We start from the raw sequence: 287,282 nt of genomic DNA, 5'->3' as shown, positions 1-287,282 counted from the left end.
TAAAATGTAAGTAAGAGAGAGTAAAATGGCCCCTAAAATGGTCCTACTTTCATCTGATGTGTACCAAGCAAGGAGGGTGAGCAGCCCTCCTTGCAGCCCCGTTTACCTGCTGTGTCCCTTCTGAAAGCAGCTCAGGGTTTGCCCAGGGCTGCCAGCAGTCACTGCTGCGGAACTGAGCTAACCCAGCAGAAATGAACAAAGCTCCTACAGTCAGTGATGCTGATCCGAGGCCTGGAGGGGAGTGAAGGATGGAGAGAGAGCAGCCACCTTTTGCACAGCTACACCGGATTCCAGAGGGATGTGGAATCATTCCTTCCTTCCATCACATCTTTGAGGATCCACTGGCCTATTAGAATCCAACAGGATTGTGCTTGTGAATCTCTAAGATAAAATATTCAACAGCTACTTTTTCCATCTGAGGGCAATCTAAAGCTAAACCTTCTGTTCCTATTTCAGCATGCAGAGGATTAGCTCATGGATACCATTAACAGTGGTAAAATTGGACTGGAAAGACACCCAGGCAAACCACTGTGTATGTGTCAGGATGAGATTTCTCTCTGGCTGCAGTTTACTGCTAAGTCATAGAATCATAGAATCGTAGAATCATAGAGTGCCTTGGGTTGGAAGAGACCTCAAGGATCATCAAGTTCCAACCCCCCTGCCACATACAGGGCCATATCTAATACTAGACCAGACTGCCCAGGTCCCCATCCAATCTGGCCTTGAGCACATCCAGGGATGGGGCATCACAACCTCTCTGGACAACCTGTTCTTAAAGAAGTCTCCATTCTTGCAAAGAAATGAAATAACTAGGAGTAATGACCTTTCTGCCATTATTAAGCATCATTTTATAGAATCATAGAATCATAGAATCACCAAGGTTGGAAAAGACCTAAAAGATCATCCAGTCCAACCGTTCACCTATTCCCAATAGCTCCTACTAAACCATGTCCCTCAACACAACATCCAGTCTTTCCTTGAACACCCCCAGTCTCGGTGACTCCACCACCTCCCTGGGCAGTCCATTCCAGTGCCTGACCACCCTTTCTGAAAAGTAATACTTCCTCATGTCCAGCCTGAATCTCCCCTGCCGTAGCTTGAAGCCATTCCCCCTGGTCCTATCACTAATGACACGAGAGAAGAGGCCGACCCCCAGCTCACTACAACCTCCCTTCAGGAAGTTATAGAGAGCAATGAGGTCTGCCCTGAGCCTCCTCTTCTCCAGGCTGAACATTCCCAGCTCCTTCAGCCTCTCCTCATATGGCCTGTGTTCCAGACCCCTCACCAGCTTTGTTGCCCTCAATGGTCTTAAATCAACAATTGCCTTTATGGTGTTAAATCAACATTTTAAGCACCAGTTTCCATTTATTCATATACACTTCTGCACTGCAGTGCTTAGCTTCGAAATGCTCTGTGGCTCTGGGCGTCTTTCAGTATCAAGGAGGGCCTGTGTGCAATAGCAGGATCCTGAGAAGGGAGCCTCAGAGGGCAGTGCAGAGAAAGGAGCTTTTAAGGGGAGAAGGGGTGTTTTGGGAAACAGAGCTGGGTTTGGATGATGACCTCCAGCAAAGGCTTTGAGCAGAAATTCTGGAGGAGATCCTAGGGTGTCCATTATGTGCAGAAAATCAGAGTTAAGACCCGATGGCAGTGCCTTTAATCTTTGCCTGCCATGTAGACTCGATCTGAAATGAAGAATTTGGCTGTGCCCTACAGGGGACCAAGGAAAGAGATTTGACCCACATATAACCCACAATAACAGCATCTGGTCTAAGGTGTCTTAAATAAGGTGTTTAAAAGGAGTATTTTGGGGTGAAGGGATTAAAGCAACCCTGGGTGCTTCCCAAAACCTCTTCCTGCTGCCCAGTGCTCTGCTATAACCAACCAGCTGCTGGGGTTGGACTCCAGAGGAGAGGACGGGGGGCTGCCCCACAGTGAGGCAGCACATCTCAAGGAGCTGGCTGGTGATTCACATCTTCTAGAAGGGGAAGGCTTGCTGTAAAAGGCATCTGTGTTTCCAGAAGGGTCAGTCACTCCTGAGTCACGCAGAAGCAACACCAGAGGGGTGGAAAAAAGTGTTCATACAGCCATTCCCAAGCAGGGCGGGTGGCAAATGCTGTCATCTGTTGGAGGGCGGAGGACGGGGAGAAAGGGAGAAGATGGATGAGGGTGGAGAGAGAAAGAACAGAAAAAGGTTGTCTCCTGAGAAAGCCAAAAGAAGTACCTCTGTGTGCTACATAAATAAATCCTAGTTTTCTATCCCTAATGGCTTGCTATGTGAAAATAAGAGCCTTTTGCTGTGCCTGGCTGATGGACCCAGGGGGTTCTCAGTGCCTGTAAGGGATCCAGAGCAGCAAATGCTCACTAGAGGCATCCTCTGTGCCAGGACAAAGGCTGGGAGATCTGCAGTGGCCACATCCACCCATGGCCCCCTTCTCCTGCCCAATGCAGAACCAAATCTTCCTGCCCAACAGCTGAAAACCCCAGATATTGGGCAACCTTAGCATGAGCAGGGAAAGGGCAGAACTCCTCCCCTCATATATATTGAGATTCCTCTTCACATGGGAGGAGAAACCATCCACTCCAGCTCACTTTCACAGGAAAGTTACCAGTTTGAAGACTATTATTTCGTACTTGCCCCACTTCAGCAGAATTGCTAGAGGCTGGTTGATTTGGCTTGCAAACTGGGGTGGCTAGCAGACATATGGGGTCATGCATAGAAGCTCGGGGTCCTTTGAACTTCACTGCACAACAGATTGGTGCAGCATTGGCCTGAGAGCAGATTCTCTGCTCTCTGTCTGCATAGCTGCAGGTCTGCACTGGTAGATGATGTTTTCCAGCACAGTCAGCAGCTTTCTCAGTGCTGGTTAAAGCAAGCAGTGAGCTAAAGGAGAAAAATGGTCTGAATCCAAGCTTTGGAGAGCTGTGGATTACATGCAGTCCACCACTAAAGTAAATCTTGCCTTTCATTGCACTCACTGGCTTGTATCTGTGTTCACAGTGTCTCCAAAACACATTGGGCTGAGTGTCACATTGTGAGTTGTTCACAGCATGGGTCACCACTGGTTTTACAGTGGAGTGAGAGAGTAAGTCAGGTGGAGTCAAACGTGCCATGCAACAACAGTTGGGTGTCAGCATTTAGGTGCTGCTTTGGCAAGCTTCTGTTAGAGGCCTATTTTTCCCCAAACTTCAGCTGGGAACTAGATGAGCTGAGAAAGCCCAAGAGGTGCAAGACTTACTCCTCTTGCACCTTTTCTCTGCAGTGCTGAATACAAAATGGCACATCTGAATGGGATTCAGGACCCACATCTGCCAGCCTTGCCCCAGTGGTGCCAAATGAAGGCACAAAGATTTTAGAGGGCTTCATTCTACCACTACTGCCACATCTTGAGCTTCCCTTTCCCTGCTTCCAAAGGAAGAAGGATGGTTTGCTTCAGTTGGTGGATTTGGGGTCAAACTTCCTTTAAACCAAGAAGTTGACTTCCAAAAGATCTGCTCAATTTATCCAACATCTTTATGAGAACTTAGAAGTCATCGCATTGCTTGCCAGAATCTTCAAGGAGTTTGCACAGCAGCACACAACTGTAGGCTCCCATATAAAGGTATTTTTTTCTCCCTTTAGAGGTAACCCAGTACCCTGGGGCTGCTCTTCTCGAAGCCTAAAAGAGGATGGAATCACCCAGGCAAGATCCTATAGGGACAGGAGCACAGACAGCACCACAGACAGGAGCAGCAGAGAAATGCTGACCTGGTGAACACAGATACAGGCACATACCATATAAATATACACTTTTTTCCCACTTCTCCAGTTTCATGACATTAGATAAAGGCACCAAACATGGCTCTGCAGGTAGGCTAGCAAATCCCACACCACAGGAAATGGGGATGTCTGGAGGTTTGACATGTTTTTTCCATTAGGATTGTTGTAATTCTGGCACCGAGATGAGCTAAGGGCATCAGTTTCTTGATCATGGAGAAAATACAGGTTAGACAGTACAGTAGTTGGAGAAAAATCCAGCAGTAGTCCTTGTCTGAGGAGAGATTTGTTTTCCTCCCTGCTCCCATTAGCACAGTTGGTTTGCAACCGCACACTGCTACTACTTATCAGGGCTCCTTCTTGATAAAAAGTTGACATTTGCAAGACTGGCAGGTTTGTTCCTTTGCCATTTGGAGCTCACAAAAGCCAAGGGAAATTAATATTTATCTTGAAAGTATTTATTACTCAGGGATATGGTCCACAAACTGTGGAGGAAACCATCTGAAATAATAACAGACATGTATTGCAAACGGATTTTTACTTTCATGTGTAAAGCATGAACTGTGAGGGGCTCAGGGAGAGAGGAGCAGTGGCTGAGAAAGGAAAGCAGCCCCGCACCCTCAATATCCCACCCATCACTTCCCTGCTACTGCAGCTTCACCTCTGCTACCAGCCCTGGCTGTAAGGATTGTCATCATCATGACTGATAGGAAGTGGTTTTAAACTCAATGAGTAGTGATTTAGGTTGGATACAAGGAAGACTTCTGCAGAGAGGGTGGTGAGGCACTGACAGAGATTGCCCAGAGGTGTGGTGGATGCCCTTCCCTGGAGATATTCAAGGTCAGGCTGGACTGGGCTCTGAGCAACCTGATCTGGGTGTGCTTATCCCTGTTCATTGCAGGGGAGTTGGACTGGATGACCTTTAACGGTCCCACCCAACTCCAAGGATTCTATGAATCAATGATTCTATGCCAAGCTGCAGTCCGAGCTTTTGTATGTGCATATGCAAGGATACATGCATGCAAACCCCACAGATCAAGGCTAAGGAGGAACTGGATCCATTCGGAGCGTTTCCCAGTTTGAATACCGTCTTTACACCATCTGCTTGGAACTGAGTGAAAAAAGCAAAGAAGTTCACCTGAAAATTTCACCACAAGCTGTATGGGAAGTTACAGGCTTGACATGGAGGCACACCAAAAGTGAAAATTTCTGCATTAAAAATATCTCAAGGAAGCTCCACAGAAATGTTCGGGTGTTTTTCTTCCTGCCCTCCCCAAACTTGTTTCATGGATTGCACATCACAAGACAGCACAGAAGCTCCACTGTCCTATTGTATTTTGAGTATCAGCCAATATTCAGTACTGAATTGAAGCACCTTTTTTAACGTCAAGCTTTCACTACGCAAAAGCCAAGAGACATTTCAAAACAATGATGTTATTCACAATGCCTGGGGAAGTCTGTCTCTTTGGCTTGGAAACGTAACATTTATTTTTAGGCAAAAAGGCGGCTGTTTTTGGAAAGGTCAAGAGAAAGCACAGCTGGCAGATGCTGAGGTTGGCTGAACGGCTCCTTCTTGCTGAGCCACCCAGCTGTGAGGATGGGGCAGAAAGGCAGATGGCTCAGTCCCTGCTAGGAGAAAAGCTTGGTTTAGCCCTCTAAACAAGGCCAGAAATGGACTCTGGGAATGAAATTGGAAAGACTGAGCCACTTCATATTAAATAAATACTAAAATGGATCTGACATTTTAAATACTTTTCCAGTTGAGAGTGCCCATTATTTTGGTGTGCGTTCCTGCCTCATTTGTCCCCATCTCCATGGAGACATATATGTGGCACCTATCCTGTAAATTTTGGCCATTTAAACACAAAGAAAAAAAGTAACAGGCAGCAAATTCCAATAACCTGGTGTCCGTGCCCTTAATTGTAGAAATGTGTGTGGGAGAAAATACTCTCATACATGAAGACTGAGCGGTGGATATTGCTGGAGATTTTCTTTCCACAAGGGATAAGGAAAACAAAAAGCCCAGTAAGGATAAATGCTGTCATCCAGCTGTCTTCATGTGCACAGTCAATGTGACTGTTAGGAGAATTTAAGGGTCTGGGGGGGAAAGAATGGTCTTTCCCTACCACACAATTCCTTTGGATCTTTTCCTGAGAATTTCAGAAGAAATGTCCAGAAGAGATTACAAGAGAAGCACAGAATGCTGAGAACCACAGGAGTTTAACAAACCAGTTCCTATGCATCCATGTGCTCTTGCTCTACTCAAGGTCATTGAAGTCCTGTTCCTTCTTAAGCCGTGGACAATACTCTGATTTGCATCTTCAGGCTGGAGAGATGTAAAAGTGAAATATGTGAGAGCACTGAGATTTTTAAACAAAATTTTCTGGTGTCTTCTTCTAGCAGCCCCACTGAGTGGCTGGTGTTGGTCTTTGCTGGAGCTGAAGTAAGTCTTCATCAGCATTCAGCCTGCCGTTCTGCTTTGGTTGCAACTGAAAAAGAATAACCTGTGCCATCTTCTCCAAAACCCAGAATGAACATTTGTCAAGGGCTGGGAAGACTCATCAAGTCAGAGAGGTCACCCAAGCACACAACTGCAAGGGACTGCAGGGACATGTACACAGAAAGGAAGTCCAAAAACACTAGGATAACTTGAGGCAAAAATGTTAATTCTCTGGGTACAATTGCATCTTCCTTCCATGATAGGCTAATTTCAGCATGACCAAGCTGCCTCTCCCCAACAAAATCACTTTTACAAAGACTCTTTGCAATTCATGTAACTCTCGTTAATTCTGGCATAGGTGGCATGAAAGACTAAAAAAGCTGTCATAAAGTCGTGTGTGATGATGAATTTCCAAGGGACTTTCTGGTAACTAAAAGTGTGGTCTCATCTGCTGGGCAATGCTGGGCAACCATGCCATGGCTCAGCCTTGAATATAGCGACTAAAAGCTGGGGTTGGTGAAGCAGATGAGATTCTCAGCACCAATAAGGGGTGTTCACCTCCACATTGATTTTAAAATACTAAAACTTGCAAAGGACCCCACCAAACAGAAAGAGGGAGACTACAAGCTAGAACATCTGAAAGTGGTCTCAAAAACCCTGAGATATACAGCCCCTTTCTTACTTCAGTGCTTGATGCTGCTCTGGTGCCTCTGAATGTTTGGGAAGGCAAGCATTCAGGAAACAAGATGTTAAAGTCGTGTTATACACATTATGTAGCCCTGCACACTTCCTAGTGCTCTGTATGTTGATCCAGGAAGAGGAGAAGTATGCAGCCTCTGGGTCTCCCCTCTTGCCTTTCTACAGCACTGAAGAGGTTGTGACGCAATTTGGCTTAATGTGAGAAGGGGCACTGGAGGGAATGCTTTTGACTACAATAAAGCTGGGGCCAATAAAGAGCTCATGGGAAGCATTTTGTGCTAAGAGATAACTTGCACAGATGGTAAAAGTATGAAGAACCGCAGCATCCCTGGTGAGATGCATGACTGAAATGCAAGGATACGGGTGTTTTTTGGATGAGTTTCTGGAGGAGCACTGAACTCTGCAGCTTCCACTGCAGTCAACAGGGCTGGAGCTGCCCTATAGCAAGCTTGGAAAAAACACCCATCTGCTTTTTGTGCAGTGAGAGCTGGCAGGTACCAGAGACACTTGCCAGGGCAGGGATTTCCTTTGAGATCGTTTAAGACTGCAGAAGTGCTGTGAGCAACACACACAAACAGCTCTGAGAGGAGCTCTTGGAGTCCCTAATCCCAAACTCGGCTCCAGTTCAGACCACCAGCTTCCTTTGGATGAGCCATGGGGTGACAGCCAAGCTCTCATCAGCTCCCTCTGAGTTTGAGTTGAGGCACACTGGAGAAATTTGCCTTGTTCTTTAAGTGGAATTTAACAGAGCGTGCCAAGAAGCTTTGAGACAGCTGATGTGTGGCTACTAACGCCTAATAACCCAGTGGTGTATTAGTAGCACATTGTGCCAGCTGTCAACACAATAAATGAGCAGGGATGCTGTTTAGAAAGAGCTGAGCCCTCTAAGCAAAATGTGCATTCTTTTTTCCTATAATAAACTCTGCAGATAAGCAAAGCTACTGCTCATAAATCAGTTTTCCAAGTGCATAAAACTATTAAAATACACACAGCGTTAAGAAGCCAACTATGAAAAAAGTCTGCCCAGATCAGTGCTTGGTGCTGCAGGAAAGCCTAAGACACTCAGAGCTTGAAACACTGCAGCCATGGGTCAGCTCTTGGTATAACCGTGCTTTCAGGGGACAGCAGTAAGACATGCTGGCTTTTGGGCTGTCCTTACATTAACTCTGCTGTTTTCAGAAATGGAGTGGAAAAACAGGGGAGAATATGATCATCCACTTGAATCTAACCTAGGTGTTCAGATAGTGGTCTCCTGAGATGTTTTAAATAATGTCCAGAAACTTGTATTTATGCTGTATAATAAAGCTGACATCCTCAAGCCTTTCTGGAGCACCAATCAAGCCACTAGCCCAGCCATGTCCTGGCACAGTTAAATCCCAGCCCACTGGGGTCAACTGAAACTTTTACTACAGCTATCAGTAGTATCCATTTGGTCCATGAAGTCATTGATTATAAACCCAGAAATGATCTGCAATTGAAATAGCCACTTGCTATGAAACACTTCCTTACCTGGTGCCTTTACAATACACACTGTAGCACAGGGACATCTTCTGGGGACTCCCTCTCCTTGTACAAGCTATGGAAGGAGCCAAGGACAGCACCCTTACTGCAGTGTTTTACATCAGCACTTGGGTCAGGAGCGCCAAACTGATCAATACTTCAGTTTCCAAAACAGAAGTGAAAGAACAAAAGCAGCCAAATCTGTAATCAAGTGGCCTGTTTTAATCCCCAGGGCATTTAACTGGTGACTCAGAGCCTGTAAGAAGAAAAGGGTCCTGATGTGATCTGTTCTACAGCTCTAAACCCTTGAGATACAACAGTCGGTATGCTCTTACATGAACGTGAAGCTACTGAGACAGCTAGAACTGTTAGCCAAGCTGCAGTGAAGTCAGTAATGTAGAACGCCTGTTAAAGTAACACAGAAAACAGGAGATCTCCCCACTGAGGATATAGTGTTTGCAATATTAGTGTGCAGAGCTGGATTTGGCTCAGGAGCTGTTGCTGTCACACTGGCTTTAGGACAATTATTCTGCTTCCAAGCACAGCAAGCTGTAAAGTTGGAAGTTTCTCCCTAGCAGATGTGATGTCTAGCATATTTTAAGCACCTTCACATAAATGACTCTCATGCAAAACAGGCTCCAGTGTGGCAAGAATAACTCTTGGGCAGTAAACTGAGTTTCTGTGAACTGATGGAGTCTGAGTTCACCTACAGAGACCCACGTGAGGTGGGTTTTTCCCCCTTCAGAGTGGTTGAAGCAGCAGGCTGATAGCCTAAAGGCAGCAATAAGAACTAAGAAAATCTGTATATGCAGACACAGATGTTTCCCACCAGGAAGACGCAGTCCCTGTGTGTTCTCTCTTTGCAGATGTTTGATACTGAAAACAAAGCTGAAATACAGCCACCAAGCAAGTATCCGTGATGGAGATGAGGAGAAAGCATGGGCTCTAGAAGCAGGCAGAGGCTGCAGCCTCTCAAGGCAGAGCCTGATTTTCCATTTGCAGTCACTGACAGCACTACTCTTTTCCTATCTCACAAGGCCTCACCTGGCTGTAGGTGCACCAACAGCAGCTCAAGACACACAGGGGAGAAAAATCCTTCCTTCAGCTCTTCTCTCCCTGCTATAAAAGGCTCAGAAAAATGAGTATGTTAGCAAGCTTAATGAGTTACCACATATCAGCTGAGCCTGGGTGACTGCACTGAGGACACAGTCAATAGCAAACTCAAGATAAGACATATTAGCTCAAGCCTCAGCAACAGAGATTTAAACTAATCCATTTAACCTTGAATTTGCAGCAGGTAAGGAGCATACTTGTAAATAATTGTGTGCCTCATCCTATGCGTGTTAAACCGGGGCAGTATGTCTGCTTAGCCTAAACCTCCCACTTTGAATTCAGAAAGAGTGGTGTTGGTTGAGAGACTGCTCTGAGTCCAAATTCTGCCTCATAGTTCAAGAAGGTCAAAACAAGGATTAAAAAGTCAGAATGGCCCACGAGGACAGTACAGCCTCCAGCAATACAGATAGAGTATCACAAGAACTTTTCTCAGCAGCACATTGTTCAGTGACACGTGTAATTAGATGATGAACTTAAATTGTAAGTATACTCCAGTGAAATGACATCTATAGTAGTGCCTTTGTTCTGACACAATAAGGCTTTCGAAATAGAGCATAAACCGAAAGGAATTCAGACCATCAGCTTCACCAAAGACACTCCCATATTTTGTAGCTGATGACCTCCAGAGCTGCTGTATAAGTAGGCAGAAATCACCACCTGTTTATGCATAAATAAGATTTAAAAAAACAAGCAGATGGTGATTTAATCCCCAACTCCATCCCTAGTTGACCTCACATTACACAAAATGAGGAACATGGCCTGCTTTAAACCTTTGCTTATACGGGAAAAGGCTTCAGGATTGGGGTGTCTACAAGGACCAAGCACTGCTCTTCCCCAAAAACTGACAGTAGTTGAACGACATCACTCTGTGAAGGGAAACAGTCAGCTTTAAGTACTGCCTACAACATAGCTTCACCAGGGGCAAGTTCTGCCTGATCAACCTAGGAGCTTTCTGTAATGGAACAACTGTGTCATTAGTCAATGGAAGAGCCATTGACATCATCTAGCTGGATTTCATTAAGGCCTTTGACAACAGTCCCCCACTACATCCTTCTCTCCAAATTGGAAAGGTATGGATGTGATGGGTGAACTGTTCAATGGATGAGAAACTGGTTGTGAGACTGTAGCCAGAGATCGGTGGTCAACGGCTCAATGTCCAGACGGACACAGTGATGTCCTTCAGGAGTCAGTACTGGCACCAGCAATGTTTAGTATCTTCATCAATGATATCGACAGTGGGACTGAGTGCACCCTTAGCAAGTCTGTGGACAACACCAAGCTGTGTGGTCTGGTTGACATGCCTGGGATGCCATTCACAGAGGCCTAGACAGGCTCGAGTAGTGGGTCCAGGTGCAACTCATGTGGTTCAATAGATGCAATTGCAAGCTCTTGCACCTGGGTTGTGGCAACCTCCACTCTCAGTACAAGATGGAAAGTGTAAGGATACAGCACAGCCCTGCCAAAGAGGAATTCAGGTACTGGTGAATGGCAAACTGGACACGAGCCAGTAATGTGCCCTCACAGCCCACAAAACCAAACGTACCCTGAACTGCATCCAAGGAAGAGTGGCCTGCAGGTCAAGGGGAGGTGATCCTGCTCCTCTACTCTGTGCTGGTGAGACTTCACTTGGAGTAACATGTCCACATGTGGAGTCCTCAGCACAGAAGAGATGTGGATACAGTGGAGCACATCCAGAGGAGGACCACAAAAAGAATCCAAGGGATGGAACACCTCCCCTGCAAGGAAAGGTTGAGAGAGTGGGGGCTGCTTGGTCTGGAGAAGGCTTGGAAAAGACCTGACAGTGGCCTTTCAGTATATAAAGGGGCTTTGTAAAAGAAGGGAACAGGCTCTAGCAGGGTTTGTTGCAATAAGACAAGGCTAAATGGTTTCAAACTAAAGGAGCAGAGATTTAAACCGGGAGATTTAAATTGGTTATCAGTAAAAAAGCTTTACAGTAACAGTGGTAAAGCACTGGAACAGATTGCCCAGTCCCTGGAGACATTCAAGGTCAGGCTGAACAGGGCTCTGAGCACCTGATTTAGCTTGTAGGTATCCCTGTTCCTTGCAGGGGAGTTGGACTAGATGACCTTCAAAGCTCTCTTTCAACTCAAAATGATTTTGTGATTTGATGGTCACAGGTCAGGCATTCAGCTGTGTCAAGCAGCAACTGAATGAGCACAGGGAAAGTGGAACACTCATGCTCAGTACCTCAAGCCATCTGACTTGAGTGATGAAGAAGCAAACAGCTGCTCATTCCCCTTCACCCAGCCATCATTTGAGTTGGCCTCCTCTGAAACACGTGGCTTACCTAACACACTGAGTTTGGTTATTGTGCTTTTGGAGCAGTAATATCCATGACCCACAGCCACATCTCTCACTTTACCAAACAGTTCAAAAGTGGAAGAAGAGAGCTAAAACTTTAGGTGCTATTCAAGTAGCTTTAAAAACATGCCTTATGCTAGCAATATTTCTCAAGCATGAGCCAAGACCTCTCCCAGGCATTCCCTTTTCTGAAAGGCAGCATCCCACCCACCCCACATAGCAGCAAGTCCTACAGCAGATAAGGGAATTCCCCTCAGTGGCTTTGCACAGCAAAGTATGTCTTCATATGTAGGACCAGCAAGAAGAGACAGATTCCCCTGTTTCACAGAGGGGTCAAAAGGAAAATCTGCTCCTATGTGGAAAGTGTAGTAAGATTGAATTTCCACACGGCTCTTTGCCACAACAAACCTACCTTGCTGCTCAAAGGTTTTCTACTGTGGAAGAATCTCAGTAAGGTCCTAGAGCACACAGAAGCACATCACTAGGACTTCCCCATGTTCCTGTAACACAAATTATTACAGTTCTTCCAGAACAGCAAGAAACCTCACTCTCTTAATCTTTTTAATTTTATCACCAGTATTCTGCATTTATACTCTTATTATAGAATCATCTGCTATTCCAAGTGTCCTGGTCTTTAGCAGAAAGCCAGCTCACACCATTTCTATTCCAACTGTCAAGTTAGCAACTAAATCTGCCATAGGAAACAAAGGAATTTTTCTTGTTCAGGAAAATACTCCTTCTGGTTGAAAGAAGGAACAGCTCAAACAAGTATTTTAAGAGTGTTTCAGTCTTATTGGCATGGACACCATTTCCATTTTCTTATCTGTGAAGAAAACCAGAAAGAAAAAAAATCCAAACACATTACACTTAACACAATCCAAGTTCTTGATTATTTGTTTGAAAATCCAAAGCAGAGGGGTGGATTTGATCGTGCTGCTTCCATTATCAAAGAACACAGACTACGCTCCCCCTAGGTTGCAGAAGACAGGTCCAAATCCACCTGCTAAGCCCCTAAGCAACTGGTCACTGTGCCATTGGTGCAGATGCATCCTTTTCCAGCCATGGCCACATTTTTAAAGATAACAGCTCCAAGGGGCACAATACTTGAACCATTTCTGTGACTGTTCACTAGCCTGCTACAATCAAAATAAGACCTGCAGCTTAAACAAGTCTAGCTCACTTTGCTTGAAAGGATTAGAGGCAATCACATGAGCAGCTTGGACAGCAGAGCTGAGTGTAATGCCTGCAGCAGCTGAAGGAGAGCTCACACATTATCTTCAGTGCTTAATGCATATGGAAAGAATCAGGTTCTTTATACAAAACAAAAGAATACAGCTTCACCTTCCACTCTTGCAGCAAGACAGCAATGGTCAGGCAGTCCTTTTAAAGGACACGAGTGTTCAGGTTTTTCTGACTCTGGACATTTGAGCATTTTCTCGATGCTGCAGTATCTCTTTAAACTCCTAGGCCTAAATTCCTAACCTCCTAATTAGTACTTAATAGAGAATGACATGTAACTTTAAAGACAGCTTTCAGACAGGGTTCAAAATAGGTGTTATTGTTCAAATCTGTACTAAGTCAATGTTATTTCAGATTACCTTTAATATAAATAAAAACTAACTTTATCTTCCTGACTGTAGTAAAATTTTACAGAGTAAAAAATACTTACTCAAGCAATTTGATAGGAACAGTATGAAGTCCTGTATGAAGACAGTGTAATACATTTTGCCTAATAAAAAATACAGTCTTATCAGATATTTTCAAGCTCCATGTTTTCAGTAAGTGCATAATTTGTACTGATGTTTCACAGCTCACATGTTCATATGAAAGTTTCAGAGATCTGGATTCCAGTTCAGGGTTTATTTGTATAAAAATATATTATAATGGAAAAAAGCATTAAAAGTTCTCAACTATATAAAATTACAAATATATTTTCATAAAAGCAACTTTAAATTAAAATTCAAGCTATATTTTAAGGTAAAATATAGCTGGAAAATTTAAGTTATCTGATTCCAGCTGCTGCAAAGTAACAACACTGATGTTTGCCAATTAAATACTTGTAGGAGTTTACAAAGGTTGTGTTCACAAGGTGAATATCTTGGGTAGCAAAGTTATCAGACAAAGGCAGCAGTTCTCCACCACTGATGTCACTTATCCTTCAGATGACATCCACAGGCAAGCAGTGCCAAAGATTCATTTCACATACCTGGAAATACAAAACAAGAGCAACTATGAAGTCTGTATTTAGTAAGATTGCTAGCTGCCTGACAGGCACAACTATTGTGGTTTTTTTTAATGTTTTTTAAGAAGTAATATGAAAGGCAAAAGGTTAACATAAGAACTCAGGTCTATTATTATTCTAATAGTTGTATTATGCTTCAAGAAGCTGCTACAAAAGTCTGTGTAACCTCAAAGCATGTAAATAGTGACTCCTCAGAAAAAAGAGTGAAATATCAGATGGAAATTAGACTTTCCTAGAACTTCAATGTATGAAAAAGATGGCACATCACTGTAAAACTAGTGACCCTATAAATGAGAATCTGCTGAGGTAGCCAAAGGTTTCTTTGTTGGTAAGAACTAGCACAGCAAGTAGCAATTCCTAGCCTCACTTTAGCTGTGCTCTGCAAGGAGGCAGTGAAGTCAGTGCACTACCAGCCCCTTCACAGTTAGCTGCAAGACAGCTGTGCAAGACAACAGCTAAGTCAAATTTGGAGATTCATAGAGAACAAAAATCCCCAAACTTGCAAACTCAGAAGTTTCTCAGAAGACCAATTTGTCAATTAAGTTTGAGTTTGAGTGGTAAGGACAGTTGGCTCAAGCATGCATATAAGACAATAAATAAACAAATAATCAGGAAGCTAGAAATATCTTAATCCTGGTTTCACTTCTGAGACAGGGAAGTGAGAAGCTTGTAAGGACAGCTCTCTTGAGTTAAAACCAAGACAGATGGTTGTGGCTTCAAGAATTATGGGGAAAGGAAAATACCTCCAACAAATATAAAAACACCCAGCTCATAGCTTTTGAACATGTGGCTCTGTAGATCTAGTCCTATGTTTTGTTGTTTTGGGTTCTACGCCCTGGTCCATGGGGAAAAAATCACCCAGTATCACACCTCAAACAGCACAGGAAGAAAAAGAATAGGCAGAATACGTGGTGGGGAACATGGTATTGGATTGGCTTCTTTATTTTGTTTACCCACACTCCTCTCAAATCATAATGAAGAACTCAGTAGACAACTGGAATATACAACTTCCACCAATACACTGGCTTTCATCACCCCATGACTGTAATCAGAGACAAAGCAATAAGCAGTCTCCTAAAAACTTACTTACTTGCTAGTGTCCTGTCAAGATCAGCTATGAATTCTTCCAGTTCTTTTGTGTCTCCAAGTTTTGCTGCAGATTAGGAAGGGATAGTCAGTATTAAGACGTGACAAAAGAAACCACTGGAACCACACAATCCTCCAAATCATTTTTAGTGGTATCAAATCAGCTCTGGATTGCTTTTGGAGAAGTTGATGGTTGCTGCAGTGTCCAAATGCACTCTTAGAGAAGAAGGTAAATAACTGAAAATTAAAGCTTTTGATCATTTTGACAAAGGCAAGCCAAGCCTGTTTAGCTTCCTTTAAAAGAACACACAGAAGATGTGGGGAAAAAAAGCTGTAGGTCAAGTTTACTTGGAATAGCAAGGTCAACCTTGCTAATGTGGAATTTTTATTACTGCATTCAGATATTGCATTCATGTCCTTACCCTACTCAATTAGCTCCTAGTCCTGCCCAAATCCAAACCTCATCTATCTGTGGTTTGCTAGATGTTAGATCCTCTGATCAAGATCCACACACGTTCAGTTTACATCCAAGCATTTACTCAAATTTCCACTGCTGAGAACATCACTGGTTCCATTCAACCTAGGTTTATTTCAAGTGGCTTCTTTATCTCACCTCCAAAGTCTATTGCAGGGTGGTCCCAACTATTTCTACTTTCTCATCAGGAAAAAGGTCTTGATCTCATGTGCGACTCCTGGCCAAGTATTAACTGAGTAGTACCAGTTTAACTGAAACACTTAACTCCCTACTTCTCATTAACTATGACACATTTCTGCCTAGCATCTTGGTAATTAGTAAAAGAACTTTTTATTTGTAACTTGCAACCAGTCAGACATTGCAGCCCCACAGCTAAGCATTTCTGTGCACAGACAGGATACTAAGGCTACTTAGTTGCTTAAGTTAGACTTGTTAATTCTAAAGTGAATATTCTGTAAGCAGTTTTGTAACAGATTTGACTAACCAAAGAACTTTCTGTAGCTGGGCAATTCAAAACCAAAAGCTACTGAATAACCTGTGAAGAAGCATGGATGCCTCATGACATTGTGTTGACCAGAAGCAGCAATAATTCTTGCACTTGTAGTGTGCTTATCAGTAATCCTTTTTTTTGAATGAAAGCAAAACTGAGAGTTCATGCATAAATGTGTATCTTTGCCCAAAGGGAGAAGCCTATATAGTTGAGAATTCAGGAGAAACACTGAGGATTTAAGTTTACCTTTACAAGGAGTTACTGATGGAGATGGCAAGCTTGGAGTAGATGCAGTTGGAGAGTTAAGTTTTTCATCACTGAGGCTGAAACTACTCCTGTAGAGTGAATCTGCACCTGTTAAAACAAAACAAAACAAAACAAAACAAAACAAAATCATTTCAAGTTAAAAATAGCACTGTCTCAAATTTTGCAATAGGATTAAATGAAAAAAACAGAATGTTTCTCACACGGGCTTCAAAGTCTGGAGAACTGAAGTTTACCAACTTGAAAGCCAGAGGGATGAGTAAATAACTTATTGTTTGGAGGCTATTGTTCCCACACCTACTGTTTAAAAGGAAGAAGTCCTGGGTCCTTTCCTTGTCTCCTGGAAAGGAAAGCATCCCCTGCACTTAGCATCACCTAGGGAGTATTACAGCAATCATCCTATCAACCTAAGTTAAATCTCACAAGGCCAGAATGATTCACAGTATTCTGGGAAATTTCAGTAACCAGAATTCTTCAGAAGCTATTTTAAAAGTGAATTAAGAGCTCTGGGAGAGAAACGGTTCCTCAGAAGCATCGTTATTATATGAGGCATAATTATATCACTTGCTGTGGCAATAACATACAGAAACAGGCAGTGCCTCATTAAGGACAGAAATGCTGACCTGCCCAACTGTCTGCTGCATCACACAACTGCAAATGCTTACGTGAGGGGCTTCACCCTGGCAGATCTTTTCTCTTATACATATGTATATTGGGCTATCACAGTATCATCATACCTCACCATACAGTTCCCTCTGCTATTAGCTCAGCTCCTGCTACAAGTGCACGTGCTACTCACAGCACTGTGCAAACAAAATGGCATCTGATATCTGAAATGATGGCTTGGCCAAGTCAGCTGCTGGTACTTCTGGTGCAGAAGTGGGATGATGCTTCATACTAACTTTTCATCACGATCTCTGCAGCTTCAGTCTTAAATACCTGTTCTGTCTAAACCTGAGGGGATCAGAACTAGCCTACTTGAAACTTCTGGCAGATCTGGGGAATACAGGGCAGAATTGAGAGCTTCAGAAAGAAAAAGCATTGAAAAAAGACATAAATGTTTTTTGAAGCAGCTCCTAAAAAGATTAACTAATCCTCATAAGAAGTGAGAGAAGGAATCTGACTCTGCTCTGCATCATCATCTTCTCAGCAGCATTGTACAATGAAATGAACCCTAGCACATTAGTGGGTTTCAAGTCATAGTTAAAGATATGACAAATCTCTTCCTGAAATTGAGCAACTTTCAACTAAAACCACATTAGTTTTTAGCCAAGATGCAAACCCTATTGAACAAGGAACTCAGAATGGAAAATTTTAACTGGGATAAAAGCCCTGCCATTATGAAAAAGCCAAATAACACCTCACACAAACGGCAATAGCCAAGGATACAACCCAATGAAACACCAACAGAACAGACCAATGATGAAACACATGTCTGAGGTAACATTTGGGAAGAACAGGCTGTGAATTCTCAAGGGGTTTATTTTAAAAGTTTGGTGAATTCATAAGAAGTAATCCAGAGAACAAAAGCTATGAAGTTGAGTACACTTTCACTGCAAAGCCCATGCTACTGGTATCCAGGCACCAGATGTAACGATGCTGGGAAGCTATTACAAACCTGTGCTTCTCATGCATTACATCCAAAGCTCCTGTTGCTTTTACCCATGGCTGAAATAAAGGCTTCTTTTTGAGAACCCTTGTGAAGGCAACTCAGATTTCAGAAGACTACTGTGCCATTTAAATTGACCTCAATCTATTTGTGCATTTTTATGTACATCCACACACATGCCTGAATTCTTCATCATCCTGATTCCTGTTGTATTTTTCCCTGTAGTCCTTCTATGAACACTTGGAAGTACTGACCACTGACCTCACAATGTATTAAAAGCAGGGAAAGGTGAAAAGCTTTCACAGAACAGAGGTACCCTCTGATGGGCTGTAAAATTAAACCACTTCAAGCATATATGGCTATTTATCTTTCACAAGAAGCAGAGTGGTGTTTTAGGCAGTGCCTTTGGCTTATGCTTGCCACCAAGCAGCAGTGATTTTGGTGCTGGGAATATCAACTTTGCAAATAAAAACTGAAAACAAAGCACTGTTGAATTCCTGTGGTACCCACAGTGCAAAACCACCACCTTCGTAAGTGATGTAAGCTCTGGGGCAGGCAGCTCTGGGAAAAAGGACACTCCAGTCCTGCCACAGCCCAGGCTCACTGACTTGCCTTCAATAAGGAGCCCTGGAAGACTTCCACTGCCATGCAAATATAACATCCCCTGCAACTTAATAGCTGGAGGCTGATGCCAAGAATCTCATTGCTGCTGCCCTTCTTCATCCAACCCCTTCCCTCTCTGTGATGCAAGTTCATCTTGCATCCATTAATGGTTTTGGCTTTGCAGTTGGATTCTTCTGCAGTTGGATTTTGGAGAGGGTCCAGAGGAGAGCCACAAAGATGATCAGGGGGCTGGAGCACCTCCCCTAAGAAGACAGGCTGAGGGAGCTGGGCTTGTTGAGCCTGAAGAAAAGAAGGCTGCGGGGTGACCTCATTGCAGCCTTTCAGTACCTAAAGGGAGCCTACAAACAGGAGGGGAATCAACTCTTTGAAAGGGTAGATAACAGCAGGACAAGGGGAAATGGTTTTAAGTTGAAGCAGGGAAGATTTAGGTTGGATGTCAGGGGGAAATTCTTTACAGAGAGAGTAGAGAGGTGCTGAACAGGCTGCCCAGAGAGGTTGTGGATGCCCCGTCCCTGGAGGTGTTCAAGGCCAGGTTGGATGGGGCCCTGGGCAGCCTGGTCTAGTATTAAATGTGGAGGTTGGTGGCCCTGCATGCATCAGGGAAGTTGGATCCTTGAGGTCCCTTCCAACCCTGGCCATTCTGTGATTCTACTGCCTGTGTGCCATGTACAAACTATGTCTCTTAGAACTGTCTTTAAAAAAAACTAAAAACTTAAAATCTGATAGTTAAGCAACTGAGCTAAACGAAGCCAATAGAGGCAAAATTAGGGGGTTGCAACAGATATGGGTGTATTTTACTTTGGCAACGTAATCTGTAGTTAGCATTGACCTTTGGTGTTCCAGTATATAAATAAACCACAAAAAGAGCAACACTGCAGTACCATGAAAGTATAAGCATGTTCCCATGACGTGAACAACTGGAAGGTTCTGGACAGTAACTAACTGAAGGAGGAAAGCCTCCAAGGCTGTCTGTTTTAAAATGAAACAGAAGAGACCAGCTGTCTGATTTCTTTATTATTATGTTATTTATAGAACCATAGCACAGCACATGGTACGAAGAAGAACTGGAATCAGTAAAAGCTTTGACTATAATTTGCAATGAGTGAAGTTGAAGAAAAATACCTCATTCCCAAAGTCTTCAGAGAAAAAGGTCTGCAATTCCACTTAAGTCTGCAAATTGTGAGTTCGTTATGTAACAATATTCAGCACTTAATGAATAGACTGCATAATTAATTGCAAGTCAGAATACAGATACGTGCTGCAAATAAAACATCTGGGTTTGAATGCAACCCACAGAAGTGAGAAATACTCACTACTCAGAGCTCGCTTCACAACATGAATGTTGTGGCCCTCAAGGAGAAGGCTTGGTTCATCACAATCACACTTGCATTTCATTGCATTGTTTCGCTGCTTTTGCCCAGCCATCAACCATCTGTTACAGCACAGCCACTGGAATCTCACACCTCTCACCATTGGCATGTGTAGGCTGAACAGTGTAAGAGATTTGAGATCACACAGCTAATAGTCACAAGGAAGTGATCTTGGACATCTGAAACTCAGATGAGCAAGATCAACTTCTCATTATTTCAAAGCTTATCATCTTATTCCTCCATCATGCCTACTACTGGTGAGGCAGCATTGCCAGCTCCAGTCATCCCGTTCCCTAAGGTTTTCTTTCTGAAGGACAGGAAAGAAATAAGTATGCCAGAGAGGCAAGAACAAGAAACCTTACCAAAAAGCATAGTTCTCATTAAACTGCAACACCTGGCAAGAAGCATGTGTACCTGACACCCCTTGGCTTTCTTTCCCTTAAGTGTATCAGTAACCTAAAACATTATTCAGATCATTTTTGCCCAGAGAGGCTGTGGATGCCCCATGCCTAAAGGTATTCAAGGCCAGGTTGGATGGGGCCCTGGGCAGCCTGGTCTAGTATTAAATGTGGAGGTTGGTGGCCCTGCATGTGGCAGGGTGGGGTGGAGATTCATGATCCTTGAGGTCCCTTCCAACCCTGGCCATTCTTTGATTCCGTGATTATTTGAGTCTTGCTGGCTTAATTTTATTTTCTTATACTGGGCGAGGTCGCAGTCACTTTCCTGATGTCATTTGGGATGTTCTGGAAGACAGCTTGTCCCCACCCAAGCCATCTCATCTCTAGGCTGGCAGCTCAGTCTAGTCAGTCATTTGGAAACTATTTCATCTCTTCACTCATTTCTGTCATCCCTCTGCAACTTCCCTACATACTGCAATAGATCACATACGTAAACTGGCTTTTCAGGACGAGTGCTGCAATGGCTGAAGCTTCAGAGAGGCATCAGCCCAACCCCACAGACTTCCATGCATGTAACTATGACTCCTTGCACCATGCCTGGCACTGCACATTAACCAGTGATTCAGCCCCTGAAACTTGCACCTGCTCGGCTTTGAATTAAAGAATTAAGAGCTCCAGATGCACTCGTGGTCTTTCATTGTGTTTAAAAGCCAGGAGGTATTGGTCAGAAAGCATTTACATGCCCCTAAAAATAGCTATGCACTGCAGGCTACATCAGTGCAAGAACTGAATTGACATATTTTATTTTGCTGTGCTGTTTAAGAGGCAGACTGGAAGCCAAACCTGTTCCAGAAAAAAAAAATGCATCTGTAGCTGATGTCTAAACAATTCAGAGTATACCATCAAATTATGGTAATTGGCTTCTAGATGTTAATGAAGCTTTGGTAGAATGCTAAAGCATTTTTCTTCTCTACCTCTTGTAGTATTCCTCTCTGTTCATTATTGTAAGCCTAAACTCGATTGTCCTGACATTAATATATGTACTGTAAAACAAAATACATCAAGTGAACAGAGAATTTGCACAGGCAAGCCTCTACTCTTCCACAGGATCAAATTAGTTGGAAGGAACTCCCAAGGACCATGAACTCCAACTCCTGGCTCCACACAAGGCCACCCAGACATCAAACCCTGTGTCTGAGAGCAGCATCCAAACACTCCTTGAACACCAGCAGCTTGGGATTGTGCCTACTGCCCAGAGCAACCTCTTTCATGCCAACCACCCTCTATGAAGAACCTTCCCTTAAGGCTGAACCTAACACTCCCTAAAACAGCTCCAGGCCCTTTCCCTCAGGTCTTAAGCTTATTCCAACACACCAGCAGCAAATGATAGCTGTAAACTCTATAAATTCTGCTGCATTTATGCTAGCAGAATCTAACTAGACCGCACTCTCTAATCCAAATCCTATTTTATCACAATGAACATACACAGTGAAAAACAAAGATATCCCTCAACTCAGAGGCTTCTGCACAATCAATAACCTGGAGCATGAAGCTGCTATTCTTTCAGTTGAATTCATCAAAGTCAAAACAGAATTGGTATTCATCCAAGAATGCCTGTTGGACTGAACCCCCAACTGCATCATGGTTTCCAGCAGTGACTCAATCAGCTGTTGTGGTTAATGTAACACTTGTGTGCCAAGCACTAACATCATCATGAACATCTGCACATGCTAGCATTTTCATTACCGTAAGCTCTAGAGTCTAGTGTGTTAGATGTAATGCTTAACCACAGCCAAGACAGACCTGGTCCAAAGATCATCTAATCAAACATCAGGGTGAGAAGTGGGAGAGCCAAGCACTATCACATCCACTTTCCAAAGTAGCATCTTCAATCTTTTTTTTTTTTTCTTCTCCTTAAGAGGTCAGAATACGTCATAGAAATTTTTCCATTAGTGCTGTTGGTGCCACCTTCCCCAAGAAGAGATTTTTAAACTGAGGAAAAAAAGAAAAGCAACAAAACCCCCACAAAGCACTATTTGCTGGTTTAACTGCACTGAAAACAATCTTTTGTAAATCCTTCTGTTTAAATTAAATGGAATCACCCTCACGGCAGAAGTCCCGGGAGAGTCCTTTCCTTACCACACTGTAAAACAGTATTTTTATGACCATTTGCTATCAGTTACTAGCTTCTAGAAAAGTAAATTGTAGACCAATTGAAGTGCCCTGAAATTGAGTTACAGCTTAAAACATCCCCCCTCCCCTCCCCTCCACCCCCCCCCCCCCACACACACACCCTACAGTCAAAGATACCACCACGGGAGTGGCAGAAATCCTAACCTTCAGCTACTTCACATCAGCAGAGATGAGATCAGTACTTTATCTTCTTGATGGGAAACTAAAACGTAACAGTCGGAACTGCTCTGTAAATACATGACGAGATATTCTTAGAATAGTCTGCAGCAATGCATAATAAGACTTTGCAGAGACAGAGCCTTCATGAACAAGACCATAAAGCAAACCATCTGCAGATAACCTTGCTGGCACTTCTTTCGCCTTGTTACATTGCAATTACTTGCTCTTTCAGCCCAGCTCCTCCTTGATCCTGAAGTGATGTTTAACCCACGTGTTACCAAGAGAATAGCGAGGTCATGAATTTAGCACTGCACTTGTGCTGCAGGACAGAGACCAAGTGAAAGGCAGCCCTAGGGAGAAAACTTCAGTCTGAATGGAAAGAGCCTGGGTAAGTAGAAAACTCCCTACACCTATTCTTGAAATAGCTACAGGGAGCATTGCTGGATTACATCAGACACCGGAGCCTGTTTTGTACAAGGAGCTCTTCATAAATCCACAGTTCCTCTCCAACTCTACTCTCTCTTCAAAAGAAAAAGTTGCCTGCCCTGAATGAAGCCTTTTGCAAGTGTTTTACTAGGACTTTTCTAAGAAAGGAGGAAAGCAGACTGATGTTCTTTTCCTTTTCCTGTAAATATACCCTTGCATGGTTGAGGCAGCTGGATCCTAATAGGACTCTTAGTGCACACATGAGCACCCTGAAAACTTCTAATTCTTCCATAGCCATCCCCTTTAGACATGAGTAAGGGAGAAACTCAGTTACATACCAGGACTGGGCATTAGACAAGATCCTAAGTGAAGATCCTTTAGGACTTTGCACAGAGCCAACTCTTTTCTACTGTGCTATTCCATTGATGTATTCAGTCTAAATCAGCTCACCCTTGTGATAAGTTATTATTTTCCAGATCTTCCTGAAGATCCCACCTGCTGATTTACGAGAGCATGCAGTCTCTCACTAGATCTTCTGCCCCAATCAGAGGAACACCTTTGTTTTCCCCAAAATGCCTTTCATTTCAGTTGGATGTCAGGGGGAAATTCTTTACAGAGAGAGTGGTGAGGTGCTGGAACAGGCTGCCCAAAGAGGCTGTGGATGCCCCATCCCTGGAGGTGTTCAAGGCCAGATTGGATGGGGCCCTGGGCAGCCTGGTCTAGTATTAAATGGAAAGGTTGGTGGCCCTGCCTGCAGCAGGGGTTGGAGCTTCATGATCCTTGAGGTCCCTTCCAACCCTGGCCATTGTGTGACTGTGAGTCAGAGCAGACATGCCAAGTAACCACAGACAGCGGTCTATCTTCTTCCATAGACACAACTTAAGTTCTTGATGCTGTTTTCTTGGAGTTTTCTGCTGTTTGTTTGCATTTCACCCCCTCCCTTTCCCAATAGGAGAGCATTTCCCTAGTCGGAGACTCTCAAAGCGATCAATTTAAGCGCCTCTTGTTTTGCACCAGAGCGCAAGAGCAGACAGCGCCTTAACAACGCCGCAGACCGCACAAGGAACAGCAACGCCAGACACATTACGTGATCATCCATCGCATCTTCGCTTGAACGAAGGCAAAATCCAAAGCAACTCTAAGAAAGTTTTCTGCGCAGTCTGCCCGCAAGCACAGACAGACAGACAGACAGACCGACCGACCGACCGACCCGCACTCACTCTCGGAGTCGCTGAGGCCGCTACCGTCGCTGACGCTGGCGCTGCTCCGCCGCTTCATGCGCTCCAGGTGCTCCCCGTAGTGGAAGCGGCTCCGGCCGGCGGGGCAGGCGAAGTCCTCCAGCACCGCTTCGAACTCTCCCAGAGCCTCCGCCAAGCCGCCCGCCTCCTCCTGCAACGCCGCGGGACGCCGGCCGCCGGCTGAGGGGGAAAAGAAAGCGGAGGCTGAGCGAACCGCTGCGCGGTGAGACCAGAACCCTTCCTCCTCCCACTGGATCCCGCCGCCATCCCTCAGTCCTACCTTGGCCCGCCGCACGCTGCGCTTGAGGCGGCTTCATGGCGGCCACCCCGCCACTGCCGGCCCCGCCGCCGCCGCCGCCGCCTCTTATAGCGCGCCCGGGTCGGGGGCTGAGGGGAGGGAGCGGGAGGCGGTGCTGCCCGCTGCTGCGGGGAAGGCGGGCGGTGCAGGTGCGCCTTCCTGGGGTATTGCGCCTCAGCCTGAGTGGGTTTCGCAGCCAGGAGCTGGAAGAGCTGCGTGGGAAGGAGCAGCGATTCCTCCTTGCTCGGCGATAAAGGTGCTTTGTGTTGCTGGAGCTTCAAGGATGAGCCCGGCACATCCTTTAATCACTCTACAAATACTGGGTGCTTGCTCTGAGGCTGGGGTTTGGAGAGCACTTGGGTACGTCCCCGAGTTCGCTGCTATCCCAAATAAAGAGATCACCTCTTTTCCCCTGATGGCCGCCATCCAGAAGGACCTGGGCAGGCTGGAGAGGTGGGCCTGTGTGAAGCCAATGAGTTTTAACAAGGCCAAGCACAGGTTGCTGTCCTCGGGTCAGGGCAATCCTAGATATGTGTCCAGACTGGAAGAAAAACTCATTGAGAAGAACCCTGCAGAGAAGGACATGGGTGTTCTGGTGGATGAAAAGTTTGATGCAAGCCAACGGTGTGCATTTGCAGCCCAGAAAGCCAACTGCATCAAAAAAAAAGGGGGTGGCAGCAGGGCCAGGGAGGTGGTTGTGCCTTTCTGCTCTGCTCTCGTGAGGCTCCATCCAGGTGTGGGGCTGCCAGCACAAGAAGACCCTCTCCACACTGTTGGAGAGGGTCCAGAGGAAGCCATGAGGATGAGCAAAGGGCTGGAGCACCTCTCCTATGAAAACAAGGTGAGAGCTGGGCTTGTTCAGCCTGCACACAGGGAAAGCTCGGGGATACCTCACCACAGCCTTTCAGTAATCAAAGGGAGATTATAAATGGGAGGAGGACTGACTTTTTACACAGACTTACAGTGATAAGACAAGCTGTCCAGAACAGTTATGGGTGCCCCATCCCTGGAAGCACTCAAGGCCAGGTTGGATGGGACCCTGGGAATCCTGAGCTCCTGGGTGGCAACCCTGATAATTGCAAGGGATTGCAATTGGATGGGCTTTAACACATCTCTTCCAACCCAAGACATTCTGATTTTCCAAAGAGGCAACGTCCTGTGTTTTATTGCTGTGTGATGCACTGTGAGCTTCACGTGTGGCTGTGGCACATCACTACACTTCAGCTCACTGCCCACACTTACCTGAATCTGCCCATGCTGTCCTGTGGTTGTTTCTTGGCTCGATCCATCATTGAGCTGTGAACACAGCCAAGGGGCAGCTGGATTAGAGCATCACTGTGGTGACGTGAGCACAGGAGCAGGTGGAGAGCGAGGCACAGGGAGCTGCTAAACACATAGAGCCAGGGTACTCTACAGTGGAGGGGTTTCTTTAATCAGAGCTGAACGATATTGTTTTGTCCTGAAGTCAGGCTAACATGATGTTTATACGTGCCACAGCTGCCACTGATCTTGTGCTGCCTCTCAGTCTTTTAAAATAAAAGCTGGCTGAGCAGATAAAATACCTGTTCTGTAAAATGCCTGTTGGGCAAGATGCTGTCACATTTTGTTACAACCAGTGGTACTGAAAACAGACATCAGGTGCTATTCCATGCATATGCGTCAGGAGCTATGATTATGTTTGTGTGTCGATGAGGATATCTGGAACTAAAATAGAGGTGTTGGGAACAGGGAGAGGGAAGGAAAATGATCTCTGAGACTTCTCGAATGTGAAGTTGTAACAACATTTTGAGACATATTGTCACTGCTCCTCAAAGACGTACAATGAGGAAAACAATGTTCCAGACAACAAATAATCTGTATTTAGCAGGTTTGTTCACCTTTCCTTACCAGCTGACACGGAAGCACTTATTTATTTTTTCTGTGGATCAAAAGAAGTTCTCATGGTAATGTTCAATTCTTATTTATTCTGTGGTTTCCTCCTTTCTTGTGGTCTTCCTCTGTTTTCCTTTCTGCTAATAGAAGTGGTTACAAACAATCTTTTTTGAAGACCATAGTGAGCAAATGAGGTTAAAAAGCGGAGAAGAAGAGATAAGAATACGACGTCAAGAGCATGAGAAGGATGAAAGACAACAGGAACAATGGAGAACTGTAGGGCATGTGGCTAGGAAGAACTCATAGCCTCAGAATACAAGGGCTGGGTCCCATAGCTGGCCTCAGTTCTCTCTTGCCCAAGAACCTACTTAGGCCACATCACAAAGAGTGAAGGCTGAGGCAATACAGCAAGGCTGGAATTGTTCAACAGAACCTCTGCCACAGAAGAGAGAACAGCTTCTCCTCCTTCTTCCTTCCCATATACTAAATTCTCTGCATGCCATGTGTAATGGGTTTGTCTCACCTTACGCTGAGCCAGTTCAACACACTGGAAGAACGGAAGGCTAATCAAGAAAGAAATTGAGCAGCTTTCTATTGGATTGGGTTGAACTGTCTCAGCTGAGCCAGGTGAGCTCCAGAGCTGATAAAAGCAGAGAACAGAGGGTTGCGGGCAGGGAACTACTTCCCAGTAACAACACAAGAGCTTTTCCCTGGTCTTCTCCTTAATTGCTGCTTTACACACAGATTTACTATTTTTGTAATCATTTCTAGGCATGCTGAAGAAATAGCTCCCTGAACTTCCTTTCTTTTCTGTTTTGTGCTTGGGGATTTTCTTTTCCTAAGAAATCCTTGGTTATGCTCCATAGGCAAGTGTCAAAGAATTTCTTCCACTAGATATTCGTATCACCTTCTGCAGCTCTTTCTGTCTCCTAAGCAACTGTGGATTCCACTGATTGCAGCAGATATACAGCTGGTGAATTTTAATTTTCTGCATAAGCACTTAGCTTATGCGTGTGGAATTAAAGACTGTCTTTTATGCCTTTTTTGTTCTATGTTACAGTGCACGTGTATCCACAGGTCACCGTAAGTATCACTGAAAGATGCTCCAGCTGAGCTTGATGCATTTTTGCCATCGATGCCAAGAGGAGCAGCCAACATCTGGCAAAAGGGAAAAGTCCCTTCTAAGCACAGTGCCCTGAAATGCTGCAGACAGACACGTCTGCCTGCTCTTGTTTGTTGGTGGAAGCCTCCAACACAGCCTGTAATGTAAACTTCGGCTACTGAATCCCTCCCTTCTTCTAGGCAGCAGTCCAAGGTGTATTTAAAGTGAGCGTCTTCTTGACCATTCGACACAGTGTCTCCAGACCTTCCTCAGCTGGTGCTGCAATGTTGACAGTGGTTTCCTATTGCATTTTTGACCCGACAAACTTGCGAGCCACACAGCTATTTAAACCAATAAATCCGTTCTGTAAATATTCTTCACGGAAATACTTTTACAGCACCAACAGATACTCTGGCACTGCTGGGCTGCCACGCTTATAAGGTGCTAGTCTTCTCAGTGAAACACCAATACTGGACACAAAACCTTGTCTTGATGTGCAAGAAGGGAAATCTAGGACTCATTTACACAGACATGGATGCTTCTGCTGGAGTGATACAGTGGTTTTCTAACCCAGGGATACCTGCAGGTTCATAGATAACTTATGAAGCATTGGTGTAAAAAAAGGAAAGAAAAAATAAATTTACTGCAAGCAGGGCACGTGCAGCTCCATTGGAAACTGGAGCTGTAGAAGGGGGGATGGGTTGCATGTCAGAGGCGGTTGAAAACTTCTGGTCTAATCCATCACTTCCTTTCCCTACCTCAAAGATCAGGAGTACCCCAAGGTATTGATCCTGTTGAGTAAGTACCATGTGCTCACAATTAAAAGCAGATGTTTGGTGAAATTTCATCCTGTGTTCTCACTGGTATTCATCTCAGACAAAAGCTAAGGTGTCAGATCCCTGCCTGTAGAAGCAGTCTACAGCTCTTCGCATATAACATCCGAGAATCTTCTAATAGATTTCAGCCTGTTAAAATAATAGTTATTTTAAGAAGTAGCATTGCTAGATAGTTGAAGTAGATATTGCATTTAAAACCCAGGAAAGACCAAGAGAAACCCAATGTTGTCAAAATTACAGCTGAAGGAAAGTCAGGGAACCCAACATTTAGACAGCCATGAAGGAGAAAAAAATGAAAACTATCACAGGATGAAAAGGCACAGCCAGACTGACAGCTGGGGAAACCTAAGTCCTTGAGCCACAAAGCAGGAATAGCCCAAGCATCATAGGTACAACTTGTCCCCCAGCTCTGAGCATCACGGCCCTGCCCTCGGGGTGCTGCTCTGGAGAGCGAGCCAAAGCCAGTCATTAACCAGCAGTCTTTATTAATACATCAATCTATTTTATCCTTCACGCTGCAACTGCGATTGACTGTTTGGGGAAATTGCTAAACTTGCTCTTTAATGAAGGCAGCTGCCTAATTAAAACTTGGTGGAGATCACCCATGCATTTTACACAGCTTACCTAGCTGCCAACAGAGGCAGAACCATAGCTAATGGTTGGGCTAAATACATGCCAATGACCTGCAGCTCCATCCATGACAACAGTGGGGAGCATGCATGACTCACAGCAGTATAAATAATCTGAGAAACCACAAAGAAAATCTTCTGCCAGAAGTTTCCTCTCCTTCCTCTCCTCCCAGCCTTTCCTGGCTTTCCTTAAACCTGAACCTGGACCACAAACCAGCACAGTTCCTTACGTTTTTCTCTCTTGCTCTGATTAACAGTGCTGCAAACTCATGGACCAGCTTACTGACACCCACAGCCACAACCAAAGCAAACACCTTATTGCTAACTTCTGCCAAAACCAGAACTTTCCTTCTGCAGCCCATTACTCTTATAAACTTCCTGCTTGTTTACCTCTTAAATGGGAATGTAATATCATCGTTTTCCTCTGCCTTTTAGTAACTTGAGACAGCAGCTCTAGGAATTTTGAACGGATGTATTTAAATAAGTTATTTACTCTGAAATGTTCCTCTGGTGGTTTAGATGTAACCACAATTGTTCCAATTGGGTTAAAAGTCACTGAAACAGAATGGTGTAATAGTCATCCGTATCAAAATCACTAGAAGGGACAGTTCAGTGTAAGCTTCTGTCCACAGCCAAAAGATATGCAAAATTGCTGAAGAATTTGGAATTTCTGGGTCGAGGGACTTTGAGTATTGCATGGAATGGGAGTAGAGTTCAAGTGAGGAGAGGGGTGGTGGAGAGTAAACAAGATAAGAAAAGTTTATAACAATGTGACCAGACTCAGTTTGGTGCCTTCTTGAAAGATGAAAGGAATAACGTCACTTAATGAAAGCTCTGCTGCTTTATGAGAGAGATGGCTTCAGTATAGCGGAAACCAACCAAGCAAAACACTGCTTGAAAGCTGCCCTAGTGTTTCTGAATCTCAATGCAGGGGGAAGGATGCTGTCTCGTAGACTTTCCTCTATCAGTACAAAGAAATAACCAGTGACCAAGCGGAGAAGAAAGGTCAAAAAGACAAGAAGTCAGCAAGAGAATGTAAGCAATAGGATGCTGATAAGGTCTGTGCTGTACCACGAGCTGGAGAAGAGCAATCAATACCTTCCTGCCAGTTTTGCTTCTAAACCGTTCATGAATATCACTCCACGACGATTCAAATACGAATGAGAAACTGTTTTCCACGTGTTTTTTTTCTCTGAATTGTTGAGAAACTGAGGAGCCAAGATTGCTGAATGCTGTGTTACTTAAAAACAACCAACAAAACAGCAGTTTTGTCAAGAAGGAATGTTGACTCAACAGCAGATGATGACATGCAGGAAACAAATGGGAATTTATGCCACAAGAGGCCTGTATTATATGAAAAGGATCTAACACACAAACCGCTCTGGAAACAAATTGTAAGTCTTGTGAACTGAAACACGTAAGGCAGCTCTTTGTATTAAAATAATAAGACATCTCCCCTAATTCATCTCTTTTCTAAGCAAAGTCAAAGAAATAAGGATCATAAATTGAATTGATTGATAAATACTGTGGTAAAAAGTATACTTGTGGCCAAAATACCTGTCTGAAAAAATATTAACCACACACAAGCAAAGTATTTCTTAGATTTCCCTAGAGACACTGAATTCCCTCCGAGCCTTGAGTTTATTTATTTTTTTCTTTCTAAAATCTACTTGGGGTTCTATTTTGTTCATCTTGTTCCTGTGTGACTAGACCAATGCTTTGTCTTTCCTATGGTCCAAAAGCATCGTTGTCTTGTATTGGACCAATCTCAAGTTAACTCAGAGCAGTATGGTCACAATAGAGGTATTCAGGAATTACAGGGGGTGCTGGATGCCATTCCCATCCATCCTACTGCAGCAAGCTCAGAAAAATTGAGTTTAACTTCCCCTTCTCTGCTCTGTTGGCACTGGGGCAGTAGGAGGCAGAGAATAAGCAAGAGCACTTGTTTGCTGAAGGCATGTGGCTGCGTATGTCAGAACAGAAGTGCAGCTCTTTATGTATTTGTGTTGCTGGAGTGCCAATCAAGGGCCGGGACCCCATTGAGCCTGTCACCATCCAAAAGTGGAACAAAAGCCGTAAGCCTTGCGCTTCAGTTAGCCAGTAAATCACCCTCCTTTAAGGGACGGGGATTTGCATATTTATGGTTGGGAAATAACCATGCTTTAGGAGGTTGGAGCCTCTCCTGTTAGGAGCGCACGGGGGGGTTGTGTAGTTGGGAAGAAAAGGATCAGTGTTACAGGCAGAAACCACGTACCACATCCAGCTCTTTCCACAGAGACAGTTGCTTTTCAGTTTAAGAATCATTCTTAAAGGTCTTGGGTTCTTTCCCTTTTCCTCAGCCTTGAATAATTTTTTCTGACAAGCTATGGCAGCATCCTGTCTTCCTCACAAATGAAAGTTAAACAAACCATGCTCTAATTCTCCCAGCCAGGGGGATGATCTGTGACAGCAACTTCTTCCATATGCTCATTTTCTATTTTTCACTATTATTCCATAAATAACAGGATTTCAAAATTGCCTACTGCCCAGTACCCATTTATTAGTGTTTCGTTTTTTTTTTTTTCCCTATGGTAGGGGATTTGCATATTAAACTAGTCAGAGTATTCATAAAAAAGTATTAAGAAATAATAGAAATAAAATACTGCTGGAAAAAAACACAGAATGGCCTGGATTGAAAAGGAACCACAATGATCATCTAGTTTCAACCCCCCTGCCATGGGCAGGGTTGCCAAACACCAGACCAGGCTGCCCACAGCCATGTCCAGCCTGGCTTTGCCACTGCAGAGACCCGAAAGCAGTAGCTCTGTACATCCAGATCTATCCTGCTATGGTACTGAAAAATGTGTATTGTATCCAGGATTACTGAAGCCACAAGCAAACTCCAAAGCTCACATGCCAAATTAGAACACGTACTACCACTTAGATAGGGTTGTATTTGGCCTAGCACTTGATCCAAAGATAAATCTCTTGTTATGAAGAGCAGGGTTACGAGCTCTCAGCATGAAGGATGAGACAAGAGAAGGAAAGAGAAGGGAAAAAAGCCACATCTCCTCAGCCAACCTGTGCAGCGGTGGGTCATGAATCCAATAGTCAGGCTTGCACCACAGCCCTCTGTCCTAAGGAAGACCAGGGTTGCTCTCAAGATGGACAACACTGAGGAGAAATTGGCTGAAAACAGATTTACACAGAGATACCTTTCCTTCAATGAGTTATTTGTTGCTGCCATTTCCCCAGTACCTTTCACCCCTCAGAGATGGGAGAGCTGTGATCTTTCCATTAGAAAGAAACATGCATGGCCACAGCCAGGGCTCTGCCTCAATAATCCTAGCAGGAGCATGGCTTCCTCCCAAAAAAACATGCTTTCTATGTTTGGAAGCAAGGGAGAGGAATTTTTACCTTCCCTGAATGGAAGGCTGTAAACAAAGCATTCACATCCTGATTCACCTGTGTGTGGGCATCTCCTCAAGTATTTGATCTGACATCACTGCCTGCACTATTACTGCCAGTTACTGACAGACAACCAACCCACGTTTGCTGGGTTAGGTACCTGACAAGCTGTTGATCTGATCCCGCTCACAGAAGTGAACAGCAAGTGCCAAGGCCCCTGTAGCAGGGGGAGAGGCTGGAGGAGGGATGCCGCAGGGAGAAGACAACCTGCTGCTCAGCTTTTAGAAATGAAGAAATCCCCAGGGAGGCTGAAGTATCGTGTGGTTGTGCATCTTTCAGCGCAGTACGTTACAGAGGAGCCTGCACATCACAAGCAAACAGGATTTCAGCCTTACACGTCCTGGTATCAAAATAATAAGGGTTAGAAGTAGGCTGCCTACAGTCCAATCCAGTTCACGTGCAGGCGCACTGCCCAAGCTGACTAACTAGATCATCTCTGAGGTCTCTTCCAACCCGAGCCATCCCAAGACTCTATGACGAGGCACTCTGTGCTTGTATGAAATACAGTCATGTGTGGATTAGGTAAAACTTGATTAGACATCTCCAGCGACAACAGACTCCTTTGATATCTCCCACACTGCAATTCACAGAGCCAGGACTCACGCAGTTAGTCTGCTGTTCATGGGCAGGTTTTAAGGCATACTGGTGAGCCAGGTCTGCCTCGTGCCTTTGTGCAGAGAACAGGCAGGCAGCTCCTGCTCTGAGCATCACCTCCTGGTTACTTTAGGTTGAATCACTTATCATACACAAACCATTCTGGAAACACCACGTTTCCTACTCCTCATACCTGAAATACCTCTGCAAATCTCTCAAAACCTGAACCTCCTCCTGAACCTTACCAGCATGCTCTCAAAAACTTTGTCTAGGCTTGAAGTATGTTTAATAGGAAAAAAAGTGTGAGCAGTGAACAGGCAATGTATTTAGCCCATGACTAAATGCTAATCCTCAAGGCTGTTCTGCCTCTCTTCCAAGGCCCAGGGGTTAAGGCAGGAACTAGGCTGCTCAATGCTTTCTGCATATGAAGTGAGGTCTCCCAGGTTATTCTGACTGGACGGGGGCTCAGTTATCCTCTACAGTGCCCTCTGTTCTCCATCAGTTGGCACATATGGCCAGGCTCCCAGCCTCAAAACTCCAAGTCAAGACCTATGGATGCCTGGGCTACATGAATGCGAATCTGATTCAGCCATTTAAGCAAACGACCTCTCTCTGCTGTCTGAAGGAAATAAAGACATTAAACATTTCCTTGTGTTTGTCCAACAATATCAGAAAACACCTGAAAACAGACAGATGGCTGCAGGCTTTCATTACTATAAAATCATTCTAGATGCAAGACTTCCCTCTAGTGGAAACGCTACGAGCTGACAGCTTTGCATTGAAACCTGCGTACGGACAGGAAAAAGCAGTGCCAACAATACTTAAAATCATGATGGTGAAACAGTAAATGCTAAGTTGCATGGTTACAGGCTGAAAAGAACCCTAGGGTTCGAGCTTCCACGTGCATTCATTTTCATTTACCACACAGACATTTTCGTTTATCACAAATTACCACAAGACCTGCCCAGACAAGCAGGTTCTGTGTTCTGCAGGCAGCCTCTCACTGCATTTGCATGTTCTCATCCTGCCTGGACAGAAAATCCCATCTCCAGGTAGTTCTAGGCTGCTAAAGCAGTCATCACATCATGCCCACCTGGACCACAGATTAGATTTGAAGGATGTAAGAATGCACCTCAAGATCTTAAAGTGTTTGCATGTACTATTACTAGCATGCATAGTTTTTAGTGCTATATATAACGCTATTGATACGATTAAAAATGTTTCTTGTTATTCTATCAAACCTTGCCTATACAGAAATGTCAATTTGCCAGAGCAAAACAGTATTATTTATTTGATTAATCAAAGCCTTTAAAAAATGATGATAATTGACTATTTTCAGAGGAATAGGTGGTGGTGAAAATAAGAAACACCTGGAGTCTCAGCTCTTACCTATTCCTTCTGGCTTGCCTCCTTTTGGAACTGATAACCAGACCCAGAACTGAGATCAGACAATAGGGAGAGTCCTCTGGGATGAAGGAGATCTAAGGCTGTTCAACTTGCAGGTTACTTCCACAAACTGACTGGATCTGGGTTGTCCACAGATTCTTGATGCACTCAAGCAATTATTTCAGTGCCAGCAGACTGATAAGAAAAGATCAGCTACCTCCTGGCATATCACATCTGCTACAAGAGCTCAGTATGTTGGAATGTGAAATACTGATTAGACATATATACACTGTTAGCATTTATATATTATGGCATGCTTCCTCTTGGAAGGCTTATCAGGGCTGCTCAGCTTGATGCCTTTTCTAAATTCAGATTTACTGAGGACACCAAATCATTCCATAGTATTTTAAAGAAAAACGCTTTTGCTTATCATTTGCTGTTCTTCCTTACTTTCTTTATTCATGCCATACTACCTTACACTTCCTCTGCAATGATTTCTACCTGTAAAGACAGCCCCAAAACTCAGCAGCTTACGCCTCCAGACCTTCCACAGGAAAAACAGCCACACACTGGGTCACAGAAGAATGAATCCCTATTTTCAGGATTCTCAGAACAGGACCTACAATTTTAGAAGTCCCGAAGTCAAGACTATCAGTTTTCTCATGCAGTAAACTGCTAAAAGAGAAGCCAAGTATTTTTGTTTGAGTTTTTGGCTTGCATCAGAAACAGTGTTGCAAGCAGGAGCAGAGAGGTGATTGTTCCCCTGTATTCAGCACTGGTGAGGCCGCACCTCGAGTACTGTGTCCAGTTTTGGGCCCCTCACTGCAAGAAAGATATTGAGGCCCTGGAACGTGTTCAAAGGAGGGCAACAAAGCTGGTGAGGGGTCTGGAACACAGGCCATATGAGGAGAGGCTGAAGGAGCTGGGAATGTTCAGCCTGGAGAAAAGGAGGCTCAGGGGAGACCTCATTGCTCTCTGTAACTTCCTGAAGGGAGGTTGTAGTGAGCTGGGGGTCGGCCTCTTCTCTCGTGTCATTAGTGATAGGACCAGGGGGAATGGCTTCAAGCTACGGCAGGGGAGATTCAGGCTGGACATTAGGAAGTATTACTTTTCAGAAAGGGTGGTCAGGCACTGGAATGGACTGCCCAGGGAGGTGGTGGAGTCACCGACCCTGGGGGTGTTCAAGGAAAGACTGGATGTTGTGTTGAGGGACATGGTTTAGTGGGAGCTATTGGGAATAGGTGAACGGTTGGACTGGGTGATCTTTTAGGTCTCTTCCAACCTTGGTGATTCTATGATCTGAAAAAAATGCAAGCTTAACAGATGCTGGAGGACTGGAATAGCAGCCTTACCTTCCCATCCATACTGCTGCAGCTTTCTTTTGAAGATCTGAATTACATTTCTAGCACTGTGTCATCACACTAAGACAGGAAGGACTGCACCAACATCTCCACTGTATGCAGGCTGATAGGTGGTGCCAGGGGTCAGCTGAGCCAAAACAACTCCATCATGGTCAGTTACCATTCTCTGCCTGAGACACAAGCTGTTCAACAGCGAAACGGCACGGGGAATACATAACATAAAGATGTCCTGCTGCATTTCTAAGGGTAGCATATTACCATATATGAATTATACATCAATATGATAAATACAGCCATTACTTTTCAACTATTTCGAGAGTTTGGGTTAAACCAGTGAATATGCAACTGAAAACAAATTAACAAATGTGTGATGGGCTGATGTTTGATGTCCATAAATACACAAGAATTCCAAAGCAAAGGCAAGTGTGTACAAAATAATTTATTACAGCATAACATATGTTGGCAATATTTTACAGTGAGTCTTCCATTCAACAGTTTTGAATCTAAATAGATGACACACAAAAGAGAATTTTAATTAGAACAGTTTATTTGTCTTAATAAAATCCCCTCTTCGTGAATTCATATTTGCCTTAGAGGGGCTAGTTAATATTACTGAAATTATTTACACTGCAGTGGAATAAAAACAAAACTGACTGAATGATTCCATTACAGTTTCCAGAAAATGGATTTTCTGTACAAGCCACAGTATAGTTATATTTTGATAGCAGTTCTTTATAGAATGTAAAGCTGTCATATGTAGCCATTTTGTCCAGCATTATGCTTTAAATAGGTATATTAGATTCAAACTTCCATTTTCATGTCGTGTATTTAATAGTTAATGCACCAGAATAAAGAAAAAGATTCATTGTGATTTGTAGTCATCCTCTTCGTGCTCTCTTGAACAGTTTTTAACTATAAAACACACTCCTCACATACTGCTTGCTTTGCAGCACCTACAGCAATAGTGTTTAGGCAGGAGAAGTGCTGATATATTGGCCATAAATTCACAACTAAGACTTTTAATGGAGGTAATACAGTAAACTTAGCAGTGAATTTGTAGGATGTAGAGGGGAACTGCATCCCCCTTTACTGTACCTTATGCATTTACCCAATATTGGAGCAGCTTTTTTAACTTAAATGTCAGTAAGTGAACAGATGGGGAGAAATCAGAAGCGAGAGAAAGAAGGGGAAGATGGAACAACAACAATAAAAAACCAAAACAGACAACAGTATTAAATTCATTGCATTTTCAGGGAGTTGCTTGAGAATACTCAAACAGAAAACGTTAAGCTGATCATAAACTTAAGAAATAATAGTTATGGAACACAAGGCAGATAGAATACAGTTTTCAAAAACCCTTAGTTTTCATACAAACCTAATCTTCATATCCGTCAACACCGGTTCCATGAGACACACACCTTACAAAAACATGCAAACCGCCAACATCCACTGTGCTTCAAAAGAAACCAAACTGAGCAAAGGTTAAAAAATAAAAGGTAAAAAAAATAAAATCCCAAGAACAAGAGTAGAAGATGAAGAGGGTCATTCAAGCAGCACTTCTGTCTTAATCTGCTAAAGATGCTCAAAAGATCATTTCTTAACAGGATATGATCACATTCATATGTATATGCAATGACACTTGTGAAAGCAGTCTAACATCCATCATTTTCCTTTTTGTGAGGGAGGGCTGATGGATTATTAAAAGACTTAAAACTGTACAAGTATAAACATGAAAAATGCTGATTAAAGATCATGTTTACATAAATATTGGCAGTTTTTGTTGGGAGGAAAAAAAGTAACTAACAGGATACTCCATTTCATTAAGCTAACCGAATATTTCATTTTAGACCTGTTAAAGATATTAAAATGCAACCTGGAAAAGTAACCCTGATCCGTATCCAGCCAGCATGTAATGACAGTCAGAGTTTTGTATGTGTGTGTGGGTATGTAGGCACACACACACGGGCTTGCATATGCTACTTCATATTTCATTAGACAGTAAGTCGTGGTTAATGGCTGTATGATTCACAGATGCAATGCTGCTATCATCTTCGTTTGTGGCAGGCATAAAGGCAGATGTAAAAGGAAACAGTTTATGACAGGCTGCTTGATATTCTTCACATTGAGTGTGGCAACTTCCAAAACTGCCGTCAAGCAGTGCCTCAAAAACCTTGGTTAATGTCTACAGAAAGAAAAGGAACAGTTAATAACTGTTAATGCCTTTAAATTTTACTAATCTGAACAAAGACAGGTATTGTGTTGGTATTTAGATATAATTAACTTTTTCCAAAGTTCAAAAACCTCACTCTTCTGAATATTAATTTATCATGACAAATAAAGCATGTATATTATCATTCAGTTAAGTACACATTCTTTTACACACTTCTCTCAATACTGCATTTTTTACCTTCACATTTTTGTCTCTCATGTTTTTATCCAATCTAGTAGCCACAGCAATTGCTTTTTCTTGCCTCGATTTGTCCAGAAAATACATCATTTTTGCACCTTATCACAAAAAAAAAAAGCATAACATTGAGATAATAGCATTACTAAATGCAATGCTGCATATACAGACACATTGGATCCTGTAGAATTACTAGGACAAAATAAACATATTTCCATAATAACATGCAAAGAGAAAGTAGAACCTGGAAAACATCCAGTAAGATGCCTAACAAGATGAAAAGATTAGAACACCACATCTGAAAGAATCAGGAGCAAACATCTGCTGAGATACCTGTACTTGACTTCCCAACACCTGAACCTGCTCAAAGGGAAAAGGGTGATAGTATTTCTCTCAAGATGCCGTTCTGAAACAGAGCTCTTCTAAGTTTGGGATGACTTACACCCAAACTCCTCCTCTAAGCCAGGCCATCAGCTCTCTGGAGCTAACTTTCTCCAGTGAACCCTGGCAGAACTTGGATAACTTTTGCAAACTAAGTGAGATTAGTACTGGAAATTGAAGAAAAAAAAAAAAATCAAGTTTTCTCAAATCCAGCAGCTGTTCATAACTTTTCTACAGAAGTAATATGAATTTGTCATGTTTGCATGTTTTCACTGTTGCCTAGTGAGCAGAAAAAGAAGTTTGTCCTATTTTTATTCACGCTATTGCTACTTGACTAAGTTATGACAATATTCCTGAGACATTCCAGTTGAATAGAAAAGAGGAGGAAAAACACTGCTTTTGCCATGTAAGATTTTTATAATTACATTTGCTAGACGTTCTTGTTTTGCTTTATATTTTCTAATTATTTCAACATTAAAAGCTGAAACAGAAGAGATGACGTTGCTTCCATGCTTAAGCTATCAAATCCACTACAGGTGTTCTGCTATTAGACTTCAGAGAGGTAAGCAGCAGGTTCCTTAAGCATCTAATGCACAAAGTGAGTAAGTTGTGTGGGGTTTTTTTTGTTTTGTTTGCTTTAAGAGGTATAAGCAGGCAGAGAAAAAAAGTAAACAGGCAAGTTTCTGTGTCTTTCCAACCGATGTATAATGAAGAAATTGATTGGTAACATGAATCACTGAAATCAACACGTTTGCAAAAGCATTGGAAAGTTAAACAAACCTGAAAGTTGGTGCTGAATGGAGGTAGCATTGTGTTTGAGAAACTCCTCATTAAAACTTTCCAAATTTTTATTGACAAAGATTTTCTGCATTTCTTGAGTTAGGACCTTGCTCACAATTTCTGGGAGGTTACTGTGGTCAGATACTGGAAAGGGGCAGGGTAAGAGGGAGAGGTGGGAAAAAAAAATACTATTAGACAACTGTAGAAAACAATGTGAAACAACAAACATCACTGCAAAACTTTCTTTTCTAATTCACAAATCTGTGCCCAGAAACAAATCTCAGATCAACAGTATTGTAAGTCAGCACTTCAGTATACAGAAAACAAATCTGTCAGAATGATTACATTTTGAAACATGTTTGTTGCAAACACATACATGTTCTGATGAAAACATATGCTACTAGTCAGAGTGACTTTCAATCACCTATCTGTGAATGAAGTCAGCAAGAAATATTCAACCAGTTTGTCTTTATAGTCTTACGTATAGTTTATCATCCTAGAACACTTAAGACTTCACATTTAAATCTGATAAGCTGATATATATGACAAAAGGAAACACTTGGTTTGTTAGTGCTTCTTCTGGGGAGATCTCATTGTGGCCTTCCAATATTTGAAGGGAGTGTATGAACAGGAGGAAGAAAGACTGTTTACATGGGTGGATAGTGATGGGACAAGGGGGAATGGCTTTAAACTGAGACAAGGGAGGTTTAGGTTGGATATTAGGAGGAAGTTTTTCACACAGAGGGTGGTGATGCACTGGAACAGGTTGCCCAAGAGGCTGTGGATGCCCCATCCCTGGAGGCATTCAAGGCCAGGCTGGATGTGGCTCTGGGCAGCCTGGTCCAGTGGTTGGCAACCCTGCACACAGCAGGAGGTTGAAACCAGATGATCATTGTGGTCCTTTTCAACCCAGGCCATTCTATGATTCTGTGATTTAAGAAATTTATAAACTCTATAGTGCTTGTTCAGTTTCTATTCTTCATAATTTTTTTTTATATTATTTATTAATAGGCTTCTAAAAATCAAAGTAGTTGCACGTAAAAAGAAAAACATGCATTTGCACAATTTCATTTTAGCTCTATAAACGCATTACAGATGCATTTATATATGAATTATTCATACAAGCTCTCTGCTACATGTATTTTCTGCTACCTAACACACAAAGCTCACAGCACATACTTCACTTCAGTCAGAATCTCTCTCTCATATTTGATACTTGATTTGTTAAAACGTTTAGGAATTTCAAGGGACTCTGGAACACCTATTTCTCTGTGAAGTCTAACCAGTGACTTACTGGGTCCACCTGCTGGATTAATGCAGGAAGAAGTATGTAAAATTCATGTATATTTTACCCTGCACAGCACAGCCTGTGCTTTCTTAGGTATTGCCTAGAAAAACAAACCATTCATTTTTGTCTTGACTTCAGCTTGTGTTTCAAGAGTATATTTACACATGACAAAAACATGTATTTATGCATTCATTCACATTACCTCCTATATCCTTATACATACATATGTACGTACTTCCTATACACATACCAGCTTTAGAGAATTTAATCAAGCACTCATGAAGCCATGGATTATTACTGTTGATAGCAAAAGCTCTTTTGACAGACTGTAACATTAACAGAAACTTTCCTGTGGGAAGGGAAAAAAAAACAAAACCACGTTGAGATTGAAAACATGCAACTTCTTTTAGTTCTCTGCGTTAGCTACTGTTTTATTTAGTAAATCTGGTAAAAACATTAGAAATATCAAGATCTACAGAGAAATCAGATTTACTTTTTGCACTTAACCTTCTTAAGTATACAGAAATTCCTAAAGATCAAACTGACAAAACTGATAATGCTTCTGTTTGCTTTTGTGTTCCCCTAAAGACTACACTACAGATATATTCCTATAGCATTCATCAGGGTATGCTAACACTTATTTTCCTCTTAGCATTTTGTATTGTATATGCCCCACAATTTCTGGATATCACATATCCCTGCTTCAGTCAGTTAAGGAATTATCTGTTTCAGTATATTTTAGACAACAGTCAACAGGGGAATTGGACCAGATGGCCCTCAGAGGCTCCTTCCAACTCTAAGGATTCTGTGATTCTGTAACAGTCAAATAACACAGGTCACAGTGAAGAATTAAAAATCTGTAGAGCAAAAATAAGTGATACTTTACCTTTTCTAAAGTATATTTCAAATGCTAATAAATGGGTGTCTATGTTATCTCCAATAAGATTCTTAAGTGGAATAAGGAATTTAATGGCTTCTTCTAATGGATTTTCTGCCTGTTAACAAACACACAATGAAAGTAAAGAATACAAATAAAGGTCTGACACAATCTACCAATAATAGTTTGTTCTTCAGAGCATTTAAACAATCAGAGGCCAAAGGTGAAGTGTTCAAGCACTATTCAAACAAAATTCAGAAAGCTAAGATTTCAAAGTGTGTACTCATGACTTCATATTGACAAAGGCAACAGCAGTGCTAACTCTGGCACCGCTCATGTAGTGCAATAGGTTATGGTCTAAGTTAGCAGTTAAAAAGAACATATGATCACCTCAGGCAAAAAGTTTAAGCTTCTGAAGTTACTTTGATAAAGGGAAATTCTTTGTGCTTAAGGAAATACTGGCTTTGTTTTCATACTCTGTGGACTGCAATCATTTCTGTTAACTTCTTTCTTTTCGCTGTATGAAAACTAACAGTGCTTTGGGCAAGAATCATCTTTTTGTTCAGAATCTTATGGAAGATGGCTTACTTTTGGAAGAATCAAGATTTAAAGCAATAATATAAACACAGAATTTCAATTTATCAGAAAAAAATTATCATTCTTCAGTATAAGTAGCCTATAAATAAAAGGTATCTTTGCACACATAAATTGATGGACTATTTTAGAAAAACTGTATCAATCAATCTGTATTATAGGTTTGTTAAGATAATGACCCAAAGGTAACAAAGACTCCATGCTAACCCTTTCCAGTTTTTCAGGAACTAGTTCTTCCCTAGGTCCACTAGTTTCCTCTTCCTCTTCATCTCGCTTTTTCTTTTGATTCTTTTGCTGTCTCTCTCTTTCTGCATGCTTTCTTTCCTCTTCAAGTTTTGCTTTCTTCTGTGCTCTTCTTTGCTTGCTAAGCATCTTCTTCAGTTCTTTGGCTGAGAGATTTTCTACAGATTAAGTAACAAACACAGTAATTGTTTCATTAAGATGTGTGTCTCAATCAGCCCTCAGGAATGCCACTATGCTCTTCCATCCATTTCGATGTACTTTTATTTGCCAGGGTATCATATCACTGCAGCATCCAACTTTACTACTGGGTTACAACACAACACTTGATCTTGTTTATTTACCCTACGAAAATTGTTTAAAAAAAAGCCTCAGCTACTTGAAAGATTAACTACAGGAAGTTGTTAAATCCACGTGACAGATTTTGTCATAGAAAATGAATAATGACTTTGAAAGGTAATACTGAGCTCATGTGTTGACTCTGGCTCAGCTTCTTTCCAACTTTCTGACTAAAGCATCCTGACTGATTTGCATTTCAACTTCAAACAAGCCTGCTACCTTTCATTAACGTGCCTGATCCATATGCAGCCTTGATAACAGCCTTCGTTTTCTACATATCATCATTATAGCTAAATGGATGCAAGCAACCAGTGTAGTTTTGAGGTAGAATTTCTGGTATGTGTTAAATACTGCCATTATAGGAGACTTCATGCTGTTCGATGGGTTCAAATTTATAAATGAAGAATACACAAAAAACATGATTTCCTACAGGCTCATACAGAAGTGAGAAGCCTTCACTCTTCCCCACTCCCACTTCAGCTGGAATTACACTCATTTCCACTTGGCCTTCTGTCATATTTCACAGACAACAGGATTTGCACAAATAATGTGGCAAGGAAAGAAGAACAAGCTACTGAGGGACATGCATGTTTTTTGTGGCAATGGCATCACATCTACTGGGCCCATCCTGGGGCCAGCCACCATTAAGATGGTGGAGCAAGGAGAAAAATGTTTTATCCCTTTTTTTCTTCCCCTGTGGATAAGTCTACTAAATGGCAACACGAATATTAACTACATGATTTAACAATCTTCCTCACTTTAATTTTTATTAAATACTGCTATATTATATACAGAATAAAAATTAAAGGCAGAATGGAAAATGATGCAAGTTGAACTGTGCTGTGAGGTGTGACTCTTTTTGTGTGTGCTTCATACACATAAAGAGGGAAAGAACTCATTCACCTCAGTAAAAGATTAGACTCAATAAAAGGCAACATAAAAGGCTTTTGGGTTTAACTCAACATTGTTGTTGTTGTTGTTTTTTAATTTCCATGTCAAATATCCTTCCCTTTGTAAAAAGCTAAGTGTTAATTTAATCTCTTTTGTCTACTACTGCAGAGTTGACAGTCATAAAGACTCCACAAAAGAACAAGCAACTATTTTCTTAAGATAAAAAAAAAATCCTCATAAATCACTTGTCATTGAATACTCTGACATTCATGCCATGCACAACAGATTTCCAAAGGGAATCTGCATTCTCTTTACAGACTAGTTTCAAATGAATTCACAAGTGTATTGCTTGTGCTAATACACACTTGTCCATGTATTTTTTGGCCACAAAATTACATGAAAAATGATATATGTAATGCAGTGCTAACTAGTATCACTATAATGTAACACTACCAAATCTATAAAGATTAAATACATGTTAAAATATAATTCTTACAGCAAGTCAGACTGCTTTCCCACCATATCTACCCATTATGTTTCATAATTCACCAGTTATTGACACTTATCTTCTGTTTAAATGTATAAATGGCTGAATTCAATTTGATTTTCCTCTTATGGTTCTGAAATACTACTCCTCTCTCAAATACTCTAGCTGCAGCTAGGTTCATTCACACACTGGTTTTACAATATGATGTGGGGAGAATAGTACAGCTTTTTTTTTTCCCCTCTATGTCATCTACGATTTCTTTCCAGTTACTGATCAAATAATAAGCAACAGAAATGGAACAAGGCATTTATGTTACAACTCACTGATTCTATAGCACATAACTTATATAGCTTAAAAAGCTTTTACTTTTCATACACATATGAGCCTCCGTTATAGTCTAGATACCTGAATTCACTTCTTGTTCTTTGCTTTCATTGGTAAGAGGATTATCATGAAGCTTCAAGTAGATTTCAATTGCTGATCGAGCAGCTTTGAAGTAGAAGGCATGTTTCCTGAGCACATCTTCTAATCTCAAAAGGTCTACATAGGCACGAAGAGTCATCTTTCTCATGCAGTATGTGTGGAAGTCAAATTGATCATCCGTTATCTCAAAAAAATGCTTCAAGGAGGGGAAAAAAAGGAAACCAAGTCTAAGGCATTTCCCTGGCTTACTCTATTTTTAATATAAATGGAGATAAAATTATAACTGATACTATAGGCATTATTTAACAAGCATAGAACTATTCTTATAATACTGACCATCCAAGAGAATCTGTCAGTAGGAAGAATAAACCCAGGAAAATCTCATTTTGTTTGCAAAAACTATAATGATAATGTTCAAAGGCTTAGGCACTCTTTAAAAGCCAATTGAAATATGATTGCTCTTATTAAAAAACAATTAGCAAAAAGACAGCATGAAGTTAGTGCAGAAGTAGTAGGTAGGTGACAACATTTTATACTGAATCCTTTTCACTATTCCACAATAGTTTTACACATAACAGATAACAGATGCCATCCTTAGCTATTACAGTAAATCACCAAGAATTAACCTGCTTTAGAAACTTTTAGAAAACTTGTATGCAAAGAAAATTGTGCTGTTTACAGCTGCAAATATCTTTATTAACAGGAATAAAATAAAGTGTTTTTACCTACTTACCCTTTCTACTTCGTGACACTTTTTCAAGGCTTCACCGTATTTCCCTAGCCTTTGATAAGCTGCAGCACATTCAGTCTGGAACCACATACACTGCATCTCATTTAGGTTTTCCATAGCAGAAGTCCCTTCCTGAAATAAGTGCAATTATCACTTTTTGCCATTAGAGTTTACCATCTTTTTCCAAACACGACTGGAACTTGTTTGTTAGCCCGACAAAACCTGTTTGGATTCATACTTCATGCTTTTTCATGGGAATGAAATCTTTATATATTTAATATTCAAGATCGAGAACAAACTGGAAGCACAATCCAAATATCAAGAATTCCAGTCACTGAAATCAGAACATTTTACGACAATACAAAGAAAATCCCATTCAACTCATTATGTTTAAATATTTAGGAACAGATCTATCGTATCTTATTACTGGTATCTACTCACTTCTTGCCCTTGCCTTCACACAATCATATACAGTGACTTCACAGAATGCCAGAATACTTGGGTTGGAAGGGTCCTGTAAGACCTACTTTTAATCCTCTTACTGTGGGCAGGGTTGCATCCCATTATATCTAGCTAACCAGGGCCTCATCCAACCTAGTTTTGAATGCATCCAAGGATGGGGCATCCACAACTTCTATAGGCAACTCGTCCCAGTTCTTCATCCCATTCTCAGTGAAAAATTTCATCCTAATATAACATTTAATCTAAATCTCCCTTTTTTTCTTCTTTTTCTAAATTTTAGAACTACTCCCCATTGTCCTACTGGTATCAGACCATGTAAGAAGTCAGTCTCCTCCCTGTTCATAAGCTCCCTTTAAATTCTAGGAGGCTGCAACTGAGTCTGTCTTCATTGGAGAGGTGCTCTGATCCTCTCAATCACCTCTGTGGCTCTCCTCTGGAACTGCTCCAACATCTCCATATCTTTCTTGTGCTGGGGACCCCAGGCCTGAATGCAGTACTCCAGGGGGTTCCTCACAAGGGCAGACTGGAGGGAGACAACCCGCCCCATCATCCTGCTGGCCACCCCTCTTTTGATGCAGTCCAGGATACAGTTGGCTTTTTGGGCTGCAAGTGCACAATGTTTGTATCAAGTTTATCACCACCAGAACTCCCAAGTCCTTGAGAGCACCCTTGCAGGGAAGGAATTCTCTCAGTCTGTACACAACTGGGATTACTGCGACTCACACCTTGCTCATGGCCTTGTTGAACCTCATTAGGTTCACGTGGGCCCACTTTTCAAGCTTGGATCTCATCCCTTGTGTCAAGAGCATCACTCAGCTTAGTGTTGTCAAGCTTGCAGGGAGCGTACTCAATCCCACTGAGCTTTAGCAGTCAAGTTTCAAATGGCTCCCAAAAATACCGAGGAAGCTTGGATTCACATTCAAGTTTTTTCACACTTAAGAAGAATTAAAGAGCCTAACTTACATACGTGTTTTAGGAAACCCCATCAAGTAGCTGTCTTTCATAGTCAGTTACACAAATAATATGGAAACCCAGACTTGATGAACCTGAATTTTATATAAATATAAAAAACTATTACCACATTTAAACTGTTTGCCCTGCTTTTTATAAATGGAACTGCCTTATAAAACTGTAGTCTGTAGCACTAGTTTCAACGAAATGTTCAAGTCCAAATTACATCTATGTATTGAGTCATAATGAATGTAGTAGCTTGCACATTCCTGTGCAGTTAGCTCAAATTATATTATTGGCAAATGGGGGCATTTTCAGAGAGGTACTTCAGAAGTATGTCACTACAGAAGTACTTCTGGACAAGTACCTCTGAATAACCATTTTCTCAAAATTTACTGGCTCTTGACAGTTATTTATCACTAAGTGCAAGCTATGACACGCATTATTTTAAAAATGGACACTTGAAAAAAGATAACTTCCTGATCTTAGTAAAAAATTAAGACTTACATTAGCAAAGTTAAACAAGAACTGCCAAAACAAAACAAACAAAACCTCCCTTCATTATAACAGGAAACTTACCCTAGTGAATTTAGAACACATCTCTTCTGCATCCTTCACCATATTGGCTCGCAGCATGTATTTAGCACATTTAGAATTGATAAACCTGTCAGCAGTATCCAAAGATTGTGCTTCATCCATCCATTTGGCAGCTTCCTTCAGGTTACCTACATGCTGTTGGAAGAAAGTAGTTATGGAGAAATTAAATAACTCAATTTCAAGATAAACTTTATATTGACCAACTCTTGAAATCTACAATTACTGGCATCTCTCTTTCAGAAGTAACAGAGACAATATTCCTCTGCTTTCCCCCTTCATTCTCAACCACATTTATAAATATTTTTTAAGAACATCAACGATTTGCTTTAAGCTGCGACTCACTTTCGCAAATCTCAGCAGAGAAGAGGGGTTTTATTTTCTGACTGCACAGTGCACAAGGAGAAACCTACATGAAAGTCAATACTCACTGTGCTATCCACACATTCACACCAGTTTCATGGGACTTTTTTGTTTTTCTTTTTTTCTTTTTTTTAATTTAAAAGCTGTATACTCCACATGTCCAAATTCACTTTTTACCTTGTAAATTTTTGCTTTTAAGTAGAATAGTTCTATTAATGTTGGAGTGCTTGCAATTGCAGCATTAATGTAATCCAAGGCCAAAGAACACTGGCCAAGTTTGTCAAAGTGCTGTGCCAGGAAATACCGAACCCAGAGCAGCGTCGTTGGGGGCTCTCTCTCTCCATTTTCTGGAACAAAACAGAAACAAATTAAGACTGAACACAGCACTTGAAAAACATACAAAAAAATAAATCGTAGCAAATTCATCAGGTATTTCCTATAATGCTTTCATTTACTAAACATTAATTTATTACATCCTTCTCTTGCAAAATAAGTTTCAGAGTTACAACAATTCTTCTTAGCTGCCAGAAACAGTAATTACATCATCATTAAGACAAGAATCAATACATAGAAACTTACCACATGGACCAAAAAGGTCACATGTTCTCAAAGAGGCTTCGTAACCAGTAACAAGTTCTTGGATTGTAGAGACCTGCATATAAAAATAGCAACTTAACTTCAGCTTTACTGCTGTTTATATGTACATTAACACACTGAAAAAATACCTGGGCAAAATTTGAGAAGCTATTCTAAAATAATTTCTCAATAAAAAAAAAATACTGTAGATATCATCACATAATTTCATTTTCATAAAGTATCTTTGATCACATTTTAACTGGGGATATTGCAGAAAGCAGGTGTAATCTTTGGCAGCATATTTACAGGGGGAAGTGTATTTGATCAGTGTCCTTCACAAGTTACACTTTAAAAATTGCATTTATTAAGAGCCAACTGAAACAAGGTGCTTTGGAAAAGGATGGGCACAATAATGAAGATACAGGCCTGGCTGCTTTAGCAAATGATAGGTACTACTAAAGAACTATTATTTTATTATTAAGAAGGCATTGCTGCTTGGAATACTGAGTGCATCCCTTTTATGTACCCTCTAAAGATTGATTAAGGCAAACACCTTCTGAAACCATACCTTGTCCACAGTATCATTACTCATTCCAAAGCTAAAGACTCAAAGTTCATTCTTAGTTCTAGTCTCACACTACTAAAGATTGAAATTTACAAGTGTCAGTATCTATCTTATTTATATTATCTTTTCATGACAAAGAACTATTCCAGAAGCAAATCCATGGCTTACAAGTGTCACTTTGGATTTTTAAGCATTTTATCATTCAGCCTGTTTTGTTGCAACATCTGAGATGTGCCTGCCACACTTAGCGAGCAGATAAAGCCTCTTAATGAAACAAGAACAGTACTGACAAAGGAAGAACTATGACCCATGTTCATCTACCCAAAACGCTGAAGGGAAAATGAGATCTTGAAAAATGAGATCTGGCTGTAAACGTAATAGGATAACAGCTACATTAACCAATCAAGTCAAACTTACAGGTTGTAAAAACCTAAATCAAGAGGTAAAAAAGACGAAAAATAAGACGATCCTAATTAAAAATATGTGGTTACAAGAGTAAAATGTGGAGAGAGCAGAATTACAGAAGTAGGATTTGTCAAAGCACCACTTCATGATGCACTTGGGGAGGAGCAGGAAGGGGAGAGAAATCAACTTTGTTCCAGAAGACCAAAGCAGCACCATAGGCAAGAAATGGTGTTTGAAAGAGCAGAGGTGCCAGGCTCAAGTCACATGCAGCCAATGTAAATGTCTCAAAAAACATAATAAAATGTATAAGCAGATATACACGTTCTAGAAAACTCTGGGCAAACCTCATGAGAGTTTTCTGGTAACAAAAATCTCATCAAATACAGTAAAACATTACTAGACTTCAAATCATTGCCAGATTATAAAGAAACAGTAAGAAATCACAAGTACATGGACAGAGGCAAATAACTGCATTAAGCTGTTCCCTGGCCTCAGATGTGTTTTCTAAAAGAAACCTCCAGCACTCTCGGAATATCTTTGAAGACTGTCTTCCCTGAAATGAACTTACATGCTGAAGTCAGCAGCTACTGCAGCAGGGCTCTAGAACAGACACAGAGTGCTGTTTCCTTGCTGCTTTTCACCACAATTTCAGAGTATTCCCACACTTATCTTCATCTGACTGTTAACAAAACTTCAGTATCTCTCCATTTCGCTAGATCTCAAGTGAGCTGTGTGAAGGGAGAAAAAGACCCCTTCACCTTTAGAAGCCAGACTGCCAAGTTTTAAGTACCAGTTTTTCTTCTACTGCAAGCAAATTGAGTGTGCAACTGGATAGAGACCATGCTACCCCTAAAAAGAACATTTCCTGACTCCTAAGTACACATGCAGCCAGACTCTGCCTTGGGTCAGAGCTGGTGGCTGTTTCCAGGCTTACAAATGATTTTACTCCCTGTTTTGTCCCCGTGTAGTGATGACCCACTGCCAGCAGTGGGCAAAGGACAGGCAGCACTGTACAGAAGGGTCACAAGTCAGTGTACAGCAGAAGTGAAAGGAAAACCTCTAATCTTGAGGTGACTGACAATACCAAGTGACACCAAGTCTTAACAAATGCCAAGATCTTCCACATTCAGAAATCTCTTGTGGTTTTGGGTTCTACGCTCCAGTGCTGGAGTTTTCTTTTTTTATGAGGAAAGCTGGTTTGAGAAAACACTGCAAGGATCTGAAAAACACTGCAAGGATTCAGTAAAAGCAACAACTATAAAACTGCGAGACCGGTGATTAAAGTATTATAGGTATTCTTGATGAAAACAGTATCATGTTTCTCATGATTCACAAAATTTTTTATTTTCTTTTTTATTTTGATGCTGTTTTGCCTCAGTCTCTTCCTAGCAACTTAGGAAGATGCTTTCTGGTCCATAGGCTGCTTCATAGAACTAGTCTGTATGCTAAAATCATCACTTCCATCGTAAAGTATTCCATCATTTCGAAGCAATGCATCATTCTTCATAAAAATCATGTTAGAATTCCTGAAGAACAGAAGTCATACTGAAATACTTGGAAATAGCACAGTACTCATCCTGATTAATTTCAAACAGCACTCTCACAGAAAAAAAATTCACATTTATCCTTCCCATGCATCTGAGAAAATATAAGTCATTATGAAAAGTATCTTAAGTCTGGTCCATAGGCTGCTTCATAGAACTAATCAACAAATCTCCTGTTCTGCTATGACAAGGATGGATCTAGTTCTACAGCTGGGCCCAAATACTGGAGAGACTACACCTACTTATTACTGGTGGAAATGCATCTTTACTCACCAAAGAAGCCTCCGGATACAATCAAAACTCAAACCTCACACTTTTCCATTGGTTGCTACCTGCTACTTTAGTAATCATCACAGAAGAACAATGAACTAAGAAGCATGAATCCAAAAATTAGAAAAACTTGTTTGCCTTTCTGCAGCTTATGTCTGTATTAAATCTGCATGTGCTCCCAAAGCAGTATAGATTTTGCTAGAATCCTGAAAGTTCCACACACCGAATTGAAGCAAAGATTCCATGAAGGTCAGAGTGGCCTCTCAGTTCAGTTCCATGCACTGTATTTCCATTGCGAGCATTTTTTCCACTAGCAAGACTAGAGTCAATTTCTTCAATTAAGTACTTAAGGAAGAGTGAGACTGCAATAAATACCTACTTATCAATAATTTAAATTAAATGTTAAAATGTGAGCAACCAGAACATAACTCGCTCTAACACCAATTCTGAATTACCTTCCTGTGAGCACTAGCTTTTGTATTTTTTCTATTTTGTCCCCTCCTTTGTAACAGACTACAAGGCCTAAGGGAAAATTCTTTTCCAAATAAATGGCTGATGGCTAGAATTCTTCTACTGTCACTTGCAACTATTATGGTGGTACCTTTGGCCAGCCATTAAGTGGAAATCTGTGCCATGCATTATATAATTTTCCTTTAGGCAGAGCAGAAGAGGACTATCACACACAGGAACAATGATACGGGGATGAAAAATGCAATGTTAGGGCTACAGTAGCTTAAATTTTATTTTCTAATTATTTTTTCTTCACATTAAGTTGAATGAAATGACAAATAGAAGTAAAGAGGAACATGTTAAGGAACGATTTTTAAGAGGCAAACATATAGAACAAAGGTGAGGTGATGTATGCAATGGGAGATGATAAAACAACCCACTACAAACAGCAAATACTTAAATTACTAATGCAAAACATTAATTTTTCAAATAAAACTAAGCCATTTTCTACGGTTCATTACTAAAAAAGTCAGATTACTAAATTAATTGCATATCCTCTTATTGCAGCAGCCAGGTAAGACAGTTTAATAGACTTCTGTTTCAACAAAAATCTTCAAAAGATTAACTCTATTTCATTCTTTAATGAAGTAACTGTAATAAAAGGAACTGAATATAATTACCAGTACAAATAACACAGTTTCAGTTACTGCAACTGTAAGTCAGTATAAACTTAGCAGCACTTCTAGTGCACAGATCAGAAGCTGCTTCAGGCAGTTTCAGAAGCAACCCAGACATTTCACATTTGGCACTGGCTTGCATCCCTGTCATTTGAATTCCTTAGAACATATTTTACTCTACTGTTCTCAAGAGATTTCCTCCTTTTGTATTTCTAGAAATACACATATTTTTTGCTTCTGCAAAAGTTTTGTTACTTGATAAATGTTACTTGGCTGTGAGTTAGCATGTAGGAGATTCCTCAAGCACACACTCTCAGGCATATTACAAGAGAGAGAACTGGGAAATGCCTTCTGCATGCTTAGGTCGAAGATTGAATTATCCAGTGATTTTAATGAGGTTAACTTTGTCTTCTCCTTCAAGCAGCTGCACACTCCACTGCAATCAAGTAGCAAGTAGCAGCTTTAAGAAGATGCTGCCTTCCTAGAGACAAGTCCAATCTTGCCTCTGTGTCAAATGCGCAAGCATCTGAAATTTCAGTGTTTCAAATAGAATGTGATGGATGCTACAATTCTGAGACCCCACAACAGGGCCAGAAACTTCTACATATGGGAAGGCTCTGGCTAGACCATTCAAATATTGTCATAGAAGACATGAAGAGCTAAAGAAGGAAAAATTAACCAACAATTCTTCAGCTTCCAGTCACTGATCAAGCACGGCTTAAGAATTTGCTCTATTTTTCTACCTCAGCAGTTACAGCAGAAAGGTTTGCTTAAAAAAGCTTCACGAGAATCTCTCCTACTCTTGGACTCAACTGCCTCAAGAAACTCAAATTATGCTGTAAGAAAAAGACGAGTTTCTCTATTCAAATAGAATTCTGTAGCAGTACTTCAAATGGAAGAAGAGCCAGAAGTGTGGGCACTTCTCATTCCTTATCTACAAGAACAAACATGCGCCCACTGCCTTCAAGGCACTCAACTCAGATGAATTGCACAAAACCTTAGGTAGCAAGAAAAACAGTAGGAATATCCAGGAATCAGAATTGTCTTAGCATTACCAAGCATTTTTCAAATAGTTAGCAGCCCGAAAGGTCAAACACTGTATTCTGGCACAAGTATGGTATTTCCAAGCAGAAATTCCTTTCACGTCAGAGGCAGGCGTTACAGATTAGGGTTTCTGAACACTGGTACATAGACAATTTAAGTCAACTGTAAGCCCTCACGAGGAAGGGGATAGGCTACTGCCTATCAAAATGAGGGAGTAATTTCAAAGAATAATCTTCCCCAATACTGACAAAGCACTCTGCTTTAGCAAGAAGATTTCCACTGCAGAAGGACCTGCGAAAGAGGGAAAAGGGGAGGTAGAAACGGATAGAGAAACGAATTGTGGAATTGTTCATCATCATCATAGGATGAAGACAGTCTTCTTTGCTTGAAATGAACCAGGACGTTTCCCAAGACAGAACCTCACAATTTGGCTTGTATGTCAAACTGTAACAACTCCTTATGACTTAAGATGTCAACATGAGTGGTTTTCATCACCAGAAAAGTTGTTTTTCACAGCTCATTCTGAAGACCCACAGAGGGAGGACTGCATAATCAACTATCAAGAACCACATTCTTGTATCTTGCATTTTCTTTTAATGTGAAAGATACATATAAGAAAGAAACATGCGTCATATCCAAAGACTATGTTATCTGTGAACTTGGAGTTCTGGAAATCTGTCCTGTAAATTTGGAATTGATCGACTTTTCCTCTTACAAAGGTCTCCATAGCGGTTTCTACTACCTAAAACAAACAAACAAAAAAACGCAAGCAACCCTTGTTGCTTTTTTTGTTGTTGTTTGGGTTTTTTTAGTCAGCAATAGAAACAGATCCTGAACAGCCACAGGACCTTGCCATCTAAAAAGAAAACTTCTCTTCAATAATAGTACTACTTAAAACCAGCTCCAAGAAATGTGGAAACTCCGTCTTACTAGCAGAAGTATACCCCAAAGCTGAATAAAGTAAACTCCTTGTTGTCACCTCCAAATGAAGCTGAATTTTCAAGGTATTTCCCATTACCAACACTGCATATGGTAGCACTTGAAAAAAAGTGTTCAGGTTGTGAGTAAAATCTGTCAGAGCATAACTGGGTTTGATGCTACTTTTCCAACACAGCAGAAGAGGTATCCACTCAACTTGCTAAGTATACTGATGTCTATGTGAAAAACCAAAAAAGTTGCATCTTTCAAAGTATGTAAAACCATCTGCAAGTTGTTCAGCTACAGAGTACTCAAAGGTTGAAACCACTGTAGTGCAAAACTTCAAAACAGACTTCACCATCTACAAAAGCTGGGATAACTAAAGACCAAATGGCAAGCTAGCTTTGCAACAGTAGCACTGGCATTTTCCTTGGGCCAAAGGAAAGTTATGTTGGCATTAACAGATAAATACCTGCAGCCAAATTTATGGGAGTACTTTCATACACACTTTAATTTTCCACAAGACAGAAAGTATCCACTGTGCAGCCTGAAGCAATACTCTAAATTCTCGTGGGAAATGGAGGAACAATAGAGAGAAACTACATCAAAACTTCCAAGTCTTTCTACAATGAGATAAAGTGTTTATAGCATGCAGAAACAGCATCAGTGTACCTTGAAAAATATTTCAGAAATTAGTACCTATGAAGTTCAGGCAAAAACAGAAAGCAGCTGCTAACAAAGGCTTTGGATGACTGCTTTTTGAACAGGCTTTGTGGCTGGTCTGTGGTGTACAAATAAAAGCTGAGCTAAACCACCTCGCTCTTGAGTTGTCTCCTTTATCAGCCCATCTTTGAGATGGTGGTGATTATTTACACATGTAAACAAAGACCAGTCAAAACTATGGAACTGAAAACTGAGGAGTTTAACCACAAAATAATGAAAGGGAATACAGTAAAGCGTGGTTTGTAGCTTTTATTTTGATGCTATGTACCATTCTGAACAGCTTTCTTTAGATACAACTTGCACTAAAAAAAAGCTCTGATACGAAGAAGAACATCTTCTAAAGTGACATTTCTTGAAAATTCATTTCTAAACTCCATTTGCTCACAGCAGCATATTCACAGCCTCAATGAAAATCGTTACTTGATTTGTGATGGACAGAAGAGACATACAGATTGGAAGGAACATGCATCCTCTCCTGTAAGTTCCTAAAGGTAATTGAAAGGAGAATCCTGGGTTTAAAGCCAGCCAGACTGTACCCAAAAGGTAAATTTCCAACCCAGAGTCTCACCTCTACGGATACATAGTCATAGATCTGAACATTCAGGCCTCCAAAATATTTAAGAATAAAAATATTTCAAAGCAGCAGATGATACCCAGCACAGACACATCATGTGAGTAATAGTATTTCAGTCCAAGGGATGCTGAACATACCTTACTGGAGAGATATACTGAATACTGTGATTCTGTGATACTGGAGTGATACACAGAGATTAAAGAAGCTTCAAATAAAGAAGCTACTAATCAACTCAAAAAACAACAAAGAACTCAATTAACAAAACAGAACAGGTCCACAGACAAAAAACCAAACGTTTTGGTAAAGCCAACAAAGACAAGAAGCATCTTCATCTATAGCCAAGAAGTGGTTGGCATGAACTGAGATGTGCTTTTCATCGAGGCAGCAAAGAACAGAGCATGCCAAATATGAGCCAGCTGGCACACAGGCACTGTACAAAAGGTCTGAGTTCAGGCTCTTATGGTGTATCCATACAGAAAGATGTACATAGGCAGCTACTTGGATAAGAAATTCCATTTCCTGTGGCTTACTACTATAAATTCGTCTAAAGGAATATCCAAGATGAGAGCATGTATAAGTTCACAGGGAAACCAAAAAATGATTTCAGCAAGAGCAAAAGCGCTTGACTTTTTTTAATACCTTCTATAAAAGCAGTAAAGAATCCACATTTACCAGTGCAAAAAGGAAAGGCATGGGGTATGCACATAAATGAGCATCTCCAGTTATATCCAAGGTAGCTACACACTGACTGCACTACTTGCAATCAACTTGCTTAGACTCTCTTGAAAAGTTTCTGTTCCATACCTTGTTACATATAAAGTTGACAAGCTCCTTTGAAGCTGAGGAACAGTAACTGGTATAAGATCAGTTTCACATTAAACAAAAACTTGAAGATGACTATACGAGGGTGAGTCATGAATTTAAAGTGCCTCAAATCTAAGAGAATAAAAACTAAAACTAAATGTAAGGATTTGTTTTAAAGCAACACTCTTTGAATACCTTTCTTACACTGTCACGGCATCTGAGTAACAGTGCTGCTGTCAAGGTACCATTTGGAATGGAAAAATGCAGGACTCAGCAGCACTTGAAAATGAACTCATAAATTCCATATTGCTGGGAAAATTCTGTAACAACGGAGTCTTTTTCATTAAAACTTCTATTTGTTAACAAAATTAAACATGAGGTGGGGTGGCCAGCAGGGACAGGGAGGTAACTGTGCCCCTCTACTCTGCTCTTGTGAGGCCCCATCTGGAATACTGTGTCCAGGTCTGGAACCCCCAGTACAAGAAAGATAGAGAGCTGTTGGAGAGGGTCCAGAGGAGAGCCACAAAGATGATCAGGGGACTGGAGCACCTCCCCTATGAAGACAGGCTGAGGGAGCTGGGCTTGTTCAGCCTGGAGAAAAGAAGGCTGCGGGGTGACCTCATTGCAGCCTTTCAGTACCTAAAGGGAGCCTACAAACAGGAGGGGAATCAACTCTTTGAAAGGGTAGATAACAGCAGGACAAGGGGAAATGGTTTTAAGTTGAGGGAGGGAAGATTTAAGCTGGATGTCAGGGGGAAGTTCTTTACAGAGAGAGTGGTGAGGTGCTGGAACAGGCTGCCCAGAGACGTTGTGGATGCCCCGTCCCTGGAGGTGTTCAAGGCCAGGCTGGATGGGGCCCTGGGCAGCCTGGTCTAGTATTAAATGGGGAGGTTGGTGGCTCTGCATGTGGCAGGGGGGTTGGAGATTTATGATCCTTGAGGTCCCTTCCAATCCTGGCCATTCTGTGATGACTAGGTTATTTACATTGTTTCAAATTCAACTGCACATCTAGCTATTATTATTTATAGTTAAACTTGCCTCAAAAACCTCGTACTAACTTCAAAGAAAATTATCCAACACGAACAGGTTTAAGAATACTCATGCTCACTAAAATGGGAGCATCCTATTCTGGCACTACCTGAAACAGTTTATTTCCTCTCCTCTCCATTTATTTTAAAATTTCCCTTATTTAGCATATACTGATACTGCAGAAGTAATGTCTTCCACTATGAACGTATCAGATATTAACCAGATTCTGAGCGAGTCCACATACCAGATTTCGACTCCTATAATTTTAACTCAGCCATCTTACTTTTCTATCTACAGTTAAACTGGCAGTCAGCAGAAACATGGAAGTATTCCTTGGTTGACTGGACCTTCATCTCAGAGTTACTTCATCTTAAAATGTAGAGAGATTCAGAGCAAAACTAACATTTTTCTTACACAAACCACCAATAGTTCAGAGGGCAACTACAAAAATGGTTGCAACTCGTTTAAGTCCTTTAGCTTGCTATATCAAGGAGGGAAGGTGCTGTCTTTCTTGTAAGAGGTAAAGAAAAATCTTTAGATTTTTCTAAAGACTGTTGTTTCTGATGTTTCTTCCAGCCACGCATTCTCTCATCCAGTATTTCCCCACAGTCTCCATGTTTTAAGCTACCCTGAAAAAGGGCACATGCTCTAATGTCGAGCTTCAGTGGAATCAATGCATCTGCAACACAATCGACACAAACCTTGATGTTGACTAATTGAAGACCTTTACTCTTGGGATTTTTATCTCGTGGATATAGAAATCAATGTGTGTGGAGAACTAAGGAGCGCTTGTGAATAAAGCTCAAGTACAAAGAGAATGACTGTTGTGGGGAAGGGGGCTGTTAGTACTTCGAAATCTCCTGTGAGGAACAGTAAGGAATAAGGCTGTTTGTAGTTATTTGTGATACAGACAGTAGTTTACAGAGTATGAAAGCAGCTACATCTCATGTCTTCTCACACTCTTAAGGTAATTAGCTTCCAGCAGAACAATTCTGTCAAGGGCCACAGCTACAATAGCCATGAATAGTAGCTTAGCATGAAAAACAGAACTCAATTCTGTTGTGGGCACTCCGAAACACAAATTTTTGTTTCTTGACTATGCAAGAGACTACAGCTTCATCTCAATACAGCACACACTGTGTCAACTGGGTAAGTTGACAGGCACTCAAATCAGCATATGTAGTTTCAATTATTTAAAAACTAAAAGCCTGACAGATAAAAGTTTAATAAGACTCCATAGTATGTAGCAGGCTTTTGAAAATAAAAGTCTAGGGTAATAGAAAACTTGATAATTGACCACTTAGCTTAAACTTTTCTTTTGAAACTTCAAAAACTGAAGCACCAGACAGAGTAAAAAACTATAAAAGTGCTTACAGTATAAAACAGCCTTGCAACTGAACAGCAGGTCTGCTACACCAGCAAAAAGAATAAGACATCCATATCCAAATACTTAACATACATGCTGTATCATACTGAAACGTTCTTCTTGTAAATGTTCCACGGTTCCTTCAAATTTCTCACTCGCGTATCAGTTCTTTAAAAGGTTACTGCAAAAAACCTTACAAATCCTGAAAACACAACTCAATACTACTCCAAAAATATCAGCCATCCACAAAAATCCCATCTTATTCACATTTAAAGACGTGCTTTATTTGTATATTCCAAAGTTCTAGTGGAAAACAGAGTACCCTGGTTAGAGGGGGGGAAAAAACCCACAAAGGCACAAGTTTCTTTATGTAGAATGGTGCTGCCCTTTCATTATAGTCTTCTGTCTGCCATGCCTATAACTGACTCTTTTTATTCAGTTATCTACAGTTCCCATCATTTTTAGCCATTGACTAAGTAATAGAGACAACAAATTCACTTTGATATGCAAGTTACCTTTATGGTGTACTTATCAATCAGTGATACAGAAATTCAGTATTTTGTGGCAAGATCAAGAAAATCAAATGAATAAATTTCCAGAAGCAGCACAAGTATGTTTTAAATGATATTCTTCTGAAGTAAAATGAACTGTCTTTTCTAGAAATAAGTACAGTTCCTCAAAGCTTGCTATCAACAGCAGCCCTGCTATACAGAAACATCTCCCTCAAAGCACGCGAACTTCATTTATTTTAACCATGCAATAGGATCTTTCAAATGGGAATAGTTCATTTTCACATCTTTGATCCAACCATCCTAGAGAGATTGACACTGCAGAAATGGTTCGATTGCTTAGAAACATAAAGCTAAATAGTAAAAACAAAGAAAAACAAACATGAGAACAAATTGCAATAAACTGCTGCTTCCACCTGAGCAGTTCCTTCAACAACAAAAAAAACAAACAAAACACAATTAAAGGACCTGGGCAGAATGAACAAGTGGGAATAGGAACCACTCTGTCCATAAGTCTGGGTCCTTACATGAATCAAATCCCTCAGCAGCAGTATCTGCTGGAGTCACAAAACCTCCGTGCTTGTTACTCTCTCTGTCAGCATACAGAGCATGCAGTGATCACAGTATTTTCTAGGGTAGAGCTCACATTAATTAAAAAACCAAGATGAAGACGACAAAGTTTGGGAGTTGTGTTGCCACCTTCTCAAAGAACAGGTTGGTTTAGGGTAAAAGACAGTTTTCTCTTTAACTGCATGTCATTGCATACTGTACTACAAAGTGCTGCATAACTTGTGTAAGTAAATGCCATTGCCACTGTAGACTGTAGAAGGCAAAAGTTACTTAGCATAGTGAGTATGAGTTAGAGATAAAAGTCAAAGGCACTGGACACCCAAGTCCACTCATCTCCATAACACAGAATCTAATTTAACTGCTGAAAGCTTAGGATATGGTATTTGTAAAGCCTGGCAGAGAACTCCACTGAGCATCCCAACAGCTGTTGTGTATTAACACAATTAACACACCACACAACGATCCATTGCAATACTGTACTAATCATTTCTGCTGTATACATTACAAACACCAGCAGGTTTGCCCAAACAAATTGTCTTCATCTGCAGGCAACTCACAGTAAGCATGAGCTATTTGACCTGGGAAACAATTCCTGGGATAATTATGACTCAGGGCCAAAAAGATGATCAAAGAGCTGGAGTACCTCTCCTATGAAGAAAGGTTGAGGCACTTAGGCCTGTTTAGCTTGGAGAAAAGAAAGCTACGAGGAGACCTCACTGTGGTCTTCCAGTACTTGAAAGGCACAAGCACGAAGAGACCAATTTTTTACACACTCTCATAGTGACACAACAAGGAGGGGATGGCTTTAAACTAAAACAGATGAGATTTTGGTGAGATGTGAGGAAGAAAGGATCAGGTTGCCCAGAGAAGCTATGGAAGTGTACAAAGCCAGGTTGGATGGGACCCTGAGCTGGCTGATCTAGAGGGGGTCAACCCTACCCATGGCAGAGGGGTTGGAGCTAGATATGTTTAAGGTCTAAACCATTATATGATATGATTTTAACGACTTCACTGGAATTTTACTGGCATCTCTCCTCCACTTTTCCTTCAATACAATGAGAGCAAATTCAGCATCGGTGAACAACTCCATCAACAAAGCGGCTGACCGATTTCTAACAAGGGCAGGACATCTTTATACAGCTCTTTACCTAAAAGAACAGGAAGATAATCACTGATAAAACATCAAATGCACAATTATTACACTATCTGTTAGAATGTGCACTGTGGAAAATCACAGAAATAAAATGGGATGCCATATGTGGCATTTTGAGGATTCCAAAATCCAGAATGATGAATGGAGGACTGTACTGAAACAACGAGGAGGTTCCTTTCTATCAATAGCACCCTCAGCCTAACCAGATCACACACTTGAATAAGCAACCTACTCTTCTGTAAAGTGCCTACCCTGCAGCAGTACTTACAGATGCTTCACTTGCCATGTGGCAAACCATGCATGTTCTCACATTTAACCTAACACTAATGCAAACCTGCAGCTATTCACCTGTATTTGAAGTGAACCCATTTCTAAAAAAGCAGGTTCTGTGGAAAGTGCTTATTTAACTCTTCATGAATGATCTGAGAAAGGAGAAGCAAGAAACATTAGGAACTGACTGGGAGCTTTGCTGACAAACAGATATAAAACCACTAAGATTCCAAATCACAACATGCCAATTGGTTACCTCAATGCTCCTGCCTACATGCATTCAAGGCACGCCCATCTTTCTTTTACACTTTTGCACTGTTTACTCTAAGATCTTAATGTTGCCAGGCTTGTGCAAAAAGCATTAACTCCAGTACTGAAGTACAGTTCATGGAGTAGCTTGCACTCCAGCAAGTCAAAAGCTACAAGCTCATCTTAAACTTGAAGGTAAGACTCTGTACGGAAGTACTTACACAGAACCATTAAGGCTAGAGAGGACCTCTGCAGACCACCCAGTCCATCCCCTCCCTTTACAGAACAGCTGAAGTCAGTTACTCAGGGCTAGGTCCAGTCACATTCTGACTGTCACCAGGGACAAGGGACTCTCTCACTCTGTTCTTGTCATTGACAGTTGTCATGTACCAGTGAGCTCAGAGCTACACCCAGCACTCCAGATGCACCTCATGAAGGGACTGAGCAGGATTGGCCTCCCTCAACATCATGGTGCTTTTCCTCAGGCAGCTCAAGGTGCTGTTGGCCTTCTTTGTCACAGGGGCATGCCACTGGGTTATGTTCAGTTTGCTATCTGAACCTCCATGTCCTTTTCTGCAAAGCTGCTTTCCAGGGTGAATAACCACTTCAGTAACCTCTACTGAAACACATGTATAGGTGAACTACACTATTTTGATTAAAGTAAATACTTGTGAAAAGATTAACTGAATGAAATAATGTAAAGAAATGTGTTATATCCTTTACTATAAACTACGTAAAGAATGCTGTGTATAGTTTTAGTATTCCTGAAAATATTGGAGTAGCAAAAACACTCTCTGCCTTTAACATCCTTTGTTTAGACATCGCATCCAGTGATGCATCAGGCAAAAGGATTTCAAACAACAGTTCAAACAAAAAAATTCAATTAAGGATTTGAACAAGGCATTATTCTGCCCAAGGTGTACATAAGATGTAAGCACTATATCCTTAACTATATCTTTTCTTATTGCCTCATCATGATTGCATGCTTTAGAAATGTTTGCACTGACTCCAACGCATTAAAAAATATTTCATTAATCTCCACAGAGATTGTCAACAGATGTTCAGTGAGAAGCCAGAAACTAAATGCAAAAACACCTTTGGACCTGTTACAATCTAGGTAAGAAAAACGCTGTTTCTAAATCTCAGCATGCAAATTAAAGCATCTTCTTGATTTACAATACCTGAAGCATGATCCTAAGATGCACTTAATGTACATACTTAACCTAGTGACTTATTCCTTTGCGTACTGAGTCATGTAGTAAAGATTCCAGTGTCATAACAAACAGGTTTCAAAGCGCCAGAGTTGGATGTGAAAAATCCAAGGCAACAACTTACCATCTCCTGAGATATAAAAAAAAAAATAAATCTCAGCCTAACACAGGCTTTGCATATTTCTATACTAAATTTGAGAAACAATGGTACAATGGCTATGAATACGGGCATGCAATTGACAGCAACATGAACTGCCTCCTATGCTTCCTGGTCAGATGAGTTCTAAGTGGTAACGTGGATGTCTTAGCTGGGTTTAGATGACAAAGCCACCATGCCTTTGTACAATTTGAAGTCTGTGCTGCTGTGAGCCCTGTCTTGATTCAACAACTCTGGCACGCTGTTTGTGTATTCACCTGTAATATTTACTGTCCTTCACCAACCTAGCGAGAACACGCAGAAAAGTGATCACACAAATGCAAAGGATTTGTTTGCAGATGGATTGACCCTGAAGCAGCTCAGTGAGCCGTGTACTGATGTGAAGAGAAAGAAAATTGCATGACCAAAGGGGCAGTTGAGCAAGCAGCTGTAAAATGATGTTCTGTTACTTAGACAAGGAGGGTAACAATTATGAAGGTATACAAGGTACAGTTATTGACTTAAAGAAAACACAGCTTGACTGAATTTCTTCCATCTTCAATAACTTACAGTATTATTACTGTAAATAAGGCAACTAGCAGATAAAAACAAAAACCATCTACTGCACACTGAGACATCAAGATTTTACACTTCTGAAGCATATAAACTTATCTGAGGTGTGCCAAAATTGATGCAAGTTCCTACACTACAACAGTGTCATCACAGCCCACCCCCACCTTGATCCCTTAAAAAGTAAAACAATGATAACAAAATAAACAAACCCACAAAAACCACTTTTTTTTCCCTTCCTTTAAAGAAAAAAAAAAAAAGCTTTGTAAACAACCGAATGGATGAAGTCTGGCTTCCTATGTTTTAACCTGCATACTCCAGGCTGTTCCTTAAAATTGTTACAGCCTGAAAAGACAGCAGCATTTAGTACTTGCTTTGAGCAGCCTGCTGAGTGCTAACTCATGACTTAGTTTAGGAATTCATACTTACTGCCCTTCTAACAGAATAAGAATCCTTGAATCACAATCACACTCTCTATAGAACAACTTAAAGAGTACAGCAGACAGTACCAGGAAGGATTTATCTCTGCTATGAAGAAAGATTGGGGGAAGGCTTGTTTAGCTTAGAGAAGAGAAAGCTCCAGGAAGATGTCATTGTGGCCTTCCAACATTTGAAGGGAGCATATAAACAAGAGGGGGAACGACTGTTTACAAGGGTAGATAGCAATAGGACAAGGGAGAAGATTTTTAAATTAAGAAAGAAAGGGGAGGTTTAGGTTAGATACTAGGAAGAAGTTTTTCACTCAGAGGGTGGCATTCAAGGCCAGGCTGGATGTGGCTCTGGGCAGCCTGGTCCAGTGGTTGGCAACTCTGCCCATAGCAGGGGGATTGAAATTAGATCATCTTTGAGGTCCTTTTCAACTCAGGCCATTCTATGATTTTGTCAATCAATTCTCAGAACATGAATGTAGTGTTTGGGGAACTTGTAAATTAAAAATTACTCGAGTATTCTTGGATTTGGTTACTCACTTCAGCACTTACCTTTAAGCCTTCAGTTACTCAAAGAATCTTTGATCAATAAAAAATAAAATACTAAAACACTAAAACACCACTAATTGATCATCAGTCAAACGTTATAAAAGAACATTTGAACTTTAACTCTGTAAGCAGCCCCCCCAGAAAGTGGGAATTTCTACTGTTTTCTGATATTATTTCCACAACTGCCACAAATACAGCAAATCTGCTTTAGATCTTTATAACAACGTGTCTGTTGGAAACTAAAGCATAATTTCCAACCTTGGTATTTGTGGTCTAAGCAGAGTAAGTACAGAAGAGTTTCTAGAATTTCCTTGAGTAAGCTTCACTCTGATCCTGGTGCATCCTGGAGATCTGCAGCACAGTGTAGCTGGAGTACATAAATTACTACTAAGTGCTAGCAGAATATAATCTGGTTTGAAATTGAAATATACCAGTAATCTTTATGTAAATCACTTAGTGAAGAACCACCTTCAGTCAATTAAATACCAAACTACATTTTCCTCAACAATTCAGCAAACATTTACTTTTCACATAACCACTTTTCCTCTATCCCCTACAAACAGGCAGAGAGAGATAGACATTGGATATCTAGAACCAGCCACTCTCTACATTTTAGATTCCTCACTCAGGTTTAAGAGGTGTTAACGTCACAATGTTCAAAGATACAGAAATCTAATCCTCCTCCCAGCTGAGCAAATCAAGTTACATTTCTTCCCCATTATTCATCTATATTATTGCAGGCTTTTAAACTCCTTTCCCACCTGTGACACTGGCACAATTTTGTCTGATACAACCTGAAGGCTTCTATTAGTCTAAGCATCGCTTATTTTACCCTTTTTCCTGAAACCATGCTATGTGAAAGACTCTGGACATCCTTGGAGTTCATGAAAGAACCTTCTAGGCTTACATAGAAACTCTTTAATAAAATCATCTTATCTATATGGTCTCAGACTGCAATTGCAGATTAGAACTGCTTCTGAAAATCAGAGAACAAAATGTACATTTCCAACACTTTTAGAGAACTTAATTCCTAATTATCTATAAGGCACAACATGATCTTGAGTACAATTCTTTCAGTTTTCAGTGAAAAATATACCAATAACTTAAGTTAGAAACTAGCATTAAGCATCACCTTAGTTAAGTTAGATACCAAGGTGCATTTTCCTAAAAAGCACACATTAGCTTGTCACACTTTTCCTTCCCATAACTCCTGAACTTCATAATTGCCAAAACTGTCAAACATGAAAATTTCTCTGTTTCGAACAGATTTCTGTTGTGTTACATGAATACTCAACAACGTGAAATGCAAAACAGACTCATTTTGAGGAAGAGAAGCAATAGAAGAAAAAGGAGGATGTTTTTGCAGAAGACAGCACTGCACACAGATCTGAAAATATCTGTCAAATGTGAGGCGAAAATTAGTATTTAGAATCAAGCTCCTCAAGTCCTAATAGGCAGTGATCTTATGTGATCAGACCAGTGATCATACTGAAGATAACTAGCAAGCAAGCAACTACTCTGAGTGAATCTGTCCCCAACCATGCTAGTAATCTTTTTACTCACAAAACAGGTGTCAAAATATTTTTCCAAGCACAATGAGACTGTATCTTTTACATACATCATTAACAGAGGTACAACTTCCGCAGTACTTATTTTCTTCTGTCTAGGTACTCAATGTGTTGACATTTTAAAAAATTCAATCCAGTTTCTAAAGTTTACATTGAAAGCATGCATTACCAGTATGCACCGTGGAAAAAGCTTGTACTGCACAGCATGCTAGAATTCCTTAAGGATTATGTCAACTTACAGGAAAAAAGCACAGATAATATCGAGCTGTTAGAGCAGGCCCAGAAAAGGCCAGGAAGATGATCAGAGGGCTGGAGCACCTCTCCTACAAGACAGGCTAAGGGAGCTGGATTTGTTCAGCCTGGAGAAGACTGTGAGGAAACCTCATTGCAGCCTTCTAGTATTTAAAAGGGGATTATAAAAAGGAGGAGAAAATACTATCCCAGATAGATAGTGATAGGACAAGGGGAAATGGTTTTAAGTTGAAGGAGGGAAGATTTAGGTTGGATATTGGGGAAAGTTCTTCACAGAGAAAATGGTGAGGTGCTGGCACAGGCTGCCCAGAGAGGTTGTGGATGTTCTGTCCCTGGAGGTGCTCAAGGCCAGGTTGCATGGGGCCCTGGGCATTCTGGTCTAGTACCAAATCTGGAGGTCAGTGGCCCTGCATGTAGCAGAGGGGCTGGAACTTGATGATCCTTGAGTTCCTTCCAACCCAAGCTGTTCTATGATTCTATGAATAATTCTACGAATATTCTCAAAACAGAAGCATTTTGAAAATGATAGGAGATTCTCAAAGTCAAGAATAGCCAAAGCTGGTTGATAAGCATCATATATTGAAGATTTTCTTCCAGCTATAAAAGCTGTTCCCAACTGGAATACCAAGTGTTCTTATTGCCTGTAGCAAAAACTGAACATCTGAATCAATTTTTTTTTATTTGCTGCACATTTTATTAACCTTAATTTGAAGCACTTACTGCACCTTTTGAAAGCTTGGAACAAATAACTCAGTCTGAAATAACAGTTCCAGTGTGATACAATTTTTCCAAATCTAGGAGAATTTAAAAGTGTAGAAATTGAACACTAAGATTATCCAGAGACTGAAACGGGAAACAAGCCTTTGTGGTAAATAGTAACAATTATGTATTGATGCAACTCAGAAATATATGTAGAATATTAGCCATCTGTATGATATTTTAAAATCATTACTTCTGGTGACATCATAAACCATAAGCTGAATGAATCCTGACACACTTGCAGAGTACACATATTTACTGGTTACCTTTGAGCTTCAAAAAATAAAAAAATGAATAAAGATCAGTGCAACCTGCAACCAGGCTTCAAGTATTTTCAAATCAATTATCAACAGAAGTAAAAATCTTGTCACAGATGAAGTAGCACCCAATGATGATTCACATAGGACAAAACAGCAACATTAGGGAGAAAAGTGCTCAGCAGAGGTTGTTTGCAAGAAATAGTAAAATCTAAAAATAAACATTTGGATTAACTTTTAGAAATTCAATAAGGAAGACTTCATTAAAGCAAAGTAAGTACTAAACTTTACCTTTTCTGGATTGTAATATAAAGATTTCAAAGTGGTAAACAAGGGTGGGCAGCCTTTACTGAAGTTAACCCTCAGGAACTTATCCAATAGTTCTCTAAATTTTTCACCTAGAAACAAAAGTGTATTTGGTTATATGTCAGTGATTGCAAGTGTTATATAAATATTAGCACTACTCCGTGTACAGTTCTGGATAACAGAGCAACTGAAAAACTGTAGTTAAGGGTTTTTATCTTTTAATTAAGAATGAGGTGCAAATACGCTCTGGATTAATTAAAATAAAAAAAACAGAAAGGAAAATGCTTAACTTGCTAGCATTTAGGAGACCGATGACTAGAAGACATGGTAACAGTCTCCAAATCTGTAACAGCTGTTAAAAAGGGAAGGTATTAAAAGTTTTAATACTGCACATAACAAGGGCATTCAAATAAACACTGGAAAAAACATAGCGGTAAGAGTAACTAAGCACTGGAATAAATCACCTTGGAGATCTTGTAAAAGCTTCATCACTAACTCTTTATGATTGAATTACACGAATGTGAGTTAGCAATAGCACAAAAATTATCCTGCACTGAGGAAGAAGGATGGATAAAATGAGTCCTGCACCTCTCTTCCAGTCTTTTTTTTTTTTTAATGAGTAGGACACAACTTCAAATACAATGATTGTTTCTGGAATCAGAAACAGGACATGTATTCAGCAGCACCGTATCCACAACACTTAGTAAACTTAATGAACTTTTCATTACATTTTCAGGTTAATAAAAGTCGTAGTACTTGCAGTTTCATGTTCCTGAGAAATGCTGTTTGTGAAACAAAGCTAGACTTCAAAGAGAAGGCATCCAATGAAAAAATAAAAATACAGCTGCTCTTCATGTTTGTATCCCTATGGAAAACAATGATTGTTTCCCATTGTTTCAATTTATTGTTTTTTGCTTCACTTTGCTTTGAATAGAGATGAGGCTGTTACACTTCACTGATTGCTGTCGTGGACTTCTCAATCTTTAAACATAATGCTAACATATGCTCATAAGACAGTTGAAATAAGCTTCAATCCATTAAGAACACATTAACAAAATTTGATTAACACATGGCTTTAAATATCCAGGAAAAAAAGGCCTTACTGCTCTGCATGTAACATTTCTAATGTACTTCTACCAATTCTAAACTGCCCTCAACTTGTTATTGGCAATGTTACTGACACAAAGTTATAATAGAAGCTCTTTAGTAAAACAAACTGCTAAATAAAGGAGCTTCTACCTGTGGATGAGGGATCCATAACTTGACCATAAGCCCAGGCTTTATGACAGGTGGTTTAATTAAGAAGTTTTCTCACTCTACAAGGAACTGCTCATTGGCAACCAACCAACCAGACAAAACACTTCATTCTTAATTTCTTCTGTTGCAATACTCTTGATGGAATTGTAACTTAGAACCTAACAAAGCGAGGTTCAAGTTTCCATTAAGAATGTGGGTGGGTTTGGTTTTTTTTTTTTTGTATAGAAAACAGAACAGCTTTGAAAAAGAATAAGAAACATCTAAAAAAAAAGATGCACCCTACCTACAACATAAAGTCCAGCATTCACTCTTCAACTGATACACAAAAGAGACTTGACAGACAGAGACAGAACAGTGAATCTACAGCAATTAAACAGCTCTAAAACTGGATTGCCAGACTCCATTTCCCCATCTTTGACTGCCCCCAAGCTCCCAGAAGGTGGTTTCCAGCAGAATCAAGGATCTGATTTGCACCAATTACAAAGTTATTGTGATGGGATGCAAGGTAAGCATCTGGTCACTGAACACACAGGGACAGCAACTTCAACCAAATATTTTCCTCTCTTTGAAATTTGAAAGCACATTTCCAAAGAAGTTTGTCTCTACATCTTAACATTTTCATTATTAACTTCAGCCAACAACATTTCTTATCTGCTCAATTTACAACACGAGGCATTTGGAACAGAAATGCAGACCTATCAGGTGATTTTCTGCAGGCTCAAAAACAGCCTTATTCAATCTGACCAAAGCAGACCTAAAGGATCGACAGAGAAGTTTTAAATCAGGGAAATTCTTTTTATTATGAAAACCACAGAGTCAAATTCACTGAGAGATTTCTCTCAAATTTAGTTTAATTGTAAAATTAGATTTAATTGTTAATTATTTGGCTTTTGAAACAGCAGGAACAACTGATGCCTATAACAAAACTCATTTCTACTTGAATGAACACCAGCTGTAAAACCACACTGTACAATGAGAGAGTAACCCAGAACAAAACATACAGTGAAGAAGTCAACACAAAGCACACTACTAATAGAGATATGGAAAATCATTTTGAAAGATACTAATCATTTGCTATGTATTGGTGTAAACAACTGGGTAACAAAAGAAAAAATTCTGTCATGTGGCTTTTTAATAAAATCTAGCTAAACTGTCATGACATTTTGCCTTTGTAGCTCCAAGAAATGTAAGATATCTGGGATTAACTAAGGCACCAGGTGTTAATTTCAGGGCTAACCTCTTATGAAGTGTCTTGTGCTTTTATACAAGAATGGTGTATGCACATTTAGACTCCTAAGCAGACAAGTGTACTAGTTATGTTTGGCAGTATTAAAAGGTATAGTGTATGCAATGCTCAGTAAATGAATGAAACCAAAAGCAAACCTTAGTTTCCTTCCTCCTCTCTTGGAACAGTACAGTTTTTGTGTTGTTTTTGTTTTTTCTTTCAACTATATTCCTCGCAGAGCTGAGGGTAGTTGGAGCTTTATTTCAATACAACTTGTAAAAGGATATAATCACTGAAAAGAACTTTGTTATAAAACTAAAAATACAACAACCCATTACGAAACACTGCACATCTGCTTTTTGTTCCTGTTCTTCTTAAATTACCAGCAACAAGTTGATAGATTTTGGATAAAAATGGCTCTAGACAAAAATGCTGCAAAAACGCTGTCAGATTCACAAAAGTGACTTGGTGTTTTCTGGTACATTAACAGTATTAAAAAGGTCATGAAATTCATGCTTCTTGATTATAGTATGCATCTTTGAGAACTGCTTTCTGTGGTTATAAATTAGAATGTAGGTTAGCCCACATGCCTGTGCACGTGCACAGAGACACAGAGCCCTGCCTCCAAGTGCAGCAAACTCCTTGCCTTTTAATTGATGCTCTTTAAGTTGATGATGGAGAAAAGCAATACGCAATCATTCACAAAAAGCCTGGACACTATTCTGTCCTGTAATTTCATCAATGAAAACAGCATTACACAGTTGGTACCACCATATTAGAGTGCGTGAACGTTTCCTATCAAATCCTAAAACGTAGGATAAAATACTTCTGTCTAATCCAGAAAAAAAAAAAAGCATTTGTCTAATTTGTGTACATGCAAAAGTAGTTATTAAATGCACATCTAACAGCCTACCAAAAATTAAGAGAAAAAAGCAAAAAAAAAAAAAATTATTATGGAACAGATATGCAACGTGTTACCTGAAACAAAGTTTAAAGGTAATCTTCTAGGTGAAACTGCTCTGGGATGCCTTTTACTAACTTCTTCATAAATCTGAAGCCTCTCTTCTAAAGTGCCTATTATCAGTAAATACAATAGATATAAGTAACAGATCAAAATCTATTCTTCTAAAGGTTTAAAACGTTGAGAATTGTTAAGATTCAGTATATATTTTGGACTTTGAACCATTTTAAACATTTCAAGCTCTTTTTTTCCCCCAACTAATCAAAAACACTGTGAAACAGTGCACTGAAATCACTAAGTCAGAAGTACCAGCATAATCACTGTAGGGGTAAACTGCAAAAAAAACCCCAAACAACCCAATTACCACTCATGTTCAATCAAACATTAATATTTGTTTTCTTTCAGTTGTACACTGTGCAGACCCATTCATACAGTATTTTGTTATTGATAGCTTCAAAACATGTTTTTCAGTATGCATTCAGGAAAATACACTGTGTATGTTATTTGTATACCTCCAATTTAGAAACTATACAAGCATGTCCTTATCATAAAGTCCTTTGGTGGCAGCAAAATTAGAGCACAACACTGCCAGCACAGACACTGGGCACAACAAGTGTCAATACCTTAACATTTAAAATAACTTTATTTTTCTTAAAGATTTTCTTCCCACTCCTCCCCTTTCCCCCATAATATGCTTTGGAGCTCCAATGTGGTCAGAACTTTAAATTAATCTGGTTTTTGAGATGCCATTTTCATATAACTACGATCAATTTTGCTTCAATGTTTTTCAAATTCATCAAGCAACTTCAATAAAAATGAATGTTTTTCACATCAAGACTATGGCACAACAGATGTTTAATGAATATTTCCAGTTTCTTTTCTAAGAAAAACGATTTCTGTGGTCTCTGAGCTCTGATATTGGGGAAGGGGGGGAAAAAAATATATTACCCAGCGGCTCCAAGAGATGCGCAGTTCTAATAGCAACACTGAAGTAATGTTTGAATTGGAACTAAAGCACATAAAAAGCCTAATTGAAGTCACAAGTTGGAGCTCCAGAACTTACCATGGGGGAGGAAATAGTCCTAAGACCACCTAAAAAATAAAGTAGCATTATTAGTTTTATAAATTAGTGAAGTTTTATGCTATAACCAATTTTAATATGTCAAATAATCTACTGTATTGGTTACTTGTTAAAAACCATTCATATCAACATATTCTATCAAGCAGAATAATCAATTTTGGATGATTAATTTTGAAATATTAACAATTACCATCTTTTCACCTCTAGAGATACACTAGGAAAAACATTCAAAGGGCAATGGTAGTCTCTACATAAATGCAACAAATATAATCATCTTCAATTCCCAATCACAAGCTGCAATTCCAGACATTATTAAACCCAAAACATAAAACTTTCTGGAAGCTGGTTGAGAAATACAACGCAGATCTCATATCTACAAACAACATGCTTGTGGGCTTATGATTTATGATGTCATCAGAATTATTCCAATAAAACTTCCATTAATTAGTCAACAGTGAAATACAAGGAACGCATTCTAGTGTAAAAGTAGACACTTGGCAAAGCTATTATTGTGAAGTATTTATTATAGTATACATGATTGCAATATTGTGGGATTATTTTTTTTTTTTAATCCAATTTAGGTAATGTCTTGAAAAGACAGACCAGCAGTAACATGAAATAGCCCTGGGAGCAGAAAAAAAAACAAACAACAAACAAAACCAAAAGGCTTTGTCACATTTATCACTTCTTTTTCCAAAGAACAGTCAGCTTCTAACAAAACTTTCTTATTGTTAAGAGGATATCTGGATTAGAGGTTTACTAATTATTTCCCTATATGTCAAAGTGGTGCCACTCAAACAAGTTTCACAATGATAATTTTACTTCCTGGAGTATAAATAATACTCTGACAATCAGGTTGATAAGAACAAATTGCAATTTGGTTTCCAAGCTCACGCTCAGAAAAGGTCCTTCAAATTCTGAAGTAATTCTGAAATTACTTTTCAGAAAGGATGGTCAGGCACTGGAATGGACTGCCAGGGAGGTGGTGGAGTCACTGACCCTGGGGGTGTTCAAGGAAAGGCTGGATGTTGTGTTGAGGGACATGGTTTAGTGGGAGCTATTGGGAATAGGTGAACGGTTGGACTGGGTGATCTTTTAGGTCTTTTCCAACCTTGGTGATTCTATGATTCTATGAAATGAGCACGTTAAACCAATGGCAGCTTCAGCTCCAAGAAGAAAAAGACTTGCTACTGCTGATGTCATGCATACAAGTGTTTATTCACTTCTTAAACGTTCAATGGAAAGCAACTATATCAAATTTAAAATTAGACAGTAAATGTTCTTCTGCTGAGTAAAGCTTTTTGAACTCTTTTTGCAATACGTCACGCAGAAGGTTTTGAGTATGTCCTGGATTGTAGGTATTTTCATTGTACCAGTACATTTTAACTTACTAGGTTGCAGGGACTTTTCCAGGCCTTCATAATAATACCAGTTTTCTGCATTGCGCTCAATTAACTCTTTGTATACTTCACCAGCTTCTTTTAGTCTTCCCAACTTCAATAGCATTTCTCCTAAAAACAAAGCAGTAAAGAGCTATGAATTATGTGAGGAAACACAGCGTGGCAGTGAAATCTACAAAACTAAGTGAAAACAAATCAGGATTTATCATAGATACTGAAAAAAATATTTTACAGAGGCATTTACAGAAATGACAAGTGCTACTTGAAGTCGTCATACCTACAGCTCAACACAATTTGGAGCACTAAGCACGGGTGAAAAACAAGATTTGCATGTCTTTAACTACATATTTAAACTAGTTATTCGGTTTATTGCAAAGAAACAAAGAAACTTCCTTTCAGAACTGCATAATATCATGCTTAGTAATAAAAAAAATATGGAGAAAGTTTGTTTGGGCAGATGGTCATTGCTTGAAGACTAGCTGGCAATCACTCTGCTTCTGGAAGTGCTGTGTAATTGCCTATGTACTTCCATTTTGTTAGTTCTTTTTTCCTTCATTTAAGTTAACTTGATCTAACCCATAAGTTTTCTCCACTTCTCTCTCCTGTCTGATGAAGGGGACTGCAAGGCATGGGAATGAGCAAGCAGCCAAAGAATACATGCTATTACACTACATAACTGTGCACATTCAGAACCCAGTACTTCAAACCCAGAGAACAACTATGGGTGGTTTTAATTAAAAAAGTCAACTTCAGTATTCACTGAAGGCAGGGAATACAAAATAAATGCATTGGAAGGCTCACAAAGGAAACATTTTGTTATTTCAGTTCCAGAAAAAAAGAAAATAAGTGTTCGTACTACAAACAATATTCTTCATTGGAGTAAAACTGGATTATAATAGCTTTGATTAACAAAGCCACTTATGCAAACACTAACACCACCACCTTCAAGATCTTTGTTCCACTGTCAACCCAAATTAAGCTACCTGTATCCACACGGTTTTCCATAGGGAAAACTACCGAGCACAGCACTGTAGATCCTGTATTAACAGTTTCCCAATATTAGTTGTTCAAAATTAAAGATTTCACATTTATTCTTTGAACACATTACTGTATCTGAAAGCTGGTAGCAAAAGTTTAGAACAAAACTGGCTGAGACAAGAACAACTTACCTTTGATTTCTTCTACTATTAGTTTATCACATATTTGCTTTTCGTATGTCTCTATATGTTCCAGAGACTCCTGAAACAGATCTGCCTCTCTCATCACTTGATTTTGATATAAAATCAGTTCACTATATTCATAATCTATTTTATTTGGAGGAATCTAGAGAAAAAAAGCAATTGATTAGTTACCACATGCCATCTGCCTGTATCCCAACTATATGCCATGTTACAGAACACACGATTCAGACAACACAATGTATCATGTCTATATACACCCTCCCAGGCATTCAAAAATGTGAAAATCTCTATATTCACAAACAAATTAAGCACATTCAGGATACCCACTGTTGTTATTTCTCTACTTCACTTTTCTCTACCACTGTGGCCAGGTGAACGAAAACAGAATTCTTGCATTCCCTCAGAGGAAGGTCTCAGCAATCTCGCTCCTTTTGAAGGACTCAGGTACGGCACCGTAATTTTGACCTAAGCTCTGCAGCAGGTTCCTTAGATTTCACAATACTGCATTTCAATATAACGCAAATTCTGCAATGAATTATTTCCAAAGAACAAGGAACCACTCAAACATTGGCCTCAGATTGAAAAACTTGCAGTTTTTTCGTGTAGGAAACCTGAATTCTTTTCTAGCTAAACACTCTGTACTACACTTGAATTCCACTGAAAGTAACAGTTCACAAGCAATGCAGTGTCTTCAAACAACAGCTAATTCTCTTGAGGTCTGCATGCATATAGTAAAACTAGTGTGCCACCCACTTTCCACTAATGCATCAGCCACTGAAAAAGGATGACACATTCAAAAGTATTTCCTTCTCCCTTAAATACATTCAGGCAGTCATAAGTCTTCCTAGAGTCGTGATAATTTCATTACAAATGGTCTTTGCTAATATGCACAGAAGTTGTAAATTGCAAGGATTTCAGAGAGCAAACATAGAAGTAATGGACAAGGCCCAGCACACCTTCACAGCAGTTCATTATTATTACGAAATCAAAGAAGAAAAGGCAATCACAGTCTATACGTAGGAGATTTTGTTACTTTTTGTTCCACTGTAGTAAAAATAGACAAACAGCAGCTCAGCTTGAAAAACTGTTATCAATTTTCTTTCCTGTGACACCATATACTCTGTTTATTCCTCAGCAAACAAGACTTCTCAGTCACATTGGTCACCAAATGCTTTACAATTACTGTTCCCTGAGTAGGACTTTTCTACCAGCTTCATTGAAAAAACAAAGAATTTACTAAACAACAATAAACAAAAGACATTTAGCTGGTTGAAATTAGCATTTATATTAAAAGAATATTGTCCTCAACTCTTCCTTCCAGCTCTTCTAAGTACGATCCAGATTTGAGATTTAACATTGCTGCTTAAATATTCCTTGAAAAAGCAGCCCAGAGGAAAATTTATAGTATGGTATATTTTTAAGAAGGAAGGACAGCATAAGTAAATACAGTGTTGTAAAGAAGCACGTATCTGACCATGAACATCAGGTTTGGGGCTGAAAGTAGCAGCATGCTTTTATTTATTTATAACAGTTGACATATAGCAAAAGATGGCTAATGGAACGAAGGTGATTAGGCCTTGCACCCACTAGAGTCAGCAGCTAGCAAGAATCCTATTCTTTTCTTATATTTCCTCCATCTGCATTTCCATTTCTGCTTCTACTTTCGCTCATTTTTCACCCCTATTAAACATCAACAAAAACAGCGTTACCTGGAGAGCATTATCTACTTCCCAAAACAGCCACACACAATAAGCATTCACACGAGCTTTTCTGGTTATCAGCACTGCAATACCACAGAATTGAAGAACTGCAGAGCATCCGTTCTTTTTCCTTCGCTTCCTTTATAAAAATACTGTGCCTCCAATTCAATACACTTATGTTTAAGTTACTCAGGTAGCAGAGTTTTCTGGCACATTATCAATCATCTTTAAATGGCCTTTAAAATAAAGAGAGATGACCCCAACAACCTTAAAAAAAATACAGGGTAGATTTAGAGTAGATATTAGGAAGAAATTCTTGACTGTGAAGGTGGTGAGACACTGGAACAGGTTGCCCAGAGAAACTGAGGATGCTCCCACTTGAAAGCATTCAAGGCCAGGCTGGATGGGGCTTTGAGCAACCTGGTGTAAAGGGAGGTGTCCCTGCCTACAGCAGGGGGTTGGAGCTGGATGATCTGAAATGTCCCTTCCAACCCAAACCATTCTAATGTGCTGTGATATCAAAGATGAGAAGTAGGTATCAACTAAACTTTCACTGTCCTGGCTTGGCAGGACTAATAGGAAAGAAACTGTGAAACAACAAAGAATCGCTGACTTCCTTCCTTCTCAAATATAGGATAAATCCACTGGAAACTTACTGTGCTTTCTGTCTCCCAGAGCGATTACAGATAAGATTTCAAAATTCTCTCTAAAAAGAAACCTTTCTGAAAATCTATCAGGTTAAAGACTGCTTAAACATGCAATTCATCAGAAGACAAACAGCTTAAGACCTCAGTGCTTAATCTGAACAATAGACTGTCCCAACTGATTCTATAAAAAGTTCCTCCTCATACACACTCCATTGCAATTGCCAAACAACACATCTTTATTCCTCCCTCCACCCAGAAAAATTACGAGCCTTGCAGTATATGAGATGCTCAACTTTCTCTGGAGCTCAATTCTGCTCTTTCAAGAGAAAATTCTTCCTCTCCTCAAGAGCAACAATAAAAAAAAAAATCTGTTTTACAACTGCAGCCACCCTACCACAACTATCACCGAAAGAATGTGACAAGATGCAGCCAAAACATACCTAAGAACAAACCCCCAGAACTCCAGAGGCTTTCTGTCCATATCTGTAATTGTGGGCCTGATGCAGAAATTAGGAAAAAAATAAAAATGAAGAGTATAAATTCTGCTCTGGAAAGGAAAAATGGGATATAGAACAGTGAAACAAATTGCATAATTGTTTTAAACTTTTGTTCCTAAAGTTCAGATTCCAAAGCAACTCTTAAATCATTCATTTAATTTGTACAGCACAGGCTCTTGTATTTCCTGTAGTGATCTCTGCACTCCACCTCATCACCTGTTTTTGGCTGAAATCTTGTGCATCTGGCTAATTTACAACTTCCAAATGGCAAGCAGCATTGATCTAGATCTTGAAAGACTAAGACAGAAAATTCACCATTCTTAATGTTAACTTAACCACTAGAATAAAACGGTCACTGATAAAAAATGATTTATCATTCAAATTTGTTCAGCCTCCAGCCACTATTTATCCTTGGTTTTCTCCTTTCTCAGTAACCTCCCTGATTATCATTCTTCCCCAAAATCCCCCCTGATCAGTACAGACCAGAATCACTTTTTTTTTTTCCCTGCTTGCAGGAAACCAATGGGGTCTCCACCTTTCATCAAACAGCACTTTCTCTAGTGCTCTCATCTTTCCATATAGCTTTTCATTTTCTAATATCATCAGAAAGCCATGATCTCCCAGTAATCAGACCTCAATAGAGCAAACCCCTGTTTCTTCTCAGAAATGAAGGTGTTTCCCGCTTTTCACCCAGAAGCAAGCACTGAGAGACAATTTTACAGTAAACTAAGCCAACCCAACCATAGCCTGGATCAACAGAGGCAGTCCACTTCCCTCCATTATTTCCCTTCCTTTTCCCCTCTCACCTCACAGTTCAGCCAATGACTCCTTCTAAAAAGTGATTACATCTCTGTCTTTTTGCTTCCTGAACCACACAAGCCAAACAGTGCTGCACAAAAAAGCAGTGGGAGCACACTGGACATCAGATTGCTGGTTTTAGCAATGGCTTGCAGTTAATCAGCTCTGTTATTCCATAATACTGCATCTTAACATATTCACTATCCATCTACAATCAGTAAAATGTCTGTTCCTTCATTTTCTTAGTTTTAGTGCTTGATTTTGGCCGCATTAACTCACATTTCAATGGACAAAGTCGCCTGAGTAATCCAAGGAAATGGCTATGATCACCAACATTGCTATTATTTATCAATTATTGTGACAGCAGTATTTCACATTTATTCCTTTTTTATTCATTAACAGAACTGGTAAACAGTATCAAACCTAACACAAATTGCCATAACACTCCTCTAAAACATCAGTCTGCCCATGACTCCCATTCACTAGTGACTTAGAAACCCTTCAGTTTCAAACACTGAATACCAGCACCACTTGAAAGTGATACACAACACTCCAAGTCAGTCACAAAAACACATCTGTTAGGCTCAAGTAAATACAAAGCGTGGGGCAAGGGGAGAGATTTATCAATTAAAGCTAACAAGAAACACAATTCCTCAAATTCACAAGTATACTGAGCTAAATCATGTTAAGCACACAACTTAAATATCCAGAGACTGCACCAGCAGCACACTTGGGAACTACAGAAGAGCCAATGTGTAGCAAAACTGAGCTGTGATTTTGCTAAGGCTCTCTTGAGTGCAGAGAACTGAAACTCTCCTCTCTTCTAGCAGCTGGACTGTATGTGGGTTTGCACTTCTCAGAAAGCTTCTACAGCAAAGCACAAAAGCACAAGGCACAAAACTTTTTCTGTTTGCAAGACATATGGAAACTAATGTGGTCAACTGTAATGACGTAGAGGAGAAAACAGAATTCATCACATAACCATATCTATCAATCACAAAACGCTTGACATAACTGATTTTCTACAAACTCACACTGTCCAGCACTTATGGTATATTTCTGTCCTCTAATGCCTAAACATCTGTTGTTGGTCTGGCAAGTATTATGCTAAGCAACAGTAAAAATAGTTCATGTTGCTTGTATTATTGAAGTATGAAGCCTTGTCTTATTTACTGACATTTCCCAAATATTTCCAGACTTCCAAAAAAAATGGCAGCAGAATTACACATCTCAAGATTTATTCATTTTTTCTTTTTCTTTTAAGGATTCTGATAAATTCCACAGACTCAACCGATTTAATATTGTTATCTATGGCAGATGGTATTCAAATATGGCTTGGTTACTACACTGAAGAGTATATCACCACGACTGCCCTCAGATAAACATATTTACACACGGTCTTTAAGAAAAGGCAACAGCATTAGCAGCATCACTTCCACTCTCTCCAGAGAGTCAAAACTAATTTTAAGTGCTCTTTGATATTAAGAAAGCCTCAACTTCTTACAATTTGTCATTTGCAGTTTTTACATCTATTATACATTATTTTCAATTACAAAATTCATTTCAACACTGAGCTCAGATAGGGCTCTGCTGATTCATTAGTGAGCCATAACTTCCTGGCTGTCAAACACCCCAAAAATGACCCCATTTTTATTTAAATAGATTATTTTCAGCTTTTATTCAACACTGGAATGACAGCTCTCCAGTAATATCAAGCTATGTATCCCTGGCATACAAAGCCTTCTACTTGACCATGATACGTGATCAACACACAAACACTGGACTCTCTCCTAGCAACTGCTGATTTTCTTTTCCTAAGTTAGTCCACTTCTGGCAGCACAATAGGATCTCAAACACATTTATCTCAGACTGGATGCCACATCTTTGTTAACACAAAACAACAATCACAATCTATAGATCAGGTAATATTTTAGCACTTGTGCAAGAAATTCTCAAAAAACATGGTTTTAATTTCTACATTACAGACTAATCCACTGTTCTCATTCATCCAACGCTCTGTTAATTCAAACTTTACAATTCCAAGTCACTAATAATAGAAATAAATCGACCCTCCTTTTAAAAAAAAAAAAAGTTTTACTCGGGAATCTTGGCATTGATTTATTCAAACAAGTTTCAGTAACACCAGATCTTCTGGGCTGCACCAGAAGAGGAGCCACGGGAAAGAAAGGTACAGACTCTTCAGCAGGGTCTGTGGTGATAGAACAAGGAGAAATGGCTTCAAGCTCAAAGAGCATAGATTTAGGTTAGATATAAGGAAAAAAATCTTTTACAGTGAGGGTGGTGAGGCACTGGAACAGGTTACCTAGTGATGTGGTTAACGTCCCAGCCCTGAAGACTTTCAAGATAAGGTTGGGTCAGGCCCTGGGCAACCTGATCTATTTGTGATGTCCCTGATCATTGCAGGGGAGCTACACTAGATGCCTTCAAAGGACCCTTCCAACTAAGGATTCTATGATCTTCTCAAACATAAGGGTTTCTAACTCTGTTTTCTTGCAACCCTGATACCAAGGACTGATTGCAAGTCAATAGTATACAGATGTACATAAAACAACAGCAGTTTCTTTTCCTGATATTTGTAGAGGTGCAATGAAATCCAGGTTATGATAGAAGAGACAGAATGTGTGTGCACACATCCAGTGTTAAATGGTGCTTTCTGAAGTTTTACCCACTATAATGAGACAAGATCAACAGTGGTTTTCTTTGGCTACAGGCCTCAGAGACATTAAGTTATTTCACATCAATCTACCTGATGGCTTACTGCCAGGGAACAAGTGATCCTGTATAATTTGCATCAGCTGCTAGCTCTTTGAGATACCTAAATGTTCAAAGCAAAAAGTTCCAGAAATAATAGAAATGTCTTCCTAATTCTTAAATGGTTCATAATTTGGTTTCCCTAATTATGAAAAACTAATTCACAAAGTGGCTTGGGTTAGAAGAGACCTTAAAGATCATCTAGTTCCAGCTGCCAGTTCTTCAGATTCTCTCTTATCTGCAAAGAATTTCCTGAATAGAATAGCAAGTCTTACCTGTTGGGTTTTTCTAAACTCTTCAAGTAGTTTTAAGGCCATATCATAATCTTTAAGTAAGTGGTATGCAATTGCATATCCGATCCAGGAAGCTCGTTGTGTGGGGCGCAGCTGAAGTAACTGGTATCTCGTCTCCTTGAGTAAAAAGAAAGACATTAAAAAAAAAAGAGAGGTTAAATTACTACATTATTACCACAAACTATCATATAAATCTACATTTTAAACATAGTAGTCATGGCACAAAAAGAAAAAACAAGACTTTTTTGGTACATAAGAAGTGTCATTTTAAGAAGCCTCTCTTAGGGCCGGCCTTATTCCCAAAGCTAGAACACTGAAACCTCAGAGGTGTGTCATTAATAAACACTAGCTCACTGCCACTGGAAAAGCTGTCCCACCCTTCTCATGCCCACGCACAAAGTCCTGCTACTTATATTAAGCACTGCTTCTCTAACCTTCCTTACTGAGCCACGCCACAGCTTTAAGCCAGCTATCCACTCTTCCTCTATTTGAGAATTCAACACAATCAGTGAAGGAAACCACCTAATGCTAAAACCCACAGTCCAGTCCTCTAACACTTTGGTAGCCAAACGCATTCAGCCACTTTGAAATCACTGACTCAGTTCTTACAGAAATTTAAAGCTGTTATTCATGATAAAATCTGTATTTGAATTCAAGAAAGCAATTAGCACAGGGCAAGTTTCCCACATACTCAATAAAACAGAGTGCATTTTTCTGAAGGGAGAAGGAATCACTACATAATAATGCTCTCAAAACAGAATAAAAGCATTTCCATGATTCCATAAGTCATACCAGTACCCAAAATATTTTAACATCCTTTTTTTTCCTACTCTCCTTTGAAATATCATGACTGGCACAAGTTTCTACAGACTTTCAGAGTAACCTGGAATTATTTCTGTGTGATTCTGTGATTTGTTTTTTGCAAAAGCCCTTCTTGTAGGTTAGGGATCATCTCTATCATAATTCCTTTGACTTAGAGATATTTTACTTCCTTGCTCATTTACAACATTTTAAAAAGTTCACTGGAGTGAGAACGTATTTCTCACAAAAAACACCCTCAGTACTTACAACCAAAACACTGCTTGCAGTACCTTCCAGTAACACAATAAATACATGTTAAGCTTTAGGTCTTATACTTTTTATTTTAGTAAAAAATGGTGGATAGCCTGAATTTTAAAAGGTGATTCACTAGTCAAGTTTTAAAGAGTAAATGTACTTCTGGGGGTGTGTTCTCAATAGAGAATAACAGAGCTCTACTGCAATTCATTTTCATACTCCAACAAGAACTTAAAACACTTCCTACTTTGAAATATCAAAAACAAGTAGTAACAGAATGACTACCAATAAAAGAATTAAAAAATGGAACATAAGAGAATACAAACAGCAATAAATAGGAGTTTAAATAGAATACTTACTCTATATCCTTCTAAATCCCTCATTTGAATCTGCAACAGTGAGAGATCTCTCAGGATCTGCAGATTATCCTTATCTAACTTGAGTGCATTCCGGTAGCACTTGATGGCTTCATCATATTTCTTATCAGAACGCTGCAAAAGACCATAGACGTGCCAACCTAATACATGTTAAGGAAGACACGTCCACAATTTACACAGAGTAACCACAGTGCACTTGTGTTACAGAACAAATAACTCTGCAGCTTCCTTGAAGATCAGTACCCTCGTAAATTAAGTTTGATTACTGCAATCAGACTTTACTGTCAGAAGTTAAATTAAACGCTTCCAAATATGTAAAACACATCATAAAATCTTCCATTAAATCACATTCATAACATACCTCCCCACCAAACTTTGCTATACAGACTAAACAATTCAAAGTCTTAAAGGCACCCTAGAGAAGTATTGTTTGAAAGCACACTACTGTAACCAAAATGGGACTTTTCACCCCAAGAATTCTCTCTGCCTACAAATACAACTGGTGCACAAGTTTTACCCTTCCATCCCTGCCAATCTGCAACCTTAGTGTCCAGGTTTTACAGTAAGGGATAAAAACAGATCTACCCTTTATTAATTGAGAAGATTAATAATACTTCTGGGCACTGAAGTATTTACCAGATTCACAGGATCTCAGACTTCCATCAGTGTATCATTTCACATTTCAATAGACTTCTCTCCCCAAGCATCTGTTTAAATAACTTTTTCTTAGGGAAAAAAAAAAAAAACAAAAAACAACAAACAACTGAAAAATTGGAAAGGTTTTGAATTAAAAACATGAAACCAAGTGGTACCATAGCAACACATTATCTATCCTGTGTGTTTACAACAGTTTCCTAGAGTTACATTAACAAAGATATTGCTTGATATACTACTTGCTACTTCAGGATATTAGTAGCTCATTGGGGCAGCACTAGTAAGTCTGCACTAGTAACTCAACACATTCAAATCAAAAGTGGCTCTTAAGTTCTCTCACGAGGCTCTCCAATGTGCTTCAGAACCAGCTGAATCCAGTTGGGAAGAGCTATAGGCATCCTTAACCCATTTTCAGTTTAAAAGACATAAAAATAGCTCACAGAGCTAACAGAGAAAAAAAAAACATTTAAGATGTCTCATTATACTGATGTGAAAATGAAGCAACTGTTCCCCCTAAAGATGCTATTGTTTGGAAACTACTGAGAAAGCATAGCAAGAAAATTCAAAGCACTAACAAGGACAAATAAGTAGAAAGGTAAGTTCCTCCTTACTTAGAAAGGCCTTAAGTTCTAGACATTAAGAAAGGCAGTTTGTAATTATGAATCACAAAGGACAAGTCTCCAAAAGTGTTTTAATAATCAACAGTCTGAAGGAAGCAGATAATGCACAAGCAAGAGATCCTGGCTGCCGTCCCTACTGGAACACGAGCCATTGACAAACTCAGTATTCATCCTTCAGCCTGCTAGCAGAGCTGCTGTTGCTGCCATAAGACTAAAGGGAACAAACAATTTTGGATACAGTGAGAGCAGCTGGCCTAATGCTGCAGCTACTGTCTGTTGATGATCCTTGTCTCTTAGAGACAAGTATTAAGGACAGGGATCAGACTTAAATGCAGCCTCAAGCCTGCATATCAGCCTCAAGAACAAACTACTGATAATTTAGATTCTTGCCCAGGGTAAGACCAATCAGTGCAAGAGAATTTGTAGCCTAATGAAGATAAGGCTTCAAGTAACTTATGGGGTATTGCTATTATTCCCAGATCCAAGAGGTATTCTGTTTCAAATCTCCATTAACCACATTCCTTACCAAACAATCAAGTAACAAAAGGCAAAAACTCCTTTGGAAATAGGTCTGCACAATGGCAGAAATCATGCACAAGAAAATACAACAGCCAATATAGGCCAATAAAACACAACACTACTAAGAAATCATAGCAGACAGCTTGGGCCAGCCTTGCATGTGTTCCCGTAGTGCACTGAAACAATAACACATCACTTCCTGATGCACTAAATACCAAAGTAAGCATATAGCTCTGACCAAACCATGATTCAAATTATATTCAAAACGGGTCAAAGCTCACCTGTAGCTTGACAACAAAATTTCACAGAATGGCCAGGGTTAGAAGGGACCTCAAGGATCACGAATCTCCACCCCCCCCGACACATGCAGGGCCACCAACCTCCACGTTTAATGCTAGGCCAGGCTGCCCAGGGCCCCATCCAACCTGGCCTCCAGGGATGAGGCATCTACAGCCTCTTTGGGCAGCCTGTAATGTTTCCACATTTCTGAACAGTTCACAGTTTTATTTTCTTCCAGAACCTCAAAGTAGGAAACTATGAAATGGCAGAGGAATTAAAACTTTCTTCCATTATTCCATAAACAAATCAAAACTCCAAGGTGACCAGTCATACTTTAATCATCATCTGCCATATGTTTTTAAAAAGTACAGAGGACAAAATACATCAAAAACGTTTTCAAACATTACTGCTAGAAAATAAAATATAGATAGATTGCTCCTCCTTGAAACCAGCTTCTCAAAAGACATGATTTTAGTGGCTCGTCCCAGCTTCTCTGTCTAATCAAACTGACAGGCATTAAGATGTCAGTGCTTCATTTCAGAGGGAATGTAAATACTATTTTAGAGATCTTCCCAAGCTCTGCTTAGGTGGTACGGAGCATCAGTTTATTATCAAGCTTCCATCAGAACATCAGGGCTGGTCACAAGCCCTTACAAGTTATGCAGAACAGACCTTTATTATTAGAAAGCTGAGCTTCAAACTGAGTTTCTCATGGGACAGAATACAATCTCTTCTCTTGACTTTGTACACACTGAAGCCTCACCATCAGAGGAAACATATTTGGGCAGTGACACTGCGGTTGGCAGCTGCTCTTTAAGCATGGTACTAAAAGACATTTGCCATTTCTTAATAACATCATAAGATGACAACTGAAATACCGTGTCTAATTTCCAACAGATATGGAAAGTTTATTTGTTACTGGTAAGCTTCTGCTCAGTAGAAATGTAATCCTACAGGCAAATTGCTCAAGACATGAAGGGAAACTTTGGAGAGCTACATAACATCTGAGTGCAAGAGGTGGTGGTACGTTTAGTGATAATGCTATGGATACAGCTTTAAAAAAAAAAAAAACAACAACAAAAGGAAAAGAAGTAAACAAGGGAATGCGTACCTAAGTGGATTCAGGTGGGTCTACACTACTTGAAGTCAGAATAAGAAAGAATACCTTGTGGTCATCTTGTGGTAAGAGAAATACCTGAAGTCAGTAAAACAGTGAAAAACTCACAAAAACTCCCTTATGGAGTTGTTTGGGTTTTGTACAAGTACTTTGCCAGGAAGCATCTCTTTGGCTCCAACCCTTGAAATAAAACCCAATTCTTGCAGTGAGCCCTCCCAGCATTTGAAAACAAGGGTTCTACATGGTTTAAAGATAGCCTTGCAGGTAAGAATGGAGGTTGCTGATAAATCCCACACTGGAATTTTTACTGGAAGAACAAAAACACTTCCTTAACTCAACCACATTATTTTGCTCCCCGACTTAATCTGTGAGAAGTCTTCCACAGAAGAAAGTTGCTTTGGTATTTCTGAGATGTTCAACCCTTTAGATTGGGAAGGTACAAGTTGTATTTGCTTGTTCTATGCGTTGTCCTCTCTCTACAAACTGAAGACTTCTCTGTGCTTAGAAGTGTTTCTTAGCCTTGTTATGTTCTCCCATAACCTCCAGCTTCCTGGGAGTTTAAAACAGGAGTAAACAGCAACTGCACTGTGATAACCACACAGCACTTCAAGTATGATACTAAGGACAATTTTATCTTTTTTATGGTTAAAAAAAGACAATTGGAAACTCATCCCTGAGTAAGCTTGATATGTATGCAAATGGATACAGCAAAGCTGAAGTAGCCGCCTGCCTGTAGCATGACAAAAGACAGCTACCCCCAAAACTACTGAGTATTTGGCATGTCTCTAAGTTGCAGATTTTTGGAAGATAAGCTGAGAAGAGAATGGCAGTCATCAAGCCAGTAGCCCCAAAATCACTACTCAAAATTCAGATTTCCAAATAACAAAATACATATTTTCACAGTACTTCTAGACAAGATTTCTTACACTCATTAAGATAAACTCCAGAAATGAGCCACATTTTACACACAGTTTCCTGCAGAAAGCAAGCACCCGTCTTTGTGTAAGAAACTTAAACATGAAAGGCATTTTGTTTTTCTTAAAGATTCTGTATGATTGTACAAACGAAATTGAAGTTCTACTTGAAGTACTTGATTGCAAATTAATAATCATCACACACACCTCACTTCCAACTTCCTTTTATATGTAGACCACATTGTATACTTCAAAAGTAAAGGCCGATGCAGCACCAAAATCATGCACACAAGTGAGAAGAAAGCAAAAGAGATCAGGTTTTGTATTACAAAGGATACAGACGTGACTCTTTACATCATTACGGAGTCCTTTACGAACAAATTCATATGCTTCTTCCTTCTTCCCTAAACAGTTCAAAGTCAATCCTTTCATAGCCAGCGTCTCTGTAAGAAATATCATATACTTATGCTCTTGATTTCCCATATGCCAGTTTCACAATACAGATATCCTTTGAAGTTGCTACACAGTGAAGTTCCCCATTAAATGATAAATTTAGATCAGGATAGCTGCCTAGCACAGCTGAAGACTGTTATATGGAGGCATTTCCTTTCTTGAAACTGAGTTTGAAGTCTTTTGCAGAGCTTAATACAGATGTGACGAATGCAGACAACACAAATTTTATTAGCAAAAAAAATGCATTTATCTAAGTGAGTTAACAATTAGCTACAGCAGTTTTAAAGTGCTTTTCATTATATGTTAAGGTTTCACATAGGCAGAACAACAAATTATTTAGGTTGTGTCACACCATAAGAAACAAAAATCTTTGTCACAGTCTGTTTATTTACTGCAGATTGCCTAAGAGCAGAAATCCTAAGTTAAGAGGACCATTTTTCCTGCTATAGCACTTTGGGGAAGAAAGTCTCTCTAAGTAGGATTTTAATCAGTACTCTGAGAAGCAAAAGATTCCAAATACGTTGATATGACTATCGCTGTTCTTCCTCCGTCCTTCAAGTAACACTAAAAAACAAGCTGTATGTAAGCATGTGCTGTGCCAGAAAGCTGTTGCAGATTCGTGGGTGGTTTCTTTTAGATCATCTTCCCTGCTAAATAGGAGACCGCTTATTTTTGCCCACTGCCAGACAACAGTCTCATTTTCATCCAAGTATTTCATTTTCCCTCAAACTACAAAGTGTGTTAATGGAAAGGGCTTGTGATCAAGTTTAGTTGTAACACTCACTTTAACCTCATTAGTAGGCCTGTCTCTAGGTGTACTTCTAAAGAAGTGAACAATTATTCAAAGACAACTTATTATTTATTTTTTTTTTTTAAATAGATTGCCCTATACCCATACTCTAAGTTAATCACTGAAAGACAGAATGATACCTTTCAGTAATATAAGGAAGGCTGAAAAAGCACATCTCTACTGTGCGAATCACAGAATTATAGAGTGGTTTGGGTTGGAAGGGACCTTTAAGATCATCCAGCTCCAACCCCCTGCTGTAGGCAGGGACACCTCCCTCTACACCAGGCTGCTCAAAGCCCCATCCAGCCTGGCCTTGAATGCTTACAGGTGGGAGCATCCTCAGTTTCTCTGGGCAACCTGTTCCAGTGTCTCACCACCATCACAGCCAAGAATTTCTTCCTAATATCTACTCTAAATCTATTATGTTCCAATTTAAGACCATTTTCCCTCATCCTGTTGATACATGCCCTTCTAACAATTCCCTCCCCAGCTTTCCTGTAGGCCCCCTTCAGGTACTGGAAGGCCGCTATGAGATCTACTTGGAGCCTTCTCCTGTCCAGGCTGAACAACCCCAGCTGTCTCAGCACGTTCTCATAGTGGAGGTGCTCCAGCCCTCTGATCGTCTTTGTGGCCCTCTTCTGGACCTGCACCAACAATTCCATGTCATTCTTGTGTTGGGGACTCCAAAACTGGACACTATACTGCAGGTGGGGTCTCATGAGGACAAGCTACTGCTACCTGCCCACACCAGGGAGATAGCTGTCCAGTCACAGCAATCCATGTTTATCACCTCACTCAATTCTTTATAATCCCTCATCTCTGAGGCTAAGTGCGACAACAGCACAGCTTCCCATCAGATCATTTCGCTGGCTTAGTTCTGCTTCAGCTGTTCATTTCAGGCTTTGCTCCCAAGCTCCAAAGCCATTCATGGCTTAGAGCCCATGCAGTATGTGGACTGCCAAGGCAGCTAGCTGTTCTGAAGAAGTTTAAGACAGCAAGAGCAGAAAAGATACAGAAACACGTACTAGGAGGTTATAAAAACACAAGTGCTAGCAGAGACAAGTGATGAGGTCTCAGAGGCAGAGACCACTCCCTAATTTTGAGACAAGAAAAATAATCTGTTCTTTTATCTCTAGGAAAGTAACGAAGACAACCAAGAAACACCAGGCACAGACGAAAGAATGACTAGTCAAACATTTTGCCAAGATTTGATGAGGTCAAACAGCAAAATAATTTTGACTCAGTACATGCACAGTCTGTGTTAAATTGCTCAGACAAACAAAAAATGCCTGTATCAAAAGTATTCCTTGAACCATGCAACAGAAATCCTGTAATGCAGCAGCACTTGGGTATCTTACTGAGGATTAAGTTCTGAGAGACATAAATAGAACCAACACTTTCCTGTCCAATTTCCTGCAGTATTTATCGGAACAGGCCAGCCTTAACACCAAGACTCTTACACTTCACTCTGTTTGTCTTAAGTAGCAATTTGATCTGCAGTACAAGAAATTCAAAATATCTAGTTGACAAAAAAAGAAAGATTTAACTCCTTGGTAAAATACCTTAGTTCAGTGCTCAAAACAAGGTAGGGCTTGCAGTTAAATAGAGATGTAAGAAAAAAAATAAAACAGTACACACATTCTAACCTGGAAATCTAGAAAGGCAAATTGAGTGGAAGCTTCACTCAAGTGTGCTTCACTGAATCATTTGATCCTCATGCCACAGAATGTTCCTGACTATAAGCTAGTGTGGAAATTTGGTATGAATGTGCTACATTTGAAAAAAAAAAATCAAGAGTATTACTCACTTGCAAGGACAGAACAAAACTCAGTGACAGGCTGCATTCTCTCTCAACAGTACAGAATAGAATGACTAAAACTCAGGACAAGAAAAGAAAAACAAAAACTTGTGAGTTGAGCAGTTACCTCCATGTTCAGCAAATTTGGGGTTAGAAAGGATCATCTTGCAGAACTTGAGTCCATTTTTGTACTGCTTTTGTTCATAGCATTTCTGGAGGAAAAAAAAAAAGAGGTGAATTACACACTGAAAGGCATTTAAATAATATCTTAACATACTACTACAAATGCAGTAGTAAGTTCAGTGAGGTAATGAGGTCACAAACAAGCTCTAGTTGAATATGACTATCCACAACACAATACCTTTTTTCCAGGATTCAGAACAATATCTGCCTTCATTTACATGCAGCCAGTGCTCTGCCTCATGGTCTCCACTGAAACTGAACTGCTGGTACCAAGTTAGCTATTCCTTTTCAACAGAAACAGGAAAGGCAAAGAGGAGTGCTTGCACTTTGATGAAGAAATTCTTAAAATGGAGAGCCAAGTTACAGACCTTGACTCCACAGAACTTTTGAGAAGAGTCACACGCAAAGAATCCAAACACTTCTTTCAATATCTTATTTCCCCAGCTTAGCAACCTCTCTGAGTGAGATCTCAGAAAGAAACCTTTGGTTGTCACTAATCTAGACTTTGGGGAAGAAGAGAGAAAACCATGCAGCAGGACAGACCTGCTGTCATCTCTAAAGAGAAGCATACAGAGAACTTACCTGGGGATTAAAATATTTAACCAGTAGTTGGAATAGCACAACTAAAGGCTACTTTTACCTTTGCTGTAGGGTACTTTGTAGCCTACAATTACATAAACTGACAAATAATTCCACAGTGGAAATGAGAAAAAATACACAACTTCAGTTCCTCTTATTCTAAGCAAGGACACTGCCTCACAATAGTGAGTCAATGAGATTTTAGTCATTTAGATCACTACAGCTGATCACTGCGTAAGCCGGTTAAAAGCATGCTTATATCAGTAAGCATGAAAGTGAATTAAGGTCAGCTAAGTTATACTCATGATTTCTTAAGTTGGAAGAAAAAAAACCTCAACAGGCTGAACTTGGCACCATTCTGTTAATAAGGTGTATTGTCCTGCTCCAATTTAGACAGGAGAAGTTACGTAAGATCAGTTACATACTTTAGATCTTTAACTGTCTGTAAAAGACCTCTCCCATTCCACCAGCCTTCCAGCACAGAGAGAAAGAAAAAAGATATACATAAAGTAAATGCACTGTGCAGTAACTCCTTTGGAGTCAGAATCCACCATACTACTTCTCAAAGCACAGGCAATAAAAAAAAGCATGTCTAAGCTCACTTTGGTAATGAGCTGAGATGCTAAACGCAAGTCCTCCCCAAGTCTGCGTGAAGGAGCTTCACTGCAATCAGTTTTTAGACTTAGCTGTCTGAAATTCAAGACAGTTGTAGTTTATCATAATTAAGTGGAAACTAAATCACGCAATAACTTTGACAGGCAGAAACCTTCAGAGGTCACCTAAATCACCTCTCAAGGCAAAGGTGGGCTCACTTGGCATTTGATGAGGTTTTTCTGCCTGGCTGACTTCTGGCAGGATGGCCATGGAGTTCCCATCAGAGGCAAATGATGATACGATGGCAATTAGCATTTAAACAACAGCAAAATCACTCTGAGATCTTTTAAGCTAAGAAACCAGTTTCCAAATCATTATTTGAAATAACCCAGGCTGCAGCAAACTTTCAAGTCCCCTCACGGGACTTTTGTTCCTTTTTTCTCAACATAAAATGTTTAGTCTCTTTTATAAAGACTCGTAAGAAAATATCAGCAATGCTTTAAGTGTGCTTTCTGAAGTTATTCAGGTACAACTAAAAAACATAATAGAACACTGAACATGCATCCGTGATACTACAACTCTTATTGAATAAAATGTCAAATAGACAGTAGTGCTTAAATACCAAACAGGAGCTATTTGAGCCAAGAGTGCCCTTACAACAGATTAACTACTTGAAATACATATCTATTATTCTCATTCTAATGTTTGCATTTTTTTCCTCCTACAGAGCTCAGGCATAGAACAAGACCTGAAGCCAGATAATCAGTGCCAAATTTCACATTTCTAGAAGACAAACAAGATCATGTTTTCCAAAGACTAATGGATGGATGGAAGTCAATGCTTTCCAACCAGCAGGGAAGCACAAGCTCATCATTCCCATAGGCTTACAGATCATAGAATAAATTAAGTTGGAAAAGACCTAAAAGATCACCCAGTTCCAAATCCCTGCCATGGGCAGTTCTGCTACTCAGGTGCTCAGGCTGCCCAGGGCCCCATCCAACCTGGCCTTGAATGCCCCCCAGGATGGGGCACCCACAACTTCTCTGGTCAATGCAGTCAAGCCTCTCACCACCCTGTAACAATTTTTTTTCCTAACAACTAAACTAAACTAAACTAAACCTCTCCTCTTTTAGTTTAAAGTCATTATCTCTTGCCCTATCACTATGACACCCTGTAAAAAGTCAGTCCTCTCCTGCCTGTAAGCTTTCGTCCAGTACTCGAAGACCACATGGAAGTACCTCTGGAGCCTTCTCTTCTCCAAGCTAAACGCGCCCAAGTGCCTCAAACCTGCTTCATAAGAGAGGTGCTCCAGCAGTTTGATCATCTTGTTGGAGCAGCCCCTCCTCAGAACCTCCACAACCTTCTTATACTGGAGGTCCCAGGTCTGGATGCAGTACTCCACACGGGGCCTCACAAGAGCAGAGCAGAGGGGGACAATCTCCTTCTCTCTGCTGGCCACCCCTCTTTTGATGCAGCCGACCTTCCAGGCTGCAAGCACACACTGCTGGCTCATGTCCAGCCTTTCATCCATCAGGACTCCTAAATCCTTCTACACAGGGCTGCTTTCAAGTTCTCCTCCTAGTTTGTACACGTATCTGTGATTGCTTTGACCCAGGTGCAACACTTCACACTTGGCTTTGTTAAACATCACTGGATTCTTGCATGCCCGCTTTGCAGGCCTGTCTAGGTCCCTCTGGATGGTGTAATTCCCTTCTAGTGTGTCAACTGCACCACTCAGTGCCAACAACTCCCAGATAAATATAACTTATTTACAAACACATATGTAAAATATAAGAGAAAAGAGACCTTATTCAGCAATCCAAGTTATTTAAAGCTTTTCAACGTGCACAGATATCCCAAAAGCCTTGCAGATTTAGTTACATTGACAAGCCTGAGGCTTTGAAGTATCCAACCTTTCTTTGTGAATGAACTGCTTTTAGACTTCCACTTCTCAGAACTGTGAATGAGCACACCATGCTCCACCTGGAACTTGTTTACAGGACACAGTATCAGATGGCATCAAACTCCAGTCTTATCTCATTTCCTACTACAGATGGGAATTTCATAGATGAGAAACCTGATGTCTCCACGCACATTCGAGTTCGGTACTTCCCAGGACCAATATAACTGCAGCATGTTCATTAGGATGCCTCCCATTGAATTAAGCCTTTTGATACATCAAAAGCTCAAGCTAATATGCTGGCTCTAAAATAAAAAAAAAAAAAGAAAGAAAAAAAGAAAAACAGCCTGATGTGCTGTGCTTCATGTGAGGCCTCCATCACCCGCTCATGGCAATGATTTCCTGCTAAAAACTAAAGCCAAATCACAAATGTTTACACGCCTGGAAACCTCAAAGGGAGATTCTGGCAAGGCCAAAGTGATACCCAGAACTTCTGCTACCAGATGTTCCTTTAAGGACGTTACCTCCTCTGGCAGCTCTCTCATCCTGGTTTATTCCCTTTGTCAGCACTAACTCAGATATAACCAACTTGCAGAATTTGCTATGCAGCCAGACCAGACATCACTGTGTGCTTCCAGCTAAATAACAAGTGCCACTATCTAGAGGTTGAACTGCACAGCACCCAGGAAACAACTGGACATTTAAAGATTAAAAGAAAACAGTAACAAGTATACAACACGTATGGCAAGAGAAGACTAATACTATACTAGAGTGCTTTGCTTCTTTTACTCAAGGAATCAGCATTTACAAATTATGTTTTAATTATTGTATTATACCATCTTTTTTTTAAAGACAAAACCTTCCTACTCTATCAACAGCCAAAATCCCCTATACTATTCATTATTAACAGAATCACAGATCTGAACAGCTCACTAAAGCTACTTACAAAGCAGCAACTTCATGCAGAACTAATCAATTGCATATATTGCATATATATATATATATATATATATATATATATGGGTAAATCAAACTCCTTGCAACACACTACGCCACACCAGACAACACAATCGCCACTTCTAGTCAAAATGGTCTTGTATTGATGGAACAGCTACATTTTGAACATACTGAAGATGAAGTTAAACACCCAGATCAGCAATTGTACAGCTGAAGAACACCTCATTCTGTTCCTCAAGCATTAGCACTTCTGAGAACTGTCTAAACAAGAAGCTGCAGTTGTCATAACCAATTCCTTGCCCTTCCTTACTCCCCGTCCCAAGGGCTCATGAACATATTGAAGTGATACCATACTACTTCATACACCATTTTCAAGTGAAGGCCAAATAAACCAGAAGATTGCATTCAAAGAATCAGGACAACTGTCACATCAACCCAAACAGCTTGTGTTAAGAATAGCAACAAGATTCTTAGCTAAAAGTAGTTCAACCCAAATGAAACAGGCTGACCAGGCTTACGGTGAGCATTTGACATTTTATTTAATAACGATCATGCAATTCAAAACTTGATTCTGCTGTTTCTTGACAATATCTAAAGGTAAAGACGCCATGTATCAAAGCCTATGGAAAGAACGCTAAAAGTAGTGCTGGAAGCATGTCCAAGCCATAGTGCTGGTTAAGTCCAATGGTAATTAATCAGCAATAGAGATTTTGAGCGGTATCTTTTCCTGGGAGCTGACGGGTATTTAGTTGCTGTTCAAATTATTAATAGACATTTCTGACCAGAACCAAGCACAATCAGTATAAGGACATCAGTACTCTTCTAGACTGACTCAACAGTTGGAGCTCTTACGGTCCATTCTGTTTCACCGCACTTCTACAGAACGCCATCTTATGCTTCTAACAGGGAAACCAGTGCTCCTCAATGCAGCTGATGAGCTCAGTCAACTAAATACCTCACTTAGATTTGGGGCAGAACTTAAAATACACTGTTCCTATGATGACAAATAATTACTAGAATATTCATCAGTTCGATAGCAAGGTCTAACACCATCTTCTTTGAGTAATAAACAGTTAAATTATGAGAGTTCACTACTTGTACTGCAAGTGCTCCTTGCATCATGAAAATGTGGACACTTGGTAAGATTGATATAGCAAAAAAGATCATCACAACACTCTCCAGTTTGAGGGATGTTCTAGGGATCTCTGCATAAGATTTTCCATACAGCAGTCCTCTCCACACCAATTTTTAAGTTCTTTACAAAGAGAGTGGAGAGGTGCTGCAACAGGGTGCCCAGAGAGGCTATGGGTGCCCCATCCTTAAAGGTGTTCAAGGCCAGGTTGGATGGGGCCCTGGGCAGCTTGGTCTGGTGTTAAATGTGGAGGTTGGTGGCCCTGCATGTGGCAGGGGGGCTGGAAATTCATGATCCTTGAGGTCCCTTCCAACCCTGGCCATTCTGTGTTGATTCTATGATTTCAGTTCACTGTTTTGAGAGAACAAAAGAAACAAACTGGGGAAAAGGAGATAGTGCAGAAGAGGCTTCAGCTCATAGAGGCCAAGAAAAAGATTCATTACTACTTGTCCATTCTCACAGTGTTCCACACTCCTAGTCCCAGGACAACCTTTTTGTAGTATCAGCATGTTCTTCAGTCCTTTCCTCCAAGCCCTACCAGCAAGCTGCATACAGAATCACAGAATGGTTTGGGCTAGAAGGGACATTTAAGATCATCCAGCTCCAACCCCATGCTATAAGCAGGAACACCTCCCTCCAGACCAGGTTGCTCACAGCCTCATCCAGCCTGGCCTTGAATGCTTCCAGGCATCTACGGTCTCTCTGGGCAACCTGTTCCAGCTTCTCACCACCCTCACAGTCAAGAATTTCTTCCTAATACAGAGTCTAAATCTACCCTCTTCCAGGTTAAAACCATTTCCAGTTATCCTGTTGCTACACACTCTTATAAAAAGTCCCTCTCCAGCTTTCCTGTATGCCCCCCATCAGGTATTGGAGAGTTGCTATAAGGTCTCCTCGGAGCCTTCTCTTCTCCAGGCTGAAGAGCCCCAGCTCTCTTAGCCTGCCATCAGAGGGCAGATGGTCCAGCCCTCTGATCATCTTCATGGCCCTTCTCTGGACCATGCAGGACCAATTCTGCTTTCCACACAAAAGAGCAGTTTACCTCAGGAATTGAAAGGAAGATGAAGACAACCTGCCCCCAGCCCTCCTCACCTCAGCTTGGTCAGGCCACACTGGTTCATTCCTGCCCATAGCCATGGGCTTGGCAACACAGAAGCTGAGTCAGGTCACAGATGGCAGCGTGCAATAGAACAAGTGGCCAGCATCAGGCAGAGTGGAAATACTTGGTCACCAAGGAACTAATGTCATAGTTGTATTTTAAGCTTTCACTATCATGATTCTTCATAAACAACAGAATTTTCCCCCCCCCCTTTAACCAGCTTTTTCCACTTGAAGTTGCCACAGAACATCATACTTTCACCTGCATTCTGTGCAACAACCATTGTGATCATTCTGATTCGTATTCTATGCTGTTGGCAGAACAAAGTTGATATTGCATTTACTATCAGGATGAATACATGTAATAAGAGAAAAATGTTTCAGTGTTTTCTAAGAATCGTCTTTCAACGGCCCTATAAACCACTCCCGTTCAAGTGTGAAACTACTTAAAAATAATTGTCTTAACTTATAATGAGGTCTCACTCAGTGAGATACACCAACATTCAACACAATTGGAGTTGTTGGGATATCCCTGGCTTCAAACAAAGGAGAAGAAACAACAGAACATTTGGTAAAAAGCTCTTAAAAGTGCTGTGTGGAAGCTACGGCTGTTCAGTTGAGTTGTTAGAGCTACTCTGCATTTTATGAACATGTGTATGCCTCTCCAAAACAAGCCATAATAGCACACTAAAAATTAGACAAGTCACAGCCCTATCACATATTTTATAATAGTTTTTAATCTGCATTTTATGTAGGATTGGAGAGAGCAATCTGCCGCTTCTGGGACAGAACTGCAGCGTGACCAGCAAGAACTGAGGCTGAGCAGGTGCTGCACAAGCCTGTGGGACTGCATCTGTGAGCAATAAAGCAAATGAAACCACCAACATCAGCAGTGCTTTAAAAAAAAAATAAAATAAAGCTCTCGGGCTTTAATGAAAGTTATGTTTTTAATCAGAAATCCTAAAACAAGCTTAAGGCAAATAGCGATATAAGCCTAAAACCTTAAACCCATCTCAACATTCTCTGTAAGATTTCACAGTGATTCAGCCAAAAAAACAGCATGAATCATAACAGATCACATGCCAGAGCAATCAGACCCATCTGGCCCATGTCACTGGAAACAAGATACAAGTGGTACATCCCTCCAGAGCGTCCTCAGCCTCCACTTACTTGTGGCTCACCCATTCCTGGAGCCAAAGGGTAAACCTTTACGCAAGAATTTACAAGGACTTGCACCCCATGAACCCATGCATGACTATAACTTCCAGCAGGTGTTGCACTTTGTTGCACACTGCACTGGAAACATGGACTTGAGTGGTGCCACAGCAGCTCCTATGATTTGCTGACTTTCAACTGCTGCACAAGGAAATTGGTTTTAACAGAACTCCTTCAGATCCCCAAAAACCTCCTCTCTTCAGAGTAATCCAGCTCACAGCCAATAACACAGTAGAGTTCCTTAGCATAATACATTCATTCACACAATCAATTTTACCCACTATGAGCCAACTGAATCCAGAATTCCTCCTGCAGGCCTTCTTATTTCTGCCTTGAATAGCTTACAACAACTGAACTCACCTTGCTACTCTTTTTTTCTATTTAATGAAACTGTAAGCAATTAAGAAAAAGTTCCAGCACAAAACACAAGAAAAAGTTACTCAGAACATTTATTTATCCATACAGGAACACTAAGAAATCCCGTGTGAATAAACAACCAGCATCACTCCAAGTAAGCCCAGCTTCTGAGCCTTTCAGGATGGCATTCAATTCCTTTTGAAAATTAAACCAGGAATTTGTGTTTGGGATACAGACTTCTCCAGACCCAACTTGCTCAAGTCGCTAACAAGTGAGAAGCATGGCCTTACCTTACAAAAGCTTTACTGACTCTTATCAGTAGTCTATGATATACCCTTGGCAGTTCTATCATCTCAGAAGCCTGCAGTTTGACCAGGAACCCTTGTCACCTCTTGTGAAAGTTAATATCAAGGAAACAGCCTGCATTTTTCCTATGCTGCCCTCCACAACAGTACAAGCAACAGTTGCATTGCAATTCAGTCCAACGAGCTACACCAGGAGCCTGGTCTGGCAGTTGGTGACCCTGCACATGGCAGGGGGGGTTGAAACTAGATGATCATCGTAGTCCTTTTCAACCCAGGCCTTTCTATGATTCTATGAACTTTGCTGGCAGCTCTGTTCTCCTCTCTTTGAACGAGAGGATCTTTAAGAGACACTTTCATCATCCCCTGCTCCAGTGGTGGATTACAATGGCTATCTTATGTTATTCATCCGGTTTAGGAGGCATTAATTAGCACACTATCATAGCTTCCTAATTACCAAGTTTAATGGTTCGTGGTAAATCCCCATCATTACTAGGAAATGAACCAGTTGCATGCCCATAATCCATTATTATCTCACATACTATAGTTCTAGCATTTAATGAATAATAATTAATCTAACTCCTAACAAATACATGCATATTTATCTTTTATCATACTTATCTTAGGAGAAGTAGCCTAAGACAGCCATAAAATCCAGAGAGCAAAAGATAATACAGAGTTGAGCAATGCCTCAGGCAAAGGCACTTCAGATAGAATCAGTTTTCTTCCCCCCAAAAACAGGCATGCCTGCATGAATTAAGCAGTAACAAGGCACTGCTACAAAGTGATACACCTGCTTTTGTGTTCCCTTGCTCCAGATCAAACAAGTAGGTGGCTAAACAGTTCTTAGGAAGAGTAATGCCTTGTCAGAAGGGGGACTAGTATGTAGGCCTTTCTAAGGGAAACATTAACAAGGTAGCACTTCAATTAAATTTTGCTTGTTGCAATTAAAGCAACAATCCTTATTTCATGCAACATTATGGTCAATTCACACATTCAAATGCATGGCAGTATCCACAGATAATGCCTGCTGTTTCTCTCATACCTCATGCTTCATACTAGCTGATAACAAGGCAGACACCAATAGCTATTACACGACACTTCCCAGTTCTTAGAAACAGGACCAGTTCAGCAAGTAAGCCCTGAAGATACACCAACAATCCCACAGCCTTCCTCTAAAACAACTATAAGGACCATGGCCACACCCAGATAGAGCTGATTTGATCCCATAAAGCCAGAACTCAAACCTCATTTTAAGAGGCACAGTTTATTGTCTGGGCTCTCAATCTGAGAGGATCAAACTTGCTTAAACTAAAACACACTTTGAAGGTAAATGACACTTCGTTTTAAATATGTGAAATAAAAACCGCCTACGTTTACCGTAAGCAAGCTTCAAATGCACATTACTGAACTCCAATGTTAACAGAAAGCATTTTTAAGTTACCACACTTGCATGTTTATTTTAGATTGCATCTGCCCCACTTAAAGTGTCACAGGAGCTGAAGACTGATTTTATGCTGTAAGAGACACACCAGAGTTCCTGCGTTAATTCTTCCTGATGGATGCCTCCCTCCCTTCCCATAAAAGGGAGAGCCAGGAAGCCTTCAAACACTTCCTCCACGCCTTCTGCGAGACTGAGAAGCACAGCACAGAGGCGCCTCAAGTCGCCCAGCCCCTCCCTCCCAGGCAATGTCTCACCTCTAAGTGGAGGAAGAGCACCGTACAAGAGTGAAAGCAAGGCTTAAGTGACCAAACAGCCCTGGATGTCAGGACAGAAATGAGCTATGGCACTACATCTTACAGCAGTTACGGAGAAACGAGGTCTGTTACCTACATGCTAACATTTTACCTATGTTGCAATTGCTGTTGGTTATGCAATCACATCACACCTAGTTTTGAGCGAGCTTGCTCAAGCACTGCTAAGCATGCAGCATAGACTCCTAAACTAATTATCAGGTTCTCCAGATAAGTTTCTCATTTCACAACTGTTAATTCTCTGTCAAAGGTTTATAAAGTCACTTAATACACAAGTAGTTACCTTTTCCTCTGTTCCAAGTGGTTAAATCAATCTCTGTATGCTTGTGCGACCTTATTATACAGCCTTCCATATAAATGATTTCATTCATTTTCATTTCTAAAATGCCCACAGCAGCACCAGCAATTTCAAGATTTCTAGCAGTGCTGAAAGCTCCCTCCATTATAGAAGAGCGATCTGTAGCATTACTATACTGAAATACTCTTCAGTGCCAACAAAAGGGTCAGCTTAGACTATCAAGGTTTTACTCTTCCAGGAAAAGAAACCCTTGAAAAAGTTAAAGCTACCTATAAAGAACAGTGAGAAACTGAACTTCAAGAAGTATTAATATGTAAACCGACAAACTAACATCATCATCAAAGCTCAGTGGTTTCCCTGCCTAAGAACTTGTTTAGTTCATTATTTAGTAGATTGAGAGTTTTTCTGAAGTCCAATTTTTAAGAAATTCAGAAGTGATTGCTACTGTGAGCTTGTTTGCTACTAGTAAGAATAATCACTTAACTGTTCTAATATTAGTGACTTATTTTTAGCAGAGAGGAGTGCTAGAATGACTTACTAAGATGCATACCATAGGCATGCAGTAAGCAACAAATCACCCTTAAGCACCATTAAGTCTTAAAAAAACAAAAAAAAACAAAAAAAAAACAACACCTACGAACTACCTAAAACAAGCAAAAGAAAACACTCAGAAACTCTTGCTGAAACGCACCAGTCACAGAGCATGGAGGCTTACACACTCTGTTTGCTCTGAGATCAGCTTCCTGAGGCTGAACCACACAAAATCACTGCATTTAACCCAACAAGCTCGGTTAAAACCAAAGAAACTCGCACTGCCAGCTGTGCTCTGCCTGCAGAAGGCCGAACGGCACCGGGAGCCTTAACTTCTCTGAGGCCGCAGCTCCCCTACTGTCACACCGAAGAGCTCCTGAGGAACGGATTTTACCCAGGGAGAGGAGCGATCCTCCAGAAGCTTTAACAGCGTAGAAAACGAAGCTGTTCGAACGGAAGTTAAACGACTTGTTTCTTTAAAACCACCACGAAGTCTCAAAGGGACGCGGATAGCAATTCAGACAGAGCTCTGCAGCTCGGCACGTGGAAACCTACGGCATTTCGGAGCCAGGATGCTTTTCCTCGCCGTCTCCCGGCGGCACCGACTCGGGGCTGACAGCTCTCCGCCTCCGCCGCCCCCCGCTCCAGGGCCGCTGCCGCCCGCTTGCGGCGGGAGGAGAGGGGAGAGACGGAGCGGCGGCCCGAGAGCGGCCCGGAGTTACCGCCGCGGGCGGAGAGCCGCGAAGCCGGGGAGCGGCGGCGACGACTGCGCGTCCCTCCCCGCCTCTCGCCCGCCCTCCCCTCCCGGCCGCCGCACGGCCTGTTCGGCGGCCGCAGACAAAGGGAGGAAACGGGGACGAGCCGGGACAAGGAGGCGGCGGCGGCCCCGACAGCCGCATCCTTCCCCGCTGAGCAGGAGCCGGCGGCGCGCGGCGGGAGGAGGACGGGCCGGGGGCTCACCAGGATCCGCTTGAAAAGGTTGCTCTCCTTGGGCGGCAGCGGCACGGACGGCATGATGCGGGCGGGCGGCCGCGGGGCAACGCGGCTCGAGGTTGCGAGGAGCGGCTGTCGCTGCAAGAAAGGGAAAGGAGGCGGGGGAAAGGAAAAGGCGATCCCCAACTCGGCTCACGAGCGGCGGCGACTCTTCAACTCATTGGCCTGCACCGCCCGCCCCGCCGGCTCCCCTCGGGCGCAGCGCGCGAGCGCGGCTCCTCTGCGCAGCTGCCGGGGAGGCCTCGCCGCCCGACTGACGCTGCAAAATGGCGGCCGGGGTCCCCCGCCGCGCATGCGCACCGCAGCCTGGCGCGGGGTGGGGGGGGGGCGGGTGGCGCCGGGCTGTTTGCTTCCCGCCCGCTCCCTGTTGTGTGGAGGGGTTGGTTGGGTCGGGGTTTGCTTTTTTCGTTTTGAGGGCAGTGCTTGGTTGTTTTTTGCTAGCTTCGACCGCACACTGAGGCGAGGGGTCCTCGAAAGCGCCCCGAGTGGGGGAGGAGGAGGAGGATGGGGAGGAAGGGGAGGAAGGGGACTGCCGCCCTCAGAAGGTGTAAAAATAACTCCGGCTCGCTGAAGCCCTGAGTCATGGCTATTTCAAAGCCTTCGAAACTGGATGCTTTTTTTTTTTAGTCCTTTCAGCGCTCGGCCTCGCCAGGCCGTGCTGAGATAAGGCAGAAAATCTCTTTGTCCCCTGCAGCCTCCCCCTCTCCTCCGGCCCTCATTGCCCGCTGTTGGTGCCCGCTGTCAAGCTGGGCTCTGGGTGAGCCGCCAGCCTGGCCTTTGGGATGTCATCTATGGCATCAGCTCTTTGTTCAGTTGCTTACACAAAGCTTCCCAGCATTACCGTGCGTGCTTAGAGCAGTGTTTTGTCGTGGCTTGGCTCCTCCGACAAGGGAGGCTTAAGGTGTTTTGAAAAATGATTTTTTCCTTGTCATTTGCAGAAATAACTTTTAAATGGATCTTTGCAAAGCTAAAGAACAAGCCAGCAGCACTGAAACCACACAGCATGGGGTGCTTCCTTGGGAGGGAAACTGGTTAAGCCGTCAGAGTTGCAATCAATTAAAAAGATCGTGCTGGGGAAGGAATGGTGGGGCGGAAATTAAACAGCTTCAATTAGAGTCCCTGTTAACCACTTTTTAAATACATTAGTTGTGTTTTAAAATAATATTATTCCTATAATAACATGGTTATCACCTACTTACTTTTATAAGGGCGTATAGCAACAGGAGATGAGGGGAAATGGTTTTAAATTGACCGAGGGCAGATTTAGACTAGATATTAGGAAGAAATTTTTTGCTGTGAGGGTGGTGAGACACTGGAACAGGTTGCCCAGAGAGGCTGTGGATGCCCCCTCCCTGGAAGCGTTCAAGCCCAGGCTGGATGGGGCTTTGAGCAACCTGGTGTAGAGGGAGGTGTCCCTGCCTACAGCAGGGAGTTGGAACCAGATGATCTTAAAAGTTCCTTCCAAATCATTCTGAGATTTCTACTGCTCAGGTGATGAGCTCAGTGGATGCGCATAGCAAAGCAAGCATGTGGAGATAACAATTAGGAAGGCTGTACACTTAACAGGCTGTATTTGGTTACACAAAGCAAGCAGTGGTATGGCTGAGGCAGCAAATCCCAAGCAGCGTGCCCTTTGACTTCTCAGAAGCCTTGCTAAACCCCATGGACATTGGTCCTTCCTTTCGTGTTGGAGGGGCGGAAAGTGGGCATGGTTTTGGAATAGTAAACTGTAAGGCTAAGCCTAATTCAGGGTCTCAGAGTCTGAATTTTTTTTCTGAGCAGGTGTACTGTTGACAAGGACAGCTCTGCTGCATCATTTTCAAGGTCTGCACCACAGCACTGAATTAGCACTGATTGTAACTTGTTGGAGCCATGGCTTCATGAACTCAGATTTTCTGTCCTTGCAGTAGGCTTTATGCCTTTGGTTGGTTTCTGTGGTAAACACCTCCAAGATGGTCAGGTGAATACTGTGCTCAGTGAACTTTTGGTCTGAGACAGTAAGGCTGTTCTTTATAGCAAAGTGTCAGTTCCCTGCTAGTCCAAATACTGGAACAAACGCCATCTGAAAACAGGCAAAACTGCAAATGAGAGGCAGGCATTTGATCTGCATTTCAACATGTGTCTGTATTACAAATCCGTGTTGAAAGCAGCAAGAAAAGGAGAGCAAGCTGGCAGTAAAGAAACAATTTTAGACTAGCTGAGAGAGACTAAAGATAGAAATGAGCGTTGGGGGGGGCAGAGGGCTGGTTGAAAGTGAGGTTTGGAAGTACAGTCAGGAAAACTTCTTGTCATTTAATCCCACTGCGCTTGGCCAAACAAAGCCCTTTCTACAGGCTTTGTTAATAAACAGGGCTGTATTCAAGGCATGTGTGATTCTGTCACCAGTTTTCCCTACAAACAGAAAGAATTCAGAAGTCTGTCAACAGATTATTTAGGTCAAAAGCGGGAAGAAACATCCAAGCACAACTCTTATGAGGAGCAATTGAGGGAACTAAGATTGTTTGGTCTGGAGAAGAGGAGGCTCAGGAGAGACCTTATCGCTCTCTATAAATATCTGAAGGGAGGTTGTGGTGGGGGGGGGGTCAGCCTGTTCTGTGTAACTAGCAATAGGGCTAGAGGGAATGGCCTCAAGTCGTGCCAGGGGAGATTCGTATTGGATATTAAGGGAAATTTCTTCTCTGAAAGAATGGTTAGGTACTCGAATGGGCTGCCCGGGGAGGTGGTTGAGTCATCGTCCCTGACATCTAATCTAAATCTCCTCTCTTTTAGTACAGCCCCCCGCAACCCCCCTTGTCCTTTTACTATCCGACCATGTGACTGTGTGAAAAGTTGGTCCCCCTCCTGCTTATAAGCTCCCCTCAAGTACTGGAAGGACTCAATGAGGTCTCCCCAGAGCCTTCTCTTCTCCAAGCTAAACAAGCCTGGCTCCCTCAGCCTGTTTTCATAGGAGAGGTGCTCCAGCCCTCTGATCATCTTCATGGCCCTCCTCTGGACTTACTCCAACAGTTCCTCATCCTTCTTCTGCTGGGGGCCCCAGGCCTGAATGCAGTACTCCAGATGGGGCCTCACAAGGGCAGAGTAGATGTGGACAATCCCCCCCCCCCCCCCTTGTCCTGCTGTCCATCCTTTTGAAATCAAGTTGGCAACTTAAAGTTGCCAGATTTGAATTTAAAAGCACATCCCAAGTGCCATGTCCCGTTCCCTGGAGCCTGGGAACCTGCTGCTGTCACTTCCCCACTCTGCCTGCTGGCTGAGGGCAGCAGCACCCTGCCCTGAGCACCACCTGCAAGCCACAGGCCTCCGTAGGCCAAAGTGAACCATAAGGGAGGTGGAAGCACAGACAGAAATGGAATTTCCCATCTTTTATACTCAATTCCCTTATTCTATTTCAAACATCATCCTGGAAACGGAAGGAAAGAGTGTTTCTATTCGCTGGTATTATGAGATATGAGGAATATGTCCCCTGAGTCCAGCCTGTGTCCAGTCTGCTGGCTGCTGGGCAGTGCTGAGAATCTGTTAGCCTGTACTGTCATGTATAGAGTTAAGATGAAGAACTGCCAGCAAGGATAGTGAAAACTGAATCACGATTGCTTTTAATCAGAGGCTTTAATGTAATAGCTGTTTCTGGCTGCACTAGGAATTGATGTGATTTTTCTTGGCCTACCCTCTTCTTTTTCATTCTGTTTTGTAATTTTGAGTGCATGGCCTGCCTTTAGTTTTCATGTTCTTATTAGCTTTTTGGTTGATTGCCCATAGATCACCTTTTCAAGATTTTTAAGTGTCAGATTGAAGGCTCCTGGAAGACTGCAGGGAGCTGTTTGCTGTGGCCTCTTTGTAAGTTGGATGGGCTCTAGGATGGCTCCTGGTTTCTGAAGCTGTTTTATAGTCTCTTCCCTTTGCCTCCTGTCCTCCTGAGGGGCTGAGCAGAGCCAGGAGCAGCCCTGAGAGTGAAACAAGAGGCTGGTTATCGTTTGTATGCTGGTGAGGTTTGGTACAAATCTTCCCATCGTTTCATTTTCAGCCTTTTAGGTGTATTTACCTCGCCAAAACTTGTTGATGTTATATGTGCCAAATACAGTGTTTTTTATATATATATATTTAATCCTGTTGAATGACAGCAGCTAAGAAGAAAGAAACCTAAAACCCAGTGTTCTCTAAGGCATTTACAGTGAAGTTGGATTTGCTAAAACATAAAAAAGATAGGGAAAGTTCCTGTAAAAGAAGCAAACTTCGGAAGAGAGAAGGACTTCTTAGTGCAAGCTGTGCACCTAGGGAGAACATAAGACAGTTTCAGGGAGTTTTTCATCTGAGGTTTGAATACATTTTCCTTCTATGACATGCATAGGAGTAAATTGGCCTTTAGGGTGATTATAGGTATAAAAAACATTGTTACGTAAAGTCTTTTTAGAACGTGAATATAATGAGGGGTATAGATAATATCAAACAGATTATACAACTGCCTGTTAGCTGAATGATGAGAACGGTTGTGTTGAGTAGCATTTTGTGAGTGGTGTTTGCCTTGTGTAGTGTAGTCCTAATTCATATGGAGTATAATTACAGCCAGCCCTGACATGAAGTGGAACTTTGATTTGAGTAAAGTTTACGTAAAACAACAATCTCTGCATAACCAGATTTGAAACTCGGGGTATTTTCAGCCCATGTTTTGGGAACATACACAGGAAAGTCCACTTATGTCACAGCACAGAACTTGCAAACAGGACGATTCCCACTTGTTGGTGCGCTTGTCATTTTAGACAAAGCGTGTGCAGCTGTGCAGCTGTGAAGAAAATATTGAGAATGTGGGTCGAGATTTACTTGTAAGATCTTTTAAAAATGATTTCGGAGCCAGCATTTCACAATTTACTTGTAAAGCTGTTAAAGCCGTGCTTGCAAATCTGCGATCGCTGCCCCCAGGGTGATTGCATCCGCGGGCTGGAGGAGAGCAATGTGCTGCAAGGACAGACGGAGGGACGGCCGAAGACAGGCGGCTGCTGCAGCACGCCGGGAGTTGTGTCTGTGAGCAGGCATGCTGGGAGTGCGAGTCTTTCCACTTCACTTCCTGTCTGCAATGGCCTCGTGATGTAAGGCAGGACCTGTCTGGCGCTTCCATTTGGGGAGGGTGAGTCTGTAGGCTCTGTGTGCGACACGGAGCCCGCTCTCTGCCCACTCTGGGTTGCAGGGGCTGAGCCCAGCCAAGCCAAGGCAATTACTGGCGGCTGCCTGCCGGCCTCTGGCTCACAGGGCTGCCTTCCTGCTCTCCCAGTGAGCCCTGCGCTGGGGAGGGCTGCACGGGGTTCTGTGCCTGGCTTTTGCAGGAGGGCTGCTTGGTGTAGCTGAGGTGGGATGCAGAGGGCTGTGAAAAGGGGGCTGAGGGCCCATGAAGCCTTGAAGGTGCCTCTCTGTGGCTGCATCACTGAAACCCCTCCCTTATGCATATGTATTCTTATGCATCTCAGCGGAGTCGGTTTCACTGAGTTAATAGTATCCTCGATCATTAGAAGTGATTTTTAAAAGCTTTTAAATGAGTTACAGCGTTGATAGTTGTCCCTTAACTAGAAATGAGCTGATCTATTTATTTTTGTAATGAGACAATCCCAGCTGTCGTTGTTACAGACCCGTTTTGATTTGTGATGTGTTTATGTTGCCCACTGGGTAATTTTGTCATGTTCAGAAAGTCGCTAAGAACTAGTTTGAGAAGCAGTTAATAGGCAGTCTGCTGTACGTGGCTCTGTAAAAGCTTTATGTGGGCTTATTTCTGCACAAATGCAGGGTGACAGCGTCTCTCTAAGGAGGAAACAACTTTGTTTTGTCAAAATAAGAATAAAACAAATCTATTTCAAAATCTCTGACTCTCTCTCGAGGATTGGTGTCATGCAGTTGCTTAGTTCTCTAGGCATTTGAAAGTGAGTATTTTACTTCTGAAAGCTCAGGCAAAACTCTACAATGAATTAGTTCTTATTTTCACGCGTTGTTAGCTCTAACTACAGCAGCATTTCTCTTAACAGTGGTTACCACTTGACTGGACGATGAGTGGCCATTCTGACTTGCAGTAAATAGAGGCAACACCACTTCATCAGCAAGATTAAATGTTTTGAAGTTAAGTCCAACATGTGCCCCGAGGAATTAAGTCCAGGAGTGCAGATGCTGAGTCTGACTTGTGTATTCTGACTTATTCTTGGTGAAGGAAGTGGTGTCCCTCTACTACTCAGTCACTGGAACAATCCATAAGGATTACTGTTGGTTTTCTGTAAATCCAATTGTCCTTAAAAGTGCAGCTGTGAGTTTGGTAGTGCCTGCCAGCTCTGGGGAATGTGCAGAAGCAGAATAGAGGCCCTTCCCCCTCTTTCTAGCTTTTCCAGTTTGTATAGGCAGTGAAATAGATGGCTGGGCAAGCAAGATGCAGTACCTTTTTTTCTGTACATTGCTGTTACAGGACAGTCCTTTGTTACAGGACCCATGGATGAAAGTAAGTAGGATGAGCAAAGCAGCAGTGACACTAAGGGTAGCCTGTGTCCTGCAAAACCGTGCATCAAGTACCATGCAAAAATAAAGGGACTGGATTTCAGAGTACCATCTTTGTACTCTCCCTTCTGATAGAAAATATGTCTGTCCCTTACCTGCAAGTGTATTGTGGGAAGGAAATAAAGCACCGTTCCCATATCTGACGTAAGACTCACATGGATAAGTAATTTCATGCAAGTATGTTGTAGCCCCATTGACTAACCTTTTGCAAAATCACCCTGATGTTGTTGATGTCCACCTGCCAAAGTTGTATTCTCTTATGGTAGTGGGTCTGATATTGCATATACTGCACATTTTGTACCTTCTTCATGTAGAATTTGATGTCTGCACTGTAGATGTGTTTTCTCACAGCAGCATTTTTGTTTTGCCAGTAAGGCAGGAAATGGTTCAGTTTCTCCAGTGAGAAGTATGGCAAATGAAGCTGTTGTATCTAAAGCATCATCTAGAGTAGATCTTCTACAGCATAAACACTGAGAAGGTGAGGGAAAGGATTTTTCCAAGCCTTTGCTGGTACAATGTTGCTGATAAGAGTTTCTAGTTTAAACTAAGACTGAAAGGAATAGTTCTGTCCATAACGGTTCAATCTGTGTTGGTGTAGTCAAGAACAGAATTGATACAGGTTGGATTTTTATTATTATTACTTTATTATTACTTTATTATTATTATTACTTTATTATTACTTTAACCAAATGCTTTTCCATAGATGGTGAAAGTGCTCCGTGTCTCATACTGCTAATTTCAGGCGGTGGAAGAATAAGAAACGATATGAAACCTCCACAAAGTGTCTGTTTTTTCAAGAACCTGCTTTCTGGTTTCTACTGTTATGGTCAGCTTCACAATTCCCCTCTTCCTTCTGTTGCAAAGAAGATGAGTTGTGTGATGAGGCTGCACAGCCGTGGATTTTGGAGGCCAGACTCTTTGCTGGACACGGCTGGATTCACTCTGTCATCTCACAGTCAGCTTAGGAAGAAGCATCAGGACTCTCGAGCATTGTGGAAGCATGAGGCTGTGCAGAAGTATCTGGAAACTCTGAGCAAGGAATACCAGCAGGTTAATAGTCTGCTAAATGCTGATTCAAAAAATGAATCTGAGCAGAGGACCCTGAGGAGAAGACGTGCTGATCTGTCCCCAGTTGCAACTGCATTTCAAGAAATCAAAGAGGCTGAAGGCGAGCTCCGGGAATTAGAAACCATGTGTAGAGGTAAGGAGTGCACATCTGCTTAGTCATTTTGAAAGAGTGGCTTTGCTTGTGATAAACCTCATTGCTCAGCCTTCATGGAGAGCTTTTAAATGAATTAAGCCAGCTCTGGAACGCTCTCTGGTATTGTCTGTTCCTGGGAGCTTGAGTCCCTTTAAGGCTTTCTAGATCCAGACGTTTCCTTTTATTTTTATGCTATCTCTCTTAATACAGGTCTTAATGCAGTCAACTTGGGAAAGTAGGGGCTGTTTGGACTCTGTGGGCTATGCATCTTGCAGAAATAGTTTGGAAATGTTTGCTTTAGGTTCTTTTTTGGTAGAGCCAAGAGCAGTATGAACTGCAGGATAAACATCAGCAAGTCTTGCCTATTGAATAGACACTGACTACAGCTATGCCACTTAAAATGGGATTCCAGCTAGCCAGTTTGATGCTTATTAGGCAAGCTATGTGAACTGCCATAATTAGGTCCTGAATTGGCAGCTTCCAATGTAAATGGCAACATTTAATAGGTCTTGGAGGATATTTGAGAAGTCCTATGGGGAAAGCTGATGGTTATCCAAAAAGCTGCTGCTTTTCAATACTATGTTGCAGTAAAGTTGGGGTAAAAAAAAAAAAAAGGAAAAAAAAGAGCTTGACCCTCTTTTTGATACTATTCAGGAAGAAGAAAGTAGGTGGGCAGTAAAAGGACTTGTGGTGCAACATTTTGAAAAGATACACTAACACACTGTGAGAAGAGTGAGGCACTGTGCACAGCCGGAAGGAAGAATGTGGGGCATTCTGCTACACCAAAACAGACATGAAGATAAGATACAGTGACCTGGAAAAAATGGGACTTGCACTAACACAGTTAAGGAAGGGAAAAGCAAAGAAGGGGAGAAATGGATACTTAGCAGTTTAAGAGGAGGAGGATTGAAGTTCCTGGTAATTCTGGGAGGAAGAACCATGGAATGTTGACACATCAGTAAAAGCCATGTTGAAATAAAGCTTGTAGAAACATAGCTGGTAACATTTCTTGCCTGCTTAAGAAAGATAGAAAATACCTGTGTTCCTCAGTTTTGGAAATAAGTGGGTATGTTTGTGCTTTAGAAACAGTGGCTATAGAAAACACTTTACAGAATCACAGAATGGCCAGGGTTGGAAGGGACCTCAAAGATCATGAATCTCCAACCCCCCGCCACATGCAGGGCCACCAACCTCCACATTTCATACCAGACCAGGCTGCGCAGGGCCCCATCCAACCTGGCCCTGAACACCTCCAGGGACAGGGCATCCACAACCCCTCTGGTTTCAGTACCTCAGGCAGGGGGGTTGGAGATTCATGATCCTTCATGATCTTCCAATCCTGGCCATTACATGATTCTGTAATTCTATGTGAATTGATAAAGGTCAGGGAGGAGGTAGGAATGGGACAGCAGTCATTTGTACCCCAAGCTTCTTGCCACCAGCCCATTCTTCCATCTCTGCTGACAATACCTCATCTGATACCTTCTATTCAACCAATCCATAAGGATGCTTTTCAGACCACCTAGAAGCCTCCTGTTCAGTGCCATCTTTTGGTGGAGCTGTGACATACAGGTAGGGTTACCTATGTAGTTCCTGCATTAAGTACAGAGGATGCCAGGCTCACGTGTTGATCTGCCATATTTTATTTAAAGAAAAACAAAACCGACCAACAAACCAAAATGGAATGTAAATTATAAAGCAGAATATGAAGGAGCTGCCACTATCCTTGTCCAGGATACAAGGCTGGTTCATCTCAGCCCTCTCCGTTCTTGGGACTTGCTGCTGAGGAGAAAAAAATAAAGGGGTGCTCCCTATTCTGGCATGTTGGTTTTGACTCCAGCCGTCTTTTAACAGTCTGTTTAGTGCATGATCTCGTGCATTGGCATCTTCCATTACTCTTAACTGGAGCCTCTGTAGTAGAAAAGATTTGGAGCTTCTGTTAGCTTTGTTTGAGAATGTTTTGCAGCTCTAAAACGTAGGAGAGCACAACTGAGTCACAGAACTGTAGGACTGATTAGGTTGAAGGAGACTTTTGGAGGTGATTTTGACTGATGTTCTACTCAAAGCAGGACTGCTTAGAGCAGCCCGACTGCGGTCTTGTCCAGTTGAATAGATCCAAGAACAGAGATCCTACAGCTTCCCCGAGCCCATTTCAGTGTCTGACAACCCTTAGAGTCAAAATAATTTTCCTAATACCTAATCAGAATTCCCCATGCTCCAGCTTCTGTCTTGTTTTATGACAATATACTTTGAAAAGACTTTGTCTTGAACTTTTCAGTATCTTTCTGTGAGTCAGCTGTACACAGCAATAAAAACTCCCCTCAGTCTGCTCTTCTTAAAGCTGAACAAACCCAGTTTCATAGAATCATAGCTTGGGCCTGGGTCGAAAAGGACCTCAAAGATCATCTAGTTTCAATTCCCCCCCACAGGCAGGGTCACCAACTACTAGACCAGGCTGTCCAGAGCCACATCCAGCCTGGCATTCAATGCATCCAGGGACGGTTTTCTTGACCTCTCCTAATATTTTCTTTGTTTCCATCCTGGACTATCTCTGTGGCTCTTAGCTAGACTCATTCCAGTATCTCCATGCCTTATCTGTACTGGGGAGTTCAAAACTGGACAAAATACTCACCTAGGCTGAGCAGATGGGAAGGGAATCTCTTCAAGCAAAGGAAAGAGTTAAAGTGAGGTCTTCCACGTCCTGATGGCTGAAGCCATAATACTCATATCTCATTGATTGCTTGATTAGCAGGAGGCAGAAGGTTAGAACCCGTGTAATTGTCATCATACTTACATTTTTAATGCTTGTCCTAATGAGCTGGCTGCAAAGTACTGCACAGATAGCAGTTTCTATGCTAGTCTAGAAATGGAAAGTCTTGTTGCATGTGAAATAGTGGTAAAGAAAACTGAGGCACTCTTTTCTCCAAGCGTGTTTTTGACATATTTTGTTAAATCTCTTGGTGGGTTTGCCTCTGCACTGTCAGTCTCTGTCACATAACTGTGAGTACACTATAATTGGCAGCAAGTAACTGTCAGGTGGGACTGGCATTTGTGTGATGCTGACTTGGAGTCATAGCCAGGAGACTGGGAAGTAATATATCTCAGCTCCTTCCAGCACCTCTGGAAAATGCTGTCATTTAGTTAGCAATACACATCCTGGCTTCAACTGCTCTTCTTTGATATTTCTTGCTGGCACAGTGAAACTGCATGCACTGCAAGCTTTTAAATGCTGTAAAGTGTGTCTTTTGACAGCTGTATTACGATCTGCTGTAAGCTAAGTAAGACTGGCTAACATTTATTCCTATTGTTGGAATTCAGAGCTGGGCAGCAGAGAAGAGAAGCAACTGCTAGAGCTTGCCTTAGAAGAGAAGGAAACCCTTGATAAAAAAATCAACACGCTGTGCAGAAAGGTGAGCCTGAGGTAAAAATACACAGCTTCATAAATAAATGTCAGGAAAATGTTCCTTTGTGATCTTGCCAATAGACTCTGACACTTGCATTTAATGAAACAGAAGGCCAGCTTCTCTATTTTCCCTGAGAAGACATGGCAACATTAATTACTGGTAAGCTTCTTACTGACAAATGCATCTTGGAAGCTAATTATTTTAGGCATTTCTGCTTGCTTGCTTGTCCATCTGGAGATGCTGAAGGGGATGTGAAGCTGTCTGTGCTGTTGAGACCTTGCGTGACATCCAAGTAACTCTTGTGGCAGCAGAGCGTGCATTCTTGAAAAGGTTTCTGATTGGAACCTTCAGTATTTCATTTTCTCTTCAGCTGGCAGCTCCCCACGAGCAGGAACATAAATCATAAGCAGAGAAGCTGAAAAAGTTTGGTAGAAAGCTCTGTGTTTGGGCTCATTTCTATGTTGAGATTGAGAAAATGGGAAATAGAACCTTCTGAAACGTAAGGTTCGTGTTTGTGTGAAGAGTGGCTGGGCAATAGCTGGTGACTTTGTGCTCCAAGGTAGTTGGGGCTGCAGTGGGTGACCAGGCACCTGACGCTGTGGGATCGAATTTTCAGCTAGCTTTCCTGTGGATGCACCAACGTATCCCATTTCCACACCAACTGCACTGAGCTGCAACAGCCTTTGGACTTGGACAGTTTTTAGTCCTACTTATTCATTTGCCAATAGAAATAAGTGGCTGTACGTGCTCAAGCCGTGGCATTTGTGAAGGCTGGCTGTAAACTTCATTAAAAGGAGATAGAGTCATGAAAGAGATAGTGACATTCTCTCTTTTTTTTTTTTCTTTCCCCTTCTTTTCTCTTTTCAGCTTTTCCAGCTTCTAGTGCCAAAGGAGAAGTATGATAAAAGTCACGTTATATTAGAAGTGACAGCTGGCAGAACAACTGGAGGTCAGCAAACTCTCCACTAAAGATTACTCCGAACCTTCACCCAACATTTTAAGTCTCTTACGGGTTATTCTTAATGCGTTTTTACACTTCAGTGGCATAAAGCCATACTTCCTTAATCTGTATTATTTATTATCAGCATTAATCTGTTTTATGAGCGCGAACACAGTTGCAGTGAAATCTTCAAACCCGTGGCTGCCGTTCTGCAGACTGCTATTTATGTTGTAGCGCCTTTATATTTATAGGTGACATCTGCCAACAGTTCACTAAAGAAATGTTTGAGATGTACCAGAACTATGCGGGCTATAAATGCTGGACCTTTGACATTCTGAACTACGTGCCAGCTGAGATAGGTACAGTAGTTCTCCAGACGTCCCATCCAGACAACGACATTGAAGGCTGTGTTTGTGGGCTGTGCTTTCCACGCGTTGTTTGTCTCTATAGGTGGGTTGCATCACGCGGCTGCTCATATTTCAGGAGATGATGTCTACAGGCATCTGAAATATGAAGGAGGGACTCACAGAGTCCAACGAATCCCTGAGACCGGGCTGTCATCGAGAATGCAGCGTATTCATACGGGGACAATGTCAGTTATTGTGCTCCCTCAGCCAGAGGAGGTAACTATCTGTTCATCTCAGCAACAAGGAAGTGTGTTGCTGGCACTGGAGTGGGTGTTATTTAAAACCACGGTACTGTTAGGGGATTTTATTGAAACCCAAGTGCTTTGAGCAAGTCTCAGCGAGTAAAACCACAGGCTCTGTGGTTCTGGAAGGCAGCAGGACTTGGCTGTGTACCTTACATTTTTAAGTGGGTCGTCAGAAGCGACTGCACAAATGTTTGCTACTGCCCGAAAAAGCGAGCGCATCGGTGGTCATTTCAGTGAGTGTTCCAGCCCCAGTGCCTGCAAAACTGGAGCGAGCCAGCTTTGAGTTAAGTCACATATTAAGATTGGGGGATATATCCGAGAAAATATTCAGTGTTGCCTAGGAAAGTGACTCAGCAAGTCCTTTACTACGTTTTTGTTCATTTAAATTGTCGGTGTTCAATCAAGGACTGTATGCTTTGCATTTGAATGAGCGTGTTGGGTGGTCTTCCTGAGATTTTTCTGATACCACCAGATCTCTCTAAAACTAGCAAGTTATGCAAAGAATAACCAAAACCAGATCTTGTAGACTTTTCCTGCAAATTCTCCTGCTTCCTTGTAGTGCTTTCCCTGCAACACTGGTCAGATCTGAATGTTGCTTTCGTATCCACTGAGCTCAAACTTGGTCCACGTCATCATGGACTCCTATCCTTAGCTGGATCTGGATACACCTAATGTTTCCCCAGGTAGATGTTTTTAACCAGTGTTGCAAAAATCCCTCAGGCTTGACTCATGGAACTCATTCTTTTAGCTTCCCATGCAGACGTACCTTGTTTTCTGAGGGATCTGGAGCAAGAGCAGGTCCAGAAGAGGGCCACAAAGATGATCAGAGGGCTGAAGCACCTCCACTATGAGGACAGGCTGAGACAACTGGGGCTGTTCAGCCTGGAGAGGAGAAGGCTCCAAGAAGATCTCATAGCGGCCTTCCAGTACCTGAAGGGGGCCTACAGGAAAGCTGGGAAGAGACTTGTTAGAAGGGCATGTATCAAAAGGATGAGGGAAAATGGTTTTAAACTGGAAAAGAGTAGATTTAGACTAGAGAGTAGGAAGAAATTCTTGGCTGTGATGGTGGTGAGATACTGGAACAGGTTGCCCAGAGAGGCTGTGGATTCCCCTCTCTGTAAGCATTCAAGGCCAGGCTGGATGGGGCTTTGAGCAACCTGGTGTAGAGGGAGGTGTCCCTGCCTGTTGCAGGGGGTTGGAGCTGGATGATCTTAAAGGTCCCTTCCAACCCAAACCATTCTATGTTTCTATGATAATGATTGTAGCTGATACTCAAGCACAGTTGAAAATTAGTGGGTTTTTAATAAGTGATTTCTTTTACTCTGTCACTGAAAAGGCAGTCAAAATAATTTAGGAAGAGCAGAAAACAGTAGTTTTCTTTGCTTTTAGGTTGATGTTAAAGTGGATCCCAAAGATCTGCGTATAGACACATTCCGGGCCAAAGGAGCAGGAGGGCAACACGTCAACAAAACTGACAGTGCTGTGAGGGTTGTACATCTTCCCACAGGTGAGTCTGGCTGTGGTTGGTAATTCTGAGCACTCTGCATTCTGGAATGAAAGCTTGTGACTCTGTAAGTCTGCAGGATCATGCCATCTACCAAGATGTCAGTAGCCCTTTTTTGTTCTGTCGTCTTCTAACAAAGTAGCATGGGGGAAGGGGAACTTGAGGAGTGGCACGATGACCAACATGCTGCTGTTATGCTTAATGAACACACTGTCTTTGAAGGATGAAAGAATAAATGGAGGATCTCGGGGATGGGGTGGAAAATGTAAATAATTTGTGCTGACTGATTCAGGAGAAATGGCCATTGTCAGCTAAGGGTGAGCTTTGCCTAGCTGCAGCAGGCAGAAAGAGGAGCTTGAAGATTTCCATTTAGTACTAGATAATGCTATCCAAAGTTAAGTAGGAAAGAAAATGTGCTGATGGGAAGTTAACATAGGTACTGAACCACTGTCTTTCTTAGGATTTGCTTGTACTGAAGTTCAGTGGGCCTGTATCTGTCCAACCTGAAAAAAAGGCTTTGGGCTTTTCATTTTGGAAATCAGACAGGAAGTAAAAAAACAAAAAATCAGACCTTTTTATCTTATTTCATTATTTATAATTCAGCTTAAGGCTCTCTAGTATGGCTCTGATGCTCTCCTCTTCTAAAATAAGAAACTTTCAAGTTTCCAAGAGCTCGTGTAGATGAAGACATTCAAAACCCACATTACATTTTTTTAAGCATGCTCTTGTAGATTCAGCAACTTCACTTTTGCAATGTGTGACAGCTACCTGGAGTAAACCTGTCCTCTGGAGGCAGCATCCAGAGAATGATAATTCCAATGAGAACTGTTTGCTTTATGGAATCTCACAGTACCCCTAGCTTTTCTGTAGCACCAAACAAATCTCCTGGTGCAGCTGTGAGGAGTTTAAAAACATGCTAATGGCTTGAGACATTGTGTTAAAATGACTTTCTATCCTGCAGCTGAAAGGCCCTAAAAATGAGCACTCCTAGAAGGTGTCATTTGCCTAATGCGATTGAATTAATTTAGCTTGTTTGTTCTGTGTTTGAATGGGCTTTTTGCTCTGCTCTATCTGATATTCTACTGTGAAGGGGTGGTGGTTGAGTGCCAGCAGGAGAGATCGCAGCAGATGAACAAGGAAATGGCTCTGAGGACGCTAAGAGCTAAGCTGTACCAGCAGATCATTGAAAAACAACTGAGTCAAGAGCAGAGCGCCAGGAAACTGCAGGTGAGAAGGGATGGCTGATGAACTTGGGAAGGGTGCTTTGTTGTAGGGGGGTTTCTCCGAGTGTCTGTGTCTGACAAATTGTGCTTACGAAGGAGAATCCTGGGTGTCAAGATGCTAACTCTGCTTTGAAACTGCACATCCGTTGTTTGCTTATCCCAATTCAGCCCTAGTGTACAATTTTCAGGTAATGAAAGAGCCACAGACTGTGGGTGGAAAGAAGAGGATCATAAGAATGTAGCTGCAATGACCCAAAAAGCAGTACTCGGCACCTGACGTTGTGCTACACAGCTAGAGCAGCAGCCAAAATTCAGATGAGAGGTTCTTGGGGTTGTATTTTAGGCTGTTTCTAAAGCACGGTGTTTGACAAGCTGGTGTAGCTTCTGGGAGAAACAAGTACACAGAGGAGCCTGCCATTTCACAGCTCTGTTTGCTGTGGGTTAAGTAACCTCTGAAAGAAGAAACTTCAAATCCGAGTTGCCTCAAGTTGTGCTGCAGGCTGTACTTTCCTCTTAAGTGTGCCAACATTCTTTTCCCATTCTTTGAGTATTTTGCTGTTTGCAGTGCAAACTTCAATAGCGACCAACAAGAATAAAAATACTTGGCAAGACCAGAATTCTTCAGCGTTCCACCGCTTCCAGCTTAGCCATTTAATTGCTCACTTCAGGCTGTGTGTCAGTGTGTTGTTCCTGCAGATTATTAACTCTGTCTCTGTAATTGGTGAGCCATTTATCTGCTGTTAATCATTTTTGCTCGAGAGTTCTCAAGGCTGCATTAAAGGACTTGAGATTTACATTTATGTTAATGCTGTAGAAAATCAGGCTACAGTGGATTAGCTTTTATAATGATTCAGAATATATAAAATCCCTTCTTTTGAAACACAAATGTGAGTGCAGGTGGAATTTAAAAGAAAAAAGCAGCTCGTGCAAGTAGACACTCATTTCTCTAAGTAGTTTTCAGCGTGTAGTTCTCCTTTTTAATACAATGCTTAACCGTGCAACCAAGCTACACTTGGAGTTGAGCATGAAGTCTTTTCGAACTGATTGCACTGCTTTACTTCACCACCAGAGGACTCCTCTGTGTCCGCTCGATTTACTCTCCGCTCATTTCTGACGGCCTGATGTTAGCAAACCCCTTTGCCACCCTCTGTGAAGCAGACATCGGTTGTGCTGCTACTGTTACGAATGGCTCCCACTCACTGCCTTTTGTGGGAATGCCTTCTGCCTTCCATGGCTTTTGAGACTGACGTAATTCTTGTTCTATTCCTGTGGTGCTCTGCTACAGTTGGGAACAAGAGCCCAGTCAGAGAGAATTCGTACTTACAACTTCACCCAGGACAGAGTCACTGACCACAGGATCTCGTATGATGCACGCAATATCAAGGTAATGGTTGCTTAGGAGGGTTTTAAGACTTAGATACTTAACTGTGCCACGTAAAGCAAACTGCAAGCTTGTGAAAATAATTTAAAATATATGGGGAAATCACATGGCTATTCACATCCTAATAGAACACGACTAATTCAAGAAGCCTACACTTCTCTGCCTTTCTTCAGGAAATAACGAGCTGACCTAGGGCTCTGTGTATTTCTCTCTAGCTATACGAATGAATGATGCTCAATATGTAGTCCTCCTTAGTGAGCTCTGTGAGAACTCCTGGAGTAGTCCCCACTGCAGAATGGTACTGAAGTATCCTCTGTAATGCTTTGGTCTGCTGTTATTTTCCCATAGGAAATTCTGAGTGGGAAAGAGGAACTGGATAAGCTAATAAACAGGCTGCTGGAGTTTGCAGAGATGGAGGCTCTCACAGAGTATCTAGAAAACCTTCAGTCCATGGGAGGAGAAGGATGCTGAAGATCTTGTGTGGAGCTGAAGCAGAACTGGGTTTGTAACTAAATAAAATGGGCACACTTATTGGATGACAGATTGATTAAAATCTATGCCTCTGTTTTTCAATATGTGCAATTGCTCTTTTCATGCCTTGGCACAAATGAATTTTATGGGTTGAATTTACATCTCCCCCAGCAGAAAAGAAGAGTCACTGATTACTGTGTGCACATACCTTCTGTCTTGGCAGCAAGGCTTTTTGAAGCCAGTTCTTCTCTCGTCCATATTGCAGCTGGACAGATGTAGAATTGTGGTGATGGAGAAGAAGAAATACCACATACTGCACATTTTGCTCTGGAGGTAGGAGATGTCCATCCCAGGCTGGATGTGGCTCTGGGCAGCCTGGTCTGCTGGTTGGTGACCCTGCACATAGCAGGCGGGTTGAAACTAGATGATCACTGTGGTCCTTTTCAACCCAGGCCATTCTGTGATTCTGTGGTTCTGTGATTTCTGTGATCCAGGTGAAAGAACCTAAGCTCCCCTTACATAGCTTAGAATCTGACTTTGTCAATAGCACTTATTTGTATCATTTTTATCCACCAATGGAGGTGGATAAACTCGTGCAATGAGCCTGCAGGGGGCTGCAAACTCTGTGTACGTGCCTTGCACCTTTTTTTGGCCTCGGTCCACTCCTCACTTCCAAGGAAGTGTGAGTAGGCTCTGTCCCACAGGAAAATTCCTCTCCAGAGATGATCCTCCTGTCTGTAGCCAAGGCAGTAGCTTTGCTGTAGAACTTCTTAAATGGAGTCCTTTCAAAAATCACTCCATGTTAGGATGCTTTATTTTGTTCCAGGACACGTACAAAGTCAAAGCTACTTTGACAAGGGGCAGCTGTGCCCATCAGTGCTCTTGCAGGCATTCTTGGGTCAGCTGAGGGTGGGTGTGGAGCACGTGCTGTGCTGGGTGCAAAAGTGCTTGCTATAGAATCAAATGAAGGTGACAACACTTTGGAAGGAGTTCGACGATGACACCAGGCAGCTTTCTGCTTGTTGACAGAAAGTGAGTTCACACCGTCGATGTATTTTAGTAGATAAGGTGCACCTGGAATTCAGCTTCTGCACTGATGTCTTTGGGAATGTGTGCCTGGCTCTGAGGGCAAACCAGGCATCTGTAGAGAGCTCAGCTTTAGCAGGGCCTGCGTTCATGTTTTCCCCTCAGCACGCATCGTGCAATGTGCTCAACACGCACTGGTGCGTAGGCAGGCAGCAGGCAGAAGCAGACATGCTCACTTCTTACACAGCACCCAAAATTACACAAGTGTGGCACTGAACCAGGCTGGCTGCTCAATCAATGCATCCCTTTCTTTATCCTGCTCTTCCCAAAGTGTGCTTTTCAATGGCTCTGCACTGTGTTTTGGATGTGAAGAGTCCATTCATTGTTATGACTTAAATTACACTTAAGCCAACCACAATATCTGCACGTCCACTTTGTAATCAAGAATGATACAAGAACTGAGAAAATATCAGTTATTTCAAGAAAAAAACAATATTTCAATACTGAATCTTCTGGATTTTATAGTATACATAGTATAGTATATATATAGTATATATAATAACAGTTTTAAATGTAGATAGAATCAGAATTAATTTTTCAATTTGTGTGTTTTTGCACAGTCTTCACAAGTTTTGTTTGCAAATTCTTGACATGCTTTCAACGCTTTGAATTACAAAATCTTTGGTTTTTTTCATTTGTAGCTCTATAAATCAAGAGTGAGCTCATTATCGTGTGACTTAAGAGTTGTTGGCACGTTGACTGCCTGCAGGTACATGCACACCTCAGCTCTCAGTTCTGCAGTACTGTCAAACCAGTGATAACACACGCAATGAGTGAGCTGGGGCTGGGGCTGCAAACTCTGTGTACGTGCCTTGCACCTTTTTTTGGCCTCGGTCCACTCCTCACTTCCAAGGAAGTTTAAGTAGGCTCCGTCCCACAGGAAAATTTCCTGTCCAGAGATGATCCTCCTGTCTGCAGCCAAAGCAGTAGCTTTGCTGCAGTTTTATTCTTTTTCAAGGTAAGATTCTTCAGGCAAGGAGTTAAGTTTTGTGCCTTTTTTATCTTGGATGCTAGCATAGTATGAATAAATGACTTCTTGGGAGACAGATAAACTCCATTCATACAAATAAGCCTGTTTCACTGGAACAGGCTGCCCAGGGAGGTGGTGGAGTCTCCTTCTCTGGAGATGTTCAAGACCTGCCTGGATGCCTACCTGTGTGACCTGCTGTAGGGAACCTGCTTTGGCAGGGGGTTGGACTCGATGATCTCTGGAGGTCCCTTCCAACCCCTACAGTTCTGTGATTCTGTGAAATAAGCTGGAGAACTGTTTTCTTCTCGAGGTAAAAGAATTTGGCTTTTCTAATATAGGTTTCACTTGGACACCTGTAAAACTTCCTTACCTTTAATGCAGTGGTTGTCAAAATGTCAAGGAAAAAGAAGTTTTCAAATGAAAAAGATTGTATTTGCCGCCTACCCGACCCCTGGAATTCGATGTCTCTCAGCTGTTGTTTCCAAGACCTAGCTACAGTTGTGTGCAGGTACCTGAGACCTCTAGCATTGGCTACACAAATAGCATCATCTTCTTGCTCTGGCCACAAACCCCAGCTTGTTTCACATGACAGAAGATGGATCAGAACTCACATACAGAGTGCGTCTGCTGCCAGGGCCGGGATACCCAATGGGTCAACCAGAAAAGCTTCTTGTGATGCGAGGTCGTCCTTGTGGGCTGTGGCTTGGTACAACCTCCACTTCATCACTCAGATCCTGGTACCTGTGCTACCTAGAATGACCATGATTCCTTTTGTAGCCAAGAGTTGTCTCTAATTCAGCTGAAAGGCAGGGCTAGTGGAACGTGATGCTGTCTACGTAGGCACAGGTGTACTTACAGTGCTCTGCTGAATTATGCATACGTGTTATCTGTATTATTTTGAATAAACAAAACTATAATGAAATACTCATAGAATCACAAAATGGCTTGGATTCAAAGGAACCTCAAAGCCCAGCCAGCTTCAACCCTGTGGCCAGTGCCACCCATCAGATCCTGCTGCCCAGAGCCCCATCCAACCAACCTGGCTTTGAGTGCCTCAAGGGACGGAGAAAAAGAAAAGTGTAAGGTGTTGTGATGGAGGAAAGACGGATTCTTATCTTCTATATGTAAATAGACCAGCACTGCTACCTTGTTCTGATGACTTTCAGTGAATCATCAGCAGAATGCAGAAGGGAAGGTAGCAGAGATCCTGGCCCTGCAGACGGGTGTATTCCCATGATGCAGTGAGCTGCTCACTATCATTGAGCCCCATTCCCAGATGCCCCATCCCTGCAGGCATTCAAGGCCAGGCTGGATGTGGCTCTGGGCAGCCTGGTCTGGTGGTTGGTGACCCTGCACATAGCAGGGGGTTGGAACTGGATGATCACTGTGGTCCTTTTCAACCCAGACCATTCTGTGATTCTATGATTTACTTAAAAGGAGAGACGTTGCTAGCTATAAAACTGAATATTTCATATTCTGGTTGCCCTAAGTCACCCAATTTCATGCTAGCTGCTTAGTGTTGCTGCATAGTTATTTTTAACTTTATGTAAAATAATAATAATAATAATAATAATAAGCTACCAAATGATCATATTGACAGGAAGATTTTTTATCAGGAAAGGCATTATTGAATAATCTGCACACATTGCCACCTCTCTGAAGTGCACATCTTTAACTCTCTGTTGCTTCTCATTCTTGAGACCAACAGCTGCAAAGGCTCCTGAGTAACCGTGTGTTACCATCAAGAAATTTATATACTTAGATACAGTCTGAATGAATAAATCCATTGCCAGCAACTGCACAGTGCACTGCTGGGAAGCACTGCAGTGCTGACCACAGTCTAAACAGCATTTCTTTTAATGAGCACCTCCCTATTTACACCTCCAGTTTATATTCCCATTTTGAACAGAACACGCACCCATAAATCATACAGTCATAGAATCACCAAAGTTGGAAGAGACCTCCAAACCCGTTGAGTCCAACCATCTACCTACCACCAATGTTTCCCCACTAAACTATGTCCCTCAGTACAACATCTAGGACCAAGCACTGACCAACACCCCCAGGTTCATTTCTTCCAGTCTTCCAGCCACTGCCCCAAGCCTGTAGCAGACTGGGGTTGTTGTGGCCAAAGTGCAGGACCTGGCACTTGGTCTTATTGAAACTCATCCCATTGGCCTCAGCCCAGCAACTCAGCCTGTCCAGATCCCTCTGTAGAGCCTTCCTGCCCCCAGGCAGATCGACAGTTCCTCCCAGCCTGGTGTCATCTGCAAGCTTACTGAGGGTGCACCCAATGCCTTCGTCCAGGTCATCAATGAGATACAGGACAGGCCCCAGTACTGCAAATGACCAGTAAATGTTAGAATATCTAAAACACCTTGAATATGTGAGCAACAGCAATACAGATCATTTCAGTAAAAGCTTTATTTGGTATTTCTGTATAAATTCCACTTCAAAGGCTTGCAGTATTTTGTCATTCCAACAGAGAATTCTTACAGAGAACAACTGCTCAGCTTTACAGATAACACAAAAGAAAATGAGGGCTTCGAACGACTCCATGTTTCACACCACTCCTGTAAAACAAATGATGAAAACCCCAAACAAAATCCCAAAGCTTGGTTGGTTGGTCACAGCAGTGACTCTCGTGGTTCATAGGACAAACAGCAGGTAGAAGGTGAGACAATCTGACAGGTGGTTCCAAGAAGACGGCACAGAGGTACCTGACAGGCCATGAGCAAAGGGCTGCAGCAGCAACGGAAGGGATACAGACAGCTTGGAACCTAAAAGCTCAAGGATGGAAGGTATGCAAGCCCTGTATGAGGAGTGGAATGAATTCTGGCTCAGGAAAACAAATTCTTGAGAAAATCCAAGAGCTGGGGACAGGAGGAGGCGTTCACTGGCACTGCGGCACAGCGATGACACAGAGATTTGCATATATCAGAATACTGGAGGAAGACAGTTTGAGGAAGACACCAATAATTTAGAAAAGCACTGAAAAGGGGTGGCACGACTTGGGAAAAAAAACAAACAACAAATCAAGGATGCCAAGCAGCATCGTTTTTTACTCCTTTTCTGAGATGCCAAAATACGCATCTGAATAACATTATTTTCAGGGGGAAAAAGGAGCGAGCCATTTATAAATGCACAGGCAGTGAATTTAAACTCAGACCCACACTGTGACCAACTCTCCCTGTTCACAACCTGAGCATTGCATTCAAGTGTTACCGTGGCAAAGATTTTGTCTACGAGGGTCAAACAACAACAACAAACATTTACCAAACTGGGAAAGTCTGGATTTCCATCTACGCCTTCCTGTGTGGAGGGTTAAAATGTGGCTTCCAGGCACGAGGATAATTCCAGAGCAGGTGGTCTCTGCACAGCTCCTGTCATGCTGATTTCCATGCCAAACACAACCACTTTTTTTTAGCAGATGCAACGTGCTTCCTTCTAAAAGCACTGTCAGCTCCAGGCAAGCCCTGCTGTAACACACACACAGCAGAAACAGGCTGCGAAGCTCCACTTCCACTCCACTTCCAGTACAAGAGATGATGCAAGAAAGAGAAAATACAGCGCAGTGCAGTGACTTGCCCACATTCAGACATCAGACTGCAGTGAATCCCCTTTATCTCTTTCTCTCTGCCTACCTTCCCCCAATGCAGAGCCAAGGTGCAGCCCTAGCTGAAGAGGCGTGCAGTAAAAGCAGGCAAGCAGACCTACAGTGCTGACTGATTGGAAAGGAATTAGAAAACAAAAACGCTCTTCTTCTGAAACAGCAAAAGCAACATTCCTTTGTCAGAAGGCAGTCCAGCCCAGGGGAGGATTAGCAGATGAGGAGTGTAACTAAGATAATACCTATAGGATTCCTATGGCAAATTCCAAAGGCAGAGGATTTTGCAGGGAGATAGCACGGAAGGGAGAGATATCTCTGCAGAACAGATGATTTGGAACACCAGTGTCTGCAGTGATTCTTACTCAAGACAGTGTTTTCGTATACAAGTGAAAGCATTTGGTTTAGAGACGTGGTGAGGTTGTCAACAGCACAGTGCAAAGCTAAGCAGGGACTCGAAGCACCACCTCTGTATCAGCAGGCTGTCAGTACCTTTGGGGGGCAACCACAGCCTCTCTTCAAACTGAATTTCAGAGGCAGCAGGGAGGGAAATGCTGCATTTGTGAGATGCCAGCATCAGAAGTCACATCAGCAAAGGCTGGGATACGCGTCTGACCCTGACGAACGACAACCAAAGAAGACATGGAATCCTTTTTCCTAATGCAAACTCTTGCTTTGGCTTATTGATGAAACACAGCTCTTTATGAAGACCTTTGGTTTGCATTACTGCTAACAGCGGCTCAAGGAGGCCAAGTTTTGAACACTTGTATTTTCAGATGTTTTTCAACATCTGCTTAAGGAGCTGAACTACAGGTACCACAAATCACTGCCCATGACCGCTTCAACACCACAAAACATTGCTGAGAACAGATGATAATATTTTGGGAACCTCACTAAAGAAAGGAAAGGAGTCTTCTTCAGAGGACTGACGCCTACAGAAGAGCACTGATAAGAAAATCATTGAATATACATCAGGCTTGCAGTAACACAAGTACTGCAGGGCAAAGGAAAGAGCACAGAATGAGTACAGCAGGAAAAAAACCTCATAAGAAAAAAAAAAGTGTTCTCAAAGGCAAAGCCTGATCAGCTGCTACCTCAGCAGTTGGCAGCAGCAGAGGAGCAAGAAAGAGCTGCTTGTAGTGGTCAGTCACAGGGCACCTGCAGCACACAGCACGATGCGATCATGTGGAAGGCAGATGTGGTTGGGGGATGTATCAGGAATCACTCACAATACTCTACAGAAGTACTGGTGGCATCACGTGTGGCCTTGACCTGCCAGCAGTGTGCAGCCGAGACAGGAGAAAAGGAGAAGGGAGATTTCTGTTCCAGCCTTTCATGTGGAGAAGAAGTGCATGTTCTCGCATCTACGACAGTGAGAGCAGCCAGCAGTCATCCTGCACCTCTGAGCGAAAATGCAGAGCTGGACATGAGAGAAAATAGTTGGATTTCTCTAAATAAGCATCAGAAAAAATACAACCTTGACAAAGAAGCCGAAGAAACCCAGAGGATTAAATTCAATACTTAGTTCTCTTACACACACACACACACACACAAAACATCACAAAGAAGAAAAAATTTAAGGATCTCAGCTTCCTTTGCAATATATGATAGATCAGCTGATCTGACAGATGGAATCATTTTCTCAAGGAAATCAAGTTCAGCAGTTTCCAACTGTATTTTGCTGTAGCTGGACTGTGCCAACTGCCTTAACTCTGCTTTCTGACTGAGGTTCCCCTGAGCAAAGAGCTGTGAGCTTTACAAATGGAGACCCGTATTTGAATGGCTGCATGATTGGAACCTTTGTGGTCACTGTTTGGTACCCAGAGAAGCAGGATGCAGTGGTGTCTTCTCACGCAGCCAATGAATCTTGATGATGCTAGTGAAGCCCTGTGAAATCAAACTCAGTCTCCTTAAGGTAATCAACTGCTACAAACCTGAGCAGCCAGCTGGGACATTTCAGCCATCAGCCCCACGTGTTGATCTTTTGTTTTCCTCTCTTATGGCACTCAGAATAATGAAGCTTCGATATGCTTAGCTCCTCTCATCGTAGCTAACACTGTCTGTAACTGCTCAGCTCATTGCTCTTGCAAGAGGAAAACCATCAGCCTCAAAAAGGTTGCTGTACTCTGCAGCAGGGATAAATCTTCTGAGTATTTTTTCGTGACAATATCCAGCAATTTTTTAATAGAGAAAGAGACAAAAAGGAAATGAGGCTAAAAAGAAAGAAAATTTGATGTGTAAAAAGAAAATTCAAGTAGAGACAACAAAGCAAAATACACCAGGATGAAAGCATAGAAAAATTTACTGCAACAGAGGTGGTTCCAGATCAATAATGCTGAGGGATGATTTTACTCTCTAGACCATGCCATTGAGCCAGTTCCTGTGTAAAAATAAAAGGTCTGCATTATTTTCCCCAGATTAAGCACTACTACATTGTCCTGTACTTAGAAAAGGAGTAAAAAAACCCAACACAATGTATCAAAAACAGCACACGTGGAGCAAACTGAGAGTAGATGGCGTGGTTAAAATAAAAAAATACATCTATTTACAATATTGCATAATTAATATGACACAAACTTCCATTCCAAAAGCAGTCACATCCAAATAAAAAAATATTACAACTCACGTCTGTTTCAATACCTATAAATCCTTAATTTCTACCCAACATTTTCTTTATAAAAGCCTGTTTAAAATATTAAACTTCTGATTCTCCCCAGCTTCAGCAGTATCTAAAAGGTTGAAGTGTTACTGATCGTCCAGTCTTTGCCTTAAGTTTCTGGATTTTCCATTTTCAAATTTCCTCTTCTTAAACGTCGGCACCCCTTCTGTCAGGTCTCCCAGGGAGGTCACTGTCTTCTCCTTAAAGATCACTGTGGCATCTTCTGCAACATCCAGCACCGGAGGCGGCACGCTGTCACTCTCTGTACTGGGAAGCTCCAGGTCCACTTTTTCGCTGTGAGGAGAGAGGGAAACACACGAGGGTTGATCTACGTGGAGAAGAAACATGGTGTGCTACAGACAGTAACATCTATATTTAATGATCAAAGCAGCTTCGAGCCAGAGGCAAAGCCTTCTAGCCAAGATGATCATCATTACAGGGATCAAGAAAAATGTTCTTTCTTTCTTCTGTGTGAGCTGGCACACAAGAAAAGACCTCTGTTTTGCAGTGCTTATGGCATGGCCCAAGTGCTCACCACGCAAATGCTCCTATAAAAGACAGCAGGCTTGCATGTGTGTAAAGTGAACAACACTGAAAGACAGTGGCCAGTGAGTAACTAACAGCAGTTCAATGCCAAAATGCTAAAGCTGGGAGAAGATTCAGAGGACAGGATCACAGCTGGAAATCAAAGACGTCGTCTAAAAACCACCCATCAGTTTTAGAAGGTCAATGGCAAAAGCTGAGCTGTGCAGGGATAACCTGAGGCACGAACACAGAATGGGGAACAGCTGAATGGTTGGCAAACAATGGCTCAGCTCGCAGGTCTACCACAGTGACAGCAGCACAGCACTGCTGCAGAGAGGCACTCTTACAGGACACAAATCTTTCAGCACTGCTGTGTGTTTGTCTGGAGTCAGCTCCTATACTGCCCAGTTTTGGGTTCTGTGTTTCAAAGATCAGCTCAAGCACACGAACCAGAGCCATGGGAATGACTTCAAGTCATGAAAAGTGTGACTGCTGCAGTATCAAACAGTGACAAAACTGCATCTGCTGAATAATTTAGAGCTAAAATGCTGCAGAATGGGGTGAGTATGAAGGGAAAGATTGGTGTCCTTCTCCCAAAACTGACCATAAAAGACAGCACTCTTAAAAAGAAACTGAGCAACCTCAGCCACCATGCAATACAACAACAGAGCAAAAAACCACAAACAAGCAAAAATCCCTGGTCAGATGCATGTCATGAAAACATCTGCTGTGAATCAGCTGGGCATGAGAGACACCATCCAGACTGAATACATTGGCTTTAGCAGATTACGTGTTTTGTCCTTCATCTCCTGACTTAAATTATTACAGAAAGTGTTTGAGAGTATCAAGCACTTATCCATAATGACAGCAGAAAAGAGTTTCAGTGGATTTTGCCTTTCTTGCTTGCTTGCTTGCTTGCTTAACTGTACTGGGAAATTAGGGAGCAAGAAAGATAACAGCTCAAACAGAAATCTTCTAATAGACGTTTTCTGAAATCTTCTTTTGCTCAGGGATGTGATTTAGCAGAGGGCTGTTAGTTAGGGTAGTATGGTTAGTTCATGGTTGGACTTGATGATCTTTAAAGTCTTTTCCAACCTGAGTGACTCTATGATTCTGTGATTCTAATACAGCGCTGGGTGAAAGTAAAACAAAAAACCTGCTGTTATAAAGGGTTGTGTCCTTCAAGAGAACAATCAGAGCCAGCAGAGCACCTGGAATTAAGCAATAACTCACTGCCTGTATAAGCAACTCAGCCAACATCCTGGCAATCATGTCAGCAAGTAGTGATTCCACAGGGAAGGAACTCAAAGCAATACTAACAAAGGATGATCAAGATCAGGTTGTTGCTGGTCCTAGAAGATCGAGACAGCTCTTGAACTGCAGGCAGATTTAGCCTGACCAACTCATTGTTCACCAGACAAAACAGAATCTAGCATAGAAGCCTCTAGAAGCTCCTGAGAAAACTGCCTATGTGGTTCCAAGGCTGGAAGCAGCTGGAAAAAAAAACAGTCACAAGAGCTGAACCAGACTGTTGGAAGGAAACGATGATAAGAAACATAAGCTCAGTGTAACTGCATTTAAATTGTTGCTACTTATCCTCTGAGAAAAATGATGGATGACAACTATCCTCTACATCACTTCAATCCTCTACAATCCTCTACAATTCTATCCTCTACAATCACTTTGCACTTGTGGAGGACTTCTACACTGAAAACGAAATGCCACTGCTGTCCTCTATGGAGATCTATTACTTAAAGAAATCACCAAGCATTGGATTGACACTGGAATGGCTGCCCAGAGAGGTGGTGGAGTCGCCGTCCCTGGCAGTGTTCAAGAGGTGTCTGATGAGGAGCTGTGAGACGTGGTTTAGTACTAAGTGGTAGTAATGGGAATGGAAGGATGGTGGTATTAGAAGATCCTGTAGGTCCTTTCCAACCTTGTGATTCTGTGATTCTAGGAAAAGAATTGTACCTGGGTTATGTTCCCAATCGCTGCTGTGCTCATTCTGCCAGAAGTCAGAAGGAAAAACTTCAGCTCTTGAAAAGATTCCGGAAACAAAACCTTATGAAAATTACTATGGTAAAAAGATACTTACTCAGGTTCTTCTTCTCCTTCATTTTTAATTGCTTTCCATTTTCCATAAGAGTCAGTCTTAGACTCATCACTGGAGGCTTGTTTGGAAGCCAATGCAATCTTCTCTTTATCGACGGCTTCTTCCTGCCATTTAACTTCCTGCCATTTAACTTCCCGCCACTTCCCGTAAGAGCTTAACTTTTTAGCTTTGGGAGATTTCTCCTTCTCTGATTCTTCATCATTTTCTCCTTTCTTCTAAAGAGGAAAAAACCCACCGTAAGCAAAAAAGCCTCAATAAAAACATAACATAGCTTTATTTTATCTTTTATTTATTATCTGCCATTCATCATTTTCAACCAAGAGTAATTTTAAACAATGATTTCACAGAACAGCCAGGGTTGGAAGGGACCTCAAGGATCACGAATCTCCAACCCCCCTGCCACAGGCAGGGCCACCAACCTCCACATTTCATACTAGACCAGGCTGCCCAGGGCTCCATCCAACCTGGCCTTGAACACCTTTAGGGATGGGGCATCCACAGCCTCTCTGGGCAGCCTGTTGCAGCACCTCTCCACTCTCTCTGTAATGAACTTGATTTCTTTGCATTTTTCTGCTTGAGTTTTCATCCCATACATTGTTGAAAAAAACCTTAGATATCACAAAAAAGCTGCAAAATCCTGTCTGTCGTGGCTGAAATTAACAAGGAGTAGCAACACCAACTTACTTTAAAACAAAATCTGGTGTGTTAAAATCAAGTGGCAAGAAAATCACACGCAACTTTCAGCGTGTGCACATACACACATCATAGCTAACGCGTGGTACTGCTTTATAGTGATGCATGGTGATATGTAAACATGTATTTTGGAATTAACACCTATTAATACATTTTACAATTAAATCATCTTCATTTGTTTTGAACTACCAGTTTCAGAAAACCATCTGACCCAACCAAAGCCATAATCATGCTCTTTATCTGCAGTTTTCAATCTGATGAGAAAAATATGACTGATTAAAAATATATACCTGTCAAAATAATGTTTTTTTCTGAATTAAAACAGATATTACAACCAGCTTCCTTTTCCCTCAAAGCCTCTTTATAGTCATCTCTACCAATAGAGGTTGGAAGTCAGCCCGACACTGAAATCCACATCATTTCTTGGATTGTTTCAGAGAGATGACAGCTTTCTCTCTCTGAGCACATCACACTTCTTGTAGAATTCTACTTGAGATTGGCTGGAGGATACCAACCTCATGCTCTGCATTCCAGAACGGTGCCACTGACATTGCAAACAATTGAATAAATGCTCATTTCATTATTCAAAAAAGTGTGAGCTTCTGTTTTCAGCCACGATGTTTAACTTCATCACAGTGAGTATAGCATATAAAGAATACAGCATATAAAGGAAAATGAATATTACACATCAAACAAATCTAAAGAGAGAATTTACCTTTAAATTTGTTCCTGGACTTTGTCCTTCACTTTCACTGTCTTCCTGTTCGGAGTCTGATTCAGAAGCTCTGGAATCTGCTTCTTCAGAATGCTTGCCACGCTGACTGCTCTCATTTGAAGATGAAACAAAACCATCAGGTTTCTCCCATGTGGACACTGTCCAAGATATTTGAATAATCACATTATGTACATATCTAATTCTGTCTGTTTTTGCTTTGATGGCATCAGCTTTCAGAAGCAACGTTACCTTATGCAAGATATACAGCAAATAATTTGGCACAAGGCTTCTGCCTTTCCTCAGTTCATTGCTCCCAGCAAAGATATTGTCCTAACAGCTGACTTACGATAAAGATCACTGCAATCAGTGCTTAGGAAAAATAGCACATGTAGCAAATCATGGCCTGCAAGACTCTGGCCCTAAGAGAGGACAGACCACCTTGAGAGGTGCCTATTTGATTTGGGTTACCCATTGATGACAGAGAAAAGACGAGGGATGGAAAGCTAACTGTGAGTCTCCTAGCTTTCGGGATGGACAAATCCTTCCCCTCTGCATCTTGTCTCAGTAAGATTATGCCTTTAATAAAACTGCTGTCAAGCAAGCAAATGAAAACGTGATTCTGAAAAGACACAAAAGAATCTGTAGAACATGACCTCATTTTAGCATTCCTTGATCAGAAGAATTCCAGCAAATGATCAAATAAAAGTGGACTCAGTGGTCATAAAGCTGTTTTTAGTAACAATAAAGTAAAAGTAATAATAATTTGCTATATATAATTTTATATAAGCTCCCAAATGCAACAGAACTGCTAGTTTTCCAATTATTTTATCTGTTTCCAAAGAAATCACCAGCTGAAAACAGCACTTAACAGGCATGTTCCTGGGCATATCCTGAGAAGGAAAGGTGTAAGAAACTGATGATGAGTAGCTTTTGACTAACAAACAAGTCTCCTAAGGGTATTTCTGTCATCTTGTTTTACACCAATAACTGAGAAAGTTCACTTTCTTAGATGTCCCTTAAAGCCAATGGATCAAGGCGCAGCCTCCTGGAGCATATCACAGGAGCTCAGCCTAGAGATGCTGGGCTGCTGAGTTACATGCCTGAGATGACATTACAGATATTCTCCTTGGTTAAAAATCTGTCTTTCTTTAGAGGACAGGATTAGTGCTGACAGAACTGACAAGCAGTTTTCAAGTCAAAATTTTACCTAATACGATGACATTCTTCAGAAATGTGATGTGTGCCTGAAGAGCTTACATCCAAGAGCATACAAGTACACCTGAACTCAGAAGGCAATGTTTAGAAATAACCAGCAACTCCTTCCTTTCAGAAAAGCAAACCACAAACCATTTGAAAAAAGAGGTTGGCATGCTGAAAAACTGTGGGTTTTTTTTCCCTATTCTTGGCATCATTAGGAATTCTGCTTCATGCCCAACATCAGAAGGAAAACTCATAGGTGGCCTCTTGCCCTCCAGAGAGGCACTACTGACCTTATATGATTCAAACAGATTTAGAAAGTAGGTGCCTGTTCTGGGGGAGTTACCACAAAGTTCCCTATGCAGGGAAAAATGGGGAGAAGTGGAGGCTCTGATTCTGGTCTCTCATATCAGTCCTTTGTCAATGACAGGAAAGGATCATAGAATCACAGAATGGCCTGGGTTGAAAAGGAGCACAGTGATCATCTGGTTTCAACCCCCTGCTATGTGCAGGGTCACCAACCAGCAGACCAGGCTGCCCAGAGCCACATCCAGCCTGGCCTTGAATGCCTCCAGGGATGGGGCATCCACAGCCTCCTTGGGCAACCTGTTCCAGTGCATCACCACCCTCTGAGTGAAAAACTTCCTCCTAAGGAAAGAGAAGGATCACGAGCTTCTAATTCTGTCCTACATACCTGTCAAAATAAAATCCTATCCCTTCTAGTTTTCCAAGCTAAAAACTTCAATACATGTGTGTAGAAATGAGGCAGCCATATTTTAAAGCTGTAAGTTGAAGGTAAAAAAAAAAACAACAACAGTGAACTACGAAGCACGAATGCACAGAATGTGACAGGACAAGGTACAAAGCCAACACAAAGTTAAGCAGCAAGTATATTTCGACTGAGTAACAGCTTTAAAAATGTGAAACATAATAATGGCCTTAAAACAGCTATTTGCAAAGTAAAACATTGCCCTGAAAACTCTCACTTCTGAAACAGAGATTAACTGGCAACCCAGCTCGCCTTACCTCCCGTCTGTGTGTTGTAATAATAGGTGTGACCATCTTCACTGACACCTTCTACCCACACTGCTCCCTGAGAAAAAGATAAAGGAGTCAATCAAAAAAGCAAAAGAAGAAAAAAAGACTTATAAGGATCGACAAAGCATCGCTTAGAAAACTTCACTCTTTTTTTTGTTGAAGAACACATCTTCACAAAAATAACTGGATAATTAAACTTTGCAGGAATGCATCCCAACGGATCTGTGTGATTTGGAAAAGCAGCAATTTCAACAAAGCACTGATTTTTCCCACTGATTACTAAACGCATGTGAAATGTGACAAAAGTTGCTGCTGGTAAGACTTTGTGGCTAAGTAATGAAAATAAAGATGCTTTGCAGAACAGAGGAACACACATTTCGTGTGGCTTAACATCTTCCATAAGAACTTGATTTCATGAATGGCAGTAAGACATACAACTTTCATTGCTCCTTGAACACTAATATGACTTGTTTCCTTTTACTGGGTAGGATTTCTACGCAGCTTCATCATACATTATTTCTGTTATTTAGATTCTGAGCATCTTAGAGCTTGTCTCTTTGAGGTTTTCAGCACGTATTTGACATTGGGCACACTAAGCATCCTACTGCATACGTGCTGTCAAGCGTGACACCACTCTAACTGGTAGCCCTTAATGCACCTAAATACTGCTCAGTTCTGAGCACCTCTTGTGAAGCCTGAGGGGAGAGCTAACCTGCTGTAAAAGAAGGAAGAATTTGTGAATCTCACTTGCACAGCATACTGCAAGCATGCCCTTCAATTTGTGGGAAATGTGAGCCCTTGCTAGAGATCTGGAACCTTCCCAATTTCTTTAGCTCAGACTAAATAAAGGAGCAATTAAATGCTTGCTTTTAGCAGTAGCTGAGCCAACTAAAGATACCACAGAGTCACAGGTCGGGGTGAGGGAGGAATGGCAAAACACAGCCATGTGGCTTAGGAGAGATATCGGAGGGTGAGGGTGTGTATTCATGATAGAGCTGAAAAGAGCTAACTTCAAATCGTTGCCAAGAAGCTCCTTCTCTCCTCCATCTGGGCTTTCTGAAGTAGCATTTCTCTGTCTGCCCAGAAGGCTGACTCACAGAAACAAGCCTGTGAAGCACTAACTGGAACTCTGATGTCCTCACTCCCCGAATGAGTTCACTGTCAGGACAAATACACAGCAGGGACCGCACAAGATCACTCACAGGACCTCTCTCAGTGGAAGGCTACAGTAAGGCTGGCTTAAAAACATTGCAAAGCCATGACTTGACAGAAAAGATAAAGCACTGCTTCGCAAGTTGCGCAAAACTGTGGGGGAAAGGAATCAGAAAGCCAAGGCAGCACGAGTTGGGAACAGGAAGCGTGCAGCCTCCTGGGAATAAACACTGGCTGAAAAAAGTCTGCATTTCTGAAGTAAATTCTCTTTTAACAAGAGATGGAATAAAGACAAGGGAATTCATGGACATAAATTGATGCAGTTGCCTAAAAATATAAACAACTATAAATATTTTCTACTTTGTAAGTACTCCAGTGCCCAGCAAAGGCTACTTTCTGAGATACAACACACGGTGACAGAAAGTTAAGCACTCTGACAAGGCCAGTTTTTTTTGCTCTCCAACAGAATATCCAATATTATTAGCAAACAATACTGGCTTTAAATCACACTGTACCTGTGACACCTATATTAGAAACGTGGAAAACTTCACACAGCTCCGTAGGAGTGTTGTTAAAATAGTGTTTTTAATGTTAGGAAGCACTAGGCTCCTGCAGTGATAAACCACAGAATCACAGAATGGCCTGGGTTGAAAAGGACCACAGTGATCATCTGGTTTCAACCCCCTGCTATGTGCAGGGTCACCAACCAGCAGACCAGGCTGCCCAGAGCCACATCCAGCCTGGCCTTGAATGCCTCCAGGGATGGGGCATCCACAGCCTCCTTGGACAACCTGTTCCAGTGCTTCACCACCCTCTGGGTGAAAAACTCCCTTCCAATATCAGGAGAGAGTCCACTGATAATCAACTTTCTGGTTTTGGACTATTTAGCAAGTCTGCTTGTCCTTTAAATAAGGAAGACAGTAGAATGATAAAAAGTTGCTTCTACATAGGTTCCATGGCTCTAAGAAACTTACAAAAAAAAGACCAATTATCACATAACTGTATCCTAAAGCAAGCACAAAAAAAGCAATTCATATTTCTTTAACTACTAAACACCACAATCTCAATGTTTTCTAAGCCATGCTTTGCAGTCATTAAGAACCAGAACACACGAGGACAAATGTGCTCCTTCATACACATAAAGAGCAGCAATTTCTCACTGAGCAGTAGTCAAAAAGTGTTAAGATTTCTACATCACTGCGGTGCAAAAGAAACTTATGAGCTGCAGTTCAGACCTGAAGTCTCTTCAATGCTTCTATTCTATGCTACTGTAAAAAGAGAGGTACAAGAAGCTGAAGAGAATCCATTCAGTTTACAGAAAGCTTTCAGTTTTATGGGCTAAAGAATTAAAGCAGCATATTCTGTAAAAACCACTATCACTTCTCTTCCCCTGGTAATCAGCCAAATTATATGTTTGTAGAAGCAAGTTTCATCACGTATGTCAGAAATGATCCTATGCATTCAAACGATGTTACGTTTTGCCAAGTTTATGAAGTGAACAATTGTTCAGCTCATTTCTGGTAAGTGCTTGCAAAGACAAAGGAAAACATGAATAACAGCGTTCCATTACCGTGTGTGAATTTTTAGAGCTGTCTTGGAATCCTTTTGGTTTCTCCCACTGCGATTCTTAAAAAACAAAAACACATTTCATCCATCATTCAGTCCTGCTCACGATCCATAATGTTCAGAAAGGAAACAGATCTGAGAGTTATATGACACTGGTCTGTGCACACACACAAAGTGCAGAACAGATTTATACATTATCCTTTATCAAACTACAGTATGGACAATAAAGCAAAGCGTCTTAATTACAGTTGGCTTTACCAGGATTAATCAGACCCTGTGAAACACTGGTTGATACACAGATATGGGGAATTTGGTTAAACAAACAAACAAAGAAAGCAAGTACAGGCCACAAGAAATTTTTTACCTTCTGGAGTTACCTTGTAGAAAGAAAGACTGAGGTAAACATCAAAGTCATTTCTAAATTGATAGGAAACAGTGTGAGGTGTTCTCATTAATCACACACAGTACACAAAAGGGATTGCTTTTATACTCTAAAGTAGACCACAACACATTGCTCCTCAACTGATGTTGTCAGTTAGGCAAAGAAATAACCAGGCAACAATACATAACTGCCCTTATTTATTTGGGCAGAACTGATGCTGAGGTAATTGCCCAATTAATTTCCTGGTAAGATATTTAGAAAAGGAATAATTATGTTTTGCATCCTTTAGTCTTTGAGAGTCTAAAAATTTCCAGAAACAGTGAGACTACTGCATTATCTCATTACTATCTTATTAACAAAATGCAAACACAGTCTGATGCTCTGATGCCTAAGTCTTGAATATAAAATATCAAAACTGCATCTAATCATTCAGATTTTAATAATCAGCTTAGCACTGAGATGGCAGAAGGGTAAATGCAGGTGGTCCTCACTCATTTGTATGCAATAAGTTTATCTGCTTTTGCTCCTCGCTGTTTTTTACCTCCTGTTTTTGTATTGTAGTAGTAAGTGTAGCCTTCAGGAGAAAGTCCTTGCACCCATTCCTTTGGTTCAGTTTTTGGTGACTCTGAGTTGCCCTCACGTGTCTTTTTTTTCTTCTCCTTCTTTTCCTTTTTCTCTTTCTTTTCTTTCTTCCCTTTGCCTTCTGCTGCGTTACTCTGTGTTTTATTCTGCGTGGAACTGGGACCTACATCATCTTAAAGGAGATGATACTTAGTTTTAAAAGAAAGAGCCGTAATCTGAGTTTAAACATTTGACACTTACTAACAGCAAGTACAAATAGGAAACTTTGTGCTACCCATCAGCATTACACTCATTGTAGCTAAACTGAAAAGACTACATTCAAAGAACCTTTCATTTTAGCAACACTACACTGTTACAAGGCCCAAGTATCCAAAGACCAGTAGCAACACGAAGAGAAGGACCACAAGGACCAAAGAGCTCTGACTGAAGCAAAATAAACTGCAGGAGTTCTAAAAAGACAGCCTCTACAGAAGCTTTACAGCACAACTTTTGAGAAGTGGTTACGTTCTCACATGGGCTGAACAAAGGTACTCACTGAACTGCAAGATGAGAAAGTGATTCTAATCCTTACCAGGTACCACTGGGAGTCCAAGCTTTCCTATTTGATACAAACCTGCCTCCAACTGGCACAAGTGAAACATGAAATTAACTAAGGGAAGCTGCACCTCTCACTCAGAGTACCAACTACAGTATCTACATTCTCTGCTGTTGCTCTGTCTAAGTGTTCTACCCCAGATCAGATTGTTCCACGCACCCAAGGACACCTTAGCTAAAAACATTCTGTACAGCAACTTCTGCTACTGGCAATTTGCAGGCTTTTTCTTTTTCTTTTTTTCTTTTTAATAAGCAAACACAGTTCTGGAGGCCTACTCTCATATTGCTAAATCCTAATTTAAGAAAAAAAGCGTTTCTATTCAATATTCTTTCAATTCTGCCTTTAATCCTTTGGCAACTATATGAGCTACCTGGCTTAATTCCAAGCCTTTTCAAATCCTCTTGATATGCTTTCATTGCAGCCTCCTCCATTGCTGCAAATTCCTTTGACATGTTTTCTTCTTCTTTTGCTTTTTCCATGCTTTTCTTCCTAATCTAAAAGAAAACACAATGAGGATAAATTTCAACACAGCTGGTTATGAAAGTGATGAAATACATGTATCTGTGAAAAGAAGGTGTTTGAATTACCTCGCTAATTCTTTTGGCCACATTTTCCTTATGATTCTTTCCTCTCTCATGAAAGTCTATGCTCTTAAGAAAGCAAGAAAAAAAACCCAAGGAAAACAGGAAAAATTAGTAAGTACATTTATAAAAGTTGCTTACATTGCAGATAGACTAAACTTTGTCAGACATGTTTAAATGCAACGTGCTTTGAAAACATTTACAGCAAAGTCTATAGCTAGAAAGCACTTGCTCACAATCAGTTCAGGAACATTTTGAGACATTAAACACAGAAGTTTTGAGAAGCCAGTAAAGGTCCAAAATGATATTTATGATCCAATTATAAACTTCCATATCCATTATTTATTAGATTTATAACTTAAAGTAATACTATTCAGCACAGGTATTAGAGACAATCTGGATTCCCTCCCTGTGCTGTCCTTCTGAGTGGCATCCTGTGGTTTTTTCTACTCACTTTGCTGGCTTTCCTGCAAACCTTCCAAAACTATGTGGCTTATTTAGTGTTACAAATATTAGCTCTGGTCCTTCATGACAATATTCCCAATTGCACAAATATCCCATGGCCTCCTGGTCCAAAAATTTGAGAGCTGACAGAAAAGCTAAGAAGGGAGAGCTGAGTAAATAAGGACAACAAGAGAGTCTGCAAGCCACAAAGCTGCCAGGAAAAAAAGCCATCAGAAACTGGAAGGAGTTGAGAAGCTCTGCAGGTGTGACAGCTGAGGCTCTCACGTGGTTTGAACACTGAGGTGTAGAAAAGTCAGGTGCCTAAATCTGACCTAGTAACCTCAGGAGTTCTCTGCACAAACAGATGTGCAGAGGATGCACATCCAGATGATGATTAATCTCATTTAAAGACAGGTTTGTAGGTTACCCAACCTGACCCCCAGTCATGCATGACTCCTGGCTGAAAGTATGATGGAAACCTAAACCAATCAGCTCAGATCTGTGCTTCTGAATTACAGGTGTGTAACTGTAAACCAGATGAAGTTCAGCACCAGAAGTACCTTTGGCATTGAATCAGGAGTGCAAAACTCACTTTTGAAGTGAGAAACCAATGGGTCTCATAGCCTGCAGAAGGTGTCTGCAAGTCAGCAACACCTTTCTGTAACCCAGTAACATTTCTGTGGGCTGTGTGAAATGAGAGAAACTTCCTTGAAGTGCTCTGAGCACTGGATGTACCAGGCCTGACATATAAAACAGCATGTATGCCAGGTTTTGCCTCCTACTTGCATACTGAAGAATGGGCATGGACAAAGCTTCAAGTCAGACCGGATGTTAAGTTACAAAACCTGAAGAAAAAGAAGGGTCAGATATGCCAGTTCTTGTCCTGCACTGCCAAGTCAAATAGCACAGCACACCATCTCGTGTTCAGGTATCTGCCTCTCACGTATCATGATTTGATGATCACAAGTAAGTATCAGAAAGGCAGTTTCAGACAACCCTTTTTCATGCATCAATAAATCAGTTAAAAAAAGTGATTTTAATAGCCTGTAGTAGAAATCCCTGGTATTTCAGAATCAGTGGTATAGCACAGCAGGTGATCATACAGGTCTGTTGTCTGCTATCCAGCACTTGCAATAATCGCAGAACTTTTTTGGCTGAGACTTCCAGTAATCGGCCCTGGGGAGGAGGAGAAAAAGAAATAAATGACATGCAATGTGAAACAATAACCAAAGGCACGGGTCATCATGCATGTAACCTCAGAAGCTCAACTTAGGCATTGTCTCTGGGTTTGGATTAACGTCTGTTTTGGATACAGCCAGCAGTGAGCTCAGTAAAATAAATGCTGGACGATGTGGAGGAATCCAAGAACAGATCCTGAGCTGTGCTGTCCCAGACAAAACAGCACAGTGCTTTGGGTGTTTCAGTACAACAGTGTGAGAATTTCTGAAGGTGTAATTTGGATAAGAACTTGCCCAAGTGTGAGAAAACATGCAGAAAACTCTTCAGATCCACTACGTAAAAGTATTTAACAGCAAAACAAACAACACCAATGATTAGGTAAAGGCTGCTTCTTCATTATTTAAAATTATAAGCATGATGGATGCACTCTACAAATACTTATCAGCCTTTAAGCAATGGTGTGTTTGCAAGATGCAGCTTTTCAAGCAATTTTCTGAAAAGCTTGAAAGCAGCTGGGCTTCCTCCAGTATAAACAGAAATCTGCTCATCCCTGCATGGTAAACCTTAAACCTGGGAGATTACTCAGTTGCACATTTAATTAGAAGGCTTTTGAGATTCATGTTCCAAAACACACTGAGGCTGAAGCCTGGGAAGTCTAACACTGGTTGATATCCAGCTGGGAGGGGAAGAGCTCAGAGCTCAGAAATATACCTCGTGTCCCTTTTCCTCATTTGACCTGTAGCTCCTGAACTGCCCCCAAATCCTTTGACATCATCTAAGATGAATTTCCAGCTAAAAGCCACATCAACCTTCCTAAGGCTTACGTCCAATTCTAGCAGAAAGCCTCAGTACACACTTCAGAGGTGCAAGAACATCTGTGGATTTCCACCTTTAAATTAATGGGACTCGTGTTTTGTCTTCAGAAGAAACCAGTGTGAGTAATACTAAGACTGTGCAGCTGCACTCACTGAAAGTCAAGATGTGAGAGTTTGCCAAGATGCATTTTCATAGCTCATTTTTCCACTGCTTTCTCTCCTGAACACCGTTAGTCATCACACCTGTCACAAAACACTGCAGCTGCACATACAGTAATCACACTGGAAAATCTGAGGGCACACCTGGGGCTTAAACACAAAAATGGAGGCCTTGGCAATGCCAGGTTTTTGTCTTCCATCTCCGGTTGTTTTTGCTAAAGATTGGAGCTATCTCACTAATGGTAAATACAACACTGTGCAGTAGACCTGATATCCTGGGAACCTAAAATCCTGCTAACAGAGTCAACTGTGTAACTTACAGTTCTGCTTCTACAATTTAGGAGCGCTATGAGTTTTACAATGCTGAGATTTTCAACTTCAGTTTGTACCACTCAAAAAAAGAGCAAGCACGTCTGATGTTATTCAGTGATGGAGCCTGCAAGGCACCAACAGCGCTGCTCTGAGGAAACCAGAGGTGGGGATTCAAGAGCTGCAACTGCACTTCAGTGGGAACCTGCAGTGCTTCACAGGCTCTGGTCACAAGCTTGAAAGTTAATAAAGCATGATGAGAATGTTTAAGTATGTGATTACTTTTCTTTAATCAAATGCAGACATGTGAATAGATGCAGTTAAAGTGGTACAAAAGTCTTCCATACTTGAGCTCTGTGCTGCGTGGCCTCACCTCCGGTACTGCGTGAACCACAGCATCAGAAGGACATAAAACTATTTGAGAATGTCCAAAGATGGGGAAGGGTCTGCAGGGGGTGATGCATAAGAAGCAGCTGGAGTCTCTGGGTTTGCACAGCCCAGAGCAGAGGAGCTGAGGGGAGGCCTGATGGGCGGCTGCAGCTCCTCACAGGGAGTGGAAGGGCAGCGCTGAGCTCTGCTCTGTGTGACAGCGCCATGGAACGGCATGGAGCTGCGTCAGGGGAAGGGTGGGTGGGGGTTTGGGACAGGGTCTGCACCTGGCATTGGGCATGGAGCAGCCTGCCCAGGGCTGTGGGCACGGCTCCAAGTTGCCAGAGTTCAAGCAGTTTTTTGGACAGTGCTCTCAGACATGGGGTCTGATTTTTGGGTGGTCCTGTGTGGAGCCAGGAGTTGAACCAATGATCCACGTCTCACGGGTTCCTTCCATCTTGGGATATTCTATGTTTCTAAGGTTGATTCTAGTCTTCAGCTTTAGAACAGGTACAGCCTGCTGAGAGCCGGAGAGGTACCGGACTCACCGTCACAATTGCAGCCACCTCTCTTCATTTCACTCAAGTGAAAGGACTTGTTGAGAATGCATTCAGTTGAATGCATGAAAAGTCATGTTTTCAGGGCTGAGATGTTAGCAGACAAAGGGGAATGCAAACACTTAGGTTATGCTGATCACAGGACACGAGCAAGTATAACTGGGAATCTCACTTCCCAGAGAGGTTTGACAGGTGCTGCTGGGACCCCAGGTACCAGGTGCTGTGTTTGGGAGAACCCATGGGAACAGGCTCTGCTGACAACGTACAGGCAGCAACCTGAGGAGGAACTCAGCAGTGTTGGAGTGCAAAGCCCTGAGCTCTCAAGTCGAAGCTCCACATCAATACACGAATCTTCTCCCAGCAATGTTTTCACAAAAACAGCAATTGGTTTTCTTTAGGAAGCTTTAAGAAACCTTAACAAATAAACTAGGTTCAGTTCAGAAATTTTGCCAAACTTTGTTTTGAGGCTGTGCTGGAGGTTTTGGTTCCTACAACAAGCAAGAGAGTGCGGAGACATAAGAAATATTTCAGGTGGTTCTGAACACGAGAAAATTTGGCAATACAAACAAAACCTGGAAGTATTTGCTATGAATGGCTTTGCTGTAGAACACCAGATTGAAATCTGGCAGGGTGCAAGGAGTTCTTCTCAGGGCTGTATCTGCCCAAATTCTAAGCCTTTGGGAGGAAAAACACCACACACACACTCACTCAACAGTCATCTTTGGTTTTCATGTCTACAAATACTGAAGATTTTGCACGCAGATAATATCTTCCAGCTTTGTACAGGCTGAGCACAGAACACCCTATGAATGCATCATCTTAAATACAGGAGTGTGAAAGGAGCAAGATGCAGATCCCAGCTCTTGACTATGCAAAGAAATAAATTCAAACTGGCTATTGCAGCTGTAAGCAATCATTCGACAGAACACGGTATTCAGAAATACCAATACATTCTGCTGAGGAACACTTCTAAATATTGGGGAATACTTCTAAGGCAAAGTAATAGTTGTCTAATGGAACAAAGTAGAAGACAAAGAAAAAATGACTACATATTTCACAGCAGGCATTCCACGCGGGAAGCCATCCCAGAAGAGCTAGGTCTAATTCAAATATCCCAGCCAATCTTTCTGTATATTGGCTAGCTCTAAAAATGCAACATTAAAATGATCACAGAACCACACCAAAACAGCAAAGTGCCTTCTTATAATGTGAATTAAGGCCCAGTGCAGTAGCCCTCACAACCTGTACTCTCAAGAACTCTCACAGCAATTCCATTCATTCCTGGGGCACTAATCCTACTCCCTAAAGGTCTTCTTTGATACATCTCCTTAACTTTTATCAAAAATACACGCTTTTAAAAAGCTGTTTAAAAATAAGGATTTCAGAAAATGCCATCCCTGACGCATTTTTCTTGGTGGCCTTCTGCTATGCCACAGAATACACTCACATACATGGTAATGGGTGGGAATTTAATCTGCATGACACAGGCTGGTCCTGTGAAGGCTACAGCCCTTCTGGCCTTCAAGTCAATTGCCTTCTGGCAACCCCTCAGTAAATTCCAATTTACAACCTAACCTCATTTTACTACTGTAATCACCCCCACTAAACACACAGGTCATGTGCCTGCAAGGCAACCTAAGCAGAATCTGTATGAGCTGCTCGACTCAACTCTGTACTGGTGCTGAAGCTCATTTGCATGTATCTGCTTTGCCAGGTTGTTTCCTATGCTTACTTGAAAGGCAACACCATGAAGAGCTGTAACAATATACAAGGATGCACAGGAGTATCAGAGCAGCAAGACCTCTGCATGCTCAGAGCATCCATGGAAATCACCTTGTCTAACAGCAGTTGTCTGAAAAGTGAGGTAATGAGGTACCTAAGTTGGGGATAGACATAGATGGTCATAGAATGGCCTGGGTTGAAAAGGCCCACAATGATCATCTAGTTTCAACCCCCTGCTATGTGCAGGGTCACCAACCAGCAGACCAGGCAGCCCAGAGCCACATCCAGCCTGGCCTTGAATGCCTCCAGGGATGAGGCATCCACAGCCTCCTTGGGCAAATTGTTCCCCTCCTGTTTATATGCTGCCTTCAAGTACTGGAAGGTCGCAATGAGGTCTCCCCAAAGTCTTCTCTTCTCCAAACTAAACAAGCCCAGTTCCCTCAACCTTTCCTTGTAAGTTCTCCTATCTAATGGAAGGAGATGAGCACCATCCAAAGGGCCATCACTGCCATTCCAAAATTGGCACCTGAGATGGAAACTGCATGGCATGGGTGTGTGTTTCTTCCTTGTCATAGAATCATTAAATTGGAAAAGACCATCAAGATTAATATAGTTCAACCATCAGCCCATCCCACCGTGCCTACTGACCACGTCCCTCAGCACCACATCCACACGGTTCCTGAACACCTGCACGGATGGTGACTCCACCACCTCCCTGTGCAGCCTGTGCCAGTGCCTCACCACTTTTTCTGAGAAGAAATGTTTCCTAGTACCCATCCTGAATGTACAGAAAGCCTAAAGCAAACAACCTAAGCGAACCTTCAGAAGGTAAATACGTGAGGTCAGAGATATCTGCTGAGAGCAGAAGTCTGCTGCTGTGGATGAACACAGACAAGGGCTGCGTCAGGGAGAATATGATAAGAGGAAAAAAAAATCAACATAAACTGGGTCAAGAAGCTGCTGAGGTATAATTTTAGCAACAACTAAAATTAAGAGCACTGCAATGAGTCTGCAAGACAGGCTCACACAGCCTACCCACCAAAAGATTTCAACTCCATGAGTTGAAACTCTGCTTCGGACAGTTTTTAAGCAGGAAAGCCAGGCTAATGTGACAAATAGCAGAGGGGAGCAAATGTAATCCATATGATATTCTTGCTTGGACTTGACTCGATTAAGACTAGAGCCACTTTACTCCCAGAAGCAGGCGGGCATTAATCACAGAACGGTTTGGGTTGGAAGGGACCTTAAAGCCCGCGCAGTTCCAGCTCGGTCTGCCCGCGTCCCATCCAGCCTCGAGCGCTCGCAGGGATGGGCCCAACGCAGGTTTCCCACACAGTTCTTTCAAAGACTCGAAAAACAACGGCGACAGCAGCAAAGCGAAGACACAGAGGCTTTCTCGGTGCGCCCCTCGCAGAAGCAGAGGCACCGGGGGAGGCCGTACCCCCCCGCCAGCAGCAAGACGCCGACCTGCCCGGCCTGTCTAGCCGAGATAAGGCTCAGGACCGGCCCGCCGCCACCCGCCTGTGTTCCCTTCCGCCCCGGCCCTGCCTTCAGAGCCCCCAGCCCAGCCGCCGGCCCGCTACCCCCAGCACTCACATATCCGCCGCCTCAAAACACCGCCGTCCTCCGCTCGCCGCCGCTGGAGCGGGGCGGGGCGAGACGCGAGCGGGGCGTGGGGAGAGCGCGGCGACGGCGGCCGGCGGGGCTCAGTCCGCGTTCTCCTCCCCCGCCCCGTCCCCACCTCCTCCCTCCGCCCGCTCCTCCTTCCCCGCCCCGGGAGCGGCGAGCGCTCAGCGGGGAGCCGCGCGCCGAGGGAGTCGCCGCCGGTAAGTGCCGCCGCGCTCCGAGCACGAGGGGAGAAGGGAGCCGCCGGGGACGCGGGTTCGAACCGCGCCGCCGCCGGCAGTTCAGCGGAGGCGGGAGGTGTGAAGGGAGAACGGGGCTGGGGAAGCGGCGGGGAGCCCGCTGGCTGCTCCTGCCAACTTTCCGCGGAGTTGAGGGGTGAAGGCGGGCGAGGACGCGCGCACGGAGAGCGGGCGGGCTGCGTATCGCCCTCCCTTCCCTCCGCCGCCCCGCCGGTGTCGGGCAGCGCCGGCTCCGTGCTGCCGCCGGGGCGGAGGCGCGCGCGGGACGGTTGGAGGCCGCGGCGCGTGCGTGTCCGTGAGGGAAAGGGAGGCGGCCGGGGCCGCTCCGTGACGGGCAGCGGTCGCTCAACGACGCTCCGGAGAGAGGGAGCGGGGTTCGAGTCCCGCTCGTGTCGTCTCGCTGCCTACTTGTTGGGCGCCGAGTTCCCTCTCTGTTGTTGGACTTCAATAAAAGTCGTGCTGGTGTTGTGTTCTGACCGCGTAACTTCTTTCCCAACGCTACTACAAGCTGGGGAAAAAAAAAAAAAAGATATATATGCATGTCTTAATTCACGGGCTGCAGCTGGCAGCCCCTTTGCTAACATCACACCGAGGGTGGGGAGAAGCCTGTGGGGTGAGTCACGGACTGAAGAGGCCCTGTGCCTGGTTGCTGCGAGAGCCGGGGGGGGGGTGATTCTCCATGTGGGAATAGGAGGAAAAAGCGCCTGCATTGGTGACAAGAAGAGATAACCCGGAGGTACTGAGCCCCCGGCCCAGGCTGCTGAGCTGTGTGACAAGGAGGGGGAAGCAGCCTGGCTGGTTCCCCAAGGGGAGGGCCTGCGGTCGGGCTGTCATAGCGCCCTGCGGGATTAATGCGTTTGTCAGCATTTCCATTCTGAGTGTAGTTTTCATGTAGTTTACAGCTCGGTTATACAAATATGCGCTGGGTTGAAGCTTGGTCAACGTCCTCTTCTCCAGAAACGTCTCTGAGGCAAACTTTGAAATGGTTCTGAGCGAATGTCCATGGAACGTCCATGGCTTTGTGTGTTCGCTGGACTTCACAACTTCGCTTCTCACGCACGCTGATTTACAGCTGTTAGTCCCCAACCTTTTTTGCTTTTCTCCTGCTAAGTTCCTTAAACGAGAGAAGGATTTAAAGGCTTGCCCTCTGTGGCTGCTGTCTATATGTTATTACTGTGCTTTGGGTCTTTTTTGTTTTGGTTTGGTTTTTTTTTGACCGCCTATTTGGTTGCTGCTTCTGAGCTGGAGCGCAAACTGTGGTATTGAAGATGTTTTCGTTTGTATACCTCTGCATGTATATACCTCGATTGTGTGAAACGTGCCTGCCACCCAGTGGATGCAGCTGATCTGTGTATGCTCTGTGCTCTATACATCACCACCACTCTCCTCTTGAACGTTTGCCAGCTGAGGTGTTGGAACCATGAGGTGAGAGGCTGCGCTGAGTCTGTGTGCCAGGAGGTGACCATCAGCCATGAGGTACCAGCCCTGCTCCTCCTGCCCTGTCAGAGGAACCAGGGGTAATGGAGGCAATGGGTAGGGCCTCACAGCTGGGCAGAAGTGAGGAGATGTGATATGAACCAGGCCTTGCAAAGAGGGAGGGGCATTTTCATGCCTAAGATAGTTGGAGAACTGAATTCTGCAGCCCCTGTCTTCCCATAGGATTTCCATGTTTTCGTGTTTTCACACACAGTTGTTTTTCTGGTGCTTAACCTGAGTCTGGAGCTGGACTTGCAGTTGGGCTGAACTCGCTCATCTGGAACAGAAGTCAATAGCTGTTTGTTCTTGACATGCAGAAGATCCTTTGCAGGCCTAAGCGTGTTAGAAATACAAGTCTTGTTCATCAGAATCACTCGCAGCTTTTTACTTCAATTTTTTCACGTCTTAGTTTCCCATCTTTAAGAGATCATGCATAAGTGTCCTTTACCTTATGGTTTAACACAGTGATGAGAACAGTGGAGAAAAAACAAACAAACAAACAAAAAAAACAACCTGAGAGGAAAGTAAACCATCTTCTGGTCTGATAGAACAGTAGTGCTCTAAAGAACAAGGGCAGAAAGAAAATGTGTGTGCTAATTGTAACAGAGAAAAAAATATGACCAGATCAGTCACAATTGGAGACTGACCTCCATGCATATGAGCATTAGGAGATGGCTTTAATTACCATAGGCCACTTAGTACTAATAAGTCCTAAATTCTGCCGTGTTAGTCACGTTTTTTCATGCTGCTTTTTTGAGTGTCATTTCCTAGGTTTTCTTTCAGTTAGGAAAAGATAAGATAAGCAGACAGGCATCCTGAGGCAATGTGTGTGTGTTGCTGTCCCTTCTCAGCTGGTGCAACACATGGGACGGTTGTCTGAGGTCTCCACTGGGCACCAGCTATTCGGACAGATCTTGGCTGCAAGTAGGCTGGTAGGAGATGGTCTGTTGTACTCTCTCAGTTTGGCCCACAGTTGTTTACAGGCAGGGAGGGAATGGCTCAGAAACCCTGGTCTGTGTTCTGAAGTCTGACATAGAGATCTTGGATTTCTCTGGTCTGGCTGTGTCCTTCTGTGCCATTCCTCATCTTGGTGCTGTTTCATTCTCTCACTGTCTGCTTGCATCTGCTTTCATTCTCTTCTCCTTTGCTTCTGTACTTCCCATCTCCCTTTTTCTCGCACGAAGCATCTTTCCTGAATGAAACATCTTCCTTGGTCTGCCCACGTGGTGCTCTGCAGCCGTGTGTTGCTGTGAAGACCCACAGGATGGGGCAGTGAGCGGGCATGAGAAGCAGGATGCCAGCTCTGTCCCAAGTGCTTGGTGCCACATTGGCCTCAGCTGGCTGCTACACAAAAAACCTGGAGCCCGTTATCTGCTTTAGAGAAGATTTTCCAAGCTGCAGTCCTGTTCTGGACAGGAAACAGGAGAGAAGTTGTCTCTTGTAGTGGGGATGACCTCTGCAGTGTGATCGGCGTGAGAAGTTGTGAAGAATGTGGCCTAGTGAATATCCACTGAAAATGTGCCATATGCAATTAATCTTAATTAGTTGGACCAAATCGAGGTGGATTTTTCATTGGAACAGCAAAAGGTGCAAGTGCTACCCTAACCCTAACAGCTCCAACTCTTGTGTCGGATTTCACATCTGTTGTCCAAAGCTGAAAGGCCATTATAACCTTCCAACAAGTTTGCCAGTGTTTTCTGTTAGCACTGAAAGATAGAGTTTTCCCTGGTCTTGTCTGAAAACAGCTGAGCTATTTTGGCTGAGATATTCTAGTCTCAGTCTACCTCTTACTTCACCCCTCCCTCAGAAGCAATCTCTACGCACATGGAATAAAATTTAGCCCAAGGCAGACGTTCAGCTCGGAAAATTTCAACCCAAATAAAGTCTGGCCAAGCTACAAGTGGCTGAACACAGCATCTCACACTGGGAGTGTTCAGCATCAAACCTCATCGATGCTAGTGTGTGTTTATGTCATTGAAACACACTGCTGAAATACAATATCAGTAGCTTCCCCAGCTGACTAATTGGCACCCAATTGGTCCTGAAGTGTTTTTTAATTGGGAACAAGCCTAGAATTTTTACAGTTAATTTTATCAATGCTTTTACTGAATAACATTATTGATTATTGTTTTCCTGGATGAAAAATTGCAAGCTTTAAAATGGAGCCTCTGAAATAAATAAGTTGTGGCTTACTCATTCTGAATCTTAACATTGTTAGAGACCAATTTACAGCAGAACCAGAGCAAATTGCATCCCAGACTTCTGAATTGTAAAAAAAAAAACCCACATCTCCCAAATTCCTGAGCTATTCATCAGCGTTGTATTGTAGCAGACTTACCCTATATTGTGTCCCTGATATATCTATTAACTCTGCAGTGAAGTTTGAGTTTAAAACAATTGTGCCATGGAGTCACTGTGGATTAAATACTACAAACATTGGCAAAGCTTCTTCATAAATCTTCCTTAGAGAGGGACTTAGGCGTGTCTTTCTTTCTGAGCGCAGCTGTTCCTTGTGGGCTCCCCCAGGGGCTGGATCTTGGTGAAATGCTGTTTAATATCATTATATTCACTGTTTTGCAATGATATCTCATCATTACTAGTTATTATGTGCAAGTTTTTGTGTGTGCATGTATGGAACAAGTTGCTAGTGCCATATACTTCAAATCACAAGGGGGAATAGTTTTCAACTGAGACAGGGGAGGTTCAGGTTAGATATTAGGGGGAGGTTTTTCACCCAGAGGGTGGTGACGCACTGGAACAGGTTGCCCAAGGAGGCTGTGGATGCCCCATCCCTGGAGGCATTCAAGGCCAGGTTGGATGTGGCTCTGGGCAGCCTGGTCTGCTGGTTGGTGACCCTGCATGTAATAGGGGTGTTGAAACTGGATGATCATTGAGGTCCTTTTCTACACAGGCCAACCTATGATTCTATGATCACGTTTTTAAATGGTTCTCATCCAGCTGAATCCATTTTTCATGTAGCTGGATACAAAGGGACTAGGAATGCAGTTACACCAGCAGGATAGAAGGCTGTCTTCAAACTGGCAATTTGGAGGAGTGTTTAAGGGTTTGTTTGCAGAATCATCTCAACAGGAGTTTTCGTTGTAATGCTGTGAGCAAAGTGTGATCTTTGGCTACAAAGCAATACAAATAGTGCACAGAATTAGGAACATATATGGCATTAGTAAGGTGGCTGGAATGCTGAGTCTGTGTCCGGTGTTGCTGTTCACATGAGGAAGGATGTGAAATATTAGTAAGAGCGTGGCGACAAAAAGTGATCCAGGGTTTAGAAAAGAAGCTTCATAACGTGGTTCATCAGATCAGAGGAAACAGGGAGGTGAAATGATGCCTGCATATGTCTTATGTATGTGAAAGGAAAATATACGATGTTTGCTTGACCCTACTGAGACATCCGATGTCTGGGAGCTGAGGTTAGGTATGTTGTACTATGAAACAATTAGTGATGAGGGCAATTAAACACTGAATGCTGGAGTGTTCAGAGTGAGGTAGTATTTCCTGCTGCAAGATGTGCTTCCAGCTGGTTTTGTGGAGAGCTTCTTTGGTGTGTGCAGCCTGTGCTTTGTTCACCTGCGTTCTTCACTGTCACTTTCCTCCCCAGCATTAACATCTGGCTGCAGCTGGAGATAGGGGTACCTCCTTCCTCTCTCACCACTTCCTGTCAGCACAGAGAATCCTTTGTATTCACAGGTCGGTGTGCCTCTTTTATTTGCTCAGGAGTCACTACTGATAGCTATATTTAGGGACGGGGAAAATCCCTCTGCCATGGAACAGGCACTTGTTACAACTACCTTAATGGCCACCCTCCCCTGAAGCACCTCGCTGCCCTTGGCCAAGCCTCTCCTGCTGCTAGATCTGCAGCTGCAAGCAGATGGGCACAATGGAGATGAGGATGTGGATGCATGTGTGTGCATGGCTTGGCAGTGCTTAGGACCAGCAAGCAGTTGCTAAAACAACAGCAGTTATGGCAGTGAATTCAGTTTGTAACCTGAAATGCACCACAGACGGCTCGAGTCAAGTGAAGTGTTAGCCACTGAGTTTCTTTTCTGATGGCTTCACAACAAAAAAATAATAATAAAGAAATCATTCTGTGATAAAACTGAAAGCTGAATTTGGCCTGGGAATTGCACTTGAGCCTAGATAGTTATGAGATGATGTTTTATGATCCCGTCATTCTTTTTAATGAACAGACACTTTTTTTTTCCCCTCTGGCATCTATCTGAACCAGAATAAATGTACTTTAAGTATGAAAGTATTTATTTCCTTAGAAATATTGTTGTGTCTACTATGGGGTGAACGGTACATAAAAGCACGCCGGGTTCTGATATTCAGTGTTTCACACAGTGGTCTTAATTTGGGCTTTTTCATTCACGCTTTTAAGTGTTCTCTGAATGCTGTATGTAACAAATAGAACTTTCTGTACAGAATGTCATTACTGGACAGTTTCCTATTGACAAGAACTGAAACTTGAGAAGCCTAAGTTCTTGTAAATCAGTATCTCTACTGAAAGACACGCATGCAAGTATTTCCACTTACTTGGAAATACTTAAGTACTAAGGTAGTCATCTCAGATGTGATTTCTAAAAGCACCATCCTTGGCTGCTGTATCGAGATGCGTTTTTGTGAAAAGAATTCAAATAAATTCATCTGTGCTTTGGCCCCTGTGCTTATTGGTAATGTTCACTGAAGGTAATGATGATGCTCTATTGGCCTCCAGTTGGCACAGTCTCACTCACTAAGAAAGGAACAACCAGGTGGGAAGAGTCCAGTGTTTAGGAGTTCTACTTCAGTCGCTTGATAGATTTCTTTATGAAATAAAAAAGAAAAGCAAAGAATCAAAAGTAAATTTTGAATCCCACTTCAGTGGGCCGGCAGTTTGTTATAAATTGTGTCATTATGGCAATAATAATGAATCTCATCACATGGTGTCTGTTCTCCATTGCAGTCATGGACTGTAGCTCGCTGTCTCTTGATGTCTTATCATGTCCTGTAATATTTAGTGAGTTTTATTCCCTTGCTAATTGTAAAATAAAACAGTATTTTAGTCAGAGGCTGAATAGTTAAGTGACTTATGTCTGTCTGAAGGACATATCAAAACTGAACATAAAGCATTTAAATAGACGAGCTGCCTAACTGGCTAGTTGGCACCTAATAGAGCAAACTGTTGGTACACCTTGGTAACCAAATTAAAAAATGAATGTAGTAGTAGTAGAACTGAGTTCTTTGCAAGGTTTTTTCCCTTTGCCAGCCCTCAACGTGACCATAATCAGGATAGTGAAGGGTTGGGTGTTTCTATTAAACATATTATTCTGTGTGACATATGTGAAGACTTCCTTCTCAGCCTGTCGTCTGGCACAGCTGTGGCAGTGAAGACGTCATTCTGCTGCTCCCTTGAATTAATTTCCTTTTCTTCTTTATGCACATCTACAGCACTTTTCGTTCCTCTTGTTTCGCTGCTTCAGATTCACTGCGTGCTCTGGGCAGTGTGACATCCCTGTCTCTTTTCTCCATTAATATAATAGTGATGTTAAGCAGTTGGTGTCTCATATACCTGGTCATACTGGCATTGATGAAATTCAATGAGGTGTTTCAATCTGCTTGACCTTGTTGTGTAACTTGTTTATGCCTAATGCATTCAAACAGGAAAACTGAACGTACTGAGTCCTGGTAGAAGGTTGTTCACATGGTAGCTGCTGCTGCAGCTTCTCTTTTGACATCTGTTGCTGCCTGAAGAGCAGCTGCCACTCTATCATTTTAAGGAGCTCATGCATTAAGCTTGTATCAGGTGCTTGTGGGGCATGCTTGGGATCTTCATAGATGGACATGAGGTTGGTTTACTGCCTTGAGAATCGGAACTGCTGGTGGGGAAGTGGTAGGATTCCACACCCTGCTGCAGGTTGTTAAAACAGGGTTGAATAGCATCCTGGTACCTGTTTTTCTTTATTTTTTTCTTTTTGTTTTATTTTTCAACTTTTGTTAAAAGATGCTGCGTAAATGGGGAAATTCAATGGGAAGTGACCAGGTCTCTCAATGTTGATGGAGAGAATGGCAACAGATACATCAGTTTTGCAGGAAACTGAAAGAGCCCACTGCCACCAGTCTGAATTATCAAAGAGGTGAGAAAAGGTCATGCTGCCCTGTGGCATAGGGTTTGCTGTTCTTAAAATATATGGCAGAGGAAGCGGTACTGTCTGTAAAAGGACACAAAAGTAGTCACAAAATGGATGGAGACAGTGCTCAGCATTTATATACCAGTGCAGGAGCACTGATGTAATGTAGTTCGATAATAATGTGTGATATAAGGAGCAGGGTTTCTGTTTCTTTCCTAAAAAGAACATAGCCCAGCGAGGTTTAAAACTCCCAATTTTTCAGGGGGAATCAACTAATTTAAACATTAAACATGTGCAAACTGAGTAACTGAATACAGACAGCTGAATGCATTCAAGCACCTGTAGATTATCTTTCTCCTTCAAGACTAAGGAAGATTGTTCCTTATCATTTGCACTGAGTGAAATGGCAGTGAGAGGCAGAGCTCCAGCACCTTCTCAACCTGGATTCTGAGCCTGTGCCTTCTCTCCTGTTTTGCTTTGTGGCTCCTGTGTTCCAGAAGCATGTCCAGAGCCTGGATACTTCCAGCCCTGACTTCTTCAAACAGACACAGTGTGTCAGAAAAATACCCTCGTTGCAAATCGGCCTTCAGCCAGTTCTTCTGCTTGCTCTTCTCCTCCAGTGAGCTGTGCAGCTTAGGTGGCAAAGCTGAGGTGGGTTCTGGTAAATCCACTGAAAAGCTGGTGATGGGTTGGGGGAGGAAATTAGTGGTGTGTTAGTGTAAGTAGTGGAGATCAGATGTGTTCACCAGCCTACTCAACCATAGGCCTTCCTCCAGTTTTAAACTCATTTTTATTATTATTATTGTTTTTTACTTCCATGTTTCCTTCAAAAAATAGGGGTCCCCAGCACCTGCTTACCTACATGCAACTGTCTTTCTCTGGAGGCCTTAAGCATCCATCCAAAACCTTTAGGAGACGGTTTTGTAGTCATGGAAATTAAATGTGTGAACAGGTTTAGTATTTAGGGTTTATAAAAATTGGACTAAGGCTTTACCAAATTTAGTTTTCAAATGTTAATGTTACAGGGTAACAGGTACTTCCCTACTGTTACAAGTGTGGTGCTTGAATAAGTGAATGGATGAGCTGGCTTCTCACCATAAATGTACTGTAGTCAAGGTAGCAAGAGCCAGAAATCTAGTATTCTTTTCTTGGCAAATGGCCATTTGTGAGATCGATCCAGCAGACATCTATTGATGTTAAACGTTTTTCATTTCCTTGTGATCAGATTTACTTTTATCGTTATCATAGTTTTTCAGAGAGGATGTGATTGCATCGTTATGTACTGCATCCTAGGTGAGTTGTTGCAAAAGTGCTGCCAAAAGCCTTGAAAGAGGTTTTTTGGGCATTCTAAAACCAAAACCAGAGAATTGTCACAGCGTGTTTTCAGGGAGTCGTTTGCTTGAGAGGTCAACCTGTTTCTTTCTGTGAGAAAGCATTAGCTTTTGTACGTGTTGTGTTTTGTCCCTTGCAAGTGGAAGTTTGTAGTCTGTTGCTTTTGTCGGTAGTGTGTGACTGAGAGCTGGAAGGTCAAATCATAGAGTGGGCTCTTATTATAGCCCCCTCATTTTCAGGTTTGGTAGCATGTATGTTAAATTTGGTGTACATTACAAATATATATGTATACACAGCCATATACTGTATGTACATATACACTATGTATACAGGTACAATCTGTGCAGTAATTTTGGGAAAATACTTTCGGGCACCCGAAAACCCATGGTGACAACTGAAAATGCTGCCCTGTCACACCGTGCTGTTTTGAATATAAGGGTAAGGGGCACGGCCTCGGATTAGTGAATGTCATTGCCTTATTTAAGGCTTGTCTGGTTAATGAGCCAGTGTCGTATGATGTTGAACAAGATGGAAGGCTGATATGTGAAACACTGAGAGCCTGGTTATAATTTTCTTTAGTTAGGTGGAACTAACAAGGAGAAAGCAATGCATTTACACACACGTTATTCCCTGCTCACCCTGGCTGCGTACACTCGCGTGTCTCTTGATGGTGCTGGTGGCATTGCTGTTGGATGTGCAGAGGCTGGTGCATATTTCCTGTTTGCAGCCTGGGCTGCTAGCTGACATTAAATGGTACAAGTGAGTTTTCCAGTGTGTTATATAAATTGTTTCATAACTCCTGTTCCTCCAGATGTGACTTCTGCCAAAATGTGCACATATGACATACACATGTAGCTTTAAAAACACTCACTGGGTAATGACTCTTGCTTGAATGGGATGGATGGAAATCATATTTTCAGAAAGCAGAGTCAAACCCTGGGATCAAACTCAGGTTATTTGGGATCTGCTAGGATGGCATCAGTCTGCTGCAAGCAATTCAAGATTAGTAATAAAGGAATTAAAGGATGCTTGTTTGGGGCAGTTGGTTTTCTCACAGAATAGAGACTAGCAGAGAGAAAACTTGTGCAAAGCAGCAGATGCTCAGCAGGCCTGAGGACGTGCAATTAACTAAAAAAACAACAACCGAAAGTCATTTTCTTTTCCCTTTATCTTTCCTCAATGAGTTCATTGACAGCTGCCTTAAGAAAAGCTATTTGTTTAGTCTGATGCTACTCTTCACTAGAGGTAGAAATACAGATTTCTGTGACACAGCCACAAGTAGTGTGTTTTTGTCTGATAGGCAAAGCTGGAAAACATTTCTAATGTGTCTTACTAAAAAGAGGGAACATCAAAGGTGAGAGTTTAAGAAATAAAGTTGGCTGCAAAGAAGGAGTGGGTAAAACTCTTGACATCTGAGAGCTCTGCCAGCTAATATGGGTCTCGCCTGTCATTCCAGTATGCCTGGTGGGATGGTTTTACTGCTTTAAAGTTGATGAATCCTCAGTAAATGAATGGATTCTAAGGTTAAACGTTATGTACTGAGAAGCTAAATTCATAGTGCTGAGCTAAAGTAATAACCACTAATGTATAGTAGTGATTGTACAGTGCTCTGGGTGGAGCTCTGGGGATACTTAGTGTTTTATAAGTCTTGGGGAGATGCTGGGTTACTCAAGGAAACTTCTGAGCTCCCACCATTAAGTAAATGACCTCTGTTAGTGGAAAGCAGGAGACAAATCGCATACATGAAATCATGCCTGGTGTAAGATCCTCTCATTCTCTTGGGCTCTGGTTTTTGATGTTGCTTTCGTGGCTGAAACCACAGACTAAAGACAGAGGATTCCTGTGAGGCTTTTGGAAAAGTTTTCGTGGTAGCAGCAATTTTCTCTGAAATGGAGCCCATATGCATGTATGCAACACTGTCTTCCAGGAGATGTCTGCACCCCGTACTTCATTTTTATGGGCAGATAACAATAACAGAGGTGAAGGTTTGGTGTGACCTGTGATTTCCTTTAGGACTGCTCACCAGGACAAAGATCAGCATCGATGCAAGGCTTCTGTTTGTGCGAGCACAGCTCAAAATGTAGCTGAGAGATCACAGTGTTGGCCTTCCAGCTGTCAGTTCCCCTTATCTGGAGCACCAGGCTCCCTGGCATCTTCCTTTTGCTTTCCTGTAATCTCTCTCTCTCTCTCTCTCTCTATGTATGTATTTACCTCTTCTCTCTTCTCCATGATTTATGTATTTGTCTATTGACTAATGTAGCATCTATTTGGATAGGTAAGCCTCATACTGAAAGTATTGATTATTTCCTGAACAAGTAAGTAATCAGCTCATGTTTCTAACTGAATGCTCTTTAATAGCCAGTTCTCTATCTGAATGGTTTGCAATGGAAAATGTATTTATTTTGGTGAGCTTACTTTTTTGCACAGCTCATGCTTTTTTCTCCAGCCTCTTCAAGATAGCAGTCTTTTTCCACTAATTACAGCAGCTGGAAGAGTAGTAATAAACACACTTTTCCTTTGTGTTCACATCCTCAGTGTTGCCACAATATTCTGTATTATCCTCGTAGCTATCTGAACATATTTGTGAAGATTGACCTTTTCTAAAAGGTAGTGCTTATGTGTATTTGCCTTAAATCATAGAAACATAGGATGGTTTGGGTTGGAAGGGACCTTTGAGATCATCAAGTTCCAACTCCCTGCTGTAGGCAGGGACACCTCCCTCTAGACCAGGTTGCTCACAGCCCCATCCAGCCTGGCCTTGAATGCTTCCAGGGAGGGGGCATCCACAGCCTCTCTGGGCAACCTGTTCCAGTGCATCACCACCATCACAATAAAGAACTTCTTCCCACTCTGTAGCCTAAATCTACTCTCTACCGGTTTAAAATCATTTCCAGTCGTCCTGTTGCTACGTGTCCTTATAAAATGTCTTCCCCTAGCTTTCCTGTAGGCCACCTTCAGGTACTGGAAGTCTGCTATAAGGTTCCCTTTTAATTCTATAAATGAAGCTTCCTTCTGCGCAGGGTGTCAGCAACGATGCCTTGCCTACAGTTGCAGAACAAAGGACAACAGCAGTTGGAAGAGATGCTAACAGTTCTTCATTAGACTAGAGCTGTGGAAAATGTACCAACCACTCCTGTGTGTGCATATGCTGGATGCTATTTGTTACTGTCTGAAACACAAATGTGGATAAATAGTTCCATGGTACTTACTTGAGATATCAACAATAATTTCCTGTAGCACGGCTGACTTTCTGGGGCTATGCAGTCTCCACAGCCTAACTCCCTTGCCTTCAAAAAAAAATAATGAAAAAGGCAGCTGCAAAAGCACAGCGTTGGGTTCAGAACTGCCTGGCTAAGGGCGGTGCCTGGCTGCTCTCCCTTATGAGCGAGTTGGATGGGGAACATTACAAACCCTCCCCCTGTCCTCTCTGTCTGTATAAAGGCCAAACAATAATAGTAGTACTAACATTGTCATGCTCTAACCTCTGTGCCTGTATGCTTGTCTCGGGCTACACCAAATACTTTGTCTGTGAATAACAACATTCCTTGCATAGAAACTTTTTTCAACTCTAGACCTCATTCTTGATTTGATTTTTATGCTGATAAATATAGACATGAAAAAAATCCAGTGTTCAACACTGGGTTGCTTTTTTTTTCCTAGTATGTGTTTATTATTCATGACTGTGTTGCAACATCCGAAAATGTAATAAGTGACTCACAGTATGAAAAAAGGAAAAATAGAGTTATGGCTTGTTAATGGGGATTCCTCAGTGGACTACAGAGTGTTCCAGTTAAGAGGCCGCTGTTTGATGGTACCAAACTCATCCAGTCCTTGTTTTTGTGTTCCTTCTGTGTGCATTTGTAATGCAGTTTGGTGTATGTTCACCTTCCTTCACTTGTCTGATTATTTTTTTTTGTCTTATGTTAAGAGTGAGAAGATTCCAACATTGAAATCAGCAAGAAACGAAAGATGATGATTAGAAATGGTTATTTGGTTGTGAGGTTTGGTATTTGTTCTTTTTTTTTGTTGTTGTTGTTCTTTTTTTCTTTTAGTTTTAGTTTTGTCTGAAAAAGAAAAGAACAAAGGCTAAGCTTACTTTAGCTGGCATAGTTGCATCTCTGACAGTTGTAGGTCATGTTTGTATTCGTACAGATTATCGTTGCAAGGACTCCTGAGCAAACGTAACTGTCGTGTTAAAGCAAGAGCTCAGGGGGAGTATAACCATGAGGGATGGGAAGCTCAGCTTGTGGGATGCCTACTGATCCATTCAAGAATCAGTATTGACTTCTTTTGGAAACATTGATTCGTATTCTTGGCAACTTGAACATTTTCTTTCACTTGCATGGTTTTGAATGGTATCAGTTTCATTTCAGCTTGGTATCCCCTCACCTCTGTGTCTTGCACAATAGCAGAGAACTTACATTTGCTTACAAGCAAGCTGAGTACGAACCCATAGGTAGATGACCTCATACTTGTCTTTCAAACTGGCTGTATACACAAGTGATAGTTGCCTTTGGAAAACCACAGATTTAGTATGATCTTACTGCAGTCAGGATTGTGTGGCTTTGTATAATAATAAAGGACATTTTTCAAGGTTTTCCAGGGCTGTTACACATACCTCCTGAGAATTCAGCATAAAAGCACAGTACTTCTTGCCCCTGTGGTCCTCTTGGGATTGTCAGTGATTGTTAACATGCAAAAATGAGGTCATTTTGGCTTTGCTTATTGCAAATATTAAGTAATGAGGAGTTGTAGAGAGGTGTTCTGTGTATAAAATGGCATTACTGTCACAATCTGTAATTACATTTGAGCGCTGTATGGAAATGCAGTGCCTTCCACCTTGTTTCTACTTGAGACTGAAACTGTGGTTCCTCTGTTTTTTTTCAAGGAGTGCTCTTCTGAATAAAAATAATAATAAAAAAAAGACTCAGAATTACCCATTTCTTTTCATAAAATAATTTCCCTGTCCGCTTACTTCTTTATTTCTCAGTCTTTCCGTTAGACGGCTTATTTACTGTATGGCTCACAAAGAGACAGGGGCTAGAGATGGTGTTTAAAGATAAAAGGGATATTTTTTAGCATCCCAGAATGAAGGGCTGGGAAGTAGTGAACTAGAAATGAGCTGTATTTAAAAATGTAGCACTCTTATTTGTCTGACTGGGATTAGTGAGAACAGTAGATGAGGCACAGTGATTTCTCCTGTCTGCCATTGAAGAAAGCCAAGTAATGTCACTTAGAATTTAAAAACATTTTAGATTGTGGTTAAATTTTTTCTGTTTCAACATTTTTGACGGATCTGAATTCTGCTGAGAGAAGTAGTGGGGGCTGTAAATTTGTTCTGACATTCTGATTTGCTTTGTTCTGACATTCTGATTTGCTTGTGTGATTGCTTCTCCGTGGATTTTGAAGTGTAACTGACACCTGTGTATGTGTGATGGTGTCTATCTGCACTTTGCAAAACAAGTGTACAGGCAGCATGAAGAGGAGTGATGGGAGAGAGTTGGATCGGGTCAGAGAGCCATAGGTTAAGTGCCACAGTTCTTTCTCTTTGCCTGCATCGTCCTCTGGATAAAATGCCTCCACTTTATTTTTTATTTATTTATTTTTTTTCAGTGTGATTCTTAAGGTGAAAAATAACCTTTTGGGTGCTTCACTGCCACCCACAGAAAGGAGGTCCTCTGTCTTTTGCTGGCTCTGCTCATCATAGCCTTTTCTGAGCTGTTTCAGCTCGCCAACCACAGAGAGCTGCTGCTGCTCCCCACCCACCCGTCAGCTTCCTGCCACATTAATGGGTTAAATTGGGTTGGTGGAAGGTTTAATGGGTACCGATTGGAGCAGAACCAGAGCAGGGAGAGGATGGGGAGAGAAAAGTGTGGCTGGGGGTTGGTGCAGAGAGGCTGTAGCATGTAACTTCTGACTGAGATTGGATCAGACATTATCTTCTGTCAGTGCTGTATTTACTGCCTGGATTTTTGCAATTCTTTCCCTCCTAAGTGTTTATCAGTTGAAAGGAGGGCACAACCACATTTTGAGCCATTCTCAGAAATACTGATAAGTAATGCTTCTCAGCAGAGGCAAGCCCGTAACAAAAGGAGGAAGGAAGGGACTTAAGAGAGCAAAGAAAAATGACTATACAAGAAGATTTTCCTAAAGGCTTGTCATCTCTGGGATGTGACCTTGGAATACCTTAGAGGTAATCCAAGAAGACTTTGTGCAAGGCTGTGCAAGGTCGGGGGTTTCTAGCTGTGTGGGCTGCTGCTGAGCTGCTGGCAGAGGTACTTTGCCAAATCTGTGTTCACTGGGAGACATTGGAGGCAAACTTGGAAGAGCAAAATGGGTGAGGTTAAAGCTCTCTGGTGCTTGGTTGTGAATCTGTTGCAGTCCAAGTGCTTCTCTCACCCCTTCTGCCACTTAGGCGTAATTTCTGGAGACTTGGAGTTTCCTGACCAGAGTTGCAAAAGGCTCTCTTGTGTATTTTGAAAGATGACGACATTTATTATCTGAAGGATTCTGATCAAACTTAGGATGACCACAATGCCTTCCCTCCCAGCCTGTGAGAGAAGTAATGGCCTGTTCATGTGTGTTTTGTTTACTCTCACTTTTCCTTTCCTACAACGCAGCCAAAGTTTAGAAGACCACTACAGTGAAGAAGTATTTTCCTTCAAATTTATTGCGTCCTGTATTCAACGTGCACTGGAACCATACCTTTAAATTGCAAATTAAGAACTGATGGCTGTGTGTGCTGCACACTGAGTATCCAAAACTCTGAGTTCTGAATTTCTCCTTCGAGATTATTTTATTTTAATGAAATCTTTGAAAAATGCAAGAGGTTTGTAGGTAGTGATGAGAACTGTGTATCTGAGGTCCTGTAGCAGAGGCTTCTTCTGTGGATAGGAACAAATTACATCACAAGCAATGCAGTTTCTCCATGTGTAAATATTTAGGTCATTATGCATTTGGCAGTGAAAGCATTGGGGGTTTCTATGTTTTGTGTGGCACCTACCCCAGAGTGAAGTGCCTATCTACAAGTTCCAGCTAAGGACAGAGATGCTGTAGTGTTAAAACATTGCAGGATTAACAGTACAGGTTCTTGGTGCTGTATACAAGGAGAAAGGAGAGTGCAGGAGATAGGGTGTGAGCTTCACATTTGGGTGAAGGCTGGTTCAAACACACACACATAGTTGATCTTGGGCATATGGCTCAGGTTTTTGTGCCAGGTGTGTAAATGGGATTATTGGTGCTTCCTTCCTCCAGGGGCACTTGAGATACTCAGGTCCTACAAAACTGAACAAATGGAAGTTTGTTAAACCCTGTTCTTATCCAGCATTGAGCAGGAGTTTTCCCTTCAGCCTCAAGAAGCCCTGGGCCAGTGCTGAGGGTGGGGAAGAGGTCTGTCCCCTCAGTTGCTGGTGCAGAGTTGCAGCATCTCAAGGCAGGATCGTGTGTCACTGCTGTATGTGAAACAGCGGCAAAATAGAAATCCTTAAATCTCAAGTCTCAGTCTCTTTTTTCATCTAAGTAATATTTTCACCTCACCCAGTCTCCATCTGAAAATGAAGGCTGGGAACAGGAACAAACCTCTCATTAGGCTCCTTCTTATGAGACTAAGATGTCTTTCATTTCAAGTGGGTCAGCAGACCTCCAGAGCACTGTCTTGGGCCCTGCCCCGGCCCAAGAGGTTTTACAGCACCGTCTCCCTCTTGCAGACCTGTAGCTTTCAAAGCTGGATGAGGAGGGGAGCAATCACCTACCTGGGATATGAGGAGAGTAGAGGCTTCCCTGGAGGCCCAGCTGGCAAAAGATGTCCAGGCCCGCTCAGCCATGCTGCTTCCCTTCAGTGTGCATGGCTATGGGAGCCAGGGCCAACGAAAGCTTGACAATCTGATTGCACGTTATTTATTTATTTGTGCAGCGTTAACTTTTCCTGCTGGTCGCTTCCACTGCCCGCTTCGCTGTGTGGCTGCGCAAATATTTGCACTGGGAAACAGCGGGGGGAGTCGCTTGGTGCGAGGAATATGCAGCCAGGACAGAGTGGAGAGTGAAGGCTGTTTGAATTGGCTTCAGCCATGCTGTTGGTCAGTGTCTAGCTATGTCTTCTGGGCAAATGGTGATCTGGATTTCATAGAGATACTCATCCCAGCAATGGGCAAAGTTGCTTCTCTAAGCCAGGATTCTGCTTAGGAAAAAAAACTGACCAGTTCCGAGGTTGAATGCTCACTTGCATTATCTCTCACAAAATATTTTTACATTTTATGTATGCTTAAGAAAATACACTCCTTCCAGATTCAGCTTAGAAATGGCAAAATGTTTGCATAGCTTGTGGCCGTATTTTGCTATGGAATGATTTTTCAATTTGGCTGATTGCTTGGCTAAGACTGTTGCGTTGTTTTTTCCTGTAAAGTATAACTATTAGTCTGTCTTTAATAATTAAAATGGTGCTTTCCCTGTGTCCATGTTACAGTTTCCTTGAAACTGCTGTGCTACAGGGTTAGATTTCTCCCCAAAGTGCTCCAAAGGGTTTTGCAATGCAAGAAACAAATGTTTTCAGATGTAAGATTGTATTAGAATGAAGTTGCTGGAGAGGTGCAAAAGTACATCTGTCATAAGAGGTGGAAAATACAGTGTTAAAATAATGAGGCGTTTCTTCCACATGGTCTCTTCTCTCAACTGAGAAATACAAACGGGGATATATTTTGGTAAAGAGCTTTAGTGAAGCTATCTAAGTAGTGACTTAACTGAGAACTGCTCAGCAAATAATGAAAAACTGATGCTGCTCTCTTGCTGTTATTTTTCTCAGGCCTTCCTCTACAGTAGGCTACAAAATAGCACGATAAAGTACATCTGATAAAGATGTACTGCGTTCTGCCTCCCAACCTTGCCTCTTGCTCTTCGGTTACACTCCTGTGTGCAGGATTTAGGTCATTGCTCCATGCCACCACTATGGCTAGCATGGTTTCCAGAGCAGAACGTTGGACTCTGTCCTTCTGGAAATGAGCTTCAGTAGAAAATGGCATGCATGCATCCTTCCCACCGAGACACAATGGAAGGAAGTCTGTGCCCATCCTCCATGTGTGGTGTTGAATTTCTGCCAGGCCTTTTAATGTTGTCCATCAGTCCAAGTCGTGTGGATGGGGTTCCTCTGTGGGTTGGGTGGCTGGGAGCACGGGTGCGTTGGTTGGGTGCGTAATTGGCAACGTGTTTCAATTCAGAATGTGAGCAGCATATTGGGAGTTTAGTGGGGGATTCTTGGAAGCCTTGTGTGACATGCATGCCACTCCTTTCCCTGACTAAGGGGTTAAGTTTCCCTTGGCAACTTGGGCCCTTCGGCTTTCTTTTTTTGGAGTTAACCAGTTTAGCGTGAGCAATACAGCAGGTAGGAAATAGCAGATGTTCTGCAGAAGTGTATTTATTAGCCATAAATGTGGCTGGGCACTGACACAGCCGGGCCCTCACCCTCTACCGAGGAACGTGCTGGGCACTGAAAGGAGCCAGGGAAGGGTACGCCAGGTGGGTCCTCTGCTGCTGGGGATGGAAGAGAAGGGCCTTTCGCAGTGGTTTCCTGGAGGAAGTTGGGTGCGAAGGCTGCACCTGCACCGTACCAACAGCAGGGGAAAATAAAATAAATAAAAAGCCCCCCAGAAGGGAAAGAGGAGAATAAAAAGGCTCAGGTGGCAGCCGAGGCTCGCAGCGGGGCCGTGCCAGCACCACCTGCAGCCCGAGCCGGCCCGAGCGCAGCCGCCGCCCGGGGCGTGCCGAGCTGAGCTCCGCCGCGCCGCCCGGCCCCGCGGTGAGTCACCGGCCGGAGCCCGGGCACCACTTCCCCCTCGTCAGGAGCCATTTTAACTGCATGAAGCTGCGGGGCGGCCGGGGGCGCGGCGCCGCAGGCCCCGCTGCGAGGCGGCCCGGGAGCGGCGTGCGGGGCGGTACGTGCTGTCCTGGGGCGGCGGGAGGGCGGGCGGAGGGACCGAGCAGCTCCTCCGAGGGTGTGGGGCGAGGCAGGACCTATGCCGAGATGTTGCGGGGAGAACTGAGCCGCGAGTTAAAGCGCCGCTCGGCACACGAGAGCTGTGAGCGCAGTGCGCGTCGCTTGGGGCGAAGCTCTGCGGCCGCTTGTTGACAGCAGCGCGCTTTAAAAAGCGCTCGCAGTTCGGCTGCGCTTCGGGCACGCTGTCGATTTTGAGACGTGTCAGTATCTGCGGCACGCTGCTGCTGCTCGTACTGCCTGGGTGGCAGCTCAGCCGCCTATACAGCGCATAGCATATTTCATCTATTGTGCGAATAGCTTTCAGAACTCCGCACGGCCCGGCACAGCTGGAGCCAGGCGCTGCTCCCACTGAGCACCTTTGCTGTGCCAACCCTAAGATGGCAGGGCCGGGCTGCCGAGGGCTCACCTCACACCTCACCCCGCTGCTCTGCTTGCTGCCAAAACGGCCGAATTTGGCTGCAGCTGCCACGGGCTGGTTTTAAAATAGAGGAAGTTGAAATGTTCAGTACATAAAAACGGGCTGGTGCTCTCCTTTCCTGAGAAAAGAGATGATGAAAGTGGGGGTTGTGGATATGACAGAGGGACAGAGCAATTGTAAAAACGGGGTTAGCGGTGGTTGGAGCAGAAGAATCCTTGAGATGGTGCTCTGTCAAATTACTTTTCAGCTTTAGATGCAGGAAAAGTGCCTCGATGCCCTTAACTGTGTAGTTCTGAACTGGAGCACAGTACCTTGAAAAACAAACGAGTGTTTCCACCTTGTTTGTAGTTGGACAGAAACGTGCACTAATAGCTTTAGAAATTTGGGCCGGGTAAGTAGCTTTGGACCCCGTGCTCAGTTCAGCTGAACGTCTTCTGCTTGGAAATGAGTGACAGGGAACTCCAGCTATTACACAGAGGGGAGTACTTTGCAGTTTCATTTGCTGTTTGAAGCCGATACGTGACAGTATAATGGAGTCTTGCTTAATGCTGTGATCGGTTACAGGGAAGGGAGGGAACGAAGGAGGGAGGCAACCATTAAGTACATGGTCATGTTTTGGGTGAGGCTGCTTTTGCTGCTTTCCACAATTCGCTCGTATCTTCCTTCTGCACCTTATGGTACGGTGTGTTTTTCCTGTCTTTGATTTTACGTTTTGCCCTTTTTTCTATCTTAAATCAACATTTTTTTTTTTTTGTATGGGCTGTGGGAATTTGCTTGGCGCGTTGTTTCACTCTGACAAATCCACAGAGAAATTGATAAAGCGACAGAGGAACCACTTGGAAAGAAACCGTTTTGGGGAGGTGGTAGAAGTTTCTTTCTGAAGGGCTCTTTAACGGATTTGCATCTTCCGTTTTTGTCGTGTGTTTTATTTTCGGCTCTTAGGGCTGAGCTAACAATTGCCTGTCGCGCTGGCAGCCAACAGCACAAGCCTCGCTTTCTTCACCTCTTTCCTTCACTTCTTGTTCGTGCACCAGATCCTATCAAGACATCCAGCCTTAAAATTTCAAGCTATCCCGTCCTTAGCTCCCAAGCCTCCACACCTTCTCTTGGGCAGAAGGGTAAGTGCTGCTGCTTTCCCTCGAGCAGGGCTCCGTGAAGGGGCAGTTCCTCTTTGAAGGCAAAGCTGCCATGTCTGTGCTGCTTGGCTGCTGAGCGAGGATGGCGCAAGGACCACGGAGGCTTCTGGGGAACAGTGGTAGGAAAGGTGGTCTGAAATCCCTCTGAGCCTGATGGATACTGTCTTGAACAGGTCTTGTAGGAGGCAGATATGTGGGTTAGAAGTGAAAGAGAGATGGCTTTTTTATTTTTATTTTTATTTGTTTATTTATTTATTTATTGTGGCTGAAGCCTCAATCTTAAGGAATCCCCTATTTTTTTCCCTCTCCCTAAGGCAGGGATCTTTCTCTTTGGATAGTGTTTGGGTTGTTGAGAGATGAGCCCTGGAAGCAGTGTCGTTAGAAGCCAGTTAATTTGGACTCTAGCTCCAGACCCAGGCTTTTGCAGAAATGCTGTTTTTTAACGTATTCTTTTTTTCATCTGTTGACTGATAGAATTGCTAAGTCTATGATCTTGGCACTCAAGCAAGAAAAAAAAATAATTGTGTGTACAGATTTTAAGAATGTTGTTGGCCTGGTAGAGCCTGATGTTTCAGTGTTTTTTTTACTCTTTGGACAATTGTGTGCTTAGAAAAACACAGGAGGTGTATATTCTCTTATTTCTTTTCAGCAGAGCTGCATTTGAGGGTGGGGAGACTCCAGGCTCTCTGTGCTGTGAGCTGCTAGAAAGGGCTGCGGAATATAAATGCAAGATTTGGCTTTATATCAGTGAAGAAGCTTATATCTCTGAACCAACTTTTACTCCTTGAAAGCATTAGTAAAATTTTCTCAGATTTCACTGGCAGATTGTGTTGTTTGCACTGACAGTTTGCTAACTTTTACGTTTTGTTGAGTGGTGAAGAGCAGCAAAGACTTTTCCTCCTGGAGTGATTCAGTCGAGGAGTGGCAGGAGGTGGTGTTGATGTTTCCAGCCGTGGTTGTGCTCCTCTGTGTGAGCTGAAGCTTTGCTACCATGCACCAATGATTTATCGTGCTTATCCTTTTAATGCCACTGATGTGCTTTAGAGATTATTTGCTTTCTCAAATTGTATTCAAGTGTTCCTTCCCAGATAAAGTGTTTGACAGACTACACGTGCTGGAATTAGAAGTCTTTGCTTATCATAAATCTGCAGCAGCAATATGAAGTGCTGTAGACTCTTTCCCTCTCTTGATATGAAGTGCTGATCTCTGAAGAGGTAAAAAAAAAAAAAAAGATTTATTCTTTAGTATGGATCTGTCTGCAGAGCTTCCAGCTGTGTCAGTCTTTGTGCTGAAGGGATCCCATTAGATAGGGAGCCAAGTTTATGCATTCTTACCTTGATGTGTTTTAGGCCTTGACTACCTAATGGCTGTCTTTAGTGAGGAATTGTGTGGCTAGAGCTCAGGTCGTTTATCTGTCCTTAAAGAGATCAGTCATCATGGGTCACATGTGACTTTGTTCTCAGCTAGGGTTTGAATGTGAAAATGATACCCATTTTGTTACCCTCCAGAGAACTTTCAGCTCTCAAACCTGTATGTAAAAGTTATTTTTACATATTGTGGAAAAATGTTTTGCAGTTAAGATAATTTGCTAGGAATAGGAATACCAAATATATAGGTTGGACACTGTGGGAAAGTGTTGTTTGTAGAAGCAGGCAGTGACACTCAATCCATCTATAATTAGACATTTTAGGCTATTTCTAGAATCCTCTATATTTAGCTAATCATCAACATTTCTGTGTGAATATATCAGATTTTTTTTTATTTTATTTTTTTTTTTTGAGGGATGTTTTGCACTTCCTGAGTGGTTGCTGTTAGTGCCCAACTGTCTCATGGCTTCATTTGAGAGCTCCTAATTTGGGTTTACTTTATCCTCTCACAAGGTGGGGGTTCAAAGTGGGCTCGGCATAAATGTCTTCCCACACTCGTTCAGAATTGGAAGAAGGGGGTCAGCTTAATTCAGATTGTTGTCTGCTGTTGAAAGAAGGAGAATGTGTTAATATATATCATGGCTGCGTGCACCGTTTCATCATCCTGCATGTTTTTCTAGATGTACTTTTGTTTTACGTGGGACATTTTGACACTTAATGAAAGCAGCAGGTCAGGAGAAGGCCACTGTGCTTTTGTGAGCTTTGTATCAGGTCACTTGTGCTGTTTTCCATTTTCAAGCTATCTCAGTTATTTGTTCAGTTTTGTATTACAGTTAGGGAAAGAAACGGCAAAATGTGATTGTGAAACTACGGTAACAACTTGTGATTCCTGGGGCTGACCACTGTCAGGCAATTAATGTTTAACTTGCTCTTCCAACCAGACTCAATTTCAAGTTAAAAGCAAGTTGATAAGGATACTTTAAGTTTTCTCCTCTTTGTGTGTGCCACACGGAATAGTTTAGGAGCTAGAGAGTGATTTCCCAAGGATGTAATGGCATGAATTGTTTGTGGACGTTGTCTCTCCAACCAGAAGAGGCCCCTCTTTGGAACAGCCTTCCTGAAAGCATGAGGAGCTGCTTGCTGCCTGCTGAAGGCACAATCTGGCCCTAGTTCTCGGAGGTGGCTGTTGCATTATCCACTCCCACTCTCTTGTTGTGTTTGCTGTGCTGTGCTGTTATTTTTTCCCCTCTCCAGAACCTCTGTAAACTATTTGCTCTCCTTGGCTCTTCAAAAATTGTAACAGTGCTGCAAATGAAGCGTGGGAGCTGAATAAGATTAGCTATCAAGAAAATAATGTACAAGTTTACATGCTCTGGTGGGGAGACTACAGCAAGGCTACACAAATGGAAAGAATTCACTTCGCTGGGTGTGTGTGCCTCAGAATGAGCTTGTAGAGAACCGTGAGCCCAGCAAGGTGCTCCAGGTGCCTTCCCTGATAAGTTATAAAAGAGTGAAATCCTATGGTGGTGTTTTTTATTTTTTATTTTTTTGTTTGTTTCTTTGTTCTAATACTTTAATTTCAAAAAGAGAAAAGAAGGAACTGCAGAGAGGAAGTGTCTGTTGGGGGACTTTTTTTCTCTGCAAAGGTGGTTTCAGACATACAAAAGTGAAACTTTCTGTGTTGAGAAGCGGTCTTGAGTTTGCTTGACTGCAAGGTAACCTGTGTAGCATTTGTAAGAGCGTTGGATCTCTTCTACTGGAAAAAGTGTATTTCTTCCAGTATCAGCTAAAAGCAACATTAAAATAAGTTGCTTCAGAAGCAACTAAGAGAACTATAATTTTAATTTGTCTGAAGGGGCAACAGTGTTGGAAGCCAATAATTTGGACTGATTAGAAATGGATCTTGGGGGTGTCTTCTGAGAGGAGAACTGAGAAGGAAAGAACTATTGGTTGAAAACATTCCTAAATGTGTACTTCTGGTAACTATGTTTTTTTTCCATGTAATAGGATATGCAACCATTTGTTTTTATGAGAAGCAAATTATCTTTTAATATGATCCTTCGAATGAGCTCTATTAAATGTTTCAGCAGTAATGGAGTAGAAATAATTCAGGACAGTAACAAATGTCAGAAAGCTTTTGCCAAACTGCAAAATAAGAACCCCGTATAACAAATGTTTTGATTAGAAATAACAGGGCTATTTAGAGAAAAGATGTCATAGTTTTGAAGCCATGCAGCTAGAAAGGATGTGTTCTGTGTTGTAATGTATATAATGTTTAAAGCTTCTCTTACGTGTGCCTTATCTTCCAAGGAGCTGAAGAAGTGTTTTGTTAGCTGTCAGATTTTGTAAACAACTGAAAAGAGCTGTGACGTGGTTATGTTGATCAACTGGGATTTAAAATACACACCTTTGAGGAGGACAGTAGCAGTTACTAGCAGCACCAAGTAAGCTGAGTGAAATAAACACTGCCTTGTGAGGGGAGGCCGTGGGTCCATGTGAGATGCACAGGTGTGAACAGGAGGGAAAGAAAAAAAAAAAAAAAAAAAAAAAAAAAACCAGTTGGAAGTTTTGTTGGTTCATTTTTTTTTTTTTTGTTGCTTTATGTAAGAAGCTCTAGATGACAAGAAATCAGGAAAAAAGTTGACTGTGCTGTGAAAGCAGCTTGTGATTTGAAGGTTGGCAGAAGTCATGTTTGAAGAACGTGTTGTCGCACCGTCTGTCAGGACCAAGCTTGGTGCTTGTAGACAGAGTACAGAGTTGCTGCTAGTGCTCGATGCTGTCTCTGGTATCTTCACTGCTGGTGTGCAAGCTGAATGTGCTGGGACCTCACTGCGGCTGCTTGTTTTTACTCAGAACTGAAGGTTGCCTGCCTAACCACCCCCTTCGCAGCGCGGCCCATTAAACCCACAAGGCAGTGGTTTGAGTGGATGTGCCCTGAGGCCCAGAAGGGAGCTGTGGAACCAAGCAAGTTTTATTCAGGTAGCCAACTGGCCTGGAGGTGATGGGTTGTAAAGCCTTACACCTCTCATTTAGCAAAGTGGCTTCTACCCAGGCCCTTACTTGCCCTTGGGTTCTTGACTCAACGATAAATTGTACATGGAGCTCAAGTTGTGATTTTTAACTCTAGACATGTCTGCATACAAGCTAAACATATGTATATCAGTTTCATTTAATTGTTTTAAATTTACTATTAGCTAAACTGCTAGAGGAGAGCGTGATCACGTCTGCATGTTTCTGTGGAGAGCATAATCATGTCTAGATGTTTTCGTGGTGGAGGCTTTAAGCCCATTCAGCTGCACCCATGCTGCTTGGGTGTACCACCTTCATTTTTCCTGTCTGATCCATAGTTTTCACCTTACGTTTTATTGCCTTCCCCTCCCATCCACAGTCTGAACTGTTTGTGTGTGCAATCCCTTATCTGGTTCAGCTGAAGCCAACCACGTTAGCAAATGAGGTGTTCAGGCCATGGGAAGGTGCCTGGCTCTTTGGCTGGGACTGATTTATGAGCGGTGGAGCTGGGGAGTTTCTGGGAACAGAAATCATAAGCTGGGGCTGAAAGGTTAGGGGAAGGACAAAGTAGCACAGTTGTCCTTGGGACAAGTCAATTGTCTACAGCCAAAGCTTCGATGAAGAAATAATTTAGACAGTTAACTGTAGTAGTATATTTTAAACTATTAAAAAGCAGTTTTACAAATGAATTGTTTGAACCCTACAACGAGATCCTTATGGTTGTGAGGCAGTTGTTAAACAATAAATTAGGTTTTGGCCAGGATTACCTACTGAGGTAAGTCTTGATAATATAAACTAGAAGGAAAAGGTGTTTGTGCGTGAGTTAGTTAGGGAATATATGCAAACAAAAGTCTGCAGTGTTTTTTGTGGTGGGTGAAGCTTGGGCTTATTTGTCTGTTTTCTTCGGCCAGAAAGGGAAGGAAACACGGGGATGAGAACTGTACTGCAGCTTTCTGAAAGAATGTTGTTAATGTCTCACTTTGTCAAAAAGTATTCGGGTAATTCCTGTCTGCTGAATTAGATTATTGAAACGAGATGATGACCTTTGCTCTGAGCCTGAACAATATGTGAGGAAAGCAGGTGTTGGGAAAGATTAAAGCTTTTACCTTTACCAGAACGTGCAGATAGAGGTCTGAATCTGTTAGGATGCTGTGTTATTGCTAGGACTATGAGAACTAGGAAGAATTTGTAAAGTTGATAATGGTCAGTTGCTAAGAGCAATGCTGAGATAAATTATTAACTCATTGTACTGTACTGCCTCGTAGTGCAAACAGTTAGAAGCTGGTTACCATGCTCTGCATGGTAAGTCAACACTGTAAAAAATTCTTCGGTTATCAGGAAAATGTCTTCTTTAGGGTGTTTATTAAAGGGACGCCAGGGGTTTAACAATCCTCTGTTGAAGGGGAAGGTAGAAATACATGCATCAGTTCATTCCTTGTTGGCTGGAGAAGCCTGGCCAGCGGATGTCAGTTTGCTCAGTTTCACTTTTGCTCCTCTTCCTACGTGGTATTTTCAGATGTAATTCCTTCTGCCTCCCTGCAAAAGCTTGGTGGGAGCAAGGCCAGCAGGTTCCTGGTTTTGGAGGCACAAAACAAGTCAATTCATAGCTGTTCTGAAGGATAAGCAGTTCTGTGGAGACCACTCCTCCCTTGTTAGCTGTAACCAAGTTCGATGAGAACATGTTGAAGCAGACTGTTTGGAGCATGCTGGTGCCTCGCTGCCACTGCCACACAGCAGCTTCTTGAAGCAATTCATTTTCAGCATTGTAAGAATTGAGAAATCCTGATTTCTGCTTACCTGTCTTAGCTTTTATAAACGTAAATAGCTAAACGTTTTCCTTTCTGGCTTTTTTGGCTAAAATGTACAGAGCTTGAAAACTTAAGATGGTCTTTAGGTGCCTCAGAATGAAGATTAATTTATAAAAGAACACTCTCACAATTACCCTAGCCCTGTGTGTGTATAACGTTAATTTTTGGCTAATTTAATACTGCATACACAATCTACTACTGATAACTATGCTTATGAATATAACTTCTTTTTGTTATGCTTAAGGCTAGTACAACTGTAATACCATGAAGATAATGGCAAATGAAAGTTATGTGTATGGGAATCTTGAAATGTTTGCTGTAATAAAATCTGTTCATTAGCAGAATGCAGATGAACTTTCAGGGTTTAAAAAGAATACCCAATTTGAGAATAAACCATTTCTGGATCAGTGTCAGCATCTGCCACCCCAGTTTTCATAGGAAAACGTTGAATCGTGCCAGGACATGTTGCAAGATATGACCAACGTGACTTACGAACTAAGAAGCAAATCTATAAAATGCTGTTGGCTACATAGCATTGTTGGAATCTGAGACGGAAAATAATTCTTTTTCAGTCCTCTTCTAAGTCCCTTTGCCAATCCAGCAAAATTTAGCAAGGCTCAGATCATGCTGCAAGGCTTTTTAGTTCAGAAATGCTTTTGGGCAACTATTGCTTTTTATCTTCTCTAATTTGTTGACTGTTGAGGGTTACTAGAATGTTTGTCAAGGGTGAGACTTGTGTCGTAAAAGGACTTCAGAAATGCTGCAGAAGCAAGCATCTGCTACGAGTTCTTCCAGAGGCTTCATTTTAGTGTCTGATGAGTTCTGTTTAGAACTTTCTTCAGACTTTCAGAGGCATGGATGGATCAGGGTTCTGACGTGGAGGGGTGTAGTCTTGCCTTTTGGAGCAGTGGCCAGCTGTTCTTGGAAATAACACAGGTGGTCACAGAGCTCAGATGGCAACGTGTGAAATCTGGGATGAAGACTGCTCTGTCAGAGGTACCTAGAGTTACAGATCAGTCTTCTAGTTAGAAATAGGGAGAGCGTGGAGCCCGATCTTCGTCAAGAAATAGCAAAGTACTGCCTTTGAGACTGCTCTTGTACTACAGGTACCATTTGAATGGGATTTTATTCCCAAACTGTTCTGGGATAAAAGTCGAGAGTACCTCTGGGGGTGGAGAACCTTGCTTCCACAGAGGGTGAAATACCAGGACTCCATGATATCCAATTATTAATTTTTTAATGTATTTATTTATTTATTTTGCCGCTTCCGAATTTATACAGAAAACATTTCCTGGACTGTAGTAGGAGGTGATAGTTAGATCTACTAGATACCTACCAGCTGTTTTATGCCTCGGCTTAATACACAAGTGATATTTTCTACTGCTTTAGTGGACAACCCTACAGATACAGCACAAAATCGGTTTTGGTCAGCTTTATACTGCGATAACAAAAAGGGTGGCTACTCATGGAGGAAGAATGTGAGGCGTGAGAAGATTCCTTGCCATGCCTGGAAGTAAAATTTTTTCTCTTGGCAATGGAGGTGATGTCTGGCTGCACTGTGGGGCTATCTGGGACTTACCAGAGGGCTATATAGCGAGGCAGAGTGTAGCGTATTTGCTTCTCATATATGCACTGCTAAAACTAGACAGTTGTAGAAAAACTGCGCTGGAGTTTCGCTTTTCACTGTGATTTTGCTGTGCCTAGCAGTTGATTCTTTGCTTTCTTAAGCCACGTTAACTGCTCCGCTTGTGTTGTTGCTACTACATGCCTCAGCATTTGAACTCTGTGGTGGAGTAGGCAGCGTTGTTGGAGCTGTTAGTGGTAGAAGAGTCCCATGGATCACCCAGCTTGTCCCCTTCTGTAGGACAGGGCGCTCCCCCCAAGCAGAGGTGCCAGTGCCGTGTGGCAGAGCGGTTTCTGCCATTGGCTGTGGTTTGTTTCTGAAGACTTCTGCTTGTTTGCTTGTTCATTTCAAGAGTCAAGTTTCTTGGTGGCTTTAAAACCTGTTTGAGGAAGACCAAGCACCTCCCAAGAACATCCCGAGCTGGTCATGTGCTTTCCTGGGCTGTGGAGGGCGAGGACCGCCATTTTACACCGTGCTTCAGCAGCCTTCTGGAGCCATGTTTCTGTAGGCGTGACCTGATTCCCTTCCGTCCTCCAGCTGTTTTGTGTGTGGGCACAGCTTATTTCACTCTTTTTGGAACAGGGTGAGGCTTCAGGCCTGGTGGGGCCGGGCTGTGGGGCAGATGGAGCCACGCGGGCAGGAAGTGCCATCGCTCGGCCCCACTATCGCTGTCTGTGCTTCCTGTCAGTTAAACCGCCGGCGGCGGAGCAGATGCACCATGAGATGACTCTGGTTGCTGACACGAACAGCCATTGTGCAACACATCTGCCTCCTCAAAATAACACTCCCGGCTGTGTGCTTGTGATATTATTATCCAGTCAGACCCTTCCTTAGATACCTGAGCATAAAGATCAGAGCTTAATTAGTTGAAGAGAAAGCAGCGCTTGAACTCTTGTAGCATAACCTGTAAAACAGTAACCAGGGAAGTGTCTGGGGAGCAGGGGTCCAGTATGTCCGTTTCTGCTCCTACTGATACGGGAGTCCCTAAATGCATATGAGAAACAGAAGGTCAGGGCATGAAGTCGTGCGCTTCCAGGAGTGTCCTTCCTAGCAGATAATCGCCATGGTTCTCAGCCTCGCCAGGTGTTACTGTAAGATACAATAATCTTGGCAGTGATCTTCTGTCCTTTCTAACTCACTCGAGGGTCCGTTTCTGAGAAACTCCTGCCTTTCAGTTAAACCAGTCATTACATGTGTACTCTGAAATGTATTAAAAAAACAAACAAACAAACAAACGCAGAAAAAGCACATTAAAATTTCTGTTTTAAAAGATGCAATGTCTTTTTTTTTGATATCTACATCTCATGATTTCAAGATAGGTGTGTTACAGCACACTTACTTTACTGAAGATAGAAAGCCAGCAGTATCTTCCTCTGCATCAGGTTTTAGAGAACTGATCCTCTCCACACATCAAAACTAAATTGGAACTGAAACTTTCAGCCATTTTGAGTGGTTTGGTGCTCTTTTCTTCCTCATATGACAGCGTAACAGCCAGTTTCTTTCTATTGTTTCTTTTTTCTTTTTCTTTTTTTAACTGTTTGTGTGCTGGTTAGCCAGCAGTGAGTGGAGAGAGGCTTCTTCACCATGCGACAGTGTTGCTGTTTGCCTGCTCTTGACAATAGAGGTTTTTACTCTGAGGGCTGTATCTTCAGGATGGAGAGGATTGCAGGGGCAGTGAGATCAGGTGAGCAAGGGCTTTTTTTGGTGTTCCTGGCTTCTTTTTTTTCCCCCTTACTTTTCTCAGATTATCAGTCAGTGGGCTCCAGTCAGAGGTGTCTTGATTCTAAGGGCTCCTGGCTCCTTGAATTCCTGCAGGACGAGCAGCTGAGACCACAAGCTAAAATCTGAATTTTGCCTCTGTGAAGGGCCTGCTCCTGCATTTCTGACCCCATCGTGCTGGGAGCCTTTCTCAGCAGTAGGTTACTTGTGCTGATCTGTTTCTTTCAATTTTAAGCACTGTTTATCCTGTTTGAGAGGTGAGGTGGCAATGGGGCACACAGCCCTAGAGAGGGGACACATAGGAAAACCTCCTAAAACCTTGCTTGAAGCTTATAGTACCTTGACAAAAGGCAGGACATTGTGTGTATATTTTTTCCCACCCACAACTGTGAAATTAGTGTACTGTATCTGTGATCACAGCAAACCACGCTTGGTTGGAAACTGAGACTTTACTATCAGAGACATCAGTTAGCAGTCACCATTAGATCAAATATTAGGTGTCAGAAAAAGAAAAGAGGCTAGAGGACAGTGATGGGATGGATTGGAAACATTACCTGGTTTATGGTACCAGTTAACCTTCCACTTGAACCTCTGCTTTCCCCCCCCCCCCCTTTTTTTTTTTTCCTCTCCCCTGCTGACTCAGTACAAGTTGAACACTAATGGGAGAGGAAAGGGTAGGGTGGGGGTGGTAGATAAAATGTTATTTTCTTCTCTGGTTTCTGTGATAATTTGAAGTTTTCGTGCTGTGGCTGAGTTCTACTGAGAAGCTGCATGCACGGTGAGGCTAAAGGAATGACCTTAAGCCTGTGTTTCTGGCCCATAGGCAGTGGAAAAAACTGGACTCAACGGGGGAGGCAGCCTGCATTCTGTCCCATAGGCTACAAGGAGAGTTTAGAGCAACCAAGGGCCTTTCTTGTAGATATATTTGAGTTTTTTGGAAACCATCTGAATTTAGAGGATTTGAATGCAGGGAAAAGTCCTTCATACGCAAACATCTGTGTGCTGGTACAAATGTGAAATATGGGTGCCTTTGCTTTTGAAGCCCATATAACAAGAGTGGGTGTTGGCAGTCCTGCATACTGCATAGCAAAATCTTTTTGAACTTGGCTGTCACAATATCCGTTTCACTCATTCTCTGGAGCTGAGGTGAGGTGAAATAGGGCTCCAGGAACCCTTCAGAAGCTGGAGGCTGCTGTCAGGTTGCACAGCTTTCGGTTGGAGGATGAAAGTGAGTTGGGTACGTGGCCTGTCACTGACTGACCATTGGTTCTGTGCTTCCCCTGGGTGGTTTGGTTCCCCCAGCACTGCAGCCTGCCTTCCCTCTGCAGCTGGGGCAGTGCAGCATCCCATGGCAGGGGCTGTGGCTGGGCTGTGCGGTGTTGCATGCAGCAGCCTCTCCCAGTTGAGTTCTGCAAAGAACACAGGAACTTGAGCGATGAAATGAGGAAGAGGTGAAGCTTGAATTTCTCCCCACCTGCTCTGCGGGGTCTCTAAAACTTTCCAAAATACCCAATTTTTGTAGGTCTTCTCGTGTCACGCTCATAAATTTCTCCATCTAGTTCATTAGCAGTGAATTCCTGCGTCTCCACAGAGCAGGTGTTTGCTCATACAGGAGGGACTTGGGCTTCACAGCCAACTTTTCCCCAGACGTTACGAAATGAGAAATACTGGCCTGTCCAGACACTGCCTTCCCTGGAGGGACCTTTGCAGACTTCACTCCTTTTCCACATAGCTTTTAAGAGAAATCTTTTTGCTTTTTTATATTCTTGTTGGTCTTTGAGTCGTGTTTTGTCACTGTTTGAAACCCCGCAGTGGGAATTGTTAGTCTAGCAACGAGTCATGAGATAATTTATCTTCTTTAATAGCCAAGTTCACTGCTTTTAAATTCCCCAGACAAAAAGTCTCCCTTCCTAATCCCACCCTATCCAAGTACTTAAAAATGTAACATTTAAGCTACGCTGGTCTATAAAAGGAAAAATCCTCCAATGGCATGAGAATTTTAGTTTGTCTTATACTACATAGTTGCAAGTTAATATATATATATATATTTTAATTAGCCTGTGCACACGTTTTCTCACTCACTCACAGAATGATGTGAGTGGTTACGTGGCATTTTAAAGCATACTAAAAAATGGGTAATTTGAGGATTTTTCTGCAGACATTTCAATGAATCAGATCTGCCATGTGCTGCATCCCGTGTAGGCTTTTAGTGGAGCAGAAATGCCTGTGCTCTTCATCCTGTTGATGCTCCTTCTCCCTCTGCTCCAGTTTAGGCAGCCTGGTTGACCCAGCCCTGCAGCAGTTTTGGGGAAGCAGCAGTACTGAATAGGTTGTCTCCAAGAACAGTGCAAGTGTTCAGTGAGTATGTGACAGAGCAAATGCCTGAAAGTATCTGGTTACCTTGTGAAATACTGGCTGAAATGAGACCAATGTACAGAAGTGATCCAAGGGATGGAAAACCTCCCCTACGAGGACAGACTGAGTGCTGGGACCGTTGAGCTCGGAGAAGAGAAGGTTATGGGAAGAGCTGCGAGCAGCCTTTCGGTGTCTAAAGGGAGGCTATAAGGAAGAAGGGTACAGACGCTTTTGCAGGGTCTGCTGTGATAGGGAAAATGGTTTCAAACTAAAAGAGGGGAGATTTAGGTTGTATATAAAGGAATATTTCTTTTATGATCGGAGTAGTGAAGCACTGGAACCGGGTGCCAGAGAAGTAGTGGGTGGCCCATCCTTGGTGGCATTCAAGATCAGGCTGGATGTGACTCTGAGCACCTGATTGAGCTGTAGGCGTTCCCTGTTCATTGCAGGGGAGTTGGACTGGATGACCTTTAAGAGTCCCTTCCAATTCAGATGGTTCTGTGATTATTCTGTGATTAAGTGGGAGATCGGAGCAACGTAATATTTGTCTCTTAAAAATAACGTTTTTAACAAAGTACGTCAAGAGAGTTAATGTTGAAGATGTTAGCAGTGGAAAGAAGAGATTGTGGCAAAGATTGTAGGTGATAAAAGCCAGAATTGCTTTCCTCTCTGCAGGAAAGAGAAGAAAGTCTAAGGAAGTTAGTGAGAGGCAAAATAATTCTGGCAATTTGCTGGGTACAATGGTGACATGCATATTCATTATATCTAAACTGGATGGGGTTGTTGGGCTAACCTGCACACAGAGCCCTTTGTGCCTGCTATGCTCTCCACACCCATAAGTAGCTGGCTGGCTGGTCGCAGGCTGGCTTGTGTACCAATCAAGTCACAGTGAGAGCCTGGGGTTTTTGTTTTGTTTTTGAAAGCCCTCTGGCTATGTAATACTTATCCTCTCTAACGAGGCTGTGTCCTTCCCTCTTTTTTTCTCCATACCTGTGCGTGCACTGATACTTTTTCATGGTTACTTCCAATTCCAAGTTCAGTTTTAAACTAACATTTCTGAGAGCATTCCTTGAGTTAAGAGCAAACTGCTTGGCGGGTGACTTTGCTCCCTTCCCTGCATATTGTGGGAGAGTCTACTAATTGTGTTTACTTGAGCATATCTGGAGTATTTTCTTACTTCTTACCTCCTTCCGGGGGGAGCTGTGGCCAGGAACGCAAGCGCTGGTTAGCCATGCAGAGAGCACGTACAAATTCAGGGCCGTGACTCATTGTGCAAAGGAAAAACCTACGGTTTCAGCCTTGTAATCAAAGCCTATCTGAGCCCTTCAGCTTAGGAGTTTAAAAGCTCAGCTCTCTCATTTTACCGTTCTCACTTATATTAAATAGTTTTTAGTAACTCTGATATGAGTTGCAGCTATGGCGATCCATGTGACAGACAAGAACTCAGCCAGAAGTGCTTGCCTTACTGAGGTAATAGTGAGCCTGATACCTTGATTTAGACAACCATTCTGGAAACACATTTTTTGGTGTCCCACTTCAAAGAATGGGGCAGTCATGGTGTGAATTCTTCCTGATGAATGCTATCTAAGCAAGGGATGCAGTTGAGCAAAAGCTGAAGTAGAATGCACACATGCTCAAAGAAAACCAAAGTTACATTAAAAAAGACAAATGGTGTGGGGCGTGTGAGGGGAAAAGCTTTTCAAAACCAGGCTTGTTCGTCCTGGAGTTCATTGTGAGGATAAGATATTCCTGAAGTCTGGCTGAAATCTCTTACCCATGTTTACAGCTGTCTCTTATCAACTTACCTGACTGCGGGTGCAATTAGGTACTTTGCACCTCTTCTTTCACTCATGTTTCTACAGGCTTACCGAATCAAGTATTTCTACTTGTGAAGTGTTAGGAGGTGTTGCCGGTAACTCCTGGGTGGATTCGTTTGTTTGTTTTTGAACTCATATGAAAGCTCAGTGCAAACATCAGCTTTGTGATTTCTGACAAAGTGGGACACTTGGCTTGTGAGAGATTTGCTGACTGAGGTGTCTTTCTTGTCCCAGCCTCATAAGTATCTCCATCGCTGTGCTAGAGCTGGGTTCATGGTTAGTGCTGCATTCTCTGAGCCCTTAAAAACAAGACTGTCATGGTTACTACCTGTGTTATTTCACTCATCCAAAGCTTTCAGAAAGATCTGATATGAAGAACCAACCTTGATGGCTGTGACGGGGTGGGTGATAGCAGGGACTTGTGGGGGTGCACGATGAGCATGTTTCTCCTGACCGCCTCTTACTCTGTGCAAACACCTTCACCTCGTAGTTCCCATGGTATAATCATTGTGAATACATCGCAGAGCACTTGATGTGTTTTGAAAAAAAGTTCAGTGAGGATCTTTGTGACGAATAGATAAAGAAGCTTCATACAGTTTGCAAAAAATGTGCTTCAGCTGATAAGTCCTTAAATCGGATGCTTCTATATTTTACCCGTGTGCCAACCACAAGGCTAGCTTAAAAATAAATGTAAGTGGTCTTCTAAACCTGGAGCCAGAAGCTCCTGGGGACAGAAGTGCTTGTTGAACACCTTGGTAAGAAGGGAGCTGGTGTAAGTGTTGGCAGTGCTGCTTTGTGATGTGTGGTGTGCTCTTTACCAGCGTGAGCTCTGTTTTGTTTTGCTCTCAATTGGGTCTGTGGTTCTTGTCGGTAAGGTTAAGAAGCTGCTTAAGTAAATAAAGACTTTCGTTAAAGGAACAAGCAAATAATGCTCTTTCTTGAGCATGTCATTCATTGTTGTGTAGGGCTGTGGAGGCGTTGCGGAAACGTGTAGATGATGGAATCATTACGGTTGGTAAAGACCACAGTCCAACCATCAGCCCATCACTCTTTCTGAGAAGAAATTTTTCCTAATATCCAACCTGAACCTTCCCTGGCGCAGCTTGAGGTCATTACCTCTCATCCTATCAGTGTAACCTGAGAGAAGAACATTACAACCAGATTTATGAAACATCTAATCTACGACTATCGCTCACAGCTACGACAGTGGCTCAAATTTCGTGCTTGTAAAGAAAACTGCTTAAACTAATAGAGTCCCCAGGATTTGCAAGGAGGATAAGAAAACTGATGGGTTTATGCTCTGACATGGTGCAGTTAACATACATATTTACCTGACAATTCTGAAATGTGTGATGTTTGTACACAGAAGCAAACGTGTATTGATTATACGCTCCTGTGCAGCCCTCTGAAGCCTCTGCACCATCACTGATGCTCGCAGGGTCAGCCGAGCTGAGCCCACATCCTCGCGGGCAGAGGGCTGTGTGCAGTGCAGTGCTGCAGGCTGGAGGTGCCATCTGCTCACAGCCGGCCAGTCACGTGCTGGATGCCAGCTCCTGCAGCAGGGGTTGAAGGGGAGGAAGAATGAGTGTAATTAGATTATCTCGAACCCCAAGCGAGTCGTCTAGGGGTTCTGTGAGGGATGTTTCCTGAGATGATAGGAACTACTGAAGTAAATAGCAAGTGCTTGCGGGATGAGCCCTGGTTTGAGGTAGGGTGTATCTCTACGCTGCTTGGTTTCTAAGCTTGCAGGTGCTTTGGAGCCTTTGCTCTCAGAACAGCCCTCCTGTGTCACAGAGTTCCTAATGGAAATCTGACGCCGTCCTTTAGCTGTCAGGTGAGAAGGAAAAATGGCTCCTCCGATGCAGATATGTTTTTGAAATGATACGTTTGAGAATGAGGGCTGTACCTATTGGTAGCAAGGGTTAACCACTGAGAGCAACAGGTATAGGCAGACTCAGGTATGTGATATGTCGGGCTGTTTTGCAAGGTGCTATAAATGTTGGCTCCGTGTAATCTGATACCAGGGTAGGACAGGCTAACTTAATGAAGGAAAATAGACAGCAATGTAAAAGAACTGGAAATTCAAGTCTAGCTGACTAATAACAGCCTGCTCCAGAGGGTTTCTGACTGTTGATACTGCTGACAGCTGACAGCAAATAAAAGCAAACAGCAGAAATACTGCCTAATGTGCTCTTTACAGATTCTTTGTAGGCACTGCAAAAGGTAAGGTTTATGTTTCTGAACCTGACAGATCTGCTGGGTGCAGCCATGAACAGATACACATTGCTGGGAGTGAAGGGGCACTGGGGCTTGAAGGCATGTCTGTGTTGGGAAAGGAGAGGCTGCAGTGAGCTCTGCACCGCTCAGTTTGTGCCCCTCTTTGGCTGGTGCACAGCAGTTAAGTCAAACTTGGATTTCAGAAACGGCTCAAGTGCTCGAAACACACAGAGGTGAATCAGAGCCTTTCTGTGGCTTTTTGAAATTATTGACATGTCCTGTTTATTGTGTTTGACTGTACAAACTGGAGCCATTAACTGAAAGGGAAAAAAAACCCACTAAATGCTAAGGTCTGTGCTAGGGAAATTTGAACAGAGATCATTACTGAGCTTGAACTTGATGCATCTTCTGCAGAACGCACAAAGTCCAGTGGGAGTTTCACGTATGGAGCTAAAATTACCAACACCAGACTGGAAAAGGTCACCTAGATTGAGATTTGCAGCTCATCTCTGCTGGCCTCTTATCAGTTTTCTCCCTTCAATGTGTATGTTTTGTGTTACGTTTCAGGGTTGTCTTTGTGTTCCACCTACAGACAGCTGAAACAGGATTTTTGTTTAGTAAACAGAACTTCTTTTCCTGCAGGTGATCTGAAAATAACAACAGCATTACTAATTTGTGGGGAAAGTGTTTTTTAGAGGCTGACTGGCAGTTTTGTGCCCTTATTTGCTACAAACTGGCAGCTGGTAATTTGTGAAGCTTGGCACCTGGCCGAGTTAATTATCTCCCATTTCCCCTGGTCCTTCTTCCTCCCACTGCCACCTTTGCTCTCTTGCATGCCTCCCTTAATCAGCGTAGCCAAATCTCCCCGGCTCAGGCAGCTCTTCCCTCCCACACCCCTTTGACATGTTCTCCTCATATCCTGTGTAAGCGGTCTTGGAGCTCAGCCTTTCAACTTTCTCTTCTCTGAGACACTTTCCCCTTGAAATCAGTGAGATTTGACTTATCTGAAGCTTATGTTATGGTTGCTTCGGGACTGTGGTCCTAATTCTCTTTCAAAGGTGCTACTAAATGCTAGAAAATGACTGAGAATGCCTTTTAAAATATTTATTCTGTCACCAGAATGATTCCCTTGGTTTACAGAAATTTCAGAACCAAAGTTTATCTTTTTTTTTTTAACCTCCTTTTTGAGATTTTTGTGCTTTACAAAAATTAGCGTGCAGTCTTTCTTACTCGTGTTATTTATTAATATTGGTGATTTGGTTATCGTAGGGCAATGCAAAAACAATCCCATCCCTGCACATTTTCTGTTGGATAAAATAACCTGCACTGAATGCTACAGGAGAGGAAGTAATTAGAGATCTTGTGTTTTCCTTTGTCTCCATGTTCAGTATCGTTTACCTCTTGGTGAGATGGACTCTGCATGCACCAGCAGTGCCATCTCAAACTTGTATTCATCTATTCTAGTTTTGAAGTGCTTAATTTCATTTTATGTTGTGTCTGTAGAGAGAAATTTGACCAAGTACATCTAAGCTCATATATTTTTAATTGCTTTCCTTTCATCTGCTCAAAACCCATTGCATCTTGACTAAACGGCTTGTCTTCTTGTGCCCATTTCATCAAGCAGGAGATGTGAGCACCTGATTTTTTTTTTGTTTGTTTTTTTTTCCCTCTCTTTACCAATCTTGGTGAATTGACAGCAAAGAGTCAAAAGGATCCCCAAGTATTTGGGGCCAACAAACCATAGTCGTCAGCCTCTGCATCTACTGGAGGTTACCATGCAGATGTAGCATTATGCCTCAGCAACACGAGGAGCAGATGGACACTATGAACATTACTGTCTGAAGCTGGTTCCTGGATCCACACTGCATTAGTTTAGCAGTGTCACACTTCTGCAAGCATTCTTCCTAACAAAAGTCTGTGGCTGCTGGTAAAACTATGAGATAACCCATTGCTCTTGGTTTTTAAAAAGCCCAGTGTTCCATCAGTGGCCAGGAAACACACTGCTACAGCCCACTCTTGGCCAGCATTTTTCAAGCAGTGAAGACCTCACTTGTACATCTGCTCTTTCCCCTTATGACAGTAATTACACAGATGTGAGTCTTTGCAGGACTGAGCTTCTCTGCCCCCTAAGCACATGGTCTGCACGCTGAGACCTTGCAGGCTTGGCAACTGCAACTCCTGTGCGTATGCCTGCATCCTTGCAGGCCTGTGCTCGGACTTGGTGCTGTGCAGTGAAGCAATGCTGCCTGCTTTTTGTCCATGTGTAGCTGAAGTGACACAACTTATTGTTGAGCTGTGGTTTTAATAATCAAATCCAGTTTGCAAACTTTCGGAGCCCTGCGGAGCCAAGTCTGCTGTACATCCACCCTCATCCTCTATGCGTTGGACATGTCAAAAAGCACCATTTGAGAGATTGCAGTATGCTGCTTTGTGTGGAGGGCTGGTGTTTAGCAGCTGAGTTAGGTACATATGCTAAATAAAAGGGACTCAACATGTTACAAATATCAGGTCCATTTCTTAAGAAAAAGGGAAGGTTTTCAGGAGTGGGGTAATCTGTAGTCGTCGTTGTTAGTAGTCCGGAGAGGAATCTTGCTTGATGTTAAATATTCAGGCTAACAAAGGTTGCTGCCAAAAAAAAACCCCAAAGAAAATCAAACTTGATGATCATTGAACAAGTGATTTGTTAGTGACTGCAAAGAGCTTGCCGGGTGTGTTTCTGCTTTCTGCCCTCTGTGGCTTAACAGTCTGCTTTTATTTGACATTTAAGGGAGGAGAGGGTCCATTTCATGTACTCTCTGATCAAACTATGTGCCTGTGTTTCTCTTTTTTTATGAGCAATTGTGTATAACAGATGAACCCTCTTACTCCATGACCTCTCTTCTGTATGTGTTCCGAGAGCCCATAGTGACATAGGCTCGTTTCCAGCCTGGCTGCAGACCAGGGACTAGTTGATATTGAAGATTTCCTTGTCCTTAACTGAAGCTCAGAAAAGGTCACTCTGTTGACTTACTATGTCAGCTGCTTTTTGCACAGTTTCCCTGAGGCAGTGTGGCTACGTTAAGAAGATCACAGAATGTGCCTTTTTTCTTTCCTTCCTCCATGATAGCCTTACCACGTTGTTTTCTATCTTCGATTTGTACGAGCAGCTGATTTCTGTGCCTTCAGAAATCTCTTGTGCCGAGTAACATCTGTTGTTCTTCTTGCTTGTCATTTTGCTGGCTAAGGATGCAAGGTGTCTCAGTTCAGAGCCCCAGTGCTGCTACATTTGTTAGTGTTACTGCACAGAGATAGCCATGCTGTGAAGAATGCTACTGCAGAGTGTGCTGCTAGCATTCACATTCACTTCTGGGTAATGGAGGTCATCATGGGTATGGGATTCCTGTGTTGTTAGAACTGAACCATTCAGCTTTCTTTCCTTTTTATGCAAGTCAGACCCTACAGTCTTGCATAGTGTTTTAAGAAGGTACAGTTCTACAGGGAACTGACTGGCTGTGGTATAATCCATCCTTAACCTCCACCAGCAGAAAGCAGTTAGAAACTTGAGTGAATTGGTGCAATTACCCCTGGTAGTTTTCAGTCTGTGTGTCCAAAATTTCCGGTGATACCTTTATTCTTCTCTTTCATTGATTCTCTTCTTTCTCCTGCATCCACGAGGTTGTTCAGAAAAGGGTTCAGCATTTCTGTGAGGTCCCAACTTTGCTACTTGCAGACTAGAGCTGACGTTGCAGACTGTCTTTGTAATTAATTGGGAAATTTCCGCCATTTGTCCTTTTGCTGAGATTATTTTTAGTATCAAGCCCCGAGTCTTCCAGACTTCTGAGCTTCTTCAACAAACATTTGAGTTTGTTGCTGGCACCTTTAGTGAAGGGTAAATGTGGTGAAGAGGGTTGGGGAGAGATGATGTGATGTCCAGCCAGGAAGTCCTACAAGGCATCGTCTGCTGGGCTGTCAGAATAGGAGTGTAAGGGTTAAAGTGTCTGAAAGTGCTTTTGTTGGGCTGATTGAAGAGGTTGCTTCTAGATGTTGTAATCAGTAGAGGGAGGGGAATTTCCAGAGAGATAGAGGTAATTTATTCATGCGTTCATTTTTAAGGATTAAACAAAATTAGGACATGCATTAATATAATATGTTTTCATTTACTATTTGTTAACACTGTTTAATTTAGTATAACATGTTTCTGCAACAGTAAGTTAGTAAAAGCAAAAGTAAAAGCTTATTTATTCTCTGATTCTGAAAACCTGATGCAAATTTTATGATAATATATACTGGGTCCCCTTTCTCCTAGGACTAATTGTATGTAGTCAGGCTCATTGTGCATGTGAGCACAATTTATACATTTTGTGCTGTTTGCAAATAACTTGCCCTCTGTTCACAGATGTACGTAAAATCAGACAGGGAGGTAAGTAGCATTATATAGCAAAGACAATAGTCATGTTTGTGTTAGCCTATGGACAGCAGGATCTTGTGACACTTGGAATAATGAAAGCACAGTTTATAAAAATAGATGTGGAGGAAAATATGGCTGGTTTGGAACTGTGCTGCCTTCTGTGAAAAGCTGCTGTTGTTCTCTGTTCGCCTGAGAAGGTGATACGGGTTAAAGGAAAGTGCTTTGCATCATATTGCCATGCTGTTATTTCCCAGCAGATCATTTGTTGCTATTTACCTCCAAATAAAGAATCAGAGATGTCCCCTAAGCAATAATAGTTTGAGTGCCTAACCTTTGTGATGGTTGCAAGGTTATGGACAAAAACCCACTAAAGCTTGTTCTCTCAGTTGCCTTCTACTCTGATCGTAGTGCTGTGGTTACATGGCACTTTTCTGTGTTGATCACTCTAGTCATAGGTTCCTTGGTAGCTCTAATCTTGAGGTGGTGGAGGAACGAGCAGCCTCCTGCATTGTCTTATTGCACTGGGTCAGGTTGGAGAAAGTCCTTACAACAGTGTTTGAATATGTGTTCCTCAAAGGAACAGCTTCCTGTTACCTCAAAGTGTAACAATTCAAAGTATCGCTTGCCTGGATCCCATTGGGATCATGCATTACAAGGTTGCAATCTCCTCAATGATGTCGAAAGAGGATGCTTAATTTTGCATTGAGGTGCTTGGGTTAGCAGAGTTATTGGTTGGTTGATTTGAGTTTTAAACTACGAAGTATGAAACAATACCTTTGTAGCTCTTAGTGGATTTGCTGTCACAGCTTCTGAATCACGTGTCATTGCACGTCTTATGGAGAGTGACTGAGGGAACAGAGATTATTCAGGCTGGAGAAGAGGAGGCTCAGGAGAGACCTTACTGCTCTCTCTAATTGCCTGAAAGGAGGTTATAGTGAGATGGGGGTTAACCTCTTCTCCTGCATAACTAGTGATATGATGAGAGAGAATGGCCTCGAGTTGCACCGATGGAGGTTCAAGGTGGATGTTAGGAAAAATTTCTTCTTTGAAAGAGTGGTCAGGTGCTGGGACAGGCTGCCCAGGGAGGTGTTCAAGAAATGTTTAGATGTTGTACTAAAGGACGTGGTTTAGTGGGGAATTTTTGTTGGTGGATGGATGGTTGGACTGGATGACCCTGGAGGTCTTTTATTGTGCATCTTGGTGTAGTATCTTCTGTAAAATGTTAATATTTTACTACACAGTGACTTGGCACTAATGGAAGAACATGCCAGCTTCCAGTGAACTTCTAAAATCTATCTTATGTTGGCTGTTCCCCCAGTTTTGTCTTACCAGCTTTCTTGGTAGTCTGCATTTCTGAGAAAGTGACACACCTGTGTAATTGAGAGGACTTGTTTTTTTTCCCTTTGGAAGAAAGAGTAGGAATGGAAAATTGTCTAAGTATAATTCATATTTTGGTTAGTATTAGAAATGAATTATAACTCTCTTATAAGGAAATACTAATAGTTGAAGTCATTCCCACTGGTCAATGAAAAGAGACTTCACTCCAAAGAATCCCAGGCAAATACGGAAATCCTCTCAGCTTCCCAGTGCAGACTTATTAAAAAATGAGCACTAAGCTAATTGCACAGAGAGGACCAGAATAAAGAAAGTGCTTGCAAATCCTCTTCATTACACAGGTTGAATCCACGTGTCTGAACAAAGAGTGTAAATGCCTCAAGCCTAGTAACTTTTTAAGGCCAACAGCAATTAACATAAAGGCAGGACAAATGCTGTGTCAGAGATGCAGAGTGTTGGAAATGTTAAGTTATATAGTATGTACTTTGTTTTTAGGCAAACATGTGGGATGGTATAACACAAGGAGAGACTGTCCTAGCAGGAGAGACTGAAGGAACTGGGGCTGTTTAATCTGGGGAAAAGGAGGGTGAGGGGAAACCTTATTGCTCTCTTCCAATATCTGAAAGGTGCTTACAATGAGAGTGGGGCTGGTCTCTTCTCACTGGTGGCAGTGGCAGGACGAGGGGAAATGGCCTCAAGTTGCACTAGGTTAAGTTTAGGTTGGATATCAGGAAAAACTTAACTTACAGAAAGCACTGGAATAGGCTCCCCAGGAGGTGATTGAATCACCATCCCTGGATGTGTTTAAAAATCATCTGAATGTGGTGCTCAGGGACATGATTTAGCAGAGGGTTGTTTAGGGTAGTATGGTTAGGTTATGGTTGGACTCGATGATCTTTAAGGTCTTTTCCAACCTGAGCAATTCTATAATTCTATGTTGGTGTTGTATGCACCTCCCTCCTGACACTTCTATTTTCTAAGAAGTGAGCCCAAGTGCTTTAATTAAGGGAAGTTAACCCAAGACAATACGGATGCATGTAACACTGTCAGTGCCCTGCCCTGCAGGGAAATCTTTGAACTATTCAAGTCAGCCTGCAAGGTGGGAAGGGCTGAGGCTATGCAGCCATGGCTGCTAAAGCATTTTCTTTTCATGCATTTGGCTCCTGTTAGTGCAAGTGTTCCCCAGTTATGGTTGTGGCTACTCTTAAAAGCAGTTCAAGAGCTCGTTAGAGCAAGCAGTGGAAGCTGGGGAGGTTCTCCTGGCTCTGTGAATTTGGTTTTCCTGATTTCTTAGAAGAGTAGGATGCGGTGACCTCAATGAGGCTCCCCAAAGGTGCTGTCATCACTGCTTAGGAATTTGGGAATACCACAATCTATATGGGAAAAACAGCTGCTGCATTTCTTAGAGTGAGAGTGCGTGACTCGGTCCTTCCTAGTTAAGCTGCTTGGCACCAAGGAGAGGAAGGTGCCCTTCATTTTTAACCTGCTGAAGAAACAAGGGGAAGTCAACAGCAGTGCATGAGCAGGAGGTGGCATCTTGCAAGCAGCAGCAACACCCAGAGCTCTGTGGTCTCAAGTGAGGCCCACACGCATTGCTGGCAGAGGGGATGTGCCAGGCCTCTGCCTCAGGATCTTCTGTCCCCACAGCACTTTGACGCACACAGCTTAAAGAGTTTGATCCAAGTCACCTCCCGTCTTGCTTTCTTAAGAACACGTGGCTTTAAATTAATTCATAGGTACCAGCATACTCCCTTAGGTTCCTGATTTTGGACATCAGATTCTGTTATTCTTTGGAAACAGAAGCTTATTAACATCTGGGTCATCGTGACGGTATAAAGAAGATCACAGATTGTGCTTTTCCTCCAGAAGCGATACGGCACATCTCTGTCCAAACTGAACTCAACCATGTTTAGCTTTAGCACTGATGAGTAAGTGAAAACGCAGGAGATGTAAGCATGCATCTGTCCAGTGAAACTGTTTACATTCCATAGTTGGGGATTCTTTTATTTTTTCTTTGCTATTGTGCTGTGCAGTTCTTTTGCCTGTTCTAATTTGCCGTGACGTGGTCAGTTTCCTTCCGGCTGCTTGCAAGCCTGTGGTCGAGATAAGGATACATTTGCAGCACATTTTTAAAAAGAAGCTGAAGATCTGCTTCACGTAGAGACTTGGGGACTCTTTGGCCTGCGTGAGGAATTTATTGGCTGTTTTTCTGTTGTGCACTGTGGGAATCGAGATCAAGGGCATTTCTTTTGCTAAAGAACAGCCCTGCAGAATTGGAACTGTGTGTGAGGCAGAAAGGTGATACGCCTGAGGTATCCTGCAGCTCGGTAGGTCAGTCTGTGTTCTGTGCTTTGTTTTCAGTATAGCTTGAAGATAATTAGTTAAAACTGCATCAGGTGCAAAGATGGATTTTCTTTTCGTTAGCTTTCGTAACTTCTTTGTGTTGGTCGAATGCTTTTAAAGTGAAAGACTTTGGAACTTGTGTCTTGCTTCCTGAAACAGTCCCTTTTTTTTTTTTTTTAAAGGGAATGAACATTTGCACGTGTTGATTAGTGGAAGTAATACCTTTGGGGATCAGAAGGTATCCAACTTTCCTAGAGCCTGGTAAAACACTCGTAGATACGACCAAGCTTTATAGTGAGAGCTGTTCTTTCAGATAGCTAAAGCAATCAGTTCCTAATTTGTGTTTCTTTTTTTCCTTCCTCAGAGATAAACAGCTGTCCACGTGGGAGAAACAACTCAGGAAAGAATTGTCCTTGGTTTCTTTGAGAAGGACCCAGGAATGCTGATGATCTAAGAACTACTGAAACTGCCACTTGGTTCATTCTGTGATCCTGCCTTTCTGCCCTGCTGCACCCTGGTGACGCTGTCCGTTCTTTTCCATTTGAGAACACTTTTCTTCTTATGTGGAGCTGAGAGCTGGGAATGCGTTATTATGGCAGCAGTTGTACAGCAGAATGAGCTTGTGTTTGAATTTGCCAGCAACGTCATGGAGGATGAGCAGCAGGTATGGGATGGTGGAAGAAATGGCATTTGTTCGAGTTCAAGCAAAGAATGTTAGGAAAACATGAGGAAAAAGTGTTGTGTAAAACATGAGAAAGCAAACGCTGAGATCATTATGGTTGCAGCAGATCTCTGCAGTTTCAAAAGCTTCCTGTTGCTTCCTGTAACTTGCACGAGCAGAGCAGGAATTGGTTGAAATGTTGTAACTTCTGCAGTCTTGCAGAGACCTCCTCTGAAGATGTTTTTCCTTTGTCACTGATTTGTGCCAGTAGAATCCATTCATGCTGTAAAATTCCTGACATTTTGGTATTTGACAGTCGCTTTAAGTTTTGTGGTGTGCTAGGATAAAATCCAGGACAAAGCAACTGTCACACTACAGATGACTAGAAGGAGCAGTGTCTGCCCTCTGCTCTTTGCAAATTGCTTTGTGAATTGCATTACTGTGTGCATGTCAGCTATTCAGAAGTGAGCTTCAAAATAACTTACATGGGTTTCTTTCACACTGCGGAGATGCTACCTGTTTCTGTCTCATATAAAACTATTAGGTAGTTTTAGATTATCAAAACCACATCCTCAGACTCCTGAGGTTTCAGCAGAGAAATCCTATCATAAAACTCGAGCAGCTCTTGTATAGGTGGTGGTTCATGGTGGGGTTTTGGGTTGGTTAACGATAAGTTAGGCATCTTACTATTATGGAGCAGTACTTCTGAATCTTGTGGACATTTTAAGGCTTCTTAGTCTTATAGAGGAGCAGCTGAGAAGCGTTGCTGTAAATTGTTCCCCTTTTTCTGAATGTGAAAAGTATTTGTCCTCTGCTTTAAAAATACTTTTGGCTTCGTAACCTTGTCTCTGGGATTTTTCTGTGGCCACATGTTTGGCTGGGTCAGTGTCCCGTTTCTGCTGTCAGACTCGTGTGATCGTTTGAATGAACTGAGGTTTGTCTGTCTGAAGTGCTAACTCAGTTTTGGGTGGAACTAGTAATGTAACTTCCTTCCCTGTATTTTTCCAGAGCCTGTGGCAGTCTGGGGATTTAGATATGGGAATTGCACAAACACAGTGGAAAATGAGCTGTATTTATTACTTCTGTATGTTGCTTGTTGTTGTTTTTACTTTACAAGCCAATGGGAGAAATGAAAAGAGGAGGGCTGCTTCATTGTGATTTGTTGGAGGAGCAGTGCGAGAAACGTGTCTGTCTTTGTTTAGCTACGCGTTTTGTCTCTTGTGGTTTCTTCAGATGCTCACCTGAAAAACTTACCAAAAAAAAATTAATAAGAAAAAATACATGGAGCACTCAAGAGTAAAACCTCCCTAAATGGAGCTCTCCTAAATGGAGGCTAAACTTATCCTTGGCATAACCTGGATAAATCCTACTCCAAATTAAGCCTAAGGAAAAAAGGCATCCTGGAGCATACCCTACAGGAGATATAATCAAAGATGTGGAAAGCCATAGCAAAGCATTCCTTGCAGCAAAGACTTGGATGGAAGCTCTGTTTAAATCAGTAGGTTGACTTTGTTCCTATATCAAAGATTCAGGTAGCCAGCTAGATGTCTGCCTGAAGGTAGATACAAAATTTGCAGTTGTGGAAAAGAAGCCTGAAGTAGGCAAAGATGTGGGAAGTTGAAACAAGATTTAACTCAGATCAAGGTGGATAATATGGTATGAACATAAAAAAGTTGATTATGTGTATAACTCATTGATCTGCTTCTTACAATGTAGAAGCTATTGGTACGGATACTATGAAGTTTTTCAGCTCAGTTTGCATTTTGGGATATATACTGATACATATATTGTGTACTTGGAGCGTTTTAGTTAACTTTTTAGAAGTGCTCTGTGTTGATCAAAAACATTTTTTGAGTTTTGTCAGGATACAAAATCATAGCATCATAGGATTGCTCAGGTTGGAAAACATCTTGAAGACCAACCATGACCTAACCATACTATCCTAACTAACAACCCTCTGCTAAATCATGTCCCTGAGTATCACATCCAAACAGTTTTTAAACACACCTAGGGATGGTGATTCAACCACCTCCCTGGGGAGCCATCTTTATATACAGGTGCCAGGTAACTGATCTGTGGGTAATAATTTTTGCTATTTTCTCAAAAGCAGGAGTTGAAGATACTTTGATACTCATGTTCTTGTCGAGGCTTTGTCTGGAGCCCTTTTGTGCCAAGAACTGATAGGTCATGGAACAGCTGTGGGGAAAGGTTCAGAGCCTAGATGGCAGCTATATTCTGTGTTTCAGGGAAGTCATAATTCATGGCCTTTTATTTATTTTCTTTTAAGTCTCGGTTAAACAACTATAAATTATGAACAGTCTATTTGCAAATCTAAGCATTCAACCAGTGGCAGATGCCAGGCTTGGTCATGTGGCCCTGTGTGAACAGGAAGGGCTCTTTTCTATCAGATTTATCCCTTTCTGTTTAGAAAGTTATGTTTTGTTTGTTCTTTTCTCTTTATCCTCAGAGGGCTCACTTGTAACGTTGTGCTTACATGGTGAAGAAAAAAATGTGAAAATATCTTCATGATTTTGAGAAGGGAACCAAATGGTGAATGCTAAAGGCATTGAAAAACTGGGCAGGAGCTCCTACAGGTTTTGGCTGAGTCAGCACTGCTGTCCAGAACTGCTTTTCGTAATGTCTGCACCTTAGAATCATAGAGTCATAGGATTGTTAGAGTTGGGAGGGACCTTTAAATGTCATTCAGCCCAACTTCCCTGCAGCGAACAGGGACGTGCCTTATCCAGCCTCACCTTGGAAGTATCCAGGATTGGGCATCAACCGTATCTCTGAGCAACCTTTTCCAGTGCCTCACCACCCTCACTGTAAAAGACTTTTTCCTTATGTCCAACCTAAAGCTACCCTCTTTAAGCTTGAAGCCATGTCACCACAGACCCTGCTAAAGAGCGCGTTCCCTTCTTTCCTGTAGTTCTCCTTTAGATACTAAAGATCTGTTATCAGCTCACCTCAGAGCCTTTTCTTCCTGAGGCTGAGCAGCCCCTGCTCTCTCAGCCTGTAACTGGAGTCTGTGCCCTTAGGTTGGACAACGACTTCTGCCCCACCTTCTCAGGCCTTGATTTGCTCTTCCATGTTCCCTGATGCTCTGTAATATGAAGTCACCTCAGGAGAACTGGTGGCACTGGAGCTGAAAGCCACAGTCGAGGCCAAGTTCTACGCTTTTGTCTATTTCCAGCTTCTGCAGGAAGTCCCCACTTTTCAACTTAGCGTTTTATGAAGACTAAGGAAGTGGTTGTGAGATCCATACTGAGGTACTCCTAAGCAGTATTTATCTTCTTCCAGAATCCCTCTGTGAAACTTGGTCATGTCTCCATTCCCGTCCGTGGGAACGCCTGGAAAGTTGAGAGGCTGCTTCAGTGTTTGGCGCAGGGACATCTGTGAGAAAAAGCTGAAGCCCATTTTCCAGTCACCAAGATCCCTTTGCCTAGTTTTTATTAGTGTTTTCTCTTGTTTGTGCCTCTTGATTTTATGATTTTCCCAAAATAAATGGCTAACAGTATCTTAAATATGAATACTACTGTTTTTTTACAAAGCCAGTTTTTGCATGGAGGCTTCTTTCTTTAATCCCCGTGTAACTTTTCCTTCTTAATATCTGTTGCATGCTTTTCTTGCAACCGATCACTCATAAATTTTCTTCTAAGCCACTTGGAAGCTACTCACTGTATTCTTGGGACAATGTTTTCCAGTAAAACTAAACATTTTTTTCTTAGATAGGATCTGGATTGTCTCATAAAGTGATACCAGCAGAGAAGAAGAAATCCCCTTTATTGTTCTTGGTTTTTGCAGGAAGTTTTAATTTTTCCCCTCATAGAGAGTGGCCAATACTTTGCAGAGACCTGTTCATGGGCCACTGAAGGAACACCTGTCTGAAGTTTCATGCTCTTCCACATAGTTATAGGTCCATGTACAGGGTTGGCCTGCAGAAAAAAATTACACTGTGAGGGATTTAATGCATAAGACTTGCGAAGATTTTAACATAAGCTGAAGTCCTTTATTTGCCCAGCAGATGGGGAAGATGTGTTGAAGCCAAACCAAAGCTTCGGTGCAGCTACAATGCCATGTTTTAACTGTGTCATGGTGATAGTAGGAGAAAGGTGAAGCAGGAAAAGTAGGCAAAGTGAAAAAAGAAATATATATATGTATATGAAGTGCTCTTTCTGTTGGTTTATTTGATTACTTGAACACTGCTAATGCTTCAGTAGGGCTTCTCTTTAAAAGATTTTTGGAATGGGAATGTCGTTTTGCCTTTCTTTGTTAGTGCACATAGAGGAGCCTTTTTGTTAGAAATAAGTTTTTGTGGTCTTGCTTTAGAGAAGTAATAAAATCTGATTATTCAGAGGGTTATGTTCAGTGGTGCACAGTCTAGTTGGAGGCTGTATCTAGCAGTGTTCTGCAGGGGTAAGTACAGGGGTAAGTACATCTGGTCTTGTTTAACTGCTATTGATGGCCTGGATGAAGGGATAGAGTGCACTCTCAGCAAGTTTGCTGATATTAGAAAGCTGGAAGGGTTGATTGACACACTGGAAGGCTGTGGTGCCATTCAGAAAGGGGTGGACACTCTGGAAAGTTGGGCAGAGAGGAACCTGATGAGATTCAACAAGGATAAATGTAGAGTCCTGCTCCTTGGGAGGAATAACCACAAGCATCAGTGTGGGTTAGGGGCTGACCTGCTGGAAATGAGCTCTGCAGTGAAGGATGTGGGTGTCCTTGTGGACAACAGGTTGGCCGTGAGCTAGCAGAGTGCCCTGGAGGCCCAGAAGGCTGATGGTGTCCTGAGGTGCATTAAAAAGAGCGTGGTCAGCAGGTGGAAGGAGGTGATCCTCCCCCTCTACTCTGCCCTGGTGAGGCCACATCTGGAGTGCTGTGTCCAGTTCTGGGCTCCTCAGTTCAAAAGGAGAGGGATCTCTTAGGGGGAGTCCAGCAGAGGGCCACAGAGATGATGAAGTACTTGGAGCATCTCCTCTACATGGAAAAACTGAGAGACCTGGGCCTGTTCAGCCTGGAGAAGAATGAGAGGGGAATCTTATCCATTCTTATAAATATCTGAATGGTAGATGTCAAGTGAATGGGGCCAAGCTTTCTCAGTGGTGCATAGAACCACAGCGGCAAAACGGGGCAATGGGCACAAATTGGAACAGAAGAAGTTCTGTATGAAAATGAGGAAAAAATTCTTTACTTTGGAGGAGACAGAGCACTGCATCAGGCTGCCCAGAGAGGCTGTGGATTCTCCTTCTTCGGCAATGTTTGAAACCTGCCTGGAGGATTTTCCTGTAAGGGCATCTAATATAGGGAATGTGCTGTAGCTGAGGGCTGGACTAGATGATCTCCGGAGACCCCTTCCAACCCTTACAGTTCTGTGTGATTCTGTAATTAATAATAAGTAGTAGTCTTTAATTCAGCAGTGTTTTCCCGTTATGGAATTATACAGAACCATCATATGGAGCTGCAGTGATCATGGTCACTTTCACCATTTGAAATACATACAAAATTATTCCTCTGTTTTGAGAGCTACAAGAAATTTGAGCTTGCCCCATAGTTGGGATTCAGGTACTTTCAATGAAATCAAGAACATTACAGAAGTGCTAAGGTGAGATTTTTATCTTTCAATCGTTTTGCATGTTTCAGTATTAATTAGTAGTAGCACTTAAAACTGAACGAGCTGCTTGTGAAAGGAATCGTAACCAATTGCAAACATACAATTTTTTATTCTTTTTATTCAATTTTTTATTCAGACATGTCCTTTGAATTCGATTTGTTTGCAGCTGCATTCATGTTTTCCTCACTGAAGATGTTTATTGGTATCTGATCCAGCTTCCCCTTTTCATATCCATGGCGGGTTTGAAGATCCACGCTTTGTAAAGCAGCAATAAATGATTGGGAAAAGATCTATTAATGATTTAAAAAGGCCTCAAGAAGTGATACTTAATGACTTCAGTTTAAAGCTATTACTAGTTTAAAGAAAATCCCACTTGGTGTCCTGGCATCAGCAAATGCTCTTCTACACCATTCTTAGTTGCTTCTCTGTCTTTTGTCTTTTTCAAGTGCAGTGTCAGCAAGCTCCTTGAATTGGCCAGTGCTAATTTGGGTGCCCAGGTATTTCCCTGCAAGATGGATTTCTGTACCTGTAGAGGGACACGCATTGGCTGTGTCAGAATGTGTTCATAGCAATTGTTTCCTGACATAATCAAGATTCAGCTGAGCCTTGCAGAGTAGACCATGCTTGATCATACTGATCAGACCTACTGCTACATGGTGAAGGATGGTACCTTAATGAATGGATGATTGGGCTGTTGTAATTAGATTTCACAGCAGAGTGACTAATAGTGCTGGAGATAAATAGGATTTTGGGAAATGGAGATCAAAGTGATGAAGAATCAGTTTGTTCTGTGTTTCTTTTCTTATTCTGAAACAGAAGACTGAAGAATAACTGTTGTTGGAGGTTTTTTTGCCTCTTAGAGACAGTGGTATGAACTTCAGTCATTAGAGAAGGATGGTGCTAAGCCAGAGTGAATTTCTATGCAGAAGGAACTAACAAGAGGCTCATCCTAAGCACAAATGACCCCTTGAGAGACTATCCCCTACAAACTTTGCAAGCCCTGCATATCAAACTAGTGCAAGCACAGCAACAGGAAGGAAAGACAGACCGCCTCACTGCAGGAAGGCAGCTGACCAGTTTCAGATCATAGAATCATAGAACGGCTTGGGTTGGAAGGGGCCTCAAGCATCATCCCATGCCCCTGCCAAGGCTGCCAACCTCCACATTAAATACTAGACCAGGCTGCCCAGGGCCCCATCCAACCTGGCCTTGAACACCTCCAGGGACGGGGCATCCACAATCTCGTTGAGCAGCTTATTGCAGCACCTCACCACTCTCTCTGTAAAGAACTTCCTCCTGATATCCAACCTAAATCTTCCTTCCCTCAAATGGCAGTTTTCATCCTGCCATTGTAGATGTGTTCAAGCTGTTTGTTTACACCAGGATTCGGCACCTTGACACCTTTTTATAGTCAGTGGAGAGAAATAGGCAGAAATAGTTTTTACAGGGCCTGATTCATCCTGGTGACCCAGGAGCCTAAAACTGATGAGGGAGATTGTGCTCTATAAAAACCGCTCTGTTGACTCTGAAGGAAACCTAGGCTCAGTGGATCAAGTCTTAGTATCTTTGTGCTTGAAGCCGGATGCTATGAACATCACCCTAGTGTCTATGAGCTAGAAAAGGATGAGAATATCAAAGTGTTCATATTTGTGTCTTCTCCATCTAAAATCCATACTTTTCACCTTTGTAGTCGACTACTGAACAGATGCTTGCAGAACATGTGCTCTTCTTGCTTGCAGGAGACACAAACCTGAGTGCATAATGTGGTTACATATACACGTGCACAGTATATGTAAATGGCATGTCATGACTTACAAACTGTGGCATATTTCTAAAATTGGGATGCTTCACCTGCTTAGTACCATGAATTGCATCACAGCAACATGGCTATAATGGACCACCTTCCTTCTAGTTTGTAGAACTTACTCTTGAAAATCTTCCAAATGCAGACAGTATTTTATTTTTCATCTCATTACACTGCTCTCTTTTTTTGCTTAATTTGCTTGTATTTGGTTTTGTAGGCTTTTAATTTGTTAGCAGAACGTTTGTGATAGAAGCCCCTAGAAATATTAGCTTTGTTTCTGAACTCTTCATTTTTTTTTCTAATTGCTCTTTACCACAGTTGTTGAGGCATGTTTTACAAAACACAGAACAATTTCAGATGGTAATTACTTCCTCATAAAGATCCTAATTGCACTTTCTCCTTTCAGCATGTATGTTCCATTCCCTTCCGTGGGAGACGATGACTCCCACTGCCGTTCTTTGCAGGGAGACAGCAGCTCTGAGACCATTTTCTGCTGCTGGTGTCCTGTGCAGTGGAAAGACTGAGACATGAGCAATGCCCAAATAAGCGTTATTACCTGTATTGTTGTTTTTCTTCTTGCATGGTTAAATTGAAAAAAAAAAAAATACTGCTTGATTTTTGCGTATCGTAGAATGGCTTGGGTTGAAAAGGCCCACAGTGATCATGTAGTTTCAACCCCCTGCTATGTGCAGGGTCTCCAGCCACCAGACCAGGCTGCCCAGAGCCACATCCAGCCTGGCCTTGAATGCCTGAAGGGATGGGGCATCCACAGCCTCCTTGGCCAACCTGTTCCAGTGCCTCACCACCCTCCATGTGAATATCTGTTCTTTTGTGGAGTGAGGCCAAATGTACACACATGGATTTTCTCATAGGAATGCTTTGGAGCAATGTTTGGTTTGTTTTCTTGTTTTTAAGTGTGCCGAACTCAAAGTGTGGCTTATTTTTATAGTGAGAGAGCCATAGAGTTACACAAGACTTCCTTTGAGCCTCCTATGCTGCCATCCACTGACTTTTTTTTCCTGCCAGTGGCGTTTGGAAATCACACAGAATCTTTTTGGAAAATACTTTCTCTATCATAAATGGCATTTTCTGCAAACCTCTTCCTGTTGAATGGTTGCTCTTTTGGAGAATGTGCATCTTGTTATTACAACTGGCCAGCTTGATTTTGCTTTTGCAAGTGCCCTTTTTCTGTTGTATCTTATGGAAAATAAGTGTTGAGAGAGAAGGATGATGGCTGAAAGCGGGCTTTAAAGCAAAGTGGGGGAGCAGTGGCAAGTGAAGAAACCACAAGAATTAGAGGTACATGTATAAAGCACTCCTTGTTTCACTTGTTACCCTCATGGTAAGTGACCCCTAAGCTACTATCTCACAGTAAACTCAGTGCTGGTGAGACCTTCCTGCAGTGCTCACAGCCACACCATCCTCTGCCTGCAGCTGGACAGGAAGAGCAGAAGGTGCTTGCAGCAAGTTGTTTGCTGCTGTCATTGCCAGCAGAGTTTGACTTCTACTGCACTGCTCCATTCCTCTGTTCTGTCAGCCTTTTAGCTGCAAAATGCTGCTGTGGGAGTCTTGTATAACCTCCTGTGACCATGTCAGTGTATTATACACTATCTGTAGTGATATTCAGCCTCTGGCCCATGGCATGACACTGCTGCTCTTTTGGTTTTGTGTGCTAAAAATCATCTTGTTTTTCGGTACTCTCTCCTGATCATTTAATATTTAGGTGATATGCTGTGGGTTTGTTGAAGTTGAAGTAAATGCTTAAAGTGGGAATGTTATAACTGCCATTACTTTTTTTACATTACATTTTCCTTTTTTTGTTGTTTTTTTTTTTGTTTTTTTTTTCTACAGCTTGGTGATCCATCCATCTTCCCTGCTGTCATTGTGGAACATGTCCCTAGTGGAGATCTCCTGAACAACTATTCTGGCTTAACCTGTGTGGATGAGCCCAGTGACATGATCACTGAGAATTCCCTAGATGTTGCAGAGGAACAAATCATTGAAGATGATGATATCCCCCTCACAGGTTCGCAATACAATTTCTTATCTGCCATGCTTTTGCAACAAGGTGGTTGTGGCTGGCAGGGAGGAAAAGCTGAGTGACAAAAATGAATAAGAAACAAAGTTATAACGATATTGAATGCTGTCAATCCTGTGCTGCAGCATGGAGAAGATGGTATTAATTCCAGTACCAGGTGGCTTGCGATTCCAGCTGCACAGCTGGTGCAGTGACCTGTCATCCATCAATACAGATTAGGATAGGGTTCTATGCAGAGTACCAAAACAGTTGTGCATTGCTCTTAATGTTATTTTTTTGCCCCTTTTTTTTAGTGGTTGGTATGTACTTGAGTAAACGTGGTGTACCAAAAAAGCAGCAACATACAACATGTGTAGATGTAGTATTTTGATTTCTGGAGGGTATGCAAATGGCCAACTGTAAAATGTGCTTGTCAGCGCGATGCTGATATTGGTGTGCTCAGCATAGTGTTCGTTTTAGACCTCTAATAATCAATGTTTAAAGTACAAATGTTCTGCATAACTTCTGTTAGGAAGGATAGTGTAAAAGAGAAAGCTCAAGGGTATATCTGATTAAAGAAACTTATTAAAAACAAAAACAAAAAAGCCCCCAAAGCAAACAGCACCTTGCTGAAAGTAGATATTTGGAGCATCTTTGCAGACTAAGTCTGAAAGGTGAGGTGGATGCTTTACAAAGCTGAGATCTGGTTGTGCCATCTTTCACTGGTGAGGTTTTTCCAGCTGAGCTGTCCCCAGGGTTGCAGACAGCTTGCTGGTTTCAGTCACAGCTCTGGCACTACTTCCAAAGGCTCTGTTACAGCCTTTTACCACCAAAAGCCAAACTCAGCAAAACTGGACATGAGGTGTAGTTCATAGAGTAAATTGGCACAAACCATTCCCAATAAATGGTTTTATCTGATATATGTGGCCCCTTTTTCTTTAGCCATGAATTATCTGTGAACAGACTGTGACTGTAAAAATAATTTAACTGATTATTCAAGAAAGTCTTACGTGCCTAAACGTTACTTCAAGTTGAGACCTCTTGCCAACTATTCACTTGCTATTCATTTTAATTATTCACACTGTAACTGGCATTTCCTCAGTGTGTTATTTAAGCACCACTTAACGTGACTGTGTGCATATTTTGTCGTTGATGAATTTCATAGTTTTCGTGCATACGTATTCACTGCAATACATACTGTTATAATACAGTGTGAATTGACAGTTGCATGAGTAATTGTGAAACTCTGCTTTTGTGACTATTCTTGTTAAGATTTTTTGTTGCTAACGTAAATAGTCACATGAGAAGGGTTTGCTGCCAGAGAGTGAAAATATGTAATCCTTGTAACTGATGGTGTCCAAGGGATACTTTGGAGGCAGACAAGCACTGCATTGTTAACATCTTCCATTATAGCTGAAGCAATCTGTTTTTCTTTGAAGGCCAAGTCCTTAGAAAACTAGAGCTGTGACTTTGTAGAGATTGCTGTAATGAAGGAGATGCTAACTAATTATCTGGTTCACACTGCAGCATCTGTGCTGAGGGTTTCTTTGGCCACTGGAAACTGAGTGCTTGGCTTTGTACAAAGAGATGACTCCAAGCTGACCAGCACCACCGCTCAGGGCTCCTGTGGGGAGGGTGCCTCAGCAGTTTGTGTATATCAAGGAGCCCCTGCCAGGCCCTATCAGGGCAGGGTTACAGGGCCAGGTAGGACACGAGCCTCCCATGAAAGTGTGGAGAGAGCACAGAGAAGGAGCATGGCTTCATCACCTCTCTGTCCAGGTTTCAGGTACACAGCCCAACCAAACCACCAGAGCAGGTGCAAGTGCATTTTTCAGTGGGCTGCTTGTGAAGTGGGGCTGATTGCAGCTAACGTTTCCCACCTACTTTGTTTTCTGGTTATTTCCCATCTTTGAGGCTCCCATCTTGATTTTAATTTGTGTGTTTGGCCTCAGCAGTGAAATGCGTTGTTTTGCTCTTGGAAGTTTGTACAAATCTTTTCACTTTCATGTTCTGCCTCTGAGAGAGAATCAGACCTTGTAAAGACTGTACTAATTCCAATTTAAAATATTCAGAGGACTGAAGTTCACAGCAAAATGAAACTGAAAATGCCAACATTACTCAGAAATGGTTTCTAAATATGCATGAATTTTTTTTTTGAAGCTACAAGTTTTTCAGTGCTGATTTTTTTTTTTTCTTCTGTTATACATTAAGCTTTCATTTTCCCCTAAACTACAAGTAAATTAAGTCTGCTGAAACTGCAGGAATTACTGTTGAATGTTGTATCTGCAGAAGTATGGACTCTGGTAAGCTTCTCTGCCTCTAGGATCTAGTTTAAGCCATGCAAAACTAGCTATTACACTGCCCTGATTACTATCTGTAGTATAAATTATGACCTGCAGAAAACTACAGCTATAAGAACAGCATCTGTTTTACTTGAAACCCTGATGAAAGATAGCCAACAGCCAGTTTTCTAGCTACGTTATACACACCATAATCTTTTTATAATTAATAGACAGACTTGCCTTATCACTCTCTAAATTTACCAACACATTTCATTGGAAAAACTGTAATAGCAATTTGCAGGTCGGTTTGTTGCTGGTATAATGTGACCCCAAACGATTAACTGTCACGTAGTAAAAGATGATCAAGAAAATAGATTGGAGCATTTGGCTTTGGATGAAGTTTTATCACTGAAGAGAATATTGAGTTGTGTGGTGTTGTTTTTTTTTCCTCTCTGAAAAATACAGGGGATAGTTTTGCATACAATAAACTGTAGGCCATCTTGTCAGATGGTATGATTTAGTACACTTTATTTATCACAGAATCACAGAATCACCCGGGTTGGAAGGGACCTCAAGGATCATGTAGTTCCAACCCCCCTGCCTAGCAGGGCCACCAAACACACACATTCAGATCAGGTTGCTCAGGACCCCGTCCAACCTGGCCTTAAACACATCCAAGGACGGGGCATCCACAGCCTCCCTGGGCAGCCCGTTCCAGGGCCTAACCACTCTCCTTGTATAGAACTTCCCCCTAACATCCAACCTAAATCTTCCCTCCTTCAACTTGGATCCATTTCCCCTAGTCCTGCTGTTGTCAGCCCTTTTGAAGAGTTTACTCCCCTCCTGGGTGTAGGTTCCCTTCAGGTATTGATAGGCTGCAATGAGGTCACCCCGCAGCCTTCTCTTCTCCAGGCTGAACAAGCCCAACTCCCTCAGCCTGTCCTCATAGGGGAGGTGCTCCAGCCCCCTGATCATCTTAGTCGCCCTCCTCTGGACCCTTTCCAAAATCTCAATGTCTTTCTTGTACTGAGGGCTCCACACCTGGACACAGTACTCCAGATGGGGCCTCACAAGAGCCGAGTAGAGAGGGACAATCACCTCCCTGTCCCTGCTGACCCCCCTCTCCTGATGGAGCCCAGGATCCCATTTGCCTTTCGAGCTGCCAGAGCGCACTGCTGGCTCATGTTCAGTCTCTCGTCCATCAGGACCCCCAGGTCCTTCTCTGCCGAGCTGCTCTCAAGGACCACTCCTCCCAGCCTGTACGGGTGCCTGGGGTTCTTCCGGCCCAAATGCAAAACCTTGCACTTTGCCGTGTTGAACCTCATTAGGTTCACCCGAGCCCAGCCCTCCAGCCTGTCGAGGTCCCTCTGAATGGCATCCCTTCCTTCCACCGTATCAACCGCTCCACTCAGCTTGGTGTCGTCAGCAAACTTGCTGAGGGTGCACTCAATTCCCTCATCGATGTCATTAATAAAGATGTTAAAGAGCACCGGTCCCAAGACAGACCCTTGGGGGACACCACTTGTTACCGGCCTCCACCTGGACATAGAGCCATTGACCACCACCCTCTGTCTGCGGCCTTTCAACCTATTGCTTATCCATCGGGTCGTCCACCCATCAAATCCACTTCCCTCCAATTTGGAGATGAGGATGTGGTGGGGGACCATCTCAAAGGCCTTGCTCAGGTCCAGGTAAATGACATCGGTCGCCTTCCCTTCGTCCACCAATGCCGTCACTCCATCATAGAAGGCCACAAGATTAGTTAGGCATGACCTTTTATCTTATTAGTGTAATTAATTAGAGTTGTAAAATGCACAGGAAGGAGGAACTAATTGGATTATGCAACTTCCTGAATTATTTTTTTCTTAAAGCTGACACATATAATGTAGAAAAATAGGAGGTAATCAAACTCTGCCATTTTGTGGTTCACCTGTGCCTCCTCACTGAAACAGTGAGAAAGTTTGTGTAAGAGGGGAGAGACAAAAAAAATGGGCACTTTGATTCACTGTGCCCTGATCTGAATCCAGAGCACAGAAATACAGGTTCTCATAGAACAACAATGAAGCTTAACAACCAATTCAGAAGTTATTTTACAGTCTGTCCAAGTTAGGTAGCATTTGGCTTCTGCATTTGGTGAACCTCTAGAACTGATGGCACGAGCCAAACTGTTCAAGTAAGTGAATGAAGGGAAAGTGCTACATGTTGTAACCCAGCACAACCCCAGCATGTTCCGTTGATGTAATCATTTATAATGATTGCAAAGAAATCCAAAAGGCTGCTGAGTTGGAAACAGAATTTCACAGTCTTAATCTATGAGGATTTTCAATTGACGAGATGCTAGTTGTAAAAAAAACCAAAACACAAAAAGATGAGATCTGTTGCTTTGTAGAGAAGTTACTCAATACTGCTTATGCCATCCGGATAGAAATGAGGAGTGTTTTTCCATGCAGCTCCCCGGTGAGATAATTTCACTTATAAATTTTAAAGCCGTGTTTAAAAAGAAAAGGAAGTGTGATGTATAGGTCTCCTTGAATCACGTGCATTCTTAAAGTAGCACTTGGTTTTCCAGCATTACTTAACAGTTGGTGCAGAATTTCTATTAAAAAGCAATCGCTTAAATTTAACAGTCAGTTATTCTGGAAAAAAGGTCTCAGTCTGTATGTGAGGAATCTTTTCATTAAATTCATGGAGCATCTCTCCTATGAAGAAAGGTTGAGGGAACTGGGCTCGTTTAGCTTGGAAAAGAGAAGGCTTTAGGGAGACCTCATGGTGGCCTTCCAGTACTTGAAGGGAGTGTATAAACAAGAGGGAGAACGGCTGTTTTTAAGGGTGGATAGAGATAGGACAAGGGGGAATGGTCTTAAACTGAGACAGGGGAGGTTTAGGTTGGATATTAGGAGGAAGTTTTTCACTCAGAGGGTGGTGACGCACTGGAACAGGTTGCCCAAGGAGGCTGTGGATGCCCCATGCCTGGAGGCATTCAAGGCCAGGCTGGATGTGGCTCTGGGCAGCCTGGTCTGCTGGTTGGTGACCCTGCACATAGCAAAGAGTTGAAAATAGATGATCACTGTGGTCCTTTTCAACCCAGGTATTTCTATGATTCTTCCTTCTTTCAGCAACTTTACATTTCTTCCAGCATTATTCTGAGACCTTGATCCCTTTAGTTGGTGTATTTAAATACAGCTGTGACTAGCACAGGCTGTATCTAGTCTGGGCAAAGCCCCCATCGTTGGCCTTTTGGGGCTGATGATTGGTTTGAGAGGTGTGTGACAGAGGGAGTGGGATGGGATCCCTGAGCTGAGCAATGGGAAGTGAGCAGCCACCTTGTCAGGAGGTGTCAAGTAGGAAGGTGTAAAGCATTCACAAGTATGTTAGGTGGGAATTTGGGCTGAAGGAGGGAGCTTCAGGCTAGATGTGGAGTTTCTTTTTCCACCAGTTGAGAAGACAGCCTTGTCTGGGCAGGCCTGCTGCTAGCTGTGAGCTCTGCTGATTCATTGCAAACACGCATCCACAGTAATTGGGTTGTAATTGGCATACACAGAGGCTTAAATTTGTGGCTTGCTGAGATAATCGGGAGCTTGTTGAGTACCCTGGGAAAAAAATGTTACTTTTGGGTGTGGTTTTGTTTTCCTTTATTTTTTTTTCTTAAGTTGCGACCTATTTAAAATAGGTACTTTGAAATGAAAATGCACAGCATTCTTGTAGCTGCGACTTTGAAGTGTAACAAATAAGTACTGTTGTCTCAATCCTTCTTTAGTTTGTGACTGTGTCATAACTGGCATTGTGATTGGTGATTTCAATTGTGATTGGAATATATACTAGCAATGTTAAGAAACTGGAGTAACAGACTGGCTTGCTCTTATCTGTTGGGTCGGTTATCCCTGAGAGCTATCTCATGCTGCGTGCTGCTGCTAATAGGACAGGGAGGTTGTGATTATATTGTCATGTGGCACCTCACAGCTTGCTCATGTTGGCTCGAGTTCCTGTAATTCAACTTGCCAATCCAGCAGAACCCCTCAGATTTATGTTCAGCCATTGCACAGGACTCAGTTGCCTCACTGTGATCAAAACAGTGTGAAGCCTGGCTTGTGCTGATAAGGAGTCTGGACCATGAACCAGCGGTAGAGGAGAATCAGAACCACATCCCTGTTTTCTTTCAGCAACAGAGCGATGAGTTTGGCTCAATCCTGCAAAGTCACCTTCTAAGAATCATGCAACTGCTCAGGTCAGAAAAGGCCTTAAAGACCATCAGGTCCAACCACAACCTAACCATGCTATCCTAAGGAGGCTCCTGCAGAGCTGCCTGCTGTAGGCTGTGAGCTGCCCGTAAGCACAGCAAGGTGTGGGAGGCAGGGCTGGTGCACGAATACCCGCGCTTATCTTGGTCCTCTCCCAGTGATAGGATTGCAGAAGCTGTAAGCATTTGGAGTGAAACTTTCTGTTTGTTTTCTGAAATTTAGTGTGATTGCTGGTGGGCTGGGTGCTTTGTTGTTACCGTCGTTTAAGGAACGCGGTACAGAGGTTGCATTTCTTGGTGTAAATCTATGGCTTTAATGCGAAGAAGAAATGCTCTGAGGTTGTGCCTGGTATGGCTGGCAAAGGAGTCAGGCTCCTTTTTTTTCCCCCTTTTTTCTTTTATTGTATGTGTGTGTGTGGCTGCCCCACCCCAAATTCCTCAAAGTTAAACAGGCAGGGTGTGAAGCTGACTCATTACAGGGCTTAAGAAAGTATTGGTCTGTGCCCTGTGCAGGGGACTCACTAATGCAGACCTTTGCACTGCTTTGAGAAACTTATGTAAAATACCCAAAGCGGGTTCAAATTCATGGCAAAAGATAAGGAAACCTGACCTGAGCATTTCTATCCAACAAAGCAATTGCTTAAATAACCTTTTTTTTGAGAACATTTCTAAAGACTTATGGTACCCAAAAGTGAAACTGATATATACCTTGTTTGTTATACTACATGTATTTTGCAAACAATCCTCTGGTAAAGATACTCCTCTAGTCAAACTGAATTATCTTCTTGGACTGCTACTACTTCCAAATCTGCTTTCTGTCAGAAAAGAACTATTTTTATCAGATTTTTTTGTGTGTGTGTGCTTCACATGGCCTCAATTATAAATTACAAATTATAAAGATCCAAGTGCTTTTGATTTGTCTGATGGGCACCAGTATAAGACAAATGAGGGATTGTCTAGTAGTTAAAACTTTTGGAAAGCATACCAGCATACCAGCCCAACCCAGAGGGTGGTGAAGCACTGGAACAGGTTGCCCAAGGAGGCTGTGGATGCCCCATGCCTGGAGGCATTCAAGGCCAGGCTGGATGTGGCTCTGGGCAGCCAGGTCTGCTGGTTGGTGACCCTGCACATAGCAGGGGGGTTGAAACTACGTGATCATTGTGGGCCTTTTCAATCCTATGCCGTTCTATGATTCTATTATTCTATGATTTTATGATAAATAACATGCTTTAAATCTACTTTGTAGCTTGTTTGGAATTAATTATTTTCTTTTGCTTTTAGTTGAAACATCGTGTCATAATGGAGATGAAACTATGGAAACAATTGAGGCTGCTGAAGCACTTCTCAATATGGACTCCCCTGGTCCTATGTTGGATGAAAAAAGAATAAGTGAGTTTTTTTTAAGAAAGTGAATCTAGTCTGTATTTGACTTGTTTGTGACAAGGAGAGGTTCAGTGTTGTGTGATTGACTGGAAGGAGTAGGAATATTTTGCTTCCAAGTAGATTTTAGATGCGTAGTTTGGGTACCAGAAATCTAGTGTTATATGCAGTGAGGAGTTTCACTTCCTTGAGAACATGTTGATCCCAGAGTTGAACATTGATAGATAAGGAAAAAATTAAGAATTGAAGGGAAAATATGAATTAAGTGGAACTGTTTAGGCTGTTCTGTTTTGTTCCTCTGATAGAGGATGAATTCTATTTATGTTTGACCGAGAAATGTGGTGGACGCCTGGAAGTGTTCAAGGCCAGGTTGGATGTGACTCTGGGCAAGCTGATATAGTGGAAGGTGTCCCTGCACAGAGCAGGAGGTTGGAACTAGGCAGTGTTTAAGGTCCCTCCCAACCCAAATAGTTCTTGATTCTGCACTGGCAAGATAGAAGAACATATACTTACCTCTGCAAATTCTGTTAACTGCGAATAAAAATGTGTGAACACACACCACAACAGTGCTTTTTAGGAGAGTAGGCTATGTCACTGCACTTGTCTGTTTTAATGCTACTTCTGATTGTGGATGGATATATTCAGTTATAAACTGATCTCCTCCCATTATCCCTTTCCCTTAAGCAACTATGTTTGGCTCAGCTGAAGATGAAGATATAGTGGCTCCTATTACACATGTATCAGTCAGTCTTGATGGGATCCCCGAGGTCGTGGAAGTTCACCAAGCCCCAGACCCTTATGCTGAGTCACCAGAGACTCCGGAATTTGAACAACCAAAGAAGAAAAAGGGTAAGATGCTATTGCAGAGCAGTCTTGTGGAGTAGAGAGCAGTCAGTGGCATGCTTACCTCTCATGGGTCTGTGGAGCCATCCTGGCTGACAAGTCAAAAGAATCAAGTGTCCTCTGCTGCAGGAGGTAACCTGACGTGGCCGAGGCCTCGTCTGTCGTGTCATGTTCCTCTGGAGTCACTGCCATTCCGAAGGGTAATGAAGTTATGTGATGTTAGTCAGACCTTCTGCTCCCGTCTTCCTGCTCTGCTTCAGTGCAGGCACCATCTGAGGCCCTGATGCTAATGTCTACTTTGGAAAAGTGTCATGTAGTGCAGGCAGATGTAAGGTGATGTTGCAATAAATTAAAAATAATGTTAATAATAATAAAAATGAAATAAAACAGAAGAGTTATGTTTCTGGAACTAAAACATAGGTCTGAATCAGAGCTTTAGGACATAAGATTTTGACACATTCCCCTATGAGGAAAATAAGTCATCCAGAAGAGGGCTTTTTGCCGCCTACCTGGTTATGCTTCTGATGCAAGAGTGTGCATTTTGTTGCTAATGCCATCATACTTCTGAATGTTGGGGGTAGTTATGTGTGAAGGGCAACATACAGACCTCTGGAAATGCTGTGGGAGCTTCCTTAGTCCCATGTGTGTCACAGGGTCTGGTAGAGATGGGTGTTGGTCAGGAGCGCTCTGGTTGTTGTAAGAAAACTGAACTGAAACTGCTGTGGAGAGGAGTCTGACCAGCAGCTGCCCAAGAGTGCTGCTGGGGAAACTACCGTGCTGCATCATAACCAACTGTAAGGGGACTTTAGCTGGTTTGGTTTTTTTTGTTTCTTCTTGATGTCGGCTGCTGTGTGGGTCAAAACAAGGAGCCTCAGTCTGCCCGACATTTAACTTCTTTGGCTGGACGCTTTCATACCCTGTTAGTGTTGTGCTTCTGCTTACTCCCACTCCTTCCTCCTTTCTAACTGTAGGCTAAAATGTCAGTTGCTCCACAGTGAATGTGGTTGGCTTTGATCATTACATCAGATACAAGAAAAGCTAGAAAAGATGCATCAGCTTAAAGTTTCATTAACTACCAGTGTTCAGTGAAATTGAGGTAGATGGTCTGATCTGAGCATTGCTGAAGTGTTGAACATTGCTGAAGTTATTGCAGAGTGTGCAGGGATTTATAAGGCATTGACTTACAAGCATTACTGCAAAACATTACTCGTTTTATAGTGCATTTCAGGATGACGTGCAGGGTTTGTATTTTTTGTTCTGGTTTTTATAAGGGCAATCTGTTTGCCCTGGTTGAGTCAGTTTTGTGGCAGTGTGAAGGACTATGGTCATTTTGCCACGTGTGTTGTAGCCACAATCTATTCACAGAGTAGCAGCACATGTAACCCAATAGCTGTATTTGTAGGGTTGCACTGCACAGAGCATTGCCTTGCTAACTGAGTTGGGACGGCACTGCTGAAAAGAGCTGCTACAAGAAAACGTTCTCCAGAAGTGATAGGATGATTTTAATCATTTCCTTGCCAGCCTCAATGCTGCATCTCATTTTATTAATATCTAATTAATTTGTAGCAGGAATTTCTGAGCTGTTTTTACAACCTCAAAAATAGAAAAGTGGAAAAAAACCAAAACAATCATACAAGCAATTAGTATGAGATTACAGCAGATCCTCATGAGTCTTAGCCAGCCTCCTGCACATTCTTCATCCTTCCTCTTTATAAAATTCTCTCCTAAAAAGGAATGTAGTAACGCACTCTGAAAGGTAACAAATTCATGCTCTATTGGACCAGAGGAGGAAGTGTGCTAATGTTTAATATACTTTCAGTAAATAGTTTCTTTTAAACAAAGATTTCTTGTGTCTCTCCTGCCTGTTCTTTTGATGGTATCAGCATCTGGAGGTTATAGCTCACAGTGTAGTCAAAACCCATCTTCACTCATTTCTAGCCCAGTTTTAGAGCAGTCAGATCAATACCTCTCTGTAAACAAGTTTCACAATTGTTCACTGATTTCCAGTTTGGGATAGCTTTGTGGTAGAGGATTGTCCAGATAGGCTGCCTTGAAGTAGTCCAGTTTTGAGGTAAGAGAACCTAGAATAGCTGCAGCAGTTGTATTTATGTTTAGTAGGCCAGGTTATCTGTTACCGAAAGTGCGTGAATTGTTTGTGGATCAGTGCTTGCATTTCCTGAAGATGACCTGCAGTAGTTGAGTCATGAGATCTAATCCACTTCTTTTGCTTTTAAGACCTCATCTTACTTGGATGTTGGTAATTAACTACATCCAAATAACAATCTCTACTCCTTAATTATGGAGAGTACAGTTAATATTACTCCTTAACATGTATGTACAAGATGGGTAACAATATGAGCACTGAACAGTTATCCCATAAAGCAACTAGGAGGAGAGAAAAGCCTTTACCCAAAGTTACCCTGTGGAACTTCTTGTGCAATAATAGCTGACCTATAGAAGCGTGGTTCTGTCCAAATGTTTTACAGAAGAAGAAAATAAAGAAGACTTTTTTCTTTTTGCAACCAGTAATGGTTAGTGGTATAAAACTGCTAGAAACATGCTCCAGAGATTCCTACTGTTTTGTCGTACAGCCCCTTGAAAGCCAGTGTTGTAGGATTTCTTTCCTTCCATCTTCATTGAAATCAAGGAAGACATTAATGGCCAAGGAGATGGCTGAGCTTTGTGTCCCATCCTCAGTCATGAATCCTCTGTGAACGAAAGCAGTTAAATGAGAGGATTTCATGCATTACTAGTCTTTCCTCACTGCAGCTCTCATCTAGCAATCCTTCCTCTTGTTCCTGTTTGGGAAGAAAAAAGAGAAAAAGAGAAAAAAAAGGGAGAGAGAAAGAAAATTGAAAGTGCAGAGGGGATTTATCAAGACTGCCAACGTTGAAAGTGCTCAAACCAGGCTTTCTAATGACTTCTTAATGGATATCTGAAGGTCTGTAACAAATCAGACAGTCCAGGCTGGCCTTGACATTCTTGTTCAGAGCCGGTAAAACTCCCTAAGCCATATTCTTTGATTCTGTGATTATTCTGCAGTTTTGTCTCTTGTACTAAGAAAACCTCTAAAAATAAAACCGAAAGAGGAATGGCATTGCACAGACCTGTTTGTCTTGCTTCAGTTGAATTTAAATGCCTTTGGAAGTGCAATAAAGAGAGAAAAAGACAAATACTTTACCTCTTTATTTATGACAGCAGGTTACTTGGATTAGAAGTATATTTCTCTCAGTCCTGTCTGCTTGCTCTGTTCTGCCTCTCAAAAGAACAGAGGCAGTACATGAAAAATTTAGGTACTGATAATATGCACTCTGAAAGTAATGCCTCTTATTTATTTCCATTGAAACTATAACAGATAAAAGAGCACCATAACACTATTTGAAAGAGCAAACTCTCAGCTACAAAACATTTCTTCAACACAATCACCAACGTTAGCTCTGCATTTTTTGCCAGCGATGAACAAGAGCCTGCACACCATTCTTGTAAAAGTCTGCATGGCTGTCTGGAACCTGGTTTGTCTTCCACTTCACTGTTGCCACTGCTGAAATGCACCACCCACTGTCTCACTGTGCTCACATCCACTGTTTGGTCTCCATAGATGTTCAGCAAGTGTTGATGAATGTCAATGGGTGCCATTTTTTCTAGGTGAAGGAGTTCAGTGATACACTTCTGTGTCAGATGCCACTCTGTCAGACTGCATCTCTTCTTCCATCTGTCACACAGTAACAGCATGTAATGGAATATTGTCAGGAAGGTTCAGCCTCTGTTGCCATACCATCATAGCATCTTCTGAGTTGGTGTCAACAGTTTACAGGCTGGTTCAACCTGGTTTTATGACTAATGGGGAGGGGAGACACACGGACCCATGCCTTGGGAAAGGGGGAAGGAGGAAAAGGAGCCCTTAAAAAGTTGTCCAGTCCAGCTCCCCTGCAATGAACAGGAACACCTACAGCTGGATCAAGTTGCATAGAGCCTCGTCCAGCCTGACCTTGAATGTCTCCAGGTACAAGGCACCCATCAACGTCCACCTCTGACATCATGGGCCAACATAATGAAGTAGGAGGCATTGCTTTTAGGACAGTTTTGTACTAAAGGGTCATTGCAAAACCTAATAAGTGGAGTATTTTTTTCATAAGTATGTTTTGAAGATTCCTGATTAATTACAGTATTGGTAAAGCTGATACTGAGTGAGAGCCAATGAAGGAATAAGTTCAAGATTTGATATTGAAAAAGAATTCAATACAACTTAATTTTTTTTATTCCACTTATGATTAGTTGTTTCTTCAACATTTTCAAGTGAATGCTCTTCACTCTTGTCATCACTTGTAATTAACTTCTTTCTTTAAGTCTTCCTCACCAGACAGAGCAACCATGTTTATAACTTCAAAAAATGGTGTTTCTGTTAATGGTTCTCCCAGTCTTAGAAAAACAACCAACTTTCTTTCCAGCATTGGGAAAGATATAAGATAAAACAGAACTGAAAAATATTTTCTTCATGTGACAGTACAGTTTGCTGCTATCAGTGGGGACTTCCAGACAAATAAGACGACGACCTTGTTTTATCCCTGAAAATTCCATTTTGGTGATGCCTGAACAAGATAGTGCTCTGTATTTTGTTGAGCCTTTTCCATTGAAACACTTCTGTTCACAGTTGATAGCCTATTCTTCTTATCTCTCCTGTATTAAGTGCTGTTAAGAGTACCTAAAAAGCCACAGAGATTTCCAAGGCAGGTGAGCTTTGGAAAATCTTTACTTGAAAAAGATCTTTACACTAATATCATAAGGGTGTCAATCTTCTTGTAGAAATGGAAAAGGCTCAGAATAGAACAAAAATCCTAAATGAATAAAAATTGAAATTCCTCTGAATTAAGAAAAAAATATCATTCTTTTTTAGGTCCTTGTTCTTTTTTACTTACATCCATTTTTTTTCTAAGCTGAAGTTCATTTACTGGTGGTTTATTTCAGGGAAGAAGCCAAAACCCTCTCGTCCTGAGTCCCCTGCAACAACTCCAAACATATCTGTGAAAAAGAAAAACAAAGATGGAAAGGGTAAGTCACATAGTTGTCACTGAAGTTTTTAATAAAGCATATTGCTTCTGATTGACACGTAAAAAGAGAAGAGTTTGCAGTGATAGAGCAACAGATCTTGTACTCAAAGGTAGTTACCATTTTCATCATAAATTATGTAAAAAAATCAGTGCAGGAAACTCCTTTGTGAATTACCCAGTTCCTGGGAAGAAGGATGCATTTGTCATTTCAGTTGCAAGGGCTCTTGGAAAATCCTCAAGCCCCCACAGAGGCTGCTGTGTTTCTGTAGAAGTCCTGGGGAGTGCCTTGCATTGTATGAAGCTTTCATGGGATGCGATTGTTTTGACAGATGATGTTTGAAAACATTTTCCATCTGCATGTGTCTAATTCTGCACAGAGAGATGATCAAGGCTGCCAGCTGCCAGTGGGAAGTACCAGTGCCTTAAATTTGAGGGAAGTTAGCTTGAAGGCTTGGGCAGAACGCTTAGGTTTTCAGTACTTCATTCCTTTCATGGTTAAAATAGGGAAAGAAAGAAAAAAGAAAGAGAAGAGGCCACGTTACTGATACAAATAAATAATTTCCCCTTTTGTGAACTGTTCAGCAGTGCCTGTCAGTTTGGTCAGCTTGCTTCACTGTTGATCCAGTGCCCACACTGAAACCTGGCTGGTTTGTGAATTGCAGCCTGACGCACTGCCTGCCACCAACACCTGTGCACAGGGGAAGTTCTTCTGTGTCACCTCAAGTGCCACCACGTGTGCTTTTATCACCTGAACTGCTCTGGTATTTTGCAGTGCTCACCAGGAGACAAGCTCTGCAAAACCAGGGGGGTTTTAGTCTCTTTTGAAACTCTAAAAATTACTACATTTGACCAAATAATCTGTTTTCTTTTGAATAAAATTTTTCGACCGTAACAGGAAAAAAAAGATCTGTTTGCAAGTAATAAATATTTTAAAAGCTATTGCTGGCTGTTTTGAATATGCACTGTTGTGGTTGGTTTGTTTGCTTTTAATTGAGACCTGATTTTTAAATTAAAGAAAAGCATCAGAGTAACCTCACAGCAGTGCTTAAATGAAATAATGGGAAATATCAAAGCAGCTATCCATCCGCCAAGTTAAAAGGCAGAAGCATCTAACTTTCTGTTGATGATAACAAGGATATACTATAATATTTCACATTTGTCCCTACTTACAAAATTGCTAACTCAGAAGGAATTACAGTGTGTTGCCTGAAGCCACTATTATGAAAAAAACTGCCATACAAGCACTTGTTTATTATATTTTTGAGGAACGTAGAGTCAAAGCAGAAGAGATGATAACATATGTGGCCATGGCACAGAAGCAACTAGAAAATCCTGGGAGTTGCTCATCTCTCAGTATCTGCACTGTTCCCCCTTAGGACAGCATGTGTGCTAAAATACTGACTTCTCCATTTAATTATTTAATGCAGTGTGTGGAGCAAATAGTGAGTTTTCTTTGCATTTCTTATACTGTAACTCACAGGAGGTTAGAAATCCTGCCTGTGAGTAGAACAGACAGTGCTTTCACAGACAGTCCTCTTCATAGTGATTTTTCAGTGGCTAAACAGTGACAGATTTTCAGTCTGCCTTGATACTGCAAAGTTTTTTAGTCTAGACTACAACAAAAGCACCCTGGATTAGTGGTAATTGGCTGGGAATGCTGTCATTCCTGACTGACACGGTGTCTTGCCTAAACAATCTTAACCTTTGCCTTCAGGTGTCTGGAGGCAGACAGGCTGATATTTTCCACTAGGCTGGAAGAGATTTGTAGCAAAGCCAGGGGTTTTTCTCCAGAGATGCTCACTTTTCAGGTTTCTACCTTCTGAAGGGGTGTTTTGTACTGTCAGGGCTGACTGAGACACTGCTGAATATTTGCAAGTACCTTGTAATGGGGACTTGCTGGGTTAATCACCAAAATTTCAGTCAAACCTGTTGGTTCATCACTAGAGCTGACCAACCCAGGATGTCGCTATGGACAATAATGTATTTGTAGAAATACAACAGGGTAGTTTCAGAGTCTGAAGAATTTATAAGATACCTCCTCTAGTTAACAAAAGTCCAGACTGGTGGCCATGGAAGTTGGGAAGACAGCAGAATGAAGCTGAATCTAAGAGATCCTGTTACGTTCTCATTCACTGGCCATCTTTTTTTACTTTTTTTGGTGAAGCTGCAGGAATCTGCATATGCTGACCTTTGTGTGGTATTACATGGCTGCTTGTGTGAGGAGATAATTTCACACAAGAGGTTTTCCTCCTTCGTCAGTCTGACAGCATCTCACTAAAAAAGCTTTTCTGCAGCTGTGACTATCCAAAGGAACATCAAACACAAATAGCCTTAGAAAAAGCAGGCAAAAAGATCTCCTTAGTTATACCAGCTTAGACTCCTTAAATGTGTTTTCTGGACACAGATTTGGTGGTAATTTTTTCACAATCTGTGATTATAATGTGTGGAAAACAGCAAACAGGCATGTTGGATTTCCAGATGTAGGTGTGCTTGTATCTGCTTCTACATAAAATGCAGTTTGAATGTTGTCTACCAGCAAGTCATTGAGTTTAGGAGAAAGAGGTGTTTTCTGAACTTTATCTCCAAGGTTTGCTTCCCTTGGCATTATCTCTGAGTATCTCCCCCGTCACCCCCCCCCCAGGGGGAAGGGGGGGGGGAAAGGAGGGGTTCTGTGCTTCATTTCCAGTTGCTTCAGAGGATGGACCAGAACGTGTTCCTGTTCAATTGAAGTCACTGCTTCTGTGGCTGGGTTAGGCATGAAGGAAGCATGTGAATGGGAAGAGAATGCTGTCTGATCTTGATGCTGGGATGTGATGTTTGTAGTTTGATGCTCAATCTGTTGGTTACAGACCACGGCTGGACTGGGCACCCCGATTAAAATAACTAACGAGATTCCCTTCCCATGCCTCTCTGTCACTGTTTCCTAATCTCAACGTTATATTGCAGTGTGTTCATAAAGATACCAACTTCTTAATTTTTAGGTTTACATTGAGAATAAAATATTGTTAACTAATTTATTTTTCTTTTCTTTCCTGAAATACTTCTATTTTAGGAAACACAATTTATCTCTGGGAGTTTTTACTAGCACTGCTTCAGGACAAAGCTACATGTCCTAAGTATATCAAATGGACTCAAAGAGAGAAGGGCATTTTCAAACTGGTAGATTCTAAGGCCGTGTCCAGATTATGGGGAAAACACAAAAACAAACCTGACATGAATTATGAAACAATGGGTAGAGCTCTCAGGTATGTGCATTTTTAATAATAGGCTGTCTTTGTTGCCATGGTGTTTGCATGCATTAAATGCCTCATCTAATTTGTGTAACAACTGTAAAGGGGTTCTGTTAGCTTGGTAAATAAAGGACTTATTCCAGCAAAATAAATCAGCTAACTAAAAGTAACCCTTGCTAACCTAAACCCCAAATCAATCGCCTTTAGTTTCAGCTTGCATGTTTTCGGTGCCGCCACCAAACCTGTATCTCACCGTCACCCCCAAAACTGGAGATAGGGGATTCCAGAAGGCTTTTCTGTAAAGTTTGGCTCTCCTTCCTCCAAGAAGTCCTGAATTTATCTATAGTAGAATTTAAGAAAATTTTTGTTCCCGTAGCAAACGATCCAGTTCTCAGTGGAAAATACAGTTTTAGAATTAAGATCTGCATGCGATTCTATGAACTTGTGTGTACAGTTTTAAAACATCTTTTTCTATGGGGGTTTATTCCACATACAGAAAAGACTGTGCTAAATAAGTGTAATCCTGTGAGTGTGAGTGATGCAAGCTTCAGTCTTACTTGCTGATTGATCATTGTCTAGCTGAGCAGCTGTGCTTGTCTTTCCTTTCATCTCTCATATCAATATGTCTAATTTGGTGTATTTGTAAATATAACAGAAGTAGAGCTCTCCTGTCCTGTTCCCTGTCCTTCCTTGTAGCTGAAGCATCTGCATGCACTTACTGAGAAGTGAGCATAATTAAGACTGGGTAAAAAAGGCCTGGATGTCTGGAGGAGACCTGCAAGTTTTGCATGACTCTTAAGGAGTGTCAGTTTGTAGCAGCGTTGCTAAGTGGCAGAGTTCTTCTTGCTGTTCAGTGTTACCTGAGGTTGAAATTAAAAGGCCATAAGACATACCACTGAAGAGTTCTTTGAATTGAAAATGTGCTACTAATTTGGCCACTCCTTCGTAGTCAAGAAATGAGGCGTGTAAAATATTATTTTAAGCCTCTTTTTCTTGCTAATGCTGGTCTTATTCACTGTTCTTCTGTTGGTAAGGGTTTCTCTTTTTCAGCTTGCTTTTTTCTTTTTTTGTCAGAAAGCACTCTGTAACTTGATGTACGTATGCTTTAAACAGATATTATTACCAAAGAGGAATACTGGCTAAAGTAGAAGGTCAGCGCCTAGTGTATCAGTTTAAGGAAATGCCAAAAGATCTCGTCTATATAGATGATGAAGATGCAAGTCCTAGCACTGAAACATCAGATTCAAGTTTGCTCTCAACTCCTGTGGCCAGTAGAAACCAGTCGAGCAGATCTAGAGCGTCTGCAAACACAGGAACAAAGGGAGGATCCACCACAGTTCTAAAAACAGGAAATTCAAAGCCTGCTAAGCTTAAGGAGCACGTAGAAGTTGTACAGCAGCAAACACCTGGCTTGACTTCAGAAGTTTTGAGGACAATGCAGTCTACACAGCCAGTACATCCCACTCAGCTTTTTCGGACAGTTCACGTAATGCAGCCATTGCATACCCTCACAGAAGGACACGCAGCTGTAACCAGTAACGTTCCAGAAGAAACATTAAGTCCCTCAGTTCAGAATATAAGGTAAGAAAATGTAAATTAATGTATGAATAAGAATAACTTCATTGGGTGGTGAGTAGGTAGACTACGTTCTTTATTGTACTTCAAAAAGCTTGCTCCTGTCCTGGCTGGATTTCAGTGAAAGGGTGACCCTGGGAATTAATTGGGAGTTTCTACAGCACTCTTGAACGTCTGCACTCCTAAGCTCTGTTGTTGGCAAAGGGAAGCACTTATTTCCTCCAGGTAAGGCCTGGTGCAAATCCCTTAAAGAGGAAAAATATACAAGTTCTATTTAAAAATTTCTGTTGTTGGTTCTGTCTTGCAGCAGAGAGAGTATTTTCTTGGCTCTGGTTTTTCACTGTTCGGTGTCTTTGCTTTTGAATTACGTGTGGTATGATTAGAATAATCCATCAGAAAGATTTGCCTTCTTCCTTCTTAATTCTTTGTATTATAAATTTTGTCATCTCTTTCATCTTTTCTGTTGTCCCCAATTAAAAGGGGAAAGCTCAGTTACGTACTTCAGCATGTTATTGCTGCTAAAAGAGCTGGTTCTTCTCCCCTTCCTGGAACGCTGAAATTGCATGTCGTAATTCTGGACCTTCGTTGTTTCACAAAAGCCTCGGGATGTAATTCAGGAGCTGCACATTTTTAATGAATTACACACATTAGTTGTTGTTTGTTGTTCTTTTTTCCACTTGAGATTTGTGTTGTTAGAGTTGCTGTTTGAATGGTTATCATTTTATACTACGAAAAGTCAATAATGTTTTTTCCTGCTCCCTTCCTGTGTTATTTCCTTTGAAAATTGCATCCAGAGCCACCGGTAGATCTGTGAGTATCTGAGGTTAACCATAGAATGTTGTCAGATGGAAATAACTAATGATGTTAATGAGATCAAATAATTGTTTAGCTTTGAAAGAATACCTCTAGCTCTCTCATCTCTGCTACTGGAGACTGTAAAATTATTATATGGTCAATTATTAGAACTGCATTTGTAAATGAAAGGAAGATCGATTCAGGAAAATCCAGAATAGCATTACCAGCTAGGTTTTTAAGCTACAGGAGCTGAAGCTGCCTAGATCAGCCTGCAGTGGCTGATAGAACTGATAAGAAATGTTTTAGGAGGTAACCAAGTAGCCGAAACTGAAATTTCCATTTACATGGAGGAGATGACAACACAAGACTTCAGCTTCAATCAAGAAATATGTGTGTAATAAACTCTCTTCTTTCTTTGAGGTTAAAAAAAGAAAAAAAAAGCCTGGTGAATTGGTGTTTTTTTCTTTGAAAACCAGGAAATGGTTTTCGTTCGTGTTGCAGTGCAAAAAATTCACACTGAAAAGTGAAATTCATTGCTTCATAAAGGTTATAAGGGAATAAATATATTGAGCAATGTAATTACTGATAAGGGCTGTAAAATGGACTGGAAGGAGTCGTCGTTTTTAAGTAAGCAGTATCTGTTTTCATTTGTTTTCTGCTGCGGAAATCAAATTGTGTTTCGCTTATAATTCTAATCAACTAAAATTAGCCCAAGAAAGGAAAGGTTGCGTATGATCAGATGGTTAGGTGGAAGTCACTCTCTAATTATGAAGAATTTGACCAAAAAAAAAAAAGTTTTGAAATTCCTTTGGGAAAACAAAAGTCTGTGTCAGTGTGATGTGTGCACTTGAATTTTAAAGCCTAGGAACGGAGCTGCACAAGCCTGTAATTTCAAGGCTGATGAAGGATTTAATTACCTGCAAGTTGTAAAAACGTAGGTAGGTAACTAGTAGTGAAAGGAGATGAGTACAGGCATTACTGAAGCTATGCAGTACCATTTAAGTTGGGAGAAAATTGCTATTAAACATCAGTAGGGCAGAGTGTGGCAGTTTACAGAGTTAAATAGCTCTGGGCTACATCTATGTTAGATTATCCATCAAAAACAATTCCAACTGGATGGACTGTTATGTAGATACTGCTATTTATGTAGTTACATGGATAGCTAAAAAAAATGATAGCAGTAAACAGAATGAAGACATTTAGACCCAATTAGATAGGCAGGCAAGCGTTGTTAAGATTTGGAAAGCTGCAGAATGGTGTGATTGCAATCTATTGCATTACAGCACTTCACAGTGAGTTTTTGGGCAGTAAGCAAAAGGCCATGGGGCAAGGTAGTAGATGATGTGTGAAGTTTGAATGAAATAAAAGCTGTGAAATCCTTAGAGTTTTGTATCACTTCAGTTGTGTTTCTGCTGTTGATAACTTTTTTCCATAAGTCCTTCAGTTGTGTATTTCCTAGCCACGATGACAGTTTCTCAGTTGAAGGGGGGGAGGGGTGAAGAGACCCATTGACTGGATCTTTCCAGTGCAATTAAATTACTGAATGTTATAGAAATGTTGTTCATGAGGAATGCAAGAATGCAAACATGCAAAGGTGTTTAAGCAGAGAGATTGAAAAATAAGAAATTGTTTTTGTCCACGCTTTTAGCCAGGATAGACCAAGGTGCTGATAAGTCCAGGCTCCAAAAATGCAGTCTGTAACTTAAATTTTTGCTCAGTTTCAGACTTATATTTTTGTTTAGTTTCAAACTGCAAACTTAAAAATCATTTGGCCAGATGGAAAGGCATATTAAAAAATTTAGGAGGTGATATATTAGGCTTTGTTTTATTGTAAAATTACAGAGTAACTATCTTTCGTTTGCGCATGCAACCGTAAACCTCTGGCAGTTGAATGTGTTTGTGTGCATGTTCTGAAGAGCTTCAGTGGACCTACCATGAGGGGCAGGATGATGTTTAAGAGTTCAAGATCTTGAGTGGAAGCAGCAAAGCAAAAAATTGCTACCCTGGACTTGAGGAGAGCCAACTTTGATCTCTTGCGGGACCTGCTTGGAGCTGTCCTGTGGGTGTTGGGTGTTAGAAGGTAAGAGGGCCTCTGAGAGCTGGCCGGCATTTAAGCAGATCTTCTTCCAAGCTCAGGATCGGTGCATCCCTGTGAGCAAGAAATCAGGAAAGGGTGGCAGGAGACCTGTGTGGATGAGCAAGGAGCTCGTGCGCAAACTCAAAGGAAAGAAGGCCTATGAAATATGGGAAAAGAGTCTGACCACTTGGGAGGAATATAGGAATGTTGTCAGGGCATGCAGGGTGTGATGAGAAAGGCTAAAGCCCACCTGGAATTGAATACGACAAATGTGATAAAGGGTAATAAAAAAGACTTTTTAAAGTATGTTAACAGTAAAAGGAGGACTAGGGAGAATGTGGCTCCCCTGCTAAGTGAGGGGTGTGTGTTCTGGTAACACAGGATGCTGAGAAGGCATTGCCTTCTTTGCTTCTGTCTTCAGTGAAAAAGCTTTCCCTCGGGAATCCCAGACCCTGGAGATTAGTGAGAGGGTCTGGGGGATGGAAGACCTCCCTTTAGTCAGGGAAGAGGCAGTCCAAGGGCGCCAAGGCAACATCAATGTTCACAAATCCATGGGGCCCGATGGGATGCATCCACGGGTGCTGAGGGAGCTGGCAGAGGTGATTGCTGAACCACTTTCTGTCATCTTTGAGAGGTCTTGGAGAATGGGGGAGGTGCCTGAAGACTGGAGGATAGCCAATGTCACTCTGCTCTTCAAAAAGGGCAAGAAGGAAGACCCAGGCAATTATAGACCAGTCAGCCTCACCTCTGTCCCTGGAAAGGTGATGGAACAGCTGATGCTGGATGTCATCTCCAGACAACTGGAAGAAAAGGAGGTTATCAGGAGGAGTCAGCATGGGTTCACCAGGGGGAGGTCGTGCTTGACCAACCTGGTAGCCTTCTATGATGTTGTCTCTGGCTGGGTGGATGAGGGGAGAGCAGTGGATGTAGTCTACCTTGATTTCAGCAAGGCTTTTGATACTGTCCCCCACGACATCCTTATAACAAAGCTGAGGAAGTGTGGGATAGATGAGTGGACAGTGAGGTGGGTTGAAAACTGGCTGACTGGCAGAGCACAGAGGGTCGTCGTTGGTGGTGCAGTGTCTGGTTGGAAGCCTGTAACCAGCGGTGTTCCTCAGGGGTCGGTGCTGGGTCCGGTCTTGTTCAACATCTTCATCAGTGACCTTGATGAGGGGATAGTGGCCACCCTCAGCAAGTTTGCTGATGATACGAAGTTGGGAGGATTGGCTGACATGCCTGAAGGCTGTGCTGCCATTCAGTGAGACCTGGACAGGCTGGAGAGCTGGGCAGAAAAAACCGGATGAGGTTCAACAAAAGCAAGTGTAGAGTCTTGCATCTGGGGAGGAATAATTGCATGCACCAGTACAGGTTGGGGGATGACCTGCTGGAGAGGAGCTCTGCAGAGAGGAACCTGGGTGTCCTGGTGGACGACAGGTTGGCCATGAGCCAGCAGTGTGCCCTTGTGGCCAAGAGGGTCAATGGCATCCTGGGGTGCATTAAAAAGAGCGTGGCCAGCAGGTCGAGGGAGGTGATCCTCCCCCTCTACTCTGCCCTGGTGAGGCCTCATCTGGAGTACTGCGTCCAGTTCTGGGCTCCCCAGTACAAAAAAGACAGGGATCTCTTGGAAGGAGTCCAGTGGAGGGCCACAAAGATGGTGAAGGGCCTGGAGCATCTCTCCTATGAGGAAAGGCTGAGTGAACTGGGTCTGTTTGGCCTTGAGAGAAAAAGACTGAGAGGGGACCTGATCCAGGTCTATAAATATCTAAGGTGTGGGGAGCAGAGTGGTGAGGCCAGACTGTTTTCAGCAAGGTGTGGAGACAGGACAAGGGGAAATGGACAGAAACTGGAGCACAGGAAGTTCCACACAAATGTGCACAAGAACTTTACGATGAGGTGACGGAGCACTGGAACAGGCTGCCCAGGGAGGTGGTGGAGTCTCCTTCTCTGGAGATGTTCAAGACCTGCCTGGACCTTTGCAACCTGGTGTAGGGAACCTGCTTTGGCAGGGGGTTGGACTCGGTGATCTCTGGAGGTCCCTTCCAACCCCTACAATTCTGTGATTCCGTGATGGGTCTGCTTGATTTAAAATGCACAGCACAAGTGAGCACCATTGTAAAAAAGGGGGCAGACAAACCTTGTGATGTATGCACACTGCTTATAGGAAAGTGCTTGGAGTCACTTTACTGTCAATTTACAAGGAAACTGGAGGAGCAATAGCAGCAGCCACTGCTTTGTGCTTTTTGGAGGGTGAGGCACATGGATAGTTGAGGTCCTCGTGGGAGAACAGGAGAGCAAGCTTGGGAATGTTCCCTAGGAGCTTTTCCTGATTAGTGGTCAGGCTCTGCTGTGAGACTCAAACATCTTGGGCCCATATAATTTGTCTCCTGTAATGTAGCCTCCAGAGTTTTATTCATGTGAACGCTCTTTTCTTCATTTAAATAAATGTTCTTCCCTCTGCAGCAATTTGCTTCTGTCATGTTGAGTAGGGAAACGAAATTTATGATTAACCACATACTGTAGAGAATATATTGAGGGCTTTTGAGGTTAAAACAATTGGCTTCTTAACAAGTAACCATACCCTTCAGAGAAGAAGTCTGAACATGCATCTTCTCTGGTAAGGGACTTGTTAAAAGAATTATGTTTGAAGAATGCTGTGCAGGATTTGCGTCCTCATCCCTCTGTGTGCCAGCTGGCATTGCCTGTCACAGAGCTGGCAGAGCAGGGCAGCAAGTCCCCAGGGCTGCTGTGTATTTCTGAAAGAAATTGGAATGCCAATGAAGCAAGCAGGTTCTTTGTGGGATGCAGGCAGTGCCTTCGTTTACAGCTGCTCAGAGCTCTTGTGGAGTTCTGTGTAATTTGAGCACAGAAAGGCTACGAAGTAGTGCTAACTCAAGCTTGGAAGATAGGGTCAGGTTTTGCAAACGAGGTTTTCCTGATCAGGATGGACACTGAGTATCTCAGATAAGAATATTTAACATTACAGACTCGCAGCTCTTCTGCTTTTCTTGGTGGATGCAAGTGCAGTTACAGAAGCTTCCAGTTGTGTCACTGGGAACTGAGTTTGGCACCACACGTTTCCAGTGACAAGATGAAAAATAAAATGCCTCTCTGGATGAGTATTCTGTTTCCAAACTTTTCCAGTGACCTGGCTTTTGAAGGCAGAAGAAAGGCTCTCTGAATGTTGTGCTTGTAGAATTGCTCTGTTTAAAACTGAGTAACTCGCACAGGTTGTTTGTTTTGCAGGGATGTGTTATTGGAGGAATTCTGTTTTAGCTTGGAATTTAGTGGCACTAAAGCAGGCTTGGGATTCAACTTCACGTTCATAGGGTTGTTCTGAGTGTAAAGAGCATTCTGCTGCTACTCCAAAAGCTGTATGTCTCCTGAAAGACTGAGTCCTTACCTTCTCTGCATAGTCTAGGACATCATGAGGGCTATAAGGGTTTGAGCCGTTGAATTGCACTTTTATATGACTATGGCTGTAAACAGATATACATTTCCATCTACCTTTAATCTAGCATAGCAGTGATTTAAGGTGGGGTGTCTTCTATGTAGTGAAGAGAGGTTGTTTCATTACTAACAGTTCAGAGAGAATTCAAGTTGTCTTTGTGATAGCTTGGACAGAGCGTGTTAGAAGACCAGTATCCTGACTCTGTTGTGTAACTTGGGGAAAAGCTAATACAGACCACAGAGGATCAGTGGGATACGGTCTGTGTGTTCCCTTCTGAACTGGAGAACTGCTGCTACAGGATGAGTCAGGCACAGCTTTCATCTTGAACTTTTGCCAACCTTTGGGGTAGAAAATGTTGCAGTAATTCATCCTGAAGGTGACACAAGCACAGACCACAGTGGCAAGATCCTTATTCAAGAGGAGGAGGAAGTAGCTGAAGGGGAATTGTGTTTTTTCTGGCTGTGAGCATGCTGTATAAGAACAGTGATGAAGCCATCAATATGCCAACACGGCGGATTGTCCCGATAAGCAGAGAGAATTACCTTTGAAAGTCATGTCTATGCCAGGCAAACACATGCTTGGTGCTATTGTTCCATAGTCTGTTTCTGTGTCCAGGCTGTGACATAAACTAACTATTGTTGATCTGACTTGCAGCTATGCTGATGCTGATAAAATACACAGATTGGTCTCGCACGAACTTTTGAACACAGCAAATGCAATTATGGCTGCTAATCAAACAAAATGTTTTTGTTATCTTGTCTCATCTACAGATGTTAACTTGTATAAATTGTGCAGTGAATGTCACTGTTGCGTTCTCTAATAGTACTTTGCATCCTATCTTTATTCAGTGTGCTCGAGCTAACCATAGAGGCACAGAGAGGCAGTCTGACAACGCCTTGCTGAGATTTTGTCTTCACAGTCTGCATTCCTGTAATCAATCCTTTTCCCCAAATAAGAATGCAATTCAAATCTGCATGTCAGCTACTGTTATAGCCCACCAATCTTTTGCAATTCTTAGAGGTATGCAGAATCAAAACCATCACAAGTGTCAACGCTTGGTAAAAAGTTTGCTAGAGGTCTGGTATTTGATGGGAAACATGAGAAAAGGGATGTGATAACTGAAAACATCTCCTGCAATTGGATTGAATGTCTATAGGAAACCCATTTAGTCTAGAGGGCAGAATATTTTTATAATAGAGTCAACATGGCAAAGACTTTGGTTATCGCTTTCCATTTTGATTTGAATTTCCTGCAGCTGAGAAGACTTAATAAAATTTCTGTTACGATTCCAGTGGTAGAAGGAAGAAGGCTGCTTATGTCAGATGGGACTTAAAAGGTCACCTCAACTAATTTTGTTTCAGCACAATGAGAAGCTGTCTGCAGAAGCTCTTTTTACGTGTATTTGGCACTGTCAAAAGAGGTGGAGTTGCTACAGGTTTCTGGTAGTGGGAACATTTCTGAATTTTAATTCCGTTGAGTTAGGTCCTCTGCCCTCATGATGTAACAGATTGCCTTGTCCAGACAAAGAGCTAGACAAGAACAGGCAAGCTCTGCCCTCCTTCAGGAGAAGGATCTGTAAAGATTTTGCATTAAGACATCAGGTACCTTATTACCTCTCATGGACTTCTGTACCTTGATTGGTGAGCGGCTCCCATCTGCACGGCACTGGAAGAAGGCCAGTGGCTACGTCTGAGATGCTTTGGGATGAGGTATTTACAAGGCTCTTTGACTATCATATAACTGAGTGCAGCTGCAGAAGGGTTTGCACGAAGGTAGTGCTGCTGAATTGATTTGGCCAAGATTGCCTGTATTCACGTAGAAGAGATTGCCTCTTGGCTCAGGCACTTGAAGTGGTTCTAACAAGCACACCACACCCCTTTGCCTCCCTCCTCCTCCTAGGCTGATTGAATGAGTTGTTTGTAACCAGTGAGTTGAACAAATGAGGAAAGTCCCTGGAAATTGGCCCATTTATCTCAAGGCCATCGTTCCCCCCATATCCATCCATACACTGAGTAATATGTATGCTAGGAAGGGAATTATTTTCTTACTTCTTCTGTGCATTTCTTAATGTTGCCTTGTTTCCTTTTTTTTGTTGTTGTACTGTGAAATACTTTGTTTAGCTTGGCTTGTAGCTTCAGTTTTGTTTCGTATCTTCTTTCTTTCTCCATTTCATATTTTTTTTCATAAATTACCATGAATAAATTTGTTTTTCCTTCTTGTCATTTAGTGTTTGCTTTTTTCGCTATTCAGCCCTTGATAATCTAATGTGATCTTGTGCAACTCCAGACTGTTACCAGTACCAGATGAACCAAGAGGTAGATTCTCATTTTCAGCCCGGCTAAAATGACTTCAGCATGCTGAGAAAATGCTTTGTTTCTGTCATTTCACAGCTGTTGTTCCTAGTGCTTTGCAGAATACCCCCAGCATTGGTTAGATCCAGTTCCCTGTTTTTGAGGTCATCCTTTGCAACCAGTTAACAGTTGGACCCCTTTATTTCAACTATTTTATTTCTACTGTTTTGCTTCAAAAGAAAACAGCTTAAGAACAAGGAAGTAGCTCCAAAGCACTACTTGCATGGTACACCAGCACAGGCTCCCAGCATCAGCTGCTGCTTTTCAAAGTTGTAACTGCTGATTTGACTGTAAGGGTACTTAATTCTTCAGGCTCACATAGGTTGCATCATGGATTAAGAAGCTGGTATGGTATCCATGGTCTTAGTCAAATACTTTCAGTGTTTTTCTGATGGCAAATACCAGTTCTTAACAGTTCCACCTGCATTGCTGCTTCCTCTAGACCTTGATGGATTTTTATTTATGTGACATTCTGATTTTGCTGCAAGCTCGTATAACTTTGGTAGTTTAGATAGCGTTTAAAGAAGGCAGTGGGTGCCCTCCTCCTGTTACTGCTTCTGACGTGGATATTTCTGATTTTTTTTTCCTGTCATGCTTCCAGGGGAATTACTTAAAATAGTTAGCACTGTGGCCCTCTGCAGACATGGTGAACCTTAATGATGTAGTTTAATGAAGCTCAGTTGCATGCATTTGCTGCATGGAACCACATAGGAAAGAAAGAAAATATCACTTTGGTTGGGTGCTTCATCTCCTAGCCAGCCCCTTTTCCTTAGCATCTTCTTTGGCTTGTCTCCAGTTGTACGAAACAGGAGCTTAAGATTGGGCTTATTGACTGCCCCTCTGCACTCCAGTGTCAGTAACGTTGAATTTAGTGCCCTGCATGCATAGTCTGTGTGATGAGACGTGCATGGGAGCCTTGTGTGGTACCATTTGTTTTTATTCTGCTATAGCAGCAATCCTGGCTACTTCTAACTTCCTCATCGTTTTTTGAGGAAGAGAAAGCTACAGTTAGAGATTTTCTTTCTTTTATTTATGAAGCCACACAGGAGGTGGGGAGAGGCTGGTCTGCAGCAGGGTGCTAAGGGAAGAGTGAAATGCACTGAGCCTGTTACCAGCTGCGTTACTGGAGCTGCTCTTGCTGAGGGCACACTTTGGAGCCTTTCCCAGAGGGCTGAGATGAGGGGGACCTGGGAAGTTCTCTGCAGATGTTCCTTCACCTGCCTCTGCTGCTGCGCTGAGGAAGTGCAGCTCCACGTGCAGCTGGAATAGCAAACAGTACTGTCTCAAGCAGTGCTATCTGCAGCCTGTAGTTTCAGCATCCGGGAGGTCCAGCCTGTTCTGGTGAGCTCTTGTTTATAACTGTGATAGTTAGAACATTGTTTTAAACTGAATACACTCGGCCTGATCTGACAGGTCAGTGGCTAAATGCTGGAAAGAAGGATTTCATGGAGCTGTAAACAAAAAAACAGGCACTACATGGGCAGAAGGGCTACAGAAAGGAGGACATTCCATGGTGTTTGTAAGCATTTATCTACAGCATAGCGTGTTGTTAATGGACGTGAAAGTACAAATGTTGAAAGTGTGTTTTTCAATCTAAAGTGATTTCAGCAGAGGTAGAAATAAGCTAGGAGGTGGTTATTTTTGCTTTCAGTCTGTGTCAGGTATGTTCCAGAAAAGACAAATAAGCTTAAAGGGGAGGAGGACATGCAGGAGAAAACATTGAAGAGCAGCAGGAATGTTGGAACTTTGCAGGACAAGCAAAAGAAAGAAAAAAAAATGGTTGAAGGCAGAATGGTGGATTGGAACAAGTTGTGGTTGGATTTCAAAGCAATTATACCCTTAGCTTCCTTATTCCCTCCCTTCACTGGAAATTATTTGCTTCACAGGGAGCGTGTTGTGGCTTTTAGATATTTTTTGGATTTTTTAAACCCAGCTATGTTGCATGACTGAAGTGTGTGTGTTTCAGCCACGTCTCTAAATCATCATTTCCCACTGAAGTGTTTGTATGCGTCGGTGATATTGCTGTTCATCATCTGACTTTGCTCTCAGCATAAATATGGAAAGCAATGTGGCACACAGGTCTGTCAGCCTGAAACTGATGGAAGGATTCCCAATTTAAACTTATATTTTGGAAGCAAATTTTGTTCAGCTGCTTTAACCAGGAGTACACGAGTCTGGCAGGCAGTGAGCTGTGTGTCCTTGGAGTCTGAGGAGATCCTGATGAGCATCACCATTGCAGTGTAAATAATTCTGCATATAAGTGAGCACACAGAAAGAGGTTAGGAGAACTGAGGGCTGACTTATGGATAGTTTGGATACACACTGGGTACTGTGTGAAGTTGATAGCAGAGGTATGTTCAGTCATGCTTGTCATGTTTGTTGATGCTGGAGAAAGAGATCCTGGATACAGTTTCCAAGTTTTCTCATGACCTACCAGCAATCTCAGAGGCAGGCTGTGCAGTTCAGTTACGGTTGTATCACACATACAAGATACTTTGGCAATTGTGTCGGTGAATTCAGGGGTCAAAACCATTTTTTCTTTTAGTAGGAAAGTGACTGTTTCCTTTTTGCAGTCCTTAGAGAAATGAAATGTTTCTGATGTCGAGTGATTTTTCAACAGTTAATCTGTATTTTTAAAAACTCCTCACAGACGTGTTCTGACCCTGTAATCCTTTCTAATCTTACTAGGACTTTACAGACTCCAACCCAAGTTCCAGTGGTTGTTTCTCCTGGAAATCAGCAGCTGCATACTGTAACACTCCAGACGGTGCCTCTTACTACAGTGATAGCCAGCACAGATCCAGCCTCAGCAGCAACGCCCCAAAAATTTATTTTACAAGCCATTCCTACTTCACAGCCCATGACAGTTCTTAAAGAAAATGTCATGCTACAGTCTCAGAAGCCAGTTTCACCTCCTTCCTCCATTGTGCTGAGCCCAGCACAAGTGCAGCAGGTTCTCACCAGCAGCGTGCAGACAATTTGCAATGGAACAGTTAATGTGTCTTCATCTCCATCCTTCACTGCCACCACCCCTGTGGTAACTTTTTCTCCCAGCAGTTCACAGGTGGTTGCTCATCCATCTGGCACAGTGATCACTTCAGTTATTAAAGCAACAGAAGCCAAACAGATTGGGGTACAAGGAGTGCTAAAAGAAGATGACGGTGACAAATTAGATGATGCTGAGCAGTCAGAGCAGAGATTCCAGCAGCAGCCGTTTGTGATGGTAGTATCCAGTTCAAATAGTTTCCCATCTAACATACAAGCAAAGCAAGAAAATGAGCCATTGGAACCCAGTTCATATTAATAAGTTAAAAAAAAAAAAAAAAAAAAGACCCTGTGGATGATTATTTTCATAAATGTGATGGGACCTTTTCAGTTTTGTATATATATATAATTTGATTCAGAAGCAAGACGTTAAAAAAGCTACTTAATTTCTGCATTTAATTGTTAGAATTCATGCTTTAGAACAGATTTTGATTTTCTGTTAATTGCTAAATGTTATCGTAATTAAAACTGCGTATTACTTAATGTTCCAAAATACAGGCATGAAGAAACGTGCTTTTTATGTTATGAAGACGTTATTTTGAGGTCGTTGGCCAAAGTTCCAAACTTCTTTCTTGCTGTATGTTTTCAGTCTGTTGCTGATTTACATTGCAATAAGATTATTATAACCTTTTTCTGTTTAATCTGTACGTGTATCACTTAGCTTTTGAAGCAACAGTTACTTTTCATTGGACGTTTTCATTCCATGTGTATGAATGTTTATGAATATCTTTCATACCAGTGAATTACATCCACTTTACATGTTGATAACCAGATCTCCTCTTGTATTTTTTTGCAGCACAAGCTCTTGTGTGTGCAAAACGGAATATACACTCCTATTGAGAGTACACAAAACATTTATTTCAGTAATGGACAATGCCATGTCAATATTTTATAAGAAAACATCAGATATATTTAATTACAGAAGCTAACAGCATCACTACAGGTGCAAAAGTTTCATGCCATTTTGTGACTATGAAGCTTAACAATCTTGCTTTCTACTTCAAATTATTTTGTAGGGGGGAGGGAGAAAAAATATATACAATTTATGCAGATATTCTGAGATTAATACTGCTAAGAGTTCTTTTTGATTGTAAATAATGTACATTCAATAAGGAAGTTTTTTCAGCTAATTTGTTTCCATACAAATTTTTGATAGAAGAAAATAAGATCATTATGTTTAGAGGTTTAATATTATATGTATTCATATTACAGAGTGAATTTGTATTTAAAGACAAATTTTTAAATGATGGAGCCCTCTGAACCTTTGGTTCTTGTCTTTTGTATTTTTAATTGGTTTATTATGAAAATAAATCAAATGGAAAAACATTTTTTTTTTCTGTACTTATTCTGAAACGCTTTTGGATTATTACGGTGTTTTGATGATCGTTGTGTGCATAACCAAAATACACTGAGAAACAGGACAACATGATGAATCGACGTGTGTCTGTGGTGGGACATGAGCAAATGAGCAATTCATGAATCACTTTGAACAGACTGGAACACACCCTGTGTGCTGCGGGCGTGTGATGACATGGTGTCCTTTGAAACAGCAGCGCTGTGTGCTTTTGGGGCTCAAATGAAAGCTGAGCCATGTCGGAGAAGTGGCCTTCAACTCCTCCTTTTCTGTCGCTTCCTAATATGTTATAAACAGCCCCAAATTTTCATTGTAATTTTGGGATGTCATTTAGCTCAGAGAGCCTAATGGCTTGTGTATTGGCTGTTGGCTCAAACCACTGTCAAAACCTGGCTGTATTTCAACAGAAGGCGGATTAAAAATAAGTATGGTGAGATGCATAGGGTGTAAAAAATGAAGGAAATATTCTATAAATGTACGTAGGAGACGTAGCAATTGTCTCACAGGGTTAATTTTAAATACATTGGTACTAGAAAAACTAATGTTGTCAGTGGAGGTGACTTGAATGGTGACAGACCTTAGCCTAGTTGAATGGAGGTAATCAAAACTATCTCACAAGCACTTCTCAGCCACAGCAGCCCCGTTTGGCAGTTGAAGCTGCCTCGCTCAGTTCAGTGCATGGCTCTTTCCCCTGCCTTCCATGTGGTTATGTTTTGACCTGCAAACCCACAGACGTAATCCCGTTTTCGGGAAGGCCGGCCGTACCCAAACTGGCTGCTGACGCCAGCTGACTGCTGGAGGTTTGTCTGGCAGCACTCCCTGCAGCTGGGCCCTGCTGGCACCGTTACCGGAACATGAGTAAGCACTGTGAAGTACATCTCTCACAGCTCTCATCCTGAAGACTTTCTGTTTCAGACTGACGAAATCCCTGGGAGGGGCAGGCTCGCCTTTTCATCAGGCTAAGAAATAGGGATGTTTTTCTGCAGTATAAGGCCCTGTGTAGTTCTGGGAAGCCTGAGGTGAGGATACCTGCGGCGGTGAAGGCTTTGACTGACGGAGGCAGTGCAGCCACATCCCCAGACGAGACGACCTTGGTGGTCGTTTCCACCCTTAACGATTCGATGGCAGTGGGGCGGGGGGAGGGAGTTGTTTTGCTGGTCTGTTTGTTAGATACATGAAAAAACACAGCACGAGGCTAATAACAGCTTTGTCGGCGAAACTTTACGTCACACAAAGGAAAAAAAAAAACCAAAACGATTTTATTAGCTCAGTCGGTGGGCTGGAAGCAAACCCCCGACGCACCACCACCCGCCACAGCGCAGCCAACTTCCTCACAGCATGCGCCGCGCGCATGCGCCCCGCGCTGCCCTCCCTCTCGTGCGCCGCTCTATCCCGGCGGTCCTCCAACTCTATGGAAGGGCGCTTGCCTCTCTAGCGATGGCCGCCTCGGCCCGTCACGCGGAGGGCGGGAGGAGCCTGCGGGGCCGCTCGGTCCCGGCGCATCCCGTCAGGCCACGCGCGCGTGGCTGCGGCCTTGGAGCGTGCTGCGCGGGCGCCGCGGCGGCTCCAGAAGTTTCTTGGGGACGGCGGGCGTTATGGCGGCGGCGGCCGCAGAAACGGCAGCCCGGTGAGCGCCGCGTTCCTTCTTCCCTACCCGCGCGTCCCCGCTTCGCCGCCTCACGGCGTTGTGTTTCTTCGGCAGGTTCTCGGACGCGGATATCGACCGAGATCCGACGGCGGCGGCGCGGGTGAGCAGCGGGACGGCGGAGGGCTGTGGGAGGGACTGTGGGCCCTCACGGGCAGCGCTGTGTGCAGGGGGTGGATCTCCACGCTCCTCACGGTGGGCTGCCCTTTGTGTTGGGCCTGACTCGATACGGGGCTCTTCCGTCACAGCACTCGTGCTGATTAAGGAAAAGCAGAAGTAAAAATCCCCCTCTGTGTGCCGTGTGGATGAAGCAGTTGTCACTTGCGGTTAAATAAACAAGCTTGTCAGGGAAAGGTATTCAGTGTGTTAGCCTTTATTCTGCCGGTGAGTCCCATAATGCAGCCTAGCGTTCTGATGACTTACGTACAGCTTGGAGCTGTACGTGGTGCACCAGGTTTGCTTGCTCTTGGAATCATAGAATGGCCTGGGTTGAAAAAGACCATGGTAATCGTCTAGTTTCAACTCCCCCTGCTATGTGCAGGGTCACCAACAACCAGACAAGGCTGCCAGAGCCACATCCAGCCTGGCCTTGAATGCCTGAAGGGATGGGGCGTCCCCAACCTCCTTGGGCAACTGGTCTTTCAGCTCATGTGGTTAATGTTAACAATCTGGGTCTTGGCACCCTGTAAGTGGTGCTGTGTCCTGCCTGCACGCTTGACAGGACATATGTCCAGTCTGCATGGCATTCCCATGGTGTTCTCACAGCTTGTGATTCCTTTAATTCCTGATGTGCATGCTTTGGCTTCCTGCTCCTGGGTCTGATACAACTGGGAGGTCATCATCTGTGTTTAAACAGTGAATTATGTGACTCTGGGCAGCCTGGTCTAGTGGTTGGCAATCCTGCACATGGCAGGGGGTCGAAACTAGATGGTCTTTGAGGTCCTTTTCAACCCAGGCCATTCTATGACTCTTCTATGATTCTGTGATAAAGCCATGAACTTCTTAATGGCTTTTTATGTCATCTTAAAGAAGTACTCTGCTGTGTGGAATAATGCTCTGCAGTGTAAGTAGTGGTGGCTTAGGAGAGAATCAGAAGTGCCCGCTGAAACAAGCTGTCATGTCTTTGTTTTTGGTGAAGTGCTCTGTCAAAAGGATGGTGATCCCCTTAAATTCAGGCACGAGTGAGACAGGAGGCTGAGAACACTTTTAATTCATACCAGCTTTTACCATTATTGTAGTCATATATTTGTGGATTTATTGATCACACAGTAAGGGCCTGGAGTGAAGGTAACGTGGCAGCGTCTATTTGAGTCTTTGGGAGGACAGGTCCTGAGCTTGCCTAAGTAACTGCAGCTGATGTCCACCATCTGGAATTCTTAGTGCCAGTCAGCTGTCCTTTGGCTGACTTCTCAAGTCGCTGTGCTGTATGATTTGTTTTGAGGAGAAGTGTCTCGGTAGCTGGACAAGATGTGGTGATTGACAAAAAAGCCAAGCAATCTTAGTTCACCCAGCTGAAAATGCTTGCCTTTGCTTTCCATGAGTGAAGGCTAGTTCTGCAGCTTTTCCTCTGAGGAATTTGTTCCTGCACTGAGTGCTGGTTTTGATCAGTGTTCTTGTTTTCAGAGCAGATCATGGGAGGTTATGTTTAGTCACAGAATGGGTTCTGCTTGTCAGGCACCTGTAGTGTTCGTGTCAGACTCCTGCTTGGTTTTGAGAGTCAGAAGTTGTACTTCACTTCGCAGTGTTATGTGATCCTGTTGGGTTTCCTCATACTTCTCCTGTCTAGAGTATCTGTATACCATGAATATTTACGTAATGATGTCTGTTCTTGAGTGTACCTTAAACTTAGAGGCCTGTCTGTACAGTTAAATCTAGCGTTGCATTTTATTGTGCCTGTTTCTGCCTCCTGCTTCTTCAGAGACCTTTGAGGTTTTAGATTTTTGTGCTGTACTTGCACAGAGGTTTGTACATTTTCCATGACACCAATGGAAGTACATTGGAAGAAGCTGTCGTGGCCATGTAGTTCCTAGATGGTGTAAGTGTATAAATGAAAGAGAGCAGGGTACCAGTCTGAATTAAAACAGGCCCTGCTGCTCTTCCTTTTTTCTCTGGCTTGGTGAGATTGAGTTCTAGCAGCTGTGTTGTATCAACATTTATGCAGGCTTGAAGTCTGTATCTTAGCCACCCTCATGCTTGCCAAATTCTGAATAGTGAATTCAGTGAAGTTAGCAAACATAGTAACTGTACTATGGTGAGGTAGTGAATTAGATTCAGAAGACCTGCCTTTTGTTCTTGCAAAGACAAGAGCTTTGCTTTCTGCTAGTAGGAGAGCTGGAGACATTCTTTCCAAGTGTGTGTGCGTTGAGTCATTGTGCTTTCATTCTGTTATGCAAAAATAATAAACTCTTCTCTCAGAGAGTATGGTATGACTATTTCAGTCTGCATACCCAGTGATTTTCCTAGCAAGGAACTACTTCATGTTTTCCCGTTGTGCAACAGTGTATCCTGTGAGCCCTGTGCTGCCTGAGTCTTTTGTCCTTGTACTTTTCTTGCTCAGCATGCTTCACAACAATCTCCCATTCTCAATAGTATCTTATAACATACAATTTAATCACATTACAATGCTTTGAACGTATTATTCCTGCACAGGCATATTGACTAATATATTGATTTCAAATCCCTGGTATTGCAGTGCTTCCCCATCAGAGTTGTGCACAAATCACAGAATGGTTGAGGTTGGAAGGGACCACTTAGGGATCATTTAGTCTAAACAAAGCTCTGCTTCAAGCAGGGTCACCTGGAGCACATTGCCCAGGGTGTCACACACACAGCCAGGCATGTCACACAGTAAGGGACATTTTTTCTCAGATGTGCTGAGAATTATAGGAAGGTTTTGGGAACGTACAGGATGACCTGTGCATTAGAATTCCTATTTAAGGCATTGATAATCCCTCCTCTGCAAGGAATGGGTATAACTGGCAGGTTCCTTGTACCCCAAGCTCTGATGTTTAAGCTTTATGGATGAAAACTGATGAGTAGGTAAACACTCATGCTGGTCCAGGATATTTTTTCTGACATCTTATTGACAGAGCTCAGTAATATATCTTCATGGGGATTTCCAAAGTGCCATTTCATGTTTTTCTGTGTTTCTTCACAGGAACTGACAAGAGCTTTGGAAAAGAGTCCAGATGATGCTGAATATTATTGTCAACGAGCTTATGCCCATATTCTTCTACAGAACTACACTGGTAACATCTTCAGGCAACACTGACAGTCCTCTTACAAGTGTATTATGACACATTCTTTATAGAAGTTGACACATCACTAATAACAAAGCTAATTACAAAACTTAGTTTGCTGGTTCTGCAGCTGGGACATGCTTGAAAGTTTTCCTCATCTTTATTTTGTATCTGCAAAACTTGCAGTGAATCTGATACTCTGCAATCCCAGTTTTCTGTTTGAGTTTAGCACAGTACTATCTTGGAACATTATTTTCAGTAGACTTCTTAGGCAGGTTTTAAGCTTTGTGTTGTAAGCTCTTCCAACCTTATGTGCTTTTTTTGGTAGACACTGAATCCAGCTGTGGTAGGAAGGTGATAATCTGCCACCCAGGTGTTATTTGGTTAACTGAATTAACTCAACAGTTAGCCCAAATTTCCTGTCAATAATCAAACAAAGTAAATAGGTAAATGATGGTGATTCACAGTTCAAACCTAAGGATTTGACTAAACGAAAGTCACTGCTTCATCTTTTGTGGAGCTTTAGAGCTGCTTGAAGACTTTCTCAAGCTGTTATTCAGACAGTTTGATTTGTGTGCAGGCTAAGGAAGCTGAGGTAGTACTGACTATTTTTTTTGAGGCGTACTGAAAGACCTGCATTTCACTGCTTTTTCATCATTTCAACAGATGCAGTTGCAGATGCAAAGAAGTCCCTAGAGCTCAACCCCAGTAATGCTGTAGCACTTCTTAGGAAAGGGTATGTATTTCTGCTGCTCTGACAGTGTTCTGGTGATCTTTAGGACAGTGATAGCATTTGGATTATTGCTCTGTGCAAACTTCTTGCAAGACTGTGAATGAGTAAATTCCATGCCATGCTGCTTGTAACTCCTTTGTAATAAAGCTGTGGTTATAAGATAAAATAGATCTTTTGGTGTGGTTTCTTGTTCCTTTTTTTTTTTTTTTGTGGAGGGAGGGGTGATTATGTTAACATCCAACTATTTAAAAAACAGATTTCATAGTTGATTTAAATTCCAACACGTGGGGATATGGTAATCTTCAGAATGTGGATTAGATTAGAAAGTAATTGCAGTTTCCTTGTGGTTTTTTTCTTTCTTTGTGTCAGGTTAGGAGAATACCATATCAAAAACTATGCATCTGCTTTAGAGTCTTTCAAAGAGGGACAGAAGTTGGACAGTAAGTATTAAAATTTCTTGTGTGCACAGCGCTCCTTCGCTGATAAGAAATGAAATTCGCATTTTTAACTGAAAGCAGAGACCACATGTGTTGTTGCTTTTTATTTTTCTTAAGGCTTAGGAACTAGGTGCCTGATTTGAGATACGTGGACCAGGTCTGGCTTTTGGAGACACTTGTCTAGTTGCTACGTGGAAGTGTAAAACTGCTTAAAAATGCATGTGGAATTCTTAGCTGGTAGTGTGTAGTTTTCTTGCCTTACAAAAGGAGGGTGTTTCCCTGCTTCCCAGAAGTCCTGCAGGTAAATAATGGCAGTGGTGTGGCACTAATTGTCACAGGAAGGTTTCTGAACAGAGTTAGGTGTAGTTGGTATTTTTAGTGGTTAAACTACTGATGGGCTGGCCTTCAGAAGAGCCTGCAGCTTAGTGGGCATTCAGGCTGACAGAATGGATTTCAGCTCTCACTGCATGACAGAAGCGTGCGTGAGCTCTCTTTATCCTTAAAGTGTTGGCAGTTGGAACTGCACACATGTCATCTGGGGGAGAATTAGAGCTTTCTAATAATATGACTTCCTTCTAGAAGCAGGAAAGAAATAGTTCAACGTGGAAAACTTTGGTAGAAAACCCCAGGAAGCATATAGCAAAATAATTTCTAAATGATTATAATTCCTTTATCTTTCCTTCTATTCTCCACATCAAGTAAAACTCACCTCATTCAATTCCCTTTTTCAACAGCAGAAGGAAATCTTAAAAGCATCTTGAAAGGTTACACAGAGCAAAGTGCACTACTCTGATAAGCATTGTCATCATCTGGGATCCTTCAGTTATATTATCCATAACAATGGCTGAGACTGAAAGCTTTAGCAAAGATGTAATTACCTTACCTCTCCCAAACAAGTGATCTGCTCCTCTGATCTTAAAGTGCAGTTTGATGGGAGCATAAGCTATTATGGTTCTTCCTGCCAAGTGATTGTACCCCCTGCCACTCTTATGCATTTGTGGAAAACTGAAGAAAAAAGCAAATGCATAATAGACATAAAGCCTGCCTGTTTGTTTGTCATTGTTTCGCTGCTTGCCCGATTGAAATGTTTCTGAAGCTTCCCAGCATTTCCTGATTGCTTCCTCCTCTGAAGCTTGCTTCTAATGTCTTCAGCATCACAAAATTCTGTGAGCTGTTGTGAGATGAGGGGATTCTTGGAGCCTTTCTTTAAAACACGGATTTTTAGCTTCTGTGCTCTCCAGCTTGCTGGCAAATTCATGCCAGTAACAGAATTTGCTTTTGACGTTCTGTGGAAACGTTTGATGGGTCCCAGGTGAAAATAATTGTGGACATAAGCATTTTGGCAAAACAGTTAACTTCTAGTTAAATGTAGCAAGCATAAAATGAGCAAAGCACAATGGGAAAATTAGCCACGTATGAGTAAGCTGGTGATAAAGAGAGAAGATGTGAGCTGCTGCTGCCAGATAGAGAATTGCTGCAGTAGGGAATTCTGAGCTGGCAAGGCTGGTTTCTTTGCCACACACAAGGGGGCAGAAGTACACCATTACATGCCTCTGTTCCTTGCTGATGGAAGGTCTGCTTTATGTCTTGGGAATGCTAAGGAACACTAATGCTCACTACTTGTGCTTATTGCTGCTCTGGGCCTGTCAGTGCTGCACTGTTCACCTACAGCAACAGATTAATAGGATGTGGTGTGTTACTGAATGTGTAGAATTTTTCTTTCTTAGTTAGGAAGCAGGATCTCAGCCATGAGATTAGATGCATGGAGAGTTGTGGAGTTTGCTGGTTTGCCTCATGTTGAAAAAGCAATGTCATCTGCAACTCTTCAGCACATGGTGAGGGTTTAGGACAAATCCACATGAGAAATTTCCTTTTTGCTCTGGCCACCTGATTAATTTAGTAAAGATGGAACATGCCAACTTTGTAAAGAAAACATCTTTTTATGTGCAAGTGAAGACTGAGTTAGGCTTTCTGAACTGAAAGTTATTCATAATGTTGTTGCTAAGTTGTTGGAGTGAAAAATTACTGAGAAGAAAAGAAGTTCTTGCCTCAATTTATGGTGTGTTGGAATGCAGGAAAAGAGGCAGATCCAGGACAGCAGGGCAGATAACTCTGGATCTTTTTATTGCCTGGCAATCTTGTCATAGGCTGTAGTTAAAAAAGAGAATTCTTCAGTTGCTGCCAAGTGCAGATTTGACTCTGTTTCCCTTTGCAGTGGGTGGCAGTTGTATAAGGCACACCTGAAAATGTATGCATGCTGAAAGGGTTGAGGTGAATGCCTTTGTAGAACTGCAGTGGAGCCACATTTCATCTTGTGTGCATTTCTCCTGGAACGTCGTGTGGGTTTTCTTTAAGCCCTCTGCAGGGAGGTTGGTTGTGTGAAGTCCCTCAATGTGGATTCCAGCTGTTGTAGAGAGATAGAAGTTGAGCTGTGCTTAGTGGTTGGTCAGTAATGCTGCAGCTATTTATTTTGGGTTTTTTTGCATTCCTGACTGTGAAGGGTTTTTCTGGGAATTGTGCTGAATTGATGCACGCTCTGCTGCCTTTTTAGCTGTTTTCCAATGAATTCATTTCTCTGGAGAGCTTCTTCCTAGAATCCTCATGATCTTAACTCTGCTGTGCTTCTGATTTGTGCAGTGAAATTGGCACCTGCTTATTTCCAACATCCCTGAAACTGTAGATGTGCATGTAAAGTATGTGTGAAACCAGCAGGAGAAAATGCCTGGTGTTTGTGCAAACTCACACCAACTGTGGGCTCTCCACAGAACAGAAGGGCCTTTTTTGATATTTCTCTGGAAAGGCAGCATGTGATTGTTTGGGAAAAGTAATTTTGAGAGAAGGGAGAAGTGCTTAAATCAGTACTTCTTGCTCTCCGACACGTAGAGTTCAGTTGGAAAGCAATATCATAAATGGGTCAGTTGAGAGAGAGGGGAAAAAAAAAAGCCTAGTGTCTTAGAAATTAATTTGAAATTAATTAAGTTTATCAGAGTTAAGTAGTGGAGCTGCATAAAGTACTTAAAAATGAACTGAAATGAATGAGTTTACGTGGAAGTAGTTGGAAATAATACTGTGATTTAATAAATTGGTATGAATTTGGGATGAATTTATTCCTGCTTGGAGTTGAAAGGAACTGTTCTTTATGCAATGCGTGCATTACTTGAAGAGTTGTAATGCTAATGTGTTTGATCTCTTCTAGATGTAGATGACACCTTTACAGTTTGGATTAAAAGATGTGAGGAAACGTTAAAAGGTGAGAAAGCACATTTACTTGAGACAGGATTTGATGTGCCCTGTTATTTAAAGCTTGTTTCATTTCTCTCTGAAGGGGTTACAGTTTACTTTGTACTGAAACCAAAGTTTTTCTGTTTAAAAGAAGTCATGTTTTCTTATGCCTTGTTTCCCTTGACTATTTATCCTGAACTCTTTAGACTTAGAGGAGTATGTAGTTAAAGCTCAGACAACTGATTTGAACTGTGTCAGCTTGCTTTCTAAATCCAACATCAACATCATTTTCTTCAAGAATTGAGAATTTAAGTGGGAAAGAGCAATGAAAATCTGGTGGTTTTCCTCTTTGATTTCATGTGGAGAGTGCCTTTGGGTACTAATTGCTGCTCTGCTGTCTTATGGTGGCATTCAGTGAGTGTGCACACGGCTTCCTTTTGTATGTTTCTACAGACTGACACCTCTGGCAATGAACTTACCTGCAGTGCTTAACTGCCTGCTGATTTTAATGGGCTGTAGCAGAAGAGCTGCCTCTTTTTTTCCTCCACCTGTTGTGATTTCTCCTCTCTTTCTGTTACTTACTGGAGAATGGGGCAGCAGAAAGGTTAGATTGCCTAAAAACCAATTGCAGGAGAAACAATTTTCCAAAGAAAATTTTTATCCTTTAGCAGTGTGCATTACAAGGGAAACAAAAGGAGTTTTTCTTTGGAAGGGCTTGATCTGGGTATTTTAAGGGAAACATTTAGAAGAGGAAATACTGAGCTGCTGTTTTCATTCTAGTGTTACAGTGTGTTTAAGGTCATGCCAGTGAATTTATCTGCTAGGATTCCATCTCACTCACTAGCTGTAGCTACCTGGCATGACATACAGATTTGATGAGAAGTTGGTTCTATATAAGGGGTGGTGAAGCTAGCACAGACTTGCAGGAAGTGATTTCCAATCTATTTTTTGCCATGGTGTTGATTTCATTAAATGAAGGTCCATATCCTCTTCTTGTAAGGAAAGGGAAGCAATGCAAAGCTTGTTACTCCTGTTAATTGGAGCATGTTTTGTATTACAGTTGTATCTTTGCACAAGTTGTTTGTTGAAGTGGGTAGCAGGAAGAAAACCTAATTAAAAATAGAGGGTCCTTAAGGCAGCAGATGAAAGGTAGAGCTGGTATGTTTTTAACTTCTGTACTGTTGAGACTGCATAAATGCAGATCGAGTGGAGTCAGTGAAGAAAGGTAAAGTAAAAGTCATGTGGGTTCACTTTGTTCTGACCATGCATCTTTTTTTGCTTCTTTTTTTTTCCTGCAGGATCACAGACAGAAGTGGTAAGGTGTTTTCCTTAATGTTTTGAATTTTGTCTCAAACGTGCTTGTAGAATTCAGTGGCTTCTTACAGCTTGAAAAACTTAGGAATGACATACAAGTCTGGAAATTGTTGTGCACTCATTCAAGTTTTAACTTGCAGTCTGTGGCCTAATAAAAAAATCAGCTCATCTTGTCAATGCTAACTCACTTATGACTGCTCGATGTTTTCTCTGGTAGCTCACAAGTGGATTTTGCAGACTTTGTTTTCAGCTTTTTTTTTTTTTTCAGACAAGTATATTTCCCCTTTTAATTGGCAATCTTCAAAAGAAATGTCAAAATGGACTTTTTGAAAGAAAAATAGTCTTTGTGCCATTTTTTTTAATACCTGTGTAATAGGATAGGGGGAGAAAATGTACAAAAAATAAGGTGGGTGTATATAAAGACATATGATTTAAAGGGTTTTTATGTTTAAAAACTGTGCCATTCGTTCTCAGACCTATTTCAGGCTTCCTTTGTGACTCATAGATGAGCAACACAGCTGCTGTGTGTCTTTCAGGTGTACTTTTTAGCCAGGAAAGAAAGAAATTAAGGCTGATCTGGTTGTTAGCTATCAAACGTGTGGCCTGTGTGTTGTGAGATGCACTGAGTGTGTGCATTGTCAGTCTGTAAATTGTAACTCTTAAAGTCTGGCACAAACGTAGAGGGAAGAATCTCATCTTCCTTTCATAAGTTAATGCACACACAGAAGAAAAGCCATCAGTATGGAAGTGCTTTGTATCTTTGTTCTTGTCTGTGTCTGGTACACTGATGTCTGTTCTTTTACACTGATGCCACTTTCTTCCCAATGCAATATGCTTCGTCTAGAATACACAACAGCAGCCTCTGTCAGCCAAGATCAAGTAAGTTGACTTCAGCTTTGCTGTGAGAACCAAAATAATTGTCTTAACTGTTCTTTGCTGGCTTGGGGATTGGAGATGCAAGATAATGACTGCAATAATTCTGTAGACTGCCACTTTGTGAAGTTCCTAAGTGAACTGTTTCTCAAACAATGTCATTGATTTTGTTCTTGCTGGGGGAGCGTGGAATGGAGTAGACATTTTAGCTTCTGTTTCTGATTTTTCATTATCAGCTTAATTCAAAGACTTGCTCATGGTGCCTAGTGTAGGTAATGATTTTGAGATGCTTTTCAGATCCTGGAGTAAAAAATGCTATTTAATTTATTGAAGGCAGAGCTATAATGTGAATTGGTTAAGGTGACCCAATTTTCATAAATTCCTCAATTAACCATTTTTCTATTCTTTAAGCAAATGTCAAACCTGTGACTGCTGTGTGGAAGGACACTGTTCTCCTCCCTGCCTTGAGCTATGCAGTATAATATTCCAGCTTTTGTGGGAGTTGTGTATTCCAGGGGAGTTCTGGGGGGGTTTTTTTTTTTTGTTTTTTTTTTTTAAAAACCCTTTTTTTAGAGTTTTTTTTTTTTTTTTTTTTTTTTTTCTTTTTAAGGTATGACTGGTACCAAACAGAATCTCAAGTAATTGTGACTGTAATGATCAAGAATGCTCAGAAGGATGGTGTCAGAGTGCAGTTCTCAGAGAAAGAGGTGATTTATGTTGATTATTGAGAAGCATCCCTAGATTCCACGAGATGTTTCTACCAAATGGTGTTCACTTCTATGAAAAGCATGAAGAAATGCTAGAAGCTGTCTTCAGCTTGAGCATTTTTACATAGTTACACTGTAGTTATCTGTGTGCAGAATCAAGTGAACTGGGTGCTCTTGCTACAGTGAGGTCCTTAGGACTTGCTCACAACTTGCAGTGTGACACAGGTGCTGCAGAGGGAGCATCTGCTTTTCAGCTGCTTGCCTGTTGGAGGAAGTGATCTGGAATTCATGTGTTTGAGTGTATCTCTGTCCATTCCTATTCCAGATGCACGAGAGTAGTTGTGAATAAATAATTTTAGGATGATAACAGAAAAGCAACATCTTGGTGGGTTCATTTTGATTATTTTTTTTTGGTATTTCTGAAACTGTCCATTGTAGCAAAGCATGCATTTCATGGAAGAGTGGTGATCTCTGTAATGCCATACTCAGTACGATGACATTTGTGTTTAATTAAGGGTAAGCACTGAAGAGATAGGTTCTTATCCCCAGCTAAGTTGGTGCTTGGTGAACCATAGAAGTATTTGGTTGCTGCTGTAGTCTTTAATGCGTGGCAAGTGCTCACACAGTTTTAACATTGCTTGCATGAATTAGAAGGGAAGTTGCAAATTGCTTCATGTTCCATTGTTAATATGTTGATACTTCGTTTGCTATAATTCTTTCCCTAAAAAATGCAGATCAAGCTGACAAGATAATAGGCTTTTTAAGTACTTGCTGGCTAAAACAAGTGAATAGGAGATTTCAATTCTGTAGTGTACTTTTGAACACCTTGTTGAATAATGCAGTAATGTAGGGGTGTTGTCTGAAATTTTGATGCCTTATGTTTTAAGTATCGTAGTAAAGGATCGTTAATCACTTCATCTTGATGTCAAAAGACAATTCTTTACTCCAAAATGGATAACTGCTCTCAAAGGTGACCAGAGATGTGTTTCCAACTGTTGACAGATGAATGCGTCGGTGAGGCTTCCATCAGGTGAAGACTACAACTTAAAGCTTGTTCTTCTTCATTCTATAGTGCCAGAGCAAAGTACATTTAAAGTGCTTTCAACAAAGGTAAGCTCTTAATGTTACTTATTTCTGTTCCTGATCCCTTGTCATGGCTCATTGCAACAACTGGAACATTTTGCTCTTCCTATAGGATTACCTTTCTTTCAGGGATGCTTTTTGGTCGGTAGAAGGTGTTCTAAACTCGTGCAAATGTTAGAAATAGTGATGTGATGGTACTTAGTGAAATGCAAATCAGTTATGTTGAGGATGCTTTTAACAGTTGCTGTTAAAAGATGCCTGTGGCCCTAACCTGTACAATTCAGGTATTTAGAAAGTATGAACTGCTTGTTACTAAACTTTTAGGAATCTATATTTTGTTACAGAGTACTGTCATCTTTTTCTGCCTAAGAAATAAATGTCAGAGCTTGAGAATCGCAGTGTTGAAATAATTCTTGACCCTTTCATGATCTCTCCTGCTGGTAGGATTTACACATAGTGTTAAGTTGTTCTTGGCCTTTCATGAGCCTGTATATACTCAGTGCTATTTCTGGCAGCAGTGCTTGCTAGACACCTGGAAGTTGCATGAGGAGGGAGAAGGCTTTCACCTGAGCTTTTTTCCTCTGTACTACAGGTAACGTAAGAAGCTGGCAGATTTTGTATAACATGTATTGTTGGTATATTACATATGCATTGTCCACAGAGCCAAGTCTGAACCTCTGCAGCACGAAAGTATCAAAACCATGTATTCCTTCTGTATCAGCAGTGGCTCTACAAAGCTTTTTAAAGTTTCATGGCATTCTCGTGTTCTGTTTTACCTGCTTCCTTCTGAAAAAGGTACCTACAGTAACTTTGCATGCTGTCAGGAAGAGGAACATCGAGGCAATAACAAAGCTTTGTGGAAATCCTGGCCTAGTTTCTCTGCTCATCACACTGAGGAAGCTGAGCAGGCTGTGTGGTTGAATCACATGAGCTCTTATGCAGAGGGAAATGAACAGGGAGCTCAAAGTATGTAGAAAGTCTGTTATTATTATGTATATAAACTGAAGTAGAATGCATACGGACCCTGTTCATATGAGTAATTGTGAGGTTCTATTTGCCTTGTATTCCTATCTAGTTTCTGTTATACTTTTCATGTGTCTTGAAATTTGCCACTGCTTTTGTGAAGTGTCAGGCATGCATTTCAGCACTCTTGGGAGCAAATATGATTTTGTCTTCCTGTGCTGCCATCTCTAGCCTGGATTAGTTGTTCTGGAGCTGAATGATCTCTGATTGTCTCAAGTCTGGCTCAGACCATTATTCTCAAAGTGGTATAAAAGCTTTTGTTGTTCAAACAGTGTCTGAATTTTTCTGCATTTATGTCCCAGTATTGCTGTTCCTATGTAATTTGGAGTGCTTTTAAGGCAGAACAGGATAAGAGCAAATGCAGGAGGTGTTCCAACAGGTGAAGTCTACACTTTAAGATGTACTTCCTCTCCTGGCAAAGGATAGCATTGGGAAAAGTACAGTGAAGGAATACAGGCTTGAGTGATGCCTCCGATAGTTCTGGTTCTGACCAGCAGGTGGAGTCTGAATTAAAAACGTTCAAAGCAGATCTGCATTAAAGATGCTTAAGCATGCCAGGTCTTCTTTAAAGGCCTAAAATATTTTGCTTTAACAAACATCAAATGCTTTAAGAGAACGATGCAGCATCAGTGCTTGTCTGAATACTGGAAATGGAGATTTTGTTGCAGCAGTTTCGTGTATGTACTTTGTTCTCATGGGCAGCATGGAAAATACATAGCAATTACTTTGAATAATGCAAACACTGTACTACATCTGATTCTTTGTTAGTTAATATTATTTCTCAAAGTTGTTAATAAACTGGAGATGTCGAACCTGCAGCGTAGATGTATGAAGGCTGCTGGTTTGCAAGATCTTACATACTTGAATCCTCCTGCATCACTGATATTATCTGAAGCTGTCGTGGTTTTCCATTTTGAAGTGATGTGTGAGTTATAGCAGAGGCTGGGAGACTGGCCTGCGAGACGTCAGGGTGTGTGGAATTTAGAGATAACACTCGACATACATCTGAACAGCCAGGATGAAAGAGATAGCTGATCATGAAGAGTTATCAGCAATTTAGGTGGATGTTTAAAGACTATTAAACATGCTTCCTTCTTCCAAGTGAGCTCAGAGCAATGGGATCTGTTGCAGCCACCTCAGCTGTATGTACATTGATTCCTTTGTAGTGTGGTGTGCTGAACCAAGCAGCTTGGCTGTAGACAAAGGATTACTTCAGTCAGAATCGTGTCTGGTCTCATGGACCGAGGCCTCGTTAGCAATGGGAGCAAGTTAGGAATGCTCCTGGAACAGGTCTTCTGGTTTTCACCTGGGAGGAGTTCTGGTCACATACTCCTAGCTGGTTTTCCAGCATGAATCAAGATGGTAAAGGAATATGAAGAGAAACTCTCTTCAAAAGCGTGTTTTCCATTGCACTGAAAATCAGAATCTTTCCTCTTTGCCAGGGAGTTCCTGTCTTATCTCTTCTCTTTCCCATTCCAAATGAAAACCTGTCACCAAACTGAAACAAAATCCCACCCGGTAATATTCTCCAGACTGGGCCAAGAGTGGAAGGAGTACCCCAGAGTGTATGCTAGCACTTGTATATCACAGCTAAATGTGACTGAAAAGACTCTCAGGAGGAATGGCATTAGAAGGCTGTATTTTGGAGGACTGTCGTGTCTTGATGACAGTTACAGACGTAGTGAAGTCTCTTCATCTTGCTGCATGCTTGAAGGCTAGCTGATGAGAGGGACGAGGTTATTTTTAGAGCTGCTGATAACATGCTTGAGAGATGGATACTGAAGCCAGAAGGGTAAGTGTAGATAGTGATTAAGATGCTGCTGGAAAAAAAATCATTCTTGTGTTTGCAGCCCCTTTCAGCAGTGGCTTCTTTGCACTCCCACAACTGTTGGGAGCCTGAGTCCAGCAGAATCCTGCTGAGGTGGTTTTATAACTTACAGTGGTCAATGGCTTCACCTTTTCAATGAGCTTAACTTTGCCACAGCTTTCTCATAGTAATTTTGTGATCTACTTTGTATCAGGAAGAATCCTGTGCACTTGGAATAGATTGTGGCTCCTTCCTGCCTCTCCCAGTCTAGATTTCTGCAGGACAGTGACTGCAGGATTGCTCCACGGATGTCTTACTCTCTGATTTGTCTGTAACCATAGCATGTGAGATTCTGGTTAAATCAAGTGAGTAGAAGCTTCTGAGAAAGTTGTGCTTTCATGGGATAGAAGCAGTTTTCCTGTAGTTTAATAATTTCAGATAATCATAGAATGGCCTGGGTTGAAAAGGACAACAATGATCATCCAGTTTCAACCCCCTGCTATGTGGGGGTTGAAATGCAGGGTCATCAACCAGCAGACCAGGCTGCCCAGAGTCACATCCAGCCTGGCCTTGAATGCCTCCAGGGATGGGGCATCCACAGCCTCCTTGGGCAACCTGTTCCAGTGCTTCACCACCTTCTGTGTGAAAAACTTCCTCTTCAAAGGAAGAATACCTGGATGTGTTCACAGTGCTTTATTTTGTATCGCTGCTTTGAATGTGAGCCACGTTGCCACTAGGATATTGAAAGTCTTCACTGGGCAATGAACAATCAGCTCTTTTCAGCTAAATGAGGAATACACAGTCAGGTTTAGCAGTGGGTAGACTTACCAACTTTGAGTTTCACTTAACCTGTTAGAACTACTAAACGTAATGGGTAGAGTTTGAAACGATGAAACTGGCAAACGGTAAAGCCATCCTGCATGTTTTGGTAGCTTAGGGAAGCTGGAAGTGGATCTCTCAGTGCTGCTTAAAATTCAGCATTTCTTGGCAAAAAAAGCATGAAGGTAGGTCTGTTTTAGTCACTGTCTTCAGTCGTGTTCAGGTGTTGGTTGAGGTGGCAAGAACTGTAAACTGTACCATGTTTAAAACTGCATGCTGCGGTCAGCGTCTAACAAAGGTACACTGGTGGTGCTACTTGTCTTTTTAACTTATTTCCAGCAGAGGGAGCCAAAATGTAAAGGCTGGAACGAGTCTGCTCTTGATAAGTGTGTGCAGCTATCCTCATGTTCCCTTCATAAAAGGAAAACAACATAAAAACTGGAAATGATGGATTGAATATATTGAAAGTGAAGTTAGCTGATTTATCTCTGTCCAGCAAAATGACAGGGAAGTATAAATGCACAAATAGTGCAAAGGAGGACAAATATGTGCTTTTAGCATGTGTCCCTGTGCTCCTGAAGGAAACTGTTGCTGTCTGTTCTCCACCTTTGTCTTGCATCTGCAAGTAGTCTCAGCACAACTTCTGTATATCATTTAATTTTTAGTGGTTTGGAATCTGTGCAAACAACGGCCTGCAGCAGTTTAGAAACATTTGAAAAAGTGGTAAAAATCAGTTTCTTGACCCCGAAACTTTCCTTTAATTGGACATCAAAGATCTGCTGCAAGCACAGGAGGGGTTACAAACCCTCAGCCTTTTTTCACAGTTGACATTTGCGACTTAATAGAGAGGTCTGAGGTAGGAGCATGCTCTCAGCTGCTTCATGCCAAGAATATGGTTCTGTGCATCAGTGGAATTTTTCTTTTCCTCAAATCAGCACTTTGCAATGCAAACCTTGAAATATCCCGAGCAGCTTTACTGAAAAAGGACACTGCTTTGTGTGAAGTGTAGAGGAAAGGGCAAAGATGAAACATCCTTGTGAATGCAGATGGGTGTGGGGCAGATCTAAACGTCTTCTTGTTGAGGAATATATTTTAAACAAGCATGTAAGTCAACGTCCATGCTTTATGTGAGTGTATAAGGAGAAAGTTTATGTAAGAAATTTTCCTCTTGTCTTGAGATAAGGTGGGTATAAGACCAACAGGCATATGAATGGTTATGTACATGGACGTGGCAAAGAGCTTTGGGCTACAGATGTTCTGGGCTGCATTAGAAGAGGGGTGGCCAGCAGGGAGAGGGAGGTGGTTGTTCCCCTCTACTCAGCTCTTGTGAGGCCCCACCTGAAGTACTGCATCCAGGCCTGGGGCCCCAGTACATGAAGGACATGGAGCTCTTGGAGCAGGTCCAGAGGAGGGCATGAAGATGATCAGAGGGCTGGAGCATCTCTCCTGTGAGGAAAGGCTGAGGGAACTGGGATTATTTAGCCTGGAAACGAGAGGCTCTGGGGAGACCTCGTTGTGGCTTTCTTCAATACTTGAAGGGAGTGTATAAACAGGAAAGGGAACGGCTGTTTATGAGGGTGGGTAGTGATAAGACAAGGGGGAATGGTTTTAAACTAGGACAGAGGAGGTTTAGGTTAGGTGTTAGGAGGAAGTTTTTCACACAGAGGTTGGTGATGCACTGGAACAGGTTGCCCAAGGAGGCTGTGGATGCCCCATCCCTGGAGGCATTCAAGGCCAGGCTGGATGTGGCTCTGGGCAGCCTGGTCTGCTGGTTGGCGACCCTGCACACAGCAGGGGGTTGGAACTAGATGAGCATTGAGGTCCTTTTCAACCCAGGCCGTTCTATGATTCTGTGATATGATTTAAAACTCACAGCTAGAGCAAAACAATCAGTAGTTCAGTAATAAACATCAGGAGTTAATAACTAAGGAGTTGATTGGAATAACTAGCTCCAATAACTAGGGAGTTGATTGGAAAGCCTGATTTCTTATTTTCGTGTGTTAAATATAGAAAACATCAGAATTTAAAAAGATATTTTTCATACATTTTAAAATCAATGTCTGAGCTGTTGCTCTAGCTCTGCCAGGTTTGATTTCCTTCATCCGTCTGATCAGAGCTCGACACAAATTTTCCAAGCAAACTTTCCCTTAGCATGAATTGTAGAATAGAAGATGCTTTAAAAGTTAGAATAAATCTCTCACAACTTGTCAGCACGTACCAGAATTTTCTTTTTAAAAGAATTTTGGTCATTTTTACGTATGTCATCTGAACTGGTGAAGAAGGACGCTGTTGTAGTAGAGCTATCAGGGTGGTCAGTGGCTGCAAGCCATGAGCTACAAGGAGAGGCTGTTCAACCTGAAGCAGAAAAGCTGAGGGGAGGAAATCTTCCTGCCTAGAAGGACAGCATAAAGAAGACGGGGCCAGACTTCTTTCAGAGCTCTGGGGTTATAAGAGGGAGGGTGGGTGGGTGGCTACAGATGGGTGTAAGGCTTCATTCTTTTTGCATTGTCCTTTGCTTTGTATTTCTGACAAATGCACCTTCGGAGCTTCTTTGCTTCTGTTGCATTCATTGACTGACTTTCAGTAAGGATTAACTATGAAAACAGGATGTGGGCTCAGTGTAGCTGTGCATTGTATCATAAATGTATAGTGAGCTTGAATTTGTAGCATAACCAGGACCTGTGTATAACTTAAGCTTTGTGCACCTAAAGGTTTTGAACCTTTTTTTGCATTCTATTTAGTTACAGGATTTTAAAGCAGCATTTGATTAAGTGGTTAACAACCAGAGCCAGCTTCTTAAACTGGCATGCAAAGCATTTAATTTATGGTGAATTTTTCCTGTCTTATTCTAAAGCTGGCATGAGGCGCACAGGCATATGTTTAATGAAATATAAATGTTAAATCAAAGGAGCTGGCAAAACACTGAGATGTATTTCTCTTGCCTGGGTGCTGAATCTGTTTCAAGGGAGCAAAAAAAGCTAACAGTACCTATGTGGTAGGTGTGACACAAATGATGTTACTTGTCTATGTGAAAGCTATCAGTATCTGCTTGCAAACGTTCATGAAAATGCATTTGTTGCCATTTGTGCACATAATTGGGACTCACAAAGTTGTTTCTCCTTAGATCAAGTAAAGCAGAAATAGGCATCTTCACAAGCAGGATTTTACAGCTTTATTTTTGAAAGACCTGGTTGTATAATGGCATACAGCTAATGATCCCTAGTTTTGCTCCTGCCTGCCACTTCCCCTAATAGGTGAGTTGAATGGAAGTAGATGGAGTAGACGAGAAAAGGCTTAGGTCATAGAAGTCTTCTGTCTCAGTCTTTCAGCTCAATATACTTAGTTTGGCAGTGTTGAAATGGTTTAGATTTAAGGAATCTGTATCTTACACTGGGAATTAGTTTGTAGCATTTCTCTTCCTTGGGGATGTTTGCCATATAGTACTGACTCGGGGCCCTTTTCAGAGAGGAAAGTGTACCAAGGAGCAGATTAAAAAAGGAGAGAGGGATTATTGGAACAGCAGAAGTATAAAGATTTTTTCTTAAATGTGTGGGCAGAGTCCTCTGAGTAGCCAAAGGGATCTTTGAGGAGGGCTGTACTCTGCAAAGTCTGTATTTAGAGGTCTGTGTTCAGTATTTTGCTGCATTCAAAATCGTTCTTGGTACAGATGATGTAGCCTGTGTTTGAAATATTGAAATATGTTGATGAAACCCCGAAGCATAAGATGAGATAGCAAAAGGGGAAGCAGACAGAAGGAAAGTGGAAGTGGCATAGGTTTGAGCAGGTTCAGTACTGAAAATGTGCTGGGTTTTGTTCTTATCATCACGGGCTGTTCAGTGGAGATGTGCTGGTAGTCAGAATATAAAAATGTTGCTGTTAAGGCCTCCTCAGCATAAATGTGCAGCTGAGTTGATAATGGCTTGTGCAACTTGAGAAGAGTTGTGTAGGAAGTGGAGGATAGACAGGTGGTTTTAAATTAAGACTTAGTGTCTCACTGCTAACCAATTAGTGCCTTTGTAAGTGGCTAATTAGCTTAAATGTTGGATTCCTAAGATCCAAATCCAATAAAAAAAACAACCAAACAAGCTGCTAGTTCCGGTGTGGAGCTACTAATCTTCCATGTAGATCCATAAAAATATTTTAGCTTCCTTGTGTTAATTGCAGAGAATTAAATTTGTGAGTATCAGAGATGAGCTTCACAGTTGTAATTTCCAAAGTGGTTTTAGAAGAGTCCAGTGAAGGAAGCTTTGCTGACTCCTTTTAATGAAGAGTAATCATTGGCACAGCCTGAGTGCTGCTTCTGCACAGTTACAACAGGAATCTGTGTTCATACAGATTGCAGTATGATGCACTGGAATGTGAGATTTCTTCAGGTATAGAATCATGGAATGGCCTGGGTTGAAAAGGACCACAGTGATCATCTGGTTTCAACCCCCCTGCTGCGTGCAAGGTTGCCAACCAGCAGACCAGGCTGCCCAGAGCCACATCCAGCCTGGCCTTGAATGGCAGGTTGATCAAATAGAATAATACAATATGTTTATTTGTTGGTTTATTTCAGTTCTGTGACATATTTCACTGTTTTTAAGATCAATATCACGATGCTTAATTTGCAACATCACTGAAAACGTTTGAAATTCAGACAGGAGGAGTGAGGAACTCAGCTCTGTGTTGTTGTTGTTGGACTTTTATAAAAGCAAAACAAAAAAACCCACCACAACTGGAACTCCATCCTATTTTGAAGGGCGTTCATCCTATGCTTTATGTCTTCTTGTTGTTCTCAGTGCAAGGTAGTGGTAGGAAATGTGTACTTAAACTTGACAAGGAATTGGTAGCTTCCCAAATTAAAAAAAAATGGAGCAACAGCAATGCAAAATGCAACATGATTGCAAATATGACAGTTTGGAAGTGAAAATAGCTCTTTATTTTTATAAGGCGTCTTGGGCTGTGGCTTATCAGTGACTGATTTGAGGAATGGATGAAGTGCAGTTCACATTTCAGATGAACGTGCTGCTGTGCCGCTGGGATCCTTCGGGTTAGCTTTTACAGAGCTGCCTTTGTTCTTGGGTCTGTAGGGATCTCCAGGTTACAGTGGCTTTAGGAAGAGCTAAGAGTTCTCTTATGCTAAGCTGTGCAGAAATAAGGAGCTGCTGAGGTTTAGCAGACGCAGATTTAAGTCAATTGATAACGACGTAGGAACTTTGATGTCTGAAGTGAGTTTGCCACCTAAAAGTGACACTACAGAGTCCTTCTTTTGCAGAGTTTGTTTTGCAACTGTTATCCTATGAATGAAGGTTAAGGATAATTGTGGAAGGACTGTTTCCATGTGGTCGTCTAAAGGGGTTGTGCGTAGTTGTGAATAGAGGCATGGCATGCTTCACTAAATTGTGTTTCTTCTGTGATAATTACAACCACATCCACTTTTAATTACCTGTCTGTCAATGAATACTAGTCAATTTTCTCTTGCAGCAGTGTGTTCATTGAACCAAATGAATACAGCTTCTGCATTTCTCTACTGGAAGGATCAGCACAGTTCCTGGGTGTTTCTCTGGTTTGTATAGTATACAACAAATACAGTATATATACTTTTTTTTTTTGGAGGGTGAAAATTAAACCTAGCACTTGGATTTTACAATCATTTGAAAGTTCTGCTTAATTACTAGAGCTGACTGGTAATAAACAGATACAGAAATGTACTTTGGTGCCTGGCAGTGTAGAGATGTTGTGATCTATCATTACTTCTGGGGTGCCGTAATTTAGAGAAAGAATCGAGCAAATTGTAAGCATCAGAAAGTAATGCTAAAAAAAAAAGGGTGAAATCCTGATGTGGCTGCTTAGTTCTTGTATCAGAGCTTAGTTGACAAGTCATTTAAGTCCCACAACTTCATCTGGTAAGGTAAGCCTATCTTTTTTTGCATTGCAGGCTTTGCAATAGACATTGTTTCTAAACCAAATGTAATTATTTTCTTACTGTTACAAAATCCAACTAATTTGGAATTATCTGTCTAATCTGTTTGTCATCTGGATGAATTTTCTTCTTCATTTCATGTTATGTAGGTTGAAATAAAAATGAAGAAACCAGAAGCTATAAGATGGGAAAAACTGGAGGGACAGGGAGATTCTCTGAAGTTAAAGCAGTTTATACCAGGTTTGTTATCTGAATTTAGCATTAAGAGTTTTATTTTTGTGAAGTTATTTTCAGATATGAACAACTGGTGTGTTAAAAGTTTTCAGTAAAATTTGTCCCGTATTTACAATGAAAAGCCTCACAGTCTTGTTTTTACTGGAAGAAAATGACAGAAATAGTCTGCAGGGCATTACTAAAATTGATTTATGGAATTTAGTCATAACTTCTGTTAATCTGATGAATTGTTGAGGATGTATGCTTGTCCTTAATTCCTCTAGGCTTTTACCTGTTCGGATGTTTATTCCTGTCACTGTTTTGAAGTTCTTTGTGTTGTTGTGCTTACATTATTACTTAAATAATTAGCATTATTTACCAAAGTGTTCTGCCTCTCTAGAAAAGTAACCCTTGTGCAGTGTTTCAGAACTGATTAATAGCCCAACTTGGAATGAATCACATTCAACTTTATGTCAGGCTCACTTGATGCACACACGTCTGTTCTGCAAACTGCAGCTTTAAAAGTCTGTAGAAAATGCTTAGTTAACTGACACTTCCATTTTTCAGACACCCAGCACTTATATCCATCATCCTCTCACTACACGAGGAACTGGGACAAACTGGTAGTCGAAATCAAAGAAGAAGAAAAGAATGAAAAGCTAGAAGGAGATGCTGCTTTAAATAAACTTTTCCAGCAGATCTATTCAGATGGTACTGATGAAGTGAAACGTGCCATGAACAAATCGTTTGTAAGTCTTCACCCTTTTTCTCTGAAGAAACGTGTGTGTTTTGCACAGTGTCACGTTGTACTGAGCTTTGCATGCATCAGAAAAGGCTTCTATTCAGCAAGACCCTGAGCCTGCAATAAATGGCTCTGGTTCAGTGGGAGATGTTGATGTAACAGGTTTCAATGGAAGATTGTGCTTTGTTGTTGGTTTCTTTGTTTCAGTTACTGTTAGTAGAGGGAATATAGTTTTTGGTTCCTAGAGAGCTTTTCTTGTTACTCAGGATGAAAGAATCAAATTTCTCTTAGTTCTTTGTATGTACAGTTTGCAAGAATGTGAGCAACCCTCTGAAAGCGTCCTGTTAATTAATTTCTCATTATATCCAATACTGATAACAAGTATTTTTAGGCTGAAGATTATGGACTGATGACTGTCAGACTTCATTCAACAAAGATGTACAAAATTTCGGTGTAAATTGCTTCTACATGAAGTTTAAACTCTTCAGGTTTCTTCAGAGTTTGAAATCTGCTGTGACTTCTGTATTGCTAGAATTCCTGTAGCAAACTAAACAAATGTTTTCTCGTGTTGCAGATGGAGTCTGGAGGCACAGTTCTGAGCACCAACTGGTCAGATGTTGGTAAAAGGAAGGTAGAAGTAAATCCTCCTGATGATATGGAATGGAAGAAATACTAATCCTGTTTTTAATCTTTTACCATCTGTGTTGCCATAGTCATGTACTGGCCACTGTATATGAACATAGCATTCTCGGATTCGAAGCACTGAAATGTTCCCTTGGAAACAGGAATTGTCTTTACAATTTGCGTGCTTTACAGATTTCTTCATCTGCAGATGTTAAAGATGTGTTCAAGAGTGGAATCCTGTTTTCATCACCTCTGTCAAATTTTTGGAAATTGAGTCAAATGCAATCTAAATTTTCTACCACCTTTATCAGCTCTTCTCTTTGGGGATGGGATGATCTCTAATGGGCTGTTGAGGATCGTTGCCTTACGCCTGATATTTCTGTTCAATAACTTATTAGATCTTGGCAACTTTGGGTAAAAATACAACAACAATGTTAAAATTGTTTGCTCTTTAACTCTGCTAAATAAAACTGTAAATACAACTTTATATAAGAAGCTTCTTCATTTTTTTTTTTTTTGTATTCTTGGTTTTTGATGAATGGGAATAAAAGCAGATAGCTAAGAAAGTAAATACAGTACTTAAAAAAAAAAATAGCTTGTAGGAGACCAAACTCCTAATTTTTTAAGAACAAAATTGTTGTTCTTGGTGCAGATAAAAATTAAAGAATATTAAATCCACCTGGGTGAGTAGATTGGACTGCAGTCCAGTGTGATACAAGTCAGCTGGAAATTTGTATGCTCAGGATCCTTCACGTTTTAGAGAGGAGTGTATGCATCTATCAGTGTGCAGTAATGAGTTGTTTCTACCAGTGCAGTTTCCTCCTAATTGATTATCAGAGTTTGAATAATGGCATTTCCAAACGAGAGAGCTAAGAAACTTAAGTATTTCTCTGTCTTTACCTCCTGGATGCAGGTCTACAATGGCCTGCTTATTTGGAGATGGTCAAAAACCTGTTGGACAGCTGGATTTAGGTGTCCCTGATTGAGCAGGGGTTGGACTGGGTGACCTCCAGAGCCTCTTTCAGCTTCAGTCATGCTGTGGTTCTTTGAAAGCAGGGGATATGGGTTACAAAATTGAGGTAGTGATGCTTGTTCTACATCCCACTGTTGGGAGTTCAGGAACACGAATATTCTGGTATTCCAGAAGTAGATGTCACTTGCTAATATTGGCAGCTATGTGAAAGCCACCTCATTCCTTGCTCTAATCATTGGTGCTGGTTTAAATTCATGGCTGTTTTTCCTTGCATTCCTGATAATGTGTGTGTGTGTGTATATATAGAGAGAGACAGTTGTTTTAATAGAATGAGTAAAGCCTACGGCTGTTCAAGTAATAAATGGATGTAAAAGTTAACCTAAAACTAACTGAGGCAGTAGGAAAGGATGTATTCTGTTTTCCCTCAGAACCAGGAGTCTTGGTTTAGCAGTGGCACTGTAGAAGTGCAGTACTTTCTTCCCCTCCTTTAGCTAGTACTGTTCCTATGCCTGTGGGGTAGTGCCAGGATTTTAAAAGCACAGATCTTCAAAGAGGGCTTGTTTTTTGGGTGTATACCTTTGCTATGAACTTCAGAGCGTTGTAACTGGTGGCTGTAGACTTTGACTGCAATCTTGATGTAACTGCGGTTTCTTGATGCGCTCAGATTTTATCCTGTAGTGCAGGCTGGACAGAGATTTCTTTTTAAATTACTCCTAGCTTCAGAGTTGATTCATATTTTCCAAGGCCTGCATTTGATGACCTTCAGAACTGAACGTTATCCTTGTCGTTGAATATGATGAAGGGAGGTGGATTGAATTTGGGAAGGCTTTTGTGTCCTTTATCCTTGTGACTCCTGCTGGGTAATATCTGCTTCTTGGTTGGGTTTCTCAAAGGGCACATATGTGACATGTTTCAGTGAAGATCTTTTTGGTTTTTTTTAGACTTCACAGGGAAAATCCTTCCCTTTAGGGAATTCTGAGCAACCAGTTGCCCAGTATTGAAAGCATTTGCTACCTGTGTGGCAGCTTGATTTGATTTGGGACAAGGACTTGAACTTGTTTCTCCTAGATGAGTGCCTTGCTTTTGAGTTATGTGCTGGAAGACACCTCTTCCATTACTCCTTAACATAGGAGGAAGACAAATGTCTGAGCTTTACTTTGTCATGAAATCGAGTTCTTGTCTCCTGGCCACCCTTGCTTTATGAATGTCATTCAGAGCATTTAACAGTGCTTAGTGAGGACTTGCTATGGGGAAAAACCTAGATAAAAATCTCTTAAGTAAAAAGGAAAAGGTAATTTGAAGATGTTTTCTGTCGAACAAGTTGGTTTTACTTACTGTAGAGAATGCAGTAGTGGCTCCTCTGTCTACTTTCACTTGCTAAAAGTCCATGGGAGTATTTTGTCAGATAAGCACAGTATATTCTTGTATTAAGTGGGTACTGTTTCACTGCTTTGGGATTCCATTCACTTAGCTTAAGGCATAAAGTAAAATAAAATGCATTGCTACTTACGTACTCTTGAGGCATGTGTAATGCAAATATAATGCTTTAGCTTCGGGCTAAAACTTGTAGCAATCAAATAGGAGACCTCCTTGTCCATCTCAATCCTGTGAGCAAAGCTTGCAGGTCTGAATGTAATGCCAGCATATTTCTGAGCACGGTCAGGGTGCGTGTTCCACTTTTAAAATTTAGTTGAACCAGAAATGGCAGCTTTTGTTGCATTGTTGGGGGGTGGTTTGGTTTTGTTTGTTTGTTTTGAGTGAAGGATTGGGTTAAAGCAGTGAGAATTTTCTTGTAAAGATGAAAGGGAATGGGGAAGGTGCTTCATGGGCTTTGTGGACAGTGTGTGTTTTGTTCCTGACAAAGCACAGAAACGCAGAAAAGGATTCCAGAAGCTGTAAATCAAGGGAAAAGGGCCTGGGAGCTTGCAGCTAGCCTGAGTGGAGATGATGAAGGGTACCAGTGTCAAAGAGATCTTCCTGTGGCACCAGAGAGGACGAGGAAGTTGGTGCAGCACTGGCAATCGACTGGCTGTCTTGTTTTTTCTTTTATTCTAGTGATATTTTACTTGTTCAGACTCCTGAGATTTTTCACAAGCCTTTTTGCCATCTCTAGATGCCCTTCTTAGAACACCTGGAGAATCTGACCTCCGAGCACTGATTTATAACCCTGTTGCAAATGGGGGAACAGGACTGCAGAAGGTAACAGTAGCTTTGCAATTCAGTGCCACAGGTGGGATTACTCTGTGCTGCTGTTTTGAGGTTGTAGAAGAAACCTGACTGTTGTACCTTAAGGCAGTCTTTGTCATGCAGGGTATGTGTGCAGTGCTTGTAAAAGATCAGTTGAGCCTCTCAGAAGTGGAAGATAGATCAATTTGAATTTTGCTCTTTCTGAGCAGAGATTCAGTCCATCCTGATGTGCAAATCCATTATTTGACAACTGTAGTTTTATGCCTGTGCACTGATAAAATCCTGCCCTGAAAATGAGAATTCTGAATTTATTTGTGCTGAGACAAGGGTGTATTGTTATGAGAGACAGACCTCTTCCAATTCCAGCCTCTTTCTCAATGCAGACACAGGTGGAGGATGACTCCCTCGTGAAAAAAATGAATGGGGGAAGAGACTGGTTCATTTCTTCTCAACGCTGGGGAGAAAGCATGCTATAGATGGATAAAAGAGGAGACTTCTGCCATCACATCTCTTCAGTCTTTTTGTTGTTGTTTAAACTCTATTTTCATGGTGCCAAGGTGAAACTATCTTCAACAGTAGTGGTAAATGCTGTTTGGCAGTCTGAGCCTCCACTGTTGGGCACACTGCTGCATCTCTTCATGCTGTTGAAGCGTTGGTCTCTGCCACTGCTCTGCTGCCTCAGAACTTATTTAAGCATGTCATTCATTTTTAAGAATAACATTTTTTTTTTTTTTGCAACCTTTCTGTAGCAGGAGACCATCTTTGAATATGTTAATATAGACAAATACTAATTTGCTTACTTGAAGCATGAGCTAGGGGAGGGGGTTTTGCTGTGTAGCTTCTGGTGATGGATTAAATCATAGAATCAGAGTAGCTTGGGTTGGAAGGGACTCCAAGGCTCACCAAGCTCCAACACCCTGCTGCATGCAGGGCCACCAACCTCCACATTTCATACCAGACCAGGCTGCCCAGGGCCCCATCCAACCTGGCCTTGAACACCTCCAGGGACGGGGCATCCACAACCTCTCTGGGCAGCCTGTGCCGGCACCTCACCACTCTCTTGGTGAGAAGATTATCTATGCAAATCTGAGACATCTGTGATTTTTGTGTAACATTTATGCAATATTGTAACTGTGGAAATTTTATTGGTCACAACTATGTCAGTAATGTATTTGTCTGTCTTACAGTCACTGGAGCTTTCTTGGCTGCCTGCAGAGGAGCGTAAGATACGTGTGACAGTGAAGCACCCATGAAAGATGCTTTTTGACTTTCCACATGTTTAGTCTGCCTATAGAAAACTGATGTGCACCTTTTGGTTAGGAAGTTAATTTTAAGGCTGTGCAGACGTGGAAATAACATGTGGATTTTTTTCTGACTGGAGAAAGTCTTTAACTGGCAGGAGCAGGTAATGAGTTGCTTCAGGATGATGACCCTACCTACAACAGTTAGCAACAATGTAGTTCATATATATATTTATATATGTATGTGTGTATGTATATATAAACACTTTTCTTTCTCTTTCCCTTAACTATGTTTTCACTTACTAATTGCCTTGTTTTCCTCTCCAGACAGTTCTTCAATGTCTACTTGAAGGTACCGCTGCACTTTTTGATCCAAAAAAAGCTACAGGAAACAATTGCCATTTTTAATGTATTTGTTTAATCAGCAGTTAAAAAAAAAAAAAAAAATTAGAAAAAAGAAAAAACAAATGATTTTTCTAAGCATATGAATGGCATGCTTCTAAAACAACGTAATGATCAAGGTCATTTTCTTTCAAAAGAGCGAAAACCTCAAATGTAACAGGCCTTGAAATCCCACTCTAAGAAGTTTCCAGTTTAAATATTTCAAAGCAAGTTTGTTCTGGAGATTAAGGGAAGGTAAAGATTATTTATAATAATAATAGAACAAAATACTGAATTCTATTCTCATCTTCCCTTGCTTAACACTTTGCTTTTTAGATACGCTGTTTAGCATTCTGCATGAGGTTGTCTTTATTTTCTTTAAGCCACGATTATGTCACATTAATTCCTTCTTTTGGTGTGTGATGCAGTGCTAATAACATTGCTTTGGCTTGCAACATCTCGGGAGCAGTTTAGTCACAAAAACGAATGCTTCAGAAAGTGAGCTTTAAAAGGTTGGACCCTTCTTTTTATAACGCCTGTGTAGATGGCTCCGTGAACTCAGGGGTGGAGATTAAGATGTGGTGTGGATGAAGGCAGTGCAATGCTTCTACTTTTGTTCAAAGGCTAGGAATCCTAAGTCATCCCATCCTGCGTGAGTACTGCAGTGCAGTACCTTCCGTAGAGATGTAATACGTAATGGGATCAATCCCTCTAATTGCACAGTTTGCCTGAGCAGCAAGGGTGAGGTTAAAATCTTTTTTTCCTCCCATTTACCAGTAAGCAATTTCTCTTGTAGGGAACAGAGGTTAGCTCCAGCGAAGGCCGTGAACAACCGCTATCCATGTAGAATAAGGAGGGGGTTGTAATCTTGTGTCCAAAGTGTCTAGTTCAAGGGTTTATAAATAACAGTGGCTCTTGTAGATTCAGAAGGGTCTTGAGACTCTTTGGCCTACAGTTGGGTGTAAATACTTTAGCTGCAGTCTCTGGATGGCAGATATTTGTCAGACACTGCAGTGGTATCATGGATACAAGACTCTTGATGCCGGGGTAGCTTTGATGTTGGGATGTGCGAAGGGTTTTGATTCTGCAGCCACACAAATTCCATCCCACAGCCCCTCTTCCTGCCGTTTGTTTCTGATTAAACACGATGTGAGCTTTCCCATGTCCCCTGGAGCAGCTTTGTGGGAAAGGTATGCTGTAATTGGTTTATAACCATTCATAATGACCTGGCAGCCCTGTACGGATAGCAACGGGGTGCGACTTAACTTGTGATTTATTTAGGTAAGCTACGTGGATGAAAGGTACTCCCAAGTGTACAAGTTTAGCCAGTTGCCTAATTGGACATAAATTTTCACGTCTAGCTCAGAGAGAGGTTTTTGTTATGAAAGTCTGAATTTGGATTTATGAACAAGCTTTCTAGACTGCTAAACCAGCTTGTGAGCAAAGTTAGTGTTGTCTGTTTTGAGGCTTCTTAGTTTGGAATTCAGTGCCTGCTAGCATGCTCTTTGTCATCGGTAAAGCTAATGGCGCCTTAATTTAAGAGTTTATTTACACTTAGAATATCTGCCCTCATTTTAGCACTGTTTGGATTTAGAAGCCAGGATTGGCCACGCTGCTTCGGTCGTAGTCTTTCATCAGTTTGGCGTTGTCAGACTCCTGCTGGCTTCTTCCAGGAGCCCAAAGCTTTCTCACACAACGCCCATGATGCGAGCGACCCACCAGCTGCAGGGCATGATGATACGGCAGGCGGTGCGGCAGCCCTGGTAGTTGTATGGCCACGGGTAGTAGCCCAGCAGAGGCTCACAGATCCTCTGACACTGCGTGTAACTTCGCCTGCACTCGATGCAGCACACGCCTAGGTGGTCCAGCATGGGGTCAAAAGCCATCCCTTCACCTTCCAGTTGCTGAAACGCAAAATGTTGGTGTTATCAGCTCTGAAACCTTGGCCTTGAACTGCACAGCACTCCCGCCAGCTGACCAGCGGACCTTGCTTTGTTCCCTTTTGCTTGGCAGGGATGTAGAATTGCTGCAGTCACCCATGTAAAAATGGTAAGAAAAGGAAAGAACTCTAACGAAACACATTATTATTCTTCAGCCTGCAAAAGATCCAGCAGCAGTAAAACCCCCAAGGTATGAATGTTACTGATGGAAAAGACTTGAATGTAGTCATATGGGTCTTTCATGTAGATGACCATGTCTGAAGCTTATGCTGTACTTTTAATGTTTTTTTAATGTTTTAATGTTTTTGTCTTTTTTTTTTTAACTCAGAAAACTTCTCTCTCGTCTTTCTTTCAGCTTTTTTTTTCCTGAGAGCCACACTGAGTTGCTTTGTGGACAGTGGGATTTCTACCTGTTCTGTACCTAACAGTATGCAGTTGCATGGAACACGGTGTGTATGAAATATTTAACAGCAAGCTTTTGCTTTTGCTTTCTCCCTTCAGAATCATTTTCCTATTTTGGGGGGAAAACAAAAAACAACAAAACAACAAACAACCCAAACCACCAAACAAACTGAATATTCTAATTTTGAAGCTGAATTTCACTTTCACTTTTTTTCAAGAACGCTTTGAGAAAAGCAGCAGCAAACAGCAGATGCTGGCATCTAAGTTGGCCCTGAGCGTTTTTCACTTGGAAACCAGCAGCACACTGCAGCAGCGGGGCACAGAGGATGCGTTCTCCTCTCCAGGCTGCTGTGTGCTGCTGGGGACCACTTGGCTGAGCTCAGGCCTTTGGAGTCTCCTTCCCCAACCTGATAGCAAGGGGGAGGGATGTTGGTTCCCTTGAGTTTTCCTCCTTGGGTTTAGATGGCAGCAGTGTGAGCTTCTGCATGAGAGCTCATTGTCCAGAGTCCCTTTATGCAGTGGGTGAAGAGGAATAGTTGTAAGCATGATTCCTTCCATCCTGGGGGAAGGAGCTACAACGTAATTAACGGTCCTTTGGAATTAGACAAATCTGCCTCTAGGGAAGGCTTGGCTAAAGGCATCTATGGGGTAACTGCTAATGACGGTGAGTCCTGCCCTGCAGGATGGAAGAAGTGTGGGGAGCTGGAAGCTGTGGCTCTGGCATGTATCCCTCTGGCTGGGAGAATGAAGCTGCTGCAACTGCCCTGCTGCTGCTCCCAGAGAAAAAGGGAAGTGGGGCCTCATGGACTTCACGCTAGTGGATGCAAAGAGAAGCTGAATTCCACAGCCATTGCTATTCTACTGACCTCATGAGAGTCAGTTTAGATCCACTTTATTTGGAGTGATTAATTTGAGTTTAATTAAGGGATGTCAACTCGGCAGAATGCTGTCACAGCATAATGATCTCCTGCTGTTGCATAAATGTCAAAGCTGGGACTTATTTCCAAAGCAGGAGGCATTAATCTTGTAACAGTATTGTATTAAAGTGACTTACTCCTGCTGCACCAAATGGTGAGTGTAAATTCTCTGGCACTGGTGCACTGGACTACAGGCTGCCTACTGTATGGCTCCTGCACGCTGCCTCATCTCAGAGAGCAGCAACAAATGTCCCAATGGTCACCTTCCATGTGCTACTGCTGCCTCTGAGTAGCTTGCAAGAGAGCCTGTCTTCCAGATGGAGAGAGCAGGCTGAAGGAGTAGATCTCCATTTAGGAGGAAACTCTGCTATGAGCACTGGCACAGCTGTCCAGAGAAGCTGTAGAGCCCCATCCATGGAGGCACTCAAGGCCAGTTTGTACAGGGCCCTGGGCAGCCTGAGCTGCTGGGTGGCACAGCGCACGGCATGGACTTGGAGCTGGATGGGCTTTAAAGTCCATTCCAACCCATAACATTCCATGTTTTGGCTTAACCCCTAATATCTTTGAAATCAGACTTAAACTACCACTTTCTTCTTCTCTAGGGGTCTGATGCTGGTTTGTATATTTAAGAGCATGATCTAAGTCCTAGCTACTAGGTTCATGCTTTACCTTTGTTGGGGTACAGCTACGTGATTAAGGCCAGCTTCCAGTTTATCATCATCTAGTACTTCTTAGTGGGCCTTGGAGCCCTTCAAAAGCAACTTTTCATCAGCTTCTCTTGATCTTACCACCTCAAGCACTTCATCTTGCTGAGGCTTAGTTTAAAACTAGGGCTGGGAGAGGGAGAAGACCTTTTTGGACTTGTATGTAGACATGTTTCGTGGAGAAAAACCGAATGAGCCGAGTGCAGATTTAAATAACTAAAAGATAAGCCTGACCGTGTCATTAGCATTACCTGTCCACCACAGTCTTGTGCTCTGTGGTGCAAATACTCACATTGTATGGGTTGTCTGGGTTAAGTGTTTGGTCGCTTTCTTGCTGCATTGGCCTGGTTTCATTAGGCTGGGGGCCAAGCTCTTGGATCAGCTGGGTGGGGGTGGACCTGGTGTTCACTTCTTTAACAGCAGCTGCTGTGTCTTCTGCGTCGAAGTTTGACTCGGACTGGCGTTTATTTCTCTTCATTTCTCTCCTTTCTCTTTGTTTATCTGAAGAAGTAGTCATATTTTGAATATATCTTTGTATTTATCCACTGATCCAGACTGCAATGGTGTGTTTAATAAAAGCTAGGAGAACCAAGGGAGGGAAGAGCAAACAGCAAAATGGAAAACTTGATAAGCACCCCAGTGGGAACTCCTTGCTTTCCTGTGCATTATAAGGAACTGATATCATTCCAAAGTGGAGGTGAAGCTTTTTCTCCCTCTTTCTTCCCTTGAAGCTAAGCAGGTGTAAGAAGATGCTTTTGGCTTCCAGCGTAGTCACTGATGTTACCTCAGCAGCAGCTGCCAGCACTCACAAGGGCCATTGTATGTGCTGTTGTGGCAGGCTGATGCCCTCTTCCCAAGTCCAGGTGGTGAACCTGGTGGGAGCTGCTTTGATGCTGCTCTTTTGTTACCCAGTAGGAAGTGCAAGATCATAAGAAAAATGGAAGATAATGGCAGCTTGCTTGGATCCCCAGGTGCTCTCATGGTATTTTTTTCTTTCCCCCCCCCCCCCAGTGTTTTAAAACTAGATGGTGCAAGGAGGAATAAATCTTTTCAAGCCCTCTCTTCTCCTTCCAGGCCTGGGATGTACCTGGAGAAGTTACTGTCAGCCTGGTTACTCCTGAACACCTTTGCTAGGAGTGGCTGTGTTTGATGACCACACTTCCACCCAGGGTTGGCCTCCAGGGCCTCACAAACTCCATCTATCAAGTTGCCCATCTGATCCCTCCACTGAAATCTACTGGAGAAGCATTGGGAAACATGGCAGGGCATGATCTCGGACCAGTAGTTTGCTGGTTCCCAGCCCTTGGCCAGTTATGGCATTCCAGCTGCCTGAGCAGTTTGGTTCTAACGCTTTTGAAATACAAGAAATGTTACCTTTGGGATATGTAGGTCGAAGCCAGAAAATCGGAAGATCCCCACAAAGCTCTAAAATTTTGGGGCTTAGGAAACCGTTGTGCTTGATGGGCTCATCTGCAGCCACCCAGATAAGAGAGTTTTCATCAAATCTAACAGGCATGATTTCATCTTCCTGCAAACAGAAGAGCACAAATCCTTTGCTAGTTCAGTGAGTAGCCTTCTGCCTGCCTGCTGCTAACTCTTGGGCATCAAACTGTGTAATCATCAGCTGCAACTAACGCTGCGCATCCTTTATTTCATGAACGCCAGCTGATTGTAGTGAGCCAACCTGCTGTCAGGTTTTGCTGGGGTTGTGGTTTCACCCTTTTCTCTTTAGAATACTTTTGCCCTATGTATGAGAGATCTTCCAGGCCCAAGTGCCAGGATTTCAGAAGTAAAACCTGTGAACGTCCACCAGCTTCAAGAGATGAGCAGTGAATTAGGCCAGCCAAAAATGAGACCCCATTCCTCTGTTATGCCTGCTCTCATCTCATGTTCTCTTATGCTCTACAGCTCTGCTTACAATAGATGTTTAAAAAAAAAAAGAAGTCTTGCTTGCAAATTTTGCAGAGGATTACGGTACGAGAACTGGTGCAGCTTCCAGTTTCAAGTCAACGTGATGGCTCTGATTAAAGGTCTTGTTCAGTAAAAGCAATTCAATTGACCAAAAGCTTGAAGTGCGAGTTAAAGGAGCCTGCCTTTTTGAAGTGTACCCTGCAGGTTTTTGGTTTGTATCTTCAAAGTAACGTAGGCAAATGCCAGTGATTGATTCTTTAAAGTCGTTAGTTCAAAGTATTATTTTACATAAAATGTGTAAGTATTTTATAGCAACAGTGAAATATTAAAAGAAAACCAACTTGTGAATCCTGAAAACCAGTACGATTTCAAAGTTAAAATTCTAAATTGCTTCCATAAAAGTCATCAAAACTCGTTACATAACTGACTAGATCAATTTATTCTGTCAAGTTGTTGTTCCTTTAATGTGTTTATTGATTTCTTTGTAGGTCTCGAGCCATTGAAGTTCACCATCCAATCTGTCTACTGAGAGCTCTTGATTTTTGTTTTTTTTCTCTTCCCCTTAAGTTTCCATCAGCATCAGAAATAAGAGAATCCACTTTTCCCATATAAAAAATATCCTTTGTTTCTGCTTTGAAATTACCATGGCTTATGAGCAGGCAGATATTTGGGGGTCTACGCAAGCTTATTTCCATCAGCCATTTTTATGGGCAACGTTGGCTATATGTGCTGTAAGGATGCACTGTCAGTACTCAGATGTACGTGCTTATCAGAGGGAGAATTCCTGTAAGTAGGAAAATAAATACTGCTTTGCCACACCGGTCATTCATCTAACTGCAAAAGTCAAGCAATGGGGGAGGGCCTGAAACAATTTATATGAATGGGATGGGAGTGGTTTTCATGGTAGCTGTGTGAGTATTACAGTGTGATGCGGGATCTGTGAAATTTAGTCAACACAGTGTTTTAAAATGAAGACCGATGCGGGCTAATTAGGTAAATTCTTAATGTTTACTGTTATTTCTTCTGAGTTAGCTGAAATTTTGCAGTAACATTCAGTATTTCCCAAGCCTTGATAAGTGGAGTTGCTCTAGTTTGGTAAGCATTCCCTTGGGTTCTATCCCTGTAGCTGTTTGCATTGCTTCCTCCATGCTTCCCCAGCACAGCCTCCTGCCCAGCCTTTTCTCATGCCACCAATGCCCCCTGCTCATCCCCCCCTCATACCAGTAGCCCTTACCAGGTCAGAGGACAGGCTGGCCTTGGTCATGGCATCCACCTCAGGCACACGAGCTTTGGGCTGGGCCTTGATGTAACACTTCTCTCCTCCAGCAAATCGGATGCCGGTGATGCCCTAAGGAATAGGACACACATTTGGGTGCAGCCCTCTGTGTCCCCCTGCCCCATAGACCCCTCCTGCTACCCCAGCCAACATTGTCTCTGAGCTTCTAGTCTGAACACTGAGTCTTATTTAAAAACAGACACACCAGCACACTCTGGGACTTGTTCTAGAGCATGGTAGGAGCAGCTCAGCCTTGCATAACCACAGGATCATGAAGGTTGGAGAAGACCACTAAGATCACCTGGTCCAACCGTCGGCGCATCACCATCATGCCCACTGAACCATGTCCCTCTGCACCACGTCTACCCTTACATCCAAGTCTTTGCTGGGCACGCAGTCATCCGAGCTGTGCCAATCAATCCAAGGATGCTAATGTAAACGGTTGGCCTTTGGAAGTGCCTTTCTTTCTCCCTTATGTCCATTCTCAGCTCAAAACCTGACTGGCAGTGTCTCTTTGCTCTTGCTGAGCCTTGGGACTGTGATCAGGCACAGCCCTGATAGGTAGCAGCCACACTTGGGTAGTTGATCTGACCTGGCTCTTAGGTCAGCCAGCAGCATGCCTGGCAGTGCTGTGACTTCAGCATCTTTCTGTTGAGCTGGAGCCTTTGTGCAGATGTGAAATAATGAAGAGGAACAATGAGAGCTTGCTGCAGATGCCCTTATTCAGCTGCTATTAATGTTGCTATGGTGATGTTTGCTAGAGATTGGTAAAAGCTGAACTCCAGCTGTTGGGCAAGCTGGGTTCCCAGTCTCCTGGCTTGGATTTGCTTGTATTTGTGGAGAAGTCAAGGCGCTGGATTTCCTCTGCTTTCTAGAATAGGAGGCAGTCCTCCTGACACCTGCTGCTGTCCTTGGCTTTAGATGCTGCTTTGACTTAGGGAGGACTTTGAAGTTAAGTGTTTTGCACCTGAGAACATGAACTACAGCATCTTGGTCCTGTAAAAAGTTTTTGCACAGGACAGGTGTTGCACAGACAGACCTTTCATAGAATCACAGGGTGGCTTGGGTTGGAAGGGATCTTAAAGCCCATTCAGTTTCAACCCCTTGCTGTAAGTAGGTAGGGGTGTCACTCATTAAAACAGGCTGCCTGGGGTCCCGCACATCCTGACCTTTATTAGCTTGGGTATGGTGCAGCTCTGTGAGCAGCTCACCTGGTTGTTATGCTGAGATTTGGCACCCATGAGCCCAGGCTGAGCCACCATTCTCAAGAACTTGGGTACCCAAATATATTTGCTGCTGGATCGAATCACTAAACAGAGCACATCTGACACAAGGATGCAAAGTTGTGCTGCATTCCTCTGTCCCCTCCCCTAGGCTTGGCCCCAGGCTCCCATCCTTGATCTCAGTGCAGAGAGCGCTATATAAGTTTGTCCCTGGTGTCTGCTTGGCTTAAGGTGTTGATCTTGTGTTCCTCAAATGCTGACGTTTTGGATACGAAGGTGTGTTTCTCCAGTTCAAATCCTACAAAATCACACAAGGGCTGTGGCACAGCCTGCCAGAGAGTTTTCCTAGCATGGTCCTGAGGGCACGCGTTGCAGCTCTATTTTAATGATTTGAAAGCGTGCGTGGAGCCAAATCTGATGCAGCCTAATCCATGTTGGAGAGGACCTATCCCTAAAGGATATGTGGACTCCATTTTGGAGGAAACTGCTGGCCTTGCTGTGAGAGCAAGCCAGGGGAGCGTGGATGTCTGTGTGGGCAACGAGGGCACAGAAACCTCCCACAAGCCGAGCTGAGGAGCTGAGAGCTGGGCCAGTGGGGTGTAGGCATTGGAGAGAAGGGTGTGAGGGACCCAGTGGCAGCACTTACAATCTGGAAATCATGAACTTCGACAGCCTCTTCACTCCCGCTTCCTGTTTTGAATGTCTCTAAGTTGTTCCCGGCATCTATTTCCATCGATCCGTCCTGCACTTTTCCATTAATGCTCATGGTATAGTGAACGTTGTACACCTGCAATAAATAACGGAGCAGTAATGCACTAACGCTGTGCGTTGTCTTCTTCCTGAACCAGGTGATGGGTCAACCTGGTGGTCATGACCCTACTCACAGAACCACAGCACAGCTGAGGCTGGCAGGGCCCTCTGGGTCCCTCTCCTCCATCCCCTGTCCCAGCAGGGACACCCAGAGCAGGGTGCCCAGGGCCACGTCCAGGTGGCTCTGGGAGATCCCCAAGGAGGAGACCCCACAGCCTCTGTGCAGCAGAGGGTTTATTTGATTCTCTTGTGCAGTCCAGATAAAAGTGCTGCATGAGCAGCTTACTTTCAGTCTCAAAACAAAACAAAACAAAATAATGCCTTGCAGCAGCACTGTAACAAAAAATTCACACTGACAGCTAGAGACAAATTTCTTCTTCCCTCACCCTCACTCAGGGAAGTGGAGGGTGCTAAAGATTTATGGTTCCCCAATTACACACATGCAGGCCCACGTTCTCTACTATCTCAGGCTCCAATTGAACGCCGTGCACAGACCCAGACCTATGCCTGCAGCATTCCCTCCTCGGGGCTGAGCCAGATTTGAAGCCAGATTTGAGACCTTTTATTATTGCTGTCAGTTAAGAGAGAGCTTACAATAAGGATTTACAATAAATAAGTTTACCTTAAGCTATTTTATGAATGTGATTTGTAGAGTTGCTTCCTAAGCACTTGCAAGTCCCGAGCTTGGAGGCACCTTGGAAAAATGCCTCCCACTTTTCCCAATCAACCTGGAATTTGACTTTGAATCTTAATGACAGCTCTGGATAGGACAGGAGTTGAACTCAATGATCATAATGGATTCTTTCCAACTTGGGGTGTTCTACGGTTCTATGTTTTGCAAACCAGGATTCAGATGGATGGAGGAATACATAGGGGGAAATTTTCCTGCTGATTCACTGTGTCCCTGCCAGCCTGTGTGCCCATGGATGTCATAGAATAGCCTGGGTTGAAAAGGACCACAATGATCATTTAGTTTCAACCCCCTGCTATATGCAGGGTCGCCAACCAGCAGACCAGGCTGCCCAGAGCCACATCCAGCCTGGCCTTGAATGCCTCCAGGGATGGGGCATCCACAGCCTCCTTTATCCTTTCAAGAGCCTAGAGGATGGCATTTGCAGCCTGGCTCAGATGTCAGCAATGTGTCTTGTCTCTTTGTTTGGCGTTTAACCTTGTACTTTCTCTGACTATCTACATTATTGCTACGTACATCCATGTATCTCCCAGGGAGCTCTGCTCTGCTGCTGGGACTTGCACAAGGACCTCCTTGATGGGACTGCAGCATGGCTGGAAGTTGTGCAAATCCTTTTCCAAAGTAAACCCAAAGATCCGAACTGTGCTAACAGAGCAACCTAAATTCAGGTGGGCACCGTCATGCTTAACATATGTTTTAAACCAAAACTTAGCTGAGTAGAAAGTGAAATTTATATATTAACACAGCATAACGCTCATGATGCTTCTGAAAGTAGATTCTTAAAGTGGTCAGCAACTTCTTAGTTGTGTTCTTTGCGTGCAGTGTCTTTTATCTACCCCAGAAAATGTAAATAAGAAAACGTACCGAGGCTTGAAAAGTTGTTCCACAGCTGTTAACCATAAATGCCTCCATGCATGCACAGCCCACCAATGGGCCAGCTGTTCATGAGTTAAATATAGCACTGCACACATCGGGGTCCAGGTGGGACTTGGTCTGAGCATGCTGTGGTGTGGGGAAGGAATGTATGCGTTTCAATGCTGGTTTTGTCCTGAGGGCTGGAGTTTGCCCAGGATGTGAATCCCTGGGGAGGGACCGTGCTTGGAGTTTGCTAAGAACGTGTGAGCAGAAATCAATGTAGTGTCTGTGCTCCTGCAGATACGTTGCACAGTCAGTGAGAAATGTACTTCCAGGAGTCTCCATTCCCACAACTAATAAAGATAATTATTATATTTTTGGTGTTTTTTTGTTTTTTTTTTGGATTATGAGAAAAAAAAAAAGACCTGCTTAAAGACCTCTTTATCGACCCTGTAATGCAAGTTTCCAGCCTGTGCCCTGTGTTACTTGCAGCCTGTACCAGGCTGGCCGTGCTCACCTGCCTCTCGGTGGCTTTCCAGAAGTAGAAGGCGCCGATGGCCCCAGCCAGCAGCAGAAGGGCCCCAGCGATGAGCACTGTGGCCCCTGCCTTCAGCAGCCGCCCTGGCCCTGGAGGGGGCACTGCTGCCGTGTACGCCTGCAGGGAGCACAGTGCTGGAATGGGAAGCCTGACCTGGTGGGACCAGTTGAGGTCCCTGTCCTGAGCCAGCTGTGATGGCTGTCATGTCCCAGCCCAACCCATCCCTTCTCACCCATCCGCCCCTTCCATTTGTGACCAAGCACATCCTGACCTGACCCAATCTGTCTCATCCCATCCTAACCCAGCCGGTCCCATCCCAACTCATCCCATCCCAACCCATCCCACCTTGTCTAAACCCATCAATTCAGCCCTGATCTGGTGAATCCCATGTCATCCTAACCTTCTCTGACCCACTGCATCCTGACTCATTCCAATCTAGCCCATCCCAACCTGACATTTTCTGTTCTATCTTAATCTGTCCAGCTGAACCCACCCCATCCTGTCTCATCTCATTCTGACTCATCTCATTCCAAACAATCCCATCCCAATCTGATCTGACCCATTCCAATCCAATCCATCTTATTCTATCGTGACCATCCCATATTGATCTAGCAGACCCATCCTGACCCATCCCATTTCATACCATCCCAATTCGACACATCTCATCCCAACCCCCCCACCCCATTTCTGGCCCTACCCTTCCCTTCCCTTCCCTTCCCATCGCACCCCGTCCCAGCCCGTCTCATTCAGCCCATCCCAGTGGCACTCACGGGCGGCAGGCCCTGCTCCACGTCTTCGGGCCCCGCTCGGGCGATGGGTACCTTCTCCGAGCCCTCGGCCATGGCTGCGGCAGCGGCTGCCCCAGGCTCCCCGCTCCCCGCCGGGCAGCACCGCCCCTGCCCGGCCTCCGCACCGCCCCTGCCCGGACAGAGAACGCTCCTCTCCCTCCGGGCCGCACCCCCGGGAGGAGGGGAGTGAGGATTTGGGGCCCAGGGGCAGCTTTGGAGAGAGGAGAGGGGGAGTGATGGAGGGGGAATGTCCATGTAGTGAGTACCGCGCTGGGCTGCTGTGGAGAGGTGCCCCTACAGACAGCCGTAGTAAAAAACTGATTTTTATATATATATATATAAATATAATAGCTTTTAAACTACATTAACAAGCTTGCCAAAGAAATCAGCAGAGTGCATTTGGATTGAGGTGTGGCACAGTGCATTTGATGGCTGTCCCACGGAGCACCCCAACGTGGCACGGGCTGAGCTGCCACCAAGGCTCTGGGGACAAGCAGAGAATGGTGGCGGGGGGGGGAAAGTCATCTTTTGGTTTGAAACGGCCACAAGTCCTCATTGCCCCCAGAGGCAGGTCTGACCGCTGGACTGGAAGCCACTGTGAAGCAGCACAGAAGTCAGACGTGGCTCTCACGTGCCAAGCACTTTGCCTTTTCATGGTTGAGGAGCAAATTCCGGGGATACCCACCTGCATTTTCTATCCTTAAGCCCAGCCCCATCTATCCTGTTGATTTCCATCATTAGCCATCAGATCCTGGTCAAAAATGAACGGGCATGATTGCTGCTGAAAATAAACCCAATCCCAGCTCGTTAAATGCGAAGAGAAGCGCTGTGCAACTTGCTAAAGTAGGGCACATTCTAGCCCGCTCCTGAATGACACACTGTTGTAGGTTGGGGCTAATAATAAGATTATGATTCTCTTCATTAGCAAGTATTTTGTTACACCGCAATCTTGTGAATGGATATGTCTATCTTGGCAAAATGTGAGAATCCCAGCCTTTGATCTCAAACCTCCATTTCACGTCTCTGCTTTAGAAAGACAGATTTATTTTAAGGCCCCTGCGCTCATCTCTGGTGCAGGAACGTGCCAGGGACGTTTGCCACGGAGCCCCCCGTTAACCCTTGCTTTCATGCCTTACCCTGTGCGCGTGCACGGAGCTGCTCGTGAGACTGCAGGGGGGCAACCCTTGCCGTTGTGATGGATGGGGTGGCAGTGGGGCAAACGGGGCTGGGGGCAGATGCACACCCGTGCAAACAGACCCACATTGAGTCACCGCAGAGCCGGTGTTTGTAGGGCTGAGGACAAAAACGCAGCTCGCCTTTCACCAGCTGAATTCTTCCTTTGCAATGAAGATAACGCCGATGGTCGCGTCTGAGCGCTGTCTCCTCTCTAAATAACATGTGTGTGCTCAGCTGGATTAAGCCAACTTCTGAGGCTGGAAATCATAATAACAGTCTTTTACAGGACAGCTTTTCTGGTCGTCTGATACCATTATCCTCTGGGCTGAAAAGCATTCCAGAGTACTTGGAGAGCTGCAGTGAATGTGAGGTTGCTTAGCTGATAGCGCGGGCTTGTCTCAAGGAAGCACATTTTCTCATTATTTTCCGCAGCTCTGAAAAAAAGTTAAGAAGGGGAAATGGAAATATTAAAAATGAGAACACTTTGGTCCGGCTGCTCACTGCACCCTGCCTTTTGGTAAGTCTCTTCTGCTTCCTTATATGCTTTTATCTCCTTTTTCTAAGTGTCCCAAAAAGCTTTTTGAACTCTGCCATGGCCTGAGTGGAAATTCATGAGGCTGGGCACTTTCCCATACTTTTTTTTTTACACCAGCACGGCCATAACCTGGTTAGTGACTCGGGTCCCAGCTACTCGATGTCTCTACTTGACCTCTCTTAAGAATAACCAGAATCCTCTGGAGGGAACAAATCCTATAGAGAAGAGAAAGGAGATGTTGCCTTTCATATTTAACCCATCACAACCTGAGGTTTTGGAGAAAGTTTAAGGATTCTTCCCCGCAGTGGGGCCAACAGCTGAACTAACTGGCATGAACATCCTCACCAAGGTCCCTGTGGTAACCCAGGATGTAGCCCCCCCTCGAGGGCTCACTTTTCCTCCTTACCCCCTCACTCCATGCTAGCGTTCTGCTCCTTTCCTTGCCTAGTGTGGCAATGTGAAATGCCAGACACCAAAGCCACTGTTTGTTCTGTGCAGGGCTCTTGGAAAGCTCTCAGAAAACCAAACCAAACCAAGTCTCCTTTGCCATGAGACTCTGGGAGAAGCTGGCATCCCCCATTGCCCTGATTGGGCACGTCTCCAGCAAGACCACAGTGAAGGGATGCACAGAGATGCACTGGGGCGGAACCCTGCTCTCAGCTCACATCTTCCCCATCCATCCCACATATGGCCCATCACGCTTGGTTCCTCCTCACCCCAGGACACAAAAGGCAGATTTGTTTTTCCCCAGGGCCAGATTTCCTCTATCCATATGTCTTCATCATATTCTTCCTAATTTAGCCAGTGGCTGTGCCTTCTGTTTGCCTTGAATCAGAGAAATAAAATAAAAATAACTAGCTTTCATTATGTGCTTTCCTTCCTACCTTTAACAATGTGGTCTCTTTTGTAGCTATCCTCTGTAAATTGCTCGTAGGCTACTTCCTTTCCTAACCTCAAATCAGGGCTTCTGCTTTGGAGGTAGTTATTATCTTAAACAACTTAGTAGTGTCAATCTCCTTTCTTTCTCCCAGAGGCTTCTTTCCACTTTGATGAGAGCTCTGATAATTTTCTTTTTGTTTCGTTGCAAAGGCCAAGCTTTATTTTCTCATCCAAGAGCTCCCACGAATCAATTATATTTCTCTTTTCTGATCTGTGCACCATTCCACTAATAATTCCGTGATCCGACTCAAGCGAATACTTCCAATGAGATAACCTCAGAGTCATCTCCAGGGCCAGAATACTTTCCAGAAATACTGCCTCCTGAAACACGCGTTTTACTCACCCTTCTGAAAACACATGAAGCACCTTTATTATCTTTTTTTTTTTTTTTTTGGCCTTTGTTACCTTTTTGGGATGTTTGTGTGGATTGGTTCCAGAAAATATAATCACCTACTCACCTGTGCTCTGTCCTTTCGTTTAGTTCCTTGCATCAGGCTTTTCTGGTCTGTTCTATAATCATAGAATCATAGAATGACAAAGGTTGGAAAAGATCCTCAAGAGCATCCAGTCCAACCATTTACCTACTGCCAATATTTCCCCACTAAACCATGTCCCTTACTACAACATCTCAATGTTTCTAATACTTCTCCCCCTGCATTTAAATCCTTATAAAGCAACAAAAACAAACAAGCAAAAAACCCCAACTGAATAGGTAATAAAAGAGAATAGTTTCTTACAAAATAAACTCATCAGATTAAAGAAACCAAACCCACGGGTGAAAAAGAACCATTGAAAAGCAGCATCCCTACCCTTGAATTGGCTTCTCCTCAAGAACGTGTATGGAGAGCATGACATATCATCTCACAGAACCACATCATGGCTGAGGCCTCTACGTTTGGTGAATCTGGCCTTCGCCAGCAGCTCTTTGCACATCAGGACATAGCTGTTGCCCCAGTGCTGCTTGGGAAGACACTACCTGTGCTCCCTGCTCCAGTAGCCCTGAGCCCAGGTCTGCCCTGAATTCATAGAATCATAGCATCATAGAACGGCTTGGGTTGGAAGGGACCTCAAGGATCACCAAGCTCATGGATCACAAGCAGGGCTGCCAACCTTTTTATCTAATCCTAGACCAGGCTGCCCAGGGCCCCATCCAACCTGGCCTTGAACACATCCAAGAAAGAGGCATCCACAACCTCTCTGGGCAGCCTGGTCCAGCACCTCCCCACTCTCACAGTAAAGAACTTCCCCCTGACATCCAACCTAAATCTTCCCTCCCTCAACTTAAAACCATTTCCCCTTGTCCTGCCATTATCTACCCTTGTAAAGAGTTGATTCCCCTCCTGTTTGTGGGCTCCCTTTAGGTACTGGAGGTCTCCCCACAGCCTTCCCTTCTCCAGGCCTTGTTTTCAAAAACCCACAGATGGTTCCTCTTTTCCTCATTGTCAGAAGCTGAGCAGGGAGCAATAAGGAAGAACAATATAATTTCTGCCGGTAGACCCTCTTTAATTGGGAAAATGCATCTGTTATCCATGTATTAGCATGGAACAGCATGGAACCGCTGTTGTCATACCACTACAGACAGCAAATAGCAGCAGCAATAATAATAAATTTGGCCCAGTTAGGATCCTCGTGCTTGTCCAGTGTGGAGAGCTGAAGGGTGAAAATGCTTGAAGAACAGCATGACAAAAGCCGGGGACCTCATTCCCTGCACAGCCCTATTTCCAAGGGCTTTTTCCATGACTCCATGGTCAGTGATTTCCATGACATTCCCTAATTGTTAAAGGGCAAACTGTCAAATACTTTAAGCTCCACACTTTATGGCCTGTCTATATGGGGCCGCAGCACTGCATGGGGCAGAGCTGAGGAGCGTGAAACCAGACTAGCTGGAGGGGGGCAGAGGTGGCCTCCATGGCCTCGCCAGCAAGATATTTTCCTCTTGCTGACAATGTTGTGTTGCTGCCTTGAGGAGCTCACCTGCCCTTGCACAGGCTGAAAGAGGCAGCAATCACATCTCTAAAGAAATGTTGGGGTTGTTTGGGAGAAAAAAAAAAAGAATTTGCAGAGAGGTCTCACTTAGGTAAATCATCCACAGTATTACGCTACCTGAGGTGAACAGGACCACCTCTATCTTCCTCCCCTTGAGGTGCAAATGGTCTTGGTGTCCAAGAGAAGATGCTTAAATTGCTTTCCTTGTCTCTGCCCGTGGAAAGCAGCCCCAGAGCTACATCGCCCACAGCAAAATCCGTTCTTCATGGCTGGAAGCTGTTCTGTGGGGATGCTGGGCATCTGGCAAGGTTGGCCTGATGAAAGGAGCTTTGTTCCCTGATGCATGTGCTTGTTTGCTCTGAAGGAACGTGGCTTCCAGCTGCAGTAATGCTCGTTTTAGGGACAGAGGAGACTGATGAAGCCTCCACTCTGCGGTTGAGGTGCAGCCAGGTGGTCCCTCATGCAATGAATTAGTTAATGTGTGAAGAGACTGCAGGAAGGTGTAAAGCGCTGAGCATTTCTTTCTACTTCTTAGGATAATGTGTTTTAAAGATCAGCTTTGGGTTTGCCTGCGATGTGATTTGTTTAATTATTTAAGCCTGTTAGCATATTTTCCTCGGGGGATGGAAAATCCTCAGTGAAGGATCTTTACAGGAGAACAGAGATCTCTATTATACACTGAGGGGCTCACACCCAGCCGCCCGCATCGACCCCAGCATAGGGCATGGTGGAAAGGCTGTGCAAATACCACCTTCCTGACCCCAAAGGATGACTCATGACAACCTCTCCTCCAGAGCTACCAGATATCAGACACTAAAGGGCGCTCTGTAGGTTGTCTGGGATTGTGAGTGGTAGGCACTTGGTGTGGAGAAGGCTTTATAAGACAGCTCTCAACACCAGGCCCTCCCCAGCCCAAGCTTGGCTGGGTATGACTGCATGGGGCTGCAGTACTGCTGGGGATGTTAATGTTTCTGGAGGAGCTTTCTGATTCAGGAATCTCATCTCTGAGTGACTGCATGATGGAAAATTTCCAGATGAGGTGCTGAAAAGGTGTGGAAGCCAATGGCTCTGCCATGGCAGTGGAATGGATGGGATCCCATGTAATACTCTCGCTATGCCTGAAAGCCATCTCTTATTCCATTGTACTAAGCCTGCCACTGCATCAACATGTGCAAGGCTGACTTTCCACCAGACAAACCCAAAGGAATGGTGCTTCTCCTTTTCCTCAATTCCTCTCCTCTTCCTTGATGCCTCTCCTATTCCTTGCTACCTCCCCCATGAAGTCTCAGCTTAGCAGCTCTGGCTCTTCTATGAACCTAAGTCAACTTAAGAGGAAAAGATCTTGGTTGTTCTAAACTTTGAGAGCCACAACAGCATCTCACAGAATCAGACAAGTGGGCATGATTTCTCTTCAGCATCCTCTCATCTGCGAAATTATCTGCAGCACCTTTTGTTTTCCACAGCACAAATCTAAGCTGCTGCTTAGATTTGCTCTGACGTTTAGTAGGAGAACCCCAGAGATCAGCACCGTTGATGCAGGCAGAGCCTGACATCCCAGTGACATTTGAGCTGGGGTTGCCACACATTCAAATCACTGTTGATTTTTATTTTGTGTTTACTCACTAAATCTGAACTCGAGGCTCAACTGCAGCCAGTTCCATGAGGTCCACCCTTCAGCTGCTTTCACAACTGAGCAGAGAGAGGTGCAGAGAGGTCGAGAGCCCCAGGAAATCGTCTGTGGCCGTGCAGCTCATTAAGGGCTGAGCGCCGTGTCCCCATCCCTCTGCTCTGATCATCCTGCATGGCACAGCCTCATGGGGATGGCACTGAGGAAAGAAGAGTCGACAGCCTCTTTTCATAGCTTGATTTGGAAAATCAAGCAAAGCCACTCTGCTGGACTATTGCTGAATCAGTCATCTTTGGTGCAGTTCCACACGGGGATTCCCAGCAATTTAACCAGAAGGCTGAACAATAAAATACATTAGGTCTGAACTGGCTAAGCAGAGGCAAGGCGGGAAGGAAGGCATCTAATTGGAGAGGGTTCAGCAGGAGCCTACCCTGGGGACTCTGTCCCTTGAGATTAGGAGCTTGTTGACATCTGGGTTGCATGCCATTGCTGCCTTACCCTGCATCCCACCAGGGCTAATGGCAGGGAGGCAGAGAGCAAAAGCCCTGGAACTCACACCAAAGGGAAGAGGAAGGTTTTCTGCTGTCAGCATATAGGCCCTTGGGAGAAAGGAGATGGCAGCTCCTGCCTAGAGGCATACGGTAGTGACTTCTCTTGACTGGAGTTAGGGAAATGCATTCTTCTGTCATTAGGGGTTGTCTGCAAGAGAGATTCCCTTCTGCCTTGTTCTATCCTGTCCTAAAGGACCTTACAGAATCACAGAATCCTTAGGGTTGGAAAAGCCATCCGAAGGCCATCTAATCCAACTCCCCTGAAATGAACAAGGACATCTGGAAGTACATCAGGTGTTCAGAGCCCCATCCAGCCTTACCTTGAGTGTCTCAAGGGATGGAGCATCCAACACAGTGCTTCACCACTCTTATTGTAAAAGGTTTTTTCTCTGTCTAGCCTAACTTTCTCGTAGTTTGAAACCATTTCCCCTTGTCTCAGGATGACTCCTTCATAGTACACAAGTGCCTTGGACATTTTGTGCATTCCCTGTTCTAGTGAAGCGTCCTCTTTGTCCAAGGTGCACCTACGTTTGTGCTGTGCCAGGGTCTGGAGAGAGCTCCTGCTTCTGCCTATGTCCCCTCCTGGCTGCAGGCAGTGACAAACCCTTGGCTGCTGCCAAGGACTGCCCAGCATAGATTCACGCACCTTTAAAAGGTGCACAAAATAGCAGCCAGAAGCAGGAGGGATTGCTAGGAATTTCTAGAGGAAAGGAAATAGACACCTGTTTCTTTCCCTCTAGAACTGACTAGTTCAGATGCAGGCCCACCACCTTTGGTGGTCAGCAGGCAGGTGATCAGCTTGTTGTCATCCCTCTGGCAGTTCATCAAGACAAAGCCAAGTTACCTACTTGCTCTTGTCCTCCTGCTTCTCCCTCCCGCTGCGATCCTACCAGAGCCTGTTGCTGATGCAGATGAAAAACAGAACATGGAAAAGTTAACAAAAAAAAAAGCCTCCAAACATGCCAGAGCCAAGGGACTGAATTAGACCTGTGCCGTGCAGCACACCATCCCTCTAAGCGAAGCGTGGAGCCTGACACAGTGCTCAACGCCTGCCTGAAACCCAACCACAGCTCTCAGCCTGTTTTGAAATCCACCCACAGCCTTACTTTCTACAAACTCAGGGAGAAAACGGCAAATTAATCCTTTTTTTTTAAAAAGGATGAGCCGGTTTCTTGTCACTCCCTGCACAGCTCAGGATATGATAGCTCCTTCTGCATAAATACAGATTGTTTCTTTTCACAACTTCTCTTTCATCAGACTGCTAGGAAAGCCTGGGGGTTGTTAGAAATGTGAAAGAAACTTGCTTCCCAATTAAGGTCAATCTCTTTTATCAGAGTCTTTGCATATAAACCTCAGTTTCAGAGGGATTTCTACAAACTCCATCCCCGTCTCTGACAAACCAGGAGATGCCCAAACCTCAGAAGGCGCGGGGAGGCGGCTGCCTTCCCTCCCAGCTTGCAGTGCAAAGCAGGGAGCTGATCTGTCATCATGACTGAGAACATGTCACAACAATCTGTTTGCGTTCTTCAGGAAATAAAAACATCTTTCTCTCCTGGAGCTGTAAGCTAATTTGGAGATTTTGCAAGCTGACATGCAACCTGATTAAAATGACCTCAGGCCAACAGCTCTTCTCAAGCAGCTCGACAATTAAAGTCCAGACCTATCTGTAGCCCAGTTTTTTTCCTCAAATCCCTTTCAGGGAGGAAAAAGTTTGGTGTTTTTATTTTTAAATCTTCATATTTGGAATTTCTCCTTTACACTTCACTTCTACTGTAGCAGGATGCGCTGAGGGGATCTCTATTTTTTCACATTTGGAGCAGATGAAACTTGCACACAGAAGCCCTGATTTCTTGCCTCTTGGAACAAATACACCGAATATCCAACCAAGGAAATAATACATGAATAAACTTGAGGACTATAAGAAATACCCAAGGCGCTTTGTGGCCTACATAAAGCTGCCCTCCCAGGTTCCTAGGCAAAAATGTTGTTGCCCTCAATTTCCCAGACTCGGTGGATATTTTTGCAGTGACCATCATATGGCTTAAATCACTCTTTTTTTTTGCTTCTCGTAATTAGCAAAGGAGAGAGATCAATTTATTAATCTGCTGAGTTTTGTGGAAGCAGGGATTTGTTAAGCAGTGAGCTGTGAAAAATAAATGGGCATCTCTTTGCAGAGTATTTCATGGAATCACAGAAGCATTTGAGTTGGAAGAGACCCTTAAAGGCCATCACATCCAACTCCTCTGCAATGAACTGGGATGCCTACAGCTCGATTGGGTTGCTCTGGAAGACCACTGTCAGACCATGAGCAACCCCTCAACTTAATTAGGGCCACTAAAATGATCAGAGAGGGCTGAAGCACCTCTCCTGTGAAGAAAGGTTGAGGGAACTGGGCTTGGAGAAGACAAGACTGTGGGGAGACCTCATTGTGGCCTTCCAGTACTTGAAGGTGAGTATAAACAGGAGGGGCAACAGCTGTTTACAGGGATGAATAGTGATAGGACAAGGGGGAATAGATTTAAACTGAGACAGGGGAGGCTTGGGTTAGATATTAGGAGGAAGTTTTTCACACAGAGGGTGGTGACGCACTGGAACAGGTTGCCCAAGGAGGCTGTGGATGCCCCATCCCTGGAGGCATTCAAGGCCAGGCTGTGGATGTGGCTCTGGGCAGCCTGGTCTGCTGGTTGACAACTCTGCACATAGCAGGGGGTTGAAACCAGATGATCACTGTGGTCCTTTTCAACCCAGGCCATTCTGTCATTCTATGATTCTATGATTCTGTGATTCTGTGATTCTGTGATTCTGTGATTAATTCACTAGTCTGGGGAGACTTGTTGACTTGATCATGAATATTTTGATGTTTTTTTTCTTTCAAAACCACTGCTGCAATCACTCATCTGAGGTAAATCTGGTGGAGACTTCTCTTCTGCTTTGTTGATTTGGCTTTTGCAACTGCTTTCTAGCTCATCAGCTGGCTAAACTGATTGACAGGTTGTGTGTTGGCATTGCCCTTCACAGTGTGACTATATCCCTTGAAGGCCTCTATTTATTAATTCTAGCCATATACGTTATTTAACTGCGTGCTAAACTGGGCTAGCTTGCAGATTACCTTCTCAGCATCACCACAATACCCCATACAGTTCACATCACTTCCAGACCACAGGGCAGTGCGGAGTTCTTCTGGGCATTGGTGGCTTTACACGGGGGCCCATGTCCTGCACCTGTCCTTGAAGGCAAGAATTCCCCCCTGTGCAGCTGTGTGCCTGTATAATGTGGGTTCCCCACACCCTATTCTTGAGGTCTGGCTACAGAGGGGGTGTGGGAGGTATCTTCTGGGGGTACAGATCATGGGGGTACAGGGGGGTATCTCCTAGGGGTGCAGGGAACCTCAGATGGAGGTTGGAAGAGGTGGTGGTGAGTCTTTGGGAGATGCCCCAGAGACATCTGCTGTATCCTCTTGCCCTGCTCTCCCCATTCCCCAGGGGGTGACCCTGGTACTGGTGGGACTTGTCTGTCCCCTAGCATACCTGTAAACCCTCCATTAACTGGAGAGCTTCTATATCACAGAAGAGAATAACAGAATCATAGAATCCTTTGAGTTGGAAGAATCATAGAATCTTTTGAGTTGGAATGTCACCTAGCCCAAGTCCCCTGCAATGAACCAGGGACACCTACAGCTCAATCAGGTGCTCAGAGCCCCATCCAGGCTGACCTTGAGTGTCTCCAGGGATATGGCACACACCAACCCTCTGTGCAACCCTTGCCAGTGCCTCACCACCCTGATTGTAAAACACTTCTTCCTTACGTCCAATCCAAATCTCCTCTCAGTTTGAAACCTTTTCCCCTTGTCCTGTCACAACAGACCCTGCTAAAGAGTTTGTCCCCCTCTTCCTTACAAGCCCCCCTTTAGATACCAAAATCTTGCAAGAAGTCACCATTTCCAGCTTTCAGGTTGGAGGACGCTGGATTCGTCGCGTCCATCTCTCGCTGCTCGGTTAAAAATCATCCTCCCCTACATTCCCCCACCCCTCCTCGGCTGTTCAGCGGCCGGACCTGCACCCCCACCTAGCGGCAGCCCCAGGGCAGGGGGCAGCGCTGCTCCCGGCTCTCGGCCACCGCCAGCAGCCACATCCACCCCGTGCTTCATTTGAAACGTGTGATTGTGGCACTTAGGGATGTGTTGCGGATGGGTCCAGAAGAAAGCAAACTCTGACTCGTGGAAGCAGAAAGAAACACATAGGCACGGCCTCTATGTTTTATTGGGGGGTGGGGGGTGGGGGGGTTGTGTTGGAGCAAATGCTCTCGGGGGCTAAGCGTGGTTGGGTTGAGTGGATGTGCTGTGATTAATTTGTGTGTGAGCTGCTGGTGACAAGGCGACTGCAGAGCTCCACCAGCTGCAGCTCCGGTGCAGCTTACCAGAGGAGGCAGCTCCCTCCACTATCTCATTTATCATCATTGCTTCCAGTCCCGTTTTGTTCACGCCTTACATTTTTTGATTGTCTTGGATTAAACATTACCAGAGGAAATAATACTAATAGCCTTTCACTGCCAAAAAAATAAAAAAAATAAAGAAAATCAACTTCTAAGGCATTTGTTATGGAAAGGATTATAATAAATTAAATGCTTAAACTAGTACTGTGCAAGCATTTTTGTCTTGGATCAAAATGTTTGCACTGGCTGTTTAAACATTTAATTTATTATAATGAGAAATATCATTGTAAAAATAAGCATGTTAATTAAACTTGAGTTTTGCAAATGTGAGTCATCCCATGTGGACACAGTATAATGAATATAGACAGGTAGAGTCTGCGTGCCCTTTTTTTTTTTCCCCCATTAAGAAAATGAACATTTACATCTTTAAACCCTGCAGCTATTAGTTATTTTTAATGAACTGTGTTGCCATTTCAAAGTTAAGCTCTATATATGATGCAATCAGATAGCGCTAGGTCAGGGAAGAACTTTACTAATTAAGTTGCAGAGAAGTTCTTTGCCGCAGATAATTGATTAAAGCTGTTAAATGGATGATCAGTTTAGGTGGTTAAATAAATAAAAATAAATAACTGCTAATAAAACCCAGGTCGTGTGAGGGTGGTAATATGATGCAGAACCCTGGCCATTCCAGGCCCAAAGCACCCACAGGTTTGTGAGCTATGCAGTGGCTCTCTGTTACCACCTGATGGAGAAGCGAGGGGCAGCGGGATCTCTGCAAAGGCCTTCACAGACCCATGGAATTACAGGATGGCTTTAGGTTGAAAAGTGCCTTGAAGGTCACCAAGCTCCAAACCCTCTGCCATGAGCACGGTTGCCATCCACTAAATCAGGCTGCCCATGGGCATTTGGGCAGTGATGGTTTGGTGCTGGTATGAGTGAGGGAAGATGGAGACAGGATGCTCTTTTCTTTTGAGACAATGTCACTGAAAGGAATTTTTCTGCCTTCTCGTGCCCCTGGTCTCTGGTGCATGCTAGTCTTGTCCTGCATTCATGGAATCATAGAAGCATAGAGGCTGGAAAAGATCACAAAGACCATCTGGTTCAACCATCAGCCTATCCCCACCATGCCCACCGAGCATGTCCCTTAGTGCACATCCACATGGTTTTTGAACACCTCCAGGGATGATGACCCCACCACCTCTCTGGGCAGCCTGTTTAGTGCATTACCACTCTTATTGAGAAGAAAATTTCCTTAATATCCAATCTTAACCTTCCCTGGAGCAACTGGAGACCATTCCCCCTAGTCCTGTCACAGTTACCTGGGAGAAGAGGTCAACACCCACCTCACCACAACCTCCCTTCAGGCTTTTATAGAGAGTGATAAGGTCTTCCCTAGCCTCCTCCAGACTGAACAACCCCATTGTATTGTACGGTTGTACGGTGCTATGGAACAAAAAACATTCAGATTTAGTTCCAGCTCTCTCACAGATGTGTTGTTTTGCCTTGAACAAATTCCTCAACATCCTGGGCCTTCGAAAAGTGCTCTGAGATACAGACCTGAAAGTGTCCAAGGTGGTGCTACCAAGGATTTCTGATCTCTTGTCATCGCACATCACCCAACCAGAGAAGGTCACAGCAGGCTGCCAGCCTGGGCTGAATCCCATTCCTGCAGTGGTCCAGCCTTCCGGTGAAGAAAGAGAAACATCTTTGGCAGAGCAGCAAAAGTAAACCCCATGGAGGGAAGAAAGTTGCTGCATACAATAAACCTGAATACTTTACTGGAGATAGTCCTCTAGAAATATTGTGTGTCTGTAACCTCTAAACTGCTTATTTCCATACTGTGTGGGTCACTTTTTCCTGTACCACTAAAGGCTTGGTTTTTCTCTTCTTGTAGCATGTGAGTGGGAGAAGAGTTATCTATGTTAAAGAAGGAAGTGGTTGCCTGTTGTTACTCTTTTTTGTGTGCCTCCTTATCCCCTTGACAATGTTTTTCAGGACTGTCCATCTTCTGGATGTATCTGAAGAAGTCACCCAGGAAGGCGGGAGGCATCCTTCACTTCTGGCCTGTAGCAAATTCACCCAGGTTGTACCAGCTGGATTGAGGCAGGGAGGAAATCCAGACTTTAAGTAGGGATCTCACATCTGGATGATGTAGTTACCACAAAAGCATCCACATCCCTTGAGCAGCATTTGATGATGAGGTCACTTCCCCGCCTTGCATGTGAGGCCATTGAGAGCCCTGAGAGTGATGGGGGTCCCACTTCCATAGACATCGTGGGCAAGGAGTGCCAAACTGGCTTTGTGCATCCATTGGGAAGGACAGCTGAGTGGAGGGATCCTTATGGCTACTTCAGGAGGGGGAATCCAACTCTGGGGAGCTTCTCTAAAGCACCTTCCTAAATAAAGAACACCTGAAGACTTCGGCACACATGGAAGGAAGCAGCACTTCTCAGTCACCAATCACATTTTTGGTCTTTGGTAACACGTGGGGAGTGAGCTGGCTTTATCACTACTGCCGCTCTGCCTTCAAAGCATCTAAGAGGAATGAGGCATTAGGACTGAAATTGCCTATAAACCTCCAGAGGTTTTACACTACATAGAGGTTGACCTTACTGTTGGCTGCTGCCCAAAAGCACAGCCCTGCCTTCCAGCAGCGGAGACCTCCCCTACATCACC

At 42.5% G+C, this 287,282-nt stretch overlaps 7 protein-coding genes across 29 annotated transcripts; 3 read left to right on the top strand and 4 right to left on the bottom strand.

Moving 5' to 3' along the window:
• Positions 1 to 13,739: 13,739 nt before the first annotated feature.
• On the bottom strand, positions 13,740 to 24,719 carry RGCC (regulator of cell cycle). Its single transcript, XM_042839316.1, has 5 exons — positions 24,683 to 24,719; positions 24,385 to 24,582; positions 16,368 to 16,475; positions 15,161 to 15,223; positions 13,740 to 14,034 (listed from the first exon to the last, which is right to left on the bottom strand). Exons 1-5 carry the CDS (start codon positions 24,717 to 24,719, stop codon positions 14,027 to 14,029), a joined length of 414 nt encoding a protein of 137 aa, XP_042695250.1. The 3' UTR covers positions 13,740 to 14,026.
• Positions 24,720 to 36,348: 11,629 nt separating this feature from the next.
• NAA16 (N-alpha-acetyltransferase 16, NatA auxiliary subunit) lies at positions 36,349 to 101,931 on the bottom strand. 7 transcript variants are annotated; one of them, XM_042839190.1, is made up of 20 exons: positions 101,714 to 101,928; positions 89,980 to 90,064; positions 87,150 to 87,254; positions 82,691 to 82,848; positions 81,258 to 81,392; positions 74,557 to 74,710; positions 73,379 to 73,498; positions 70,924 to 71,019; positions 67,449 to 67,555; positions 48,311 to 48,383; positions 47,909 to 48,078; positions 47,354 to 47,506; positions 45,365 to 45,493; positions 44,614 to 44,827; positions 42,459 to 42,652; positions 41,667 to 41,775; positions 41,016 to 41,129; positions 39,493 to 39,636; positions 38,335 to 38,432; positions 36,349 to 38,109 (listed from the first exon to the last, which is right to left on the bottom strand). In XM_042839190.1, the coding sequence occupies exons 1-20, from the start codon at positions 101,765 to 101,767 to the stop codon at positions 37,909 to 37,911; spliced, it is 2,613 nt and encodes an 870-aa protein (XP_042695124.1). In that variant the 5' UTR covers positions 101,768 to 101,928; the 3' UTR covers positions 36,349 to 37,908. The 7 variants fall into 7 exon arrangements, with proteins under 7 accessions (XP_042695124.1, XP_042695126.1, XP_042695127.1 ...); XM_042839192.1 differs by having other exon boundaries at positions 41,031 to 41,129; positions 101,714 to 101,927; XM_042839193.1 differs by lacking the exon at positions 70,924 to 71,019.
• On the top strand, positions 101,652 to 119,146 carry MTRF1 (mitochondrial translation release factor 1). Of its 5 annotated transcripts, none has more exons than XM_042839200.1 (10): positions 101,652 to 101,731; positions 108,972 to 109,469; positions 112,788 to 112,879; positions 113,741 to 113,822; positions 114,065 to 114,172; positions 114,264 to 114,436; positions 115,855 to 115,972; positions 117,060 to 117,196; positions 118,478 to 118,576; positions 118,922 to 119,146. In XM_042839200.1, the coding sequence occupies exons 2-10, from the start codon at positions 109,034 to 109,036 to the stop codon at positions 119,042 to 119,044; spliced, it is 1,368 nt and encodes a 455-aa protein (XP_042695134.1). In that variant the 5' UTR covers positions 101,652 to 101,731; positions 108,972 to 109,033; the 3' UTR covers positions 119,045 to 119,146. The 5 variants fall into 5 exon arrangements, with proteins under 5 accessions (XP_042695134.1, XP_042695136.1, XP_042695132.1 ...); XM_042839202.1 differs by lacking the exon at positions 101,652 to 101,731 and adding an exon at positions 104,699 to 106,865 and having other exon boundaries at positions 109,011 to 109,469; XM_042839198.1 differs by lacking the exon at positions 101,652 to 101,731 and adding an exon at positions 104,699 to 106,865.
• A 4,360-nt stretch (positions 119,147 to 123,506) lies between these two features.
• On the bottom strand, positions 123,507 to 145,736 carry WBP4 (WW domain binding protein 4). 4 transcript variants are annotated; one of them, XM_042838806.1, is made up of 10 exons: positions 145,656 to 145,722; positions 140,053 to 140,125; positions 138,512 to 138,574; positions 138,295 to 138,418; positions 137,289 to 137,501; positions 136,370 to 136,425; positions 133,636 to 133,702; positions 131,413 to 131,570; positions 129,987 to 130,219; positions 123,507 to 127,660 (listed from the first exon to the last, which is right to left on the bottom strand). In XM_042838806.1, coding segments are annotated over exons 1-10 (1,197 nt in total). In that variant the 5' UTR covers positions 145,658 to 145,722; the 3' UTR covers positions 123,507 to 127,452. The 4 variants fall into 4 exon arrangements, with proteins under 4 accessions (XP_042694740.1, XP_042694741.1, XP_042694742.1 ...); XM_042838807.1 differs by having other exon boundaries at positions 129,987 to 130,216; XM_042838808.1 differs by lacking the exon at positions 140,053 to 140,125 and having other exon boundaries at positions 145,656 to 145,681.
• Positions 145,737 to 145,837: 101 nt separating this feature from the next.
• On the top strand, positions 145,838 to 232,040 carry ELF1 (E74 like ETS transcription factor 1). Of its 10 annotated transcripts, none has more exons than XM_042839357.1 (10): positions 190,147 to 190,361; positions 190,560 to 190,615; positions 190,742 to 191,041; positions 200,308 to 200,482; positions 208,274 to 208,381; positions 209,057 to 209,221; positions 214,181 to 214,264; positions 217,316 to 217,508; positions 218,607 to 219,074; positions 230,428 to 232,040. In XM_042839357.1, exons 3-10 carry the CDS (start codon positions 190,970 to 190,972, stop codon positions 231,041 to 231,043), a joined length of 1,881 nt encoding a protein of 626 aa, XP_042695291.1. In that variant the 5' UTR covers positions 190,147 to 190,361; positions 190,560 to 190,615; positions 190,742 to 190,969; the 3' UTR covers positions 231,044 to 232,040. The 10 variants fall into 10 exon arrangements, with proteins under 10 accessions (XP_042695299.1, XP_042695300.1, XP_042695298.1 ...); XM_042839358.1 differs by having other exon boundaries at positions 190,560 to 190,638; XM_042839360.1 differs by having other exon boundaries at positions 190,147 to 190,365.
• Positions 232,041 to 233,695: 1,655 nt separating this feature from the next.
• Positions 233,696 to 257,011, top strand: SUGT1 (SGT1 homolog, MIS12 kinetochore complex assembly cochaperone). Its single transcript, XM_042838883.1, has 13 exons — positions 233,696 to 233,765; positions 233,841 to 233,886; positions 236,941 to 237,031; positions 237,689 to 237,758; positions 238,125 to 238,195; positions 241,389 to 241,442; positions 242,713 to 242,729; positions 243,573 to 243,607; positions 244,212 to 244,308; positions 245,311 to 245,418; positions 255,095 to 255,185; positions 255,726 to 255,907; positions 256,475 to 257,011. Exons 1-13 carry the CDS (start codon positions 233,734 to 233,736, stop codon positions 256,574 to 256,576), a joined length of 996 nt encoding a protein of 331 aa, XP_042694817.1. The 5' UTR covers positions 233,696 to 233,733; the 3' UTR covers positions 256,577 to 257,011.
• Positions 257,012 to 262,879: 5,868 nt separating this feature from the next.
• Positions 262,880 to 273,415, bottom strand: CNMD (chondromodulin). The gene is made up of 7 exons (XM_042839130.1): positions 273,344 to 273,415; positions 272,553 to 272,690; positions 270,326 to 270,466; positions 268,415 to 268,528; positions 266,644 to 266,797; positions 265,562 to 265,770; positions 262,880 to 263,210 (listed from the first exon to the last, which is right to left on the bottom strand). The coding sequence occupies exons 1-7, from the start codon at positions 273,413 to 273,415 to the stop codon at positions 262,995 to 262,997; spliced, it is 1,044 nt and encodes a 347-aa protein (XP_042695064.1). The 3' UTR covers positions 262,880 to 262,994.
• Positions 273,416 to 287,282: the final 13,867 nt, after the last annotated feature.

This window comes from Centrocercus urophasianus, unplaced genomic scaffold (assembly GCF_019232065.1).
Source record: "Centrocercus urophasianus isolate 14NV4802_14NV808 unplaced genomic scaffold, USGS_Curo_1.0 seq_9, whole genome shotgun sequence".
NCBI classification, from domain to species: domain Eukaryota; kingdom Metazoa; phylum Chordata; class Aves; order Galliformes; family Phasianidae; genus Centrocercus; species Centrocercus urophasianus.
Note: the sequence above shows the minus strand (reverse complement) of the source record. Positions and strands in the feature narration are given on the sequence as shown.

Excerpts from the sequence above, each read along its gene's own strand:
- CNMD (XM_042839130.1), bottom strand. The coding sequence starts at position 273,415 with ATGGCCGAGGGCTCGGAGAAGGTACCCATCGCCCGAGCGGGGCCCGAA. Across the intron at positions 268,529-270,325 it reads AAGTTCATGATTTCCAGATT|GGCATCACCGGCATCCGATT; the intron begins GTAAGTGCTGCC and ends CCTATTCCTTAG. Across the intron at positions 263,211-265,561 it reads ACCCAGACAACCCATACAAT|CAACTGGAAGGTGAAGGGAT; the intron begins GTGAGTATTTGC and ends TTTGCGTTTCAG.
- RGCC (XM_042839316.1), bottom strand. The coding sequence starts at position 24,719 with ATGAAGCCGCCTCAAGCGCAGCGTGCGGCGGGCCAAG. Across the intron at positions 24,583-24,682 it reads GCAGCGTGCGGCGGGCCAAG|CCGGCGGCCGGCGTCCCGCG; the intron begins GTAGGACTGAGG and ends TTTCCCCCTCAG. Across the intron at positions 16,476-24,384 it reads CGGCCTCAGCGACTCCGAGA|GTGCAGATTCACTCTACAGG; the intron begins GTGAGTGCGGGT and ends TTGTTTTAACAG.
- SUGT1 (XM_042838883.1), top strand. The coding sequence starts at position 233,734 with ATGGCGGCGGCGGCCGCAGAAACGGCAGCCCG. Across the intron at positions 233,766-233,840 it reads GCCGCAGAAACGGCAGCCCG|GTTCTCGGACGCGGATATCG; the intron begins GTGAGCGCCGCG and ends TTTCTTCGGCAG. Across the intron at positions 233,887-236,940 it reads ATCCGACGGCGGCGGCGCGG|GAACTGACAAGAGCTTTGGA; the intron begins GTGAGCAGCGGG and ends GTTTCTTCACAG.
- NAA16 (XM_042839190.1), bottom strand. The coding sequence starts at position 101,767 with ATGCCGTCCGTGCCGCTGCCGCCCAAGGAGAGCAACCTTTTCAAGCGG. Across the intron at positions 48,079-48,310 it reads TGACCTTTTTGGTCCATGTG|AAAATGGAGAGAGAGAGCCC; the intron begins GTAAGTTTCTAT and ends GTTTTGTTCCAG. Across the intron at positions 41,776-42,458 it reads TTCCTGAAAAACTGGAAAGG|GCAGAAAATCCATTAGAAGA; the intron begins GTTAGCATGGAG and ends GTTTGTTAACAG.
- WBP4 (XM_042838806.1), bottom strand. Across the intron at positions 133,703-136,369 it reads GCTCTAAAAATTCACACACG|GGAGCAGTGTGGGTAGAAGG; the intron begins GTAATGGAACGC and ends TCTTTTTCTCAG. Across the intron at positions 131,571-133,635 it reads TTACAACACACAGACGGGAG|TGTCCACATGGGAGAAACCT; the intron begins GTAAGGCGAGCT and ends TATCTTGGACAG.
- ELF1 (XM_042839365.1), top strand. The coding sequence starts at position 190,970 with ATGGCAGCAGTTGTACAGCAGAATGAGCTTGTGTTTGAATTTGCCAGC. Across the intron at positions 191,042-200,307 it reads TCATGGAGGATGAGCAGCAG|CTTGGTGATCCATCCATCTT; the intron begins GTATGGGATGGT and ends TTTTTTCTACAG. Across the intron at positions 200,483-208,273 it reads TGATGATATCCCCCTCACAG|TTGAAACATCGTGTCATAAT; the intron begins GTTCGCAATACA and ends TTTTGCTTTTAG.
- MTRF1 (XM_042839200.1), top strand. The coding sequence starts at position 109,034 with ATGAAACCTCCACAAAGTGTCTGTTTTTTCAAGAACCTGCTTTCTGGT. Across the intron at positions 114,437-115,854 it reads TGCTCCCTCAGCCAGAGGAG|GTTGATGTTAAAGTGGATCC; the intron begins GTAACTATCTGT and ends CTTTGCTTTTAG. Across the intron at positions 118,577-118,921 it reads ATGATGCACGCAATATCAAG|GAAATTCTGAGTGGGAAAGA; the intron begins GTAATGGTTGCT and ends ATTTTCCCATAG.